This window comes from Rhododendron vialii, chromosome 3a (genome assembly GCF_030253575.1).
Source record: "Rhododendron vialii isolate Sample 1 chromosome 3a, ASM3025357v1".
Lineage (NCBI taxonomy): Eukaryota > Viridiplantae > Streptophyta > Magnoliopsida > Ericales > Ericaceae > Rhododendron > Rhododendron vialii.
This window is the reverse complement of record NC_080559.1, coordinates 32,940,273-33,198,871: the sequence shown is the minus strand read 5'-3', so window position 1 is coordinate 33,198,871 and position 258,599 is coordinate 32,940,273. Positions and strand designations below refer to the sequence as shown.

The 258,599-nt window shown below is 38.8% G+C and overlaps 26 protein-coding genes, 1 long non-coding RNA gene, 6 other non-coding genes and 4 pseudogenes across 45 annotated transcripts; 23 read left to right on the top strand and 14 right to left on the bottom strand.

Annotated features, from left to right (window-relative positions):
- Positions 1-7,747: 7,747 nt before the first annotated feature.
- On the top strand, positions 7,748-7,908 carry LOC131321538 (U2 spliceosomal RNA; annotated as a pseudogene).
- Positions 7,909-10,540: 2,632 nt separating this feature from the next.
- Positions 10,541-13,550, top strand: LOC131321353 (uncharacterized; annotated as a pseudogene).
- A 5,941-nt stretch (positions 13,551-19,491) lies between these two features.
- On the top strand, positions 19,492-19,680 carry LOC131321532 (U2 spliceosomal RNA). Its single transcript, XR_009198571.1, has one exon. It is a non-coding gene; the product is annotated as a U2 spliceosomal RNA (small nuclear RNA).
- Positions 19,681-26,305: 6,625 nt separating this feature from the next.
- LOC131321352 (cation/H(+) antiporter 4-like) lies at positions 26,306-29,233 on the top strand. Its single transcript, XM_058352338.1, has 3 exons — positions 26,306-27,064; positions 27,850-28,487; positions 28,527-29,233. Exons 1-3 carry the CDS (start codon positions 26,390-26,392, stop codon positions 28,945-28,947), a joined length of 1,734 nt encoding a protein of 577 aa, XP_058208321.1. The 5' UTR covers positions 26,306-26,389; the 3' UTR covers positions 28,948-29,233.
- A 2,106-nt stretch (positions 29,234-31,339) lies between these two features.
- On the top strand, positions 31,340-31,533 carry LOC131321534 (U2 spliceosomal RNA). The gene has a single exon (XR_009198573.1). It is a non-coding gene; the product is annotated as a U2 spliceosomal RNA (small nuclear RNA).
- Positions 31,534-35,538: 4,005 nt separating this feature from the next.
- On the top strand, positions 35,539-35,736 carry LOC131321489 (U2 spliceosomal RNA). Its single transcript, XR_009198533.1, has one exon. It is a non-coding gene; the product is annotated as a U2 spliceosomal RNA (small nuclear RNA).
- Positions 35,737-39,522: 3,786 nt separating this feature from the next.
- LOC131321526 (U2 spliceosomal RNA) lies at positions 39,523-39,720 on the top strand. The gene has a single exon (XR_009198566.1). It is a non-coding gene; the product is annotated as a U2 spliceosomal RNA (small nuclear RNA).
- A 4,422-nt stretch (positions 39,721-44,142) lies between these two features.
- LOC131321537 (U2 spliceosomal RNA) lies at positions 44,143-44,302 on the top strand (annotated as a pseudogene).
- A 3,345-nt stretch (positions 44,303-47,647) lies between these two features.
- LOC131321540 (U2 spliceosomal RNA) lies at positions 47,648-47,808 on the top strand (annotated as a pseudogene).
- Positions 47,809-51,588: 3,780 nt separating this feature from the next.
- On the top strand, positions 51,589-53,685 carry LOC131321351 (uncharacterized). The gene is made up of 3 exons (XM_058352337.1): positions 51,589-52,959; positions 53,042-53,209; positions 53,404-53,685. The coding sequence occupies exons 1-3, from the start codon at positions 52,858-52,860 to the stop codon at positions 53,683-53,685; spliced, it is 552 nt and encodes a 183-aa protein (XP_058208320.1). The 5' UTR covers positions 51,589-52,857.
- Positions 53,686-55,961: 2,276 nt separating this feature from the next.
- On the top strand, positions 55,962-61,459 carry LOC131320161 (probable chlorophyll(ide) b reductase NYC1, chloroplastic). Its single transcript, XM_058350757.1, has 10 exons — positions 55,962-56,519; positions 57,599-57,677; positions 58,179-58,314; positions 58,630-58,704; positions 58,833-59,025; positions 59,260-59,328; positions 59,681-59,820; positions 59,958-60,080; positions 60,356-60,548; positions 60,929-61,459. The coding sequence occupies exons 1-10, from the start codon at positions 56,142-56,144 to the stop codon at positions 61,118-61,120; spliced, it is 1,578 nt and encodes a 525-aa protein (XP_058206740.1). The 5' UTR covers positions 55,962-56,141; the 3' UTR covers positions 61,121-61,459.
- Positions 61,460-63,151: 1,692 nt separating this feature from the next.
- LOC131320160 (proline-rich receptor-like protein kinase PERK1) lies at positions 63,152-72,351 on the top strand. 2 transcript variants are annotated; one of them, XM_058350755.1, is made up of 8 exons: positions 63,152-63,709; positions 68,470-69,015; positions 69,207-69,293; positions 69,404-69,474; positions 69,811-69,887; positions 70,330-70,477; positions 70,596-70,757; positions 71,792-72,351. In XM_058350755.1, the coding sequence occupies exons 1-8, from the start codon at positions 63,397-63,399 to the stop codon at positions 72,077-72,079; spliced, it is 1,692 nt and encodes a 563-aa protein (XP_058206738.1). In that variant the 5' UTR covers positions 63,152-63,396; the 3' UTR covers positions 72,080-72,351. The 2 variants fall into 2 exon arrangements, with proteins under 2 accessions (XP_058206738.1, XP_058206739.1); XM_058350756.1 differs by having other exon boundaries at positions 63,221-63,706.
- A 1,175-nt stretch (positions 72,352-73,526) lies between these two features.
- LOC131320158 (ras-related protein Rab7) lies at positions 73,527-78,187 on the top strand. The gene is made up of 7 exons (XM_058350754.1): positions 73,527-73,933; positions 74,034-74,060; positions 74,185-74,284; positions 76,398-76,544; positions 76,636-76,716; positions 77,048-77,193; positions 77,852-78,187. The coding sequence occupies exons 1-7, from the start codon at positions 73,878-73,880 to the stop codon at positions 77,913-77,915; spliced, it is 621 nt and encodes a 206-aa protein (XP_058206737.1). The 5' UTR covers positions 73,527-73,877; the 3' UTR covers positions 77,916-78,187.
- A 605-nt stretch (positions 78,188-78,792) lies between these two features.
- Positions 78,793-85,170, bottom strand: LOC131320157 (subtilisin-like protease SBT6.1). 2 transcript variants are annotated; one of them, XM_058350753.1, is made up of 10 exons: positions 84,510-85,170; positions 83,744-83,872; positions 83,362-83,514; positions 82,609-82,725; positions 82,110-82,294; positions 81,636-81,899; positions 80,404-81,472; positions 79,496-79,993; positions 79,329-79,389; positions 78,793-79,150 (listed from the first exon to the last, which is right to left on the bottom strand). In XM_058350753.1, exons 1-10 carry the CDS (start codon positions 85,056-85,058, stop codon positions 79,059-79,061), a joined length of 3,117 nt encoding a protein of 1,038 aa, XP_058206736.1. In that variant the 5' UTR covers positions 85,059-85,170; the 3' UTR covers positions 78,793-79,058. The 2 variants fall into 2 exon arrangements, 1 of the variants encoding a protein (XP_058206736.1); XR_009198136.1 differs by lacking the exon at positions 78,793-79,150 and having other exon boundaries at positions 79,496-79,660; positions 79,858-79,993; positions 84,510-85,161.
- Positions 85,171-86,367: 1,197 nt separating this feature from the next.
- On the bottom strand, positions 86,368-89,870 carry LOC131320156 (uncharacterized). The gene is made up of 3 exons (XM_058350752.1): positions 89,521-89,870; positions 88,356-88,447; positions 86,368-87,104 (listed from the first exon to the last, which is right to left on the bottom strand). Exons 1-3 carry the CDS (start codon positions 89,671-89,673, stop codon positions 86,690-86,692), a joined length of 660 nt encoding a protein of 219 aa, XP_058206735.1. The 5' UTR covers positions 89,674-89,870; the 3' UTR covers positions 86,368-86,689.
- Positions 89,871-90,579: 709 nt separating this feature from the next.
- Positions 90,580-94,465, top strand: LOC131320155 (chloroplast processing peptidase). The gene is made up of 6 exons (XM_058350751.1): positions 90,580-91,153; positions 91,958-92,095; positions 93,616-93,702; positions 93,920-93,987; positions 94,107-94,306; positions 94,347-94,465. Exons 1-5 carry the CDS (start codon positions 90,647-90,649, stop codon positions 94,255-94,257), a joined length of 951 nt encoding a protein of 316 aa, XP_058206734.1. The 5' UTR covers positions 90,580-90,646; the 3' UTR covers positions 94,258-94,306; positions 94,347-94,465.
- A 3,492-nt stretch (positions 94,466-97,957) lies between these two features.
- LOC131321427 (small nucleolar RNA snR60/Z15/Z230/Z193/J17) lies at positions 97,958-98,049 on the bottom strand. Its single transcript, XR_009198473.1, has one exon. It is a non-coding gene; the product is annotated as a small nucleolar RNA snR60/Z15/Z230/Z193/J17 (small nucleolar RNA).
- Positions 98,050-98,132: 83 nt separating this feature from the next.
- Positions 98,133-98,228, bottom strand: LOC131321429 (small nucleolar RNA Z43). Its single transcript, XR_009198475.1, has one exon. It is a non-coding gene; the product is annotated as a small nucleolar RNA Z43 (small nucleolar RNA).
- Positions 98,229-99,817: 1,589 nt separating this feature from the next.
- LOC131320154 (protein CONTINUOUS VASCULAR RING 1-like) lies at positions 99,818-106,016 on the bottom strand. The gene is made up of 7 exons (XM_058350750.1): positions 105,700-106,016; positions 104,033-104,085; positions 102,797-102,906; positions 101,773-101,940; positions 101,583-101,680; positions 100,889-101,015; positions 99,818-100,344 (listed from the first exon to the last, which is right to left on the bottom strand). Exons 1-7 carry the CDS (start codon positions 105,847-105,849, stop codon positions 100,247-100,249), a joined length of 804 nt encoding a protein of 267 aa, XP_058206733.1. The 5' UTR covers positions 105,850-106,016; the 3' UTR covers positions 99,818-100,246.
- Positions 106,017-108,141: 2,125 nt separating this feature from the next.
- Positions 108,142-111,731, top strand: LOC131320153 (rho guanine nucleotide exchange factor 8-like). Its single transcript, XM_058350749.1, has 7 exons — positions 108,142-108,656; positions 108,908-109,024; positions 109,297-109,451; positions 109,583-109,657; positions 110,199-110,465; positions 110,724-111,044; positions 111,147-111,731. The coding sequence occupies exons 1-7, from the start codon at positions 108,368-108,370 to the stop codon at positions 111,591-111,593; spliced, it is 1,671 nt and encodes a 556-aa protein (XP_058206732.1). The 5' UTR covers positions 108,142-108,367; the 3' UTR covers positions 111,594-111,731.
- A 2,678-nt stretch (positions 111,732-114,409) lies between these two features.
- LOC131320152 (uncharacterized) lies at positions 114,410-119,397 on the top strand. The gene is made up of 8 exons (XM_058350748.1): positions 114,410-115,153; positions 116,312-116,838; positions 117,682-117,732; positions 117,814-117,921; positions 118,396-118,491; positions 118,596-118,694; positions 118,794-118,853; positions 118,940-119,397. The coding sequence occupies exons 1-8, from the start codon at positions 114,652-114,654 to the stop codon at positions 119,003-119,005; spliced, it is 1,509 nt and encodes a 502-aa protein (XP_058206731.1). The 5' UTR covers positions 114,410-114,651; the 3' UTR covers positions 119,006-119,397.
- A 766-nt stretch (positions 119,398-120,163) lies between these two features.
- Positions 120,164-126,967, bottom strand: LOC131320151 (protein tesmin/TSO1-like CXC 5). The gene is made up of 8 exons (XM_058350746.1): positions 126,222-126,967; positions 124,351-124,458; positions 123,364-123,541; positions 122,738-123,097; positions 122,292-122,395; positions 122,121-122,215; positions 121,275-121,658; positions 120,164-120,744 (listed from the first exon to the last, which is right to left on the bottom strand). The coding sequence occupies exons 1-8, from the start codon at positions 126,500-126,502 to the stop codon at positions 120,506-120,508; spliced, it is 1,749 nt and encodes a 582-aa protein (XP_058206729.1). The 5' UTR covers positions 126,503-126,967; the 3' UTR covers positions 120,164-120,505.
- Positions 126,968-129,142: 2,175 nt separating this feature from the next.
- Positions 129,143-135,395, bottom strand: LOC131320150 (transcription initiation factor TFIID subunit 15b). The gene is made up of 3 exons (XM_058350745.1): positions 135,160-135,395; positions 131,532-131,838; positions 129,143-129,987 (listed from the first exon to the last, which is right to left on the bottom strand). Exons 1-3 carry the CDS (start codon positions 135,314-135,316, stop codon positions 129,336-129,338), a joined length of 1,116 nt encoding a protein of 371 aa, XP_058206728.1. The 5' UTR covers positions 135,317-135,395; the 3' UTR covers positions 129,143-129,335.
- A 3,375-nt stretch (positions 135,396-138,770) lies between these two features.
- On the top strand, positions 138,771-139,669 carry LOC131320147 (probable lipid phosphate phosphatase beta). Its single transcript, XM_058350743.1, has one exon. It carries the CDS (start codon positions 138,771-138,773, stop codon positions 139,443-139,445), a length of 675 nt encoding a protein of 224 aa, XP_058206726.1. The 3' UTR covers positions 139,446-139,669.
- Positions 139,670-139,806: 137 nt separating this feature from the next.
- LOC131320149 (rac-like GTP-binding protein ARAC7) lies at positions 139,807-144,880 on the bottom strand. Its single transcript, XM_058350744.1, has 8 exons — positions 144,430-144,880; positions 143,674-143,761; positions 143,450-143,559; positions 141,028-141,091; positions 140,830-140,894; positions 140,671-140,736; positions 140,272-140,381; positions 139,807-140,101 (listed from the first exon to the last, which is right to left on the bottom strand). Exons 1-8 carry the CDS (start codon positions 144,529-144,531, stop codon positions 140,068-140,070), a joined length of 639 nt encoding a protein of 212 aa, XP_058206727.1. The 5' UTR covers positions 144,532-144,880; the 3' UTR covers positions 139,807-140,067.
- A 1,136-nt stretch (positions 144,881-146,016) lies between these two features.
- Positions 146,017-149,331, bottom strand: LOC131320146 (bark storage protein A-like). The gene is made up of 5 exons (XM_058350742.1): positions 149,006-149,331; positions 148,211-148,278; positions 147,764-147,919; positions 146,529-146,780; positions 146,017-146,437 (listed from the first exon to the last, which is right to left on the bottom strand). Exons 1-5 carry the CDS (start codon positions 149,232-149,234, stop codon positions 146,099-146,101), a joined length of 1,044 nt encoding a protein of 347 aa, XP_058206725.1. The 5' UTR covers positions 149,235-149,331; the 3' UTR covers positions 146,017-146,098.
- Positions 149,332-153,819: 4,488 nt separating this feature from the next.
- LOC131320143 (NADPH:adrenodoxin oxidoreductase, mitochondrial) lies at positions 153,820-160,465 on the top strand. Of its 4 annotated transcripts, none has more exons than XR_009198134.1 (14): positions 153,820-154,051; positions 154,196-154,300; positions 154,445-154,558; positions 154,669-154,722; positions 154,836-154,952; positions 155,764-155,873; positions 155,961-156,034; positions 156,217-156,278; positions 156,473-156,671; positions 157,120-157,177; positions 157,546-157,613; positions 157,720-157,810; positions 157,905-158,057; positions 158,286-158,427. XR_009198134.1 is itself a non-coding variant. In XM_058350741.1 (13 exons), the coding sequence occupies exons 1-13, from the start codon at positions 153,935-153,937 to the stop codon at positions 159,043-159,045; spliced, it is 1,452 nt and encodes a 483-aa protein (XP_058206724.1). In that variant the 5' UTR covers positions 153,824-153,934; the 3' UTR covers positions 159,046-159,455. The 4 variants fall into 4 exon arrangements, 1 of the variants encoding a protein (XP_058206724.1); XR_009198131.1 differs by lacking the exons at positions 157,720-157,810; positions 157,905-158,057 and adding exons at positions 158,815-159,107; positions 160,438-160,465 and having other exon boundaries at positions 153,824-154,051; positions 158,286-158,428; XR_009198133.1 differs by having other exon boundaries at positions 157,720-158,057.
- A 487-nt stretch (positions 160,466-160,952) lies between these two features.
- On the bottom strand, positions 160,953-162,632 carry LOC131320145 (uncharacterized). The gene is made up of 2 exons (XR_009198135.1): positions 161,844-162,632; positions 160,953-161,217 (listed from the first exon to the last, which is right to left on the bottom strand). It is a non-coding gene; the product is annotated as an uncharacterized LOC131320145 (long non-coding RNA).
- A 17,287-nt stretch (positions 162,633-179,919) lies between these two features.
- Positions 179,920-183,486, top strand: LOC131320142 (protein SPEAR3-like). The gene is made up of 5 exons (XM_058350740.1): positions 179,920-180,414; positions 181,256-181,366; positions 182,150-182,220; positions 182,681-182,765; positions 183,193-183,486. Exons 1-5 carry the CDS (start codon positions 180,157-180,159, stop codon positions 183,289-183,291), a joined length of 624 nt encoding a protein of 207 aa, XP_058206723.1. The 5' UTR covers positions 179,920-180,156; the 3' UTR covers positions 183,292-183,486.
- A 3,494-nt stretch (positions 183,487-186,980) lies between these two features.
- On the top strand, positions 186,981-191,478 carry LOC131320141 (putative aldehyde oxidase Art an 7). Its single transcript, XM_058350738.1, has 5 exons — positions 186,981-187,368; positions 187,944-188,104; positions 189,318-189,693; positions 190,097-190,610; positions 190,936-191,478. The coding sequence occupies exons 1-5, from the start codon at positions 187,054-187,056 to the stop codon at positions 191,226-191,228; spliced, it is 1,659 nt and encodes a 552-aa protein (XP_058206721.1). The 5' UTR covers positions 186,981-187,053; the 3' UTR covers positions 191,229-191,478.
- A 3,568-nt stretch (positions 191,479-195,046) lies between these two features.
- LOC131320140 (putative aldehyde oxidase Art an 7) lies at positions 195,047-199,266 on the top strand. The gene is made up of 5 exons (XM_058350737.1): positions 195,047-195,571; positions 196,215-196,375; positions 196,943-197,318; positions 198,057-198,588; positions 198,892-199,266. The coding sequence occupies exons 1-5, from the start codon at positions 195,116-195,118 to the stop codon at positions 199,182-199,184; spliced, it is 1,818 nt and encodes a 605-aa protein (XP_058206720.1). The 5' UTR covers positions 195,047-195,115; the 3' UTR covers positions 199,185-199,266.
- A 2,836-nt stretch (positions 199,267-202,102) lies between these two features.
- On the top strand, positions 202,103-203,719 carry LOC131320139 (probable xyloglucan endotransglucosylase/hydrolase protein 26). Its single transcript, XM_058350736.1, has 3 exons — positions 202,103-202,366; positions 202,911-203,104; positions 203,228-203,719. The coding sequence occupies exons 1-3, from the start codon at positions 202,253-202,255 to the stop codon at positions 203,634-203,636; spliced, it is 717 nt and encodes a 238-aa protein (XP_058206719.1). The 5' UTR covers positions 202,103-202,252; the 3' UTR covers positions 203,637-203,719.
- Positions 203,720-204,973: 1,254 nt separating this feature from the next.
- Positions 204,974-205,607, bottom strand: LOC131320137 (uncharacterized). The gene has a single exon (XM_058350735.1). It carries the CDS (start codon positions 205,499-205,501, stop codon positions 205,100-205,102), a length of 402 nt encoding a protein of 133 aa, XP_058206718.1. The 5' UTR covers positions 205,502-205,607; the 3' UTR covers positions 204,974-205,099.
- A 4,369-nt stretch (positions 205,608-209,976) lies between these two features.
- Positions 209,977-217,672, top strand: LOC131320136 (casein kinase 1-like protein 3). 7 transcript variants are annotated; one of them, XR_009198128.1, is made up of 18 exons: positions 209,977-210,340; positions 210,436-210,476; positions 211,184-211,253; positions 211,400-211,548; positions 212,024-212,119; positions 212,216-212,286; positions 212,480-212,541; positions 212,625-212,688; positions 212,930-213,014; positions 213,162-213,288; positions 213,495-213,577; positions 213,743-213,800; positions 214,163-214,302; positions 214,441-214,629; positions 214,721-214,984; positions 216,059-216,135; positions 216,244-216,564; positions 216,695-217,672. XR_009198128.1 is itself a non-coding variant. In XM_058350733.1 (15 exons), exons 1-14 carry the CDS (start codon positions 210,265-210,267, stop codon positions 214,618-214,620), a joined length of 1,302 nt encoding a protein of 433 aa, XP_058206716.1. In that variant the 5' UTR covers positions 209,977-210,264; the 3' UTR covers positions 214,621-214,629; positions 214,721-215,309. The 7 variants fall into 7 exon arrangements, 2 of the variants coding, with proteins under 2 accessions (XP_058206716.1, XP_058206717.1); XR_009198129.1 differs by having other exon boundaries at positions 216,059-216,564; positions 216,695-216,841; positions 216,928-217,672; XR_009198126.1 differs by having other exon boundaries at positions 216,059-216,564.
- A 766-nt stretch (positions 217,673-218,438) lies between these two features.
- On the bottom strand, positions 218,439-224,289 carry LOC131320135 (probable RNA methyltransferase At5g51130). 2 transcript variants are annotated; one of them, XR_009198125.1, is made up of 9 exons: positions 223,904-224,289; positions 222,419-222,533; positions 221,876-221,923; positions 221,218-221,464; positions 220,491-220,578; positions 220,337-220,402; positions 219,437-219,505; positions 218,825-219,000; positions 218,439-218,686 (listed from the first exon to the last, which is right to left on the bottom strand). XR_009198125.1 is itself a non-coding variant. In XM_058350732.1 (8 exons), the coding sequence occupies exons 1-8, from the start codon at positions 224,039-224,041 to the stop codon at positions 218,911-218,913; spliced, it is 861 nt and encodes a 286-aa protein (XP_058206715.1). In that variant the 5' UTR covers positions 224,042-224,212; the 3' UTR covers positions 218,439-218,910. The 2 variants fall into 2 exon arrangements, 1 of the variants encoding a protein (XP_058206715.1); XM_058350732.1 differs by having other exon boundaries at positions 218,439-219,000; positions 223,904-224,212.
- Positions 224,290-224,903: 614 nt separating this feature from the next.
- LOC131320131 (probable lactoylglutathione lyase, chloroplastic) lies at positions 224,904-232,500 on the bottom strand. The gene is made up of 9 exons (XM_058350727.1): positions 232,094-232,500; positions 230,373-230,577; positions 230,144-230,268; positions 229,905-229,969; positions 229,053-229,265; positions 228,840-228,887; positions 226,073-226,180; positions 225,794-225,934; positions 224,904-225,281 (listed from the first exon to the last, which is right to left on the bottom strand). The coding sequence occupies exons 1-9, from the start codon at positions 232,233-232,235 to the stop codon at positions 225,234-225,236; spliced, it is 1,095 nt and encodes a 364-aa protein (XP_058206710.1). The 5' UTR covers positions 232,236-232,500; the 3' UTR covers positions 224,904-225,233.
- Positions 232,501-243,174: 10,674 nt separating this feature from the next.
- LOC131320126 (transcriptional repressor ILP1) lies at positions 243,175-251,785 on the bottom strand. Its single transcript, XM_058350723.1, has 6 exons — positions 250,491-251,785; positions 249,035-249,202; positions 246,424-247,103; positions 245,207-245,486; positions 244,475-244,764; positions 243,175-243,593 (listed from the first exon to the last, which is right to left on the bottom strand). The coding sequence occupies exons 1-6, from the start codon at positions 251,676-251,678 to the stop codon at positions 243,401-243,403; spliced, it is 2,799 nt and encodes a 932-aa protein (XP_058206706.1). The 5' UTR covers positions 251,679-251,785; the 3' UTR covers positions 243,175-243,400.
- Between the last annotated feature and the right edge of the window lie 6,814 nt (positions 251,786-258,599).

Sequence of the window (258,599 nt, the reverse complement as noted above, 5' to 3'; positions counted from 1 at the left end):
GACCCTTTGGGTCGGGTCGGGTCGGGTCGGGTCGGGTCTGCGGTGTCAGCAAGGGTCACTAATAGCACGTGTATGTAACTGAATTTAGTGACGTAATTAGTGATGTAACAGTAATTAGATTGTTAGTTAGTTAGATTTGATTTGAGCTTAGCTGGCTAAGTGTGATTGGTAGTTGTAAGTCGGTGGAGAACCACTTGAGTGGTATATATTGTTTCTGTGGTCATTTGTGACTAAGTGGGAAAAACAGATGAGAGAGAAAATATGATTCGGTTCTTGAATGAGTTCTAGGGTTCTTGTGTTACTTTGTGATTCTCTTGATTTTCCTTCTTTTCTGTGAATTTCTCGTTATAATTCTCTGTCACGAGCCCATGTACATGAGTTACGAAGCAAACTCTACAGTCTTACCAAAACTTCCACCATGGAATCTTATATTGACACCATTAAGACTTATGCTCAAAAATTAGCTGCTGCTGGAAATCCTTTATCTGATGCGGATCTTGTGTTCCACACCTTACATGGTTTACCTCCTGTGTTCAATGGTTTTAAAACGGGAATCAGAACCAGTGGTAATACAGCTTTGAGTTTTGATGAATTGGTCACTATGCTTAGTGGTGAGGATATTCAAATGTCTGATGGTTCTACCGAAACTGTTGACACAAATTCTGCTTTGGTTGTCACAAATCCAAACCCTATGCCAACGCCTATGTCATCACCTTCAGTTCCTAATCTTGCTGCATCTACCTCTAGTACTCCAGCCTTACCACAATTTGTGTCTTCTTCTCAGTTTTTACCTCCACCACAATTTCCTCAACCATCACAATTTCCTCAGTCACAGTTCTTCCCCCAATCACAATTCTTTCAACCTCAGCAACGGAGTTTTGATAGAGGCAGAGGGGGAAGAGGTTCTAGATTTCCCAGGGATCCCTGTGGTATTTGTGGAAAGACAAATCACATTACACAATACTGCTACTATAAAGGGCAAGTTGCTCCCAATGATTACTCATTTCCATCAAATTTTCCTTGGCAGTCTCCGTTTTCCTCAAATTCTGCTTGGTCGTCACAGTGGCATGGCTCTCCCTTTAACATCATGAACTCTGTACAGTATCCATCAACATTTCGTCCCAATGGTCTGCCTTCACACAACAGGCCTGCTTCTTTTCAGTTATCAAGAGCTTATACTTCAGCACCCCAGTTCTCTATTCCACCTGGTGCTTTTGGCAACTATCCACAGTCTGGTCCTCCTACTTATGCTCAGGCTGGTCCTCCACCTTATGCTCAGGCTAATTTTGCTGGTTACTCTGGTGGAGTTCTTTCTCCATCAGATGCTAATGCAGCTAGCTCATCTACAATGCCTTCTGGTTTTTCTGACCCTATGATGAATTCTGGACACCAAGGATTGGGATTTTCCACGGGTGATTCTTCAGGCAATCCATGGTATTTTGACAGTGGAGCAACATCACACATCACCAACACTTTACAGAATATTGCATATCCTCAAACCACTTCTATGCTTGGTGGTGTTCAAGTTGGAAATGGTTCTCATCTACAGGTTACTCATACTGGATCAGGTGTGTTATCTACATCTCAAGCTCAGTTTAGATTGTCTCACATTCTTCATACACCTGCCATTACTCATAATCTTCTTTCCGTTCATCAGTTTTCACAAGACAATAACTGTATACTTATTTTTGATTCCAATGGCCTTGTCATTCAGGACAAGGAGTCACATCAAATTCTCTACAAGGGGCCTTGCAGCAAGGGCCTGTATCCTCTTCTGAACTCCTTTAAAAGTTCAATCCCCACTGGTCATTCCACTACTGGTTCTTCTTCTACAGCTTTTCTTACTACAACTGATTCCACCGTGCTTTGGCACAATAAACTTGGTCATCCAAGTACACCTTTATTTCAGTCTTTAATAAAGCAGTTTCATTTACCAATTTCAAAATCTGGAAATGTAAATTGTGTTGCTTGTCAAATGGCTAAGAGTCATAAGCTTCCCTTTTCTTTGTCTCAGACTCAAACTTCTTTTCCTTTTGAGCTTGTTCATATGGATGTGTGGGGTCCATCCCCCATTCCTTCTCATAAAGGTTTTCGATATTATCTCCTCATGATTGATGATTTTACAAGGTATTCTTGGTTATTTCCTCTTCATTACAAGTCTGAAGTAAAACATACCATAGCTCATTTCAAAGCTTATGTTTCTACTCAATTCCATACCACTATTAAAACTGTTAGAAGTGATAATGGGGGAGAATTTGTAAATCATTTTCTGCTAGCCTTGTTCTTGCACAATGGTGTTATTCATCAAACAACATGTCCTCATACACCAGAACAAAATGGTGTCGTTGAAAGGAAACATAGGCATCTCATTGAGACAACTATTGCTTTGTTGTTACAATCTAATCTTCCTAATAAATTTTGGCTTGAGGCTCTAACTACTGCAGTACCTAGCTAATAGATTACCACATACAGCCTTGCAGTTTCAAGTTCCATATTGTCTTTTGTTCAAATCCTCACCTGATTATACAGCCTTGAAACCTTTTGGTTGTAGTTGTTTTCCTTGGCTTAAGCCTTATGCTCAAAACAAACTCACTCCAAAATCTATTCATTGCATTTTTCTTGGTTATTGTCCTGCCACAAAAGGTTATAGATGTCTTGATCCTGTTACGTCTAAAGTGTATACTTCAAGACATGTTAGGTTTGTTGAAAATGAGTTTACTTATTCTACTCTTGTCACTCAACCTTGTATCAACACACCTAAGCCCTCTCCTTCAAATTTCCAGATTTCTCTCACTGATTTTAGTGATATTCACATCTCAGTTCCTATTTCTTCTGAATTTGTTTCTAATAGTTCTCATGTTCCTGAAGTTTCTTCTTCTCCTGTTCCTGCATATTCTCCTGTTTCTGATATTTCACATCCCTTTCCTTGTTCTAATCAATCCAATTCTTCTTCTTCTTCCACCTCTGATCCTTTTACAACTATTCCTTTATCCTCTTCTGTTGTAGTTTAACCTTCTGCACCTTCTGCACCTTCTCATCAAATGATGACACGATCTAAAAATGGCATTTCAAAACCACAATCTTATTATGGTTTTGCTGTAGTAGACACACCTGTATCTGATCACAATGTTAGTTCTGTCTTTGAACCAAATGAGGAGCCCACACATTTTTCCGAGGCTATCAAACACTCTGTTTGGCAGCATGCTATGGCCGAGGAATATGCAGCTTTGAAGAAACAAAGGACTTGGACTCTTGTTTCCCCCCCATCGAATGCAAACATAATAGGATGTCAATGGATTTACAAAATCAAAAGGCATTCTGATGGCAGTGTGGCTAGGTACAAGGCCAGACTTGTTGCTAATGGGAATCAACAGTATGAAGGCATTGATTTTTCAGAAACTTTTAGTCCTGTAATTAAACAGCCTACAATCAGGGTTGTTCTTTCATTAGCTGTTCATAACCAATGGTCCATTCGTCAACTGGATGTGTCTAATGCATTTTTGCATGGTGTTATTGAGGAAGAAGTCTATATGAGACAACCTCTGGGGTACAAGGATTCTGCTCATCCAAATTATGTGTGCAAATTGAATAAGGCATTGTATGGGCTTAGGCAGCCCCCCAGAGCTTGGTTCTCCATGTTTTCTAGCTTTCTTCTCACTCAAGGGTTTCATGCTAGTAAAGCAGATTCATCTCTCTTTATTTCTACAGCAGCTCATGGTATTACTCTCATTCTTGTCTATGTTGATGATATTTTAATAACTGGTGATGATGCTACGTATATTCAAGATCTTATCAGTGTTCTCAGTCAAAGATTTGCGCTCAAAGATTTGGGTACTCTTAGTTATTTTCTTGGTATTGAGATGTTTCAACATGGTCAGAACTTACTTTTATCTCAAACCAAATATGCTCAGGACTTGTTGGTTAAAGCTGGTATGTACGATTGTAAACCAAGCTCATCTCCTTCTTCTGTCAAACCTTCTTTGATTGATCCTGATTTGCCTATGCCAGATCCTCATTGGTACAGAAAGATTGTAGGGTCCTTACAATATCTTACATTGACTAGGCCAGAGATTGCATTTGCTGTCAATGTTGCTTGTCAACATATGCATGATCCTAGGCTTAGTCATTTTATTGGTGTTAAACGAATTCTTCGATACTTGAAAGGAAGCATTCATCAAGGACTGTATTTTGTCCCTAGTTCTTTGCATCTCACAGCCTACTCAGATGCCGATTGGGCAGGGGATGACACAGATAGAAGATCTACAACTGGATTTTGTGTTTATTTAGGATCAAATCTGATTTCCTGGAGTGCTAAAAAGCAACCCACCGTAGCTCGTTCTTCTACTGAAGCTGAGTACCGAGCTCTTGCTCACACTGCAGCTGATGTGACTTGGATTCACCAGTTACTTCTTGATTTGGGTATCACTTCAACTCTGCCTCATATTATTTGGTGTGACAATCAGTCTGCAATTGCATTAGCTTCAAATCCAATATTTCATGCTCGAACTAAACATGTAGAAGTCGACTATCACTTTATCAGAGAAAAGGTTTTGAGCAAACTGATTTCTATTCAACACATTGGGTCACAAGCTCAAACTGCTGATATTTTTACCAAGGCACTCTCCGCTGATCGTTTTCAGTTCTTGAAGAGCAAACTCATGGTGGTTGACACACCTATGAGTTTGCGAGGGGCTGTCAGCAAGGGTCACTAATTGCACGTGTATGTAACTGAATTTAGTGATGTAATTAGTGATGTAACAGTAATTAGATTGTTAGTTAGTTAGATTTGATTTGAGCTTAGCTGGCTAAGTGTGATTGGTAGTTGTAAGTCGGTGGAGAACCACTTGAGTGGTATATATTGTTTCTGTGGTCATTTGTAACAGACTAAGTGGGAAAAACAGATGAGAGAGAAAATATGATTCGGTTCTTGAATGAGTTCTAGGGTTCTTGTGTTACTTTGTGATTCTCTTGATTTTCCTTCTTTTCTGTGAATTTCTATACGCGGGTTGCCGGGTTTTTAGCACATGCCTAATTTGCGGCCATAAGGAATTGTTTGCGGCCAAGTGTAATTCTTTCATCTTCTTCTTCTTCCCTAGATGTCCAAAACCAAGAAGAATCAACACAACGGAGAAAGATTATTGCAGCAGCAGAAAATTTTGCAGGAAGAAAATTTTCGTTCAGTTCTGGGCAAAACCCAACTTCTTCTTTCAAAATCACACGACGTAAGTTCTTCTTTATTGCACTTAACATTATTATTATTATTATTATATATCTCATCGATTAAAGTTCTCTTCTTCCCATGTTTGTAATTCATTTTGACAAAGCAAGAAAACAAGACAAGTTTGAATATTTTTTGTTTGCATACGGGTACCAGCAAGGATAGAATCAAGATTTCGTAAACGCGGGAGCCGAAATAGGAACAACAAGAAAAATGCCACCGTCTAGTTCAAGGGCAAATATCTAACACCATAAGTCTATGTTCAATGAAATCTTCATGGATGGAACTCTTGGAAACCCTTCGCACTGGCTTCTTGTGCATCTCTTTTGCTTGAAAAATCCTACACTAATTAATGTTTAGAGGCTGGCCTTTTATAGTCTCAACCAACCGGGACTAAAACGAACCAGTCAAAAAAAAATTTAATCACATGCGCCTCGGGCGTATTTGAAATGCACCAAGGGCTTGCATCCTGACTAATTTGCACTCTTTTCGTAAGGCACATTTAAGTCATGGCTGGCTGGGCGCACCCAGAATTTCTTCTTTTTTGTAATGTGTCTCAGGCGCAATTGAATTGCTCCCTGGGCACATCCTATTTTTTCCCATTCTGAAATGCGCCTCAGGCGCATATTAATTGCGCCTTGGGAGCATTCAATACGTTTTTCTTCTTTGATGTAACTAACTACTGAAATAGACATTCCGTTTTTCATAAAATAGCCAAGTGGCATACCAATGCACCAACATTTCACATAGAAATCCATCATTCTGATTCACAACACATTTATAGTTGTTGCCAAACAATGTATCGTTCAGATTGATGCTTCCAAAAAAAATACCAATCGCAAGCAAGAATATCGCTTGGTTCAATGTGGGGAAAGTGAAACTATATGTTCAACCCCCATTTATGGTGGGATCCGGCCATATTTTCGTACTTTAAAAACACTATTTATTGATATACAATGGATCTTGATCCAATTTAAAATGAGAAACAAAAACGTGTTTTGCCAGAACGAATCATATTTTGACCCATTGAGGGTAAAATGGTAACTTCATTAGATATACAAATGATTTTTTATCCAAACTACTTGGGCTAGAAAGTAAATTGGACAAGCTTTCTAACGGTTCAAACCACGCAAAAATTGGAGTTCGGGAGTGTCCGGGGCAAGTCCGCAAAGTTTAACATGTTATGCAGCAAAAATTGCGCCTCTGGCGCACTCTTTTGCGTCCAGGCGCATTACAATGCGCCCCGGGCGCATCCTGAACATTGCAAACAAGTCCAACTTTGCGGACTTACCCCAAACACTCTCGAACTCCAATTTGGTCGTGCATTGAACCGTTAGAAGGCTTGTCCAATCTAATTTCCTACCAAATTGGTTCCAATGAAATATAATTTTTTCTTCAAAACACATGACCATTTTACCCTCAATTGGTCGAAAAACAAATTCTTTCAATAAAACGCTAGTATCCTTTTTATTTTAAATCAGATTAAGACCAATTATATAATGATAAATAAGGTTTTAACTGTATTAAAAGATGATCGAAATGACCAATTAAAATAATAAAATTTTATTTTTTAAAAGTTGGTCGAAGGGAGACCAATTTAAAGATCATTGGAGCGACAATGGCTAAAGTTCGTTTTCACGCCCATTTACACATTTTAAGTTCCGTTCGACGCGCACATCCCTAGTTCTATGGTACTCGGTCATTCTGTAAGAGTGTCCACAAGGTTCATTGGGCTCTCCACACTTTATTAAATAATTAAAAACCGTTTCATCATAAGGATTTACCCAAGGCGAGATTTATGGTGAGGGTGAGAGATAACCAAAGGGAATCGAGCTCAAAGGAGTGCTCCTCTGGAGAATCTCTTTTTTTCTTTTCTTTTTTGTAATATTATTGCATTTGATCCAATAATAGTTAAGTTTTCTCTCAATTCGTGTGTGAGTGTTTGGTTTTGATCCTCGACGCACTACAGGAGTCCACTCAATGAGCTTTAGTACAAGTTTGTTTGGTAAGTTGCTTTTCATTGAGAAAAAACAAACTAAAAAACTTGGACCAAGGGGATATTGGATACCCTTGAGAGTCAACCACAAAAAATGCCATGTACAACACAAGGTCCAAACCAAAACAGAAAGAAGAGAGGAATTATAGGGCTAAAAAGTGTAACAAAGGGAACTCCAGGGGTAGCAATGACTTCGTGAAGCTAGAACCAACTCAATCACAATCTAAGCTATACACAGTTGCGTATTGAACTCATTATAGGGCAATTTAGAGGGGTATTTTTTTTTTTTATCCCAAGCAATCGGATACTCAATAAATTAAGCAGTTACAATGTAATTGGTGGACACAAGGACTCACTAGTTGCTCAGAGGCTTCAAACAACCGAGTCGAACTGAAGGCACAAACCAAGCAGAAATGTGCAAAAGTAGCAAAACCCGGTTTGTTACTTTGGGGTTTGTTTCCAACGATGACTAAGCAGAGAAAAGAGGAGGGATTACTTGACTATAAAATAAGCAGCCCAAGAGAAGATAAGACAAACTTTCTCGGCCTTTTGGCTAAGATCAAGTGTAGTATCTATTCTTAATAGTTTAATATCTGCTATGTGGGCCATCGGCTCATTCCTTATTAAATTAATTTTCCTTTTGTAATGTGCCTCAGGCGCATTCTATTTTCTCTCATTCTGTAGGGCACCTCTAGCAAATTTCAACTGCACGTTGGGAGTATTCAGTTTTTTTTTCTATTGTAATTTCATTCCAACATATAACATCCCATGGCTCATAGATTTAAGGAATTTGAAGGTGCGAGAGATTTCCAGAAAAAAAAAACCCATGGATTGATCATTAGGCTTCAACGCAGCTCTACCTCAGCTACTCCCCGTACTTCTCCAAATCTATCCCACCTTTCAGCAACTGCTTGAACTTTACTAAGTGTAGTAGCTCACCAGCATTTTTAGGTTCCAAATATAAGAGCCATTTTGCTACATATTCTCCTATTTTTTGGTTCCCATGAACTCTACAGGCTACCAATAGCGCTCCTTAAATCCTACCACATGGAAAAGTCACTAGTTTCAGAATCATACCAAATGCCCATTCCACGACCAGCCCAACAAATCCTCGTTGAGCTTCCCATTCCGAATCTCTATTTCAAGGCAAAAATACTGACTCTACAGCCTTCACCAAGATGGCAAGAGTGGCTACAAGCAGATAATAGGCTCAAAAAGGTCATACTATTCGGCTCCATTCCTTCTTCCGCCATTTGACGACAATATTGCAGGGCTTCAAAACCTATCCATGGTCATATTATATCACCTCTCCACCAACAAGACCTGATATAATAGCACTCCAAGTAATGTTGTTCTCCATGTCCCCAAACTTTGCATAAAAATCCAACAATGAAGTTTGGAAAACACTGTGATGAAGTCCATTTCCAATAGCAAAATCAGACATTTTGCCTTGAAAAAGATTAACATTCTTCCCAGAAGCTGAGATACGCAAGGTCAATGTCCCACTGCTAGGCCTTACTTCACCTTGCAGTTTGTTAAAACAATTATCAACTTCCACAATATCCTGTCTTGAAATGTACCAAGAAATCAAGATAATGAAAACTTGCATTTTAATTGAATAGGCCTTTAGCTAGTTAACTGATTTTCTTGTAACGAAAGCATAACCAACAAAGAATGCCGCCATTGATGAGAAATTTGATGATGAGTAATTTTACATTCTGTATGAATGTCTCAGTGAAGTGATTTGATTGGAGATCGATTTAAGTTGGTCAATGAAATCTTCATGGATGGAACTCTTGAAAACCCTTCGCACGGGCTTCTTGTGCGTCACCTTTTCTTGAAAAATCCTTACACTAATTAATGTTTAAAGGCAGGCCTTTTATAGTCTCCAGCCAACCAAGACTAAAACGAACCAATCAAAAAAAAAATTGCATCACATGCGCCTCGGGCGTATTTGAATTGCGCCAAGGGCGTGCATCCTGATTAATTTGCACTCTTTTCGTAAGGCACATTTAGGTCACGGCCCAGCTGGGCGCACCCAGAAATTCTTCTTTTTTGTAATGTGTCCCAGGCGCAATTGAATTGCTCCCTAGGCACATCCAATTTTGTCCCTTTCTGTAATGCGCCTCAGGCGCATATGAATTGCGCCTTGGGAGCTTTCAGTACGTTTTTCTTTTTTGATGTAATGAACTAATGAAATAGACATTCAGTTTTTCATAAAACAACCAAGAGGCATACCAATACACCAACATTTCACATAGAAATCCATCATTCTGATTCAAAACACATTTATAGTTGTTCCCAAACAATGTATCATTCAGATTGATGCTTCCAAAAAAAATACCAATTGCAAGCAAGAATATTGCTTGGTTCAATGTGGGGAAAGGGAACTATATGTTCAACTCCCATTCACGGTTGGATCCCGCCATCTTTTAGTACTTTGAAAACACTATTTATTGATATATAATGGGTCTTGATCCAATTTAAAATGAGAAACAGACGCGCGTTTTGCCGGAACAAATCATATTTTTACCCATCAAGGGTAAAATAGTCACTTCATTAGATATACAAATGATTTTTTATCCAAACTACATGGGCTAGAAAGTAAATTGGACAAGCTTTCTAACGATTCAAACCAAGCCAAAATTGGAGTTCGGGAGTGTCCGGGGCAAGTCCGCAAAGTTTAACATGTTATGCAGCAAAAATTGTGCCTCAGGCGCATCCTGAACATTGCAAACAAGTCCAACTTTGCAGACTTGCCCCAAACACTCCCGAACTCCAATTTGGTCGTGGATTGAACCGTTAGAAGGCTTGTCAAATCTAATTTCCTACCAAATTGGTTACAATGAAAAATAATTTTTACATCAAATTACATGACCATTTTACCCTCAATTCTCTTCAAAAAAAATTTTACCCTCAATTGGTCGAAAAACAAATTCTTTCAATAAAACGCTCGTATCATTTTTATTTTAAATAGGATCAAGACCAATTATATAGTGATAAATAAGGTTTTAACTATACTAAAAGATGATGGAAACGACAAATTAAAATAATAAAATTTTATTTATGAAAAGTCGGTCGAAGGGAGACCGATTCAAAGATCATTGGAGCGGCAAAGGCTAAAGTTCGTTTTCACGCCCATTTCAACATTCTAAGTTCCGTTCGACGCACACATCCTAGCTAGTTCTATGGTACTCGTTCATTCTGTAAGCATGTCCACAAGGTTCATTCGGCGTGTCCACAAGTAATTAATTTGAAGCGACCAAGTGTAATTCAACGTGGCCAAAAAGCATGTAAAACACAAGAGAATGTAATTCGATGCGTCCATGAGTAATTTGAAGCGGCCAAATATAATTCAATGCGGCCAAGAAGGATGTAAAACACAAGAGAATGTAATTCAACGCAGCCAAGTGTAATTAGAAGCGGTCATGAGTAATTCAAAGCGGCCAAGTATAATTCAAAGCGTCCAAGAAACTTGTAAAACATAAGAGAAGGTAATTCGACACGGCCAAGTGTAATTATACACATCCACGAGTAATTTGAAGAGGCCAAGTGTAATTCAACGCGGCTAAGAAGCATGTACAATACAAGAGAATCATGCGTAGTAATCACGCTTTCAATAATGTGCAGCCATGAGTAATTAGACGCGGCCAAGAGTAATTGTTTTCGGCTAAGTGTAATTCTCTGCGGCCAAGATGCATGTAAAACACAATAGAATCATGCGTAGTAATCACGCTTTCAATAATTTGCAGCCATAAGTAATTGTTTGCGGCCCAGTGTTATTCTTTCATCTTCTTCTTCTTCCCTAGATGACCAAAATCAGAATGAATCAACGCAACAGAGAAAGATTATTGCAGCAGCAAAAAATTTTGCAGGAAGAAAATTGTCGTTCAGTTCTGGGCAAAACCCAACTTCTTTCAAAATCACACGACGTAAGTTCTTCTTCCCTTGTTTTTAATTCATTTGGACAATGCAAGAGAACAAGACAAGTTTGAATCTTTCTGTTTGCATACGGGTACCAGCATGGACAAAATCAAGATTTTGTAAACACGGGGGCCAAAATAGGAACAAGAAGAAAGATGCCACCGTCTAGTTTGTGGGCAAATATCTAACACCATAAGTCTATGTTGTGGCAGTAGCTAGACACTCTCCGGGAATAATCTTGCAATCTTCGCATAATAAATGTTGAGTGTCTCTAACAAAAAGTAATCTATCTAACTTCTACTAGACCCGCTCTTAACGGTAATTAGGTGTTCCTCTCTCTTCTTAGAAAAAGCGTTCACAACTATAAGATCAAAAACACTGTAGTCCAAAATACTTCTACTAGCTTAATTCTGGTCACCAAACCCAAAACCACCATAGACTTTCTCATACCCTTGCCTATTAACTCCTACAAGACCATTGGAATCGCCACCTATGCTATTAAAATTCGTGTGTGTGTGTGTGGCAACCTTTGATTCCGTCTCTGGGTACTAGGATATGAATATTGCATTGTTGGCTTCGCTTCCTTTGTTTGGTGTTTGGATTAACAGCTTGGTGGATCTTTGATTTAGTGAACAAAATGGAGGGAAATATCTGTTTGGTGTCTGGGTCAGGTTAGTGTTGATAAAACTGATACAAAGCTAAAAGAACTAAAGATGTCCCATTTCCTTATTCCGCATTGTGTTTTTGCTTGACAGGCACAAATTTCATATACGTATTGTAGAAAGTACAATAATGTGAGAAAGAAAATGGGATTAGAGTGGATGCTTAGACCGAAAGACAACATTGAGAAAGAACCTGCAACAACTTCAAATCAACTAGAGGAACCTCAGGCTGAGGAGGTATGCCCTCTCCATCAACTTTGTTGTAAAGCCTCCTTGTTCATCCAGAATTTTGCTCTATGATTGCACTTGAAGGAATGCCTTCGGCGAATTGCCATACCTATCCTACTGGAAACTGGATGGAGGAGAAAATATCATAGCTTTTGATGTTTTAGGAGGATGGAGAATTTGTCTACTTCGCCTTTGAGTTTTATTTTGCTGCAGATCTCATTGGTTAGGAAGGTGAGGGGGGCTACTTTGATCATCCCGGAGACGTCTATGACTCTATCCTATTCAGACCAGCCTTTTCTTTTGTCTTCTGCTGCTTCCCATACTAGAGCACACGCTGATTCTTTGTGACTTACACAAATTTTGCTTATTGGAGCAGATAAAGAGTGAACATCCCAGAGAATTGAATCCATATTTGGAGAATAATGGATCTGGTTATCCAGAAGTTAAAGACGGGAAAAAGGCGGGGGTGACCAACATATGTCTTCTTCTGTTGTTGGAGATGGGGGTGTCAGCTGGAGATTAAAAGCCTTGAAGCATTCTCAAGAGCAGGTGGCCCGCGAAGGATGGAATTTTAAGGAGGTAAGATCTTGTATATTTTGGACTTAAAAGTTAGGATATCTAAGCATTTACCAATTTTATGCCATCCATTTAAATTGTATAGGTTGTGGAAGAGCGATGGGGATCAATGGGTCAGCTAGCCGTTTCTGTGGCATCTCATACAGCTGCTTCATCTCGTGCTCACCTCCATGCCATAAACAATAGAAAGAGGGGCTTAACAAGGGAACACCAAACAGTTGTAGAGAATCACAATGAAAAGATACCTGGCAAGGTACTTAGATCTTAATGAAGTTATACTGCTAAAAACTTTGGCTTATACATTGGCCAAGTGTGTCTCATTTTGTTTAGCATAGTCATCTAATCTTGGTTATTTTTTCAAGTAAGATGATATTCTTTGTTTTTCTTTTTGGGGGTACAATGATATTGTCTTCTTTTTAACTTGCATATTGTAATTTATATCCAAAATACTGACATACAAAGCCTGCGCGCGGGATATATCTTGTTGTCGTTCGGAGATGAAAGTGCCTAAACTTCATGATTCTCTATCTTGGGGCAAGCAGAAGGATTTCGGCCTTATCTCTAGTGCATTGTCAAGCTTAAATGAGTTTGCAAATGATGGAAGCTTTATGAATGAAGTTACTCGTCAGAAGGATGATGAACCTGGCGGTTCTGTTGGCTCTCCAAACAGAGAGAAAAGTAGAGTTAGAGTTAGCACCTAGTGCATCTTTTACAGTTGTTAACGAGGGATTTTTTTTTTTGGATCAACTTTAACGAGCGATTGAGTTACCAATTGGCCGCAAAAGCTTGCAACTTCGATTGAATGGAAAGCATGAAGAAGCTGAAAAACTTATGGTGAGATCAAATACTTCTTTTACCTTTTTTAGTAGTTATTTTTATTACCCGGTATCCGGCCCTAATGAACCGACTAATGTGGGGAATCAATCCCGCCATCCACTAGCAATGGCCCAATTAAAGCAAGGGCAAAGCTCCGTATGAACTGGCCCAACACAACAATTGATAGCATGCATTAACTTTTTTTCAATTCCACAGTCTCGTTCTGTGCGTGTATGTGCGTCTATGTTTTTCTTCTGCTTGTCTTTTTCTTTTCTCTTTAGGGGATAGCGGAATTAGGCTTATAATATGCTATGGGCTTTGACTTTTGAGTGTTGTTGGGGCATGGAGTATGCTTTATCTGAAGCAACAGCCATGTTGCTTTATTTTCAGGTGTCATAGAGTCGATATTAGGTTTTTAGCTCTTTTCAAGTTTGCACATGTTAACAGCCTTTTATCAAGTTTTAAACACCAGAAAAGACTAAAGTATATGATTCAAGAGCTGACTTTCTTGTTCTTCACAACTGCTAAGTACTGGTGCGTTACTGCTCACATTGGGAGTGTTTTACTCGATCGTTGAGCTGCATCGTTTGTTTTAGGTGTGAATTTGTGAGGCAGTATTGTTGTAGTGGTAGCTATCCTAGCAAAAGAACTGCTGCTTGAAATCCAGACTGTGTCCAATCAATGGAATCAAAGGTACGTTAATTATGTTCTAGCAATGAAGCACAGACTCTTCTCTGCTGTTGTTAAAAGCTTCTGACATGTGTTATAGACTAGCTAGTAAATACTTATTATATCATAGAAGGGAATTTATAAAGTTTAGCGGTAACGAGCTTCATTTCCATGAGTCACACAAAACCTCCGCCCAAACCACACAAGGTCCAACTTTGTTTGGCTATGATTCCCAAATGAGAGTTCATTTGCACTTCCCTCGGACATGATGATAAAAATCAAAGTACATGCACAACTAATCATCCGCCTTATCAACAATTCGTATTGTAATTTTCGTCGTGTCTCATGTGTATGTGCATCCCAAAACTGTAATCAACCCTGAGTTACAAAGTGGAATGGCCGGGCGCATCCTGAACATTGCAAACAAGTCCAACTTTGCGGACTTGCGGACTTGCCCCAGACACTCCCGAACTCCAATTTGCTCGTGGATTGAACCGTTAGAAGGCTTGTCCAGTCTAATTTCCAACCAAATTGGTTCCAATGAAAAATAATTTTTACATCAAAATACATGACCATTTTACCCTCAATCGGTCAAAAAACAAATTCTTTCAATAAAATGCTCGTATCGTTTTTATTTTAAATTAGATTAAGACCAATTATATAATGATAAATAAGGATTTAACTATATTAAAAGATGATTGAAACGACCAATTAAAATAATGAAATTTTATTTATGAAATGTTGGTTGAAGGGAGACTGATTTAAAGATCATTGGAGCGACAAAGGCTAAAGTTCATTTTCACGCCCATTTACACATTCTAAGTTCCGTTTGACTCACACATCCCTAGTTCTATGGTACTCGTTCATTCTGTAAGAGTGTCCACAATGTTGATTGGGCTCTACACTCTTCATTAAATAATCAAAAACCGTTTCATCATCAGGATTCACCCAAGGCCAGATTTGTGATGAGGGTGAGAGATAACCAGAGGGAGTCGAGCTCAAAGGAGTGCTCCTCTGGAGAGTCCTTTTTTTTGTAATTTTATTGCGTATGATCCAATAATAGTTAAGTTTTCTCTCAATTAGTGTGTGAGTGTTTGGTTTTGATCCTCGACGCGCTACATGAGTCCACTCAATAAGCTTTAGTACAAGTTTGTTTTGGTAAGTTGCTTTTCATTGAGAAAAAAACAAACTAAAAAACATGGACCAAGGAGATATTGGATACCCTTGAGTGTCCAACACAAAAACCTGCCATGTACAAGACAAGGTCCAAACCAAAACAAATAAAAGAGAGGAATTACAGGGCTAAAAAGCATAACAAAGGGAAATCCAGGGGTAGCAAAGACTTCCTGAAACTAGAACCAACTCAATTACATTCTAAGTTGTATAGAGCTACGTATTGAACTCATTATTGGGCAATTTAGAGGGCTAATTTAGATATCTAATGGATAATTTAGAGGGGGTTTTTTTTTTTTAATCCCAAGCAATTAATCTGATACTCAATAGACTCAACAGTTACATTGTAATTGGTGGACACAAGGACTCACTAGGTGCTTAGAAGCTTCAAACAATCCAGTCGAACTGACGGCACAAACCAAGCAAAAGATGTGCAAAAGCAGCAAAACCCAGTTTGTTACTTTGGGGTTTGTTTCCCACATCAACTAAGCAGAAAAACGAGGAGAGAGAGAGAGAGAGAAAAAGAGAGAGAGTTTTTTTTGAAAGGCAGAGAGAGAGAGAGTTTCAATTGAAAAAAGTTGGCCAGTTTGTGGCGGGAGTTTTAGTACAAAAGCGTGACTGATGAACACGATTACAAATATGTTTGCGGCCACAAATAATTTGACACGGCCAAGTCTAATTCAACGTGGCCAAGTGTACTTTGACACAGCCAAGAAGCATGTATAAAACACAAGAGAGTGTAATTTGACAAGGCCAAGTATAATTCGACGCGTCCCCAAGTAATTCGAAGCAACCAAGTGTAATTCAATATGACCAAAAAGCATGTAAAACACAAGAGAATGTAATTCAACGTGGCCAAGTGTGATTAGAAGCGGTCACGAGTAATTCAAAGTGGCCTAGTGTAATTCAATGTGGGCAAGAAGCTTGTAAAACACAAGAGAATATAATTCCCCGCGGCCAAGTTTAATTAAAAACGTCCACGAGTAATTCAAAGCGGCCAAGTGTAATTAAATGTGTCTAAGAAGCATGTAAAATACAAGAGAATCATGCGTAGTAATCACGCTTTCAATCATGTGCGGGCACGAGTAATTTGACGCGGCCAAGAGTTATTGTTTGCGGCCAAGTGTAATTCTAAATGGCCAAGAAGCATGTAAAACACAATAGAATCGTGCGTAGTAATCACGCTTTCAATAATTTGCGGTAGGGGTGTGCACGGGTCGGGTTTGACCCCGAAGCCAACCCGACATGTCGAGTAACAAATATTTTAGGCCCGTAATCCAAACCGAAATCTGATTTTTAACAGAAATTGAACCCACACCAGTCCAAACCACTTATTCGACCCCGCCTGAGACCCTTCGGGCCGGGCCGGGTCCGCAGGTGGCCGGGTTTTTAGCACATGCCTAATTTGCAGCCATAAGGAATTATTTGTGGCCAAGTGTAATTCTTTCTTCTTCTTCTTCCCTAGATGACCAAAACCAGGAAGAATCAATGCAATGGAGAAAGATTATTGCAGCAGCAGAAAATTTTGCAGGAAGAAAATTGTCATTCAATTCTGGGCAAAACCCAACTTCTTTCAAAATCACACGACGTAAGTTCTTCTTCTTTATTGCACTTATTATTATTATATATCTCATCGATAAAAGTTCTCTTCTTCCCTTGTTTTTAATTCATTTGGACAATGCAAGAAAACAAGACAAGTTTGAATCTTTCTATTTGCATACGGGTACCAGCAAGGACAGAATCAAGATTTCGTAAACGCCGGAGCCAAAATAGGAACAACAAGAAAGATGCCACTGTCTAGTTCATGGGCAAATATCTAACACCATAAGTCTATGTTCAATGAAATCTTCATGGATGGAACTCTTGGAAACCCTTCGCACAGGCTTCTTGTGCGTCTCTTGTGCTTGAAAAATCCTTACACTAATTAATGTTTAAAGGCTGGCCTTTCATAGTCTCAAGCCAACCAGGACTAAAACGAACCAGTCAAAGATAATTTGCATCACATGCGCCTTGGGCATATTTGATTTGCGCCAAGGGCTTGCATCCTGATTAATTTGCATGCTTTTCGTAAGGCACATTTAAGTCGCGGCTCGGTTGGGCGCACCCAGAATTTCTTCTTTTTTGTAATGTGTCTTAGGCGCAATTGAATTGCTCCCTGGGCACATCCTATTTTTTCCCTTTCTGTAATGCGCCTCAGGCGCATATGAATTGCGCCTTGGGAGCATTCAATACGTTTTTCTTTTTTGATGTAATTAACTACTGAAAAAGACATCCAGTTTTTCATAAAACAGCCAAGAGGCATACCAATGCACCAACATTTCACATAGAAATCCATCATTCTGATTCAAAACACATTTATAGTTGTTGCCAAACAATGTATCGTTCAGATTGATGCTTCCAAAAAAAATACCAATCGCAAGCAAGAATATCGCATGGTTCAATGTGGGGAAAGTGAAACTATATGCTCAACTCCCATTTATAGTTTGATCCCGCCATCTTTTAGTACTTTAAAAACATTATTTATTTATATATTATGGGTCTTGATCCAATTTAAAATGAGAAACATACACGCATTTTGTCGGAACGAATCCTATTTTAACCCATCGAGGGTAAAATGGTCACTTCATTAGATATACAAATGGTTTTTTTATCCAAACTACTTTGGCTAGAAAGTAAATTGGACAAGCTTTCTAACGGTTCAAACCACGCGAAAATTGGAGTCTGAGAGCGTCCGGGGCAAGTCCGCAAAGTTTAACATGTTATGCAGCATTACAATGCGCCTCAGGCGCACTCTTTTGCGCCCAGGCACATTAAAATGCGCCACGGGCGCATCCTGAACCTTGCAAACAATTCTAACTTTGTGGACTTGCCCCAGACATTCCCGAACTCCAATTTGGTCGTGGATTGAACCGTTAGAAGGCTTGTCCAATCTAATTTCCTACCTAATTGGTTCCAATGAAATATAATTTTTACATCAAAATACATGACCATTTTTCCCTCAATTGGTCGAAAAACAAATTCTTTCAATAAAACGCTCGTATCGTTTTTATTTTAAATCGGATTAAGACCAATTATATAATGATAAATAAGGTTTTAGCTGTATGAAAAGACGATGGAAATGACCAATTAAAATAATGAAATTTTATTATTTATGAAAAGTTGGTAGAAGGGAGACCGATTCAAAGATCATTGGAGAGACAAAGGCTAATGTCCGTTTGCACGCCCATTTAAACATTCTAAGTTACGTTTGACGCACACATACCTAGTTCTATGGTACTTGTTTATTGGGCTCTCCACGCTTCATTAAATCATCAAAAACCGTTTCATCATCAGAATTCACCCAAGACGAGATTTGTGGTGAGGGTGAGACATAACCAGAGGGAGTTGAGCTCAAAGTAGTGATCCTCTGGAGCGTCTTTTTTTTTTTTGTAATTTTATTGCATATGATCCAATAATAGTTAAGTTTTCTCTCAATTCGTGTGTGACTTTGATCCTTGACGCGCTACACGAGTCCACTCAATGAGCTTTAGTACAAGTTTGTTTTGGTAAGTTGCTTTTCATTGAGAAAAAACAAACTAAAAAACATGGACCAGGGGGATATTGGATACCCTTGAGAGTCCAACACAAAAACCTACCATGTACTAGAGAAGGTCCAAACCAAACAGAAAGAAGAGAGGAATTACAGGACTAAAAAGTAGAACAAATGGATCTCAAGGGGTAGCAAAGACTTCCTGAAGCTAGAACGAACTCAATCACATTCTAAGCAATACAGAGCTGCATATTGAACTCATTATTGAGCAATTTAGAGGGCTAATTTAGATATCTGACGGGCTAATTTAGAGGGGGTTTTTTTTTAATCCAAGCAATCTCAAACTCAATAGATTCAGCAGTTACAATGTAAATGAAACTTCCATCTTCGATCGGAATACGGATGAGATCAGAGAGGACATCATTTGGGCAAACGATGCAATAGCTTTGGTTAGAATAAAGCCCAAAATGTGATAACCAAATGATTGTTTAGCCAATGATGGAGGTGGACACAAGGACTCACCAGGTGCTCAGAGGCTTCAAACAACTGAGTCGAACCGGCTGCACAAACCAACCAAAATATGTGCAAAAGCAGCAAAACCCAGTTTGTTACTTTGGGGTTTGTTTCCTATATCAACTAAGCAGAAAAACGAGGACAGAAAACTTGACTATAAAATAGGCAGCCTAAGAGAAAAGAAGACAAGCCTTCTGGCAAAGATCAAGTGTAGTATCGGTTCTTAGTAGTTTAATATCTAATATGTGGGCTATCGGTTCACTATTTATTAAATTCATAATTTTTTGAGGGGAGGGCCCACTACAGTAGCTTGCTACTGCGGCCTCTAATGCATTGGCTTGGTGTTGCACTATTGCCTTGGCTTGGCGCACCCCAACCAAACCAAGTTCAAATGTTTCTGCTCCTTCGGGTCTAGAACCAAATTAGTTGGCTTTGACATATGCAGATCTGTGTAATTGAGAAGTACTAGTACTAGTATTTTCTCGAAGGGAGACCGATTCAAAGACCATTGGAGCAACAAAGGCTAAATTTCGTTTTCACACCCATTTACATATTCTAAGTTCCGTTTGACGCACATATCCCTAGTTCTACGGTACTCGTTCATTGGGCTCTCCACACTTCATTAAATAATCAAAAACCGTTTCATCACCAGGATTCACCCTAGGCGAGATTTGTGGTGAGGGAGGGAGATAACCAGACGGAGTCGAGCTCAAAGGAGTGCTTCTATGGAGAGTCTTTTTTTTGTAATGTTATTGCGTATGATCCAATAATAGTTAAGTTTTCTCCCAATTCGTGTGCGAGTGTTTGATTTTGATCCTCGACACGCTACACGAGTCCACTCAATGAGCACTCTTATGCTAGAACAACCCTTGGAGTCACTTTGTATGGGCTTCTTGTGCCTCTCTTATGGTTTAAAAATCGTTATAATGTCTGAAGGATTGCCTTCTTTTAGTCTCGCTCCAATTCAGACTAGAAAAACTCAGTTAAAAAAACAAATTTAAAATATTTGCTGCATCGCATGTGCCTCAGACGCATTTAAGTTGTGCTCGGGCGCATTCACATTTTCTATCCTTTTTTAATGTGCCTCAGGCGCAATTAAATCATGCCCCGGGCGCATTCAATTTTCTCTCATTTTGTTGGGCGCCACAAGTGAATTTCAACTATACGTTGGGAGCATTCATTTTTTTTCTTTGATGTAATTTCATTCCTACATATATATAATAGGCTCATAGTTTTCAAGAATTTGAAGGTGCAATTGATTTATAGAAACAAACCCATGGATTGATCATTAGGCTTCAATGCAGCTCCACTTTGGCTACTCTCCGTACTTCTTCAACTCTATCCCACCTCTCAGCAACAGCTTGAACTTTACTGAGTGTAATAGCTAGCCACCATTTTTACGTTCCAAATATAAGAGCCATTTTGCTACATATTCCCCTCATTTTTTGGTTCCCATGAACTCTACAGTCAGCCAATAGCGCTCCCAAAATCCTACCATTTGGAAAAGTCACTAGTTTCAAAATCTTACTAAATGCCCATTGCCCAACAAATCCTCGTTGAGCTTCCCATTCCGAATCTCCATTTCATGGCATAAACGACTCTACAGCCTTCACCTAGATGGCCAGTGTGGCTACAAGCAGATAATAAGCTCAAGAAGGTCATACTATTCGGCTCCATTCCTTCTTCTGCCGTTTAACGACAAAATTGCAGGCTTCAAAACCTAGGGCATGGTCGTATAATAACAGCTCTCCATCAATAAGACCTGATATAATAGCACTCCAAGTAATGCTATTCTCCATCTCCCCAAACTTTAATTTGCAAAAAAATCCAACAATGAAGTTTGGACAACACTGCGATGAAGTCCCATTTTCAATAGCAAAATCAGACATTTTTCCTTGGAAAAGATTAACATTCTTCCCAAAAGGTGAGATACCCAAGGTCAATGTCCCACTGCTAGGCCTTACTTCACCTTGCAGTTTGTTAAAACAATTGTCAAGGTCAATGTCCCACTGCTAGGCCTTACTTCACCTTGCAGTTTGTTAAAACAATTGTAAACTTCCACAATATCCTGTCTTGAAATGTACCAAGAAATCAAGGTATTGTCAACTTGCATTTTAATGGAATAGGCCTTTTAGCTAGTTAACTGATTTTCTAAGAATAACCAACAAAGAATGACGCCATTGAAGAGAAATAACTTGATGATGAGTAATTTTAAATTCCATATGAAATTCTCAGTGAAGTGATTTGATTGGAGATCAATTTAAGTTGTTCAATGAAATGTTCAAGGATGGAACTCTTGGAAACCCTTTGCACTAGCTTCTTCTGCATCTCTTTTGCTTGAAAAATCCTTACACTAATTAACGTTGAAAGGCTGGCCCTTTATTTATAGTCTCTAGCCAACCAGGACTAAAACGAACCAGTAAAAAATAATTTGCGTCACATGCGCCTCAGGGGCATATGAATATTGCCAAGGGAGTGTGCATCCTGATTAATTTGCACAATTTTCGTAAGGCACATTTTAGTCGGGCCTCTGGCTGGGCGCAACCAAAATTTCTTCTTTTTTGTAATGTGTCTCAGGCGCATTTGAGTTGTTCCCTGGGCACATCCTATAATTTCCCTTTCTATAATGCGCCTCAGGTGCATATGAATTGCGCCATGGGAGCATTCAGTGCGTTTTTCTTTTTTGATGTAATGAACTACTGAAATAGACATTCAGTTTTTCATAAAACAGCCAAGAGGCATACCAATGCACCAACATTTCACATAGAAATCCATCATTCTGATTCAAAACACATTTATAGTTGTTGCCAAACAATGTATCATTCAGATTGACGCTTCCAAAAAAAAATACCAATCGCAAGCAAGAATATCGCTTGTTTCAATGCAGGGAAAGAGAAACTATATGTTCAACTACCATTTATCGTTGGATCCCGCCATCATTTAGTACTTTAAAAACACTATTTATTGATATATAATGGGTCTTGATCCAATTTCAAATGAGAAACATACATGCGTTTTGCCAGAACGAATTATATTTTGACCCATCGAGGGTAAAATGGTCGCTTCATTAGATATACAAATGATTTTTTTTATCCAAACTACTTTGGCTGGAAAGTAAATCGGACAAGCTTTCTAACGGTTCGAACCACGCGAAAATTAGAGTTAGGGAGTGTCCGGGGCAAGTCCTCAAAGTTTAACATGTTATGCAGCATTACAATGCGCCTCAGGCGCACTCCTTTGCGCCCAGGCGCATTACAATGCGCCCCGGGCGCATCATGAACGTTGCAAACAAGTCCAACTTTGCGGACTTGCCCCAGACACTCCCGAACTTCAATTTGCTCGTGGATTGAACCGTTAGAAGGCTTGTCCAGTCTAATTACCTACCAAATTGGTTCTAATGAAAAAAAAAATTGACATCAAAATACATGACATTTTTACCCTCAATTGGTCGGAAAAAAAATCTTTCAATAGAACGCTCGTATTGTTTTTATTTTATATTGGATTAAGACCAATTATATAATGATAAATAAGGTCGTAACAGTATTAAAAAATAATAGAAATGACCAATTAACATAATGAAATTTTATTTATGAAAAGTCAGTCGAACGGAGACCGATTCAAAGATCATTGGAGAAACAAAGGCCAAAATTCGTTTTCATGCCCATTTACATATTCAAAGTTCCATTTGACGCACATATCCCTAGTTCTGTGGTAATTGTTCATTGGGCTCTTCACACTTCATTAAATAATCAAAAACCGTTTCATCATCAGGATTCACCCTAGGCGAGATTTGTGGTGAGGGTGAGAGATAACCAGACGGAGTCGAGCTCAAAGGAGTGCTCCTTTGGAGAGTCTTTTTTTTTTTTGTAATGTTATTATGTATGATCCAATAATAGTTAAGTTTTCTCCCAATTCGTGTGTGAGTGTTTGATTTTGATGCTCAGCACGCTACACGAGTCCACTCAATGAGCACTCTTATGCTCGAACAACCCTTGGAGTCACTTCGTATGGGCTTCTTGTGCCTCTCTTATGATTTAAAAATCGTTATAATGTTTGAAGGATTGCCATCTTTTAGTCTCGCTCCAATTCGGACTAGAAAAACTCAGTTAAAAAAACAAATTAAAAATATTTGCTGCATCGCATGTGCCTCAAACGCATTTACTTTGCGCCCGGGCGCATTCACATTTTCTATCCTTTTTTAATGTGCCTCAAGCGCAATTGAATCATGCCCCGGGTGCATTCTATTTTCTCTCATTTTGTAGGGCTTCGCAAGCGAATTTCAACAGCACGTTGGGAGCATTCAGTTTTTTTCTGTTGATGTAATTTCATTCCTACATATAACATCCAGTGGCTCATAGATTTTAAGAATTTGAAGGTGTGATTGATTTCTAGAATCAAACCCATGGATTGATCATTAGGCTTCAACGTAGCTCCACTTCGGCTACTCTCCGTACTTCTTCAACTCTATCCCACCTCTCAACAACAGCTTGAACTTTACTTAGTGTAATAGCTGGCCACCATTTTTAGGTTCCAAATATAAGAGCCATTTTGCTACATATTCCCCTCATTTTTTGGTTCCCATGAACTCAACAGGCTGCCGATAGCACTCCCAAAATCCTACCATATGTAAAAGTCACTAATTTCATAATCATACCAAATGCCCATTCCATGACCGGCCCAACAAATCCTCGTTCAGCTTCCCATTCCGAATCTCTATTTGATGGCATAAACGACTCTACAGATGGCCATTTCATCACAAAAACAACTCTACAACCTTCAAAGTGGCTACAAGCAAATAATAAGCTTAAGAAAGTCATACTATTCGGCTCCATTCCTTCTTCTGCCGTTTGGACAAAATTGCAAGGCTTCAAAACCTAGCACATGGTCATATTATATTGGCTCTCTGATATAATAGCACTCCATGTCATGCTGTTCTCCATGTCCCCAAACTTTGCAGTCAACTGCAACAATATCCTGTCTTGAAATGTACCAAGAAATTAAGATATTGTTGTCAACTTGCATTTTAATTGAATAGGACTTTTAGCTAGTTAACGGATTTTCTTGTGACGAAAGCATAACCAACAAAGAATGCCGACATTGATGAGAAATAATTTGATGATGAGTAATTTTATATTGCATATGAAATTCTCAGTGAAGTGATATGATTGGAGATCGATTTAAGTTGTTCAATGAAATCTTCAGAGATGGAACTCTTGGAAACCCATCGCACTGGCTTCTTGGGCGTCTCTTTTGCTTTAAAAATCCTTACAATAATTAATGTTTAAAGGCTGGCCTTTTATAGTCTCCATCCAACCGGGAGTAAAACGAACTAGTCCAAAAAAAATTGCATCACATGCGCCTCGAGCGTATTTGAATGGCGCCAAGGGCATGCATCCTGATTAATTTGAACTCTTTTCGTAAGGCACATTTAAGTCACACCTCCGGCTGGGCGCAACCAGAATTTCTTCTTTTTTGTAATGTGTCTCAGGCGCATTTGAATTGCTCCCTGGGCACATCCTATTTTTTCCCTTTTTATAATGCGCCTCGGGCGCATATGAATTGCGCCTTAGGAGCATTCAGTACGTTTTTCTTTTTTGATGTAATGAACTACTGAAATTGACATTCAATTTTTCATAAAACAGCCAATACCAATGCACCAACATTTCAAATAGAAATCCATCATTCTGATTCAAAAAACATTTATAGATGTTGCCAAACAATGTATCATTCAGATTGATGCTTCCAAAAAAAATACCAATCGCAACAAAGAATGTCGCTTGTTTCAATGTGGGGAAAGAGAAACTATATGTTCAACTCCCATTTATCGTTGGATCCCTTCATCTTTTAGTACTTTAAAAACACTATTTATTGATATATAATGGGTCTTGATCCAATTTAAAATGAGAAACATACATGCGTTTTGCCAGAACGAATTATAATTTGACCCATTGAGGGTAAAATGGTCGCTTCATTAGATATACAAATGATTTTTTATCCAAACTACTTTGGCTGGAAAGTAAATCGGACAAGCTTTCTAACGGTTCAAACCACGCAAAAATTAGAGTTAGGGAGTGTCCGGGGCAAGTCCTCAAAGTTTAACATGTTATGCAGCATTACAATGCGCCCAGGCGCACTCCTTTGCGCCCAGGCGCATTACAATGCGCTCCGGGCGCATCCTGAACATTGCAAAGAAGTCCAACTTTGCGGACTTGCCCCAGACACTCCCGAACTCCAATTTGCTCGTGGATAGAACCGTTAGAAGGCTTGTCCAATGTAATTACCTACCAAATTGGTTCCAATGAAAAAAAAAATATACATCCAAAGACATGACATTTTTACCCTCAATGGGTTGAAAAACAAATTCTTTCAATAAAACGCTCGTATCATTTTTATTTTAAATCGGATTAAGATCAATTATATAATGATAAATGAGGTTGTAATTTTATTAAATGTGTTGGAAACGACCATTTAAAATAATGAAAGTTTATTTATGAAAAGTCGGTCGAAGGTAGACCGATTCAAAGATCATTGGAACGACAAAGTCTAAAGTTTGTTTTCACGCCCATTTACATATTCTAAGTTTCATTTGATGCACACATCCCTAGTTCTTTGGTACTCGTTCATTGGGCTCTCCACACTTCATTAAATAATCAAAAATCATTTCATCATTAGTATTCACCCAAGGCGAGATTTGTGGTGAGGGTGAGAGATAACCAGACGGAGTCAAGCTCAAAGGAGTGCTCCTTTGGAGAGTCTTTTTTTTTTTTTTTTGTAATGGTATTGTGTATGATCTAATAATAGTTAAGTTTTCTCTCAATTCGTGTGTGAGTGTTTGATTTTGATCATCGACGCGCTACACGAGTCCATTCAATGAGCTTTAGTACAAGTTTGTTTTGATAAGTTGCTTTTCATTGAGAAAAAAAAAACCTAAAAAACATGGACCAAGGGGATATTGGATACCCTTGAGAGTCCAACACAAAAACCTGCTCCTAAAAGAATTCATAAGAGACAAGGACGATGGTTCAACAGCTAGTCTGGTATTTGATTCCAGTTTACAATCCGTGAGCCTATTTGTTGTCGTGGCTATGCTTCTCAAAGAGCTCAAAATCCTCAATTCAGAGCTCGGTCGGTTAGCACTAGCTTCATCTCTCTCCAGTGAAATACTAGACATAACTCTCGCATTCATAATGAATACGCTTAGGTCTTTCATGGAAGACCATTCGTTATCAAGCACACTTCAGCTCATCGGATTGATTATTTGTTTCATTCTTGTTGTCATTATCATCATTCGGCCTGCAATGCTATGGATCGTCAAACAGACACCAGAAGGAAGGCCTGTCAAGGACTCATACATTTGCTCTGTCATTCTGCTTATTTTACTCGCTGGTGCATTTACTCACTGGATTGGAGAATTTCCTATATTGGGTCCTTTTATCCTCGGATTTGCTGTACCAGATGGACCGCCACTGGGGTCCGCATTGGCTGATAAGCTCGATTCCTTTGTTTCCGGTCTGTTTATACCACTTTTCATGACCTTGATCTCATTGAGGGTGAATCTGCAAGCCATAAATCTGTCTAACCCGTATGCGATTTCTATTGTCGTCCTCATCATTGTGGTTTTCTTGGCGAAGGTTGTTGCGTGTATCATACCTGCATGTATTTGCCGAGTGCCCTTCAAGGATGCTCTAGCCTTGGGCCTCATCATGAGCTCTAAAGGCATCGTTCAAATGTCCTTCTACAGCTTCTTCAGAGATGATCAGGTAACTAAACTCGCCGTTATTGAATTTCCCCTTTGTTCGAGATCTCACTGATTTGTAGGAATTGGCCACTTACATGCTCCCATCATTTTAGTTGTTTGTTTAAATGAAAAAGTCCTTTTCTGACAAGAGATTTATGTATCCAGAAAAACTATTTGATGTATATTTGGCATGTTTGCAAACTAAGATGGGGACTTTTTTCCATGTCCAATAGGTACATGTAAATGAGCCATATCATTCTGTATGAAGTTTCTGTAAGTAAAGTCTGTTTGTATGTACTGTGTTACCCTACTTACATACGCTGTTATTTTCATAAATTCTAGATATACAGGATTGGAGAGATGTAGATAAGTGCACATAGCACCTCTATGGTCCAGAATTGTTGCCCGCACTTTCACATTGGTTGCAGGGGTGGATCTGGGGGGAGACCCTCCCCCCATAGATCCACCGCCAATAACCACAAAATCAGGAGCTCGCACCCACTAGGTCGGAATATTACAGGAGCTTGCCTCCCCTAGGTCGGAATCCCGAATCCATCCCTAACTTGATGAATCTCTCGCAAACTGCATTTTCTGGCAGTTTTAAGTGTCCCAATTCTGCAAGTTTTGATTTTTTTTTTGTGATATTTTTCATGGGTGAACACAGCACATTTTTCCATGTTGCAACCATAGTGGATGCAACATGATGTTATTGCTTCCCAAATGTTGAAACTCAACGACACAAAATACTTCAAAACCATGGCAAGATGCCTTCTAAACAAAGTTTCCCTTTTATATGTACTACTGCAGGCATTCAATGAGGAGACATTTGCATTGCTTGTGACTAGCACAGCAGTGGCATCAGTGGTCCTTCCACTCTTGGTAAAACAACTCTACGATCCATCACAGAAATATGCAGGCTACCAAAAAAGAAGCATCATGCATTCCAAACAAGGTGGTGAGATACGTATAGTCATGTGTATCCACAGGCCAGACAACATCTTGGCATTCCTCAACCTCATCGACATCTCCTGTCCGACCAGAGAAAGCCCTATGATGGTTTATGCCCTTCACCTAATCGAGCTCCACAGTCGAGCTCTTCCCCTCTTCATCTCTCACGAAAATCATCAAAATCCCGAAGAAAGCCCCTACTGCGGCGATGTGGTCTACGCTTTCGGTCACCATGAGAGAAGGCACAAAGGGAGCATTTGCGCACTGGCCTTCACGGCGATTTCTCCGCGAAAACTAATGCATGAAGATATATGTACTCTTGCTCTGAACAAAACTGCTTCCCTAACAGTAATCCCATTTCACCGAAAATGGGCGGTTGATGGGACGGTTGAGTCGGAAGATTTTGAGCTGAGGTCAGTTAATTGTAAAATCCTTGACATGACTCCTTGTTCTGTTGGGATCCTAGTTGATCGTGGTCGCCATCAGGGGGGCCTCTCGTAGCAGCGGTAGCAACGTGTGGCTGTGATCTTTTTCAGGGGGAGCGATGACCGTGAGGCTTTGTTTTACGCCAAACGGATGGCAAAGAGTAGGACCTCGGGCATCGGACTATCCATGGTTAATTTCAAACCCATGGTATGTGAAGCTTCTGATGAAGGGAAAAAGCGAGACTCTGAGGTGTTGAACGAGTTTACGAACGTTGGTGGGGGGGAAATGGTCTACGTGGAGGAGGTAGTGAAAGATGGGGCGGAAACTGAGTTGATAGTAGGGGAAATGGTGGGCGAATTCGACCTCATAATCGTGGGGAGACATTGGGGTGTGGAGTTTCCACAGACGTTGGGGTTGAAAGGGTGGAGTGAGTTGCCGGAGATGGGAGTGATCGGAGACATTCTTTCGTCGTCGGATCTCAAGGGTAGAGCATCTGTGCTGGTGGTGCAGCAACAGAAAACCACTGCCTAAAACTGTGATGGAAGGTGCAACTTTTATCAATGTTTAAAGGCCCATTTTGGTCTTCTGCAGTGGTCCTGTGGAACTTGTTAACTCTCAAATTACATAGCACTGGATGAGATGTATTTTGCTAGAATTGCGTATTGTATACTAACATATTTTAAGGGCAAATAGATGAGAGGATACAACAAATGTCTTGATTGAAAGAAAAGGAAGGAAGAGTACAATAAGTTGGATCAATGTGTATGAATATGAGCCTTTTATTCAGCATAAATATCTGTGAAAGCAATTGTATGTTTGTTTTTGCTCTGATAATTGAGAAATTCATGGAGAAGAACACCAGGTCCGGCTTCAGGGCTTCTCTTGGGAGCGGCTATTCGCAACAAGTGAGATAAGCTATAGATAAATTAGTTTTGGCCGCATCGAATTACACTTGGCCGCTACGAATTACTCTTGGTCGCATTGAATTGCACTTGGCCATATTGAATTGCACTTGGCCGCATGGAATTGTACTTGGCCGCGTCGAATTGCACTTGGCCAAGTGCAATTCGACGCGGCCAAGTGCAATTCCATGTGGCCAAATGCAATTCGAAGCGGCCTAGTGCAATTCAATGCGGCCAAGTGCACTTAAACGCGGCCAAGTGCAATTCGAGGCAGACATGAGTAATTCACAGTAGCCAAGTGCAATTCGATTCAGCCAAGAGCAATTCAATGCTGCCAAGTGCAACTAAACGCGTCCAAGAGTAATTCATAGTGGTCAAGCAAAAATCGATGCGGCCAAGAGTGGATTGATTTTTTTGAATAACCGAATACTTTTGTTTGTTAATAATGCATAATTAATTCCATCCCTGGTACACTGCTCCTTTTCTTTTTTCTTTTTTTTTTTGACAAATTGTTTCAGCAAATACATTATTTTTAAGTTTAGAAATTACAAATAATTACTTATTTTTAAAGAAAACTTAGCAGAACTGGGCTGGTCTTAAGGTACTTACAATTGAATTGAATGAAAGTCGAATTTAATTAACTCAAACATGACTCGAATGAGTTTCAAAACATGTTCAAACCTTGGCTTGTTTGTATGTTAAAATACTGGTTTTTAATTAAGGAGAAGAAAAAGAACATGACACCCATTGCAAGTGGAGTGGAGTGCAGTTGGTGTCTCCCTTATACTCCGACGCACATGGGCAGGGTTCAATTCCTGAGGTTCTTGCGGTGAGCACCCATCCCTCTCCTCAAGCCCCCTAGAATATAGTAGATTAGGAATAAACGAATGACAAAAAAAAAAAAAAACACCATATTACGTCACAAGTAGTTTTCTTCATAAACTAAATTTCCAGACGTCACAACATTGCATAGCTATTTGTAGGAAATTTCAGCGCATCTATTTCAAGTCCGAAGCTAAGATACTACCATGTGATATGAGCGTTAAAGCAGATGTTTAACTCTCTCCAACAGACTATGGAGACTTGAAACTCAAGTATTGAGCAAAAAATTCCAAGCAGTAAACTTCATGCACATGTATTTATTATAGAAAAAAAACAAACCTTCTTTGTTCGAAGCGAATACATCTATTTTCAATTTAAGAAAATTCTACTAGGAGAAAGGAATGTGGGAGTGGGGTTTGAACTCTCACCAAATTAAGTGTCCATTACCTGCTCTACCAACTGAGATGGGAGGCAACTTCACGTTTACCCTTTTTTCCTATAACATTTTCCTCCACTTTTCAGTCTCCCCCACAAGTTCAAAGGTCCAAACATAAGTTTGAAAATTCCATCTTTTGTGATGCATGTGGTATCTAGTGTATACGAGTTTCCAAAGATAAAAATGAATGGTACTATATGATTGTCGAAGACTCTGGAACACAGGAAACCCAATATATTTGGAAACGTCTACGTTAATTCCTATCAAGACCACATATTCCTTCTATTGTAGAGATTTATCATTTTCTTAAAAATCGGATGTCCCATGTACTAGACAAGGTCCAAACCAAAATAGAAAGAAGAGAGGAATTACAGGGCTAAAAAGTAAAACAAAGGGAACTTGAGGGGTAGCAAAGACTTCCTGAAGCTAGAACCAAGTCAATCACATTCTAAGCTATATAGAGCTATGTATTGAACTCATTACTGGGAAATTTAGAGGGCTAATTTAGGGGGGGTGTTTATCCCAAGCAATCTGATACTCAATAGATTCAGCAGTTATATTGTAATTGGTGGACACAAGGACTCACTAGGTGCTCAGAGGCTTCAAACAACCGAGTCGACTTGACGGCACAAACCAAGCAGAATATGTGCAAAAGCAGCAAAACCCAGATTGTTACTTTGGGGTTTGTTTCCACATCAACTACGCAAAAAAATGAGGAGAAAAAACTTGACTATAACATAGGCAATCCAAGAGAAGAAAGGACATAATTCTCTCGGCCTTCTGGCAAAGATCAAGTGTAGTATTTGTTCTTATTAGTTTAATATTTGATATGTGGGCCATCGGTTTACTTTTATTAAGTTAATAATTTTTTGAGGGGAGGGCCCACTACAGTAGTTGCAGGAGCCTATAATGCTTTGCCTTGGTATGGCACTATTGCCTTGGCTTGGCGCACCCCAACCAAACAAAGTTGAAATGTTTCTGCTACTTCAGGTCTAGAACCAAATTAGTTGGCTTGACATATGCAGATCTCTTTAATTGAGAAGTACTAGTAGTTTGTCGACTGGTTAATTGTAGGGTTATCTCTTGCCCTATTAAGAGGATCATCAATCCTCCTGCTCTCAATTCTTACACTATACTTGTGCACTCAATCCTCGCACTCTCAATTCGTAATTTTACAATCTACTATATGAGATCCTTGGTGAAGTAATTCAGTTGGAGATCGATCCAAGTTGTTCAACAAGTCCACATCTTCATGGATGGAACTCTTGGAATCCCTTCCTATATTGGCTTCTTGTGCCTCTCTTATGCTCGAACAACCCTTGGAGTCACTTCATACTGGCTTCTTGTGCCTCTCTTATGCTTTGAAATTTTGTTATAATGTTTGAAGGATTACCTTTTTTTAGTCTCGCTCCAATTCAGACTAGACAAACTCAGTTAAAAAAACAAATGAAAAATATTTGCTGCTTCACAGGTGCCTCAGGCACATTTAAGTTGTGCCCGGGCACATTCACATTTTCTATCCTTTTGTAATGTGCCTCAGGCGCAATTGAATCGTGCCCCGGGTGCATACTATTTTCTCTCATTCTATAGGGCGCCTCAAGCAAATTTCAACTGCACGTTGGGAGCATTCAGTTTTTTCTGTTGATGTAATTTCATTGCTACATATAACATCTAGTGGCTCATAGATTTCAAGAATTTGAAGGTGCAATAGATTTCCAGAAACAAACCCATGCATTCATCATTAGGCTTCAACGCAGCTCCACCTCGGCTGCTCTCCGTACTTCTTCAACTCTATCCCACCTTTCAACAACAGCTTAAACTTTACTAAGTGTAGTAGCTAGCCAGCATTTTAGGGTTCCAAATATAAGAGCCATTTTGCTACATATTCCCCTCATTTTTTGGTTCCCATGAACTCTACAAGCTGCCAATAGCGCTCCCAAAATCCTACCACATAGAAAAGTCACTAGTTTCATAATCATACCAAATGCGCATTCCATGATTGGCCCAACAAATCCTCGTTGAGCTTCCCATTCCGAATCTCCATTTCATGGCATAAACGACTCTACAGCCTTCACCTAAATGGCCAGAGTGGTTACAAGCAATTAATAAGCTCAAGAAGGTCATACTATTCGGCTCCATTCCTTCTTCTGCCATTTGACGACAAAATTGCAGGGCTTCAAAACTTAGCCCATGGTCATATTATATCTGCTCTCCATCAATATGACCTTATATAATAGCACTCCAAGTAATGCTGTTCTCCATGTCCCCAAACTTTACATCAAAATCCAACAATGAAGTTTGGAAAACATTGTGATTAAGTCCATTTTCAATAGCAAAATCAGACATTTTGCCTTGAAAAGATTAACATTCTTCCCAGAAGCAACAGACATTGGGGTGTGGAGTTTTCACAGATGTCAGGGTTGAAAGGGTGGAGTGAGTTGCCGGGGATGGGAGTGATCGGAGACATTCTTTCGTCGTCGGATCTCAAGGGTAGAGCATCTGTGCTGGTGGTGCAGCAACAGAAAACCACTGCCTAAAACTGTGATGGAAGGTGCAACTTTTATCGATGTTTAAAGGCCCATTTTGGTCTTTTCCAGTGGTCCTGTGGAACTTGTAAACTCTCAAATTACATAGCACTGGATGAGATGTATTTTGCTAGAATTGTGTATTGTATACTAACATATTTTAAGAGCAAATAGATGAGAGGATACAACGAATTTGTTGATTGAAAGAAAAGGAAGGAAGAGTACAATAAGTTGGATCAATGTGTATGAATATGAACAATTTATTCTGCATAAATATCTGTGAAAGCAATTGTATGTTTGTTTTTTCTCTGATAATTGAGAAATTCATGGAGAAGAACACCAGGTCCGGCTTCAAGGCTTCTCTTGGGGGCGGCTATTCGCAACAAGGGAGATAAGCTATAGATAAATTAATTGGCCGCGTCGAATTACACTTGGCCGCATCTAATTGCACTTGGCCGCTACGAATTACTCTTAGCCGCATCGAATTGCACTTGGCCGCTTCAAATTACTCTTGGCCGCTTCTAGTTGCACTTTGCAGGGCAATTAGATGCGGCCAAGTGCAATTAAACTCAGCCATGTGCAATTCGACGCGGCCATGTGCAATAAATGCGGCCAAGTGCAATTCAAAGCGGCCTAGTGCAATTCAACGCGGCCAAGTGCAATTAAACGCGGCCAAGTACAATTTGAGGCGGACATGAGTAATTCGCAGCAGCCAAGTGCAATTCGATGCGGCCAAGTGCAATTCCACACGTCCAAGAGTAATTTGTAGCAGTCAAGGGAAATTCGACGCGGCCAAGAGTATATTGATTTTTCTCGAATAACCGAATACTTTTGTTTGCAAATAATGCATAATTAATTCCATCCCTGGTAGACTGCTCCTTTTCTTTTTTCTTTTTCTTTGTTGACAAATTGTTTTAGCAAATACATTATTTTTAAGTTTAAAAATTACAAATAATTACTTATTTTTTAAAGAAAACTTAGCAGAATGAGGCTAGTCTTAAGGTACTTACATTTGAATTGAATGAAAGTCAAATTTAATTTACTCAAACATGACTCGAAATGAGTTTCAAAACATGTTCAAACCTTGGCTTGTTTATACGTTAAAAGACTTGTTTTTAATTTAGGAGAAGAAAAAGAACATGACACCCATTGCAAGTGGAGTGGAGTGCAGTTGGTGTCTCCCTTATACTCCGACACACATGGGCAGGGTTCGATTCCTGCGGTAAGCACCCATCCCTCTACTCAAGTCCCCTAGGATATAGTAGATTAGGAATAAAGAATGACAAAAAAAAAAAAAAAAACACCCCTATTACGTCACAAGTAGTTTTCTTCATAAACTAAATTTCCAGATGTCTTAACATTGCATAGCTATTTGTAGGAAATTCCAATGCATCTATTTCAAGTCTGAAGCTAAGATATTACCATGTGATTTGAGCATTAAAGCAGATGTTTAACTCTCCCCAACAGATTATGGAGACTTGAAACTCGAGTTTTAAGCAAAAAATTCCAAGCAGTTAACTTCACGCGCATGTATTTATTATGAAAAAAAAAACAGTCCTTTGTTCAAATCGAATACATCTATTTTCAATTTAAGAAAATCCTACTAGGAGAAAGGAATGTAGGGTTGGGGTTTGAACTCTCACCAAATTAAGTGTCCATTGCTTGCTCTACCAACTGAGATGGGAGGCAACTTCACGCTTACCCTTTTTGCCTATTACATTTCTCATCCACTTTTCAGTCTTCCCCACAAGTTCAAAGGTCCAAACATAAGTTTGAAAATTCCATCTTTTGTGATGCATGTGGTATCTAGTGTATACGAGTTTCCAAAGATAAAAATGAATGGTACTATACGATTGTCGAAGACTCTGGAACACAGGAACCCCAATATATTTGGAAACGTGTACGTTAATTCCTATCAAGACCACATATTTCTTCTATTGTAGAGATTCATCGTTTTCTTCAAAACCGGATGTACCATGTACTAGACAAGGTCCAAACCAAAACAGAAAGAAAAGCGGAATTACAAGGCTAAAAAGCAGAACAAAGGGAACTTGAGGGGTAGCAAAGACTTCCTGAAGCTAGAACCAAGTCAATCACATTCTAAGCTATACAGAGCTATTGAACTCATTATTGGGCAATTTAGAGGGCTAATTTAGATATCTAAAGGGCTAATTGGGGGGGGGGGGGGGGGTGTCCCAAGTAATCTGATACTCAATAGATTCAACAGCTACAATGTAATTGATGGACACAAAGACTCACTAGGTGCTCAAAGGCTTCAAACAACCGAGTCGAATTGACGGCACAAACCAAGCAGAATATGTGCAAAAGCAGCAAAACCCAATTTGTTACTTTGGGGTTTGTTTCCCACACCAACTAAGCCGAAAAACGAGGAGAGAAAACTTGACTATAAAATAGGCAGCTCAAGAGAAGTGAGAACATACCTTTCTCGGCCTTCAGGCAAAGATCAAGTGTAGTATCTGCTCTTATTAGTTTAATATCTGATATGTGGGCCATTGGTTCACTCTTTATTAAATTAATATTTTTTGAGGGGAGGGCCCACTACAGTAGCTTGCTACTACGGCCTCTAATACGTTGCATTGGTGTTGCACTATTTCCTTGGTTTAGCGCACCCCAACCAAACCAAGTTCAAATGTTTCAGCTACTTCAGGTCTAGAACCAAATTAGTTAGCTTGACATATGCAGATTTGTGTAATTGAGAAGTACTAGTATTATGTTGACTGTTTAATTACAGGTTAGTCTCTTGCCCTACTAAGCGGATCATCAATCAGCTGATCTAGTTTTAACTCCTTCAAATTAATGTCTTACGCTCCCTCTCTCAATTCTTAAACTGTACTTGCGCACTCAATCCTCGCACTCTCAATTCGAAATTTTACAATCTACTATATGAGATCCTTGGTGAAGTAATTCGGCTGGAGATCGATCCAATTTGTTCAATAAGTCCACATCTTCATGGATGGAACTCTTGGAATCCCTTCCTATACTCGCTTCTTGTGCTTCTTTTATGCTCGAACAACCCTTGGAGTCACTTCGTATGGGCTTCTTGTGCCTCTCTTATGCTTTAAAAATCGTTATAAAGTTTGAAGGATTGCCTTTTTTTAGTCTTGCTCCAATTCAGACTAGAAAACCTCAATTAAAAAAACAATTTAAAAATATTTGCTGCTTCACATATGCCTCAGGCGCATTTAAGTTGTGCCTAGGCGCATTCACATTTTCTATCCTTTTGTAATGTGCCTCAGGCGCAATTGAATCACGCCCCAGGCATTTTCTATTTTCTCTCATTCTGTAGGACGCCTCAACCGAATTTCAACTGCACGTTGGGAGCATTCAGTTTTTTCTGTTGATGTAATTTCATTCCTACATATAACATCCAGTGGCTCATAGATTTCAAGAATTTGAAGGTGTGATTGATTTCCAGAAACAAACCCATGGATTGATCAATAGGCTTCAACGCAGCTCCACCTCAGCTGCTCTCAGTACTTCTTCAACTCTATCCCACCTTTCAACAACAGCTTAAACTTTACTTAGGGTAGTTGCTAGCCAACATTTTTAGGTTCCATATATAAGAGCCATTTTGCTACATATTCCCCTCACCTTTTTGTTCCCATGAACTCTACAAGCTGCCAATAGCGCTCCCAAAATCCTACCACATAGAAAAGTCACTAGTTTCAGAATCATACCAAATGCCCATTCCATGATTGGCCCAACAAATCCTCATTGAGCTTCCCATTCTGAATCTCCATTTCATGGAATAAACGACTCTACAGCCTTCACCTAGATGACCAAAGTGGCTACAAGCAGATAATAAGCTCAAGAAGGTCATACTATTCGGCTCCATTCCTTCTTCCGCCATTTGATGACAAAATTGCAGGGCTTTGAAACCTAGCCCATGGTCATATTATATCAGCTCCCCATCAATAAGACCTGATATAATAGCACTCCAAGTAATGTCCCCAAACTTTAATTTGCATAAAAATACAACAATGAAGTTTGGAAAACACTATGATGAAGTCCCATTTCAATAGAAAAATCAGACATTTTGCCTTGGAAAAAATTAACATTCTTCCCAGAAGCTGAGATACGCAAGGTCAATGCACCACTGCTAGGCCTTACTTCACCTTGCAGTTTGTTAAAACAATTGTCAACTTCCACAATACCTTGTCTTGAAATGTACCAAGAAATCAAGATATTGTCAACTTGCATTTTAAATGAATAGGCCTTTTAGCTAGTTAACTAATTTTTTGTAACGAAAGCGTAACCAACAAAGAATGCCGCCATTGATGAGAAATAATTTGATGATGAGTAATTTTACATTCCAAATGAAATTCTCGGTGAAGTGATTTGATTGGAGATCGATTTAAGTTGTTCAATGAAATCTTCATGGATGGAACTCTTGGAAACCCTTTGCCCTGGCTTCTTGTGTGTCTCTTTTGCTTGAAAAATTCTTACACTAATTAATGTTTAAAGGCAGGCCTTTTATAGTCTCCAGCCGACCCGGGCTAAAACGAACCAGTCCAAAAACATTTGCATCACATGCGCCTCGGGCATATTTGAATTGCGCCAAGAGCGTGCATCCTGATTAATTTGCACTCTTTTTGTAAGGCACATTTAAGTCGCGCCCTGGCTTGGCGCACCCAGAATTTCTTCTTTTTTGTAATGTGTCTCAGGCGCAATTGAATTGCTCCCTAGGCACATCCTATTTTTTAAGTTTCTGTAATGCGCCTTGGGAGCATATTCAGTACGTTTTTCTTTTTTGATGTAATGAACAACTGAAATTCATCATTCTGATTCAAAACACATTTATAGTTGTTGCCAAACAATGTATCATTCAGATTGATGCTTCCAAAAAAATACCAATCGCAAGCAAGAATATCAATTGGTTCAATGTGGGGAAAGAGAAACTATATGTTCAACTCCCATCTATGGTTGGATCCCATCATCTTTTAGTACTTTAAAAATACTATTTATTGATAAATAATGGGTCTTGATCCAATTTAAAATGAGTAACATACAGGCATTTTGCCGGAACGAATCATATTTTGACCCATCCAGGGTAAAATGCTCACTTCATTAGATATACAAATGATTTTTTATCCAAAATACTTGGGCTAGAAAGTAAATTGGACAAGCTTTCTAACGGTTTAAACCATGTGAAAATTGGAGTTCGGGAGTGTCCAGGCCAAGTCCGGAAAGTTTAACATGTTATCCAGCATTACAATGAGCCTCAGGTGCACTCCTTGGCGCCCAGGCGCATTACAATGTGCTCCGGGCTCATCATGAACATTGCAAACAAGTCCAACTTTGCAGACTTGCCCCAGACACTCCGAACTCCAATTTGGTCGTGGATTGAACCATTAGAAGTCTTGTCCAATCTAAATACATAACCGTTTTACCCTCAATTGGTAGAAAAATAAATTCTTTCAATAAAATGCTCGTATAGTTTTTTTTTAAATAGGATTAAGACCAATTATATAATGATAAATAAAGTTTTAACTGTATTAAAAGATGATGGAAATGACCAATTAATAATAAAATTTTATTTATGAAAAGTCAGTCGAAGGGAGACCGATTCAAAGATCATTGGAGCAACAAAGGCTAAAGTTCGTTTTCACGACCATTTACACATTTTAAGATCCCTTTGACGCACACATCCCTAGTTCTACGGTACACGTTCATTGGGCACTCCACACTTCATTAAATAATCAAAAACCGTTTCATCATCAGGATTCACCCAAGGCGAGATTTGTGGTGAGGATGAGAGATAACCAGAGGGAGTCGAGCTCAAAGGATTGCTCCTCTGGAGAGTCTTTTTCTTTTGAAATGTTATTGCGTATGATCCAATAATAGTTAAGTTTTCTCTCAATTCGTGTGTGAGTGTTTGGTTTTGATCCTCCACACGCTACACGAGTCCACTCAATAAGCTTTAGTACAAGTTTGTTTTGGTAAGTTGCATTTCATTGAGAGAAAAAACAAACTAAAAAACATGGACCAAGGGGATATTGGATACTCATGTACAAGACAAGGTCCAAACCAAAACAAAGAAGAGAGGAATTACAGGGCTAAAAAGCAGAATAAAGGGAACTCTAGGGGTAGCAAAGACTTTCTGAAGCTAGAACCAACTCAATCACATTCTAAGCTATACAGAGTTGCGTATTGATCTCACTATTGGGCAATTTAAAGGGCTAACTTAGATATCTAATGGCCTAATTTAGGGGGGGGATTCACTAGGTACTCAGAGGTTTCAAACAACCAAGTGGAACTGATGGCACAAACCAAGCAGAATATGTGCAAAAGCAGCAAAACCCAGTTTGTTACTTTGGGGTTTGTTTCCCACATCAACTAAGCAGAAAAACGAGGAGAGAAAACTTGATTATAAAATAGGCAACCCAAGAGAAGAGAAGACATTCCTTTCTCGGCCTTTTGGCAAAGATCAAGTGTAGTATCTATTCTTATTAGTTAAATATCTGATATGTGGGCAATCGATTCACTCTTTATTAAATTAATAATTTTTTGAGGGGAGGGCCCACTACAGTAGCTTGCTACTGTGGCCTCTAATGCGTTGCCTTGGTGTTGCAAATAGCCTTGGCTTGGCGCACCCCAACCAAACCAAGTTCAAATGTTTCTGCTACTAAATTTGTTGGCTTGATATATGCAGATCTGTGTAGATTAGAAGTACTAGTATTTTCTCTTTCTCTGTTTAATTACAGGGTTAGTCTCTTTCCCTATTAAAGCGGATCATCAATCAGTTGATCTAGTTTTAATTAACTCCTTCAAATTAATGTCTTACGCTCCCGCTCTCAATTCTTACACTGTACTTGCGCACTCAATCCTCACACTCTCAATTTGTAATTTTACAATCTACTATATGAGATCCTTGGTGAAGTAATTCGGTTACTTTCGGTTGGAGATCGATCCAAGTTGTTCAATAAGTCCACATCTTCATGGATGGAACTCTTGGAATCCCTTCCTATATATACTGGCTTCTTGTGCCTCTCTTATGCTTGAACAACTCTTGGAATCACTTCGTTCGGGCTTCTTGTGCCTCTCTTATGCTTTAACAATCCTTATAATTTTTAAAGAATTGCCTTTTTTTAGTCTCCTACCAATTCGGACTAGAAAAGCTCAGTAAAACACAAATCAAGAATATTTGCTGCATCACATGAGCCTCAGAAAAAATTCGAAAGCGCCCCAGGCGCATCCACATTTTCTCTATTCTTGTAATGTGCCCCGGGCGCATCTTATTTTCTCTCATGATTTCCTATATAAACAGTTTGGATTTAAATTTTCAGATTTCAAAATGAAACCTATTTCGAGGGAACAGAGCCTGCTGGGCTCCTAAGCCAGCAGTAGGGTCCCCATGTCCAATATTGGAGTTCCAAACGCCTCCGTCTAACCTAATAATTCCAATAAGCTAGGAGTAGTAGAAAACAACGTACGTACGTACCATAAAAATATATTCATTGAGGAAGAAAATTAAGTAAACGCAGAGTACAATAGATTCTCTTCTCGTTAATTTGATAATGGAGTTCAATCCAACAGATTCCTAGATTAAACTTCCATAACTTCACATAAAAAACAGAAAAGAAAAGAAAACACGTGGAGAAGGAATTTCACAATCCACACAACACACTTCAAACCTTCCAAGTGTGTGTGTGTGGGTGAGAGAGAGAGAGAGAGAGAGAGAGAGAGAGAGAGAGTTTTTTTGAAAGGCAGAGAGAGTTTCAATTGAAAAAAGTTGGCCAGTTTGTGGCTGGGAGTTTTAGTACAAAAGCGTGACTGATGAATACGATTACACAAATGTTTGCGGCCACGAGTAATTAAATGCGGCCAATTCTAATTCAACGTGGCCAAGTGTACTTTGACGCGGCCAAAAAGCATGTATAAAACACAAGAGAATGTAATTTGACGCGGCCAAGTGTAATTCGACGCGTCCCCAAGTACTTCGAAGCGACCAAGTGTAGTTCAACGTGGCCAAAAAACATGTAAAACACAAGAGAATGTAATTCGACGCGTCCACGAGTAATTCAAAGCGGCCAAGAAGCATGTAAAACACAATAGAATCATGCGTAGTAATCACGCTTTCAATAATTTGCGGTAGGGGTGTGCACGGGTCAGGTCGGGTCCGACCAAAAACCGAATAGATCTTTATGGATTGGTCAGGTCGGGTAAGAAACACACCAATCCGAACCCCGAACCGAAATCTGATTTTTAATAGAAATTGAACCCGTACCCGTCCGAACCACATGTTCGACCCCGCCCGAGACCCTTTGGGTCGGGTCGGGTCCGCGGGTTGCCGGGTTTTTAGCACATGCCTAATTTGCGGCCATAAGGAATTGTTTGTAGCCAAGTGTAATTCTTTCATCTTCTTCTTCTTCCCCAAATGACCAAAACCAAGAAGAATCAACACAACGGAGAAAAATTATTGCAGCAGCAGAAAATTTTGCAGGAAGAAAATTTTCGTTCACTTCTGGGCAAAACCCAACTTCTTCTTTCAAAATCACACGACGTAAGTTCTTCTTTATTGCACTTAACATTATTATTATTATTATATATCTCATCGATTAAAGTTCTCTTCTTCCCATGTTTGTAATTCATTTTGACAAAGCAAGAAAACAAGACAAGTTTGAATCTTTTTGTTTGCATATGGGTACCAGCAAGGACAGAATCAAAGATTTCGTAAACGCGGGAGCCGAAATAGGAACAACAAGAAAGATGCCACCGTCTAGTTCAAGGGCAAATATCTAACACCATAAATCTATGTTCAATGAAATCTTCATGGATGGAACTCTTGGAAACCCTTTGCACTGGCTTCTTGTGCATCTCTTTTGCTTGAAAAATCCTACACTAATTAATGTTTAGAGGCTGGCCTTTTATAGTCTCAAGCCAACCGGGACTAAAACGATCCAATCAAAAAAAATTTGAATCACATCCGCCTCAGGCGTATTTCAATTGCACCAAGGGCTTGCATCCTGATTAATTTGCACTCTTTTCGTAAGGCACAATTAAGTCGCGGCCCAGCTGGGCGCACCCAGAATTTCTTCTTTTTTATAATGTGTCTCAGGCGCAATTGAATTGCTCCCTGGGCACATCCAATTTTGTCCCTTTCTGTAATGCGCCTTGGGAGCTTTCGGTACATTTTTCTTTTTTGATGTAATGAAATAGACATTCAGTTTTTCATAAAACAACCAAGAGGCATACCAATACACCAACATTTCACATAGAAATCCATCATTCTGATTCAAAACACATTTATAGTTGTTGCCAAACAATGTATCATTCAGATTGATGCTTCCAAAAAAAATACCAATCGCAAGCAAGAATATCGCCTGGTTCAATGTGGAGAAAGTGAAACTATATGTTCAACTCCCATTTATGGTTGGATCCCACCATCTTTTAGTACTTTAAAAACACTATTTATTGATATAAGTACTTTAAAAACACTATTTATTGATATATAATGGGTCTTGATCCAATTTAAAATGAGAAACAAAAACGCGTTTTGCCAGAACGAATCATATTTTGACCCATCGAGGGTAAAATGGTAACTTCATTAGATATACAAATGATTTTTTATCCAAACTACTTGGGCTAGAAATTAAATTGGACTAGCTTTCTAACGGTTCAAACCACGCGAAAATTGGAGTTCGGGAGTGTCCGGGGCAAGTCCGCAAAGTTTAACATGTTATGCAGCAAAAATTGCGCCTCAAGCGCACTCATTTGCGCCCAGGCGCATCCTGAACATTGCAAACAAGTCCAACTTTGCGGACTTGCCCCAGACACTCCCGAACTCCAATTTGGTCGTGGATTGAACCGTTAGAAGGCTTGTCCAATCTAATTTCCTACCAAATTGGTTCCAATGAAATATAATTTTTGCTCCAAAATACATGACCATTTTACCCTCAATTGGTCGAAAAACAAATTCTTTCAATAAAACGCTCGAATCCTTTTTATTTTAAATCGGATTAAGACCAATTATATAATGATAAATAAGGTTTTAACTGTATTAAAAGATTATGGAAACGACCAATTAAAATAATAAAATTTTATTTTTGAAAAGTCGGTTGAAGGGAGACCAATTCAAAGATCATTGGAGCGACAATGGCTAAAGTTTGTTTTCACGCCCATTTACACATTCTAAGTTCCGTTCGACGCACACATGCCTAGTTCTTTGGTACTCGGTCATTCTGTAAAGGTGTCCACAAGGTTCATTGGGCTCTCCACACTTCATTAAATAATTAAAAACCGTTTCATCATAAGGATTCACCCAAGGCGAGATTTATGGTGAGGGTGAGAGATAACCAGAGGGAGTCGAGCTCAAAGGACTGCTCCTCTGGAGAATCTCTTCTCTTTTTTTTTTTGTAATGTTATTGCATTTGATCCAATAATAGTTAAGTTTTCTCTCAATTTGTGTGTGAGTGTTTGGTTTTGATCCTCGACGCACTACACAAGTCCACTCAATGAGCTTTAGTACAATTTTGTTTGGTAAGTTGCTTTTCATTGAGAAAAAAACAAACCAAAAAACTTGGACCAAGGGGATATTGGATACCCTTGAGAGTCAACCACAAAAAATGCCATGTACAACACAAGGTCCAAACTAAAACAGAAAGAAGAGAGGAATTACAGGGCTAAAAAGTGTAACAAAGGGAACTCCAGGGGTAGCAATGACTTCCTGAAGCTAGAACCAACTCAATCACAATCTAAGCTATACACAGTTGCGTATTGAACTCATTATAGGGCAATTTAGACGGCTAATTTAGGGGGGTATTTTTTTTTTATCCCAAGCAATCGGATACTCAATAGATTAAGCAGTTACAATGTAATTGGTGGACACAAGGACTCACTAGGTGCTCAGAGGCTTCAAACAACCAAGTTGAACTGACGGCACAAACCAAAAAGAATGAATATGTGCAAAAGTAGCAAAACCCTGTTTGTTGCTTTGGGGTTTGTTTCCAACAATGACTAAGCAGAGAAAAGAGGAGGGATTACTTGACTATAAAATAAGCAGCCCAAGAGAAGAGAAGACACACTTTTTCGGCCTTTTGGCTAAGATCAAGTGTAGTATCTGTTCTTAATAGTTTAATATCTGCTATGTGGGCCATCGGCTCACTCCTTATTAAATTAATTTTCCTTTTGTAATGTGCCTCAGGCGCATCTATTTTCTCTCATTCTGTAGGGCACCTCTAGCGAATTTCAACTGCACGTTGGGAGCATTCAGTTTTTTTTTTTGTTGATGTAATTTCATTCCTACATATAACATCCCGTGGCTCGTAGATTTCAAGAATTTGAAGGTGCAAGAGATTTCCAGAAAAAAAAACCCATGGATTGATCATTAGCTTCAACGCAGCTCTACCTCAGCTACTCCCCGTACTTTTTCAACTCTATCCCACCTTTCAGCAACTGCTTGAACTTTACTAAGTGTAGTAGCTCACCAGCATTTTTAAGTTCCAAATATAAGAGCCATTTTGCTACATATTCCCCTCATTTTTTGGTTCCCATGAACTCTACAGGCTGCCAATAGCGCTCCTAAAATCCTACCACATGGAAAAGTCACTAGTTTCAGAATCATACCAAATGCCCATTCCATGACCAGCCCAACAAATCCTCGTTAAGCTTCCCATTCCTAATCTCCATTTCATGGCAAAAATGACTCTACAACCTTCACCAAGATGGCAAGAGTGGCTACAAGCAGATAATAAGCTCAAAAAAGTCATACTATTCGGCTCCATTCCTTCTTCTGCCATTTGACGACAAAATTGCAGGGCTTCAAAACCTAGCCCATGGTCATATTATATCAGCTCTCCACCAACAAGACCTGATATAATAGCACTCCAAGTAATGCTGTTCTCCATGTCCCCAAACTTTGCATAAAAATCCAACAATGAAGTTTGGAAAACACTATGATGAAGTCCATTTCCAATAGCAAAATCAAACATTTTGCCTCGAAAAGATTAACATTCTTCCCAGAAGCTGAGATACGCAAGGTCAATGTCCCACTGCTAGGCCTTACTTCACCTTGCAGTTTGTTAAAACAATTATCAACTTCCACAATATCCTGTCTTGAAATGTACCAAGAAATCAAGATATTGTCAACTTGCATTTTAATTGAATAGGCCTTTAGCTAGTTAACTGATTTTCTTGTAACGAAAGCATAACCAACAAAGAATGCCGCCAATGATGAGAAATTTGATGATGAGAAATTTTACATTCTGTATGAACGTCTCAGTGAAGTGATTTGATTGGAGATCGATTTAAGTTGTTCAATGAAATCTTCATGGATGGAACTTTTGGAAACCCTTCGCATGGGCTTCTTGTGCGTCACATTTTCTTGAAAAATTCTTACACTAATTAATGTTTAAAGGCAGACCTTTTCTAGTCTCCAGCCAACCAGGACTAAAACGAACCAGTCAAAAAAAAATTTTGCATCACATGCGCCTCGGGCGTATTTGAATTGCGCCAAGGGCGTGCATCCTGATTAATTTGCATTCTTTTTGTAAGGCACATTTAAGTAACAGCCCAGCTGGGCGAACCCAGAATTTCTTCTTTTTTGTAATGTGTCTCAGGCACAATTGAATTGCTCCCTGGGCACATCCAATTTTGTCCCTTTCTGTAATGCGCCTCAGGCGCATATGAATTGCGCCTTGGGAGCTTTCGGTACATTTTTCTTTTTTGATGTAGTGAAATAGACATTCAGTTTTTCATAAAACAACCAAGAGGCATACCAATACACCAACATTTCACATAGAAATCCATCATTCTGATTCAAAACACATTTATAGTTGTTGCCAAACAATGTATCATTCAGATTGATGCTTCCAAAAAAAATACCAATCGCAAGCAAGAATATCGCTTGGTTCAATGTGGAGAAAGTGAAACTATATGTTCAACTCCCATTTATGGTTGGATCCCACCATCTTTTAGTACTTTAAAAACACTATTTATTGATATATAATGGGTCTTGATCCAATTTAAAATGAGAAACAAAAACGCGTTTTGCCAGAACGAATCATAATTTGACCCATCGAGGGTAAAATGGTAACTTCATTAGATATACAAATGATTTTTTATCCAAACTACTTGGGCTAGAAATTAAATTGGACTAGCTTTCTAACGGTTCAAACCACGCGAAAATTGGAGTTCGGGAGTGTCCGGGGCAAGTCCGCAAAGTTTAACATGTTATGCAGCAAAAATTGCGCCTCAGGCGCACTCATTTGCGCCCAGGCGCATTACAATGCGCCCAGGGCGTCCTGAACATTGCAAACAAGTCCAACTTTGCAGACTAGCCCCAGACACTCCCGAACTCCAATTTGGTCGTGGATTGAACCGTTAGAAGGCTTGTCCAATCTAATTTCCTACCAAATTGGTTCCAATGAAATATAATTTTTGCTTCAAAATACATGACCATTTTACCCTCAATTGGTCAAAAAACAAATTCTTTCAATAAAACGCTCGTATCCTTTTTATTTTAAATCGGATTAAGACCAATTATATAATGATAAATAAGGTTTTTAACTGTATTAAAAGATGATGGAAACGTCCAATTAAAATAATAAAATTTTATTTTTGAAAATTCGGTCGAAGGGAGACCGATTCAAAGATCATTGGAGCGACAATGGCTAAAGTTCGTTTTGACGCCCATTTACACATTCTAAGTTCCATTCGACGCACACATCCCTAGTTCTATGGTACTCAGTCATTCTGTAAAAGTGTCTACAAGGTTCATTGGGCTCCACACTTCATTAAATAATAAAAAATTATTTCATCATCAGGATTCACCCAAGGCGAGATTTATGGTGAGGGTGAGAGATAACCAGAGGGGCTCAAAGGAGTGCTCCTCGGGGAGAGTCTCTTCTTTTCTTTTCTTTTTGGTAATGTTTTTGCATTTGATCCAATAATAGTTAAGTTTTATCTCAATTTGTGTGTGTGTTTGGTTTTAATCCTCGACGCACTACACGAGTCCACTCAATGAGCTTTCGTACAAGTTTGATTTGGTAAGTTGCTTTTCATTGTGAAAAAAACAAACTAAAAAACTTGGACCAAGGGGATATTGGATACCCTTGAGAGTCAACCACAAAAAATGCCATGTACAACACAAGGTCCAAACTAAAACAGAAAGAAGAGAGGAATTACAGGGCTAAAAAGTGTAACAAAGGGAACTCCAGGGGTAGTAATGACTTCATGAAGCTAGAACCAACTCAATCACAATCTAAGCTATACACAGTTGCGCATTGAACTCATTATAGGGCAATTTAGACGGCTAATTTAGAGGGGTATTTTTTTTTTTATCCCAAGCAATAGGATACTTAATAGATTCAGCAGTTACAATGTAATTGGTGGACACAAGGACTCACTAGGTGCTCAGAGTCTTCAAACAACCGAGTCAAACTGACGACACAAACCAAGCAGAATATGTGCAAAAGCAGCAAAACCCAGTTTGTTACTTTAGGGTTTGTTTCCAACAATGACTAAACAAAGAAAAAAGAGGAGGGATTACTTGACTATAAAATAGGCAGCCCAAGAGAAGAGAAGACGAACTTTCTAGGCCTTTTGGGTTAGATCAAGTGTAGTATCTATTCTTATTAGTTTAATATCTGCTATGTGGGCCATCGGCTCACTCCATATTAAATTAATTTTCATTTTGTAATGTGCCTCAGGCACATTCTATTTTCTCTCATTTTGTAGGGCACCTCTAGCGAATTTCAACTACACGTTGGGAGCATTCAGTTTTTTTTTTTTTGTTGATATAATTTCATTCCTACATATAACGTCCCATGGCTCATTGATTTCAAGAACTTGGAGGTGCGACTGATTTCCAGAAAAAGAAAAATTCATGGATTGATCATTAGGCTTCAACACAGCTCTACCTCGGCTACTCCCCGTACTTCTTCAACTCTATCCCACCTTTCAGCAACAACTTCAACTTTACTAAGTGTAGAAGCTCGCCAGCATTTTTATGTTCCAAATATAAGAGCCATTTTGCTACATATTCCCCTCATTTTTTGGTTCCCATGAACTCTACAGGCTGCCAATAGCGCTCCCAAAATCCTACCACATGGATAAGTCACTAGTTTCAAAATCATACCAAATGCTCATTCCATGACCAGCCCAACAAATCCTCGTTGAGCTTCCCATTCCGAATCTCCATTTCATGGCATAAACGACTCTACAGCCTTCACCAAGATGGCCAGAGTGGCTACAAACAGATAATAAGCATTAAACGTCATACTATTCAGCTACATTCCTTCTTCCACCATTTGACGACAAAATTGCAGGGCTTCAAAACCTAGCCATGGTCATATTATATCAGCTCTCCACCAACAAGACCTGATATAATAGCACTCCAAGTAATGCTGTTCTCAATGTCCCCAAACTTTGCATAAAAATCCGACAATGAAGTTTGGAAAACACTGTGATGAAGTCCATTTCCAATAGCAAAATCAGACATTTTGCCTTGAAAAAGATTAACATTCTTCCCAGAAGCTGAGACATGCAGGTCGATGTCCCACTGCTAGGCCTTACTTCACCTTGCAGTTTGTTAAAACAATTATCAACTTCCACAATATCCTGTCTTGAAATGTACCAAGAAATTAATCAAGGTATTGTCAACTTGCATTTTAATTGAATAGGCCTTTATCTAGTTAACTTATTTTCTTGTAACGAAAGCATAAACAACAAAGAATGCCACCATTGATGAGAAATAATTTGATGATGAGTAATTTTACATACTATATCAATGTCTCAGTGAAGTGATTTGATTGGAGATCGATTTAAGTTGTTCAATGAAATCTTCATGGATGGAACTCTTGGAAACCCTTCGCACGGGCTTCTTGTGCGTCTCCTTTTCTTGAAAAATCCTTACACTAATTAATGTTTAAAGGCAGGCCTTTTATAATCTCCAGCCAACCAGAACTAAAACGAAAGAGTCAAAAAAAAAGATTGCATCACATGCGCCTCGGGCGTATTTGAATTGCACCAAGGGCGTGCATCCTGATTAATTTGCACTCTTTTCGTAACGCACATTTAAATTACGACCCAGCTGGGCGCACCTAGAATTTCTTCTTTTTTGTAATGTGTCTCAGGCGCAATTGAATTGCTCCCTGGGCACATCCTATGTTTTCCCTTTCTGTAATGCGCCTGGAATTGCGCCTTGGGAGCATTCAGTACATTTTTTTGTTTTGACGTACTCCAATGAACTACTGAAATAGACATTCAGTTTTGGAGAAATCTTCAATACACACCCCTTTAAGGTGCATATGATATGCACCTATTGTGTGGTCCATATTGTGCCACCTCATAAAAAATTACCTACTGAACCGGTCATTCATAACATTTTAGGTCTATCGTAACTTTTATACCAAAATTTCGTAACTTTTGATTCATAACGTTTTTCTTAATAATCATAACCTTTTAGTGCATATCGTAACTTTTACGAATGAATCGTAACTTTTTAGCAACAGATTCATAACATTTTTTGAATCATAACATTTTGGTGTATTTCATAACTTTATAAAAAAAATCGTAACATTTTCAGTTCGTAACATTTTCACTACAAAACACATTTATAGTTGTTGCCAAACAATGTATCATTCAGATTGATGCTTCCAAAAAAAATACCAATCGCAAGCAAGAATATTGGTTGGTTCAATGTGGGGAAAGAGAACTATATGTTCAACTCCCATTCACAGTTGGATCCCGCCATCTTTTAGTACTTTAAAAACACTATTTATTGATATATAATGGGTCTTGATCCAATTTAAAATGAGAAACATACAAGCGTTTTGCCGGAACAAATCATATTTTGACCCATCAAGGGTAAAATGGTCACTTCATTAGATATACGAATGATTTTTTATCCAAACTACTTGGGCCACAAAGTAAATTGGACAAGCTTTCTAACGGTTCAAACCAAGCGAAAATTGGAGTTCGGGAGTGTCCGGGCCAACTCCGCAAAGTTTAACATGTTATGCAGCAAAAATTGTGCCTCAGGCGCACTCCTTTGCACCCAGGTGCATTACAATGCGCCCCGGGCGCATCCTGAACATTGCAAACAAGTCCAACTTTGCAGACTTGCCCCAAACACTCCCGAACTCCAATTTGCTCATGGATTGAACCGTTAGAAGGCTTGTCCAATCTAATTTCCAACCAAATTGGTTACAATGAAAAATAATTTTTACATCAAATTACATGACCATTTTACCCTCAATTGGTTGAAAAATAAATTCTTTCAATAAAATGCTCGTATCGTTTTTATTTTAAATCGGATTAAGACCAATTATATAGTGATAAATAAGGTTTTAACTATATTAAAAGATGATGGAAACGACAATTAAAATAATAAAATTTTATTTATGAAAAGTCGGTCGAAGGGAGACCGATTCAAAGATCATTGGAGCGACAAAGGCTAAAGTTTGTTTTCACGCCCATTTATACATTCTAAGTTTCGTTCGACGCACACATCCTAGTTCTATGGTACTCGTTCATTTTGTAAGCATGTCCACAAGGTTCATTCGACACGTCCACAAGTAATTAATTCGAAGCGACCAAGTGTAATTCAACATGGCCAAAAAGCATGTAAAACTCAAGAGAATGTAATTCGACGCGTCCATGAGTAATTCGAAGCGGCCAAATGTAATTCAATGTGGCCAAGAAGCATGTAAAACACAAGAGAATGTAATTCGACGCAGCCAAGTGTAATTAGAAGCGGTCATGAATAATTCAAAGCGGCCAAGTATAATTCAAAGTGTCCAAGAAACTTGTAAAACACAAGAGAATAAAATTCGACGCGGCCAAGTGTAATTAAACACGTCCACGAGTAATTTGAAGTGGCCAAGTGTAATTCAACGCGGCTAAGAAGCATGTAAAATACAAGAGAATCATGCGTAGTAATCACACTTTCAATAACGTGCGGCCATGAGTAATTAGACGCTGCCAAGAGTAATTTTTTTTGGCCAAGTGTAATTCTCTGCGGCCAAGAAGCATGTAAAACACAATAGAATCGTGCGTAGTAATCACGCTTTCAATAATTTGCGGCCATAAGTAATTGTTTGCGGCCAAGTGTAATTCTTTCATCTTCTTCTTCTTCCCTAGATGACCAAAACCAGAATGAATCAACGCAACGGAAAAAGATTATTGCAGCAGCAGAAAATTTTGCAGGAGAAAATTGTCATTCAATTCTAGGCAAAACCCAACTTCTTCTTTCAAAATCACACGACGTAAGTTCTTCTTCCCTTGTTTTTAATTCATTTGGACAATGCAAGAGAACAAGACATGCAAGTTTGAATCTTTCTGTTTGCATATGGGTACCAGCATGGACAGAATCAAGATTTCGTAAACGCGGGGGCCAAAATAGGATTAATTCATTCGGACAATGCAAGAGAACAAGACATGCAAGTTTGAATCTTTCTATTTGCATACGGGTACCAGCATGGACAGAATCAAGATTTCATAAACGCGGGGGCCAAAATAGAAACAAGAAGAAAGATGCCACCGTCTAGTTCGTGGGAAAATATCTAACACCATAAGTCTATGTTGTGGCAGTAGCTAGACACTCTCGGGGCTAATCTTGCAATCTTCGCATAACAAATGTTGAGTGTCTCTAACAAAAAGTAATCTATCTAACTTCTACCGAACCCGCTCTTAACGGTAATTAGGTGTTCCTCTCTCTTCTTAGAAAAAGCATTCACAACTATAAGATCAAAAGCACTGTAATCCAAAATACTTCTACTAGCTTCATTTTGGTCACCAAGCCCAAAACCACCATAGACTTTCTCATACCCTTGCCTATTAACTCCTACAAGACCATTGGAATCGCCACCTATGAACAACTTCTCTCCCGTAGGTACCCCTTGCGCCATGTGAATTATTAATATTATTATTTTTTGTATGTGTGTGTGGCAACCTTTGATTCCGTCTCTGGGTACCAGGGTATGAATATTGCATTGTTGACTTCGCTTCCTTTGTTTGGTGTTTGGATTAACAGCTTGGTGGGTCTTTGATTTAGTGAACAAAATGGAGGGAAATATCTGCTGGGTGTCTGGGTCAGGGTGGTGTTGATAAAACTGATACAGAGCTAAAAGAACTCAAGATGTCCCATTTCCTTATTCCACATTGTGTTTTTGCTTGACAGGCACAAATTTCATATACGTATTGAAGAAAGTACAATAATGTGAAAAAGGAAATGGGATTAGAGCGGATGCTTAGACCGAAAGACAACATTGAGAGAGAACCTGCAACGACTTCAGATCAGCTAGAGGAACCTCAAGCTGAGGAGAGGTATGCCCTCTCCATCAACTTTGTTGTAAAGCCTCACTGTTCATCCAGAATTTTGCTCTATGATTGCACTTGAAGGAATGCCTTCGGCAAATTGCCATACCTATCCTACTGGAAATTGGATGGAGGAGAAAATATCATAGCTTTTGATGTTTTAGGAGGATGGAGAATTTGTCTACTTCGCCTTTGGGTTTTATTTTGCTGCAGATCTCATTGGTTAGTAAGGTGAGGGGGGCTACTTTGATCATCCTGGAGACGTCTATGACTCTATCTTATTCAAACCAGCCTTTTCTTTTGTCTTCTGTTGCTTCCCATACCAGAGCACACGCTGATTCTTTGTGACTTACACAAATTTTTCTTATGGGAGCAAATAAAGAGAGAACATCCCAGAGAATTGAATCCATATTTGGAGAATAATGGATCTGGTTATCCAGAAGTTAAAGACGGGAAAAAGGCTGGGGGTGACCAACATATGTCTTCTTCTGTTGTTGGAGACGGGGGTGCCAGCTGGAGATTAAAAGCCTTGAAGCATGCTCAAGAGCTGGCGGCCCGCGAAGGACAGAATTTTAAGGAGGTAAGATCTTGTATATTTTGGACTTAAAAGTTAGGATATCTAAGCATTTACCAATTTTATGCCATCCATTTAAATTGTTTAGGTTGTGGAAGATCCGTGGGGATCAATGGGTCAGCTAGCGGTTTCTGTGGCACCTCGTACAGCTGCTTCATCGCATGCTCACCTCTATGCCATAAACAATAGAAAGTGGGGCTTAACAGGGGAACATCAAATAGTTGTAGAGAATCACAATGAAAAGATACCTGGCAAGGTACTTAGATCCTAATGAAGTTATGCTGCTAAATTTTGGCATATACATTGGCCAAGTGTGTCTCATTTTGTTTAGCATAGTCATCTAATTAATCTTGGTTCTTTTTTCAAGTAAGTTGATATTCTTTGTTTTTCTTTTTGGGGGTACAAGGATATTGTCTTCTTTTTAACTTGCCTATTGTAATTTATATCTAGAATACTGACGTAGAAAGCCTGCGGGATGTATCTTGTTGTCGTTCGGAGATGAAAGTTCCTAAACTTCATGATTCTTTATCTTGGGGCAAGCAGAAGGATTTCGGCCTTATCTCTAGTGCATTGTCAAGCTTAAATGAGTTTGCAAATGATGGAAGCTCTATGAATGAAGTTACTCGTCAGAAGGATGATGAACCTAACGGTTCTGTTGGCTCTCCAAACAGAGAGAGAAAAGTAGAGTCAGAGTCAATACCTAGTGCATCTTTTACAGTTGTTAACACCTAGTGCTTCTTTTACAGTTGTTAACAAGGGAATTTTTTTTTTTTTTTGGATCAACTTAACGAGGGATTGAGTGCAAATCAATTGGCCGCAAAAGCTTGCAACTTCGATTGAATGGAAAGCATGAAGAAGCTGAAAAACTTATGGTGAGACAAAATACTTCTTTTACCTTTTTCAGTATTTATTTTTATTACCCGGTATCCAGCCCCAATTAACCGACTAATGTGGGGAATCAATCACACCATCCACTAGCGGTGGCCCAATTAAAAGCAAGGACAAAGCTCCGTATGGACTGGCCCTACACAGCAATTGATAGCATGCATTAACTTTTTTTCAAATCCACAGTCTCTTTCTGTGTGTGTATGTGCGTCTACGTGTTTTTCTTCTGCTTGTCTTTTTCTTTTCTCTTTAGGGGATAGCGGAATTAGGCTTATAATACGCTATGGGCTTTGACTTTTGAGTGTTGTTGGGGCATGGAGTATGCTTTATCTGAACCAAGAGCCATGTTGCTTTATTTTCTGGTGTTATAGAGTCGATATTAGGTTTTTAGCTCTTTTTCAAGTTTGCACATGTAAACAGCCCTTTATCAAGTTCTAAACACCAGAAAAGACTAAAGTATATGATTCAAGAGCTGACTTTCTTGTTCTTCACAACTGCTAACTGGTGCGTTACTGCTCACATTGGGAGTGTTTTACTCGATCGTTTAGCTGCATCGTTTGTTTTAGGTGTGAATTTGTGAGGCAGTATTAATATTGTTGTAGGAGCTATCCCAGCAAAAGAACTGCTGCTTGAAATCCAGACTGCGTCCAATGGAATCAAACTTACGTTAATCATCCGCCTCATCAAGAATTCGTATTGTCATTTTCATCGTGTCTCCTGTGTATGTGTAGTATCACAAAACTGTAATCAACCCTGAGTTACAAAGTGGAATTGCCGGGTAAACATAAAAGTCTCCCACCGATATCAGGGATGGCTGGGTAAACATAAAAAGTCTTTCATCGAGATCGGGGCATTATTTGTCAACGCATCCGCACACTGATTTGCGTCACGATAGATGTGCTTGACAGTCACTTCTTCAAACTCCACCATAAAGGATCTGCAATCAATTTGAATCGTACCTAGGGGATGATTTAACAGAATTCTAATGGCTACTTACGGAGTAGGCCTCCCTTAGAGGTTGTACCCCCTAGCGTTAAAAGCATCATCCGTGTTTGAGGGGGTGTTTTTAACAAGTTGTTTATTACAATTTTTTGGTTTTGTCCTTAAATAAATTTTATTTTTGTTTGTTAGTTTTGCACTAAATTTTTATGTATTATTGGTGCATCTCAACAATAGAAATTGAAAAAGTAAAAAAAATTATAACTTTTACACAAGTGTTTTTTGAAATATTCAAGAAAAAATCCAAAAAACTGCCTCTTTGAGCTTTTGTTTGGATATTTTTCAAAATACTTTTGTAAAAGTCATAGGTTTTTAATTTTTCGATTCCTCTCGTCGAGACGAACCAATATTATATAAAAGTTTGACGAAAAACTTACAAACGCGAAAAAAAGTTGAATAAGAACAAAATCAAAAAATTGTAGTCCACAACTTGTTAGTTAGTCTCAGAATAGATGGTGTTCTTTTGACCTCACTAGTGAAAAGATCAGTTTACCATGCGTATAAATTGATCCGACGTTCCTATCCTAACTGTAGAATGAAAAAAACACAACATTGCGGCCCATACGCATCTCCACGAGGCCAAGGAGCTGTGACGAATGAGGTTTGCTTTTAAGTTCAACGTGTGGCCTTCACGCTTCTCTCTCCTCTGACGTATCTACATGGTGCCCGCTCGGCTCATTCGATTCATTCATTGTGTTTTTGGACGGTTCGAATTTAGAAAAAGAAAATGTTGGGATAAGAGGAGAGAGAAGATTTCAATTCGAACCATATATTGGACTATCCAGATGTGACGAGTGAATACCACGTGGGTAGGTACCCCAATCGATTGAGGATTTGCAAAGGTGTGATTAGGTCTCATTCCGCCAAAAAATTTATCTTTCCAGAATTTATTTTTTATCTATTTATAACGGGTCAATCTCTCGTGATACATTATATTTAATATAAAAAAAAAGTATTTATTTTAACGTATTTTCCGTAGCGGAAGTCTTGATTTTGTACTATCGGTGTTTACAACATTCTGGTATTACCAGAAAGAAACAACATTCTGGCCCAAACACGCATCTCCACGTGACCAAGAAGCCGTGACGGATGAGGTTTAAAGATTGCGTTAACGTGTGGCCATCACGCTTCTCTCTCCTCCAATACATCTCCGAAATGAAAAATATCTCCCTCTCTCTCTCCTCTGGACGTATATTTTGCCCCATAAAATAGGAAAAAAATCTTCACTTTCCCCCCAAAAGAAATCCCACTCCCATACCCCATCCGCAGCACCCAACTCCACAACCGCATAAAACCGGCCAAAAATGGCCGCCGTCGCCAAAATCCACGTGTCGCCGCCGCTGCACTGCCACCGCAGCGGCCAACCGCCGCCCGTCCGGCTAGACGTTCGCCGTAATTTGGTCATGCTTGAAACGATTTCGGCCATAGCTCGGTCTAGAGGCCGTAGACGACTGTGTGCGAGGTCGTTTAGGTCCGAGGAAGGAGGCGGAGGAGGGGAGGTAGCCGAGGAAGAGGAGGAAAGTGTGAGAAAGGGCGAGAATAATCTGATGGAAAATAATCGGGTGCGGAGTAGCAAGGGGAGTTATACTCGTTTGGATTTTTTAAAGTCTGCTTTTTTGCAGTCACCGTTGGATGATAGGTTTCAGGATGCGTTGGATAAGTTGGAGGAGAGGTTATTCTCGGTAAGGTGTTATTGTGTTGGGATTATTTAGCGTACTTATTTTTCTGTTTGGTTGATGAGAATGTTGAGGAAAGGAACATAAAATGAAATTTTGAATCTGGCACTCAATTAGATTTAGCTAAGTAATTTTGAATCTGACACTTAGCTGGGTGAGGGACTGATAAGTGATAAGTCATCTCCTTATGGTATCTAGGTGCCTGTAGATATATTTGTTATAAGAAAACCAATATAATAATTTTAACAGGTAGAATAATGATATTAGCTTCACAGTTTAACAAAATACTGAATTTCTCAAAGTCAAACAAATTTTATTTTCATAGTATTAGAGAAAATTGGACATTACCATTTCCTCAAATGCGGCAATAAAATTAGATACTTAAACGTTTCAGACATAGATGTTCAGTCACAGATCTGGACATAAATATTTTTGAAGTCGTTCTAATGTGTGGGTCCAACGTGCATCGTGTGGGAACTACTGCATCGAACGATTCATATCTATTTCCGGACATCTATGTCTGTAGGACTGTATTTCTACGGCTTCGATGTGTAATTCAGCCAATTTCTTTAATGCGCCAAATCATGAGCCATGAAGTAAAAGTTGGACCTTAAATGGTTTTTGATAATCAAAGTAACTGATGTAATAAACTTGGTTTGCGGAGGCTTTTGGAGAAAATGGGGCCCAAGGCCGCTGCGTTGCCAGCCTGCCGGTTATCTCTCTGACAACCCAAACAACTGAATGTTGTTTCAATTGAATATAATTGCTTTTATCTTGAAGATTTTTCTTAGCAACCGAAGAGAGCCTTATTGCCTTTTGAGTTATTGTTCAGTGTATTTATTTCTTGATATTTTACTCCTACGGTAGTGAGTTAAACCCCATTAACCTCTTGCTGCCTTGCACCTGACACCCAACTGGTTGTTCTTCTTTACCAGCCAAGATTACTAGCCCATTCAAATCTCTACTGTTCTTGATAAGCTTCTTGCATTAATTGATTTTGTATCATAGCATGTTGATGGTTGACTTAACTCTGTAAATGTGATGTTGGTTGCTTTAGATTTTTAAGTCTCATTGGTATATGGCAGATTGCTATGCAAATTGGAAGATACATCGTGACTATGGCGAGCACCGGAGTAATACTCCTAATCGGGTTTCAGTTGTCAGGTCAGAGAACATGATATTGTATACTAAGCCTTGCCTCACGCAGTTATTATGTGTGTGTGGAGAAATTCATTTCTAGACAAGTGAACTCAAATGGAAATGTAGTGGTACGTTCTATTTGTTCGAGCTCTATGTATTCTCCACTCTCCAAAAATTGCTATCCAAAACACATCTTCATCACTTTCTTGGCAATCATAGAGCATTTAACAAGTATCATAAATAAAAGCCCTCTTACTTGGCAAACGAATCAATTTCTCAATGTTGCTTGTGGCAAACCAGCTCAATAGTTTCCCCTCGTCTTATTTTAGTCATGCAATCTTTACTTTCCGAAGGTGCATTTTTTTTTGTTTGGTGTCTCTCTCTCTAAACATTTGTGCTTCAGGATTTCAGCTGGGTATTCATATTTGACTGCCTAGCATTCTCATGTTTCTGTTATGAATCATAGTTGCATTATAAACAATTGTGGGTGCAAAGCTAACACTATATTTTTATACTTTTGTTAAGGTGGAGACAGTCAGTTGAATGATTTGGTATGGTATAGCTGGCTTGGAGGTGTCATTATTGGAACAATGATAGGAGCCAACATGGTTTTAGACGACGTCAGTCGTGCCGGTCCACGTAATGTTGTCATTACCGGAAGGTATTCCCTCTCTCTGGTCCAAAGGTTTACTTACTGAAAACCTTCTGAGTTCTGACTGTGTTTTCATCTGCGTGACATTATTGTTCTTTGCTTTCTGTTCCAAACATCCAACAACTTGGAGTAAGAACACCTTGGAATAAGGAGACTTGCTTCTCTGTTATTTAACATTTTTTCCAGTTCATCTATTTGTTACTAGATTTTTCTCAATTTGCAGTTATGTTAGGTTGGTTTCCTGCCTCTAAATCATTTTCCGTTGGGCCTGGTTCAAGTTTTGTTTCTCTATTACTGATTACTTGTGTTACCTGGATGGTACAGTACAAGGGGCCTGGGGAAAGCTCTTGCTCGGGAATTTCTTCTTTCTGGAGATCGAGTTGTAGTTGCTTCACGAAGGTGGTGCCTATAATTGTTAAATTTGTATGCTTAACTTTCTAGTGTTATGCACTCCTGTACCTGTGGTTGTTATCTCGTCTGTCTGCAAACCACAATGTCTTATCAATGTTCAAATCTTGTAAAGGCAGTCCTGAGTCTGTTGATATGACTATCAAAGAGCTTGAGGAGATCTTGAAAGAGGGTGTGGTTTCCGAAGGTGGCTCATCTGGGAATATGGCACATGCGAAAGTAGTAGGCATTGCATGTGACGTTTGTAAACCTGATGATGTGCGGAAATTGGCAAATTTTGCTGTCAGTGAACTTGGTTCTATCGACATATGGGTGAGTAATCTTGATTATCGTATTGAGTTGTATAATTCAGGTCTGGGTTTTTTTTGGCTCATCTATAGAATTGTGATTTATGATGTTTTTGGAGAAAAAAAAAGTATGTTTCAGAGAGGAAAATAAGAATTTATTGGTAGGGTGCTGACAGCAAGGAAAATTTATCGTCCGTTTACTTTCTGAGTAGATGACGTTTGAACCTTGACTAAACTTCAATGTCCAACCTTTTTACAGATAAACAATGCTGGGACAAACAAAGGTTTTAGACCCTTACTGGAGTTCAGTGACAACGATATTCAACAGGTATGCACCTGATCAGATGATTTTTGTAGATGGTTTCCTCTAGATGCTGAATTAAACAGTTTCTTTCTGATAGGATAAATGAAGCCATTTTGAACTTTTACGCAATTGTTGGTCGTTTCAAGCTTTGTTTCTTACTGGCACACGAGAGTTTGCGCCCCCTCTGCCAGGGACAAACACGAGCAGATCGGCACAGTGTCATATGCTATGCGCTGAAAGTTTGAAACTAATATGGAATATTCTTTTGTTATTCCTGGAAAAATATTTTACACTCTGAGATGCTTGGTTGTTATCGATTCAATTTTTTGTCATTGCTATGATTTGAAGTTTAAGCTTGTGTTGAATGATTGGACAGATTGTCTCTACAAACTTGGTTGGATCTATACTTTGCACTCGCGAAGCCATGCATGTCATGAAAAACCAGAACAAGGGCGGTCATATATTCAATATGGATGGTGCTGGTTCTGGAGGATCTAGCACCCCTTTGACAGCTGTGTAAGTTCTCTGATATTCTATTTGAGTTGAAAATTTCCCTTATCTGATGTTAAAAGACTCGGATTTCTCATTTCTCCCAGACTAGGTGTTGTTGACTAAATTCCCCTTGCATCGTTTGTATCTGCTTTGTTTTGTAGCTATGGATCAACAAAGTGTGGTCTAAGGCAGCTTCAATCATCACTCTTCAAAGAGTGTAAAAAGTCAAAAGTGGGAGTGCATACAGCCTCCCCAGGCATGGTTCTGACTGACTTGCTCTTGAGGTACAATGGAAGGACCCCTGTTTTCTGCAATTGAGTATGATGCAAATTATCAATTCAGAATGTAAATTATTTCGTGTAGCTATATCTAGAGAGTTTTGTGAAGTGAACTTGTGTAGTTATGTCCGTGGTAGAATTGAAGCTTCAGACTACTTTCACCAAGCTTGCCATTCGAATTCTTTATTAGCTATTTTGGTGTTTTTCTTCTACTCATTAGTGAAATATTGAGAACCTTTGAAGATTGAAATGACATGAAAGCTGTGTTGACTTGTCTGCAGTGGGTCAACTATACAAAATAAACAAATGTTCAACATCATTTGCGAGCTCCCAGAAACAGTTGCTAGAACTTTAGTTCCACGGATGCGGGTTGTAAAGGGAAGTGGTAAGGCCATCAATTACTTGACCCCTCCAAGGATATTACTAGCTTTAGTCACTGCATGGCTGCGACGAGGTCGTTGGTTTGATGACAAGGTAATTTCATGTTACTTTTTTCTGTGTTCTATATGTTTAATGCTGTAGACAATAAATCAAATTATTCTACTAAAGAAAGTGTCATCAGGAACGAGTTGTCTCACCTTATTGTTCAACAAAGACATGATATACTGTTTGGGTTAGCATTAGGAGTTAATGACTTGCTAGTTGCTACAAAGGAAGTCACTATTACCCCTTACTGCTCTAGGCTGTGTTTAGATCTTTATTCTTTGATTTAAGGAATAGCTTTTGGTACAAGTAGAAATGACTCTGGTGGAGTTTTTGTGCTTTATCCTAGTGATGTATCTTTAATTTTTTGAATTTCCCCTCTGATTCAATTACATGCAATTAGGCCGTATATAAACTGTCTTATTTTTCAGGGAAGAGCATTGTATGCAGCTGAGGCGGATAGACTCCGCAACTGGGCTGAAAGCCGCACTCGTTTCTCTTTCACGGATGCCATGGAGATGTACACAGAAAACACTTGGGTCTCTGTCTTCTCACTTTCAGTCGTTTGCGCCTTCATAATTCTTACTAGTACTGGGTCTGGGAGCACGTTTCCTGGCACCTGACGACAGCTCTTGAAACTAGGAACCGTAAGAGAGATATCGAAATCTCCCCTGGTATTCATCAAGGAATCTGACTGTTTCGTTTCAAGTTGCCAATTGTGCAACCAAAAAGGTAATGATTCATACAACCGGTGCATGGTTTTTCTCCCTGCATCCTCCAATGATTTCTTCAACCATTCTGGGGTTGATAGTTGCAAAATTCGAGCCAGAATGCTCTGCAATGTATAGAAGTCTCGAACGGGCTCTTTTATGATTCTCTATTGAGATGCTTGTAAGTTTTTACAACATTTAATTTCGTTGTGATTCATTAATTTAATCTATTTGTAGCTCTTTCACTTGTTAGTGATTCTGTGCTTGAAATTCTGTAGTGGGAAAAAATGCCTCCTCACAAGCCGTGACAAGATTTACATAATGATTTTTGTGGAAGAATGGTTCAATAACGTCAAATAAAATATCTTCCCCTAAACTATTGGAATTTTTTTTTCCAAACACTGAGAGGTATCTGGGTCAGCTTATTCATGCCTCAACTATTCCTCCTCGCTCCAGTCAAAGGCATGCCATTTGCACCGAGACCAAGGGGATTCACAAGAAATTTCTCTCTTACGACCTTATACCATGAGGTTGTTAAGTTTTGAACTCTGAATGTCTGAGTTTGCAGCCCATTCCCTCTTTTAGCTAACTTGGTGTTTGGATTTTTATTCTTTCCTCCAAGCAAATGCTAAAGTGTCATGGAAGACGTGTATGTGAAAGCATGACTTCGGAGCACCGTTAGTTTTGGTTGGTTCTGGAAAGATGGAAAAAGTGAACTTTGATAATGATATGTTTGGTAAGGTTGGCACTAGGCACTGTTTCAAATTGGAATTTATGGAACAACCCAATGAAAGGTTTTACCAAAACCGATTGTATTAACCATATTACCTCAAGTGATCGATAATCCATTTTTTCCCATATGTAAAGTATATTGTTTGTGGGAATTGATTTTGGCAATCTCTTAGGGAGTGTAGTTATCAATTTGGAAAGTGTCAAAATCAATTCCCAAGAAGAATCCTTAATAGTGAATTAAATTATATCTCACCATAACAGCAACGAGATGGCGGCGATGACAGCTTTCGGTGGACGATATTAGCGGTCATGGTTCTCAGCGTTCATTTTACCCCTAGTAGTTTTTTAGAGGCCGATCTACTGTGCTTCAAGGCAGTAGCGCTCGGAGGTTACGGATGTCCGACGAGGACGTTGTTCGGATATGATTCTTCGTCTTTTCCTTCTCCCCTCGGTTTTTTTTGGTCCCCTGCCCTTGTTACGTTGTTCCCAGTTGGATTTCTATTGGGTTTTCCTATCTCGCCTAATGGCATGGATTCTAAACGGGTTTGAATGGAACGGTCGGCATTGGCTCCCACTGTGGTCATTGTTCGATGGCCCAGTTCTCGCCTAACGAATTGGTGTAGCGTCCGTGGCAGATTGGTGTGTTTTGGTTCCAGTTTGCATTTCCGTTGGGTGGCCAATGGTGGCTAGGTGGAATACGGTGGTGGCTAACGGGCGGTGGAGGATCTGTCTGATCAATAAGCGGCGTCAGCGTGGTTTGCATTCATAGGGTTAGATTTTGGATTTTCTTTAGCTGAGCTTTAATGTTTAATTTGAATTTTCCAACTTGAGTTGAAATTCTTTTCCTTCTTTCTAATAAAATGTTACTGTTATCGTAAAAAAAAATTTACCAGTAGACTAGTGATTTAATTTTTCAACGTAAAGCCAAGAAAGTAAACGCAGCTGATTAAAAATGGGTCCCCTATGTTCCAGATGATATACAGGCATTCTTTTTCTGTTGTCACACTAGAATTTGATATCTTATCGTTTCCTTATTTGAAGACAGATGGCGACAATATCTTTGGAGACCGGTTAATGTGGATTCGCCCCCATCCTAAGAAACGTGGAATTCAATCACAAGACACAGCATAGCCGTTAGTTACATTGGGCCCTTTCAGAGCTCATGCAAATCGTATACTCCTATGAAACTATGACTCCATTGGCCATTGGTCAGGAACACGGAATAATATCTCGGTCTGTACCCCGTGGGAAAATTCCTCTACCGTGTGAAAAATCAGACCCCAAATTTCACCTAGATGCCACACTTCTTCCCAATTCACATTCCAATTCTTCCGATTCCCATTCCAAATATCTAGAGAGAGAAAAACAACAGTCAAGAGATGCTACTCTCCGACTGTACGACTCCCCAACTACTCTCTCTCTCCACATATCTAGAGAGAGAGTGAGAGTATTGGGCAATGTCCACATCTCCGGCCACCAACACCACTTCACCGCCACCACCGGCGACGAGCACTACCTCTCCGCCCCCGCCACCACCAACGGCGACGGCGACGACTTCCAATTCTTCGGCCTCTCCGCCTCCTCCGCCACCTCCGGCATCCCCTCTGCCGCCGGCGCCGCCGAATTTGTCGGTGGGGCTTATAGTTGGGATAGTTATTGGAGGCCTCTTAACTCTTGTGCTATTGGGCCTTGGGTACATATGCTTCAGAAAGAGGAAGAGGAGGAGGGAGCATGAATACTATTGCCCACCACCACTTGGGCCCAAAGGTGGTACGATCTCCGATTTCTCGCTCTTCTTGTTATGGATTCAATTTCGCCCAATTGCTCTTGTTATATTTCATGTATGATTTGTTCTTGAAAGTATGATCGAGCAAAATGTTACTAGGTCTATCGTATAATCACAGTATAATCACAATAAGTGGCGGACACAGTATTTGTAACTTAGCTAACTTAGCTGACCCCGCACCATATGTATTTATTTCTACGAGGTTTTTCCGATCTATATGTTTTGACGAAACTATTTGGCAAAATATACATGTTTTCAAACAATTTTTAAAAATAGTGCAAAACGCACCTCCCATGTGCGTCACGCATATGCGATGTGCGTTATCCTTGCTTCCCGACCAGCTGGTATCCAAGCTGTATCTCGCACATCCTGTATGCATGATGCATATTGAATGTGCGTGATGCACAACTTATATGTTTTATGTTTGTTATATATATACACACACCACGGATCCAGTGAGGGATCCCTTACCAGTCTACCGTGCGGACCTCCCCTTTCCCGATCGAATTGCGACGATCCGAGCCGCTCAATGTGTTCAGAACGTGATCAGGAAGGGCTTGATCCGAGTAGTTTTTACTGAACTGTTCAATAAAAAACTGCTCGAATCAAGCCCTTCCCGATCATTTTTTTTGCTGATTTCTCGCGGGTACTCTTAAAATCACGTTCTGATCACTTTGAGCGGCTCGGATCGTCCCAATTCGATCGGGAAATGGGAGTCCCGCACGGTAAGCCCGTGCGGGATCCCTTAAGGGAACCAGACTCTATATATATATATATATATATATATATAGGTAATATATTGAGTCGTTGAAGTATCTAACGAAATAGATAGAAGATTTCGTTCAGAAAAAAGACAAGAAAATGGAGAGAGTTCTTGTAGAGTTTCACATATAGCTAAGTGGTATTGTTTACAAGTGCTAATTTAGTATGATTTTGGATTTATGGAATGAGATGAAAGCAAGCTTATGTTAAATTTGGGAAATAAAACTTTCTAGCTTATAACAGTGAGGAGTGGCCAAAGTTTAGAATAACAGCCTTTGTTTGATATTGTTCGACTAGATTTTAATCCATAAGCTTGAATAACGAAATTTGTTAATTTCAAAGTTGCACTATCTAAATGGTTGCATCCCCAACCATACATTGGATGCATATCGGATGCATATTCATACATGTGGAGTTCCGGGGTGGAAGTTGCGGCCCACTGAATACACCTCGTGACAAACTCCATTATCAAGGGTTAATCACGATGGCATATTCAGTGGGCCACAACTTCCACCCTCGTGACAAACTCCATTACCCTTCCAAGAACAAATACTATCAATAAGAATAGCCCTAAAACAATAGCCAAATATTTCAATATTTCAAACCCGTCACTTATATATCACTAATCGTAAAATAAAAAAAAATAAAAAAAAGAAACCATTACAAGATTTTAAAAGCATCATCTAAATATTAATGTCCTTGCAGTTTTAGCAGCAAAAGTACTAATTTTGTCCGAACAATCAAATCTTATGCACCATCTCATGTTTAATAAATAGAATGGAGAGTCCATTAAACCTTTCTTGTGACATAGTTGAGCGAAGGTAAGATTTAATTAACTTCAACTTTGAAATGCTTCGTTCTCCAGTTGCAACAATAATGGGAATAGTCAATAGTACTCTATAAGCAATCCATGTATTTGGAAATTTTTTCATCCATTTCAAATATTTGAGCACAATTTTTCTTTTGAGTTTGATATTGGGCCTTTTATACGATGTACATTTTTTTTTTGTCTTACAAAAGATACCTAGGGGTACTAAAATATGAGGGGCCCTTAAAATTCGCACTTTTGGGGGGCTTAAAACGACCACAACGCTTGCTTTAGTTCAGGACCGACTCTGATGGTAGTTGCTAGAAAAAAAAAAAGAGGCTATGCAATGAAGTACTTCCAAAGCAAAAAACTTTGTTTCACTAGTTTTTATTACTAAAAAAAAAAACTGTTTTAATTGGACAAGATTTTTTTTTTTTTAATTGTTTGCCTACAGAGCTAATCTAGTTCTATTTGGCTCTGTTTCAAAAAAAATAAAAATAACGTTTTCTCTATACAAATCGTAATAGCAAAAAAAAAAACATGGCGGTGATTTTCACTTCCCCAAATTGTGAACTGCACTTTTATGATTTATTTTTTATTTTTTGCTTTTAACATTTTTACTGACAAAACTTCGTTTTTTTTGTTTGTTTAAACTGTGAGTATAAGTACATCAACTATATATGCCCAAAAGTGTAAAGCATATGCAGAACGCTTCATGTATGTTGGATCCATTTCGTGTCTTCTTTCTTGTCTTTTTCTCTCTCCATTTTCTTGTCTTTTTTTTGAACGAAATCTTCAATCCATTTCATTAGATACTTCAATGACTTAATATATTATCCATTATATGTATAACAAACATGAAACATATAAGTTGTGCATCAGGCACAATTGCACATTTAATACGCATGACGCGTATCCTATATGCATAACGCATAATTAATATGCATCATGCATGATGGATATGCGAGATACAGCCTCGATACCAGCTGGCCCGGGAAGCATATGCCAGCAAGGATAACGCACATCGCATATGCATGACGCACATGGGATGTGCGTTTTGCACTATTTTTAAAAATTGTTTGAAAAAACATATATTTTGCCAAATAGTTTCGTCAAAACATATCAGTAAAAATCTTGTATTTCTATGTTATTATAAGCGTAGACTACTGTTTTGTTGTTTCTGAGGAAGAAACATAGTTGTGCGTAACAAGTATCTGCCATTTAATATATACGTGCAACTAAAAAGTAGCATAATTCACACCAGATCACATGTAATTTCATAGTAACCTGAAAAAGTAGCACAATTAGTGAGAATGTTTGGAGTTGTGCAGGGCCCGGGCACTGCGGCACCCCCTTTTGTTCACACCAGATCACATTCTTGGGAGCTGCATTATTCAAGTTCGGACGTCCGGATTTTGCTTCGGTCTGCACCTCTCATTTTCTGATCAAATTTCGATGATCCGAACCGCTCAATATGATTAGAAGTTAGAACGTGATTTTGAGGGCACTCGCGAGAAATCAACAAAAAAAATGACCGGGAAAGCCTTGATTTGAACAGTTTTTTATTGAACTATTCAATGAAAAACTGTTCAAATGAAGCTCTTTCCGGTCATTTTTTTTGCTGATTTCTCGCGAGCATCATTTAAAATCACGTTTTGAATACATTGAACGGCTCAAATCATCAAAATTCGATCGGGACGCTATTTAACTTAGCTTTTAACGAAATCTGTTAGTCATTTGGACGGAAAGGGGCATTTTGATTAACGGAAGATAACATTGGGAGTAAAATTGATGTTTTTAAAAGGTTGGGAGTCTAATTGAATTTTGGTGTAAAGGTTACAGGGTATTTTAAAATTTTCCCTAATAAAAATAGCTAGAGATCAAGCAAGCACCTTGAGAAATTGAACCCCAACACTCGGTAAACGCTATGGGAAAGATTGACCTCAAGCAAGATGAATGTTTTTTCATGGGAGAGAGAGAGAGAGAGAGAGAGAGATAGATAGATAGATAGATGAATGTTTATTCTATCAACATCTTGCAATGGTTCTTTTCTCCTCTTAGAGTTGTCGAATTAGTTTTCTGCATGGACTGAGGTTGTTTTTTAATTCTTTGGCGCAATTTGATGAATTTTTACTCTGAGATTGTGGTTATGAAGTAGGAGGTTGGGACTATGTTTTCACAACATCGTAAGAAACTCGAACCCCCAACAAAGTTAGCGGTTTATGGTTAATTATTTTTTGGTTGACGCGAACGCAAGGATGATACGTATGGTCACATAGATATTATAATAATAGTGTTTGGGTCAAATCTTTTTAATTTGAAGTAGATACGTCTAACCCATAACATAGAGGCTTAGCTGTAGATGCGATGTTATTGCAACTCAGGTTGTCACCATAAGCTAGAAGTCATTGTGTGAAGACATCCAACTGAATAAGAATTTCTGTAAAAGTTAGTGTAATATCTCTATTCATTTATTGTTCACATTATGGCCTTGTCTTGAATCTTTTGGAGTCATCTAAGTAGAAAAAGGAAGCCACAACTTGCAAAATACAGTTCAGCTTTTGAAATAAAATAATAATAATTTAGGTTGGGATTAATTTGTTTTTTATGATATATCCATTGTATTCGTTTGATGAAATTCAACTTGTGGAAACAAGAAGACTTAAATGTCTTCACACATATTGTGGATCGAGTAGATGTGGAAATTCGATATGACTTGGTAACAGTAACACGAAAACCAGACACGAACCAAAATTGACACAACAAATACCGGGAAAAGAACTAAAAGGTCAGGTTAGAGTTGATAGAATTCTGCTTGTGACTACACGACAGCCACTCCTATTATCAATGGATAATTGACTTGTTCTATGAATAAAGTAAAATGTAACATGATAGAGTGATGTTTGTTGTAGCTTCAGAACATGCTTATCTGGTTGGCACCAGTTATAGACGGATGAAAAAATGGAAAGAAGGCAACATGTTACTATCTGTTCAGATTCACAACCGACTGTTTCTTAGTCATGTTTATAGAGCTTATTTCGATAAGATCCTGGTGAAAACTTCAGAATAGATAGTACTACTCGTAATTTATATTTACAAAAAGAAGTAATAGACCAACTTTGACAATTTTATACCTAATTCGTCCACTCATTCTGGCATGTGTATAATTTCCAGATGACCCATATGGTGTCCTGCCACAGCATTGGCAACACAATACTCCCCAACCGGGGAGTCATGCAGTCAGAATGCCTCCGATACCCTCTCCTCCACATGTAGTTTTGCCACAACTACCCCGCTCACCGGTGCTTTCTCCTCCTCCATTAATAAGCAGCAGTGGAGATTATGGGTCTAATCATACAGGAGGAGAAAACCCACTCACACCACCTTCCCCTGGGATGGCTTTAGGTTTCTCGAAGAGCACATTCACATATGAAGAATTGGCAATGGCAACAGATGGCTTTTCAAAGGCCAATCTCCTTGGACAAGGTGGGTTTGGGTACGTGCACAAGGGCGTCCTTCCAAGTGGGAAAGAAGTTGCAGTTAAACAGCTGAAAGCAGGAAGTGGTCAAGGGGAGCGTGAATTTCAAGCTGAGGTTGAGATCATTAGCAGAGTGCATCATAGACATCTGGTTACACTAGTTGGATACTGCATCACTGGGTCCCAAAGAATGCTTGTTTATGAGTTTGTTCCTAACAACACATTGGCATTTCATTTACACAGTGAGTAATTCTGGTAGTTCATGATTTACTCATTAAAAGCAAATCAAGGAGGCAATTCGGTTATCTTCATGCTTATCTGATTTTCTATTTTCTGCTGCTTTTGTATGGTTATGCAAGGTAAGGACTCAAGGGTCTGGTATTAATCAAGTGGTTCATAGAAGGATTTTGACATAGTAAATAAAAACTTTCAGGCAAGGGAAGACCTAACATGGATTGGCCCACAAGACTGAAAATTGCTCTAGGGGCTGCAAAAGGACTAGCATATTTGCACGAGGACTGTAAGTTCTGTTTATGTTTATTCTTATTTCTCGGTGTGGAAGCAAGAGACAATTATTGTTCTTTGGCATATGGTGCCTGAATTGTTAATCTCTAATGGCTGTATTGGTAGGTCATCCTAAGATCATACACCGTGACATCAAGGCGACGAATATTCTTCTGGATTTTAACTTTGAGGCAAAAGTAAGATTTCTTCATTGGATTCAAAAGTATGTATAATGTAGTAAATCACTAAATCTAGCTGCAGCCCCATTTGCTGCCAGAGTTTGTTTCTCGTTTGCTTTATCTATATGAAGTTGGCATTCATTTTGTTTTAGAAAAATTGGTAGATTTTTACCCCTTACCTTTAGTTATTATCAGTGAGATTCTATCTGTTGCAACTTGCAAGGAGTGGAATGATGTTTTTAGTAATAGCTAAAGAAAACTGGATTCAAATCACTGATTAGTTTGTCTAGACTTCCTCTTACTATCGATTATCGTAGTTGTCAGTAAACCTGGAAATTTCTAATTTCTTCTCAGGTTGCAGATTTTGGACTTGCAAAGTTTTCTCCTGATGCCGACACTCATATATCTACCCGGGTGATGGGAACTTTTGGGTTAGACCTTCCTCTCATGTCTCATCTGTTGTGATTGTGTTTTGATGGTGGTTATTGGTCTGAGTCTTGGGTACAACCTGCATATGCACTGGATCTTTTGTGTGTTCCTAGAAACGAGTGATCATACACCAATGGAGCTTTTTTTATATATTCTGAATTCTCACTTTCATAAGAGTATTTGCTTTAAACTTGGGTTCAAGTTGTATAACCGGTCTTTGTTCAGCTTTACCGATTATCTTGGGCCAAGTTGATCCTGAAATATGAAACTGAGTTTCTGTTGCCTTGGTATTTTATTTTCTTTATTGTTTTCTGATTTTCTGGATTCTATGTTTTCATTTCCAAGTTTGAAATTCTGATCCGGTTTTGACTGGCCATGGCATTACTCTTGTATGCAGTAGTCCTTATAAATCATGTTCACCTTTCAAATGCTCACTACTTGCAGATATCTAGCTCCGGAATATGCTTCGTCTGGAAAACTTACAGACAAGTCAGATGTTTTCTCCTTTGGAGTCATGCTTCTGGAGTTGATTACCGGACGACGGCCCTTTGACTATTCTCAATCTTCCACGGAGGATAGCTTGGTAGACTGGGTAAGGAATTCATCAAACTGCTACGGCTTCCTCAACAATGAAGAAATTCTTTTGTTTAGGTTTTATTTAGCTTTCCTTTGGTTTTCCGGATATGCTGACAAAATTCACATTGTTGTAGGCAAGGCCCTTGCTCACGCGAGCTTTGGAAGCAGGAAATTTTGATGCCCTTGTTGATCACCGGTTACAGAAGGATTACAACCACAATGAGATGGTTCGTATGGTTTCTTGTGCTGATTCTTGTGTGAGTCATTCAGCGCGACATCGACCACGAATGAGCCAGGTAATTATTTTCACTTTTAGCATGAAAGGTTATTGGTAATGGGAAATTAAGGAATTTCCGTTTGACCGGAAAAAAAAGAAAGGGAAATTAAGGAAATCCACTGTTGTAGGCATATTTCTTATCTGAAGGGAGCCAACAACCTGTTATCTAGGCAAGGCGGTGAAAATAATTATATTCTTGCATTGTGGAATGGTTCTCCAATCATTGATTCTACGATCACGTATTAACGTTGCTTGCGCGTGGAAGTTAGGCCTGGGAATGCTATTCGTCATGGCTAGGACATTTGAGACCAAACTCCATGGTGCCGGAGGCCCCGTACCACCACATTAATTTTTGTGCAGTGTCCTCTTGGTCTGTCGCATCAGATCATATGAGGTTTGGAATCTCCCCTTTGCGAATTCACAAGTTGGCTTTTCACATCCCGAGTATGTGGATCTGTGGCCCAGCCGCCCCACTTAGTTTATATGGATCATGAGTCGCTGAGACCAAAGATGACGGTGGTGGTTCCTAATCGCTGAATACTTTCCCATAAGCAAGAGATTTGGCATCATTTGTTTCTGCTTCCCAATGAGTTAATAGCAGTGGATCACTTGTCAATAATTTTCTGAGTCATAAATCACTGCAAGCTACAGAGATGCAAAATTTGGATAAAAGAAAATCCAATATCTGAAAATTATGTTGAGAATTTTCGAGTAGCAGTAGTAGGAGAGTTTTGTGCATCCTCCAAGGCTCCCTCAATGCTTCTCTTTTTTAATTGTACCACTTTCATCGATGAATGAAATTTTCTTTGCCGATCACAAAAAAAAAATCTGATAATTATGTATCTAGTATGACTGGAAAGGTGGAACTAGACCAGATGTCTTTTGATACATATAAACAAGTGCAAAGTCACGCTTGGTGTATCTACGAACCTAACACTCAAGCCCAAATACACCTTAGTGTCTTGTACTTCGAGCCAAGATGGTCAATTTGAACGAAAAAGTGATATTTGCAAGTGAACACTGACTGATGAGTGTATAACTGGAATTGTGCAGGTAGTACGGGCCTTGGAAGGAAACCTATCTTTGTCTGATCTTTACGCAGAAATCAGACCCGGACACAGCACCGCCTATAGTTCTCATGGCAGCTCAGACTACGACACAAATCAGTACAGTGAGGACTTGAAGAAATTTAAAAAGGTGGCACTGGGAACCCAAGAGTGTGGCAGCAGTGGGCAGAGCGGACCAACTAGTGAGTCTGGATCACATCCATCTGGCTCCAGTAGCGTAGCCCAACAAAGCACTCAAGAAATGGAGATGGGAGCGATGAAGAACGACGATTGAGGGTTCACTTGAAGCTTGGTTGACAAAAGGATGTGAGTTTTTTTTCTTGTATTTGGCAGGCTTTACACATAGCTATTCTCTTATTATGATTCTTGAATCTTAGCTTTGATTTGTTTGTCCATATTTTTTTTGGTTGACAAACTTCAATAAGCTGTTCATGGATTATGTAATCTGTAACTATCCTAGAATGTCGTGTAAGGTATATACACAATGAACTAGGTGGAACCCAGTGGTGTGGTTCATTTCAATCTACCTTGTTTTTACAAGCTTTACATGCTATGGTTTTAACTTCAGGAACGGCTTTACTTATTTGAATTTGAAAATGGTCGTTGTTGCGGATTTTGCCTGTTAAAATGGCAGTCGGGGCTGATTGGTATCGTTCTTGTTTTATGCTTTATGTTCTCGCGAGCTAAATACTGTCAATCTAATCCGGTGTTAGTATATCGGTTAGATCAGTTCAGGTTAAAAATTGAAAACCGATGAAGGTCGATTCGCTTATGAATCTGTTGTTAAAAAACCCAAAGCAAATAGATGCATGCATACTGCTAAATTGGTAGGGACAGAACAAGGCAAGATAATGCGATGCCTTACCATTTCTCGTCCACTAACGGGGACTCAAATTAAAATTGGACTATGAATGGACCCAATACAATAAAGTTGATAAAATCCCAGTGGGAGTCGAATTCTAGACCAAAGGCTTCCTGAGGCTCTGATTGCCGCGGGGAGACGGAATGGCTCTTCTAAGCCGAAGCAAGGGGCTTGGAGCAGCATTTTCTTCATCTGATGTACAACAAATCCTTTCCTTTTGTCAAAACAAAAAAGAATGAGAAAACAAATTTAAGTAACAGAGAGCGATGACTTTGTGCAAATTCAATCAAAATGGGACACAAATTTGGCAGTCAGCTTTTAAACTGAATTTTTTGTTCCGCGAGGTTTTTTTTTTTTTTTTTTTTGAGGATTTTTTCAGGATTATGATCTTCGTTAGCAACATAAAACTAATAAGATTCGGTTCTAAGCTTTGCATGTGCTTTTATAACTAATTATTAATATTTCGTTCCCATGTGATTGGAAAAAACAAGATTTAATTTTCTACAAAGGGCTCTGAAAAATAAAACTTGAGCGTTCAATGTTAAAGTGCACTTTGGACAATAATTGACTGGAAATAAACATGCTACGGAGACGGACGAAAGTGCACAAATTTAGACACGGATGTGTCTAGAACTGTCTGATGTGGATTTCACGTCTATTGTGTGAGATCCCGTGTATCCAATGAACCTGAATGCATCTGTGTCTGGATCAGTATGGCCAAGCATTGCTAGATGGGAAAAGGTTCGATGTAGATGTAGTGATATTTTATGATTTTTGTCGGTCAAAAAAGAAGATATTTTTTTTGATTTTTACACGAAGTAGTACTGTATTTATTAGTAGGAGTAGTTTTTATATATTTGTGAAAAGAGGGGCTGTGACTTGTGAGCCTCTGGACTGTTAGATTAGACTGGCAGTTGATGAGTTCGGAAAAATTGCACTAAAATAGTAGATTTTTTAAAAAGTTTAGTCATTTTTATGCCCGAAAAAAAAAAGTTAGTTTATTATTTACTGTAGTTTCGAGATCGAGAGAGAGAAGAGAGAGAATCTCCGGTGTGCATTTTCTGTACCAAAACGGTCTGTGAAAAAGGAACAGATCAGAGTTATCGTTGATTTGATTACTCTCCCCACTTTTCGTCTCCAATCACAAACGAGAGAGAGAGAGAGAGAGAGTTAATTGTCCAAACCCTAGAAAGCTTCAGAAAACAATTCCATGGCGTCGTCTCGCAGGCGTATGCTCCTCAAGGTCATCATTCTTGGCGACAGCGGGTCAGTAGCTCTCTCTCTCTCTCTCTCAACCATGTATATGATTGTACATTTTTGAATTCAAGAAAAGAAGGGTTTGTAATTGTGAATCTTTGACTTACAGGGTAGGAAAGACCTCTCTCATGAATCAGTATCCTAATTAAGCTCGAGATCGCGACTTGTTTGTATATTTATGTATATATATAAATCTATATTGTATGGTTAGGTTATTTGGTGATGAACAATTGGGGTTGGCCTTAAATGGTGGAATTTAGATATGTGAATCGGAAGTTCAGCAACCAGTACAAAGCGACAATTGGGGCTGATTTCTTGACCAAAGAAGTCCAGTTTGAGGATCGGCTTTTCACCTTGCAGGTGATATGATATAACTATTCCACATGATTGTAGATTTATGTTCCTGTCCTTTTGGCTTTTGTACAAGATCAAGTTATCAACCATTGTGATGGCTATGTTGAATGTGCGTATAAACAAAACATATTCAAGAAAGGAAATCAGTATCCCTGAATATTCTTGTGTTGTCACGGACTGAAGAATATTCAATGATCTCCAAACGGTTGAATTTGTTGCCTTAACATTGTTGTTATCAAGGTCTGAGCTAATGTGTGACATCTTGCAAATGAAGATTGTGTCATTATAATTCCACTTATATTATTAGTTACTAATTGCTATCCCTGATCATAATTGTTTCTTCTCATAAGCTCTGTTTATTCAAAGTTATATCCTAAAGGATTATCTAGAGACTAGATTGCATGGGTTAATCAAGACAACTTGGGGAGCTGCATTTACTATTCTCATGGAATTTCCATTTTTCTCCTGACGTTTAATCTGAATTTTTAGTACGCTTTTTTAATTATATTTTCTAGTGTTCCTGAAGATTTAAAAAGGTTTTTGTATTCCTTTCATGTTCTCTACTTTGACACCACACAATTTCTGTGAGGTTGCATACTTCTTTGTCATCCCCTCAAGAACTTTTCTTTTAGATGGGGGAAGCATTCCACCCCATCCACTCTTAGAGAATGATGAAGTTGTACCCACTAGTTCTCCCATTTATAACGGATTCAACATCATCAATGCATTCATGACGTCGTGGAATTGAAATTTCAGAATAAGAGGTGTTAGGCTGTTAGCAACTTGTCTCTGGCAGTCTCTTATGAAGATTTGGAGGGCTTTTATGGAGAATCTAAGAGATTGATATATGCAAATAGAAACATTTCTGCAGCAATTAGGTCCAAGACCACTGAATCTGGTACAAGAAAGGCAAACTGGGTTCTGAATGGATCTAGCCTAATTTGAAATTCTTAGTCAATCCACCAATATTAATTGTAAAGGCATTCTCTCACCACATTACAGATTCTTTCTTTACCAGATAGCTGCAGTTTATCAAGTGCGGAGTTCTTGTGCCATTCCAATCAACCAGAAAGAGTTTCTGTCTCCTGGTATCACGTGTCTAGTGGAAAAACATATGAACTACCCTTAGAAGCCTTTAGACTTCACTTCCATCCATTGTTAGAAATTATATCTTTATCAGAAAAAAGCTTAAAGACTCTGAAAGACGAAATATCTGGTTTTCTGTTACTCCCTCCGTCCCAAATTCTTTGTCCAGTCCGCAAAATGGAGTGTTAAAAATAATGCAATTTTTTCAAGAAAAAATTCAAACTTTTTTCACAAATTAAAAATACTCATTGATAACTAGTAAGTTGTTGAAAAACTTTTGATTTTTTCTTGCAAAAATTGTATTATTTTTAACACTCCATTTTGCGGACCGGACAAAGAATTTGGGACGGAGGGAGTATTTAGATGGATCTTTTGCAAGAACTGTTCAAGGAACAAGTGGCTCCCTCTCTCATGACCAATTGATCCTCAAACAGTGTTACCACATACACAAAAAAAATATGAATTGGTGATAGAAAAGTTCACCATGGGAATACAATGAAAAGAAGCAAAATTAAACTAAGCCTCTAATTAAAAACCACACACTAATGCAACTATAACTGTATTTGTGCTCCAAAGATTTCTCTTACACATGGTACACCCTTGAGGACGAAGATTGTGAATAGGTTTTTTCCTCTGGAATTTGTTTTTATCATGTGATTATTGTTATCCGAAGACCACATAAAGAAACTTTACTTAAGTTGAGAGGCGGCCCAGCTGCTTTGTAAATTTTTTATGAGAAAAAGGAGAAACGCCATTATTTTCAATGATCTTAATTGAAAAAGATTTCTAAGAGAATCCACGGAGAATAAAGATACCACTCCATTCAGTCACAGCCATTCAGACTCGAGGTAAAATATGAAAGAATAACCAACAAGAACGCCATTCCATTTAATTCAGAGTCATGGACAACTTATTTTTAAAGAAATCGGAAAAATCTTACATTTTTATTCCTTCAGTGTAGTGGTATTTAAAATTGACATCTTCAGCTGTGGCATCGATACCCCTTTGGGGCTGACAACTATTATACTTTCAGATATGGGATACAGCTGGACAGGAAAGATTTCAGAGCCTTGGTGTCGCTTTTTACCGTGGTGCAGACTGTTGTGTTCTTGTTTATGATGTGAACGTCATGAAATCATTTGAGAACCTCAACCATTGGAGGGAGGAGTTTCTGATTCAGGTGATCTGTAGGCCTACCTCTTATTTTTCTTTTTCTTTCTCTGCCGTTTGCATGTAAAGAACTATATCCTATGCCTTCTGGATTTGTCCAGGCCAGCCCATCTGACCCGGAAAACTTTCCATTTATCGTACTGGGGAACAAGATTGATGTTGATGGCGGTAATAGCCGAGTGGTAAGTTGATCTTTTCTTTCTTCTAGTCGCTTGATCACTAATTAAGCATTGTTTTAGATACATATCCGAAACAAGAGAGCTAATTGAAGAAGAATAGAACAGTAGGTTTTTCCCCACGGGGTCTGTCTATGTGAGCTTAAAGTTGATAATTGTTGGAGTTGTAGGATGATTGGTTGTTCTTGTTTGTGCATAAATCTATGGTTGTCCGCTTGTTTTTGCTTAAAAATTTGTAGCAATAAGTGGTATTCTAAAGGGTTTGTGTGGTTCTAGTGTTCTCTTTTCATGTCTATATGTAAAATCTGTGTAAGAGCTTATTTACTCCAAATTTCAGGTTTCTGAGAAGAAGGCAAGGGCATGGTGTGCTTCCAAAGGAAACATTCCTTACTTCGAAACTTCTGCAAAAGAAGGTTTCAATGTAGAAGCCGCTTTCCAGTGCATAGCCAGCAATGCTCTAAAAAATGAACCCGAGGAAGAAATGTAAGCATTCTTATAAGTTGACTTTCAGTTATGATATTCTTAACATCTTCCTTTGCAATTTGTGTCCTAGCTGATTTCAGTAACATATAGTATTCCGTGATCCTTGTCAAAGTTTGACTGCATTATATGGTTTTAGTCAGGGGTTTGAATGAGCTTTTAGCTCCCCTCTGATCCATTACAATACTGATGTTGTGGCTGTAGTTGCGAAGTATTAGATTCTTTAGAATTGGATTTGTCTTGTTAAGCTGCTGATATCTAAATGCGTTTTTCATATATTAGTATCATGGTCATGGCCAGCATATGGTAAAAATTCAATGTTCCTTGATTGTGCAAGTGGAATAGTTGTGATATACATGGGATTTGGGCCTTTCTCTGTCGGTGAAAATTCTTTTGCTTTGGTTTTTGGTAATTGTTTCCAGAAAACTGAATGAAAAAGTACCCATTTCCAGAATGTACCAAAAAGTTCATTTTCTGTACCATCGTGTTCAAATTTTGTTATTGCTTCTTGGGAAAAATTCATCGGAAAGTGCTTGAAAACTATGCCATGCCCTTCTTGCCTAAGTTTTTCCCGTTCAAATCTGTTGCTCTTGTTCTTTATATAATGTGCTGTATAGAATGCTAATGAGTTGTCTTCAACATGCCTTCTTTGTTGATGAAGATATCTTCCTGACACCATTGATGTGGCGGCTGGACGGCAACAGCGATCTACTGGCTGCTGTTAGAAGTGCTTTTGGTGGGTCACTTTGTTATAGCTGGACCAGACCATCACTCTCGCCTTCAATCAGCTCACAGTAACATATTCTGAGGAATTCTTGGACAAAAGCACTATTTATTTACACAAATCTTGTTAATGTTTTGGTGGGTTTTCTTCATTGTTCCTTCCCTTGTACGATTTCTCATTTCTCCTTTGGCCAGAAGTCTATTCCGTGTGTACTGAAATTTGGTTTGTGCAGCACTCCAATCTAACTGTTGGTATGATATAAACGTTTTCTTACTTTCCCAGTGTTTGTACCAAAATTTTGTGCGTCAAAGAGAGTTTCTCCAATCCTTGTGGAAAGGTTGTGCTGTGCAACAAGATTTTTACCCCCTTAAAATAACCTATAGGTGCCATCAATTACGGCACATCCATCGTATAGGAGTGGTCTCTACCAGGAAAGTTTTATGATTAATTCAACAGTGACAAAATTGTCGACAAAAATATTTAGGAAAAAGTTGGCATACAAAATACCATACTGAAATTTCGATATTTATTTTGGTCGAAAATTTATTGGGCCCAGGTTATTTCATTTTGTTGATCCATATTATCTATTTACAAATTTGATTGAACTTTCACTTACTCCGGCTTTGTATGACTGATGACAATAGGAAAGGAATATCAAATTATTTAGCAAAAATATACAAAATTTTAGTGCATTTTTTGAATCAGGAGATTCACTTGCCTAAAACCTTAGTGGAACCGCCCTGGGGACTTCACTTGGTTGTGACCCCTTAGTGGAGCCGCCCTGGGGACTTCACTTGGTTGTGACCGGCTGAAGTAGAACATAAGTGCACATAAAAAAAAAACTCCAACACCGAACAAACAATAGGAAATCAAAGAAATGCACAATCAAGAAGAAAACTCTCATTCCCAGGTTGCCTGAATGTGATTCTCATTACTATTCTGTTTTTTACGGTGAACTCAAAACATCAAAAAAATTATTACACAAACCTATATTATGAATACAAAATTCAATCTCGCAAGGAGGATTCTCGATGTGAAATCTCGAGCCCAGTCATGGACTCGTGTGTTAGACGAGGAAAACTCCTGCACTTTTCTGATGCAAGTACACAGGAGGAAGTGGCAGTAAAACAAAATTCCTCCGCAGCTATAAATTGGCAAAACGACTGGAGCCAGATCCTTTCCTCCGCCGCCGCCGCTTCTGCCGAATCCGCCAAAAGCTCAATAAAAGTAAGAGGCCTGAGAAACAGCAAAACAACCCATCATATTAACACAATTCAACGTTTCAGCTGTGTTTGGATCCTGGATTTATGAAGTGATTTGTAGGTGAAAAAGAAAAGCAGAGGGAAAAGGTGTGGCTTCTTTTTCTCAGCCCAAACACAGCTTTCCGTGAAACTACAAATGAGCTTCAACTAACCAGAAATGGTGACAATAGCAGGTACAAGCCAAGGACTAGCAACTACCAGGGGCAAATCAAGCTGCAAGAGTGGGAATAATTTCAGCCTCGATACTCTGAAATAATTAGTTGTACTTAAAAAATCATGCATAGAAATAGAATCAATACCACAAAAATCTATTTCTTACGTCGTCTCTGTAGAGTAAACTCAAGTACTTGTTTCCCAGAGACTCGTCCTTGCTCTTCTCCAATGACTTGGACCTCTTTGTATTGGAATTCTCTGTAGCAGAATTCAAACCTCTTTCATTGTCAATAGCTAGATAGCCTGGCAATCTGCGATTTCTTCCCCTGACCTGTAAACCATAGCCCTTAGTTCCCCATACTTCAAACCTGGAGTCACTTCTACAGATCAATTCCTTTCCGACAACCGCAGAATAAGTAGAAAAATTCACATCAGTTCTGCGGGAAGGTAATTGATGGTCTTCTATGTACAAGGGTTTGTCAGTTCTGACTGAATCTGAGAAGAGCACAGGATCTCTAATGTTCTTACTTGTGAAATCCAATATTTTCTTCAGAAGCCAGTAACAATGAGTAACCATATGGCTGCTGTCCAGACAGTTGGAGTCCCCATACACTGCAATTCGACCCCCACCCACTGCCAGAAGACCAAGAATAGGGGAGTCCGCCTGCAAATATTGATGCACACCTTCAAAACTATAGTTCACAGTACATCAAAAAAGAATGATCATATTGTTGGATGGATTGTACTTGTCCTCGGGAAAGTGAATTGTACTTGAACAAGTACAAACCATATGTAACATTTGGAGCAACTCACGTATGCCTGGGATTCACCCTTGTTTATTCACAGTTCAAACCCTATTACAAACATTGTTGAGAGCATTTTGCAACTCTAAAAACGAAATAAACTATACGTCGATATTAGCTAATGAAGTACTGAAGTGATAATATGTCTTTTCAAAGGTCAGTAATAAAAGGATCAAAAGATAAACCATTACCATCAAATCAGGTTTTATTCAGCTTATTATTGTTTTCATTGTGGAGAAAGCAAAGAGAAGTGGTGGACTCATTGGCTCACCTTGGCCATGCCAGAGCTTAGCGTGTTCTGAGTAGCTCCACTCTCTGAGCTATCCATGAAAGGGAAGCTATGAACGTACCCACCACTAGGAAACTTCACGATATCAGTTCCAGACGCATATCGGCTCTGCTCACCGTCAATAGAAAAATCACCATTCAATATCTTATCTCCGAATGCAATCCCAAATGGGGCCAATAGATCATTCAATGCGGGAACATTCGAACCTCCAGTGATCGGGGTCCACCAGCTCCTTGTGTTATCATCAAAAAACCTCATCTTCACCATTGTATCCAAATTATACCACTCAGAAAACACAGCCAAACCTAGTCCGGTGCTAATGACGTCATCCCTCAGCTTTTTAATCTCTTCATCAAAGTACTCCTCTTCAAGATCCACTAGCAGGAGTGTCCCATACTGTTGGGCATCAAAACATGTAAAAGGTGAACCAAGGGTCTCAACATAGTATCCAGCATCTCTTAACATGTTGAACATTATGTGAAAATTTGTATGTAAATGATCCCCATGCCAGTCAAGAATGTCATTGCGCACATCCAATGAGTCTCTGGGAATGTAACCAGGTGGGTATTTTATACTGTGAAATTGATCCCACAGAACCCGGTTTGATCTGGGAGGCGTTGGAACCACTTTCAATTTCAAGTGAAGCACGCAGGTACTAGTTCGACGGCTCTTCTCTCCTTGGGATGGAGGGCTGTACACACTCAGAGTTACATTGCCTTCAATTACTCCAGAAAACTGAGCTCCTTCTTCTTTGATTTGCATGTGCAGCGCTAGATACCCCGTCCATGGCCAAATGACATCTGAATAAGTAAAGTGAATGCTCAGAAGATTGCCCTCCTCATCTGAAGGATGCCATGTTGGTGGGCTGTCAACATAGCCAATTACACCCATCCCATTCAGAATGGTGACATTAAAAATAACAGGCATTGCACCAGCATAAACTGGTTGACGGCAAAAGGGCCAGGAGTAAGGACAATCAGTATAATCAAGAATACTTGGAAAGATGGTTGCTCGAGGTTGGTAGCTCTTCAAGATTTCATATGATTCTAGCCTGACAGAAAGTAACAACTTAGAACGGAAATCAACCACTGGAAATAGAATGACAAAATTAACAAGGAAACAATATCAACTCATAATTAAGATATCAACAACAAATTCAAATTTCAAAAAGGACTGAAGATAAAATTAAGTGCCTGGTTACTTGAAGAACTCACAGATCAACCCTGCCAGCACCCTGCTCATACATATTGGGACCAGAAAGCTTTGCAGCACCCTCAACCAGCGCTTGCTTCATGCTTGCTGGGTTTAAAATGGCTTTTCGGTTGCCTTCAGGAATGACACTAACAAGAAGGCATACTACCCCAGCAACAACAGGACTTGCCACGCTAGTGCCTGATAAACTTTTGCAACCAGTACTGATCTTTGGTCCCATAATTTCCCGACCATATGCAACAACATCTGGCTTCACACGTCCATAACTGCAAAGGCAAGCTTTTGTTGTTACAAATGGCATTTTATCAGCATAACCGCGTGAAACTTATACAATTCCCTGTTCTTGTTATCATGCATTTGTTCCTATGTCTTCATCTTTAACAACCATTAACAACCAAAAGCAAACCACCCGAAATTAAACTGGCAAATAGTAAGACGAGGATAACCAATTGGTGAAAGGAATTCAAACACACTACCCATGAGGGATCTCCCAAGTACTCATGCCACGCGAGGAGAACGACGCTATGTGATCATTGTAGTCAATACCACCAACACCAATAACATCACTTTGATCTGCTGGATTGTTTAGAGTACCATAAAGTGGTCCATCATTTCCAATTGCCGAAACCATGATAATATTATTTGCTGTCAGTTCCCAGACCTGGTGGAAATTGCAGAACAGAGTATTATGGTTAACGTCATTCCATGTAACCAAGTGGGTGTCTGCAAAGCATGAGGCATCGTGTGCATATTAAAGATCTCCAAATGCCTACATTATTCCAAGGCAAGAGACAACACCCAATTCTAGATCACCACCTCAAGCACTGAGTATACCAACCGTGCAGCAAACAAGCACACAGTGCAAACATGTATAAGATACTGAATTAACATAACAAAAATTAGAGGTTTACAACATCCACAATTAGAGACTTGAGAATCAAATAAACTTCATCACAAGGCCAAGGGAAGTCTTACCTTCTCCACAAAAGGGAGATCCAAGTAATCAGGTCCACCTATACTTAAGTTTAGCACATCCATATTTGTCGCAATTGCATAATTGAAGGCATCAAGGAACCATGAAGTGTATGATACCTGCAATAAGCTGAACACAAGCTTTTCATAATCTTGCCCAGACTAGATTGTGTGAACTACAAAATTGGAGTAAATACATCATAGTTAACAGATTGAATACAAAATTCTCATCATTTAACTCCTAGTCTCCTACCCTTCCTTCTTGGCAGGATGCTATTTAGTTTGCACACCAACTCAGCTTATTGGAACATACATTTGGTATAATCTGAAAAGTCATATTTTATTTGGAATTTCAGGTTCTTCTCATTCGTTGCAGAGGAAACTCATATTCTGACGTCCAGGTCATTTTCGTTAGTTAAAAAGCCACTAAATTTCAGATTACCAGAGATGAAAGCTTAAAGTCGCCCTTCTAGAGATGTTACCCTCAAGATGCCATCTGATAAACTTCCTCACAACACCAACAGCATCACATCCAGATTCAAGAAAAAAGATATGTGAAAGGGAATGGTGCTGAAACTAAATTTGGCAAAAGCTACCAACTTGTGCTTCCTCATAAATGGAGCAAATGAGAGAAGAATAATGCTTACTACACTAATTTTTCGAAGTGAACAAAGCACTGAAACATCTTTACTGACATATGAAGGAAGTAAATGGCATCTACGCGAATACAACGCTTGGAAATGCAATATACATTACCTGTGCATCAGTAAAGACACGAAATGCATAAATCTCAGTGTCTGGTGCAAAACCAAGACACTCTGAATCTTCACCAGCAATAACGCCAGCAACAAATGTTCCATGCCCGAGATTGTCATTTAAGGTATCCTCATTGGTCCAGTTTGTCCGCTCCTGAGACATGATTCGATAGGATATCAACCCAAACTAAAAGGTCCATCTCGGTTAATTGTTGTCCAATAGCTTTAAACCAGATGCAGACAAGTCTATCCAGTAAAAAGTGTCTTAGCAACGTCTTCTATTCAGTAAGGGTTAGTAGCTAAAACAACCATAACTAGGATACGAAAACCAAATACCCATTGTAAGTGACAAGCACATATCCAATATCTAGCCGAACGGATACCTTGATATTCCGAAAATGTGGGTGATTTGCTCGAATCCCAGTATCAAATATGGCCATTTTGACTTTCGCACCAGTATACCCTTTCGACCAAAGCACATCTGCCCCAAACAATGACGTAACTTGAGATTTCTGCAATGAAGTCATCAACACCATCAACATCACACCACATATACCAAGAGAAAAGAAAAAAATGCAGATTCCCTGGCGTTAATCAAAGCTTCAGAGCTAGAAGATCTACAGTAAGTTAGTAACACTAATTCTCCGGAACACAACGGCAACAAACTCACTCAATTCAGATTGCTTGAACTATATGACTAATGCAAGCTCCAATTTCTTTAGTTCTTCGGAAACAGAACATTAACGAAAAATGTAAAACTGGACTCATCAAGGTTTACCTTAACCTTTCTCTGACCCAGCTTTCTCAGAAGCCAAGCACAGTACATATGGAACAAAACCACACTCATTAACGTGACACCAAACAAAACAATCAAATAAAAACCCCAGGGGTTGGCCAAGTGGTCTTGGCCTAGTACATAGAAGTTTGCTCCTTCGTCTCATGTTCGACTCCCCTTGCCAGCAACTCTCGGGCCACCTCACCTGGCAACTCTCACCCCACGCGTAAGCGTGTGAAACGGTTGTGGGAGGGGTTGTAGTCTCAGGTGCGCGCAAGCTGGCCCGGGACACCTTGCATTACCAAAAGAACAACAAAAACAATGAAAAGAAAAAGAAAAAAAATAGCAACTCTCAACGACTATTAACAAACCACCTGCATCAGGAGCTGGCGTTTCCAGCTACTGCTCAAATTACTAGCAGCAGCAGGCACAGCGTCGTTTTCGCCTTCGCCGAATGACATGGCCGTAAAAATCTTCCCCGGCCGCTTCTTCCCGTCCACAAAGGCCCCGACTTTCCCCATTTTTTCCTCCCCAAGCAAGCTCCTTTGGTAGCTGCGATCGGGATTAACATCCTTGACCAGCTCCAACCCCTCCAACTCCTCGATCACCGAAACCCTAGCTGCGTCCTCGACCGCCACCAGCCCGAAATCCGTCGGGAACTTGGTTACGGCGTCGTTTCGGCGCTCGATCCATTTCCATCCGCGGGATTTCACGCTCCGTTCGAGGTAGTTCCTGTGGTTTTCGGCTCTCCTGTAGTCGCGAAATCGAACGATGTAGTTCGTGGGAGTGTTCGTGGGAGTGACGTGGGGCTCGGATCTTTCTAGGGTTCGGTTTAGGGGCGGGGGTTTGAAACGGAGGAGATAGATGGAGACGAGGAGGGCGAGGAGAGAGAGAGTGAGTTTCGGGAGGCGAGGAGGCGTCATGGTGAGAGTTGATCGGTTTGGCGCGAAAGTCCCCACATCGGAGGAGAGAGACGTAACCTTGTAGAGAGAGAGAGTTGTGACGGTGGTGGACCGGTGGTGGTGTTTTTCTGGATTTTGGGTTGACGAAAGTATTCGTATTAGGTACGGGGAGGGTCCGTTAAAATAAAATAAAAATAAAAAAGGGTACGTGGAGGGTCATTTGGGTCATTTCGGCGAGAAAATTGTTAGGCTCCGTCCCAAAAACCTTCTTAAAAAAATAAGCAGCTTATTTCACATTGTCAAACTTAAAAATAAAGTAAATGAAAAATAATTTTTTAAATTTTTTTGCATCGTATAAAAGATCTCATCGAGATCTTCCAAACAAAATTCATATTGCATATTTTTAAATTTCAATAAGACCATAATTTTTGAGTTTGAAATTGTCTTCTTAAAAAATAATTTTTGAGTTGTGACGGTTGTGTAACGTCTTTCTCACATGGGCGAGGTAGGACCCACATATTGTCGGCATACATTATTTGAGAGAATGTTACAAATAACCGTTGCATTGAAACTTTTTTCTCGCCTTTCGATAGTTTAAAAAAATAGGTACGGGAAGGCAGTGGCGTAACCAGAAATTCAGGTCGATGGGAACACCATTAAACATAGTTTTAAAATTTTCTATCTTTTATTTGTAGTAAACAACCATAACATGAAAGAAATGAACTTAAGACATAAAATTTGCTATAATACACACACATATATAACGAGCCTTTATGGAAAACAAGTACGTAAAAAAACTACTTTTTTGAAAACTTGGTAAAGATACTAAGGAGGGAAGTGTTATAAGAGAAAAAATTGTATATAATTTTTTAATACAAATTATGATGGCATTTATAATTTGGGATAAAAATAAAATTATTGAAAATTGCAGTGGAGGCGCATGCATGGCCCCACTGAGCACCTTGTGGCTTTGTCACGGCGGGAGGGAAGAGAAACCAATCAAGAGAAATTTTACGTTTCTTCCAAAGAAAATAAATCACATAATGAGCTTCTGCGAAAATAAAAACGTCTTGCAAGAGTATCTCAAACTGTTAAATTTGTGAAGGCGAGAATTAAGAAGACAAGCACAGAATAAGAATTGAGAAAAAGAGCGCAAGGATTCTACCGAAGACTTGTGTCGTAAACTCTAATCCTCCGGTCATAAAGAACAAGTAAACTTGTACCCATAAATTGGCAAAGATTCTAACTTTTAACCGGATAAAACCCGCAGAATCTTGTTGTTCCCCTCTTGGAAAGAACATCAAATTTTTCTATGGATATGCAAGGCTTATTTTGGGCGGAAAAACCTCACGCAAAATTAATACTCATACAACAATTTAAATACAACAACTTACACAACCTCTCACATACATGGGAACTCTACACACACTACTATGTGTTGGTCCCACATGTATGTGAGACTATTCCTCCACTTGTAGCAGAACTTCATCCACAGACACAAGATCGTGCCTTGCACAAGTCTAGGACTTGCACCCTCAATTTCATTAGAAGAAAATATAGTTTCAAGATATGAAGGTCTATGCAATCTAACTTCATCAGAAATTAAATGTTCAGATCAGTGACGAGGAGGAAGTATATGACAGAAAACAATGTTATCTCGCTCGACGTTCTTGTTTCTTGGAAGGTGGCGTAAAGGCAGTGAGCCACTGCTTCTTCCAAGCTGCATCCTTCTGTTGCTCCATCCACGACAAGAATGCGCTATCCAACAGGCAGAAGAAGTTGACGTAGAGAAGTTGGTACCTCACTGGAACAAACCGGAAGTTCACAGCCTGAGCCAAAGGCCATACACCGCCCTCCACAATCAAGGCCGGAAAGAAATCCCTCTTCACAATTTCCTTAACTTGGCTAGCACTTTTGCCACTGGAAAATCCCATGTATGATAAAAACACAAGCAAATGGACGGGACCGAATATAAGAGTATCCATTGCCACTTTAGTACCGACAAACCGTAGAGATTTTGGCTGGAGTTGAAGTCTTAGCGTCATGAGTCGATCCAAACCTTCATACCTATAGTGATTGAAAAGGATTACTTGTCAATGTGCTGGTCTCAGTTCTTCTAATAGTTGCCTCAGAAAAGCATTGCAACTTTCACACGTAGCTCATGATAAGAAAAGATAAAAGATCCATAATTGCCAATCTCAATGCAGAAAGGTTGTTCTATTGCTTCAAATGGAGGTCCAAGAACTTCCAATATTCCAGCTCCTAGAACTATTGGCGTTGCTATGTCCAAAAGCCACTATCACAAAGCTGGTAATCTAGACTTTTTAAAGCGTCTAGAACACAGCGTAGGTTAGGTAGAACCAATTATTGTACTATCAGCATAAACTAGCTGCAAACAAAAATCTATACTGAAATCCGTTATGAAATTCTCTCAATCTTACTTGATTTTGAGCTAGCAAAGTCAGTGAAACAGATCCAAAACATACCAGTTTGCCACTCAGGGGCTAAGGCAATACTCACTGCCCAAGTCACCCTAGCACCCATTCTATAGTAAACCTGGCGGCTGGGGAACAACTAGCTTACCATTTTAACTTCTGTCAAGGGATTGTGCTAGAACAAGGGTGGAAACAATTGGAGGGTCTACCTAATACACATCTACCTATAGTTTTACAAGAATTTTTCAATGTCGCCCGGCTAAAGGTTTAAGCAGATGTTAATCTTACCTATGATTGTTGAATTTCTTTTCAATTTCCCCTTTGTACTAATCTTATATCCACCATCAAATTCAGGCCTCCATTCAATGAAATAATTTTACTGGCTGATAGGGGTCAAGTTCCACAATGAGCAAAATGCACTAAAACTAGGCTTGTAATGCAAACAAGCCCTGGCCACTGATTTTCTTGTTTTCCAGAATTACTCTTTCATAAGTGGAGTAGAGGCCCAGAGGAACATAGGAGTCCTAAGTTTGATTAGTTCTAAAATCTGCCCCTACTGGAAAAAAAAAAAAAAAACCCTTGGAAAGTAGGTTCACACTTCCATCAACCCCAATCCTGTGAAGCAATATGATGGCCTTATTCGATCTGTGCATCGCAACGTGCAACCCTTCATGAACAAGTCATTTGACTGAACTACAGCTCAAGGATCTAAACTCTTGCCAGATTCTGCCACTACTCATTCGAACCATGGGTTTAAATAGAAAGTTATAGGAAATGATGAATTATTCTGCAAACCGTAGAAGCGCTACAAGGCATGTTACACCCTTAAAAGGAAAGTTTGAGGTAAAAGATCCAAACGAATGAAATGCAAGAAATAACAAACCAAAAGTGGCCAACTGGTCCAACGAAGCCAACTCCAAACATACTCGTGATGGCTACCCTTTTCCAGTCAACCTTGAGCTCCTCATTTTCAACCTGATTCATGAAATGAAATTCTTAGTCCTTGTCCAGCAGAACTCGCGGCAGCATCTACCAAAAAACCAGTAGAACATCATAATGAATAGGAAAGCGAAACAGGCGAGCATAAACTCTATAGTTATAATCAAAGAGTCACAAAACAACACAAAAATATCGTTATTTAACACATCCCTCAAGTCTGAGGAAAATAATTCAGGCTCGGGTCAATTGAGTTCCAAGCTACAATGCCCAAAAATTTTGGGGTGAATTGATAGAGCATGTTATCCAATATTTGAACAAATTCAAATCTTCACGGAAAATAGGATATGTCGTTATTGTTTTAGTAAATTTCTATATACAACCAAACAAATCTACTAATCTTATTGGTGAATACCTTTATTCTAGATCGCCCGACTCATAACTTTGGGGACAACCAAAAGGTAACTGAAACAATTTTGCAAAGCATTATGAATTCCCATATTTCCCAGTAGATTTTGCTTCACTACTTATTCCGTTCTTGTTTCCCATTTGATGTGTTTCGTGTTGTCACCCAATCGTCAAAGCTGGTAAAGATAAAGAAGAAATGTTCAAAGGAACTAGGGGCAACAACACACCATTGCAAAGACTTGCTCAACTGAGAAAAAGATAACAAATTTTAACAGGAGTAATGCCTTTTGAATCTCCCATACAACAATGCAAATTCAGTAAGTCCAAATTCCAATACTCCCATTAAATAGGACCAGAATCCAGCTCAAGGTAAGTGCAATACCGAGGACCCTGCCAAGCGCATCCGGACCGTCCATCTCGGCTATAAATTGTCATGATTGAAAACAAACTCTTCCCCGGAAGAGTTCGTTTTTTAATCCGGACCGCTAAAAACACTTTTGGAAGGTCCGGATGAGCTTGGCAGTGTCTTGCTTGGCAGCATCTCCCAATCCCAAATAGTTACGTACGTACGTACATACATGCATACACACATAGTTGTATACTGTAGATGGCTACCTATGTATTGGGGATTTGAGATAAGCACAGCTAACCAGACAAGAACAAACCTTTAGTCTTAAAAAGCAAGGGTTCTCATCAGTACTCACAGACAATGGAAGTTTCTTCTGGGAAAGAGAGTGAGTGATGGATTGGGCAACGATATCTCCAAAACCCCAAAGAAATCCGGAGCTGATGACTTGGGTCTTCACTGGATGAGCAGACAAGCAATTCTGATACCAATTCCACAGGCTCAGCATCATTTAAACAGATTCCTATGTTCCTCACCAATTTTCGGTCGATATGCAAGAAAGAATTTTGAGAGAAAGAAAGAGAAGCGGCGGTTTTAATCGTTTTGTAATCAGAGAAAATAACATGAAGAATGTCCGCACGCAGGCTTTGTTTGCTAGAGGGAAAAGAAATAGTACAAGAAAGAGAGAAGAAAACGAGTGAGAGAGAGAGAGAGAGAGAGAGAGAGATATATATATATATATATATATATATATATATATATATATATATATATATATCAAACGGTAATGCAATTCACGGAGTATTGTGTTGATAATAGGGCAAGAAGAATAAAAAAACACAATTTCGGATATTAACACTTTTCAAGACACGTAACGCATGTTTGACACATAAAAAATTGTTTTCATTTCAATATTGTTGAACGAGAACTTGGAAAATAATTTTATTATGTAATAACTAGAGTAAAAAGTTTGAATTTTATTATTTGGAAAAATGTACTTCGTTTTTAAATACTGACGCCCAAATTTTGACCTTTAAAAACATGTATTTTTTATTAAAATTCAAAAAAAATCACAACTTAAAAAAATTTATTGATATCTATTGATTTGTTAAAAAAAATTGATATGCATCTTTTTAAAAGTTTAGGATTTGCACACCGGACATTCATTCACGGACGGATGGAGTATTAATTTTAATACCTCGTTTTACAGCCATGAAGTTAAAACTTTGCGACCATGATGTTAAAACTTTGCAGCCAGAACGAAAAACTTTGCTGCCATAATGTTAAAAGTTTGCGGTTATAGCATTAAAGTTTACGGCTATAACGTTAAGGTTTGCGGCCAGGTTTCTTCCAATTAACTCTCATGGAGTCATGGCATAGGTATATTAACAAGTCTCGCGCCACACCATTTCGTTTCCCCCTTTTCTCTCTGTAGTCTGTGTCCCTCACACTTCCCTGGAAAACGCTGAAGGAAAGAGTTGAGGATGAAGAAGATATCTCTACAACTGGTCCCTCCATCCCTCTCCCTTCCTAATCCCACTTCCACCTTCCCCCAATGCTTCACACCCACCAGAAACCCTTCTTTCTTATCCCTCAATTCCACCCCTCTATCAAAATCACTTCAATTCAGCCACACCCACTTCAAACCCACCTTCAAAAACCCCGACTCTATCATTCTCAAGCCTTCTAGTAGACTGAATTGCAAAGGGTTCAAAGACTCAGCCGAAAAACCCAAGGCCGTTTTGGACGTAAAAGGCGGCACCGATGACGGCGGCGACGGAGGTGGAGGTGATGATGGAAAGGCGGAGGAAGAGAAGAGAAATGGGTTGTTGCCGGAATGGTTGGACTTCAATTCGGACGATGCGAAAACGGTTCTCGCAGCGATTGCGGTGTCACTTGCGTTTAGGTCGTTTGTGGCTGAGCCTAGATATATTCCTTCGTTGTCTATGTATCCCACGTTTGATGTTGGGGACCGACTTGTTGCAGAAAAGGTGATGCTTTATGTTGGATTTGTTTGAATGTGGAATTTGTTTTCCATTATTTGGCTTTATGTTGAAGGTTTTTGAATTCTCAGTCAAGCATAGAATGAGAATGGATCTTGAACTGTTCTTTTGTCTATTTTATTTTTCCATAATTCATATGTTTTCATGTTCTCTTTGGTTTTCTGCCTTTCAATCTTAAGACTTAGTTCAAGTTGAGAGTTTCTTGAGTAAATGGACCTGTAAAGGCTAGCCCCTTTAGATTGCACAAAAGGGTGGGAATTAGAAAAGAAAAGAGAATCCTACCCACTTGTTTGGATAGCTAAAAGAGGTGAGGAATGGGGGGGGGGGGGGGGGGGGGGGGCGCTTTTATGGTCCATTTTGTTTACCAAATCACGAACTCCAGTGAAAATTGATGAGGAACCAAAACCCTTTCTTTTCTCTCCCTTTCTCACAATTCAAAGTCTTAGTGAAGTATGAGAAGTACTAGAAAGAATGAGCCTTGGGCTGTATTTGAAAGAAGATAACTTTAAAATGCTCAAGATAAGAGCCCAAGGGCGATAAAATGAAGAACTTTCTATCAACCAAAAATAACTCTCTCGCTCTCTCTCTCTCTCTCTCTAAAAGTAGAGCAGGAAAGAGGAGTAACAATGAGGTTAATGGTCAAGGATCACGTTTACTTGTTGTCTTATTGATCTCTATGATTGAACTTTCACGTTACGAGTTTTGTTTCTTCTTTGCTGATAAGACTGGTCATGTATAAGCAATGGACTGCGCCATTACATCTCTTAACTGATGTTTGTCTTCGTCTTTCAGGTAACTTACTATTTTAGAAAGCCATGCCCAAATGACATTGTGATTTTCAAGAGCCCTCCAGTTCTGCAGGAAGTAGGATACACTGATGAGGATGTCTTCATAAAAAGAGTAGTTGCAAAGGAAGGTGATGTTGTGGAGGTCAGATTGCTAAACTTAGTAAATGCATTTCTTTGTATAGCGCATGACGAGATTATTGATGCTTGCTTCAGATATTTTTTTTTTTTATTCTGTTCGCTTCCAATTTTCAATTATCACAGTTTAGCAAAAGTGATACTCGTCAGTGGGGTTGTGAGATAATAAAAAGGCAAAAGCAAATAACATGATGTCTGCCTTTCATGATGTATTAAGCTTGTACTGTTAAGGCTTTTTGTTGATCATAAGGGGCTAGTGGACCTGGATGTATAGAGCGTGTTTTTTCTATTAGGGGTTGTTCTTTTATGGTTGTTTCTGTACTGATATAACTAGGACAGTTTTTGGGCTCAGTAAAACCAGAAAATTAACTGGATAAATATTTACATTTGGGTGAGAGCTAGTTCGTTTATTTCAATTCAATTCTCCCGACAGAAGTGGAAAGCTTTAGAACTGAACGGGGTAGGCAGGGTTCTATGACCTATTAACACCGAGCCATGTGCATCTCTACTTGCTTGCCATGTAATGGTAAACTGGAGTGATTTCTAAGGACGGTGAATCAGTGGCAAGTTCTGAATTCTTTGAATGGTTCCCCTGAGAAGTTATGGATTTCCTTATCACTGCCCTGGTCATGATCGCTGACCTGCTTCCGACTCTCCCTGCCCTGTGCATCCTTGGCTATTAATCTGAAATCAACAAATGCCTTTGATTAGCCACAAACGTTAAGCAACAATGCCAACGATTAGGTTTGTACCCAATCACCCCTTTTGCCCCCATTAATGGGTACTGAACTGGTCGTCCTGTGTGAGTAGATGGCTCATCCAGGTCCTCGCGTGTTGCTATTAGTACCCTTCCTTGAGCATTTCTTATGACCCAAGTAGCTTTCGTAGTTGGCATCAGGCAGTGCTACCGAAACTTTGCTAGTACCTTAGTAATCTGAAATCAATGATTTGTGAAGATGATAGATTTCTGATATTCAATACTACCAAGTTTGTGTAAGTTTGTAACTATATAACCTTGTTTCTGCTCTTAATTTTGTGTTTGCACAACTCAAAAGTCTTTGGTGATACAATACACACAGGGACAAATTTGGGCAGTTCCCTTGCGTATTTTTTGTTTTCGATCGGCAAGTTCCCTTGCGCATTGACAGAGCTATGCAAATTGGAATAGTCGGCGTTGTGCCTAACACGTGAAGATCATATTGCTTTTACCTTTAGTAGTGAATGTAGACATTTGTGCAACTAAAATAGAACTTTTATGAACCATCTCTGATTGAACGAATTAAAAGAAGAGATCGAAAAGGAAATTCTTGTCAGCACTAATTTTCTATGTCCTAATCTCTGAACACTGGCATCCTATCTAACTTTATTCCTGGAAATTTGCAATCACGAATTTGTTTTTTTGTCAAATAACTACGTTTTTCGTTCCATCTATCTAAATTGCTGTGCTAAAGTTGCGGAAACACGTCAATTTTCTACAATTCTCCGGTTTTTCCCCCCCAAATTTATGTGGAAATTTATCCACTGCAGGTTCGTGGAGGTAAGCTAATTGTAAACGGCATCGTAAGAAATGAAGGCTTCGTCCTTGAATCACCTAATTATGAGATGAAACCAATTGTAAGTTCTCTCCTCCTCTACAATTACAACTTCTTCTTTTTTAATTTAAAGGTGGTACACACACTGTAATCATCTCATATTGGTGGGAGGCCTAGGATTCAAAATCCAAAGATTTGACCTCTGGCAGCATAACTTTCAAGCTCCATCTCCACTAGCTTGTTAGTATAGAAGTACAGACGTCATAAACTGCAAAAATGACCTGTTCGTTGTGATGCAGCGTGTTCCAGAGAATTCAGTTTTTGTGATGGGTGATAATCGTAATAACAGCTACGATTCGCACGTATGGTAAGATTCTCCTATTCATCAAGCCACATGTGAAATTATTTTTCTTGTTCATCTTCCTCTTCTTTGTTGGCATTGTTTCCTGTTTCCTCCACTGATTTTACAACTTGTTCGTTTTGTAGGGGTCCCCTTCCGGCCAAGAATATAATAGGAAGATCGTTATTTCGGTATTGGCCACCAGCTAGGATTGGCGGAACAGTTCTTCCAGATGGCTGTGCTGTTGACAAGCTGGTGGAGAGCAGTTTAGCATCTGAATCAAACCCAACATCGTGATTCCTCTTTCTTGACCTTTTTTAGTTTTCAATTGGTCCTCTCTCTCTCTCTCTCTCTCTCTCTCTCTCTCTCTCTCTCTCTCTCTCCATTTTCGTTTATTGGGAAAAAGCTCACATTGCTCCTGTAAAATCTACTTATGTAACAGAGACCGATAGAGAACATTTTTGGAGACGGCTCAATTTATTGATGTCCCGTTTGGTTGTGTAAATTGTACATTTACGTTTTGTTTACCTTCCATCTACTGTACTACTGAGAAGTCTCTGAGACATCCAACTTTTTTGACAAAAAAAGAAGAAGAGACAGCTAACTTGTGGTTTGAATATGGTGTGCGCGGACAAAAATGATAACTGAGCATTAAGCGGCATTACTCTTCGGATTCAGGGCAGTTGGCCAGTTGCATATATTTTCCATTAGGATGGACGTGAGCTCTGTGATGAATCTGAAATGACATATTTACCCGTCTATGTTCTCCGTGGATAAACGTTTAGTGGTGAAAATTTTCAAGGTTTACCACACATGCATAGCAGAGGGCAGATTGGACGAGTTTTACAAGATCAAGCATTCTGTTGAATTTAGCCCGCCTGTCGACTGGAGCTTTCACCCGACTTCCCCACATCCTGTCCTTTCCTGGGAATCACTAAGAGGACTGTCAGACTGGACTGAACAGGATGAGATAATTAGGCCTGTATGCTTCCCTGGGTTGGACTTGGAATGGGTAGGTTAGATTGATATCACCTTGGATGTTTGGATTCACAATTCAAGTAGGTAATTTGTTGCAACTTGCAAAAGTTTAAATCATAAGAGAAATAGAATAGATTTGTGGAGAGCAATCCTTATCTTGTTTTTTTCCCCTCCACAAATCAAAGATCCAACATGAAGAAATAGAAGAATTGGGGAATTCATCAGAGCATAATAAAAACGAAACTGTGAGAATAATAGAAAATCCCCAAGTTTATCTTTTCTACAAGTACTTTAGGGCTCGTTTGGATGCGGGATAAAGATTGAGGGTATTATTTATGAACGGGAGATAAAATAATATGGAGTATTGGTTAACAAGGGATGATTGTTTATGTAGGAAATTAAATAGTACTTGGTTTGGATAAAATATTAGAAAGATGGGATAAAATAATATTTGTTTGGATGGAGAATAACTGGGGGTATACGGAAGGGTGGATGATATAAAAAGATGTCAAATGATCATTTTGCCCTTGTGCAGTTTCAAACTTAATTATGTATTACGTTATATATATAATTGCAAATATAATTAATCTTTCACAATTTAAGCCATAATATTTAATTTTACAAACAAATTAACTAATTTAATAATATGAAAAAATAAAAAATTCAGTTTTTATTTTAAAAAATTTGGTTATTTAAAAAAATTCAGTTATTTTTTTTAAAAAACTACATTGTTTGATAGTTCAAAATGTGTCCAACAAATTTGTTAGGTGAATTTCCATGTGTCTAACAAATTTGTTAAGTGAAATGTGTCCAACACATTTATTTGGTAAACTTTTTTTCTTATAAATAGTAAGGTAGCTCTTCTTCTCATCTCATCTCTATTCACAAAATTAGTTCTTTCTTTTTATTTTTGAATCATTTCCATGGCATGGCGGGCTTGGATCAAGGCGGAAGAGGAGAAATTACTAACAAACCTAACAACTTTTGTAAACGAGAGGATTTGGCAAGGCGAGTATGGTGGGTGGCATTCCACCTACTTGGGATATTTTGAAAATCAGACGTGAGCTTCTTTTTTCAAAGTAGGTATCTAAGGAAATCATATCGTAGGGAACATGAAAAAATGGGAGTGAGATTATTACTACGATATGATTCCGCTTCCATTTCTTCATCTTCCATATGATATGATTTTTATTAGATACCTGCTTCGAGAAAAGAAGCTCGCATTTGATTTTCAAGATATCCCAAGTAGGTGAAATGCCACCCACCATACTCACCTTGCCATCCCCTCGTCTACAAGGGTCTTCAGATTTGTTAGTAACATCTCTTCCTCAGCCTCGGTCCAAGCCCGGCATGTAATGGAAATGATTCAAAAACAAAAAAATAACTAATTTTGTGAATTAAAATGAGATGGAAAGAAAAGCTACCTTGCTATTTATAATAAAAAAATTTACCGAATAAATGTGTTAAACACATTTCACCTAACAAATTTGTTGGACACATGAAAATTCACCTAACAAATTTGTTAGACACATTTTGAACTACCTAACAATGTAATTTTTTTTAAAAATAACCAATTTTTTTAAATGACCAATTTTTTTAAAATAAAAACCAAATTTTTTTATTTTTATATTATTAAATTAATTAATTTGTTAATAAAATTAATTATTAAGGCTTAAATTATAAAAGATAATTAAATTAGCAATTTTATATTTATATCATAATACATAATTATGTTCAGGACTGCGCAAAAGCAAAAAAATTATTTGACAGTTTTATACATCAACCCTTCTTGATACCCCCAATTTATTATCTTTCATCCAAACCAAGTACAATTTTATCCCACATTTCTAATACCTCATTCAAACCAAGTCTATTTAATTTTTCCTCCATAAACATCACATTAATGTGGATTATCGCTTATTAACCAATATCCCTTACTATTTTATCTCACTTCATAAATAATACTTTCAATTCTTATCCCGCATCCAAACAAGCCCTTAGCTGAATACCGGAACCGTTATCTCTATCCGCACCTCTTGCCAAATTAGCTTTTGAAATGAACATTCAAAGAGGTGCATATTGGTTTCTTTGCCACCGCTAGATAACAGAACAGTTTTTTTTTTTTGAAATGATTTTGCCACTTTCTTTTTTGTTAACGCCACTCTCCTGCAAATGTATTTTTATTTTCAAAAAATACACTTGCAAAAATGTGGCGTTAACAAAAAAAGAAGTGACAAAATCCACAGCCTTTTCTTTTTTTTTTAAAGATGATAACATAACAGCTTGAATACACTATTATCACCTGATTGGAAAACCTATCCTCGTTGTTAGGTTTCCTTTGTTGCACAGCCAACCAAAGATTCAAGGCCTTAAAGGAACATCCTTGCTGAACCAAACCACAATAATTCATTTCTGAACTGGAATTTAGACATTATACACTTCTAGATAGAGTTTACATTATCGACACGCCTGGCAATGCAATAGAATCTTTCATACAATTATTTGGGAAGGGTTTGGGATATAATTCATTGACTAACCCAGTTTCTAAGCTATTTAGAACGAGGGGATCCACCAGAGTCATAAACCACACTATCTCCAAATCAATTATGAATACCAATTCTCCTACCATAAGAAGGTATCTATTACCTATCTTGTGTAGTATCAAAGCCTGCTCCATCTATGTCCAATCTAAACCTTTGAAAGTTGTTCCAACATTACAGATTCAACTTGTATGATTGCTCAAAATAAAATGTTTATGCTTTCCGCGCTTAACACAAAACATGCCAAAAAAATTAAAGAGTACAAGATAGGCCTCATAGAGAAGATTAGATGTCAACATTAGTTGTTTCAGACATATGCTTGTCTTGTAAAGTTTGGTTAATCATCGGCCTAATCAAATGTAGAAACCAAAAGATAATTACAAAGAACAAGAAAAAAAAAACTAAGATTAACATAATCAAGTAAAGGATCATCTAAACCCACGATAAATCTCAAATTTCTATGAAATCATAGTTAAAAACGGGGTCATCAGATAGGAGCGAAAGACTTTTGAAATGTATAATCACATAGTAATATCATCTGAACTATGCTTTTGATCATCATCTGGCCCCGTTTTGTTACACAAAGATATTCAAACCACAAACCATAAAATACCCAAAACAAAACCAAAAATAAGATAAACCATTTTACTAAGGGGACTCAGTTTATGGGTGGTGATATATCAGGATGGTCGGCAAGGCAAAAAAGCCATTACGACGAACGAGACCAATCACATGTAGTCATCACAGTCCCTCGGTGGTCTTTATAAGCAAACTAATTACACAGTATGAATCTAGTTAATCAATCGTAAAGAACCTTCACAAAATCAATAAGTAAACAGACTCAAAATTAGAACAAAGACTTTTGAAGCTTTTGTAGTCCTTCACTTAAAGGAAGAAGATCACTGGACATACCAATTACTGTGTACTCTGTGCAATCACTAGTGCGATCTACACGGATCCACCATTACACACACGCATACACAACCAGAGAGAGAGAGAGAGATCCACAATTACACACACACACACACACACACACACACACGCAACAAGAGAGAGAGAGAGAGAGAGAGAGAGAGAGAGAGAGAGACGCCCTGGCCTTTGGGGTTTGTTCGATTCTACTTATAGGGCGAGGAGCTAGGGTTTATCAGTTGTGCTGGTTTTTACTATTATGCGCCGAGCGCATGTTTATTTCCTGCGCTATAAAGCGAAATCAACGCGGGTTATTTTTCCTATTTTCGATAGGAGTATTTTTTTATTTTTCATAATTTTTCTATTGTTAACTTTTCGGCTTCGCAATGGGAAGAATTAGAAAAGTGTAGAAATGTAGATCGAAATCAAAAAATTTCCATATAAAACACAAAAGACACTAGATGTTTGGTATTTTTCCGTCCTTAGAAAATGTTTTATGTTTTTAGTCATAATTTTTTATTTTTTAGACTTCTCTCGTCGAGGCGAATGATAAATAAGAAAAATAACTTAAACTTAACAAAAATTTTAAAAAAATGAACAAAAATGCCAAAAGAATGTAGGGGAAATGGTCAACTAAAAAACCAAAACAACGTCCACAAATTTCTGAGACTATCCCTGCTTTAGGAATTAGGATAGCAAAAGTTGACATCAAATTGGTTTTGGTGACGCATATATTAGCTGAAAAACTACTTGTAGCAAGAGTATTTTGGGGAATCCTTTAAATGTTTAAATCTTATATTACTTCTTGATATGAAAATGACCCAGTTTATCAAAACTAATCGATTAGTTTACAAATCATAAATACTACAATGATACGAGGAGACGTCAATTAAAAGAGTCATTTCTCATTTTTCAAACTTGAAGAAAGAGCGAAAGCCACACCAAAATGGTGTATCAAATTTGCTACCTCCCTTGAAGTACTTTTTGCTGACACGGCTCTTTTGATTTTAATGCGGCCGTGGGTAGAAAACCTAGGTTTGGTTGGAAGCTAAGGACAGGAAAGGGAAGAGAAATAAAATTAGAAAAACACTCTCTTCCATTATTTGCTTTGCGAAGAAAAGGCCAAAAAAAGTACAACAAAATCAAGCTTCAAATGCCAAAACAACCAGCTTCAAATACCAGTTGGTATATGGTTATGAACAAATTCAGCGACAAGTTAACAGTTCACGCCATTTTGCTAAGAACACAGTTCACGCCATTTTGCTAAGAACATGAACACATTACAATCCGAGAAGTGATTCAATCTATAATTCGAGAGATTAGGCTTGAATGCAACACAAGAGATACAAAATTTTCAGATTAGTTTCTGCATTTTTTGTATCGAAACTAAAATAAGATGTTGCCGGGATGAACCTGTAACAATACCAACATAAAGACCTAATAAGTTTGACTTTTGAATGTGCAAGAGAAAAGGAAATAATGGAGTACAAAAGTCATGACTCGTGAATCACAATCGAAAATTCACCGATGCTACCTTCCAACCGAATAATGTCACATTCTATCAACAAAACTAAAATAGTGACTGGATTCTGGAAGTTAAACATTCAAAAGAGTCATCAAAAGAGAGATGAGTGACATCCGTGACCAGACCTTCAGGTAAACACAATCCAAAGTCCAAACACACAAATATATAGCCCAGCAAACACTACCTCCCTAAGATTGTACACGTCGCCAACCGTTATATTCACCATCAGAACAGATTCATGACGCTGATGGGTACCAATCGTGGGTCATTCTGATGACTTACCAAAAGTAGAAGGCGATAAATAAAACTCAAACTACATCTACCGTCCTAATTTTCATTTTCTGACAGGCCCACTTCTATCCACTTGAATGATACTAGGATCCAGTGTCGATAAGATCTGTGGCATTGACATACCCCCAGAGATAACAATTTCTGCAAGTGAAAACAAAGGAAAGCGATGAGCATATTCCATGCGGGGTGTATTCCAACTTTCCAAGTATCACATTTATGTTCTAATAATTTAGGATTAGTATTTTATTTAGTATTTTCGGGGTGAACTCAGGTATCACATTTATGTTCTATTAACTTAGGATTAGTATTTTTTTAGTATGCTTGAATTTAGTAACAATTTTCTAGAAGTACTTAGTTTCCTAGTTTCTTTTGACTTAGTATTCCTATTTTGTAGCTTTCTCAAAAAAAATAAAGTATTATACATAACAATGTAAGCCTCTTGGCTATGGGAAGTTTTGTTTAGGTGAGCAATAATATTGAGTTTATTGAGAGAGTATCTCTTATTCTACTGTGCTTCAATAATCTTAGGATTCAACAGAACTGTAGAAGAATCGTCTTAATTCGTGACGGGGGATGCTGTTCTCTTCTCATGTTCTGCGCTCGTTAATATCCCATACAAGTACCTGGTTACCACAGCCACTTGTAATTTTATCTAGTGTGAGCGTGACAAGTACAGAAGACTTACCAATTCCTTCCCGAACAGATAAGTTTGGCCTAATAACGTCCTTGGAGTTGACGAGGAATATATCACCAATATAAAGATGGTTGGTGGGAACATATACACAGCATAGCTCCTCATCACCCGAATAGTTCTGAAATTTAAACTACCAAAGTTAGGGGTTTGAATGCAAGGACATTAGCATCCAGACAAATATCAACATAAATCGGTTTTCTGGCTTCTCAAAGATTTCAACAAACTGAATAGCAAACTGCCTTTCAGGACACAGAGGCACGTTACGGATGCAGCTAAATTATCATATATACCAAACAAAGCATAAGATCACACAAAGCATATCTTTTGAGACATCAAAACATATCTCAAGGTGGTAAGAAGTTGGAAAACCAATTGAGCAATGTGAAGACAGATATATAGTACCAAAAAAGAAAATAGAACTATATCCACAAGCATAACCACAAATATGGTACCAATTTCCACTTGTAAACTCCTTGCGTAATATAACTGGTGAGCAATGAAGAATAATGCATCTGTTTGGGTGAAAGGGGAAAGGTCCGCAGCACGTTATTGGATTCAATGAACCAAGCCAACAAGATTCAGAATATACGCAAGATTATTATACTTCCATAAAAAAACACCAGTGGCAGGGCATTGTCTAAGTGAGCTAATGAAAATACTGGAACAGCAAAAGTAAGTTGCATACCTGAAGGACAACAGATGAAGTGATGAACCCAAATGCATATTCACCAATACGTGGATGCCTAATGATAGCAACCTCCTTGAAGGCCTGCGAGTTTTGATCTGCAATGACGGCAAACAAAGAACACTAATGCATCCATCCATCCATTAAAGTTGCAAAAGAAGACAGGGAAGCTGACAAACAGAAGTCAGACCTGGAGATATGGCAGCACTAATTTGCTTTGAAGCACTGTAAATATGACGAACAAAGGGCATCCGCTTGATGAACCATTCTCCAAGACTCAAAACTGATGTCCCCAACCACGACGACATGAACACACCGACCAAGAAGATGAATGTGATCGAAGTTACAAATCCAAGACCTAGCCAAGAAGCATGAGCAAATATACAAAGTAAATGAGAAAAGCACAAGTATTATTCCACTGAGGTGCCTCTTACAAGTACTGAAATGCCAACAAGAGAATATTGATAACTTCGTGTCGATGTGAGAAAATAAAAGCCACATTATTTAGTACAGTATTTGGATGCGACAGTTTCTGAGAAAGGTTAACTTCACAAACTTACACATGAGTGAGATGGAAAAGACAAAACAAACTTTCGCTAAATTTTCTTGGACGCTATTGTGGAGTCTAGCGGATCATACAAAAGCATGTGGGGAGTCCTCTAGAAGCCCCATGATGTTAGGACTAAAGCTCAAGATCCATTCTGTTACAACTTCTAGGCTTTATCCCTTACAACTGTAAAACTGGCCAACTCCTGCCCTTGTATCTAAGCAATGCCCTCCTTGCTTTTGTCCTTACTCATGTTTAAATCTTATTTTGGCAAACTAACGGCGCGGGGGGGGGGGGGGGGGTGGTTGGGGGGGGGGGGGTTAACGTAAAACAGTGCTACCAAAAAAATTGTTCATTAAATCATGGACTTCCCCCCCCCCCCCCAAAAAAAAAAAGAAAAAAGAAAAAGAGAAAAAAGAGAGAGAAATATTCTCAGGGCAGTAAATCAAAAGTTTCCAGCAGTTACTCATCTAAAAGCAGTAACACTTCGGGTTAAGGACCAAAGCAATCTAGAAAAAGCAACAAGGCTAGCAAAGTCACCTTGTACCAGAAACTTTGACCAGGTTTCACAACTTCCATCATACTGATTCGACATATATAAGCCTTACCAGCACAACGTACAAGTAAAGAAAGGATCCTCATGCAAAGGAAGACTGGATATTCTTACCAAATATATTGATGCCCAGCTGAGCATAAATTGGAGAGAAAAAGCCATCCACAAAACGGATAAACCACCATGTTATGTAGAAAGTGACTGCTATCGGAAACAGGATGACACTGCGGAGGGGCCAAGAGTAAGAAACAATTATAACCACGAGTAACATGCTTAACTAAAAATGAGGAACTTTGAGTACTTGTCAACATCAAACTTCAGATCATTGGACAACCATATAGTGAAGTAGTTTTAAGAAATCAATATCATGATTTCAGCTCATTGGACAACCATATCATGCACTAATTTCAAGAAATCATACACGTGATGCAGAACACACTCTCATTATCATCTGAGATTTGCCAACTGCTACAAATTAGAAGGACAAAAGAGGCAAATGCTGCGTCAAGATCTAATTCTGGAGTCAACGATGGCAATACAGGTCTTGAATAGGAACTTGGACTAATTCCCGTCCCTGTTTGTATGTTTTGCTGCAAGTTGGTCAACTATGGATAGCAATTTACCCGAACTTCAAAGGAAATTTTCCTGGCAGTACTGCCTGCCAGTCATGGAAGAGGTTTGGGGAGCGATTCAACATGGTATGGTGGAAGTTTCAGTGGGTAAACAGTTGCCAACCTGGGTTTGGAACTGCACTCGGATTAAGGGAATATCCACCCTGCCTTTAGATCCCTATCCCATTAGAATTCCCGACACCCATACCTTAGCACCTCCCAAATCCTATGAAAAATCCCTGATCTGATGTACATAGAATCCACACATGATAACCCTTAGCAATTGCCAAATCAGTTCTTATTTTTCCCTTGGCCACATGAGTATGTAAAACTCTAAAAGCATTACTGACTTCAGTTCCAACTCCCATGATGACACCCCGCTTCAGACCTAGTTCCAACTTCTCTCTTTTTCCCATGTAGTTCCAGCTAATCCCCACTACAAGATTTTTTGGAGAGGCCAGACCAGAGTATTCAAAGAACAGTAAACTCTCAATAAGACACACAGACTAAAGATATGACTAAGATGCAATTAAATTTGAACTTTCCGTGTTAGTGACCTCTCCTCGACTGGTACTTCCTACATCTCTTCGCATGATGATGACGCCAAATATCAAGATTGGCGAACAAGACACAGGTCAAAAGTTTGACATTTCAGAAAGAACGAAAAGGACGATATACATCACAAAATGAGAGAACATATATAATCCACACTGAGAGGGAGAGAGAGAGAGAGACGCACCATCCTGTCATAAACTTTTTGGAAGCCCAGCTCCTGAAAACTTTATAGAAAGTCTACATAGTAACAACATAGCATAGAATAGTTGTCAGACAATACAAGAGAAACACAGGCATAAATGCACAATAATACTAAAAGAAAAACTTATGCAACGGAGGTCTCCACGAAAAGGCCAGGGAACAATGGTCGTAGCGGAAGCATTAAAAAATTATCCGATGCCATAAACGTAGAAGTTGTACAGTGCTTACCGCCTAGTGGCATAACAGTGGAATACCTAATATCTGAATGCACTTATGCACTGGGTTGAGTGCGGGCACATCTTTCCATCATTAGTTGACATGACTTATGAGTATTGCTGGTCATGCTTGCATCGATTGCCACATGTCTGGTTTAGGTAAAGGAATTCTGTCTTTGAGTTTATCTAAAGAATGAGATTTAGGCAGATAACAAGTAATGTGTGGTAATGGTGGATAGTATTCACTCCTGTTGACAGTTCTAAGAGTTCAATCTCCTTATAACTTTTAGAATACCCCTCTATCACGGCATGCAATAGATATCATGTTCGACCCACCCCTCTGCTAAAGGTGGGTAATGGTGGATGGTATTCACTCCCGTTGAGGGTTCTAAAAGTTCGATCTTGTTGAAAATTTGAGAATGCAAACTACTAAGTTACACCTCCATCACAGCACAAGATATATATTCTGTTTGATCAGCCCCTCTGTAATGGTGGACACTGGACACTACTCTACTTACTCGTGTTGAGAGTTTCTAAGGGCTCAATTTTATCAAGCACTTGAGAAGATATGATGAATTTACCCATCTGATATCAGAGCACATAATAGATTCTGATGCACCACCTCACCGCTTACCTCATAATTATCAAACTTAAACGTGTTTGTCCGCCACACGTGAGGGGGCATGTTGAAAGCATAAATAATAAAACAATAGTCCCCTGAATTTCGCGGACACTAAGGTTAGTTGTATTCGCGGATCAAAAAAAAAAAGGTTAGTTGTATTCTAAGCACTAATGGATGAGATAGAACAAAAAAGTTTATTGGCTAGTTTGTTGTATTCTCAGCAGTCAGCACTAATAGGTAAGATCTAAGTCCCATAATCCTTCAGTAGGACCCTCCGCTCGCACTCTCAATCCTTGCTATGCGCTCGCTCTCACTAATTTTAGTAGTTTGAGATGTTTTTGAAATCCCACGCTCATGCTCCTGCTTGTGCTGCACGCAGCTTATGTGACTTTGTTTGAGATATGGAGTAACAAAGATAGATACTGGCTCCCATACAAAAGTTTTGCACGCTATATGTTTTTCCCAATCATTTAGTTCATTACATTCTCCACAATAACCAAACAGACTTCAAGCAACAGAACACGGACTCAGCTCTTCCACGAACCAAAAACTGAGTCAGAAGTTTTGACTCTACTAAAAAAAGTCAAGTCTGTGCCAGATTAGGTCAAGTAAACTACGATCCATTACATCCTCATCGAGAATTCGCAATTATTTCACAAACCAAATCAACTAGACTAGAATACCAAAACCCTAAGATTGTATCACATGATCATATATTTGCAAATAAATATGTGTGTTTGTGTGTGTATGTATGTATGTGTATATAGATATATATAGAGAGAGAGGGGGGGGGGGGGGGGGGGGAGAGGAGACCTCGCGGCCGGAGTGGTGAGAGGAGGAAGAGGAGGCGGCCGAGGAGGAGGAGGAAGGCTTGGAAGAGGCTTCGCCATCGGAGTCAGCGACGGGTATGAGGAGCTCTCGATCTCTGCTCGCCATTAGCTTCGATGACTTGTCATCTCCCATCAGACGCTTGCAATCGATTCAATTCAACGACCATGAGAATCAGACCAACTACTCTCCCAAACGACCCAAACTCTCTCTCTCTCTCTCTCTCTCTCTCTCTCTCTAACTTTGTATACGTTCACTACTTTTTTGGGAATATTCCACCAATAGATCTACAGTATTACTAGCAATTCTACATAACGTATATAATTAATTAAAATTCCCTCAGAAAATCTTCTATATACTCATGTAAATGTACCAGTCGTTATTTTTAGTCCTTCAATGGCAAGAAAATATTAAATGATAAATAGGTTTTCGCTTACTTAAATTGAGATCATTTGAATAATTTGAGTAAAGAAAATTTGAACTCGTCTCCGTTGAACAATTAAACAATTGAGATCACTGTCAAATGAGGTTGGTATGATTCTTTCAATAAGTGTATTTATGTTTCAGTTCGTTTTAATTAATGCAAAAAAATCCCTTTCTTTTGCTTTTATTGTCTTTCTTTAAGGCATAATGTCTTTAGTCAGTTAAAAATACCTTGAGTAGCCTAGTATACAAGGGATAATAAGCAGTTGAAAACCGTAGACAATGGGTTGTTTCACGAGATTATTATTATATTATATATAATATTAAAAGCCACGTATTTGGTTATTGTTTCCTATTTGTTATTAGCATTAATTGTACTTATGAGTAAACAGAATTTTAGTGATATGGATAGATAAGGGATATATGGATAAAAAATAAGACGAGAGACAAAAAAGATAGTGTGGATATAAAAAAGGGGGTGTGAAAATCAATCCCCTATATATAAATTCATGCTAACTACATTGTTTGATCGGGAAAATTCAATTTTAAAACCAGAATTCTTATTTTTTGTTTTATGAAAATAAATCTGGTCGTCATATGGCTATTGTAATCAAATCAATTTAACACTTCTTCATGAATAATCTACTTGCAATCCGGTTCGGCTAGTGGAAATCTTCTTTTTTTTAATCGGTAAAAGTAATATTTTATTAAGGGGGAAATGAAATTGCAACCAAGAAACATATTCAGATGGGACAAAAGCCCAAACAAAGGGCAAAGCCCAGTACACGTGATGGCCTAAAACATTCAGATAAAACAAAGGAAAAATGACGGCTCAAGATGTGTTTTGATAATTAATACCTATTAAGGACATGCTAAGGATATTTATTAATACTAAAAATATCCTTGACGGATATTAATTATCAAAACAAGTCATTGGCTATCATTTTTCCTAAAACAAACGAAGCCTAAATAGCCAATCCGTATCTATGGCTTGATGTCATTAAACCGGCCCAGCCCAGTCAAGGTACCGTTCTATCGGAACGAGAGGGCCCAAAGTCAGGACGGCCCAATGTGTTTAGATAACAGAACCGAAACCATTTCCTGATTTTGATGCCACAGTAATCCAATAATAATTAAGGCCTGGTACTGAGATTTTGCCTTTTCCATTGGATTTGTGATCTTATATGGATAATATCCTTCCTATCCTATCCCTGGCCTTAATCTTGAATCTCAATGATCCTTGTTAATTTCGTTTGCATTTTTGCAATTTTGATGACTCACCTAACAAATAGGTAAATAAACATTCGTACTCATTCCGTCGGCAAGATTTGAAGTTTGAGTCTGTTGGCGGATTTTGTTTGGTGACTCTCGAGATTATTACATTATTTTTCATTTATGTTATTGTTTTAACAGGTTTTGGTCTGGTTTAGTGTTGTTTGGCTATCCCTGTGCAAACTGTTCGTCGCCCGTTAAGGGTTTGGTTTTCTGTACTCATGGAATATCTATCCGGTCCCCATGGACAACCCAATTGTTGAGGTCTCTATCCAACCTAAGGCTCCGGACTCGGTTCTTGTTCAGCCCGTTGGCTACTTCAGTTTTCAATAAAAACTCTTGAGACACTTTCTTTCGGATTAAAAAAAGAGAGAGATCTCATTTAAAGCTGACGTTTTCATTGTATTAACCAATCATATTTGTGATGTAATCTCGGTCTTCGGCCTTGTGAAACAAATTGCCCTGTTGCTAAAAAACCCAACCAATCATTTCGGGATTCCTCTTTCCCGCAAAATTTGCAAGCAACAAGAAACTAAACCATTAATTTCCTCAGAACACCACATCCAACAGAAGAAGCTACCCATCTGTTTTTGTTTATGCCTCTCTCTCTCTCTCTCTCTCTCTCTCTCTCTCTCTCTCTCTCTCTCTCTCTCTCTCTCTCTCCATACCAACCTCCCTTTCTCCTAATCAAACATGCACCCTACATTCCCAATGCTAAATCAAGTAAACTGCAAAAAAAACAACTCCTCATGCATCAGACTACCCTCTCCCCCTTCTTTCACGTCAAGGAAATTCAAAAACCCTTTTCCATTTCCCTCTCCATCCTCCTTCAGGAAAAGGGTTTTTCCTCGTATTTTCCTTACATTCTCCTTTCCAAAAGCCAGGTTATGGATTTTAGAAGGAAACACATCATCACCCACGCCCATGAAAATTAGTTAGGTATCATTTCAGTTAGAATATGGTTAGAGAGCAAAGTGGAATTCAATTATCGCGGTCTTTCAATTTCAAGAGGATCTTTGAGATTCCAGGAAGACAAGCGCAGGGTTTGAATTCCGAAGAAACAAACTGTGGGATTGGAAATTCCATTGAGGAGAAGCAATATAAGAGCGAAGGTGCTACACCTGCGGCAATAGAGCCAATAGGATCCGTGTTTGATCGGTCTAGCGAAAAGGGTCCTATTTCGCGGTTGAGCAAGGAGGGAGGAGGAGGAGGAACGACTCCACAAAGCATGGACCGGCAGACTTCAGGTACACATTCCGGTAGTTGATGGAGTATTTGTTTTCGCTTTGGCTTTTCAATGAAGAGTCCATGAACATTCGTTGTTTTCATATCGCTTTTACTTTTGTCCGAACGAGTTCAAATGTTTTTATTTTCATTGACAAAGGTTTGGATTCTTTTCTGATGTCTGGATATTCACAGTAGTTTTTTTTGCGGTAATTATATTAATAGCAGTTTGGTTGATTATGGATTGGATTTTCTTGTTTTCTGTTTGGCTCAGATGTCGAATTGATGAAAGAAAGGTTTGTTAAGCTTCTTCTAGGAGAGGATATGTCAGGTGGTGGGAAGGGTGTTTCATCAGCTCTGGCTTTGTCTAATGCTATTACAAATCTTGCTGGTGAGTTTCATCCCTCATTCTTTTCCCCCTGCTAATTTGATGGATTCAGAATGTGTATTCTGTCGGGGAGAGAGAGAGAGAGATGAGTTACACAGAGAAAAAATGCAAAGAATACCGAACGCGTTAGTTAGTATTGGATCAAGATTTCATCATCAATTCTTGAAATCCAGATTAAGAGTCAGTTGATGGTGATGCGTTGATCAGGGAAACTCTGGAAACAAGCAAGATTCTGACTAAAACGGTTTCTCCTTTTTTTCCCTGGTATTTTACAGCTTCTGTTTTCGGAGAACAACGGAAGTTGGAACCCATGTCCGAAGACAGGAAAGCAAAGTGGAAAAAGGAAATAGATTTGCTTTTATCCGTGACTGATTACATAGTTGAGTTTGTCCCTTCTCAACAGAAAGCGAAGGACGGAACAAACATGGAGGTAAAACTCTCTCTCTCTCTCTCTCTCTCTCTCTCTCTCTCTCTCTCTCTCTCTCTCTCTCTCTCTCTCTCCTGTGTGTGTGTTTTATTTCTATCACATCCTGATCCATAAACAAGAGCCTGATTTTGCAGATAATGGTGACGCAACAAAGAAAAGATCTGCTCATGAATATCCCGGCCCTGCGCAAGCTTGACGCAATGCTCATTGTAAGAAACCACCCTTGTCCAGCTTTTCAAAACCGAAATTAAGCCAAAAAAACTTCTTATCGAGTGTCTAGAGGGGAGAATATAAAAGTGACGATGTAGGCACAACAGAGATTGTGAGAGAGACAACTGTTGTCCCTAGATGGACTGCCCAGTTCCAAAAGGAATTCGGCTTCTCTCCGCTCCAGGGTGTAGTCCCTAACACAGACTGTGCCGCGTCATTACTTTCTATAAACGAGAAGACCTGATTTTGTCTACTTGAAAAGGTGACATTCGACGTTTCATTTACCAAAAAAGTGCCGAAATAGCACAACCCCATGATGATTACTCCACCCTCCAATCCATGCCCGGAACGGAGGGAAAATCGGACCCCTTCAAATGTACCGGACGAAATTAAACCAATAAATCAACACCAGGAAAGTGCATAGTAAACTCACAAGATCTGTGGAGATTGGTTTCCGCGTATAAGAGTGTTGGTCTGCTTCTTTAATTCTAGGTACAACTTTGTTTAACATCCTGACCATACTAAGATTGTAATCACCAGGATTGCCTAAATAACTTCAGAGACCAGAGCGAATTCTGGTATGTCTCAAAAGATGCTGATGAATCGGAGCAAGGGATCCAGAGAGATGACAAATGGTGGCTACCTACCGTCAAAGTACCGCCAGAAGGGCTATCAGATGCATCAAGAAAGTGGATGCAATTTCAAAAGGACTCTGTGAACCAAGTACTCAAAGCATCAATGGCCATAAATGCTCAAACACTATCGGAAATGGATATCCCTGAAAACTACATTGAATCCCTCCCAAAGGTAAAACTTCACGATAGTGAGTCCTTTAATTACCAAAACAACAGAACCTACGTGATCGTGCGGCTCCTTAGGACATTGGGTGCAATGCTCCCGGAACACTAAAAAACATCTGCAAAACACAATTTCTCATCATCTGAGGGCATAGACAGGACTATATTTTATGCAGCACCTCCTGCTCTTGCTTCTTCAAGATAGTATTATTCCACAAGGCTAGCACTCAAAGTTGGCTCATTTTCTCCATTTTTTCCCAATTGATAGAACGGTAGATCAAGCCTTGGTGAATCAATATACAAGAGCATTACAGTTGAGTTCTTTGACCCGGAGGATTTCCTGTCAAACATGGACATGTCAACAGAGCACAAAGTTCTTGACCTAAAGAACAGGATTGAGGCTTCCATTGTGATTTGGAAGAGGAAAATGCACCACAAGGATTCAAAGTCTTCTTGGGGTTCAGCTATAAGTTCGGAGAAGAGAGAGCTATTTGAAGAGAGAGCGGAGACAATCTTGCTCCTACTCAAGCATCGGTTCCCTGGACTTCCTCAATCCTCACTTGATATAAGCAAAATACAATATAACAAGGTAAGAACAATTTAAACCTTGAATGTGCATCTTTAAAGATTGGTATGTTTCTTTAAAGCTTAGCTAACCCAGCAGATCTGCATTTCTCTTAAAAAATTCCAGGATGTTGGATATGCTATTTTAGAGAGCTACTCAAGGGTACTAGAAAGCTTGGCCTACACGGTCATGTCTCGCATAGAAGATGTCTTATATGCAGATTCTCTCACTCAAGATCCATCACTCGCAGTATGCGAACGAAAGCTTTCAACTGAACCCACACTGAAGGAAGGGCCGCGTAGCTCCTCATGCCATTCCACAGAATGTATCGAAACACCAAGTACTGCAGAGACGCCAAATTCAAAAACACTCTCCGATTTCATGGGATGGAGTTTGGATCAAGGCGAGTCAACCGATATGAAGAAAAATAACTCAACAGGAAACTTGGAATGCTACTTCAAGGATGATAACGAGAAGTTGAGCAAAAGTAATGAAGTCTGCACCAACAAGAAATTTTCTTACATGGAAAAGCTTGAGACCTTGGGTGGGCTAAGAAGTACGGCCCGGTTCTGATAGTGCTAACTGTATAAGAAAAAGGAGGAAATGAGAAACACAAAGTCGAGAGCTAAAGAGGGAAAGATGAGCAATGACAAAAGGCAGACCTTTAGCTTTAATGACTAAAATGTAAATATCCAGACCCACTAAGGAGTCTATACAGTTAGTATTCCCTTTTGACTTTTGTTGTGCTTCCATCCGGTTTTGGATAGGGAAGTCTGAAAAATCACCCACGGGATTTGATACATTTAACCAGTTCTTTTTCAGCTTAATTTCTGACATTTAGCTTCTTCAATGCATGGAAACTTGTGAACAGGTGCGTAAAAATTGAATTGCTTCAAATTCGATGGTTTAAGGGTTTGATATTTTGAAACTCGTTAAGTTTTCAAACCAAGCTTAAACAACTAACTCCTCGGCTCGTTCAGTTTATCACCCCTAAATGTAAGATCCCACCGTCCCATCATACTTCTTTCGCGGCAAAAGGGGACCCTCATGCTTTTTCACCAACTTAAAGGAACAGCAATAAACCAATGAATCTCTAGACTAATCCTCAGAAATCAAAAGATGTTCAGCGAAAATGAAGAAAATTGTATTGTAAATTGGTTTCCTGATTTTATCTTCTGTTCCTTTCTTCCCAAAAACTATGAAACAAACATTGCCAAACTTCACCGAGCCACAGAATTTGATTAAACAAAAAAAGAGAAAGCACGAATCTTTTCGAGATACAAAACACGTTTAACCAATTGTATATCTAAGCACGTTCAAAATATGCAATGCATAAAATACACAAAACAAAGAGAAAGAGCTTTATAATAATAATAAAAGGGAAAATTTCAAAATACCCCCAACTTTTACACCAAAATTCAATTAGACTCCCAGCCTTTTAAAAACTTCAATTTTACTCCCAACGTTATCTTCCGTTAATCAAAACGCCCCATTCCGTTCGAATGACTAACGGATTTTGTTAAAAGCTCCGTTAAATAGCATCCCGATCGAATTTCGATAATCTGAGCCGCTTAATGTGTTCAAAACGTGATTTTAAGGGTACCTAGTTCAATAAAAAACTGTTCAGATGAAGCCCTTTCCGATCTTTTTTTTTGCCGATTTCTTGCGGGTACCCTTAAAATCACGTTTTGAACACATTAAGCGGCTCAGATCATTGAAATTCAATCGGGAAAGGGGAGGTGGGGATCAATCCGGATTTTGTTCAAGTTCGAACGTCCGGATTTTGCTTCGGTCTGCACCTCTCGTTTTCTGATCAAATTTCGATGATCCGAACCGCTCAATATGATTAGAAGTTAGAACGTGATTTTGAGGGTACTCGCGAGAAATCAACAAAAAAAATGACCGGGAAAGCCTTGATTTGAACAGTTTTTTATTGAACTATTCAATGAAAAATTGTTCAAATGAAGCTCTTTCCGATCATTTTTTTTGCTGATTTCTCGCGAGCATCATTTAAAATCAAGTTTTGAATACGTTGAACGGCTCAGATCATCGAAATTCGATCGGGACGCTATTTAACGGAGCTTTTAACGAAATCTGTTAGTCATTCGGACGGAAATGGGCATTTTGATTAACGGAAGATAACATTGGGAGTAAAATTGATGTTTTTAAAAGGTTGGGAGTCTAATTGAATTTTGGTGTAAAAGTTACAGGGTATTTTAATATTTTCCCTAATAAAAATAGCTAGAGATCAAGCGAGCACCTTGAGAAATTGAACCCCAACACTCGGTAAACGCTATGGGAAAGATCGACCTCAAGCAAGATGAATGTTTTTTCATGGGAGAGAGAGAGAGAGAGAGAGAGAGAGAGAGAGAGAGAGAGAGATGGATGAATCATGAATGTTAACGATCACCGATAATTCTTCTCCGGCGAAAGTTTTCTCACTCAAACACTACGGTGGGTGTATTGAGACGAAGTTGGTGAGGCATTAGCTGAATGACGAGTTTACCTGCACATCAGCATACAGAGAGTGTCTAAGACGACATCGTTTGCAGTGGTTGGTTTGGTTGACTTGGTTCAATACTTTTGGCCCGTGGCCGTGATGAATTTTGCGTATGTAGCCATTTTCATTCATTTTGCGGGGATTAATCCAGCAGTAAGAAGAAGTAAGAACATCTTTTTCTTTATTAAAAAACGTGACTTCATCGAATATCAATAAGCACAAAAATAGCTTGTATTTTGTTTACATTTATAAATACTATTACCTTACACATTCGAGAGCGAAGTTTGGTAATTCAAATATGAAAGAATAATTGAAAATACGCTAAAACTTACTGTCTGTTTGAATTGTGAGAAAGGTTTAAAGAGTGAAGCTCTTTCTCAAGAGCAACAGGAAGGAATCGACCAAAATATAATTATACAGTATTTTTTTAGAAAATTCACCTACTTTCTCACTAAATTTCTTAATTCTAGTAATAAATTTCCACAAACCAATCCTGCAGTTCGGGAGTAGCTTGTCAAACGAGATGAGCTAAACCTGTTTAGAAAATAAACCGAGCTCGTGCTAAATACAACTCAACTTGATTATAAAAGTCCGGCTCATTTGTAATCGAGCTCGACCATTTGGATTCTAAACGAGCCAAACTTGAGCTCAACTAATTGGACTCGACTTAAGCCCCGTTTCAGAAATCTTCTTAAAAAATAAGCAGCTTATTTCACACTTTTAAATTCAAAAATAATGTAAATTAAAAATAATTTTTTAATTTTTTTTTATCGTATAAAAAATTTTAATGAAATCTTTCAAATAAGATCTATATTATATATTTTTAAATTTTAATAAACTCATAATCTTAAATTCAAAATATAAACAAAAACAAGCCGACCTCGAACAACATCGTAAACAAATGCCGGGGTTTTAGACTTGAGGAGATCGTAATTCGTAAACCCTCGTAAAATCTCAACCTCCCAACCGGGCCAGAAAAAACCCTAGTCTTCCTTCAGTGGTTGTCTTCCTACCTGGTTTGATGTTCTTCTTCGAAGATCTCTCTCTCTCTCTCTCCCTCTCAATGCTTACTCAATCCGTGATCTCTGTTCAGAAGCATTGTGACTAATAACTCCTACTTCACAAACCACAATGATGAGAAAATCCCAAGCATCGGCATTTTCCCGTCTCATCCTCAACCACTTACAGACAACCCTAATCCCCGCCACCAAACAGCTCCCTTCCCCACATCCTCACGCACCGACCAAAACAACTCTTTTTTCCTCTTCCATTTCCAGTTCCGGATTTAACCGGTCATTCTACACGGATCGAACGATCCACGAGCTACTGGCCAACGTGGAGAGAGAGAAGAACAAGGAGAGAGAGGAGAAGAAGAGGGCGGGGTTAGATACATCGTACATCGACGCCGAGGACGAGGAGGATTACTTGGGAGTGGGCCCGCTGATCGAGAAGTTGGAGAAGGAGAAGCTGAAGAATGTTTCAGATGACCTCCTTAACATGTACGAGGAGCCTACGGATTCGGAGAGCGAGGACGACGAGAGGTTTACCCCGGATGCTTTGAGGAAGCGGGGTGAGTTGTTTGAGAAGAAGTTTAAGCGGCATGAGGACCTCCTCCGGAACATGATCGAAGCTGGTATATATATACTTTTGATTTAGGGGGTTGACGTTATCATTCGAGCTCAAAATTAGATTTGCTAGTTGCATATGAATTTGGACTGAGTACGGACAATCAGTTTTGGGAGCTATATCATGATGATTGGAAATGACTTTTTACTAGAAGTAATTGGAAATCTTTGCAGGATTGTATGACGGGAATGTATATAAGAGTATTAGTCGTTTACCAATAGATATATGGCTAGTCGTCATTGGAATGCTTTAGAGTTTGAGGATTAGTGAATTGGAAGAAAGGTCTTGGTAGCCTACACTATTGATTTAAGGATTTGACATTATCATTCTAGCTGAAATTTACCTTTTTGATTGAGGGATTTGATAAGAGAAGAAAAGAAAGGACTTGCCAAATCACTCATTTGGATTGAGTATTTTGATGAGAAATGGAGACAAGTACAAAAATGATATTTTTTGATTCGCTGCTTCCCTTTCCTTACCAAATCTCTACATTTAGAAAGGGCTCCCTTTTCTTATCGCACCCTTTCTCAATATCCAAAGAGGTTGTTACATTTGATAGTTGCATATGGACTTGGACAATGAGACAATCAGTTTGGGAGCTATATCATGATGGTTTGAAATGACATTATACAGAAGAAATTGGAAATCTTTGTGCAGGATTGTAGTTGTAAAGGTATTCCCATTATGTATGTATACCCCTAGGCTCTATTTGGATAGATGGTATTTAGATTTGATACTAATTTCATATATGGGTTTGGACTATGAGCTTGGGAGCTATAATATGAGGGATTCAAAATAACACTTTGGGGTTTTTGCATTTCCTCATTTTAAGGAGTTCAATTGTCGGAAGATCGGAATCAGATATTAATCTTTTACCTCTGATTCCTCTTCCACCCTAGTTTCGTAAGCCGCCTATAGCAAAATCTCTTATGTTGTTGTCGGAATCGAACATTAAATCCCTTAACCAGATTTCCACATTTATCTCAATGGAGCTTAATTCGTATTTTCAATGCCGAATGACCAGTTCATGATATGTTCTCCTTTTCGACATGAGGAAAAAATTAGTGAGAAACGTGCATTTAAACAATTTGATTTCAGATTATCGTTAGTAGTTATCTTGTATTTCACTGACGTATGGAATTTTTTATATCCCAATTTTGGGCAGAGACAATGGATGAAGCTTACAAGTGGATGAACAGAATTGATAACTTCGAGCAAAAGCATTTCCCGCTACGCCCAGAGTATCGGGTCATCGGTGAGTTGATGAACCGAATGAAAGAATCCTCTGGCAAGAACAGATTTCTTCTCCAACATAAACTAAATAGGGCCATTAGGTTAGTTGAATGGAAGGAAGCTTATGATCCTAATAATGCCGCCAATTATGGAGTCATTCAGCACGAGCAAGGGGGGCCCTCTGTCGATCTTCTTGAACATGCTGGATTCGAAAAGGAAAAACAAATCATACAAGGGAGATTGGATGAAGATGACAATGATGAGTTTGACGATATGAAAGAGAAGGATGATATTTTGTTAGAGAAGCTTAATGGTATAGACAAGATACTTGAAGAGAAGCTTGCAGAGTTGGATCATACATTTGGAAAGAAGGGAAAGGTTCTGGAAGAGGAGATCAGAGATCTGGCCGAGGAGAGGAACGAATTGACAGAGAAGAAGAGAAGACCTCTTTACAGGAAAGTAAGTATATGCTTTTCTTTCTTGATTTAGCACATGGCATGCCATTTTTGTATTTATCTTCTTGTGAAACTTCCTAAAAGCATTTGCATTGTCATGTTTTTTTTAGTGATTCTTTTTCTTTCTATACCTCATCGGCTCATCCGTAGTGTTTCTTCAAATTTTGATCAAACTTGGTTGGATATTTATTACGGTAACATGAAAAACTGTTGAAACTGCATAAACACACACACACACACGCACAGAGACATATATGAGAGAGAGAGAGAGAGAGAGAGAGAGAGAGAGAGAGAGAGAGAGAGAGAGAGAGTGTGTGTTTCTAGCTTGCTGTTATCGGTTGATACATTTCCTGTATTTCTAATTCCTGAATGTTGAGTTGCAGCTTGTAAATCTACGTCTTTTCCTTCTTCCTTCTTTTGGATCAGCATCTACATTTTTTTTTTCTATCACCTGTTTTGTTGATGTTCTTGGTGAGATATTATCTTAGGCTGCTAATTGGGGTCTAACCAATTGTTCTCACTTCTTTCCATGGTGGATATAACATTTCATTATCCAATTTAATTTGCACATTGCTTGATAAACCATCCAATACTTCAACTCTTCAAGATATATTCCTGCCATTTACAATGGTTGTTCTTTATCCATCTTGTTCTATATAATGTGATCATGGGACCGTACATGTAATTTTTATTTTTTTATCTTCCGGACCAATCAGGTGGTAGTGCATTTTGATTGCCCTTATTTTGGTCTGTCCATCAGTTGCATTTGCTAGTTATCTTTTGCATGTGACATGAATTTCTCTTTTACATCAGATTTACTTTGTAACTCGCTACGTTAAATATGCAGGGTTTTGATGTGAAACTAATTGATGTTAACCGAACTTGTAAAGTTACTAAGGTATCTAAGCCTCTTTGAATTTCTTCTCTTTTTTCCTTTTAGATGAACTGCTTCATAATTTTTGTCATATCTAATACGTAGGGTGGACAAGTGATCAAGTACACTGCTATGTTGGCTTGCGGGAACTACCATGGTATTGTTGGTTTCGCAAAAGCAAAAGGCCCAGCAGTTCCCATTGCCCTTCAAAAGGTATTTTTGGATATGTGTAGTCTATTGTAGGTTTTTTAAATGTTTCTTTCAAGATTATTGACTGGCTCGATGACGGCCCATCTGGTGGTTGGATCGTTTTTGCAAGTGTATGCTGTTTGTATTCTGTTAAGCCATGTCAAAAACAATTTCATCCTTGGTTTACAAATACCTAGTGCATGGAGGCTGGAGACATTAACTTTTTCTTCTACCGCTTATGAAGTTTCAAAAACTAATAGTCTATTACATACCAGATGAAAAATTATTCATAAATATGTCTAACTTCAACTTGGTTCCAGTTAACCTAATTTCGAAAAGCTTAAACCATATTCGCAAAGGACTTGGTGTTATCCCCTGAAGATGGATTTTTCACCAAAGTCTATTTCAAATTGCTGTTATGTATCGTAGCTAGGTTCTTGTTGGAAACCCCAGAAGCCTTCAGACTTCCCTTTTCACTGATAGATTTTATCCAAACAGGCATATGAGAAATGCTTTCAGAATCTTCATTATGTGGAGCAACACGAAGAGCATACAATTGCGCATGCAGTTCAGACTTCATATAAGAAAACCAAGGTCCCTAATGCATTCTATTGGTTTGTCTAATTTTGTTTGTCCGAAGTGTTCTCTTCATCTGTTTTGTGTATTTGGTTTAACCCGGACTTCTGTCTTTGCTGTAGGTGTATCTTTGGCCTGCATCAACTGCAACGGGGATGAAAGCAGGCAGAACTGTCCAAACTATTTTACATTTAGCTGGTTTTAAAAATGTGAAGTCCAAGGTAATTTGCTAAATTGAATCCGCTGCATTGAGACGGTGGTTCCTAAGATATCTGTGCAGTCATTTTCTAAACGCTGAACGAACCTCTTTTATACTGTAGGTTGTTGGCTCTAGGAATCCTTACAACACCGTTAAGGCTCTTTTTAAGGCCTTAAATGCGGTGAGATGTTTCATCCATAAATTCGAATTCTCTCTTTTCCTAATTTATAGTTGTTCTTGCGTAGTGATTGCCATTGTATATTTCAGATTGAAACTCCGAAAGATGTTCAAGAGAAGTTTGGCCGAACGGTTGTGGAGTCATACCTGCTGTAATAGTTATTTTTTGAAGAGACCCATCGGCGATTCGGATTGCCCAGCTTTCAACTCTTCCTCAAACGATAAATATGCTGTTCTCGGGGAAATAAAGTTTTGCCTTTGTTAGATCCTGATTTCAAGGACGATGTTGTAGTCTTTCTGCCTTTGATGTTATGGTTACAAATGTTACACATCAGTTATGCTCATCCTTAACCAAAAGAAATGTTTTACACACAAGTCATTGGGCGCCCTCCCCTGCAAGCTAGTCGTTAAGGTTTGATTCGAATTAGAGGCAATGTTTGTATTGGGTTCTAGCTTTTCCAAAGCAGTTTGGGGTGTGCCAAAAATTTCTCTAACTGTATTTCTCGTTCTAGGTGATCTATAGAGTTTTTTGAGTAACTAAATGCTTATTGCAGTGAACAGTCACAATTAGGATTCAGAACTCACAACCCAAAGTAGAATCTTCAGTTATCAGTTGAAATTCATTTTCACGGTTATAGTAAACACCTTTGTTACCGAAACTAGTATCACGTCACCCTGGCTTGTTGGAAGCAAATTTTCAGGAGTGAGGTATTGTACTGGGCAAGTCGTATCGTTAACGATGTGACGATGTCTCCCTTTCAAGTGTGAGCCATCAAATTAATCAGCTAGCGTGGAAATTCGCTCAAATTCCATGTTGATGTTCTCTTTAATGATCATTCTTTCAGTTCTGTACTTGCTATAGAGTATAGAACTACAGATCCAAATTCCACAAATTGAGATAGAGTATTCACCAGTTGCAGTCCACATCTCTCTCTCTCTCTCTCTCTCTCTCTCTCAATGATATATTCTCCAAGTAATGCTCGCAAATAACTTCTGAAATCCATCGACCAAATTAGTGCTTTTTTATTGTTTGAAAGTATGATGACAATAACTTGAGAAAACTTTAACCCTTGAGCTCTGAAAAACAATCATCAATTTTCGTTTGGTGAAAGACAGTGACAAGAAAAATGAAATGAAAAAAATGAAAATAGCACAATAAATTCAGCTGTATTAAGCTAGGACACCATTCATTGTAGAGCTTTGACGAGTGTATACGAGGGACATCAGTCTCTGACCAGTGGTGAAAGACAATTTTTCGTAAAATTAAACAAGGGTTATAGAGAACCTATCAGCATCCAAAATAAGACGAGGAAATTCAGATATGAAATACTTATATCTTTATTGGATAGGTAATTCTAAGTTATAAGACCATAGATATTAGAAAACTGCTCTTTGTTTGTCAGTAATGTAATTGGATAAAGGTACCCTAGATGCTAGTGATACAAGCTAAGATGGTAACAATAGATAACTGAAAATCTACATAAATAAAAAGCTAATGGACAGTAAAAGAAACGTATCAGCCGCTACACCCTTGCTGCTGCTGCATCAATAAAACGCCAACAATGGCCTCAAGTTACAGAGACTGAGAGCATCGTACCTGCGGTTGAATCTTCTCTCTCCTAAACCTTTTTACATCTCCCAATCACCGGGCCAATTTTAGCTCCCCATTTTTGCGGGGAATGGGATATTCGAAAGCGGGTCATTCTTTGAATCAATTGTTGGTGAAGTAATTACTTGTGATGCCATGGGCATTGGTGGAAGAGCAATTTTCGCAACACCGTTGTTGAATGGTTCCTGTTGATTCCTTGTTTCTGTTCCGGCATTTGCAGTGCCATTGCTTAATGGGTCTTTTAGAACTCCTGGATCGGTTCTGGCCAATGGAGAATACTTTGTTTCTGTAAAACACAACACTCTAGAGAGATTCAGTAATCAATCAAATCACAGTCGTACGTCTAACAATCTGCTGAACTACCTTCCTATTGTATCCCCAAAACTTAATTGACAAACATTCATCCCAGAGAGATTGAAGAGAACTTAAGCTTTAGGGACTACTGGGTTGTGGGGGTTGTCAGACGAGTAAGGTTAGTTTAGGCAAATAGCATAAATCTTCAAACTTTTCTTGAATACTTTTCATCTTAGTCAATAAACTTTCTTTCCCCTTTTCGCTCTCACCTCACTTTCTAGCATTCCTTTCTTTCCACAAAGGGATTGTACCATTCTGATTTTCCTTTTTTGGCATTTATTAGCAGGCCAACGGAAAGAATTTGGTAGCAAATGATAGTTCTCTCTTTTCAAGGGCAGTTCTAGCTTGTCATACTCATCTTAAATACCCCATCACCTCTTTTCCAGAATTTGTATTAGGACTGAGGAGAGAGAGAACCTGTTTCAAATTTTGAATTACGACTGAGCACAGATAGAACAGTACCTCCTTTTATTTCTCCAAAAGTGATAAGCCGGTTAAGACAATCTCGAAACTTTGTCAAAATTACCCTCTCTTGCTCCACATAAACTTCTGTCTTGCCTTTCCCGTGCGGCAAATGTGAAGATGTGTTAGGATCACTGCCCATTAACCCTTTCGGAGAAGCAGCAGCCATAAATGTATCTTGTTCGTCACACCACAATGCCTGAGTTCTGGGAGACATTGGCCTCCCTGTCGATACATCTGCACCATCTGAAGTGGACTCACTAGGGCTAATTTTCTCAACACGGTTTCCGCTTGAGCAATCATCAGCTACAGCTTTCTCAATTTCGGAATCCTTCTGGATTTGTATCCGATCTTCCGCCTGCCTCTCCATTGCATTTTTTTGGTCTGGAAATATTAATATACAAAATTATTGAAGCCATTAAATTAAACGACGCATTTTTTTGTTGAACTAACCGAAAAGGTTCCATTTTTTATGAACGATGTAAACATACATTAAGCCAAAAAAGATTAAAATATCAACATTAGTTTATCCAGTTACACTTGGTTTATCTTACTTAGGATGAGTATTCCCAAACGTTTCCCTGGCGGACATAATTTTTCCTTAACAACGCTGGAGGGGTAAATTTTTGGGACAAAAATGCAATTGTCAAGACAATAATCAGATACAACATACGTATATTCATGACATTATGAATGCACATCCTTCACTTATTGTCGAAAGGACATGCATTTCTTCAGAAAAAGAAAAAGAAAATGATCAAAACATACTGTTCAGTGACTTCAGTCATGCACCACAATTCTTATAAGCCCTCATTTCTACTTCTGTGTATAAATATCCACATATACCTGTTAGAGTCTTGGCGACTTCTTCTGAAAACACCACCAAAACGGAACAAAGCTCCTTCAAGTCCTGTGGTTGGATGATGTCTGCTAAGAGCGACCTTAAACCATGATATCCGAGTTAGTTCTGTAAACAAGTTCTTAAGTAACATCTCCATGAAGGGTAAGAATAGTTACCTGTATGTAGATTTCGAAGGGCCCAACGATGCACTGTTTCCAACAGGCGCAACGGGAGGGGAAGCCAATGAAGGAGAGTGAGCAGAAGCATTTAGACAGTTTACCTGAAAAGCATAATATGGATACGGTGAACTATTGGGCAATTTTTACAGGCCCAAAAATCTGAGAGAACACTTAACACTAACCCACAAAAAAGAGACTCATGACAGCAAAATTAAGTAAATTGTCTGTTTTTTGCTGCACTGATTAGGTGCAGTTGTTCCCAGAAAACAGGAGCCAGATATTGTGTTTTTTACTCGATTATGTTTACTCATGTACAAAACAACTAAGCTGAGAAGATAAAATGTGAAAAATAGATTCTAACAATGATTTATAGCTCTTCTATGTTTTTTCTTCAAAGACCCATTCCAGAGCTCATCCTTAATGGACACAAATAAATAGCTAACCTGCTGGAATTGCGCAAGCCTGTGAACAGATGGATCTTTGGCTGTTGGCCCAAATAAGAGATCTTGACCTTTCCTTTTTCTGGATACTGGAGGGGAACCATAGCCGGAGGAACCAATAGCACCAGTGATGGCAGCATTTGCTGCCTGCTGGATATATGCCAGGTTGTTGGCATGGTCTCCGTGAAAGAGAGCTTGCCTCTCTTCACTGCCTTCAAAATTTTTGCAGTCAATGCACTTACAGTTTTCGGAGCATAGAATATTGGCTTGGAAGCACTCGCAATATTTTTTGAGACACCCTGATTTTTTGCAATGGCATCCCTTGTTGTGCTTTACCAACACCAAAACTTCCCCAACCTCCTCCTACATTTTGTAAGGATACATGCATGTCATTAGTAGTCCAAGGAGAGCATAATATCTACCAATAGGTTTAATGACAAGTAAAAATATTGCTAACTCTGCAATGAAACAATAAAGGTAAATCCTAGAAAATTTTATAGTTCAATAGATGTTAAAGAAAGCTCCTCAAGAATCACTAACAAAATCAACAATAACAAAATAGCATAACGGCAAGATATGCAAATGCAATTTCAGAAAGTAACAGATGTAAACATTTCATGCATACATACCTTGATATCCCTACTGCCATGCGGACTGCTGGCAATTTTTGGCCTGAATGCATTTGGATTACGCTCTAAGGTAGCTTCAACAGCTTCTCGCCTGGCAGCCTCATTTTCCACATTATTATGACAATTCACACAGTTGCACCCATCACAGTAGATGCCAGATGCAAAGCACTCACAATACCTGACCAATATGTAGCGAGATTTAAAGCCATTCTGCTCCTTAGAAAACTAACTAAAGCAACTCAACATTGAAAATGTCCAGTGATCAGAAAACAAGAAAATCAGTGACTCCACAATCATAAAGCTTTATCATTGTATATGTCTAGAAGATGAGTCTTATTTTCTTCAAAGGCTTAAAAGCATATGGACTAGCCTTCTTGATTGTTCGGAGCTAACTGTATGGACTATGGAGTAAGTGCTCCTAATTTTGGATAGAACTCAACCACAAAAGTTAGCTATTGAAGCCTCAAAACTTATATACCTAACATTTCATCCGACCCCAAGCATTGTGCAGTTGTGAGATTTCGTTTCACGTCCTCTCTTAGGGCACCGTGCTCACTTGACAACAACTGCTGCATGCAGATAAGCAACAGACACCCTACCAATCCCTGGTCCTCGGCTCTGATATGATGTTACATGGGCTGGTATAGAACTCACCCCAAAAGCTAGAGTTGAAGAGAAGGTGCCCTCATGCTTACATACTACACGTTACTTTTGTACTCATCCAATTTGGGATTTAGACTTCATAGTAGGCAACCCGCACTAGGGGATTAAATAAACAGATGACATTCATTAATATCCAAACAAGTTTCTCAAATTATGGTCACTTTGTGCCCAACTTGTAAAAAACAAGATGCCACCATTAAATGTGGTGCCAAAACAGCTATACGAGAACCATAGTCTAAAAGTATCAGACAATATATGAAACATGTTAGCTCTCCAATGAAATCTTTCATCTGACTAAATCTGCATAAAAAGACATGCACTTACAACTTCAAGCATTTTGAATGTTTGCAGTTGCACTGTTTTTGCTTCTTCGGAGTACCGTCTTTTGCTTCAACATTTTTTCTTGCAAGCGTTTTAGGGGACTCCGGTTTTCTGAAAGAAAGAGAAATGTCATATCATCAGCATAATGCACAGATATTTGAGCTTCTAAGGCTTGCATAAAACATTACATTGCTGAATTACACGTGCATACACATGGTACTATAACTCACCCACAAAAAAAGGAAGTTCTGATGAAAATACGTTAATGCAGAAGGAAACAATATACATAAGCATTTGGAATCATAGGGTATTATTATCTGACAATTAGAAGGCAAGTGGGAGAAAACAAAAGAAGAATTTACTTCTTGCGTCTCATTTTCTTGTAAGACAATATTAAATACCCCAATATGCTGAGAGGCTGTTTGTGTAAACCCATGATTCCTACGTCATAATGGAGCCAACCTTGCCACTGAGCCAAGCTAAACTCAGTGATTAGCAGAATGAAACTTCCTAAATAATACACTCTTTCCAATCTCCAAGGAACAAATAAACAAACCCAACTGCTTTGAGTTCCTAGTAACAAATTTCTGATGTAAAAAATGAAAAGTATACAAATCAACTAGCATAAATGGTCAATAATTGTGCAAACCAACTCATGAAATTTCGTCCTTGATTTCTGTGAGATCCTAAAGACTATAAAATGCTCACGTTATTCTAAAGGAGACACCTTAAACCTCCCATCATCTGGAAAAAGGGAAATGCACACTAATGCTTGATCTTATGCAGATAAACTAAATAGGGTGTTGGGGCCATAGATCCATATCTCGGACTTTCTGGTAAAATAGTCCACACACTATTCTAATTCGGACAGATCACTTTCCAAATATGAAATAGCCCTCCTTTGTTAAAAGTTAAAAACAACCAGAAGATTGTACATTTTCAAGTTTTTCCCAACTACATTTCAAAATCTCAAAACTAGAGTTCTACTTATGATGACTACCCCAACTAAATAGCCAATTTTTGACAGAGAGAAAACCGGAACATCAGAAACTCTTGAACCATTCACAAAATTTGGAATCTGCAACTTCCATGACCAAACCTAAACCAAACAAAACTAAGCCTTTTATCCCAAACAATCGGGCTGGTTGGAAACATAAACCCCTTTTCGCCATTATGCCCCTGTCAAGGGCTATCTAATCAACTAGTGGCTTTAAAAGAAATCATCTCTCTTTATACTACACCATTCCATGTCAATTTAGCCTTTCCTTTCTCCCCTACAATTTCCAAGACCAGTGGCGGACACAAGATATGTAAATTGTATATAACGGGGGCCTGAACCACATCTATTTCTATATTAATAACAAAAAGTAAATTCTATAACTGTGCATGGCTACTTGCTAGGTCTAAAAAGAGACGAGATTGTGTGTACACGTGAAGTCTCCATTTAGTTTTATATTTTATATGTATGACCAAAAAGATGTTAATAACCTTAGATTTAAGGGGGGTTTCCACATGTATATAGGAATTTGAAGATTTTTTTCACCCAAGCGACTTGCGGGGGCCAAAAGAGTTCTTCAAAATTAACCTGACAAACTAATATAATCGATGAAAATATTTCTTTTCACCCCCTTTGGATGGTGAGAAAGGAGAAGAATAGAAACGGGAGCCCTTTCTCTTCAAATCTCGCCATTTTTGTGAGAAGGGGAAGGGCCAATCAAAACATTTCATTTTTATACTTTTCTCTCCATTTCTCACCAAAATGTTTAATCCAAATGAGTAATTTCTTAAGAAACTACGACCCTTTCCTTTCTTTTCTCAAGAAATCACTCCATCCAAAGGGCTCTAAAGAATTGAAACTTCACCGGTGAACTTACATAGGTCGTATTGACGGAAGAGGCGACTGCGACTGCATAATCGGAGGCACCGACAGTAGCTGCGGCTGAGGCTGAGGCTGAGGCTGCGGCTGAGGCGGCGGCTGCACCAGCGGCTGAGCCGCCACCGGTTGCTGAGGGTGCTCCGGCAACACCACCAAAGCCGCCGCCGATGCACCGCCAAAATCCAGCTGCCTCTTCGCCGGCAAATCCGACGGCGTCGTCGTATCCGCCTGAGCCTTTTTCGGAGGGAAATTATCCCCTCCTTCACCCCCTCTCTCCATCACCTCCAAACAAACTCAAAATCCACTGAGCACCAGCCACCAGCACAATCACTCGAAAACACTCAAATTCATTAAAATCCGTCCCAAAAACACACGAATTCCTCGAATCCCCTCAAATTCAACAACTAACAAAATTCAAAACCCCCGAAACTCTGTCGTTTTGCAGCTGAGATTCGCGAGGAAATCGTACCAATGTTGGATTGGCCCGAATCAAACGAAACCTTCGATTAGAAAACGCGCGTACGAATGCGCGAGCGTGTATCGGCGGGGAGGAGAGAGAGATGGGATGGATGTACTGTAGAGAGAGAAATCGAAAGGAAGGGTACGAAAGGGAGAGAGAGAGAGAGAGAGAGAGAGGAGCAAAATGGGCTTTCTTTCTTTGGTCTCTCGCTCCTCCTCCCTCTCGAGCTTTTGAAATTTCAATTTTGCAAATATTAGACGGTGTGATTCGTGTGGGTGGGGATACCCATCATGCGGCGCTCACTCGAAGGTGGGATCCGACGGGTGTTATTCATTGGGACGTCGAGGGTCATTGACTGACCGTACGATCATTAGACCCCACTTATGTCCGTTTTGGCTTAATTAAAATTCATATTCAAAAAAAAAAATATTATAATTAAAATTTAAAAAGTTTTCACTAAAAATGAAAATAATTCAAAACGGATTTTTTTAGATTATTTGTATTTATCCGAAATAAAATTAGTTTGGTTCATTCTTTTTTATATTTTTCTGATTCATTTTGTTGGTTGAACTAATAATCAAGAAGAAATTGATCCAAAACTAACAAACATAAAAATAAAAAAAATAAAAAAAAGTTGAAAAAGACAAAAAAAAAAAAAATTAATTAATCCAACATTCCGGCTTAAGCCAAAACATCTTTTATGTACCTTTTAATGAAATTTGTTGTGCACATAGTACTACCAACCATTCACCATAACGTTCTCAATTTTTTGTGTCCGCTTAATCACGTAGAATTTTCGTTTTTAAACAAGATAGTATTGAAGTGCTCAGCTCACACCACTTGCGATCTCATAGCTCCTAAGCCAATCTTAAAAAACAAAACCGTATTTTCACGTTGAACTAATATTGAGGTTCGTAGCACTAATATTGAGGTTCGTAGCGTAAGGGGTGTTTTCTCCGGCGGCGAATGCGTTTTCATGGGATTCTGCTTCGTGAATGGAGAAATACTTTAAAGAAAGGAGTACCAGGAATTGGCGCTATAGGAGTCTAGTTGACTCCGTGTGGTGTAGGCCGTAGGGTTAGTTGTTCGATGTACGGATCATATTCTTTATTGGTAATGCGAGGGGAAGAATGGACGGACAGATTTGATATTCCGCTCATACTGTATCATAGACAAAAAATACCCTAAAATCCCAAAGTTAATAAAAGGCGAGCTTGTCTTTCATGATGTCACATGTTTAAATCCATAGAAGCCAAACATTTTATACTGTGTTGCCAAACATTTAACTAGAGGAATTTTCCTATGGTACACCAAAATATTTTGATGATGTAGAGTATTTCAAATACATTAATAAGTATTTTATATGAAGTGGTAACTATTTCATTGTCGTGGTAAGTACTCCGTAGAATACTTACCACTACACTGTAATTTTTATCGCTCCATAGGAAATATGTACCGCTTAATTTTTTTTTTTTTTTGAAGAGGATGTACCGCTTAATATGGAATACTTACCAATGTTAATTTTTTTGTGGAGAGTCGGTAATATCACCCCCAACCACCCCAAATCAAGAGCATATTTTATTTGGGGTCTTATTTGCCCAAAATATGATTTTATGTATCAATTCAGTCGCCAGAACATATTGGACCCGTCTTGGCAAAAGAAGTTGCTACTGTGTTTGGAGTTTTCTGCTTATCACAAGATCTATACTGGTATTATTAAATCGTCATTCCTCATATAATTTCCCTCCAAAAAATTACTCTCTCCGTTTCTTATTTAGAGTCCAGTATTCCATTTTTGACTATTCCTTAATAAGTGTACATTTTGTAAAGTTAGTGGATAAAAATTTGTGCATTATCTATTTTGTTCTTAAAAGTATATTCCATTTTGAAAAATTAGTGAGTAAGAGTGTGATAATGATGGGTAAGTAAGGAAAGTGAAGGAAAAGTTAATATAAGAGGTATAATGATGATGTCTTTTTAATAAGTTGGAATTACGAAGCAAGACACTTAAAAAGGACGGAAGGAGTAGTAGTTCTCATTGCTCCAACTCACACACACTAGTTACAGCAGATAGCACATTTCATTTAAATTCCCATGCATTACAATTTATAAGTAGGAGGTAATGGTTTCCCTTTCCATCTTAAACTTTTCTTTCATTTCACACATCAGTTAATCGCATAGATACAAATTGACTGATAAATGGTGAAAGGGTTTACAGTTCCCGCACAAATGCTTGGCAGCTTTGAGTTCAAGTCGCTATAGTCTCTCGACAGGACTAAACATACTCTTTCGTGCCTGTAATACGCATGGAGACCTTAGCTTCCACCCCAATATCACTGAGTGAATTCCCAGATGGCTAAACCGAGAGCAATGGGAAGTCCCCTGTCTGCAAGTTCAGTTTTTTGCACCAAGAAGACAGAATGAAGCAGAATTGATCGAGGCGGCAAGAGAAACAGGTATTTCACGTCCAAGAGACCGGTTCAATACCGCTCAAATCACCAGCAAAAGGAAACTGTAATTACCCCTACTGTTCTAAGTTTCACAACATTACGAAGGTGTTTTCGAAATTCATCTGAACATGTCTATAGTTATATATCCAAACAAAACTACTAGAACCAAAAACCATCTTCGGGGTCAACAACACAACACAAATTAATACACATCATCGATCCGATCTCGTCCCATACCACGTTCATCTCGTCCACGTTCGGCGTACATATCACGACGATAGTCTTTAGGTGGTGGCGGCCCACCCCTAATCGGAGACCGGCTCCTTTCTCTCACATCACGTTCCCATCGTCCACGAGGTGGCAGAGGCAGTGACGGTGGCAGTGGCGGGCTCCGCAGGGATGGTGGCAGCAATGGAGGAGATAGCGGGCGCCTCTCATACCCTTTTCTATCGCTGAAGAAGTGATCCCGTCCACTTCCACGGTCCCTGTTTCCCAAATCCAGTGGCGGCAATGGTCTATCAAACTTGCTCCTCTCTCCTCTATGATCTTCTGGTGGGTAGTCCAGCCGATCTCTCCGCATGTGGTCATCAGGAAATCTACCTTCGTACCTTGGAAGAGGTGGGGGACCAACACCAGCCCCAAACTCTCTTGGACTATCTCTGGCCCATCCACGAGGTGGGGACCTGAAGCCGCCGTTCATCGCCCTGCCAGGAGGAGAGCGATTCACCAGAGGAGGTCCAGGGAATCGTCGAAGGGGAGGAGGGGGACCAAGATATCCCCTCCGTGGTGGCGCAAAACGATGCCTCTTGCAGTTGTTACAATGGTCTCGCCGTGCAAAGTTCAAGTTGTTACATCTGAGAAATCATAAAACACAAAGTCAGATAATCAAACAAAGAAAAACCTTCTCTTTCTTGGTGACGGAAAAAAACGGGCGCAAGTGAAAACTGTTCAACTAAATATAATCAAAGCGTAAATATCATCGTGACCACAATTTCACACCATGTTTTGTTTCTCATCACATGCAGCATACTCCTAGCGGTTGGACATTAACGGTATCTGTTTGAGTCCATTATACCAACCATTATGAGTTTGCCACATTAGATGGTACTGAAAAATGGTGCAAACTGCGGCCACCGTAGCTTTGTTAAAAACAAAAATGGTAGTACAACGTACACCAAACTTCTTCAAACTTAAAAAGCACAGGGTAAAAACAAGTGATCCAGGTCCTGAAACAAGAAACTATCACACAAGCCATGAGCGAAAGGAAAAGTAACAAGCCTCCACGGTCAATTGTAGAATCTGACATAAATCAATTACCATAGCACACTAAGTGAAAATGAAATAACTGTGTATGTTTGTTGAGAATGAAGCTTACACTTGTTCTCATGGTTACCTTACCTTTTTCCTCACCGACTGAGTCAGAAACATGCCTTAACGTGCAAAGCAACCACTCGTGTTGACAGGAACCAAACAAATTGCATGCATAAAAGTCATAAATGGAAACATGGACAAAAGCAGACACAGCATCCACGGGTTATATTGTGCGGGCATACCTGTCTATATAATGAGTGCTATGCTGCTGAAATTTTTCCTTCATTACCTCGCAAAATCAACATTAAACTGAACTACTAAACTTACCATACAATTTCCCTCAACCATCTGCCAACTATTAATAACAAGTAAACCAGAACACATAATCCAAAGAGCCAATTTCTGATCGGCAGTCGAGGAAGTACGCAAGGGCAAAACTGAAGCAGGAGCATAAGTTGAAGTTTACCTAATCCAAATTTCATAAGCAAGCATGTCTACAAAAATGTGTTTGTCTTGAGTGTCTACAAAAATGTGTTTGTCTTGAGCACATGGTAAATAAGCATTTGAAGGTCACGTGGTTGAAACTGAAAATTTGTCTTTGGACATATTAGAGATGCTGCCAGCAGGCTGGCAAGGTTAGTGGAAGGACTTGGGGGCAGCTTCGGCTACAAATGAAGAGACTTGATTTTAAGGCTTTTCTTTCCATTTTTTTGTCTACCTCCCTATTGTTCAAGGATGGTGTCCCCCTTCACACCTTTTTTTATACAAAAACTCTTTATTCATCAAAGAAAAACAAAATTCAGCATAAGATGTGTCTCCAACTTATCATTCAAGACATATACAATAGTAAATAGCTGAGCTCATTTCGCAGTCCTAACCTTCCAGTATCAAAAGGGGTTAGAATAGAATCCAATAAGCCTTATAGAGTTAAGGGTAGAAGTGACAAACTAACTTTACAAATGCAAACAGAAGACGAATAAAACCGTTTTGAGAAGTAGATAAATATTGTTATTGCCTAACTTCGCCAACATAAATGCATGAATATATCAACAAATTAGCACAACTGGGATAAAAATAGTGGACTTACGCGGGGTCAGGGCACATCCAATCTCCTTCTCTTGGACGTACATTAGGATTATTTCGAGGTACCCCATCATTTCTGAATGGTCCAGGACCAAATCCAGGCCCATCAAATCCTCTATCTGAAAACCTGCCGCCACGTCCTCTTCCACGGCCATAAGGGGGCGAATAGTCTCGATATCTACCAGGAGATCTCCCACCACCAAATCCACGACCACGTGGTAGGCCCACCCGACGATCAAAATCCGGACTGTAGCGGTGATCTGCATTCCTGCGGCGCACAGGAGAACCAGAACCTGCACGAATTCTATACCCTGAAAGAAAAACCCAGTGATGTCCAGAGATGAGCAAACCCCTCGCCAAATCAGGAAAACAAATATTACGATGTTATATCCAACGGGGAATGAACCCTGAAAATGCCAAGACAAAATTAATCCGCTTAAACAGAGGTACCAGCACCCGCGGTGGTCTCCAAAGATCACCCAAGGAAACACACTAAAGTCCAACACACTATAAAGATCACCCAAGGGAACAGCCCTTACTGTCATTCTTCAAGCATATAACCCAAGTTACCAGTACGTATAACTGGAGGAATGAAAAAGCTAAGCCACTGTTGTCCATGCTCACCATGTGATGTGACAAGATTCTCAAGAAGCCAAGCAGCCCTAAGTTTATGAGCCACATCCATCTATCTCAGCACCGTAATACATTTAAATTTTACTTTTGCTTAAAGTATATAGAAAACTCAACCCAGCATCATTACTTGATTCTAGAGCAACCAAGACCCCTACTGAGTTACCTTGTAATTATGAAGACGACAAATTTACCCATATCTACTAACCGCGGAACTTTAAGTGCATTGATCAGCAACAAATACAACACGATACCGATAACACAATCCAGCATGTTTCATCCCAAAACTTCTGCCGAAGAGTGCATGCAGATTGGAGCACCAAGAACAAACAACCAAAAGCCCAACCAGATTGCTAATAAAAAATCTCACCCCTACAATTTTATCCACTTCACTTGGAACAAACCTCAGCCTTCTGCAATAACAGATCCAAGTTAACATCCCAATATTACCTTTCCAACTCCACTCAAGCCATATTGGGCACAAGACCACATCAATGAAATGGTTGACGAATCCACACTAGCAAATCCAACCTCGCAAATATATTCCTCAACCCTCGTTCTTTTCGTTAGTGGAGATCCACTTAAAAGGACAACGACACAATTATAAAGACAAAGGAAACCCGTATACATTATCATTTGAAGGCCATACAGTTCCAAAGAAAGTTTTATTAACAATTTTCCACGAATTGAACGAAAAAACAAGAAATAACAAAAGAGCACACAATAGAAGGATCAAACTTCAAATATGGTCATGCATCTACCTTAGTAACACTAAAAAACAGAAGATTGCACCTAAAACTTCTTAGCACCCCATTGAGGCCTACTTAATCATCCAAAGAAACAAAACGTAGAGGTTAAAAATCAAACCACCCAATCAACCTCGTATTAAAATCTTGAAAGCAAAATGCCATACAAACCACCACTACTTGTTGAACCAAAACCAGGCATCCCCATAAATTAGTGAAACCCACAGCCCCAGAACCAAATACCACTATCTCCACCAGCAAGTCTCTTCTGGTACACAATTCCAGCTTCTGTTCAAGCGGATCCGGATGCACAGAGCACTATTACTGAAATTTCCAACTAATGGTAAATTCAGTGTGGGCTTGTGTAACTTAATGCAATTACGGATGAGGATACCATACTTGAACACTTCCCCTGCAATTACCCGACAAAATATGATCGATATCCAACCCATTTTCCAACCCGTCCATCAAATATGATCCTCATAACATTTCCCTGATGGCAGGCAGGCAAACTAAAAGCCCGATCAACCCAAACCACGTATCAAACTCACCAATTCCAGAAGATTTCCAAACAGAAAACCCTCCACTATAGCTTGGAAGGAAGCGAGAGGCACACACTAATTCCAAGTGGTATTGCACACCCTCACTAGTCACTACGTACGCGATCACCACAGTTTATTTTCCACAGTTTACCCATCGAAACCCAAAATTAAATCCCCCAAACCATTTCCAAGACCAGCACTCACACCAACAAGCCTTCCTCAAGACCCAAGTTCTTGCATCAGGCAACAATAAAAGCTGTAAAACACAACAGCAAATTATGTTCATAATTCAAAACCTCACAAGCGGCAGTAGAACCACATGCTCAACAGCGCGAACACAACGAATAATGAAGGGGTTATATAAACCCACGTATGTTACTAGAACGTGTAGATAAAAAAACATTATATGCTAAAATCTAGATGTACAACTCAAACAGATTGCAAAGATGTCACTAGAAAGTAAAAAAAGAAAAGAAAAAGAAGCTGAAATTCAATGCCTAGACAATAACTCCTTGCCTTAATATTGCCCCTCCTAGCCAAAGACCTTCCTTTGCTACTAGATTTGGGGAAATTGTTTAGTGGTTTGAGACCAACATTTCATGGTCGGCCATCTCGAATACAATGGAAACGAATATTCCATGAGGAATTTGAACATGGAAATTCCTACCTAGGAAAGGGAACAAAGTTCTTACTCAATATTACTTTATCCGATAAGGTGAACTATAAGCTATGTAGCACTGCATGGACGTGCGACACAACCCCGACATGTAAATTTTAAAAAATTGGAGGACATGACGTGTTGGGAGACACGTTTAAACAAAAAAAAATTACAATACTATATGAATAAAAATACAAATATAAAGCTCTAGTTGTGATTTATCATTAAATCATTCACAAAAGTATTTCGACAAAAAGCATTTCATCACTTGCATGTCTTTGTAATCAATAAAACATCATCTGTCACGTAGAAAATAAGACTCCCTAAGTCCTAATTAGAGTCTACTATCAAGTTTACCACCCCCGACTTATTTTGCGAGTGTCCCCATAGTGTTTGGAGAATTTTTTAGAGTGTCTCTGGAGCATCCAAACAAAAAACATTAAGAAAGTAGGACACTTTGGATTTAAGTGTCAGTCACGCGTGCCCAATAAGTGTCCGACACCCGTACGTGACCTTCAACGAAGTGTTTTTGTTGCATAGAATAGTATCCGGGATCACGGTCTAATTGCTAAGAATCAATCTGTATCCAAACTCTACTATGATAATCACAAAGGCCAATTTCAAGGCCATTAGATAAATAACCGTAATGCATAACAAGAAACCATAAGATGATTGAAATTTGCACATGAGTGTATGTCTGCACAAGCGTATCAACAATTCGACCAAACGACCTAGACAACTTCCTTGAAAATGAGTATGAACAAATGGAAACATCGAATTCCAACACAAAAGAATCAGCTAGAAAACACAATATACTTCAGTCCGTTTCCCTCATTACGATGATGTTAAAATACATACATCTAATTGTATTTGCATGAGTTGTGTGTGAATATACAGACACATAAGCAACAACGAATCTACCAATCATATGAATTGAAAATTTAGGATTGACGAAAATTCTAAGATGCGAAAAAACCACAGCTGCGGAACGGAAGGAATTCAGATGCAGACCGAAGGAATTTAAAGGAAAAAAAAATGATGTAAAACAAAACAAACCAGGGTTATCGGAGAATCGATCCGAGCGGCGGACCTCGCCGGGCTCGTAATCGCTACCGCCGGCTGCTCCTCCGCCGCCGCTATCGGTCGCCCGCACCACCAGGCTGCTCAACAGAGGCTGATGCGGCGTCGTGTGATCCTTATCTCGCGACCCCATTCTCTCTCTTCTCTCTGGAATCTCTTTTTCGCCGTGACTCTGGATATGAAAACCCTAGCAATAGAGTGGACGGGCGGAAATAGTAATTTCACCTTGAAAAGTGCCGGCTAATTTTAACCGTTCGTGACGGTTCGTCACTCTATTACGCCAAGTCGACATGTTGAATACGGTGCCGTTTAGTAGGTTTTTGCAAAATATCCAAAGTTGCAAAAAAAAAAAGGATGGCAATTCAGGCCCCATTCGGCCAAATAAGCAATAAAAAATTATGATCGAAATTTAATTTTTTTTGAATATTCAAAAAATGAAGAAAAACTAACAAATACGAAAAAAAAAATTGAATAAGGATAAAAAAATAATCCAGTTGACTTATTTAGCCGAACGAGACCTGATTGTCTCAGATTTTATAAAATATTTTTTACCACATTAATGTGTACCATGAACATTTTAAATGGGGTATCCGATTAAGATGATTTTTAGTGTTTTTTGAATTCTCTTCAAAATATAAACAATGAATGATTTTAATTACTCCTGCCCGCCCCCACAAAGTTGGTCCTCATAAATTAATGTGTAATTTTTTAACTTAAAAAATAATATATTTACTAAAACAAAATTTTGACCGTTTTTGCATCGTTAAAAATATCTCATCGAAATCTATCAAATATGATCTATGTTGCAAAAAAAAAAAATCGTTCGGTAAGTACCTAATTATTAAGCTTTAAAATTACACATAATTTCGTAAGAAACTAGGAGGAAGGGGGAGTACTAAAGTGCACTCGAAAAGGAATTACAAACGGCCTAATTAAACGGTTCAGTCCCTCGAAGGAATTGAAGAGGAGTTCGGCCCTGTTCCAGAACAGGAAAAAAGCTCTTATTTTTTAAGAAGGCAATTTCAAGCTCAAAAATTATGAGCTTGTTGAAAAGTAAAAATATGCAATATGGATCTTGTTTGAAACATCTCATTGAGATCTTTTATACGATGCAAAAAAAATTAAAAAATTATTTTTCATTTATATTATTTTTTGTCACACCCTCGATTTTTAACATAAATATAAATGATTTCCATAAATAAAATCTCGCCATAATTTGTACGATAACCAAAATGAAGTAGCGTTCCCAAAATATTACATCTTTGGCTCCGAGGCCCAAATTAACGCAAGTACTGAATATTCAAGAGTTAAAGGTTACAATATTCCATAGTCAAAAGATTTACTATAAAGTTACAAATACATCTTCAAAGAGATTTACAAAGATGCCTAAGTAACTCCTCAATCGATAGCTTTCAAAATAATGATCACATCCAAGCATTCCAAGCATGCACGCTATTGTCCTGTATTAGTACCTGAAAATGATAATAGGCTTGAGCTACACTAGCCCAGTAGGAAATTCTACGCTAACATTATATGCAAGAGAAATGCAAGGATGATCACAAGGAAGAACGAGATACAGACCACACAATAGGCAATAACCGAGGCTTAACAATCCGACAAACTCAGTATGAAATTTGGTATACACCTCAATCTTTAACCGTTTCACTCTCCATGTGTCCAATATCGCTTCACGTTAAGTGTCATGAGCCGAAGCTCCTGCCGGGCTAATTATGGGACCCCGATATCCCCTGCCAAGCGCCCACCGAGAAGGTTAGGCCTTGAGTGATCATTATGAGCATAAGCTCCTGCCAGGCTAATTATGGGACCCTGATATCCCCTGCCAGGCACCCACCCGTCGATGGGCCCCAAATGTTCTCGTTGTGTCGATAAGTGTCCAAAAATCTCTTACTCACATAACGTGTCATTTCAATTTAATCAAAGTCCGTATGGAAATCAACGTCCAATTATACCAAACAAGGGGCGAGGGTTGCAAAGATACTCAACGAACTCAACGAGTATGATCGATAGTGTTATGGAGTGATTTGGTGACGTTTGGAACAAGTTAGAAGCGATCGGGGGTCAAGACAATGGAGTCGGAACAAGAAACAAAACTTAGCCTTAAGGCATTGAAGTATAGATACTATGAATTTCAGTATCTATACAACAGGCCTTAAAAACTTCCAGAGACCGATTGTATCGATACTGATTTAATCAGTATCGATACGACAGTAACCTAAGCCGTTCCAGAGATTCCTGTATCGATACTGAGAAGAGCAGTATCGATACAAATGGGTGTTCGAGCAGATTTTCTGCAGATTTCAAGAAATCCAACCACAACAACAACAACAACAATAGACACGATTTCAAGCAAGGAGAGCACTTCTATTACATATATTGAGAGGTAGAATCCCTACCTCGAGGCCGAAGAACGAAACCCACAAGAATTTCAAGCCCTAGCTTCCGAAAATCGAAACCGAGAGCGATACGACTCCACCGAGCTCCAACCGGTGAAATACGGACCACAATACGCGTAGAGGATGAATGTTTGAAGGTTGTGTTGAGTGGGTTTTGGGTTATTGGAGTGAAATTTGGTGAGAGGGCAAGAGAGAGGGAGAGAGCCGAGAGAGAGTTGGGAGAGAGATGAGAAAAAAAAAGTGAAAAGGGAAAAAAAATTTCCCAGGCATATACACGGCACACACATGCACAAATTACACTAGCACCCATAACTTTCAACTCCTTACACTTTGACCCCCAACTACAATATTCGCATTAATCCATCACTTTTCCATTTATAAAACAATAAAATTATAAAATGAATTTACGGGTCTCTACATTTTTGAGTTTGAAAATGTGAAATAAGCTGCTTATTTTTTAAGAAGGTTTCTGGAACGGGGCCGCATCCCTTGGAAGATATGGTATCATTTTGGGCCTATGGCTGATACAAGAGTTGAGTTGAATGGGTAAGTAGTTATTTAAGTTGATTTGAAAATTTAACGAGTTTTAAAAACATGATCAAGATTACAAAGAAGATTCAAAAAGATAATTACATGAACTCTTTTAAATTTGATCTACATTTTTTTACTTTACCGAATCTTCTCATGGAAATGAAATATGATGTAAAATTTTCAAAATCAAGTGAAAATTTTAAAAAAAAAACAACAAAAAAGTTTGTGTAAAAACTCTGAAAAAAGTTTGATCAAAGGGCCATAAACCTTTACTCTCGCGATGGTATGCTCCTTCTAAGTATACATTTACCAACGAAAGTGGTTTACTTCTCATGGAGCTGAAATGCAGTTCATTATTATTCTTTATGTTCAAAATTCAAACCGTTGATCTCAAAACACATAATTAAAATAAATTAAGATTTATTAAATAAAATTTATATTAAATATAAAATATATTTTTATTGAGAAAAAATAATCAATTAAAAATCCGATCTGAAACGGAGACCAACAAATGCGGATGGAGTATTATTTTTACATGGAAATAAACACATAAAATGACTACAGCATGATTGCTTCCTCACTCCAACTGTTGGACGGATACCGGTAAACGGAGAGAGAAACTCGTGATATACAGTAAAACCGATGGGATCTAAACCGCCGCCGCTGTCAATCCTCAACCGCCTGATCGACATCGACAAATCCGTCTCCCTCCACCTGCACTCCACCGCCCAACCCTTCCTCCCCCGCTCTCTCCTCAAAACCCTAGAAATCTCCGGCGACGGCCGCCTCTTCTTCCCCCTCGCCATCTCCCTCCTCCTCTCCCCCCTCTCCACCGCCACCGCCACCGCCTCCCTCCTCTCCTCCCTCCTCATCGGCGCCGTCCTCGACCTCCTCCTCGTCGGCCTCACCAAGCACTTCGTCCGCCGCCCCCGCCCCGTCTACAACAAGGACATGTTCCTGTCTTTCGCCGTCGACCACTGGTCCTTCCCCAGCGGCCACTCCTCTAGGGTTTGCTTCGTCGCCGCCTTCCTCTCCCTCTCCTCGGCCACGATTCGCGATGCCATCGCTCAACTGAGGCTTTCCCGAGTGGAATACGTCGATAAGCTAATTGATTCAGTGGGTATTGACGATGGCGCGGCGGTTAATTTGGTTGTTTTGGTTGCGTGTTCGTGGGCGGCTGCGACGTCGATTTCTAGGGTCTTACTCGGTCGGCATTTCGTGTGTGATGTTATTGCTGGTGCTCTTTTGGGTGTCCTAGAAGCTCTGCTCGTGTTTCGGTTTATCAACTACTCAATTCTAGAGTCTTATTTTTTCTAGGTAATGTCCCTGTATCTGTTATGTTTTCTCGGGAAAATTGCTCTGTATCGTTCCAATCTCATCGGATGTTCCCAAAGAGACTTGGAAAAAAAAATTGCCGATACAGATATTGTTCTACGGAAGTTAAAATGGAGGAAGATTTTTTTGAATTGTTGACAAAGATGATGATGTACCAATCGAATGGCAATGCGTAATAAATTCGGCGTGTCCATTCGGATGAACAATTAGATGTATTTACTGGTGATGTCAGATTTCAATTTGCTTGGATTAGGGTTCCAAGAAGAAACTTTTTGTGTTGGAATTCTGTGGAGGTTGAATGCGAGCTCAAAAGTGCTGTTAACAAAAACAAAAAAACGCCTGGTGATATAAACATGCACGACCATAAATCAAAAACATGATTTAGCACACGATAGAATGAAGATAAATACTTCGGTAGAATGAGAATCATCACAGGTAAATACACACTAGAATCGTCGCAGAATATAGTAGCGCCTAAACTACAAACACACAAGCACATGCACACAGATGGGTGAATTGATGTCGCGAGGGCTCTAACATGTCCACCAAAAGCATTAGCAAGACTCAATTCTGCGACAATGGAAGTTTGTTATGCCAGAAAGCCCTAAGCAACGCAACCGCCACACACCATACCCCTGCTGTTAAAAAGGAAAGAAACAAACAGTAGAGAAAATTAAGCGTTAACACGTTGTGTGACTAGCGATTAGCAACTGTAGATTGTAAAACTCATGAAGAGAGACAATATAAAGAAATGCAGAGCTTACGATACTTCAACTGTTAATAGTTCCAATGTAAGGCAAGTACTTACACAATTGATGAGCAGCCGGAGTTCCTCTGCGTTTTCTTCCTCGGTATTTCCTTCCTCCTCGGAGGTTGAAGCACAACCTTGATTGCAGTATCAAAAACAGCTTTGACATTCTGGTGGATGACCAGAAGACAAGTCAGTATGCATTTGTTAGTACCGTCACAACCTGTTATCATTTGCTAAGTTGAACGGACTCGGTTGGACTCCAAACCTCTAAATGAATGGTAGGTTTGCTTGGCAAAAAGATATCATTCGTTTTCATACTTTAATCTAGCTTGTGGGATAACATAGTATTTTGCATGATAAAGTGGAAGAAGACGTAGTCTACTCATTTTTTAGCAATATCCAATGAAACATATACTTATGTATTTGTTACTAAATGATAATCAATACCAGCTCTACCTGTTGAGTCTTCGAGCTGCATTCTACATAAGCTGCAGCACCAATTTGTTTCCTCAGCTCCTCGCCCTAAATAGTTTTGTCTAGTTATATTTCGTGATAGACTAATAATTCAACTTCAATAAATTGAACACATTAAAGTTATGGTCTATCGATGCATACCTGAGCAGATGTTATGATATTAGAACCCATGTGATCAGCTAGATATCCTCTGTCTTCCCGAAGATCTGAACAGGGAAAACAAAGATTTATCTGATGCTAATTATTTCATACCGTTAAAACCACAATATCTGGAGATTTCGAAAGAACGACTATGCAGCATCAAATTGCATGTATGAAGTATGTCATTTCCTTACATACCTAACTTTGTCCCAACGAGAACAATGGGAACATCAGGTGCAAATCGTCGAAGTTCCGGCATCCACTGAAAAAAAATTAGAAAGCCAAAAACCATAGTTACAAGCAGATTATACTAAAGGCTCTCTAGTCTCTACTAGATGAAAATGATCGATTTTTTCCACTCCTATTTTTCTTGTTTGTAGTCATTTTTCAAACCCCAACCTCTACACAAGGTGAAACTTGGAGAGCCACTCTTAAGTATTATCTAATCAAGTGCAAAGCAAATACGGGATTATATGCCCAAAACAAATTCTACAGCTATTTCTCTTATTCCCAAAACATATTCCCCTTCCACTATAAGAGATTACAGGCCTATATAGCATGTTGCAATGTGTCCTTTGAAGTTGTTAGCAAAATTTTAGTCAACTGAATGCAGCCTATTCTGCCTTTTCTCATTACCCTTTCCAATCAGCCTTTGTGAAGGGAATGTCAATAATGGATAACATTCTCCTCGGCAGGAAATGGTTACCAAATATCATAAGAATGGAGGAACTCTAAGGTGTGCTATGAAGCTTGATGAAAGCACATGACTCGCTTGGAAATTTTTGTTTGTAAGTCGTGGAATTCGCTACACCTTTCATTGATTAGAACAAGGGTGTGTCACAAAGGTCATATTCTCTGTGGAGATCAGTGGAGAATTGGAGGGTTATTTCCCTGGGAAGAGGAGCTTGAGGCAGGGGATACTCTTATCTCCAGACCTAATCCTCCTAGTCATGGAAGCCCTTACTGCTATGTTCAAGTTCAGAGTTAGGCATGTGGTATTTACTTATCATCCAAAGTGAAAGGAACTCAATATCAGCCACCTCGTATTTGCTGATGACCTGTTCGTCCTCTATGGGGCTGATTGTCAAACCTTTCAACTAGTAAAAGATCTCCTCAGTGACATCCATAAACATATGTTGGTCTCGAGCCTAACTTACAAAAGAGTTCCATTGTCTTTGCCGAGAATTCAGTCATGGACAAGTAAACTCCGATCATTTGGAGGTAGAGCCCAGCCTATCAAAGCTGTGTTGTTTAGTATTCAAGTATTTTGGAGCTCTTTGTCATTCCTCAGAGTATTACGTAGAATTGAGAATACTTTTAAGGGCCTCTTTTTTGTAAGGGCCAAGGTAAAATTGGCGTCCATTTGTAAGCCTAATGAGGAAGGAGGCCTAGGTTTTAGCTTCCATGATCAGATATTTATGGGTTGTTTGTCAAAAGGCTGATACCCTTTGGCTGAAATGGATTCATAAGTCATTGTTTGTGGACTATGAACACTCCTAGCTATGCATCCTGGACCATAGGGACACCTTTCTGTGGCTAGACAATTGGCACCCTCTGGGTAGAGTACTGTTTGCAATATGGGCAGGTCATTGAGAGCCAAATTTACATCTGTCACAGATCATGGAAGATGGAAATGGGCCAAGGGCCAGAATCCAGCTATTCAAGAGATTATGGCTCACACTCCTACCACTCTCCTTGTAAAGACTCAAGTAAAGTGGATTTGCAAGTAAATGGTGCTTTTTCTTCTGAGTCAGCTTGGCATGATTTAAAAGCCAAAGCTCCCCTAATTCCCTGGTGTAAAACTGTATGGTTTCCTCACCATGTACCTAGATAGGCTATTTTAGAATGGATGGCCATCTTAGGTCATTTGTCCACCAAAGATAGGCTCTTCACTTGGAGGATCTGTACTCATGATGTGTGTGTTTTCTGTTGCATGCCCAGGAAAGTCGCAGCCATTTGTTCTTTGCTCATCCCTACACTGCAATCGTTGGGGATCATTTTCTTGAAAAAGATGATATTGGCAGGGCTGCTCTAAATCTACTGAGTGAAGCAGGTTGGGCCCTTTGTTCACAGAAGAAATCATGACTTCGGGAGCTTAATCGTGGAGCTTTCATTGGCTGCAGTCATCTACGACATATGGTGTGAGGGGAAAAGAAGGATATTCCTACAGCTCAGCCTAAGTTCCATGGAGTTTATTTCTAAAACTGTAAATGATCCACGTGCTTGTATTAGTTCATGGAGACATGTTAAAAACATGTCTGGTGCAAAAATAGACTAGTATGCCTCTACTGAAACATCTCTTCCATTATATTCTGTGTGTAAAATAGCTAGGTGGCTTTGCTGATTGTATTCCCTGGTTTTCGGCTTTCCTTGTTGGCTTTTCTTGTTGTGGGTTCTGACTTGGTCCGAAGGATTTGTTTGGTTTTTGCTTCAGATCTTGTGTTGGTCATTTTCTTTCAATGAAAAGTAAATTACCGGAAAAAAAAAACCTCACAGATGTATCCTTGTACTGAAATGCAAAAGTCAGGTGAGTTTCTAATTCTATGTAACAAGACTGTCAAGAAGGAAGCAGAACAACATGAAAATAGGGAAATCATAACAAGTAGAAGATGAGAACCACCTTCTTGAGAACATTTTCATAGCTTGCCCTGCTGATTAAAGAGAAAGCCAACACAAATATATCTGCCCCTCTGTAACTCAGTGGCCTCAACCTGCTATAATCTTCCTGACCTTTTGAATTTACAGAGAGAAATCCATAGTCAGAAATTGAAGCAGTGATAGTAGAAACCCTAATTTCAAATCCCCAATAAGTGATTACAGTAACTAAATAGTTGAAAAAGATACCTGCAGTGTCCCATAGTCCCAAGTTGACAATGCTCCCATCCACAGCCACATTAGCACTGAAATTGTCAAATACCGTTGGTACATAGTCCTGCCATGTCAAGCACAAAATGTGAGAGAGAGAGAGAGAGAGAGAGAGAGAGAGAGAGAGAGAGTTTTCAATGCTCTGGAGTGACACACAATACATTCAAGAAATAAATCCATATATAAAGTTCTTAAGCACAGATTCAACCTAAGAAGAAGCTACTCACTAGTCACTACCCATGAGAGTGAAAAATTGAAGTGCAAACCCTATCTACATAGTTAATTATGGGATGGAAAAACCAAATTTTCTGGGGGATTGGAAAATCCCAGATAAACCTAGATACACTGATATTATGTAGAAAAACACCAAAACTCACAGGTGAAAAATGCAGGCAGAGATTCAGGAAATAAGCTGATAGTTCTTAGTCACACATCCAACCTAAGAAGGCATGAGAATGTGCAAAAACAACCCATCAAATTTTATCTGTTGAAGACCTAATTTGAGGTTGAAAATTCGAAAAATCCGAGGAACCCAAGACAATCCGGCCCTAGTCGCGTTCCTTGACAAAACCACCATTAATTAAAAACAAAAACCATTTTATTCAAAGATTTGTAATGTTCACATCGATCTATGATCGGCAGCTACACCAAGTATAAAAACTTCATGCAAAGAAATCATTAACAGAAATTAAATACTCCAGTAGGGACAAAAGCATTGGGTTTTGAGTAACTCACAGTGGGGAACTTGTTGCTGGTATAACAAATAAGCATGCAAGTCTTCCCAACAGCTCCATCTCCAACTGTAACACATTTTATGAACTTTGAAGCACTCATCATCTCTCTCTCTCTCTCTCTCTCTCTCTCTCTCTCTCTCTAAATTGAGCTTCTACAGTAGCCCTTTAGCTACAGGGCACCTATAAATTGCAAGATTCACAAAGATTTTTGTGCTAAAGTGAAAAAGGGAGTTGAAAAGAGTGTGGAAGAAGAAGAAGAAGAAGAAGGAGGAGAAGAAGAAGAATGGAATCTAGAAATGGTGAAGAGACAAGGGGAAAGAACTGATATAAATTTGAAGATTCAGAGTTGTAGTTTCAAGAAAAAACATTAAAAAAAAAAAAAAAACCAGAGAGAGGTTCTCGCTTCTTTCTTTTTTTTAGTCAAACACTCAAACGGAAATATAGAGGTTCTCGCTTCACTGTGCATGCGCATGCCCTCTCAATAAATTTCAAATCCAACAGAAATATTTTTTTGAAATACAGAAAGCATGGGCCCCACTTCTCAAACGGCACCTTGCTTAAAAAATTTCACAGCTGGGATCCACGGCGCACTGCTGCAACACAACAGTGTCATTTTCTTCCTTCTACTGTAAAAGCTATGCCTTGTCTATTTTTTAATGTTTCAAATATTAGGAAAATTATTTTACACTCCTTTTTTTTTATTATTAATGTATTTTACTTCTTGTCTTTTAGTGTGAAGTTTACACATATAAAATATAAAAGTATTCCTAAAAAACAAGAAATAGAGTGCACTATTTGAAAAAGAAAATGTGAAAATCAATCGTCAAGCTCGTGATGCTTTCCATTGTAAGAATTAAATGCAAAATACGGAAAATGCAATTTACTCAATTGTGGAAACTCAGTAGGCTTATGTGGTAATTTAAAATGTTAGAATTTGGCAACTCTAAAATATCGACTCCAACCATTATGCCAAATTTCTTATTTAAGCATATTTTCACTTTAATCTAAAGTTTTGGAAAGTACAATAACAAAAGAAAATATTTGACAACACGTGTTAAATTTGGCATGAGAGATGAGATATCGAATATTAATATCAAAGGAATTGACCTATTGATCGGAGTTGTTTCAAATGTCAATTCATCCATTTGGCATGTCATGTCAAATGTGAAATGTACAAATACTCCCTCTCTAGAAATAGCTTCAATTTTGGAGTTGTCATTTAAAAAAAAAAATTGTTCTCAAATTGTCACTTTTTTCTTACAAAAAAGACTTGACATTGCCTTAAAAAATACACATAAGTAGAGGTCCACCAAATTCAAATAGGATTTGGCCTTTCGAATATCAACTGGGTTGGAGCAAGTGTTGAATTTAAAAGTGACCGCTACTTTGCCACGCAAAATTTGAAGACTCCCTCTCTATGTACTCCATGATGCGATATTTCTGTAGTATTGATTTGGAATGCGGACTCATAAGAGAAAACAATATACTGAAGGGTGATCAATTTCGAACTGAACAAAGGTGCCCAGTTAAGGCCACGTTTGGATGATCACTTCGTGACAAAATCAAAATGTTGCAACGTATGAACGCATTGACCAAAAGCGTTCTTTATAGAAAAAAAAAGAGAGAGCCGATAAACAGTAAACTGGCTTTTTCAAGAGGCCAAACAAAACCTAAGACAATAACTTAACAAACTTGATTACAACATTAACTGCATTTTGGGCAGCCAAGGAAGCGAAAATGGCAGCTTCATTGGAAACAGAGGAACCCCCACCGGCTAAATCAGACAGGGCTCTGATTGCAACGAAAGGCTTCTGGTGCTGGATGCAGACTAGAGAAACCGCGGCACTTTCCATGTCAATGGCAGTGGCATTGAACTTGGAAAACAGGAATTCCCGATATGCCCTGTTGTCAACAAATGTACTCGCACTTATCCCCCTCTCCACCCTCGTCGCGATTGGGGTTCTTGGTAAACAAGTCGTGGAGTTCACACATCTTGTCAAATTCATTCCCTGGAGTCAGAGATGACGGATGGTGTAAGTGGATTGACATGTCAATCGTTAGGTCAATACCGAACACGGTTGAAAAATGACTGAAACATACCTTGAGCCTTTCTGCAAGTTGAAAGTAATAATCGTCGACGGGAGCCCAGAAGGAATGTTGCCTGATTTCCGGAGTTCCTTTCACCGGAAAAATCTCTTCGGGTTGATACCAAATACGGTTCAGAAAGTTATCCTGTGATTTCTCACTTCCGGTCTCATTGTTGTGTTGGGAAAATTCCAAGTGACCGATACTCCTTGTGTAGTCTCCGTTGGATTCAAATGATAATTCATCTCTAGGCCCATCTCCATATCTCTGTACATATTTTGTAAGCACATAACACGAGAAAGGAAAAAAACAAACATAAATGATACCCACACATACAATCTGTGCACAGATTGTGCACAGATTTTGTTGTGGAGCCCACTACGAGTCCCACACAAATCATCCGAGTACCGGCAGCAGAACTCAAAAACAAATGAAGTCTTGTTTAGATCTGTTTTCATAGCCAGTTTTTGTATTTTCCAAAAGAAAAATAACGATGAATTCGTAAATTCACCCTCGTTATCTACACATATTCTTAGAAAAAACGTCTTTTTACCGCTGGGTACAGAAAATAAAAAGTATTTTCCACCAGGGCCCCTCCAATTAATGAAACACAAAAACTCTATGAAAGTACCTAAACTCTGAAAAATGCTTAAAACCTAGGGTACCCTATGAAAGTGCCCAAACCCTAGGATACCCTATAAAAGTGCATAAACCATAGGGTATCTTATGAAAATGCCTAAATCATAGGGTACCCTATGAAAGTGTCTAAATCGCTATCACCCTATGATAGGAAAATGTACCCTAAAACCCTTATGAAAGTGCCTAAACCAAAACTCTAGGGTTCTAAGAAAGCGCCTAAACTTAAACTCTAGGGTATCCTAAATCCGAAAATTCTAGGTCACTCTAAAACCCTAGGACACCCTCAAATTCTATGGCATCCTAAAATCCTAATGTACCCTAAGGTTTTAGGGTACCCTAAAACCCTAAGGTGGCACTTCCATTAATGGTAAATGTATTTTGTAAAAAGTGGACCAAGTGGTAATTAAATATTCTATCTTACCTTAATGGGAAATATTTTTTATTTTTTTGTACCTAGTGGTAATAATCCCTTAAAAAAAAAGAACAGTTTTTTGACATGTCTTCGAAAATGGGTTTATTTGGAGAAAAATTCCCTGTAAACAATTTATGGATTCGGATTCTCCACAAAAGTTACCATATATGGTCTGAAAATGAAAAGGATATGTATATACCTGCCAATTCCAAAGGCCAGTATGAGCCCAGAAGTGAGGAATAGTGACATCCCCAATCTGGAGGTCAGGGTTTGCATTCCCTGCAATCCCATAGTGAACAACTCCTTTCACCCAAAATAGGGTTAGCAGTAATTCTGTGGCTATCCCTGCATTAAGCTATCCCACAAACACACTGAATTAATTTGTCAAAGAAGAACTTGATTTAGTAAAAGATTTGTTTTTGGGAACTTTTTCACTGCAGACTATAATAAGTTATAAAAATTACAACTTTCAGGACTTTACGGGTGGTCACAATTGATGGGGCAATCTTGTCACGATTGGCAAAAATTTCAAGATCCTCAAAGTTTGCACCAATAACGGCCAGCCACGTGGATAGTTTTGCCCCGATTGTCGACCTTAATCTCATTTTGGGAAGGGGGGGTAAAGTATGTAAGTTGCTTGACATACCATGCCTAATCCAGTCAATACCACAATGACCTTTTCTTTTCCTAATCGTCCCAAGTGAAACCGTCTTCCTGTGCAAGCAAATCACACAAGGAAAATGATTAGTGGTGGATGTTTCAAATTATACGCTAAATACTCAAAATGGAAAATGATTATCGCAATACACATGTATATGCATCTGTATCGATTAATACACTCCGTACTTTTATCTTCATTAATTATCATTCGAAAAGTTTCATAAAATGTCATTTCATCAAATACGAATTTTCCGGAAAAAAGGTTTCTTGTTTACACAATAAACACTAAGCAGAAAAATGGAAAAGAAAAGTATCACTTTTTTTTTTTTGATGAGAATACTGATTAATAGAAAACAAAGCACAAAAAGGATTTATTAATCTTTTATTTACAAAAAACAACAAAAAAGACCGTAAAGTAGGACTGTAAACGAGCCGAGCTTGACAACCATAAAGTAGGGCTGTAAACGAGCCGAGCTTTGTCAAGCTCGAGCTCGGCTCGATTAGTAAATGAGCCAAAAACTCGAGCTCGATCCTTAACGAGCCGAGCTTAGTCTTTTACTAAACGAGTCTCTTTAATCGAGCCAAACCACCCTTAACGAGCCAAGCTTTTGTCGAACAAGCCGAACTCCACTTGGCTCGTTTAGTAAACGAGCCAAAAACTCGAGTACGAGCTAGGCTCGTTTAGTAAACAAGCCGAACCAAATCGAGCTGACGAGTTACTCGATTCGTTTACAGCGTTACCATAAAAGTAAGAGTTTTAGGCTTATCACATCTCCTATACCAGAAAAATCCAAGAAGCCAAACTTTGCATCACCCACGAAGCTAGGAGATTGGAGAAGAGGGCTCATCTCAAAGTTGTTTGGCACCACAATGCCCAAATATGGACCCTCCTTGTTTATTCCAGTGACCTCTTTCATTACATTACGAGAAATTGCACCATCTCCTCCACTAATAAAACACAATACCAAAACAAGACATCCTAATAACGTGTAATTCGTACGGTTTTTCATATTTCTTTCTTTCTCTAAATCTTAGCAGTGTTGATATCTCCGCGCGTAAACTAATCCGGAGGCTTAATTATCAAACAAATCTTGATCAGAAGCCTTCCGGTGGTGTGGAGAGAGAGAGAGAGAGAGAGAGAGAGAGAGAGAGAGAGAGAGAGAGTCAAATTGAAGTGAATGTGAAGAAAGAGCATGAAACTTGGCGACTATTATATCGGAAAAGTTCGTTGTTTTGATGTTAGTTACGACAGGAAAAAGAAAATGTCAAAAGTTAGAATAGTTTCTAGGTTTTGATTTCTCGTAGTAATTAGGAACAAGTTGACCACGTGCCAATTACCAATTTTGGGAGCTTACGAAATTGAATACCAAAATGACTACTAGGCTTTAGGGGTGAGAAAAAATCCGTTAAACCGCGAATCCAGTCCAAATCAATCCAAACCGGAAGGTTTGATCCGGTTTTTTAGTAGTATGGTTTGGTCATGGTTTAAAAAAATTAGAAACCGTGTTATATGATTTGGTTTGTGGATTCACATTTACGGTTGTGGTTCTAAACCGATCCGAACCGTATAATACATACATATATATATATTTATAGTCAGATTAATTTAATTATGATTCACCCAATAAATATGAGAGCTTTAGTCAAATATTTTCTTAATTTATTGATCCTATTAAATCCACCGCAATATTTAATTTTCCTTCCCCGCGAAGTTAATGATATGAACCTTGCAAGTTGGTTTCTACCATGTTGCTACTACTGCCTTTTGCTGCCTCATTTAAATTCAATAGTTTGAGGAATTATCTTTGGCATTTTATTTGGTTAAACTATCTTACGATGTTTAGTAGTTGGCATTATTAGTTGGTTCATTTTAGTGACTTGCCAGTATTTTATTTTTTTAGTTTAAAACTTGAGGCAATTGTAGGTATTCTACTCTTAATTAGTTGGTTGATATTAGTGTGTTTTAATAATTTGAATGGAATTGGTTTTAATTTATCTTCGTAATTTTAAGAACTTTAATTTTTTTTTGAAGACAATAGCTTAGTTCAAAGCAAACCGTGGTTTAAAACTGAAACCGAACCGTATTTTAATGGTTTGGATTGGTTTGGTTTTATGTCTTTTGTGGGCTGGTTTGGTTTTCCAAATTCATAATCCATAAGTATTGGTTTGGTTCTTGGTTTATTATTAAACCGAACCAATCTGGACCGTGCTCACCCCTACTAGTAGGTTTTGATTTCTTGTAACAAGTTGTAGACACCCCAATCTGATTTCTCGATCGTTTTACTTTGTTTTCGGTTTCTTGTTTCCCCGATGATGAATCAGGTCGAAAACAGTTTTGAGAAAATGAAATGGCTTAAGTTTGGTGTACGTGGAACCCATCCTTAGCCCTGAAACCCTTCAACCAAAAACCTGGACCTTGGGTTTGACAGTCGCGCGATGCACTAGGACCCTCGCGCGATGCTTCACTTGCCAGGTGGTGGTCAAAGTCAAAGTTTTGACTGATGACCCTCGCGGGGTTTGTTTGATACTCGCGCGACACATCCAATCCCTCGCGCGATGGTCAACACTGTCATTTTCATCTGGATTGCGTGGTGATCAGGGGGCTACAGGCCTATGTAACCCCGTTTCGTCGACTGAACAGCGTTCTGGGGGGCTCCCCTTGCACCACCTCTACCCCATTCTCCCATCACCTTTGGCACCCCACTTCTCCATCAAGTAATTGTAACCAGCCTTGTTGGCTGGTTGCATGGCCTTGCCTAACCACCAACCAACTCCTCCTTCTATAAATACCCCCCCATGGTTCATCTTAGGGGGTTACCAAAAAAGTTCTCAAGGAAGAAGAAGTAAGTTCAAGCACAAGCACTCCATATTGCACTCACTCCCACATAATCACTATCCAAGCCTCACCACCTCATTCAAGCCATCTTCAAGACACTTAAGCAAAGGTATAACACTTTTCTGCTTACTGTTCAAACCCCTGAGGGGGGTTGACAGGGCCAAGGCTGGTAATCAATACCAGTTGTGGTCCTAAAGCCAGCAGAGTTACAAGTTACCGCGGAAAAGCACTCCCACGCGCGAGATACCCACTTAATCGCGCGACGGTTCTAGTCAGCACGATATGGTTCTCGTGGGGATGGGATCCTTGTCCTCGTTCATTTATAGTCTTATGCCTTCCTGTGGAGAATATTTGTGATATGTCACTGTCTTGTATGCTAAATCTGTAGTTAAACTTAGAATTTTTAGTTATTCAGTTTGAGAATGCCCCTGGTTCGCTTCTGAATATGTTCTCAGAGCCCAGGCATGCAAAGTAGTTCCTGAAAGTCCAGTCAAAACACTCGCGCGAGTATGTCACTCTGTCGCGCGATGGTTGTCTTAATTCTAGAAACTGCCCTTGCATGGGCAGCTTGGCCTTGGCCTCTGTTTAGTCACCCCCACTGTTTAGGGGTTGTATTTCAAAATTATTACTGCACGTTGTAATATTGCTTACTTTCAAGTACTCATAAACTGCGTGGTTTGCACCTGGGTGAGCACTGGTCCTTCCAGAGCCCAGAAGGGGATAAAAGTCAAGCTGTTTGTGAAGTATCAACACTCGCGCGAGTGTATGGGACTATCGCGCGTTGGTTCATTTGCATGCAGGTTGATTCATGCATGCAAGTTAGCCACCATTTGTGCTAATCTCATACAAAGCCCTGTTTTGGTGTTTCAACCATAAGCGTTGGTTTTCATCCCAATTTTAATTTATTTAAACATTCCATCCATCCATGATATATCCATCGCATCCTGCAAACATGTTACAGTTTTAATCCCCGATTAACTGTTCCCCCGCCCTAATTGGCTAAAAATTGATTAATGAAACAGAATCGCAAACAAACATTTTTTCGCAAATGCCTAAATAGAAACCGATCTCCGGATTGGGCGAGAGGGGTGCCATAAAACCCTTCCCCTCTCGTAACCTGGCTCCCGAACCCAGATATGGTTATGACGGATTGGTTCCTTAAACTTTTTCAAATCAAACAGCGCGACAAGTGCTTCAAAATATGGTTCCTTGGGTGTCGGACCTTCAAAACCCGAGTGGCGACTCTGTATTTTGCGAGCGCTTGCTTACCCGCTCGCGCTCCCCCGATCTGGGCCCTCACATTTTGAAATCCGGAAATTCCAAAGGGCACGCTGCCCACACAAGTTGACCACGTGACAATTACCAATTTTGCGAGCTTACGAAATTGAATGCTCTATGCCAAAATGGGATTGCCTATCATTGACAATTATGGAGCAATGAGTATTTTTCAGCGTTGAATTATATAATGGGAAAACAAAAACACCTGTTATTTTCACACAATTTGTTCCACACATATGGAGGACCACTAATTTAAAACGTTAGGGGCCAATTAGGTTTTTGAATCCCGTACTGTATCGATCAGTAATATCGTATGTGGGCCCAATTTTTATGCGAGTGAGTTTGTGTGATTGTAGCATAATTGAGGTAAGCATTATATTTGAATCCAAGCAAGGACAACAAAATTAACTTTTGCATCCGGAAACCCTTTATTGCTCTAATATTTATAGGTAAATTTTTTTTTAATCAAAATGGTTTTAGTTTGATTCTAACAAAATCTAAATTCATTCGCTTGTTAAGTCCATTTTCAACACCTCTATGGTTGCGAAAAAAGAATAATTGTTGTATTTTGATACAGTGTCTTAACAATAGTTAAAAATGGGATTCAATCGCAAGATCCAAACGCATGTAATGGTGTTTTGGGAAAATAATATTATCAAGATAAAGTTTAGGATGACTTTATATATCAATAAACATTTCTTCTTTATAGACTACGTGAAATCACTTCTATTAGTTTCATGGATGATGCTATGGTGTCCCGGTCATTTTGGGGACACCGTAATTTTTGGCATAACAGAACCTTTACAAGCATAACAAAAATCATTAAAAGCATAATAGAACCATAATAAGGCATAACCAAAAATCAACCAAGGCATAACCAACCAAGTTATGCCTTGTTATGGGTTTGGTTATGCTTGCAATGGTTTTGGTTATACTTGTAATGAATGGTTATGCTCATAATGATTTTGTTATGCCAAAAGTTACGGTGTTCCCAAATTACCAGGGACACCGAAGTCATTCCCTTCATATTAATGTATGGAAGCACAACAAGAAGTGAGATGGAAAATATGACAAAAGCCAATTAAATTTTTTTTTCCTGACAATGTAGAGTGTCACGGCCTCACGGGCCAATTTCGCACATCTTACTAATTCTTACAACTTGGAAAAATGACGGTCTAGGATTAGAATTACCGTTTAAAGACCGGTAAAGACGTGATTTTCTGTTAATGACCGGTAAGAATTAGTAAGTGCAAGATTAATGGTAAATTTTGGAAATAGGCTCATTCTTCTTAGTAATTTAGGATCCCAAAGTGTCCTGGACCGTCATTTCCCTCTACGGCTTCTCTCGTTTCACACGTTTTCACCTTGAGGTGAAGTAGCCCCAAGAGTTGCGGATCAAAATTACCAGGCCAACCCTTAGATTAGACCAGTTTCGATTTGGGCTTGCTTAAAGCCCATCTGGAGTTATCACGTCAATTTCAGTGCTGGAAGAAGCCTCATAATTTTGCCCCGCCAAATACTAGTAGAGATTTTTCGAGCTCTTTCGAAATCTGCCGCGACTGGTTGAAACCCTAACTGAATCTTCGATCCAGAGACATGGCAATTTCTAGGGCAAAGACATTGTTTTCGAGAAGCTTCTCTTCCCTCTCTTCTAATCCGTTGCGCGTCTGCGTTGTCGGCAGTGGACCTGCTGGCTTTTACACAGCTGAGAAGGTGCTTATTATCTATCTGTATATGCATGTGTAGCTATACATCGTACATGAGCTTGTTTGATGAACGCCATGATTTTGAGTTGATTAAGTTTTGAATTAATAGTTTTTTTTTGTTTTTGTTTTTTCTTGAATTTGCTGAAACCAGATGCTGAAGACACATAAAGAAGCCGAGGTTGACATCATTGATAGGTTGCCGACCCCATATGGATTAGTCCGGTCCGGCGTGGCACCGGATCATCCCGAAACCAAGGTTTTCCAAATCTTCATACCATTATAAAGTCTTTTGTAGCTATTTGTTGTTGATGAATTACCTCTTGTATTTCTGTATTTATTAAGATGTATTTCTCATGTAATACTCTTAATTGAGCTTAGTTTACCAGAAAACTTGCAACAGATTGTGACAAACCAGTTTTTGCGGGTTGCTCAAAATGAACGATGCTCCTTCATCGGAAACGTGTCACTTGGGTCTTCTGTATCTTTGTCTGAGCTCAGGGAGATATATGATGTGGTAAGGTACCAGCTGTAGATGAAATTTTGTGCTGATTGAAGCACTTAGATTTGTATAATTGCCTGTAAATGGTTTTATTCTTTGATGATGAGTTTGTTGCTACCGACCAGGTTGTGCTTGCCTATGGAGCTGAAAGCGATAGAGTTCTTGGTATTCCGGGAGAAGTATGTGTAAATGACATTGTTTTCGCTTGTGGTTTACTCCTCTGCACTATTGGTATTTTTATGGTATCTTTGACAGACGTGATGGCTTTAGATTTATTGGCTTTCTTGTGTAGGATTTGACAGGGATACACTCAGCTAGAGAATTCGTTTGGTGGTATAATGGGCACCCTGACTGCAGACATTTTGCTCCAGACTTGAAGGGCTCTGATACTGCAGTTATTCTTGGTCAGGTATCTTCTCCTTCTTCACCAGTTTCCAATATGATTGATGGAAGCACCAAAAGTCCCGGGTAAAATGCTGGCAAGAATAACTTACTTCTTGTGCTTTAACTGAAAACTAGACCCGATATGTGGAAGGGAAACAAGTCTATTTTTGTTTTTAATTTCCGAAAAAGAAAAGTGAAGAGGGGGGAACCGGGTCTTAGGTAACTTTTGACTGGTGTGAACAATCCTTTGTTGGTTTCAATTTTGAAATACCACCACCTCTTAGGCTCTTATTAAAGAACTATTATTTTGGTAATATGTCTATATGATGATTTTCTTTTATCACATGTTCTTTCAATGGAAGCAGAGAAGCTTAAACCACACACACTTGATTGGGCATTACTCACTTTAGATTTCCTAATATTGGCTCACAAAATTTTAAATATTGCACTTTATTGTACTTACTACTTGGTTGAGAATTATGTTGATTGATGACATCATAAGACTATTGTGTATCGTCATTCTGATGTGTATTTGAGGTTTCATTTCCAAAGTGTCAGATCGAAATTCGAAGCAGGAATTCTAACAACTACAGTCAATGAGTATGCATGTCCTTTGGAAATATTCCTTACTTGAACAATGAACAAAGACTATTCTCAGCAGTCACTTTGGCTATGTTTAGAATTCTCGTTTTAAGATTTATAATGCACAGAGGAAGAATGATAAAAGGTTTAAGGCTATAGTGTTAGCTGTTTGTAGTTATGAACCCTTTTAATCCCCTTAAACATTCTGACCTGGTAACCATTCAGAGCCAACTATCATCTTTGTTTGCATTCAGGGAAATGTAGCTCTTGATGTGGCACGTATTCTTTTACGACCACCTGCAGAACTTGCAACAACTGATATTTCCAGCCATGCTTTGGCTGCTCTAGAGGAGAGCTCTATAAGGTTTTCTGTCTTACCTTTTGGTACCATCTATTTTGGTTTAGTTGGATCCCAGTTATATTTGTTCTGTATGCACAAATACTTTTGCAGAAAAGTATACTTAGTTGGAAGACGTGGACCAGTGCAAGCTGCTTGTACTGCAAAAGAGTTACGTGAAGTTCTTGGTAATTCTTAATCTCCTGATCTTTGTCTATCATGATTAGTTCAAAGTTTCTTTGCCTTTTTTTCCCCCTTTTGGTTTGGTCTTTCAGAGCTCTCTCAAATTGTTAAGAGTTTTTTTTTTTTAAAGATTTATTGGACCCACTTCGAATGTGGTTTTTATGGAGTTATTGGGGTCTTTCTGCAGGTATCAGAGATTTACATATTAATATTCAAGAAGCTGATCTAGTGAAAACCCCAGCAGATGAGGTAAAATTCCTCTCCAAATATCTGCACTCCTTATTAGTAGCTTGGGGGGCTTTGTTTGCAAGAAGTTATTCTTCCCTTCTTTCTTTGGTTTTGTTTTTGTTTCATGTGTGTGTGTGTGTTGGGAGTGAGGAATTGGCCTGAAATATCCTAACTGAACTGATGCTATCAAAATGATGCCTTGTTATTTGGTAAAGGAAGAACTGAAGAATAGTCGAATCCAGAGGAGGGTGTATGAATTGCTCTCAAAGGCAGTCGTTTCAGAATCATCTCATCTCCGTACAAGCCAGCGTGAAATCCACTTTGTTTTCTTCCGGAAGCCGGTTGGTTTTCTAGATTCAGATGACAGAACTGGTCATGTTGCTGGTGTGCACTTTGAGAAGACAATTCTCAAAGGTAAATTTCATCCACATGTGTTCATGGGGGAGCAGGTCCAGTTACCTCTTTGATGTCTTCTTCCTTTTTCTGGTTGATGTTTTTATTTATTTTTTTGAACGGTCTGGTTGATGTTTTTATTGTCTTACATTTCATTCAATTTTGGAAGTTGGTTTCAAAATTGCAGTTAGTGACTTGTGTGATGTCAGCCAAAAGGTTATATAGTAAATTGGAAATCTGGTTAATTTTATTGAATGCCGAAAGTCAAATTATATTCCAAGTGAGATATAACATTTTCTAGAAGTTAAATTACTGAATTAATTGGTTAATAATATAAGACGACAAGGTTTGCTGGGGGAAACAAGTTGTCGATATCATGAACGTTATGTGAAATGCGTCCGGAATAACTTTGCATCTGTGTGATGCCTAATCCAGCAGCTTATATGTCTTGATTGGTCTCATTCTGCAGGTGGCTTTGGGAAACAAGTTGCAGTTGGTACAGGACAGTTTGAAGATCTTGACTGCAGGTTTTTTTATTATTTTTGAACTTGAGCTAATACTCCATACTATGGTTTGTATACAGGCGGGGTATGCATATGAGAATGCTTCACATACATGTTAGTCACATAAACGTGTCTGTTACTCCTTTAGGCTCACTTGATTTTGATCCACGCTGTTTCCTATTTACCCAAAGTGTTGAATCATATCAACGAATTCAAAGATTATATGCCTTGTTTAGGCACACACTCCCATCCAGACTGCTTCGTGTGCTTGGGCAATGGGGGAATTGAAGGTTGTCCCCACCTACAGTTCGAGCATTGTTTTCCTTATATTGCCATGTCAATTTCTTTTTGAGGTCTTGACTATTATGAGCATGTGCTTACACTCTTTACAGGTTAGTGCTAAAGAGCATTGGTTATAAATCAGTACCAGTTGATGGCTTACCCTTTGATGCTTCCAAAGGTATATCAAACGCATTTTGCACCAATGCAACAATTTTGGAGTTCTGTTTAGTAAAGATTATTTCATGCTATTGTTACTTGATTGCAAATAATTCTACCTCGTCTAGGTTAACATGGACTTTTTATGATTATTGGGTGCTGGTACGTGCCTTGCTGTCGGGTTCCCTTAGCTGCAAACTTTGACGAGACAAGGATAATGTATACGCTTGCACATTAGAATTTGTTCCAGTTGCAATAAGACCAGTATAATCTGTTGTTTACGGTCTTCTTGAAATTTCTATCTCCTTATCAGTGTGGTAAGGCAAGAGAAAATACTTCTACTGCCAAATAAGTTCTTATCATCACCAGACAAGAGGACTACACACATGCGCTGGTATGGGGGTTGGACGCACAGCTCCTTCTTTACCCTTCGGTAGTGTCCACTGAATGGAACAGATGAATCCATGTAATAGGTTCTGTTCACTCTTTATTGAACTTCTGATGCAAAAACATGCATTTAGCATCCTGACGATGTAGACGTAAGAGAACGATAATGCTCAAATTATTATTCAGTCTCGTTTCTCCCATTTGGAATAGGGGCAAGTCAAAACCTTTGCACACAATTTAAAAGTTCTGTTTAGTCTACACAGCTACCATGCAGAACCTCATCTCCTTGTTTGACTTTGTTTTGCAGGCATAGTTCCGAATATAGGAGGTCGTGTTTTAGTTGATTCTTCAGGAGATCATCAACAACTGGAGGGTGTTTACGTATGCGGTTGGTTGAAAAGAGGACCAACAGGGATCATTGCCACAAACCTTTATTGTGCTGAAGAAACAGTAAGTAGCCCCTTGCATCATATATTGAAGAACCTATGATAGTGGCGTCCATCATTGATTAGGCATGCAGCATTTTTTGAGAATATTATTAGTGCTTTATTTGCTACGTTTTCTGCATTTTCTAGTGTTTGGCATGGCAAAAAATGAATGTCAGTGTAGAAGGTTTCAAGGGCTGGTGGGAAATAAAGTCAATTTTGGCGGAAAATGTTCCATGCCTACGTAAGACCAAACATACCAGCCACCACCAATGTTGCCAATTGCCATCACTACCTTACCACGACATTACACCATTGCCGCGCTACCCTGCCACAGCCAGTAGCACCATAATTTTTCAGGGTTTATAGGTAGTGATTACCAACTGCTTTAATTGTTGTTTGCGGTTGCAGGTTGTGAGCATATCTGAGGACCTTGAGAAAGGAGTATTATCTGCACCTAGCTTTCCAAAGCCAGGCAGGGAGGGACTTCTACAGTTATTGGATAGTAGGAATGTCAAAGTGATTCCATTCTGTGCTTGGGAAAAGATCGACACCGAAGAGAAAAGGCTTGGAAGTTTGAAAAACAAGCCTAGAGACAAATTAAGCACATGGGAAGAGCTACTGAAAGTTGCCTTGGAGTGAAGCGATTCTCAAAGTTGAGTTATAGTTTTTCAGAAAAAGATAAATTTCATTCACAGAATAGAGTAAGTTAATCTTCTATCAACCCACAGAATATCTGAAAAATACATGTTTCTAAGGTTAACTATTAATACTAATATCCAAAAAATACATATTTTCTTTAGGTTAATCACCCATCGACATATTTGATACCCCAGAAAAATACACCTGTTTTGTAGAATAATGTTGTTTTTATCGACCTGAGAGTTGCCCATGCCACTCCCCCCACTTATTGGCTCCGTCCCTACACAGCCCCAACTATACTTTGTCTTGGTAGTTTTCATCCCCTAATCAAGCACTTCATGTAATTTGGTCTCATGGTTTGTGCTTGTGAAGCGTTTATCAAAACTCTACTTATCAGTTGGCTGGGTACATGGTGCTTATCTTTTTTTCTCCTCGTCTTTTTTACTTTCTCATAATGGATGGATCACTCCTTGACTTGTGACATCTCTTTTTCATCGCCACTACGATATAGTGATGTGCTTTTCTCAGTGAGAAAGATAAGTTGAGAGCTGAGGATTTGCATCCTCAGGTCTCCATCAGGCTATTGTAAGAGTAAAAATGGGAAGTCAAATCCCACAATGGTTTTCTTTTCTTTGCCACAGGCACTTCTTAAAACGCCACTATCTTCAAGGAAAGTTATCCATTATATGGAGATGGAGACTTACTGGTGATCAGAATATGGGAGGGTTGATTTTAGGCTTGTGATTTCACACCAGCTACTCACATTTCGTTCCAACAGATTCCCACAAAAACATTTAAGTAGTTGCTATCTGGTATGCCCAGGGAGGCTATTGTAGCTATTTTACGCAATAAGGTTGACTGACTTTGCAGTCCATAATAAATAGAATGGTTAGTTCGGTAGTTTCAGACGATTCAAATTTTTGGGTTGATGTGTATTCCATTGGTGGGTGCATGAGCCTTGTGACTTTTCATTTAGGGAGCTTTGACCACACACCATCACACAACACATTCATCCAATTAAACTCATTCCTCCTATTTAGCCATCTCGGGAATATGAACTGTCGTTGGCATTAAACACATTAGGAACCTATAAATTGACGTACTTCTAGAGTTTGAGATACTATGAAGGATTGAATGAATAAGATTTTACAAGAGCTTTAAGCTTCTATGATTGTGTTATGCAATTCCATTCTTTGGTGTGAAGCTAAAGAGGCCTTAGGTGTGATGCCTTTGAAAATCTAGGTGTGAGGCCTAGATCTATCTTTTTAATACCCTTCTTCATGCTATTGAGGAGGTCGAATGCCAATTTTATTGTTTGTCCCAAAATTCATGCCCCTTTATGAAATTCAATGTCCAAGATTTCATATATTTCACATTTTACCCTTTTTTCAGCACCCAAGCAAAACTCATGACCAAGTAATAAGTTAATGGTAAGGGCAATTTTGGAGAGGAAAAAAAAAGTGTACATGGAATCATAATGTCTCAATAATAAGTTGAATTCCCAAGGAGGACCAACTTTTTGGGACGGAAATTGTAATAACTAATGCAAACACAAAAACACCTTTGAATAAAGTTTGAATATCATGCACAGCCGGTGTACTTACATTTAAAAGTTAAGATACCAACGGTTTGTTGCATGCTTAGGTGCTTCTTGATGGATCCTTCAAATAATCTGTTTTGATTGCTAATTTCAAGTGTAGAAAAGGATCAGCGGCTGGCGCCCATTGGTGTTTGGTTGCCCAGCCATGTTTTGAAAATTTCCCAAGGCTTCAAGTGAACAGAGAGTTGCGCCTGTTAGAGCCAGCTAGGTAACTGGGCACTCCAAGACGATGGCCGATAGGGGGGTTAAAGGGAAAAAGGTAGTACAATGAACCTGAAATATTATGCAGTGTACACCCAAATAAAAAGAACTAAATCCGCTCGACAAAAACAAAAACAGTCTAAACAGAGAAAGACCCATAACTTAACATTGCTTGAGGGCCTGAGGCGCTTCATATTTTAATTATTTTTTATATACAAAAGTCACAAAATCATAACATTGCGTGACAAGTACTTAGCAATTCGAGCATGTTTTCCATTACATAGCTACTAGAGTATGTACAAAACTCCTTTTCCAAAAGTAGCCCCATAGCCTACGATCAAGCACACGAAACTCTTTTAGGAGGTTGTTCCCTACACATCAAAATGGTAGTCAGCATAACAGTTTCAATATAGAAATGTCCATGACACTCAATGCTGCAATGCGCTACATGCCCAGGCTGAGCCTTGCATATTAGTTAATGAGATGAGATACCTACAAAACAAAGTGAGCTAAACTGTAGTTCTCAATTTTCAATGTACTGAATGAGAGAATATGCAACACTTGTTGCACAACATTTCCAATATGTTCTTACGAGTTCCATAAAGAGCAAGCCTCCTTTTTAGATAGTAGCCATAATGAGCAGCCCAAACGGAAGATCAAAATCCCTTCAACTTTATACAATGCTAAGAAAAAATGGATGCATGCACGAATTATTTTACATGCTCAAGGAGCTATAACAATGAGCCAATGATGTATACAGAGCAATGATAACCATGATGCACCAATAGTGATAACCATGGAAGCTGTGCTATTAACAATTATAGATATCAACATTTTTGCATGCACATACATGTCTTCCATACTATAGCTACTCTGAAAACACAATGTCAGACAGTGCAACAATAGGAGTACTTTTTTCAAACCCTCGACGGCTAAACAAAGTAAGGACGGTGTGCAAACCAAAAACCAATGGATGGGAGGCAAACCATGATCATACCCATGTTTCTTGAAGTGCTCTAGATACTTCAAAACATCATCAATTGGTGTCGCTTCAATTCGGTGGTGATTCCTATAGTGAATGACACCAACAACCCCCTTAGCTGGATGGACAAGAGGTCCCCCAATTACAGGGCCCTACATCACAGTAAGTGTTAAGTAATAACAGAGTACGAGATCACGAGAATGATGTGTGGTATGCAATACACACTCACACCCAGATGAGGAAAAGAATAAATCAATTTATGAAACCAAACAATTAACAACATGCACCGGTGCCAATAAGATTGAGCATCATTCATAAAACTAATTATTCAGGAAAAAGGTATAATTATATATAGACATTCGAGTCATCTATCTGCATATTCTCTCCCAGACAATTCTTTGTGAAGCCACTTTGGGAGGACATTGTGTCTAGAACCACTACATCAATTCTTTGCAGGCGGCGGTGTTGCTATTCTTTCTGCGTCAGAGAAGCTGGAAAAGTGGCATGCTTCAACTTTTGATCAGAAGATTGGTGGTGTTACTGTGGCAAAGAGCATCGAGTTCAAAGATGTAAAGAATATTGGTGCAAGCCTTGTTAAGCATGTTGCAAATGCTACGAAGCAACGTGCCTTGTTAAGCATGTTGCAAATGCTACGAATCACGTTGCTGGTGATGGTGAGGTTTCTTACTTTATGATACGCTTGGAGTTCTTTACTCTTATTATGTTTTGGCGACTGAACGAGTAGGGGATATGACCAACAGTGTAATATCTACTTAAAGATGACAAGAATCTGATGGGGATGTTGCACATTTTCAGGTAACCAGAGATATTCTACGATTGCTGAGCCAATCAGCCCTCTTATTGCTCTTGCTCTAGCTATTGAACGGGTCCGGTTGGCATCCATAATGAAAACTGGGGTCCTTTATATTGCTGCAATACATGGTGAGGTTTTTTTTTTTTGAATTTACTCTTTAATTTTTTTTAATTACGAGCTAAATTTTTTTTGTTTTGTTTTTATTCACAGATGGTATATGGAAAGTGGGGACAACATTTTTCATTGATGCTGATGGCACATTTATTTCTTGTGCACATGTCTCGTGTATATGTGTGCCCGGGAAGGCGGGGGAACTTGACAAGTTCAGGGTAGGGAAGGTGGTGGTGCTGAGAGTTGGTGGGAAGTTTGTGCATGTTTTTGCCGAGATTCTGGCAATTGATACCCTCAAAGACATGTTCATCGGGCGCATTCAAAGGGAGTATGTGTGAAAAACACACATCTTTGAATTCAACGATGACCTCCTACCTCCTGGAGAGACTGTTTATGGGATGGGTCATGCGTTCAACTTTGCGTACGCCTCTAGGACAGGGGTTATGTTGGATCCCTTAAGGCGAGTTATGAACCTTAACACGGCTCACAAAGAAAGGATTCTATTGAATCCCAATGATTGCCTGGATGAGTTTTTTCTTTCTGAGGTGAACTTGAGATTTGGGAGGGGGTGTTCTAGTGGGCCACTGATAAACAACTGATTCAAAGTTGTGGGAATACTTCAAAGTAGTATGGACAGACACACAGCCATGGCATGTTGAGCATGAACGGCCAAGCTGAAGTCAATTCCTCAAACACTCTGAATGATGCCGATAGCTTTGCCCCACATGTTTATCACCGGACCTCTCCAGAACAACCTTTCTTGATTCTCATGTCCAATTCAAAAACAAAAAAGTCAAGCAGGCAAAGGGAGAGATTCAACAAGATACTTTCCCGCATGACATTGTCAAAGTCCATAACTTGTCATGAAGGTTCTGACTTGATCCCCGTACTAAGAGCATAATGAAAGTTCCTGGGTGATCCATACTAAGAACAACGGCTACTGGAGGTAGCAGTAAATGACTGAACTTAAATATGTGTCCTTCTCCCACCCTCGAGAAAGAACCTATTAATAAAATTAAAAAAATTTAGCACGTGATTCAAACAAAAATATAAAAAGTCGATAAAATGCACAAAAGAAAACTCACTCTGCAATGAAGAAATCTGTAGAACCCCATTCTCGTCACCAAAGCCTAACGGGTTTTTTTTGAAGTCAAATGCAATGAGAGAACTCATTGGCACCTTAGTAGCAACAACCTCACATTCGAATAACTTCGGCAAGAGAGAGCACATAATTTTCTCCCAATTACCATGTCCTGTGATCAAATTCCAAGCATGGGAGGAACATTTTAACGAAAGAATCCAATCTTGTTGTGGAAAGGAATATGGGTGGCTAAACAAGTTTATATACTTAGAAATAGAAAACCTTTAAGGCCCGATTGGATGCCGTATGTGGTTTGGGTGTATTATTTATGAAGGGGGATAAGATAGTAAGGGGTATTAGTTAAGAAGGGAGGACCCACATTGATGTGACATTTTAGAGGGTGTATTAAAAAGTAGATGGTTTGGATGATGTATCAGAGAATGAGGATAAAATAATACTAGGTTTGGATGGAGGATAAATTGGGTGTATAAGAAAGGGTGTATGATGTAAAAAGCTGACAAATGACTCTTTTGTCCTTGCTTAGTATTAAAATCGATAATTTATTAGATTAAATATATTATTACAAAATCCAATAAAATTAATAACTTTATCACAATTAAGCAATACTGATTTAGTTGACTAATAATTTAATTATTTTAATAATTTCAAAAACCCACCCACGGTTTTCAACCACCCAATTACACAGTTTTTTACAAAACCACCCACCTCTCTCTCTCTCTCCAAACCCACCCACCTCTACAAAACCACCCACCTCTCTCTCTCTCTCTACAAACCCACCTCCCTCTGTTCCAGTCGAAGTCGACGATGGCAACTTGAAGACGGTGGATGGTCAGATCCACACCGTCAACGGTCAAATTTCGAACGGCAACGGCGACGTTCGGTAGTTCTCTCTCTCTCTCTCTACTGTAAATGACAACTCCGGCCATAATTTTTTTTCCTCTCTCTATTTTCCATTTTTTCCTTTCTCTGTGCATGTGTGAAGAGGTGATGAAGAGGGGGATTAGGAAGGGCAGAACTGGCAAGATTTCACCTGTATTGCTCCGGATTAGTTATGGCTACCTCCGGAGGTGGCCATAAATTAGTACCATGAGGGCTGTATTAACGAAAACGGGGAGAAACGAATACAGGAGCGAAAAATCATACCAAACGGTGGAGCAACTGTCCCATCAGAAACCAATACACCCAGATTTCACAATACACCCGATGGATACAGCATCCAATCGGGCCCTTAAAGCATTCTGGATAGAAAGGTACTAAAATAAGAAACCTTTGGGGTGTTCCGGATTCTCAAAAAAGAAACTTTTAGAAAAAGAAGGTAATTTCAAGCTTAAAAATCATGTGTTTATGGAAATAATTTTCCTATCAATATGGATATTGTTTGATAGATCTCATTGAGATCTTTTAAACAGTGCAAAAAAAAATTAAAAATATATTTTTCATTTTCATTATATTTGAGCTTGAAATTACATTCTTTTTGAAAAAGAGAGTTTAAAAAGAAAGCGGAACGGCAGCATTCTGGTTAGCAAGGTAAAATAAGAAATAGAAACCACAAGTTTACATACTTAGAAATAGAAACCTTTAGAGCATTCTAGATAGAAAGGTAAAATCAGAAACCTTTGGAGCATTCTGGATAGCAAGGAAAACAAGAAATAGAAACCTTTAGAGCATTCTGGATAATCTGAACACCAATCTTTTGATCAAAATTTGTCGTATGCAACTTTTTCAGCTCCTTTGATGCATAAAGAAGAGCAACACCGTCGCCTGCAAAAATAAAGCTCCAAATTAAGACTTTGAAAGCCTCATCTCTTGTCTTGATTAATAAAAAAGAAGCCCCGTCTCTTGTCTTGATTTATAAAAAAAAAAAAAAATTAGAAGGTGGAATGCCTTTCATTAAATGGCAAGCTTACCATTCTGTTCCATGGGAGTAAGGGTATCCTAAACCCTAAAATTCTAAGGTACCCTAACACCCTAGGGTGTCCTAAGGTGGCACTTTCATTAATGGTAAATGTATTTTGTAAAAAGTGGACCTAGTGCTAATTAAGTATTTCATCTTACCTTAATGGGAATTAAGATGTGGATTTACCCAGCGGTAAAAATCCTTTAATAGAATTGATTTTTCCCCGAAGCCCTTTCCTGCATATAATTCCTCATTGCAGTGTCAATATTAACCAGCTTTTTTTTTTTTTTTTTTAATATGCCTAGAAGCTAGGTATATATCCGTGAATATACACATTTCACGACCTGTAACTTAGAAAATAAATTAAACCAATCATATGAAAAAATTGCCGTGTGATCTGTCCTCATAAACCTTTATTCGATGATGAATTAATCCAATAATCAGACATGTACGTGCTGCCAACACTCGTACACGAATTAATCCTTGTAACATCTCTAATTTGTGGTAATCTTTTGCTGCAGTATACTCATTTGACTCTTGCAAGAGACTTGGGATTGTGAAGAGTTTCTCAGCTGAAAAATAGTTTTAAAGGGCGTATCCATTACATTACTAGACGCCTTTTAAACTTAATCTTACGACGGATTAAAATGTCTGTAATCTTCACGTAGCATTCCCTCATCACGTTTCACTCTTTGATTACTTATGATCACGAATAAGTATCTCAAAACCTCTTCTCATTGATGCTTTCATATCCGGTTTTTCCGCAGCCCCCCGAGCCATGGAGGAAGTGCGAAAAATCGTAATTAGTGTGTTACCGATGCTCAAAAGTAATCGATTCTGCATAAGGAAATTAACGAAAAATGTAGGTTGTGTTCTAAATGCTGGGTTCATCATAGTCTATAAATTGGTTTTGGTTTTGTTTCGAGTCTTGGGTGTGGTGGGAAAACCTCATTCATGATGAGAACAGATTCGTGTGAACAGAAAATTCCCATAATGCATGCAAGTCTCAAATTGGCCAATGCAGTCAACTTTAAGAGAGAGGATTATCGGCGATGAGAGTTATTCAATGAATTTGACTTTCGACCTTCGTACGTTCTTGCGGTTTTTGGAGAGAGAGCGCGCATCAAGTTAGAAATAAAAAGGGAAAAAGTTGTGATTTTTGGGGGGCATATGTACAATATTTGTGGGGTATTCCAAATTCAATGGGGTCGAGTGACCCCACTTGCCACCCTTTGCCTCTGCCCATGGTTGCTGGTGAGGTGGTGGTGGCGGCAAGGTGAAAGAGAAGGAACTTTATTTTTATTTTAAATAAAAATCCAGGCGGCAAAATACGATATCTTATTGTATTTTTTATCAACTTTTTAATGTTTTTATGAGAGGGATGGGGGAGAAGCATATCCGTAATTTGCAAATCTGACGAACTCGCAGATCAGATAAACAGCCATTGGGCCATTGATGAGGCCCATTCAGCCCATTGATTTAATCCCTTCTGATCATGATAAGAAAGAAGCGAAAATGCTAAAGCCACCCCCCCGTGGGTGCACGGTTAACCGTGCACCGACTGGCACGGGCGCCTTTGAATTTTTTACGGACAATTCGAGCCGTTTAATAATTTAAAAAAAAAAAAGCGGCGCTATTAAAAATCAACTCCAATAGATAGGTGTAGGCACCGACCAACATTATTTTTCACCATACATTTTTGTGGTGTTCATACATTTGGTACTTGATCTCGAAGAAATATGTGATGAAAAAGAGTGTAAAGACACCACATGACGGTGCCCGAACACAGTAAAATAATTCTTCGTTGTGCGCGGGACCTAAGTCCCACACAGATATATACACATGCATACATACATAAATATGTAATTTGTACTTTATTATGTTCACGTGTTTGGTGGCATGGCTACCTACTAAAATTGCATGCAAGTTGGTTAGAGATCTGAGAAGTTAATTTAGAGCAGTTTAGCATGGGGCAACAAATTTACTTAATAGATCTGCCACTGACAGCAAAGTACAACGAACTAGTACTAATATAAATGGTTTGTAATTAATTTATTGGACCAAGTAACCTAGCTATAAGCCTATAATACGAAAGGTGAAATACTCTCTCTTGAACTTTTAATTTAAATTCGCAAGTTTCGTCCTTATTTGATTTTTTTTTTTTTTGCATTTGTTAGTTTTGCATCAAACTTTTGTGGATTATTGATTTATTTCGACGAGATAAATCGGAAAAGTAAAATTTTGGCACTTGTACTAAGTATTTTGAGATATAACCATTTTTTTAAGAAAAAAATGACATTTTTGCGCTAAAAAGTAGTTATTTTTCAAAATACTTAGGTAAAAGTAAAAAAATTTTACTTTCCCGATTTCTCTCGTCAAGTTGATTCAATAGACCATAAAAATTTGGCGCAAAACTAACAAATGCGAAAGAAATTCAAATAAGGACAAATTTTTAAAATTTAAGTTATGTTAAAGTTAAGTTAAAAGGACGGAGCCTAAATTAGTGTATCCATCAAGAAAGTTATCTACCAAGAAAGAAAATATTCTCCTTTAGTAGTTCTTGCCCTCTCCTCTCCTGGTAGTGTCTTTTTGTGTGCTAGTGGTCTTTTGGAAAAGAATAGCTAGCTAGGCATCTTCTTGTCAACCTTTACCATCTGTGATCTCTGTTTGTTTATACAGTGCATTATTGCAGGCTTTTAGCAACTTGGAATAGAAGTGTACCCACAGTCCCACACACAGCATATGTATATACATAAATAAATAAACAAAAAAAGAAAGAAAGTATATATAGTTACTGCAAGGAAAACTCATTGATGAATCACACATGCATACCACCATCGGTGGTAGCCTCGTTGGTTGGGCCTCCTCTTCCCATAGGCAAGACTCGGTTTCGAGTCCAGTCTTGCAAGTAGACATGAGATTGGGGATTTTGTGCTCCCACCAACTTGTACCTAGGTAGTGTCATGGTGACGATTTGTTCTCATGGACTGCAGCTATAGCTCAATCAGATATTTCACTGGCGGGTAGGGAGCCTCTATGGTCATGTCCAAGAGGAGTTGCTACGCTGGTCGCCCTCTCTCACCTTTTTTTTTGATTAAAAAAAAAAAATCACACATGCATGCAAATTTCAATCGATCAACTTGTGTTTTGTCAACTATTTCCTGGCATGTGGCAAAAGATGACTTATAATATGACTGATCTTGCTCAAAAGGAGGGGCTAGAGACACACAGAGGTATATAAAGCAGAGAGGAAAAAACATAATCCACGTGATATACTTTTGCATAAAACATAAATAGAGCTTTACACCCCTTTGTTTTAATTAACCCAATTCATGATTTGTTAAATGTATACTACACCTACTGTTCAAACTATTGTGAGGTCGTTCTCTTTCATAAAAATTATGGAATACATCGGGCATACGGGCAATTTTCTCGGTTCGTGTGGAAAGTTTTAACTGTACACAACTTTTTTGGATGATTCATTGTATCTTGGTGGTGAGACGTCGATCTAGCCGGTGCAAGAGAAACCAATCAATACAGAAATTAACGTGAAAACGAAATCCCTGAACCAAGCTAGAAACAAAAACAGTAGGACCTATATATATATCCAGCCAAAACAAGACCCCTTATCGCATGCTTCAGAAGGCGACTGCCATGGAATATTTCAAGTAGTATAGGGAAGAAGTATTTTTATATTAGTTGGGTGGCGACGCCATCTCTTGTCGTCTAACCTAAGCTCCTTCCTTGATTGTCTTGATAACTCTTCAGGTGTCCAGGTCAGCTTTCGCAAATCTCGACTAATCTTAAAGGATGAAACCCATCGTCCACTTGAGGAAGTCCCAATTAAAACTAGAACAAAAGAGCAACTTTGGTAAAATACGAGGTATCTACGGGGAAGTGGCGTCTCCCCTTATTTTAACAAGTAATATTGTTCTAGTTAAAATGGGTCATTTTATTAACTTGAAAGCCTGCTGAAAACCCCAATGATAATACATCAGGAAAATAGGAAAATCGAAAAGCACATCCCAACAACCCTATTTAACCAACTATACAATATTTATGCGATTCAACTAATGTACGTACAATTGGTCACACATTACACAAAGTGGACGTCGAGGAGAATAAGCTAAGATTTTTTGATAATTCAGGTGTTCGAACAAGCTTGTGTAGACCTCGACTAACTCTGGGTGATCAATCCCGACAGGCCGGGGGATCCAATTAAAGCTCGATCTGCACTGAATCCAAAGGGATTAATAGCACCTGAAAGGTTTTGGACCGAAAACCTTAGAAGATAGCAAACCTTTAAGTTCCATATCTTGACCGCACGCTAGGCTGAGGGAGAACAAGCTAAGATAGCTAACCAAAGCTGTCAATCGAATTGATGGTGGACGAAATCATATCCAAAATAGATCCTTTATAGCACAAGGGATGCTGGTTTAATGTGGGATATTTGTCTTAGGTTAGGAGACAAAGGGAGACAGAACGCAATAATCTTCATCATTTCCCATTCTTTAAGTGGGTCCAATTATACAATATCGGATTCTAATATACCATTAATAAATCCAAAATATATATATTTCAGAAGTGGCCCAAGTGTTGAACTATTTAGCGTCCTTATTACACATGGGTCCTGGGCTTCGTTTAATTTGAAGTTAATTTCCAAATTCTAACATATATGGTCCCATGCAATATTCCAGGTTTATATATATATATATATATCAACACCCATTAACTGAATGCCCCACAAGAATAATTAATAAGCAATGCTATCGACTTTCGAAACTAGTATAAATGACAACATAACTAATGTTTTAGCCGGACCCTATTTTTTGCCAATCAATAGAGTATTTACAAACATACAGAGGGCCCTTTAGTTTAGCTGGCATCTGCATACTTGACACAAGGAATTCTGAAGGAAGTGGAATTTCCGGTACTAGTGAGTAATGCGTAAGAAACTGCTCTATGAGCGCTCATACGTGATATTTAGTTAAAATAATTACAAATCGAGCTGAACATGCCTGCATGGTGGAAAAATGGTCCCCGGACGGTTACATGCACGGTCTCCCGCGGGAGTGACAATTGATGATATTGATTGGATAATTTAGAGACTACATTAAAATTCAAAAGTAAAAATTAAGGATACATTTAAGAAATGGTCCCTCTAGTTTCAATCGAGTCTTTGTTTCGTTCCCCTAGTAGCATATTGCAACGCTTTTTAACCCTGAAGTTTGTAACGTATCATTGGGTCCAATAGACAGCGTTTGCTAATTCCCAAATTGACAGAAAAGGACTAATGAAGGAGTTGAATTGAGAGACATGGAAAAAGGCCCTGAAATGTCAAAACTGCCATTCATTAGGCACTTTTTCGTAAGTTTGGGAAGCAAACGTTATCTATTGGATCTCCTAGGAAGGTTAACCAAACTTAAGGATTAAAAGCGCTACAATTGCTACTAGGGGGACAGTACTACGACTGATCGGTTGAAACTAGAGGGACTACTTTTAAAATTTTACCCTAAAATTAATGTAATTGAAGCTGCAGGGATGAAATTGGAATAATGAACATCCTACGTGGACTAAACTATAATTTCACTTAAATTTCGTACAGAGTCGTTCAGAATGATAATATATAGCAAGTCGTATTTTGAAAATAATAAATGACAATATAGAATATATTTTAGTAAGACACCATTTTAAAAAAAAAAATCGTACAAAAAAATAATTACAATATTTCTACCTAATACCAAATCTCCCACCATGTCCGAAAAAGGATTCATGGGGTAATATTAATTAAAAGAATACCTCAAGGAATCATCACACCCAAAAGACATCTAGATACGTATCAAGCTTGGTTTCCTGACACTCAATCATACTGGATTACTTTAAATTTGGGGCTCTTAGGGCATCATTAATTATAGATTAAATTACGGATTAGGTTAAGGATTAGCAAAGTGCACCACATGTCAGCAAGGAAAGATAGAGGTGATAGATACACCCTTGCATATACACATGCGAACTTCTGTGTTAATTATTATGAGAGATATATGTGTGATGTTGACCCTCACATGCATGCTATTGGCAACAACAGACACAGCAAATGAGCAAGAAGGGGAAAATTCCATTTCATTAATCAAATCGATAACAAAATCGATAGACGTTTTTAACGATATGGAACGTTCGGGCCAGCTTACGTGCGTGATCGAAGTATCTCGATATCGACTAATTTTGTGGCGGACCATTCTCACCGTCTTCTAGTAAAAATGCCTGATTGAAGATGGGACAAAATCATATAACCAGCATGAACAGGCTCCAAAAATCAAGCAAGAGTCGCACATGGATAAAATAAGTGTTAAGAGCTAGCATTCAGACTAATTAAACAGACTTGGAAATCAGAAAGGGTACTTAATTATTTATCTAGCAATTAATTTAGGTGAGTTGAGAAAATTCGGTCACTTACAACAAACACAGCTGGATGCAATCGAAATAAGCCAATTAGGGATGGCAATGGGGACGGATCGGGGCTGGAGGGTACCATCTCCATTGATCCCCAATCGCCAAACCACTTCCCCGTCCCCGTCCCCATCCCCGACCTGATCTCCAACGGAGATTTGTTTCTTCCCTCCATCCCCGCCCCAAACGGGGAACAGAGAATCTCCACGGGGATTCGGGGATCCAAAGTTAACTTAAAAAAAAATCACAGATTTCAAACAAAGTCCATTGAGGCACCAATAATAACAAAAAAAAAAACAACAGATCGATTTCAAACAACAATGCCATAATAACAGCAGCAGCAACAAGAGAAGGGGAGAATGCAGCATCATGAAACAGATTTGTCATTTGTCCCATATTTCCAAACAGAAAGAACAGCAGAAGCAGCATGTAAAAGGTTAAAATACATCCCCTCCCATCATACAATCTGTAAAATACAAATCCATCACTCTCTATTCTCTAATAAATACATTCAATTGAGATGATTATTATACGTACATTAAAAAAACTCTTACCCGATGAATCATCAACAAATGGTACACAACGGGGATTCAGGAACGGGGCGGGGCTGGATACACAACGAGGAACGGCTACGGATAGGGTTCAGGGCGGGGATATGTCTATCCCCGCCTCCAACCCTTCCCTGATTTTTTTTATAAAAAAAATCCCCATACCCTACCCAGTCCCCGAATGGATCTCCAAAATTTCCCTCCGTTTGGGGCGGGGTGGGGATCGGATCGGGGGCGGTTGGATCGGATGAAATTGCCATCCCTAAAGCCAATAACGTTTTCTTGTTAATGATGCCTAAATTTACACGAAGGAAAGATCGACGTAAATTGACATGAGATGTCGTGGTAAAAAAAACACGAATAAATTATATTAATCGAACGTAGAGTCCATACTTAAGATCACGGGATAATACTTAATGGTTCGTCAAATTAAGAATCACTACTTCTTTTGTTTGGTTTGATCGATTTTCATGGCGTTAAGAAGTTCATAAGAACGCAGAATGTAATTAAACAGAAAAATGCATGGTTAATAATATTTTTAAGAGGAGGTTTTCTATCTGTTTTGAAACATGAGTGCCAATTAAGGTCTAGTCAACTAATCAAAGATATATAATATATATATGTCATGACTACTTTAGCGAGCAAGCAAGCTAGCTCAATTAACGTATGCATTTATCTAAAGATCAAATCACATTATTAGATTTGATTTCTTGGAATCCATCTTTCTCTTCAATTAATAGTCTAGCCAGCCAGATAATTCTTTTCTTAATTAATTAATCAATTAGTACTAACTAACGAAGGTGAGAAACTTACAGACTCACTGGGGTTGCCCCAGTAGTTTAGTTCGAGCTTGCCCAAGTTTTAAGAAGACTCCTCAAGATATGGGGTTTGATTTTTCACAGGGTAATCAATACCTTGCAGTAAGTGAGAGGACGTAACTGGTGTGACCACGTAAACTCCCCCGGATGTTTGGGTTGCACAGTCGGGTACATTTAATGACTTGACTGTAAAATTGTTCCTCTGTTACAAAAAAAACGGGGGTGAGAAACAACAGTGTTGTCCTAAACACCAAAGTGCCACCTGTAAAACACACCTCAATCTGATCATGAGACTATTTGGTAAAAGTCCTAGATCGTGTTTGGAGTTGATTAATTTCTGTACAAATAAATGAAACTTTAAAGAATGGGAGAGAATCTTATATTCTATCGGATTTGGGGTTGATTTGGTGTCTGGTTTGATGGATTTTGGACTTGTTTTTTAAGATCTTCTCATCACCCACTATTTATGTTCATACTCACCAAAATAATCAGCATTATTTCCTGGGGATTTGCTTTGCAAATCTTGTGGAGTAATGCACTCTCTGGTTTGCATGTGACCCCAACCTACAGTGCATATTCTCTCTCTCTCTCTCTCTCTCTCTCTCTCTCTCTCTCGATATATGCAATTACTGTCAAATCAAATCTAACCTAGCCAACACAATCCCTTGTTTTCTTCCTTGCTTTTGTCTTGATATCATTTTTATTAGGGGTGATTTTGGCACTATATTTTTTTTAAAATTTTTATACGCTCTCATTTGACGTTAATTAATGACATGCCAAGCTAACCACGCAGCTGATTGTTTAGCTCGACTGGGTTCTCAACATGAGGATAAGCTATTTGTCACTACAAATTTCCTTTTTGCGCTCGAGAGTTTGTACTAGGCCATGGGCTTGGACCACGTCAAAACCTAGTTATGGTTCTTGCCTCCTAGATTAGGCATGTCTGTAATTAGCTACTTTATCTTTATGACTTGGTTTTTCTAGTTTAATCTATGGTAATTTTTGTTGAGCAAAAAAAATAATGACGTGGAGTTACTGATCGAATTCTGGTTTACGATCACTAAAATTACTTAAGAAAACGGAAAAGTACTTGAAAAAAGAGAGAAAGAAATGTATTTGAAGGAAACGGAAGTGCAGAAGTCATTAATTATTGATTAGCTATTATGCATAGTAACCGGGACTAAAGCTTATAAGGAGTAAATAGTGAAACAAAATTTGTTCACAAATTTTTTTTTTTAACGGAGGAACAGCCTTATAGCCAAATCACTAAATGGATCTGACTGCGCAACCCAAACCTTCGGAGGAGCTAGCATGACAGCACTAGTCACGATAGCGCGGCCGCACTAGTCACTACGGGATTAGCGGATCCTATGCAGGTCTGTAACTCCGTAGCAGTAGCGCGACCGCACTAGTCACGGCCCTCTACTACAAGGTATTCACTTTGTGGAGAATCGAACCCTAAATCTTGAAAAGTATTCCCAAAATCTGGATATCCGGCCGAATCACAGGGGCACTCCTTGCAGAAAACCTACAAGTACCAACCGAAAACCCACCGAAATCGTACCGACGACCGAAATCGTACCGACACCAACAACCGTCGGTACGATTTCGGTCGTTACTGATAGCAGGGCTCCACTCCCTCGATGTGTACTTTGTTCACATGTTAAAATTTGAAACTACTCCTACTAGCTAGAGCTAGATAGGTCCATAATAATTATTGACAGCATTAGTATTAAACTAATTTGGGTGATCATTACCTCAAAAGGCGGTATTAGTACTGATCCAGGTGTCGTGCCGACATTGGCAATTCCATAACAAATCATGCAATTTATAGCAGTAAAACAAGGAAAATGACTTGATTTGAGTGATCAAAACATTTAGATTTTATCTGATCATTAATTAACCACGAGGATGTCATCATTCTTATTAGACCGGCTTTTGGGTTTGTTGCATCAACGTCCAATTCTCTTCAACTAAACCCCTAGAGAGAGACTCGGCTGTTTTTAATTTAGGCCATAAATTATCAACTTTGTGAAAATGAACTTGTAGATTTGAATGACATAGAGAGCTAGCTAGGTTATATATTTAGGATGTCAAATTTATCGACTATTCTATGCGCCAAGATTTTGAAACCGACAATGTAATCTAGCGGTTTGAGGTCGTTATCACGATCAATCGTACGTAATTAATCTTGCGATATTGTGTACGATTCACAAAGGCAAGGCTGCGTTCTATTTGGTTGGCGAATCTTGCGGGTGAGTTCACATGCAAGATTGGATGCGAGATTTTAAGGTTGCGTGGACGAACGTAAAAAATCTTTTAAGTACTCATGTAATATTATTTTCAGCCAATACTTGTTATGTTAATAGTATTCAAATTTTGTTGTAGATATTTTCGATCAACGTACGTAATATAATTATAAATACAATGTCATACAATCTTAGTATAGCCATATCCATGTCAAGAGGAGAAATATTGAACCTAGTGCTAAATTTCTTATTATGACATAATTGAGTTTTTTTAGGAATATCATGGATGGAAGGCTGTTTGATTTTTTTTAAAAACATTTCGACGGAAGGACTTATACACATAATTTTGAGGAAAAATAACAATGATTTCTAATGAAAATTTTACTTGGGTAAAGCGGTCGTCACGCTTATCCGCCTGTTTAATTACATATCCCTAGTCTTAATTAACATGCCAAAATGGATTTTTTATCGGAAAAATATTTCTAAAATGAGTGACTTAAATTCACTATATTAATTATACGTGCTTAAGAAAGTTAATTAAGGATTAGGTTCTAGAATTTGACTGAATGAATTACAAAGAAACCCACCTCTTTGACTTTTGCTTGTTGCCTTGTAACTTGTAACGTCCAAAATTAATCTAGTTATTGTGGGGATTAAACTATTGATGTTCTGCGGATCAAAAAAAAAAACCTATTGGTGTTCTTATTAATTAATTAGGTGACACTGATACCCATGTGATTTGGTAATTATTCAATATTGTCAGAGAAATGTTTTTTTATTTTGATAGGTCATACATACGAGAGGAGGGACCATTGCACTCAAAGTATGGAATTATTAAGCTTGAGATCTTTTTTTTATATATATAATTGGATGTCCGGGACAGCTTACGCGCATCTCAACTAATTTCGAAACTTTGAAGATTAAAATTCAAACATTCGAAATTGGTTTATGGGTATGTTTGAGAGCCTTATAGTCATGGTAGATGCTGGGACGGATCTAGCCGAGGCTAGATCGGCCTTTCTTGGCATGCACCCCTTAATTTTGAATATACTCCTATATAGTAGTTAATATAAGATTTAATTATGTGTACTTTACTTGTTATGATATAAATAGGAAATTGAAATAAAAAATGCAGTAAGGTTAAATTTGGCACTCAATCCAAATAAGTAACCTTGTTGCTTGACAACTTGTAAAATAAAGCATTAAGGATATATAATACACTAAAGAAAATATCGAAATTGGTTTATGGCGGGTAATATTATACTTTCTGCCAATGTTGCAAATTCCCAAAATACTAATGTACTACCTTTTCAATTGTATATATACAGAGTTGCCCAATGACTTTATTCCTCCGACTTTTTTAGCCCCTTAAGCTTCCTCTTCTATCGTGTTTTGGAGATCGAGTTTGCTTCAAGGCGGAGCATATCAATGCTAGCACCCTGGTGAGAGCTGTATAGCATATTCACAGTAACGCGCGAGGGTGCTTTTTCATCGATATAAATTAATGATTGCCCATTAGTCCCACCGTTGTCCAAAAAAAAGAAGGAAAATAGTCTTATGCATTGTTGGACTTTCTTTACAAGAATCCCAACGGTTGCTAATCAAAAGAAAAATGTAAGAAGAACCCAATTTCACTTACTGTGCGCATTTTTCATTACAATGCAAAGAAAATTAAAATAAATGGTTTTTATAGATTACTTGAAAAATGGGTTTTACTTAATAAAAACCTGCCCAAACTGGTCTTATCTTATTAGTATCATTTACTATGTCTTTTTATCTTTTATTGGGTGCAAACTTTCAAAAAATTAAGAACCTAAAAGATAAAAGGAACAAATTTACTAAAAATCTTACAGTATTTAAGATGATATGGTTTGGAGGAATAGATGATGAATTAATTTGTTTTTTTTTGGTAATTGGTGAGGTCACATGAGAGGATTCTCAACTTTCCACCACACAAACAACTCATAAGCTATGACCCACAAAATCATGGGTGAAACAGCTCAATTAGATTTGGTGCATGGCAACTCACCATATAATATTCGCAAATTCAATAGATAGACATCTGCGTAAATAAAAGTAATTAATTAATTACGTACGTTCACTCACTTCATAGGTGGGTCAAATTGACCCTCCTTTCAGTTGGTTAAAAAAGTAAGACGAATCCACTCAGAAAACAGTAGATCTCCTCGAACCAAATCGAAATGAGGACAAATTCGATTCACGTATCGTGCCGTTGAACGCAATCGTGTCCACGTACACATGCAAATTTATAGAGGGTCTTTAAAGGTGACGGTATTTTGACCAACAAAAATACCTTATCACTTAGCAGAGAAGTTAAAAAACGAATAACTAACCAATACGAATTTGAATATCTAGGGTTTTTTTCCATCGATCTCCCCATATCTGAAAATCCCCACGAAGCTGTAACAAGATTACTAGAATCTGAAGCTTAAATGTGGATTGGGCCAGTATCATATTCTACTTTATGGAGTTTACCTTTCTAAATTAAGTTGCTTAATTTGAGAATTTAATATATACTTACATATATATAAAAATAAAATACTTGCATGCCAGCTAACACCTTTGGACTAAAAGTACTGGTGATGAAAAGGGCCCACCCACCTAGGTTAAAACCTTTCATGATCAATGGCAATTCAAGAGTGTGATCCGAACCTAGGAAAGAATGAGAACAAAATCATGTAAAAAGTGATAATTTATTTGTTATTTCTTGGTGATTTTCGTTTTTTTAGTAATGTTACAGACACAGATTGAGTGAGTGATACAGATCTGGAAGCAAATGAGTTTAAAACCTTCATGGATTTACACGATGCATATGAACTCACACACATCATATGGTTTAGAATACATGTGCGTCCAGATCTCTATGCATTTCTTTCTCTCTTTTTTTGGTCAAATGCAAATTACGTTAAGAAGATAAGTTCAAGTTGCACCGACAACAAAACAAATGAAAAAATAAGGGAGCAAACCAGGCAGACGTAGCCTTTCCTAGGTTCTAAGATGTCCCACTCCGAAGGCATTCAGCTGTAACAAATTCCCTAGCAGCAAAGGAAACATTTCTAGTGACAATAAGATCATCTTCCTGTTGAGAGCCGAGACGAGCAAGGCTAGTCCGTTGTCTGATTAATTAGTTTGACGATAAATGTGAGAAACGGTGGAATTGGTTCGAGCAAGTAATCCCCTAGCTTCCTCGATCCAAAATACTATGACGTTGGGATGGTCAGGCGGAGGCCCCTCATTGATGTATTGGACTGCGATGCTGGAGTCAAATTCAATCTCGACGACATTGGTCATGCTTTTTTCCACAGAATGATAGTGAGACGTACCCCTCCGGTAGATAGCCCAAATTTCTGCTTCTGAGGCTGTAGCTGCTGGCTGGTTGCCTTCCCATAGTAACCCAGATCTATGCTTATATTCCTTGTTGATATTATATTATCTTGTTTGTTCAATTTGGCCACTTTGAATTTCACTTGCTAGTCCAGTCTCAAAAGTCCCCATTCAAACAAAAATCAAAGACAGTCGCTGTCAAGTCCCTAGTCACAAAAAGTCCATATATAGATAAAAAGGTAAAATAGTACACCTTCCTTACAAAATTCTAATTCATTAAAAAAAATTATCTCATCTTTAATAAAAACATATATAAAGCACTTCAAAGCATAATTTTGTGAATCTTCACGCGCCAATATAAAGTTTCCGTTACTTTTTTTAATTTTGTTCGAAAAAATATGAAAATATACATTGAAAGTGCTTTATTTTTCATCGGAAAAAACCCATGATTTTTTTGTAATGAATTAAAATCATGGGATGGATGGAGCACGAAATTTATAGAAGTTTCCACAATGGTCCAAAAGACCAGGAATTAATAATAAATGTTCACCTTTAATTTGTGAGGAATTAACACATGCAAAAGCAGCTCCATATTTCCAAATAATAAAGATGGAATAAATGGGTATATTTTTACCTGGGAAATTAGAAAACATTTCATTATACCTATAAAAGAGATACATCATACATATAAATGAGGGGAACATAATATTTATGTAGAGAGAGAGAGAGAGAGAGAGAGAGAGAGGGAGATCCAGCGATGCAATAATTGTGAAGGTGCAAATTAACCTCATAAAAAGGGCATTGGAGATCTCTGAAAACCACAGCGCACCTAGCTATCGCCAAGAAACTTTCCCACAAGAGAGAAAGCTGTGAAAGTTTGTTTGCAAGAAACTCTCTCTCTCTCTCTCTCTCTCTCTCTCTCTCTCTCTCTCACACACACACACACACACACACACACTCATATCAGCAGTGCTGAAAATTGAAAGCAAGTCAAGGAATGGGAAGCAGTTATTACGGGGAGCCAAATTACACAGGGAATGAAAGATCTGCTGCTGCAGGAGGAGGAGGTTCATCATCAAGGAAAGGGAACAACAAGAAAGGGGGCAGTAATAATAATTCAGAAAAGGCCCCTAAACAGCCACAAAGAGGACTCGGTGTTGCTCAATTAGAGAAGATCCGACTCAACTCTCAACTCATACCACCTTCTACTAATTACCACCTTCCTACTCATTACCCAACTCAACTCCTCAACCAGGTCTCTCTCTCTCTCTCTCTCTCTCCATAACTCACTTGTTCTGGTCAACTATTTTTTTGAACAACAAAGGAATTTTAGTAATAGTCTTATAACGGATAAAAAGATTAAAAGGGAGCAAGAGCGAGAAAACGGCATCACAAAAGGAGAGAAACATCCCAACGAGATTGGTGCTCAACCCTCCTAAGAATCATAATTTTGAACAAACTTTTTTACACTACAATTTTCATTCATGCCGAGTAATCTGGGCGTAATTTCAACCTATGACAGTTCCTTGTCATAATTATGGCTCATATGGGCATTATAATTTAAAAAACCAATCAATTTTTGAACGGATTTCCGATTATACTTTTTATTTTTTTTGCTCGACAAACGAAACTATTATATGGAATTTGCTATACTTTTGATCTCCTAGTTTAATTCTAAGGTGTTCTTATCCAACTTCGGATGGATTTTTCCCTTTTTTGTAGCAGCTTAGCTCTTCTTGCTATTTTGCTCAATGTACCATTTTCGAGTTTTTGTAAAAAAATTCGTTTGCCAAAAAAAAAAATAAAAATAAAAACCGATGTCTGGCTGCTTTCTTTGGTTGTATGGAATTCGCGCAATAGAATGCAAGCAAAACTTGGTTTATAAAGTTTACAATATTCAGAGAGATATGTTGTTTTCGGTTCAAAATTAATTACATTTGTAAGTATTGAATATTACACTTTCCTTGTCGATTCTTAATGGAATTTCTTCCTACGTACATTTTCTGTTTGTAAAAGTAATTTTTTTTTTTAAATGTTTTTTTTTTTTTAGCCAGATTGTCTCTTGAGGTATTGTTTTCAACATAATATATATGCAGGAGGAGATTAGAATGCCAACGGCATATTCATCAATGCCAACATCATCAGCATCCTTCCCTTATGCACCAGCAGCATCTTCTTATGGTTTCTATGGCCACCAAAACGTCGCGGTATGTTCGACTTTGTTTTTATCTAACAAAGAAAGTAACATTTCATTCATAATTATAATAAAACCTTAAGAGAGAGAAGGAAATACCAATAAAAACTTGATAGGGGTACATCAAAGGAAGAGGAGAAGCCTAAACCATGACACTTTCACCCCCCCAAAAAAAAAAAAAAAATTCATGCTTCTCAAATGAATGAGAGAGAGAGAGAGAGAGAGAGAGAGAGAGAGAGAGATGATACAAAAAAAATTGTCATGCACAGTCGAAATTAATTTCAATCCGTATATGTATCTTTTACGAAGGGTTTGTTCCTTTCAAAGGTCTCAAGTTCGAAATCGCTCAAGTGACATCAACTCTATTTAGGCCAGCTCTTATTGAACTTTTGGTTTAATTTAATTGGACCCTAGCAAGTGAGTGGTGAAATTGGTCCTCAAATTTAATCTAGATGCGAGTAAGCTAGCCCGGACACCTGAGTTATAAAAAAATCTCTTGCATTAAACCCTTCCCATTTTTCTTGGAAAGTGTTCCCAAAATTATGATGGTGTTAAATTGATTTAGATATTTGCTTCTTTTCATCATCATCATCTCTCATGCATGTCATGTGTAATCCAATCATGCACTAGTTAATGTGTAATTCCAATCATGTACTAATTAATGTGTGTGCTTCTAAGGGGAGATTTGTGGTTTGAGTTTACAGAGAGACATCGAATTCTATTCGGTTGTTAACCCACTTCTAACCATACTGATGTATACAATATTAGCAAAAAATAATAACTTCAATTTTTACAGATGGGATTGGGTCAATTCGAAGAAGCAAATGTCAGATATCCTGAGTCTCAACCTAGCAGTACCATACCGAGGTAACCGTTATTTTGCATGAAGAAAGACAATTTGGATTCGATTAAGGGGCGCGCGCGCGCGCGCGCGCGCGCACACACACACACACACACACACACATATATATATATATATATATGGGATTCGATTTAGGAAAATAAATTTTCATACTCCCTTTTTTTTAATGCATTATATTTTTGGTCTTTTAATGAAACTTTTGTGTCTAATTTTTTCACTAAGAGATAAGAGATGGAGTGCATTTGTGAAAGAGAGGTAATAAGAGATGCCTCATGCTTAGGATCCGTTTAATCTTTGTAATTCATTTTCAAAGATTAGTAAAATTCTTTTTTGCTGTTAAAAAAAATTTATGAAAAAAGGGTGTGTGAGAAATCATTAGCCTTCGATTTTTCCTCCTTAATTTGGAATTTTATGTCTGCGCGTGCATATTTGTGTTTTTGATATACTTGTGAGTTTTATTACTAGATTTCAGAGTCAATACCCCAACAGTGGCACGCTGGAGACACCATATTTCACACAACCCAGCATGACAAGACACCACCCTGTTGAGGTATGCCTTCATTTTCTATATGACTAATGTTGTACAAACAAAAGAAATTACCTAATTCGTATGTTATTTGTTGATTAATGATATATAATTTTTTTAGTAGGGAGATTACCAGTTTAAATTAACGATGGTTCGATAAACTATTTTTGCATCGATTTCATTTGTGAAAACATTATCCTCGCATCTTCTGAAAAAACGATTCTTCAACAAATTCCTATTCGAACAATCTTTTCCTTTTCCCTGTGTTCTCTAGATTTGGTCGTATCAGAGATCACAATGTCGTAGCAAAGAATCAATTAAGTTGCTTTCAATAGAAAAACCTACTACGGCCGCATCATTCTGGTGAAAGATTCTCTATATTTTATGTGAAAAACAGTGTTTTTTTTTTTTTCCTTTTTTTCTTAATATTCCTAGATTTCTTCATATATAGGACTCATTCCAAAAGAAGAGGAAGAAAGATTCTATCGGGTCCAGCAGTCAAAACTCCAATACAAGTGACAATGAGCTAGATTTGGAGCTTAAACTTTAACTTTAGCCTGAAGTAATTTCCTACGAAAGGAAATTTAAATGTGTGTATTGACACCTTTTTGTGTGTGTCATCTCATCAGTATAAAAATATTTGAAGATTCAGCTTAGCAGGTTGGTGTTTGTAAATAAAGGTTTAACAAGTTGTATGTATGCAACTTGATCATGGACTTGAATTAATAAATTTTGCATTTGGAAGGAGCCTCTTGCATGGTAATGCAGTGGAAAGTGGTATAGATTGTTTTTAATTTTCTGCATAAAAGACAATGTAATTTTTGCGATCTTGTGACATTTCCAACATACGAAGATGAGTAATCAAAAGGTACCCTCCTCGGGACGATCCCTGACCCAGCATAATACAATATTATCCGCTTTGTTTGCCACGTGTAACGTACGCACTCATGATTCATGCACGCATGTCCATGCAGTCAAAGCAAATCACGTACGTCACTTTTACTCTCATGGACCACTAAAGGGCACCGCGAGGAGGCCGGCTCAAATATTTTTGTACGTAACAAGTTAATTGATATCCCCGCTAAGTATCGCTCGATATGCTCAAAAAATAATGCCACAACTGCTCAATCCTTTATATTTGAACAGCAAAAAAAGAATTTTACTAATCTCAAAAAAGGATTACACAGATTAAAAGAATCTAAGATAAGATGGTATCACAACAATCCATTTCCACTTCCTTCATGTATTGTTTGGGGGCATCTTTCCTTTGAAAATTCAGCCTAGCTAGCTACTACTATATATGATGAGATTAAATTATTTACACCGCAAGGTATAAACATTTATTTTCTCCAAATCAATTACATTGCGCCACCTCGTTATGTTCTATTAATTGAGACCACGTTGCCATCATTGGTTTGGTTCTCAGGTGGTTTTTTTTGCCGGTGTGCCCGAGATCCTTTTAATCTTTGTATTTCTCAAAGATTAAAGATTTTTTTTTTTGGCCGATAAAAAAAAGTTGGGCAAGTTGATGTACCTTTGTAAAAGGATCATTTGGATGGGGGGATCTTTCGCAATGACAAGTAAATTTGACTTTCTTCATAAAACAATGAAACTTTTCTTGTCATGTTTCCAAAACCGTACAACAAGTGATAATAATGTCCAAATTCATTGGAATATTTCTTAGATTTTGCCCACTGAGGTCTGTAAGCAGACAGCATCCCAACAAATGGAAAAAAAAGGTTTTCTCAACTTTCTTTGAGTCTTGGAATAAATCTACTGTGTTGGTCCTAATTCATTCAATCACAGGATTAATTTCTTATCGACAACAGTGATTAACAATTAATCTTCGGACATCTCCACGTGATTTGTTCCTTGGGGATAGATTTAGAATAAAAGTCATTTAATTTGGCTTGATTTGACTAGTGCAATATTGACAAATATGCAACATCAATACTAATAATAGGATGATGTGGACGCGGTTATTAGATGTAACAACCTCGATCAATGCAATTTTTTTTTAATTTTTTTTTGGGCAAAAGTCAGTGTCTGATTTTTTTTTTATAGGCAACAAAATTTTATTAGAACTCGACAAGGGGTACATCGAGGGGAGATCAATTATGGACCACAGAGAATGAGGTACCATAAGACGCCTATAAAAGAAAGTCAGTGTTTGTCCGTAGTTAGTGAGAATCGAACACCACTCAAATAGTACATGACAATACATATATGGTGCCTAGCTATCGCTCCACTAATTGCAACCTTGAATACAATACCGTTCGCCTTTGAATTGGAACAGCCAAGGCCAGCTCATGGGGTAAGCCAGGAAAGCGGTCATTTCAGGCCCCCGAATTTTGCTCCAAAATTGTGGTCCCATTATAATGTAATTTACATATTAATATTAGAATGTTTCTAAATAAAAACACAATTGTATCTTATTTTCTTCAAAAACTCTTGCAAGAATATCTTTTTACATTTATATTGTCATAATTGTATCCTTTTAGTTTGATTTTTTTTTTTGTACTTTTATCATTTTTTTAAAAAAATTACGAATATTTAAGGGGCTCAATATAGGAAATTCGCTTCGAGCCTCTAAAATATATGAGTCGGCCCTAGGCACAGCACTAGTATTAAGTGCATATATTTCCCACAACTTATCACTGCAAATTTATGTTTTTTTTCCTATAGGCAAAAGTATTTTCATTCATCACGACAAAATCGGGATACAAAAAGAAATCAGTATAATATAGTAGGAAAAGAAATGCATTTAGCAACTTCATCTCGCGAGATCTTAACCTACTTCTTCGCCTCTCAATTTTTAATTGCAAATTTATGTTGAGATAGATGCTTAATTAGCATAGTATCATTTACGATTCTAGATTTAGCTACTTGGTGGTTTGCTCATGGATTCCACAATCTGGAGAGACATCTATGGGAAGCGTGCTTTTTTGCTACTTTGTGGTCCTATGGCTAGTTAGGAATGACTACATGTTCAACAACGCATCAATTCAGGCTCGAGAGGTGGCAGACCTAGTCAAAACAAGGGTCGCGATGTGGATGAAGGCAAAATTCGATATCAAAATATATACGTACTGTGGAGGATTTTAAGGTGTTCCTAGATGGTAATCGGAAAGTAAAGTTGTAACTTGACCCGGTGCATCATTCAACTGTTTGTTGGATTCGTTGTTTTTGTTTGTATGTTCAGTTGTATCTTGGCTCATTGAGCAAAGATGTAACCTCTTCAATATACCCCTTCGAGATTTATAAAATCATTCGTTTGCGGAGAAAAAAAAAGTATTATAAAAGTGCATCATCTGCAATTGTCGTGTTTAGGGTAATCTTTATTTGCCCGTCTTCTTTACGTAATGTTATTTAAATTGATATTTATGAATTTTTTGGATGTTAGTTACCTCTTTATATGCGACTCAGGAGTCAGAGTCACTCGTACGAGTAAATTTTGGTTACAATGACGGTGATACCACTTCATCATGTTGACGTGATATCACAACCTAATAACATTATGTGTCCATATTGACCCTACTATGTACATGTGGTGGGTATAAACTATAAAGTTACATGGATCCCACTAACCACCACATTACCGCTGCGCGGACCCGGATTCATATATGGTCGAAAATGATTGGTTCGTTGCACCGCATCAGCAGAATGACGTGATGTGACCGTTGTATTTAAAAAAAAAATTCCACTTGTACGGTTTTGTGAGGAACTTGTCCAGCTCACGGCAATTAAATATCAACTTTAAATCAGCTAATCGATTAATTCCGAGCTGGAAAAAGAAAAGACTTCCGAAAATCCTTTTCCTGATTGAAATTATCGGAATTTTAATTAGGGATAAAGAAAGCAAGATTAAGGTACCTGATCTGTCTCATTTTAGTCCATACACTTAGGATTTGTTTCTCTATTACTATTAGAAATACTAATTTTAATGACGAGTCCAAGAGTATTTCCTGTCCGCTATCCACACACTTCAATGCTAGCCCTTTGTTCGCGCCAAAATTGCAACAATGCCACCGCGGAAACGTAAGGTTCAATATATGCGTGATGGCAAATTTGATATTCTACTTGTTTCTCCGGGCATAAGAAAAATAATCCGGGTTTCTTAATTTTCTTGGGCCAAAATTTGAAGAATGTTGGCCAACCGGACAACTTTTTTCCATTTTTGGCCTCTTTGCCATCCCTCGAAACAAGCATCTTCTCTTCAACTATAAAAGGAGAGGCAAAGAATCAAAAGGAAAACGTACAAATTCAGCTCCAGGGAGCGAGACCCATTTGAAGAAATTGATGTTTTTTTCCGATGGCAATCTCGCTCAAATCTCTCTTCTTTCTCTCTCTCCTGTTCGTTTCAGGTTTTGCGCTTCCAAATTTTCAGACCAACTATTTGGGTGGATGGAAGATACATAATCCAAACGCGGGTGTGGAAGCCATGCACATTCAATTATTGCCAACCAACAAGGCTATCTTGTTCGACGCAACGAACCTCGGTCCGTCAAATATTCAATTGCAGCCCCCCGGAAATTGCCGACCCATACCCGACAGGCCGGGTCAAGTCGATTGTTGGGCCCATGCCGTGGAGTATGACGTTGAGACTGCCGAAGTCCGGCCCCTTAAGGTGTAGCATCACATTTGCCCTTAAAAACCATGCATTTACGTGAACACCACAAATCCATGCAGAAACACAATCTACAAACGTGCATATATACCACATACGTACATGTCATAAGCGTAATTTCTCCACACAAAAAAAGCAAAAACAAAAAAAGCAAAAACAAAAGTATATCCGAACCGCGCATGATTCAATTATTCAAATTGGCAATCAAAAGCTCTTCAATACTGTCCTTTATACTTTGTGCAAAAGAAAAAAAATCAATTTACAACGTAATCATGTGCAGAAAACTTGTGGAATTTTCGAAATACATTATACAGCTAGAAGGGTATACAACCTTAGGATTTTGGATGAAAGGAACCGAACCGCGCATGATTCTATATAAATCTTTGGCTTTTGAACGTACGTACGGAAGCTGATTTAGAATAAAATTTTGAATTTACTAGTAGTTATAATCCGTAATTAAAATGTTTTTGCCTTTGGGAAATTCTTCATTGCGTTATGTCCTCTTCTTGTTCTTGTTGCCCTATATATAATTATGAGGTGTGAGATATGCTAAATTTTGAAATTTTTGTTGTCAGATTTTATCGAATGCATGGTGCTCGGCGGGAGGTCTCACGATTGACGGAAGCCTAATGAGCGTCGGCGGGAATGAGGAAGGAAATCGCTCTGTTAGAATCCTCAATCCGTGTCAAGGCTGCGACTTTGAGGAACACATGAACGCACTTGCGGGCGCTAGATGGTAGTATTCTCGATCGCATCTGACAATTTAAAAATGAAATTATATATTACTGTAAAAATTCACATTATAATCTTGGATGAAATGCGACTTTAATTCAAAGCGGTTTGCTCTTTTTAATAAAAAAAAATTAAGTATAAATCTTTCGTGAATGATTTCTTTATAAACTTTCTGTTCATTCATCGTATTTTGGTTAAAAAAAAAACGAAAACGCAAAAGAGGTATTCTTTGTTCGACATATGAGTCTTACTTTCGTGGAATTTTTTTTATTATTCTAGTAAAATTGCAAAAGTACACAGATGATTTCGGCACAGTTCGATGCGTGTGGATTCTAGATTCTTTGTGAGACTCATGTGCATCGGACGGTTTATGTTTACATCTATGCAATTTCGATTCTGACCCTAGTAAAAGATTCCTTATAATTGCTCTCATTCTAGTAAAAGATTTCTTATACTCTCTCTGTTCCTAAATAAATATCTAGCGCATAAACCTATGCCTCTAAATAAATGAATTTTTTTATAAAATGAATCAATTTTTTTTCACAAATCAATAGATATCAATGAGTTTTTTTAAGTTGTGAATTTTTTAAAATTTTTCAACGAAAAGAATACATATTCTTGGCCAAGATTTGCGTGCTGGACATTTACTTAGTGACCGAAAAAATATAAATTTCAAAAAAGTACGTATTTCTCCAAAAGAAATTATTATTACAGCTAATGCATGGCCACGAACGTACATATGCTTCTGGCACCGTTTGATGCGTATGAGTCCTAGATTTCTTGTGAAACAAACATGGTCTCAGACGCATAAATGTGTCTACTTTCGTCTATGTATGTAGCATTGCGCTTGTTTCGGTCAAAAATTCCTTACAAATGTTTCGGAAAAGCAAATATTTCTCCAGAAGAAATTACTCCCTCCATCCCAAAATGGATGACAATTTTTGAAACTCGTGTCATTTTTCATCGCTTATATCTTTCAATTTATAATATTTTTCATGAGTTTGAAAACTTTGTATAATAGAACTAATCAAGAACTATCAAACAAGATCCATATTGTATATATTTTGAGATCCATATTGAAAGATATAAGTAATTGAAATTGGCACAGATATCAAAAATTGACATCCAATTTGGGACGGAGGGAGTATTACGTACGGAGTACTACTATTACTCCATAATATCTGATCATGCACGGCTGCGAAACCCACTGCGCGCAGGTACTCGAGCCAAGAGAAACTAGAGGACGGAAGTTTCATCATATTCGGTGGCCGCCGCGAATTCACCTACGAATACTTGCCGATCAACTCCCTCACCTTCACTCCAAGAAGGTTGAACCTGCCGTTCCTCGGCCCCAGTTTCGATGGAGTAGGCACCACAGACATTCAAGAAAACAACCTCTACCCTTTCGTCCACCTCCTGCCCGACGGCACCATTTTCCTCTTCGCCAACCGTCGCTCCATCATCATCGATACCAAGACCGACACCGTCGTCCGTGAACTCCCACGAATTCCCGGCGGCTCCCGGAACCAACCCGCCACCGGCATGTCCGCCCTCCTCCCCTTGAAGATCTCCAACGACGGTGCCCCTGTGCAGGTATATATGTATAGTTAGTTTGATGATAATCTTATGAGTTGGAGATTAAGCAATAGTAGCACAATTGCACGCGTCGAAAAGTGTTTTGTATGATCCAGATTTAAAAAAAAACTCTTCCTCCCAGGACCAAAATTGGTTGTTCGTGTGGTGAGATGTTCCAAATGTTCAAAGTTGATAATTATTTTCAAAAAATTATATATATGTATGTATGTACGTACGTACGTATCTAATTAAATGAGTTTGAATGAGTTGGGGCAATAAAAAGATTACACCTTAAATTTGATTCAAAGTGTAATATGTCTCCGTAAAAAGCTAGAATCTCCTAGGACACATTACTCTATATCTTAGAAAGATTATTAAGTTATAGCATGTGCTAAACTCAGCCAAAATGATCTATTTACAGGCGGAGGTGATCGTCTGTGGCGGCGCAAAGCCGGACGCAGCGGATGCGGTCGCCGCCAACAAGGGGTTATGGCCGGCGCTATTGGACTGCGGCCGGATATCCCCAATGAATCCCGACGCAAACTGGGCGATGGAAAACATGCCTACGCGAAGAATTATGGGAGACTTTCTTTTGCTTCCCACGGCACAAGCGCTCATTCTGAACGGCGCCATGGAAGGCATTTCGGGGTGGTACAATGCTAGAAATCCCAACTACACTCCGTTGCTTTACAGCCCTGACTTGCCCCTCATGCACAGGTTTAAGAGCTTGGCGCCGACGGATATCGCGCGCATGTACCACTCGTCGTCGGCCGTGCTGGCTGACGGGACGGTTCTGGTGGCCGGGAGTAATTCGAATAGAAAGTATGTGTATAGCAAGAAGGAGTCCGAGTTTCCGACGGAGTTGAGGGTCGAGAAGTTCTCGCCGCCCTACTTGGATCCCCTTTTGGACACCCACAGGCCTACCATTGCAGAAGGTATGTATGATATACTAATTTCAGAAGAATTTGCATAAATTGGAAGTTTTTGAGTGCCTGGCGGTTACCATACCATGGTACGCATTGGCAATCCCAACTATCTAAACGTATTTTGGACGGTCCTGATTTATAAGAGAGAAAAGAATGAGAGAGTTGTCTAGTGAGGGAAGAGAGGGGAGATAAATATGGGCCATTCAAAAAGCATTTGGACGGCTGGGTTCCATTCTGCATTGTTCCATTCTGCATTGTTTAGGCAAAGATAAAAACCAATAAATTTGTGACGGTTTAGTTGAATGATTTTGTTTTGGCAAAATTTTTCCAACAGGTACTTCGGACAAGATATTGTCCTACGGAGGGCAATTCAGTGTGGAAATCCATCTCGAAGATGCGGCCGGGGCAGAAGATTTGAAGTTGACCTTGTTGCACCCACCATTCACAACCCACGGCTACTCCCAGAGCCAGAGGATGCTTGTGTTGGAGCCAGTTAGTTACGTGAACGGCGTGATCACCGCGGTGGCACCGGCCTCCGGGAAGCTTGCTCCGCCGGGGTATTACATCCTCTACGTCGTGCACCGCGGAGTTCCAAGTCGCGGGATGTGGGTCCAGATTCATGAGTAGAGAAAATTTGAGCTGATCAGGAGATTGATTTGTTTGTTTGAACGTTACAACTTACAAATTATGTTCAAGTTTGTTGTTGTCTTTGTTGCGCTCTCTGCTGTTTTTTATTTTTGATCATTGGCCACACTTGAAATTTTGAAGAAGAATATACTGAAGATGTCCTTTTGATGTTCTTAAGTACAAATGTTGTGGTTGTGGGCATGGATTGATTGCTGATAAGTTAGCTACAATACTACATGCCCAAAAAATATATATACTCCTATTTAGCATATAGATTAATACAGATCGTTTTTTATTGGTGCTTCGGAAATGAGTATATATTTGCGATAGTCCGGGAGCACTGCCACGTGCTGCTCCGACCCTTTGAAAAGGTATTACTTTTCAAGAAATTTTATTCCTACATAACCAACAACCTTCACGAAAATTTATAGAACCACCACTAATACACCCACCGTTGAATAATATTATGAATTTGGACTATGAATTTGTGAAAGATATCATCAAGGGAACAAAAAATTCATTTGGGAAAACAATAGATGATGGTACAGTAAAGTGAAAATGCTAAATTCACCTGTTTAATTTCCCTTTTTTCACTTGTTCTTTTCACAAGTTCGTGATTCAAAGCTCAAATAGAACCTATTAACCATACAAAAGCCCACATGCATGAGGCGCTCCCACACCATGAAAGAAGAATAATTCTATGCATACCGACCAAACATGCACCGATTGTGCACAGATCGGCGTCGGGGCTCACTTCTGGATCCCGCACAATTTATCCAAAAATCATGTATTCTAAATGAAAAATTAATTCATTGGATCAAGCACTTGCAGTTATCCAATTGAGCTTATTATATATTCACTAAACAACTCAAAAAAATTATTTTAAAGTTAATGAAAGACTCAGACCATTTGTGCAGGACTCAAAAAGTGAGCCACACGAGCTGATCTGTGCACCATCGGTACATGCTGGTCTGTACCCATAAACCAAGTTTTTCATTGGTCTCGTGCATGCCCTTTTCCCGCGCCCACCACCACACACACACACACACACCCCACACCCCCCACCCCCAAACGCGTCCCTGCTGTGCTTCAGAGTCCCTTTCCATTTCTCGTACCCTCCTAACATAGCATTCATCACAATAACCTTATGACAAAACATAAGCTTTTATTTTCCAACGAAACAAATACTTATAAATTTACTCCGGTAAATGCAAATGCGTCCAGCAGTTGGTGCACATCACACAATACTCTAGCGTACTTCAACTATGAAACAGGTACTAGTAAGCAAGCAATTACTTTTTAACGGACTAATTCTCGTGACTTTGAGTCACGGTAAGAGATTAAAAGAAACAAAGAATAGTGAGAAAGAGAGATATAGAGAGGTTTTTCTTTGTTTTTTTTTCCTCGTCGAAAGTCAACAATGAATAGATCGATAAAATGATGATTAGGATATTGTAAAAAGATGAGAGAGAGAGAGAGAGAGAGAGAGAGAGAAAGATTTTTCGAAGTAAAAGGTGATTATGTATATATTTTTTCAGATACTTCTTAATCACGCTTCTACGACCTTAATAAAAAAGTGATTAGACGATTGTAGGAGTTATTCTCATTCGTATCTTAGATACTTTAGAAATGGTCAGAAACAGTACTGTGGAACAAAAACAAAAATCAACATACAGTTGTCTCAGAAAGCTATATTTTTAGTGGATGCTAACTATATATTGCAGTCAAAAACAAGGAACAAAAGCATCACATTTCAAGCTCAGAGAGTTGGGAAAAAACCTAGTACTCCTGTTGTTCATTGGTGTAGAAATGGCAAGTTCAAAAAGCATTGTTCCTGGCTCTGTTCATCTCAGCAATTGCATTTTGTTCAAGATCAGTAGGTGCCAATTTTGCCAAGAGCGTGTATTTATATTGGGTCTCTCCCCTATCTTCAATGACGAACAACGGAAACGATCTTGAACTTGCTTTGGATATAGCACCTCAGGTGATTTCATTGAGCAACAAACCGGTTTAAATTGATGTTTTCGTGTATATATCAAAGCTTTCACAATTCAATGTCGATTTTGATGGCATGCATATGCAAATCACAAGTATGTTCATTAGAATTCGATGACAATTTTGACTGCATATGCAAATCACCATACCAAGATGTCGAGAACACATCAGTAAAACTAGGGGTGAAAAATTGAACCCAAACTCATTAATCAATCCAAACCCACCCACTAAAAAATAAACACAACCCAACTCATTTATTAATTGGGTTAGAATAGGTCCAACCCATCTAACACATTTATGAATTCAGTTTTAATTGGATCTCAATTGAGTCAATTTAAATGACCTAATAGACATGACAAATCACTTTTGCACTTTTTCCCTTTTTTCCCCTCTCTCTCACCCAAAAATTTTATAAGCCGCCCAAATTGGAAACTCCACAATTAAACTGATCCCGCTTAAATTAATTCCTCCAAAAATATTCTCACTGTCTCTCTATCTCTCATATTTAAAAAATTAATGTGTGTGTGTCAGTGTGTGTATCGTTAAAATATAAATTCCAACTCTAGTTAATATTATTTTTGATTTTGGGAAACAAACTCCCCTGGCCATCACCCACACCCAAATTCATGGCAATGACTCTAGTGTGGCAGTTGCAATTGATGATCTCGGTGTGTATTCGAAAGATTAAACTAAACAAGACTGTAGATTAATTAATATTACTTGTCAAAAAACAAAGATTATAGCTTAATTTGATCATATTTTAGACCAATTTTGTTGTGGATGAGATGTGCTGGGCTCGGATGATTTGTTGTGGTGATTGTGACTGACCAGTAACACCAGATTGGAATTTTCGTCATTTTAATGTGCTGGGGTAATATAGTCATTTTAGTGTACATTGGTATTCTAGTCATTTTAATGTACATGGGTTATATGGTCACTTTAGTGTACATGCGTATTTTAATCATCTTAAATTTTAATTTATATGTAATTGGGTTAATGGTCGAATCGGGTATGAGTAACTGAACTCATAAATAAGGGAAAATGACTGCCCAGGACGTGTTTTGATAATTAATACCCACCAAGGATATGTTAAGAATATTTGTTAATGCTGAAAATGTTCTTGGAGGGTATTAATTATCAAACACGTCCTTGCCCGTTATTTTCCCCATAAATAATTGGGTTCTAAATGAGTCATAACCCATTAAAAATCCAACCCATATACAACTTATCCATCCAAATCCGTCCATTTAACATCCCTAAGTGAAAGACATACTAATGCTGGCGCAGTCGTCTCGTGTCATAGAAATTAGACATATCAAAATGTGAAAGTAGTGATTGAGAAATGACTCATTATTATTATGGAGAAATAGACAGATCGAAGTAGTCGGAAGGTGGATATATTTCCTTCTCAATTTTACTTATACTTCTAATATAAAACACTTCGGCAGTTGCCTGCCTTGGAAATAACAGAGTTGACGAGTCCAAGAGTATTTCCTGTCCGCTAGCTAGCTACATTATTGTTACGTCCACACACACACTTCAATGCTAGCTAGCCCTTTGTTTGCGCCAAAATTGCAACAATGCCACCACGGAAGCGTAAGGTACAATATATGTGTGATGGCAAATTTGATATTCTACTTGTTTTCTCCGGGCATAAAAAAAATAATCCGGGTTTCTTTTCTTGGCCAAAATTTGAGCCCAGTACTAGGTAATACGCAAAATTTGTAGAATGTTGGCCAATCAGACTTTTTTTTTATACTATTTTTGGCTTTTTTGCCATCCCTCAAAATAAGCATCTTCAATTATAAAAGGAGAGGCAAAGAATCAAAAGGAAAACGTACAAATTCAGCTCCAAAGAGCGAGACCCATCTGAAGAAATTGGGATTTCTTCGATGGCGATCTCGCTCAAATCCCTCTTCTTTCTCTCTCTCCTGTTTGTTTCAGGTTCTGCGTTTCCTCCCCTTCTCAGTCAATTCTTAGATAATGCCGGTGGAACGGCCGATCAAGGCATCACCAATGACGGAGGAACAGACGCAGACGATGACATCGCCGCTACCAAGAAACAGGTTGCCAATGGGAACACTGGGGTTGCAAAACCGGATTTTCAGACTAACTATTTGGGTGAGTGGAAGATACATAGTCCGAACTCGGGTGTGTCAAGCATGCAAATTCAATTGTTGCCAACCAACAAGGCTATCATGTACGACTCATCGAACCTCGGTCCATCAAATATTCAATTGCAGCCCGCCGGAAATTGTCGACCCATACCCGATAGGCCGGGTCAAGTCGATTGTTGGGCCCATGCCGTGGAGTATGACGTTGAGACTGCCGAAGTCCGGCCCCTTAAGGTGTAGCATCGTACATTTGCCCTAATAAACCATGCATTTACGTGAACACCACAAATCCATGCAGAAACACAATCTACATGCATATAAACCCTGCATGTACATATGTCATACGCGTAATTTCTCCAAAAATTAAAAAGTATATCCCAAATTTCATATATCCATTCAATTATTCAAATTGGCAATCAAAAGCTCATCAATACTGTTGTTTATACAAAATTTCGTATATCCGTTAAATCTTTCTAATCTTTTTTAAAGATCTATTAAAAAAATTGTTGATAAAAGAAAAATACTGTCTGTACCTTTTGCGAAAAGAAAATCGATTTACAATGTAAACATGTGCAGAAAACTCGTGGAATTTTCAAAATACATGATACAACCAAAAGGGTACTCTTTGGATTTTGGATGAAAGGAACCGAACCACGCATGATTCTATATAGATCTTGGGCTTTTGAACGTATGGAAGATGATCATTTAGAAGAAAATTTCCAATTTAGCGATTATAATCCTGTAAGAACACAACATTAAAATATTTTTGCCTTCGATCGGGAAATTCTTCATTCCGTTGTGTCCTCTTCCTTTTGCTTCATGTCCCTCTTGTTTGCCCTATTATGTGTATGCTAAATTTTGAAATTTTTGTTGTCAGGTTATATCAAATACATGGTGCTCGTCGGGAGGTCTCACGGTCGACGGAAGCCTAATGAGCACCGGCGGGGCTGACGAAGGAAATCGCTCTGTTAGAATCCTCAACCCGTGCAAAGGCTGCGACTTTCAGGATCGCGAGAAGGCACTTGCCGGCGCTAGATGGTATATATTCGCGAATGATTTCTTTATAAACTTTCTGGTTAAAATGCCGTTCAAAAAAAAAAAAAGGTTAAAAAACGAAAACACAAAAAGAGGTACCGGTATTCTTTGTTCGACATATGAGTCTTATTTTCGTGGAAGAACTTTATGATTCTAGTAAAATTGCAAAAATAAACAAATTTGGACACATATGATTCCGGCACCGTTCGATGCGTGTTGATCCTAAATTCTTTGTGAAATCCATGTGTATCGGACGGTTTATGTTTACATTAATTTATGCACTTTCGTCTCTCACCCTAGCATTGCTTTCATTCTAGTAAAATGTTTCTCCTAATTGCTCTCATTCTAGTAAAAGATTCCTTATACTCCCCTCCCTAACTAAATATTCGGTTTACAAACCTAAGCTTTTAAAAAAATACAAAAAAATTAAATCGATCTTGTTCCGGTAAAAAATTCCTTACAAAAATTTCAGAAAAGTATATATTTCTCCCTGTATTTCTCCGGAAGAAATTAGTACGTACTAGTTTTTAATATCTGATCATGCATGGCTGTGAAACCCACTGCGCGCAGGTACGCGAGCCAAGAGAAACTAGAGGACGGCAGTTTCATCATATTCGGCGGCCGCCGCGAATTCACCTACGAATACCTGCCGATCAACTCCCTCACCTTCACTCCGAGAAGGGTGAACCTGACATTCCTCGGCGCCAGTATCGATGGAGTAGGCACCACAGACATATACGAAAACAACCTCTACCCTTTCGTCCACCTCCTGCCCGACGGCACCATTTTCCTCTTCGCCAACCGTCGCTCCGTCATCATCGACACCAAGACCGACACTGTCGTCCGTGAACTCCCCCGAATGCCCGGCGGCTCCCGGAACTACCCCGCCTCCGGCACGTCCGCCCTCCTCCCCTTGAAGATCTCCAATGACGGCGCCCCTGTGCAGGTATATATGTATATAGTTAGTTTATGATGATATCGTACCTGTTGGAGATTAAAGCAACAGAAAAACTTATTTACCGAGGTTCCGTAAATAAGTTTTTACGGAGTACAATCGCACGCGTCCAAAAATGTTTTGGATGATTCAGATTTTAAAAAAATTCTCTCGGGGAAAAACTTACTTATTTACTGAGATTTTATAATAAGTTTTTTACGGAGCCCAATCGCGCACGTCCAAAAAAATGGTTTAAACAATCCGGATTTAAAAAAATTCTTTGTAATTTTAGACTTTGATCCATATAACACTCCCCTGAATGGAAAAGGTGAAAAATAATGGCAAACAGCTCAAAAAAAATTGATAAAGAAAAAAAGTATTCAAAAAAAAATACTAACCTTTTTTCTCCGTAATGATTAGACTTAGTCTATGAAGTATTTTATTTTGAGATGTTATAAATTAATATTTTTTTACAAGCAAAAAGAAAGAGTATAAATCTTTGAAAAGGAATACAAAATTTAAAAGGTTTTCGGGCACAGCAGCATACGCCACCCGAGAACCACACCCCAAAAAAAAAATGCAAGATGTCAACCAAGACACTCCAACAAAAAACGAGAGCCGCATAACAACCCAAAGACCAAAATTGGTTGTTTGTGTGGTGAGATGTTCCATATGTTCAAATTTGAAAATTATTCTCGTATTCATATATATAGCATGTGCTAAACTCAGCCAAAATGATTCTATTTGCAGGCGGAGGTGATCGTCTGTGGCGGCGCAAAGCCGGAAGCAGCGGAAGCGGCCGAGAGGAAGGTGGGGGCCGTTTTATTGCCGGCGCTGACGGACTGCGGCCGGATATCCCCGATGAATCCCGACGCAAACTGGGCGATGGAAAACATGCCTTCGCGAAGAGTGATGGGAGACTTGCTTTTGCTCCCCACGGCGCAAGCGCTCATTCTGAACGGCGCCATGGAAGGCGTTTCGGGGTGGTGGATTGGGGAGAACCCCAACTATACGCCGGTGCTTTACAGCCCTGACTTGCACCCCACGCACAGGTTTAAGAGCTTGGCGCCGACGAACATCGCGCGAATGTACCACTCGTCATCGGCCGTGCTGGCCGACGGGACGGTTCTGGTGGCCGGGAGTAACATGAATGACAGATATGTATTTAAGGTCGGGGCCCTCGGGGGTAGGGTCAAGCATCCGACGGAGTTGAGGGTCGAGAAGTTCTCGCCGCCCTACTTGGATCCCCTTTTGGACACCCACAGGCCTACCATTGCAGAAGGTAATGATAATATAATTTCAAAAGAATTTGCATAAATTGGAAGTTTTTAATTGGGTACCTGGCGGTTACCACCCGTCGGCTATTCCAGCTATCCAAACATGTTTTAGATGGTTCAAATTAATTTCTGAAAGAAAAAGAGAGAGTAGTCAGATGAGGGGAGAGAGATGGTCATAAATCTGAAACATACAAAACACATTTAGATAGTTGGATTCCATTCAGCATTTTTTAGACAAAAATATAAAAACCAGAAAATTTTTGACGGTCGAGTTGAATGATTTTGTTTTGGCAAAATTTTTCCAACAGGTACTTCGGACAAGATATTGGCCTACGGAGGGCAATTCAGGGTCGAAATCGATCTCGAAGATGCCGCCGGGGCAGAGGATTTGAAGTTGACCATGTTGCACCCACCATTCACAACCCACGGCTACTCCCAGAACCAGAGGATGCTTGTCTTGGAGCCAGTTAGTTACGTGAACGGCGTGATCACCGCGGTGGCACCGGCCTCCGGAAAGCTTGCTCCGCCGGGGTATTACATTCTCTATGTCGTGCACCGTGGAGTTCCGAGTCGCGGAATGTGGATCCAGATAAATGAGTAGAGAAAATTTGAGCTGATCACAATATTGATTTGTTTCTTGTTTTTTTTTTGAACAGCAAGATTGATTTGTTTGTTTACAACTTGCAAATTACGTACAAGTTTGTTGTTGTCTTTGTTGCGCTCTTTTCTTTTCTTTTCTTTATTTTTGGCAAAAAGAGGAATTCATAAACAACTAAACATAAAAGGTTATGGGGTATTTAATCCCTACAGCATCAAAGGGAAATTTTGGTTGCAACTGGAATTAAAACGTCTCCGATTACGATTAATCCAAATACACCAACAGCCCAAAGGAAAAACTGAAGATGTCCTTCTGATGTTCTTAATTTCTTACAAATGTTGTGGTTGTGGGCATGGATTCATTGCTGATAAGTTAGCTACTACAATACTACATGCCCAGAAAAATATTTAGTTTATAGACTGATCCAGATCATTTTTTATTGGTGCTTCGGAAATGAGTAAATATTTGCGATAGTCCGGAAGCACCGCCACATGCTGCTTTGACCCTTTGAAAAGGTAGTATTACTTTTCAAGAAATTTCATTCCTTCATAACCAACCACCTTCACCAAAATGTATGAAGTCACTACTAGTAATACACCTACCGTTGAATGATAGTATGACTTTGGACTATGAATTTGTGAAAGATATCATCAAGGGAACAAAAAATTCATTAGGGAAAACACTAGATGATGGTACAGTAAAGTGAAAAAGGCTAAATTCACTTGTTTAATTTCCCTATTTTCACTTGATGATGTATATTCTTTTCGCAAGTTCATGATTCAAAGTTCAAATACAACCCAAAGGACAAGACAATCATATAACAGCCCACATACATGAGGCGCTCCCACACCATGAAAGAAGAATAATTCTATGCATACCAACCAAACATGCATCAATGGTGCACAGGCGGGACTCATTTCCATATCCCGCACAAATGATCCAAAAATTCTGTATTCTGAATGAAAAATTGGTTCATTAAATCAAACACTTGTGGTTATCCAATTGAGCTTATTATATATTCACCAAACAACTCGACAAAATATTTGAAAGTTAATGAAAAACTCAGACCATTTGTACAGGACCCGAAAGCGGATCGATCCCGTGGGCCGATCTGTGCACCACCGGTGCATGCTGGTCGGTACCCATAAATGGGTTCATGAAAGAATTGAACTAGAAGGTGTGCACATGTGACAACCATCCCAAAAAAAGATATGTGAAATTCGGGAAAAAAATCCAGTGCCGAGTGTGTACCACGTAATGCCCGCCCGGCACCTCTGAGCCATCCATTGCGTTTTTGAACAACTCGGATTTGGAAAGAGAAAAATGAGAGAGAAAGTGTTGGAGTGAAAGGAGAGACAGGGTTTCAATCCGAGCTGTCCAAAAGTATACTGGACGGCCCAAATGTGCCAAATGGGTACCATGAGGGATACACTCACCCGGCACCGAAAAATTTCTCCTGAAATTTGACATTTCCAATTAACTAGTTCATCACAGCTAAGCAAACCAAGTTTTCATAATTTCATTGGTCTCGTGCATGCCATTTTCCCGCCCCCCAAACGCGTCCCCAGCTGTGCTTACGTTCTCATTAGTCCCTTTCCATTTCTCGTACCCTCCTAACATAGCAGTCACAATAATCCTTTGTGGAGTAATTCTAGACTCCGTTTGTTTCGATGTACAATGTTTTACAATATAAAATAAAAGCTTTTATTTTCCAACAAAACAAATATGAATTTACTCTGGTAAATGCAAACGCGCCCGGCATCAACATTGGTGCACATTACGCAACACTCTGGCGCACTTCAACTATGAAACAGGTAACCAGGAAGCAAGCAATTTCTTTTAATGGTATAATACTCGTGACTCAAACTCACGGTAAGAGAAACAAAGAATAGTGAGAAAGAGAGATATAGAGAGGTTTTTCTTTGTTTTTTTTTTTCCTCTTTTTCCTTGTCGAAAGTCAACAATGGATAGATAAAATGATGATTAGCATATTGTAAAAAGATGAGAGAGAGAGAGAGAGAGAGAGAGAGAGAGAGAGAGAGAGAGATATTTGTTGAAGTAAACGGTGATTATGCTTCTTCTTCTTTTTTCTGGATACTTCCTAATCACGCGTCTACGACCTTAATAAGAAAGTGATCAGATGATTGTAGGAGTTTGTTCTCATTCGAATCTTAGATACTTTAGATAGAAATTCCACTCTATTTCATAATATAGATTTCCAACCAAAACGAATTCTCAACACTGTTGTAAGAATGTCAAGAACCATGCAATGGTCAGAAACAGTGTGGAACAAAAAAGAAAATTTTCAACATACAGTTGTCTCAGAAAGGTATATTTAGTGGATGCAAACTATATATTGCAGTCAAAAACAAGGAACAAAAGCATCACATTTCAAGCTCAGAGAGTGGGAAAAAAACTAGTACTCCTATTGTTCATTGGTGTAGAAATGGCAAGTTCAAAAGCATTGTTCCTGGCTCTGTTCATCTCAGCAATTGCATTTTGTTCAAGATCAGTAGATGCCAATTTTGCCAAGAGCATGTATTTCTACTGGGTCTCTCCCCTATCTTCAATGACGAACAACGGAAACGATCTTGAACTTGCTTTGGATAGCACCTCAGGTAATTTCATTGAGCAACAACTGTTTAAATTGATGTTTTCGAGTATATATCAAAGCCTTCACAATTCAATGTCGATTTCGATGGCATATGCAAATCACAAGTATGTTCATTAATTAGAATTCGATGACAATTTTGACTGCATATGCAAATCACCATACCAAGATGTTGAGAACATATTAGTGAAAGGAACTAATGCTGACACAGTTGTCTCGTGTCATAGAAATTAGACAGATCAAAATATGAAAGTAGTGATTGAGAATGACTCATACAATGGAAATAGACAGATCAAAGTAGTCTGCAAAATGGAAAACCATAAACGGAAAAAATATGGACCACCCCTAAAAACAGATCATTTTAATAGAGGAATTACTTCATTTTAAGCGCATTCAAGTTACTATTTCAGACTAGGCAGGGTATTTAGCTCTAGAGTCTAAACCGGCAACTGCTCTTGCTATGAGTTTTTCAGGTTCTGGTGTCCAAACAAAGAAGGCATTCCTGTTTGGAAGCATTGAAATGCTAATCAAGTTGGTTCCTGGGAACTCTGCCGGAACTGTCACAGCCTATTATGTAAGTGCTATAGTTCTATCATATTTGAACTTCCATCGGAAGATGGATATTTCCTTCTCAATTTACTTCGAAAACACTTCGGCAGTTGCCTGCCGTGATTATTGACACCTACGTTACATGCAATCTTCAACATAAAATCAAGTATAATAGTCTCACACTTGGGTCACAAGTGCGAGAAGCATCCAACTCTTCATATAATTACAGTTAACAGACTCATCTATTATGCATTTTGTAGCATTGTTGGCATAAAATAGTAAAAAAAATGTCCTCATTAGATGCTCAAAATGCGACACTCTATTACATAAAACACAATTTCACGCCACAGAATGCATAGAAAACTTTTCTAAAAATGGTCCTTTTTGCCAACTTCATGTACCCTTCACAAAGAGGGTTGACAGATCTGACCCCTATATGTGTGATTTCGTGTAACATGGATCGAATCTGACCCTAATCAAAGGCGGTTAGTGCAATCGTTCTGAGGCAAATATGCACACATAAAAACACAGAATAAGAATGTCTAATTCTACTTTCCTAATGCTGGCAGATGTCCTCCACCGGGAACAGTCATGACGAGATAGACTTCGAGTTCTTGGGTAACTTATCAGGACAACCTTACATTATCCATACAAACCTCTATATACAACGAAACGGAAACAGAGAGCAGCAATTCTATCCATGGTTTGACCCTACTGCTGATTTCCACAACTACACCATACATTGGAACCCAACAGAAATCGTGTAAGTGAGCCAAAAAACCTGAACACCCAGATTTCTTTCCTTAATAAAACATCATCTTTGCCTTTTTCCATAATTTTGCACAATTGTAAAATGTAAACACCACAACCATTACTATTGTAACAGGTGGTATGTTGATAGCATGCCTATTCGAGTATTCAGAAACTACCAAAGCGAGGGGGCTCCTTACCCCAACCAACAAGGGATGAGGGTTTACGCCAGCATATGGGATGCTGAGAACTGGGCAACAAGAGGTGGCCTTGTTCGGACTGACTGGAACAGTGCACCCTTAATAGCCAGATTCACCAATTTTAGGGCAAGGGCTTGTAAGTGGGATGGGCCAATCAGCATTACTCAATGTGCCGCCCCAACAGCTGCGAACTGGCGGACCTCCCCAGTGTACAGCCAGTTGAGTTATGCCAAGCAGGGTCAGATGAAGTGGGTCAGGGATAACTACATGATTTACGACTACTGCCAAGACACCGAGCGATTTAACGGACAGATGCCATCAGAATGCTCCAAAGCACAATACTAATGTGATGCATCAATGGTCAAAAAGGCGAGAAACTCCATCATGGCCATGAGGGATTAACAGTTCTGCAGCCCTACAATTATACCCCTATTCATGGTTACGAATGCATAAGCTTTTTTTATTTGTCTTCGTGTGTCAACCATTCTTGTTTGAAGGAAATTAAGCAGATTCATTTGATTCATCTGTTTCAGTAATGAATTAAAAAAAATCTGTTTCAGTAATATGATCAGTATGTTCAGGATCTCAGGTTCTTGTCTTCACCTACGACAAACTATACAGTTGTACTGGACCAATACATGAAACAGACAGATTTCAGTAACTATTCAAGCTAAACTTGTTGCATCCCTTCAGCAGGCTAAAATTGAGATCAAATGGGAATTACTACAATTTTTTGTGAAGGTACACTACTTAAATAGGGAAATGGAACTATATAATCAAGTAACTACATAATACACTAATTGTAGATGCACAATACTTCCTACCATTTCAAAAACAACCCTACGTTTAGCAAGGAAATAAAAAAGATAGCACACAATGACTTTAAGTTTGCATTTAACGGAACCTGTGAAACTAATCATCTTACAAAACCTTATCTAATGCCCATTTCAATATGGCAATATCTTTAAGTTTTGAATTTAAAGAATATCCCAGAACTGCACCAAAGCTAAAGAGCACGAGAACCAATAAGTTTCTGCTATATTTCAACGTGTCAATGATTACACATCAAACTCATTTCATCATAATATCATATAGCTAATGTAATTGTTAACTCTGACAATTCTATCAGAAGGAAGGACATATGTCTTCTACAAGTACAAGCAGATGTGGTAATATTGATTCTAGTATACAAGTACAACGCTGCGCATTCAAACTATCAAGTTCCTACATAATTTGGAATGACAGCATCCACGAAAAAAACTTCAGTTTTCATATCCCTATCTAATCTCATTGATTTAGTTTTTGAGCAGTGAATATGCGGTACAGCACATGTCAAGAAAACTTAAAATTCCCATTCCCCTTTCCACTCAATTTCTCATCAACCGACTTTTGCTTATCAAGATCGTGCCCGAAATCGAGCTTGGCTTGGCCCATTTACATAAGCACGACTTGAGCTTGAGCCCTTGTTTAAATCAGCTCAACTTGAGCTTGATCTCGTCTCAAGCCCGAGTAAATAAGCTCGACCTGAGCGTGAACTGAGCTCAATCCCCTCAAACACTAGACAAGTCAAGCTCAACTTAAGCACAAATCGAGCTCTGAGTTCAACTACTGTACAAAGAGCCGAGCTTGATAAGCTCGTTTTCCTGCCCTACAACCAACCATTAAATCTAAACCCCAAAAAATCAACAATTGCTTAATTAGATTTCTCAAACTAAATTTAAACAATTCCATCTTACACAGTCCAATCCACATAGTCATAAGCCTTGATGATATCAATCATAATAGCACATCTTGTGAGGCCCTAATTCCTATGACATGATACAAATGTAGACACCAAGAACGATAAGGAATGTACCAAACAAAGCCAACCCAACACAGGTCTCCTCCCCCAGCGCCATCCCGAACACGGCGGTGGCGGCGAACGTCGTCGCGTTGGTCACCGGAACGGCTATCGAGATGGGCGCGTCGCTGAGGATGGCGAAGAAAGCGGCGGAGGCCGATAGGTTGAGGAGGAAAGGGACAGAGTACTGCCAGGTTAGGAGGAGCTTGAGCCATTTCTTGAGGGAGGAGAGGAATCGGTGGTGGGTTGCGTCCGGAGGAGGAGAGGATATGAGGGTTTGGTCCCAGATGAGTGCGCCGCGGCGCATTAGTGCGTTTGTGGCGCCCCAAACGAGGCCTACTGCGATCATCTTTTGCGTGTCCCTTTCCATCTCACTGTCGCGGAGGAGTGGGGACTGATGGGCGTTTACTTGATTGAATGCGATAAGGGCGTGTTTGGATAGGCACCATTATAGAGGGGAAGGGAAACAAACGGTAATGGTTTGAACAGTCCTTTGCTTAATATCCCGAAAAGAATTTGAGCAAATAATTAATTAAGTTATTACCGTTATTCGAATGAGCTAATTTTTAATCAGAGAATGTTACAAAAATCCGATTATTTGTATGGGACCTCAAGGTGGGTCCTCACAACATGAAGTGCAGATGGTGTACCCCAGTGTACGCAATATTTAAGGCTGTGTTTGGATTGTCTTAAAAAAAGTCAAGTTTTACGTTTTATGACTCTATTTTTCAGCTACTGTAATTCGGAAGATTAAGGTAGTTGGCTTTTTGATAAAGATAAATGAGCCCTAAAATTAGGCAACTGTGCAAGCAATATGAACTGTTTTTATATAGATTTTACATGACTTTTAGGAAGACATTAATTTGGTACTAAAAATGTTAGAAGTATGAAGCCATCTATATTTTAGTGATTTTTGTCTACTCATACAAACATGAGTACCTCTACAGCCATTCGATCGTCTTTAATTAAGATCGTAGCCGTCTGATTATTTCTTCTTTGACAATATACAAGTGAACCGTTCCTCTTTTTTGGGGTAGTGAGAATCTTTCCTTATTATATACTAGTGGATTCCCGCGCCTGAAGGCACGACGCAACGCATTCTAAACAAAGTCTAAAGGCACGACGCAACGCATTCTAAACAAAGTCTTTTGAAACATTGCCCCCCCCCCCCCCGGTCTCTCTCTCTTATGGAAACATGTTTCTTTTTGAATTTTTTTTATTTATCAAATACCATTGGATATTAATTTTCTTTTCCCTTCCCTGCAATGATTATCTTTTTCTTTCCCTTATCTGTTAGACTACTACCGTTCCCTTTTGTCTTTCCTTAGCCATTGCTTCAGCCTTCCAGACAAAAAAGAGTAAAATCTATATCAAAACTTTTAATGTATAAACCAAGAGGCCATGACATGAAGAACTGGAATTTTTTTGTCAGGATTCAGACATTAAGAACCCATATACCTCCAAGCTATATAAATTGGCTATATACAAGCCATGACATGAAGAACCCATATACTACCAAGCTTGATAATCATTTTATTGAACTTCTAGAATTAACACATCGATCAATACACCAATCAAAGGCTAAAATTTCTATACACTAACTCATACTTCAATAAACCAATCAAAAGCTGAAACTTCAATACATTAAACTTTTTCATGGATTAAACAACAATTGAAAACACCAAGCCTGGTAATGGTATTTCTTTCGTTCTATTTTTTCTTTGTTTTGAAGATTAAACAACAATTTAGAAAAACGCTAGTCTAGTGTGAAATTGAGGATGGGGGAATTCTTACCGGAGAGAGAAAATCAAATTAATTTTTTCGAGGATATGGAGAGGATGTGTACAGAGATTGAGGCGATCAATCGGCGACGAATTGAGGGGGGCTCCAATCCGAAACGTTGGATGAGTTGGTGGGCGTTGAATGTTTTGTAATGGGCCGAAGAGTGGGTTATGGGAGGGAGAGATCGATATAAAGATCGCAACAATGGAGGGAGAGAGGTGAGAAGAGAGAGGAAGACAGAAATGACTGTAACTTATTGAAAACAGGTTGAAACGGGTAGACAGACGTGAGACTTGTTAGCAAGTTGGAATCAATGATTCAATCCAATGACTGTAATCTATTGGAATTTCGATCCCGACGGCTAGAGACGTGCTTTTGTTTGTATGGGTAAACAAAAATCGCTCTATTTTATAATATAGAAGATTGGCGGGAAAAAAAAAAGGAAGAAAAAGAAATATAGGAAGAGAAACATTATTGTAGGTTTATAGTGTGAATGAAAAATTAAAAGGCAATCACAGTTTGGAAACCAAATTATCGTGCATATTATCAAAGGAGAAAGATTCTCTTGTATACTATCAAAGGAAAAATAATTGGATGACTAAGATCTTAATTAGAGGCGATCAGATGGCTGTAGAGGTGCTCATGTTTGTATGGTAGATAAAAACCGCTCTGTTTTATAATATAGATTAACCGATACTAACGAATTCAATAATGCACGGGAATTTAATTGCCAAACTTTGATTGTCTTTTAATGTCTCCTGAAATGGATAATCAAAAATTTTGATTTCCAAACTTTGATTATGGACTACAGTAATGTTTCTTTATCTATATTTCTTTTTCAGTTGATTGTCTTTTGAATTTTTCCCACTTTAAGTTGGTTTCATAAAATAGGGAAACGTCTCAAAATTATAACTAACATAATGTGTCTACTCATACAAATATGAGTACCTCTACAGGCATTCGATTGCCTTTAATTAAGATCGTAGCCGTCTGATTATTTCTTCTTTGACAATATACAAGTGAACCGTTCCTCTTTTTTGGGGTAGTGAGAATCTTTCCTTATTATATACTCCGTATTAACCGATACTAACAAATTCAATAATGCACGGGAATTTAATTGCCAAACTTTGATTGCCTTTTAATGTCTCCTGAAATGGATAATCAAAAATTTTGATTTCCAAACTTTGAATATGGACTACAATAATGTTTCTTTATCTATATTTATTTTTCAGTTGATTGTCTTTTGAATTTTTCCCACCTTAAGTTGGTTTCATAAATAGGGAAATGTCTCAAAATTATAACTAACACAACATGTAGATTACTTTTGTTGGGTACGCAAAACATTCACGTAGAACATATAGTTTATATGTTACGACTATATTAGGACTTGACGTGCCTTTAGACACGAGCATCCTCTAGTCTTTAATACGGCAACACTGATTGATTGAAGTGACCTAGTTTCCATTTCTTTGCTATTAAATTACATCAGACTCAAGTAGGTAGTGAGTGATGCCTGAAAATTGTGTTTGGTAATGTCAATTTTGGTACGGATTGTACATGCGAACGATTAAAATTATCGAGATGAACCTAGAATAAGCGCCAACTCTTCACAAAGAGACAAAAGAGAAGTCTCGCATAACTTAAGTATTTGAATGACTCAAGCATTTTATGAGCACCAAATACTCTTCTTCTTTTTTGTCTCCTCATAAATGGATTTGTAAAAAATAGTCAAAATGGAAATCTGAATGAGATTTGGCAATAAAGAGTGAGATAAAAAGACCTAAGTAAAAGTTTTGCAAGAAGTCGCTTTTAAACTTGCACTCTTGCTCACAAACGTGAATTATATATATGGCGTTTGTTGTTTATTTCCATTTCCTTTTCACTAGTTAATAATTTACTTTGAAATTTTTTTTTTGCTCGGCAATAATTTACTTTGAAATTGAGTGTTTAGGAAAATGGAAGGTCCAAAAATGTGGGCATGAAATGCTGAATTGAGGGCCCATGCGAAGATGACCATACACCTAACATGCAATTAGTGCGTACACCTATTCGCTTGGCCCAACTACAAATTTCCGCACCTTCTTGGGTTTTCAAAATGGAAGTGCATTTATAGTACCTTGTTGCCTCTATTAAGAAGTATTGTTTTGTCGGACTACACTATTTATAGGGGATTCCGTCGCATTTACGTCGGAACCGAAGCTAAGATCACATGGAATATAAATGGTGTTGGGGGTTCTTCACAACTTCATGTAAACCATGTGGTCCCTCGCACATGGGCACTGCTTACTTGTAATACTAATATTCTTCTTATCTTTCAGAGTCTCAGTGGCTTAGATGGCGTTATTTGACTGACTCATAACGTCAAAAGCCACTGAAGGTTCCAAAGGATTGAAAATACAATAACATTGCCCCCCTCAAGTGTTTCATCGAAGATGATTTTAAGCTCATCTGATTGTATCTCTTAAATTTCAAAGAAGAGATATAGGGTTTGGATCTATTGAGAAACTTCAAACTTCTTTTGTTAACTTCCTAACTTCCATTTAAGCCCTCCTTATGTATATTGATCTGGGAAAAAGAAAGCGTATTTTCTCAAAAAGGCCTTGGGAGCTTCCATGTGCACACAATTTTTCTCGTGTACAAAAACAAAATCTAAGGTTTAACTAAAAAAAACCTAGAAAATTTAAAAATATTAAGCTAAAATCTTATTATTTGTATCTTAACCTCTTTTTTGGTTGCCCCCAAATCTTCAATTTGTATCTCCACGTCATTTTGTACAAGTAAAACTTAAAAGCCTATATTTATGTGATCACTCTAACTATTGACAATCGCTTAAACAATTAAATTAAACCCTAAATGTACCACACGACAAACGCTTGCCTCGTGTTTTTTTAATAAGTATCTTTCAAGTTATTATCAAATGATGTTTTTCTACTCAAATTAGATGAATCTACACAATTAAAGTAATGCAGAAATTTCTATTTAGTTTTTTCCCATAAATGATGTTTTTCTAAATTTCTCCCTTAAATTTTATTCCAAAAAATTGAGAGTCAAACAAGCCCTTCTCCTCCTACGTGGCACTTTTATCCTCTTTGCTCATCCCTCGCTGCCACACTGCAAAGTCTCCGCCGTTACCCTCTTTCAACTCTCCTTCGCCCTTCTCGTCTCTCTCTCTCTCTCTCCGAATCCTCCCTTTTCCCGTTTCACTTTCTCGGGAAAATCGAATCAACAAATCTTCCGCCTCTCCAATCACTCCCTTCCGATCAATCCACCTCCCCTCTCCCATAACCAAATCTCAAAACCCTAGATTCCGTCGTTTATCCACTGATTCGACCGGCGGATCTGATTCGGAGCATGGAGAGGATCGTCGGCGGAAAATACAAGCTCGGCCGTAAGATCGGTAGCGGATCATTCGGAGAAATCCACCTCGGTAAGTTCTAATTCATAGATACATATGTGTATTTGTTTCTTTTTTCTTATTAATCTGATTGCGATTATTGTTGCGTTTTTTTTAATTATTTGCAGCTACGCATGTGGACACGTTCGAGATCGTTGCAGTAAAGATCGTGAGTCTCTGAATTGATTTCTCTCATAATTGTTTCGTTTTCGTATTGTTATGGACTGTTGTGGTCAGCTGGTGTGATTTGATTTGTTTGATTTGTGCATGATTGTGATTCAATTGAGGAGTTCAAGTCGAGATTTCGTCTATATATTGCGCCAGTGTTCTGAAACTCGGCCACCTAGGCGCTAGGCGGTGGTCCAACGCCCAGATTAGGCGGCTGACTAGTCGTCAGTGAGAGATCCTATTATGTTTGTGTAATGGATGTATCCAGACTTCCAGTTGACATGTATTTTGCCTAATTGATCAGTAGTTTAGGGTTTCTGAGGAACTGCTCTCATGTCAATCTTCTCTCTCTCTCTCTCTGGAGGTTACTTTGATTGAAGTTCAATATGCAGGATAACAGTCCACACGACTAAAGTTGAAAATAATAAAACTAGCTTGACTCAGCTTTGCCAATTAGAGGTAGGCTTGGTTTGCAGTTAATTGGGTATTACGGTAGCTGTGGTACCACGCTGCGATATTTCTCTATAACCAACTATAGCGCTGAGATGAGATAGTAATTTAGTTGTGGAAGGAAGTCATATTAGCTTGACAACGTCTTCTTGTAAATTTTTTTGGTTTTCTTAATTGACTAGAGTTTAGTTGTTTTTGTCCTGTGGGCTTCTCAGTCCTTGTCAAGGGTTAATTGTGCTTATGCTTTCTGGTTTGCAGGAAAATAATAAGACGAAACATCCACAACTTTTCTACGAGGCCAAGCTATACAATATTCTGCAAGGAGGAAGTATGTAAAGTTATGAGTATATTTTCATATACGTGTCAGTGTGAAGTTTCATTCACCAGTTGTTGCATTCTTTTATTCTTCTTCTACGAATGAGTTGTTAAATTCTATCTCTGATATTCGTCTATGTTTATTGTGTATCCTTGAAGGTGGTATACCAAACATCAAATGGTCTGGCATAGACGGGGAAGATAATATTCTTGTTATGGATTTGTTGGGACCAAGTCTTGAAGATCTGTTTGTTTATTGTGGAAGGAAGTTTTCATTGAAGACAGTCTTGTTGTTAGCTGATCAAATGGTAAGCTGTGTATACTTGATTTCACATCATAGTGGACTATGTATGCCTACCGGTCAAGTCCTTAGTGTATCAACAACCTGATATATTAGGGACATTGCTGCATGCAGTTTTCTGCGGAACATATTAATGGTTGTTACTATTCTGGAAGGGACATGGCAGTTAGACTAACACATGTTTAAAAGTAGAAGTTATATGCTTTTTGAGCATAGGTTTAATATGTTCTCCGACAAGTTATGGTGTCAAGTTTCAGCAACTGCCAAAGGCCCCCTACTAAGTAAAGGTTCCTACATATTCATCGCCCAGTGTTCATCGGCACTTATAATCTGTTCTTGTAATTCATGCCCAATCCTCGTTTTACTATATGCTTTCTATCACTGTTTGCTGTATCTATTTTAGATGCATACATGAAGAAGTTGTTTCTAGAAATTTTACTTTGGTGTAAATGTTTGTTTCATCTCCTTTTTACCTCTTCCAGATAACAAGAATAGAGTACGTACACTCTAAAGGGTTTTTGCATAGGGACATTAAACCTGATAACTTTCTGATGGGTCTCGGTCGAAAAGCAAATCAGGTATCTCTAATTCTTTGACACTTGAGACCTACATAGATGCTCTTTTCTCTCTTGTTTGGAAGCTTTCATTTCTTTGTCATTGTTGTAACTCCTCAGGTTTACATTATTGACTTTGGGCTTGCGAAAAGATATCGGGATTCTACAACCAATCGTCACATTCCTTACAGGTTACCCTTATCTCTAGGGAATATTCCTGTTTTTTCTGGTTCTGACTTTTTCTCGATATATCTGGAAGAATTACCAAGACATGTTTTATTTTTTGCAACCACACGTTGTCTAATAGCTACCGATGTAATATCTTTCAATCAGTTTCTGAAATGGTTTCTTAATAGCGTAATTGATTTTGTCTATTTTGTGTAGGGAGAACAAAAATTTGACGGGGACTGCACGTTATGCAAGTTGCAATACTCATCTTGGAATTGGTAAGCATAGGATACTTTCTTTTATAGCTCTTCTTGTTTGAAAGCAAGCGCTTGATATGCATCCTTTTGCGCCTTCTCTATAGAGCAAAGCCGGCGGGATGATTTAGAGTCTCTTGGATATGTACTTCTATATTTCTTGAGAGGAAGGTATCATTTTTTACTCGAATGATATTTTCTTGTCTTATTTCTGATTTTTTTTAATGATATATTTGGGACATATTGTCAAGAAGTAACTGTTGCACATCATAGTTGGCGAAATCATGCGTGTAGGTAGTGCTTTCTGTAACTAAATGTTTACACATGTACTATTCAAGCTTCTATTCATGTTTTGTAGGTGTTCATTGTCTTTGCTTGTTCTCTTTCCTTATTGAGATATTTTTGTGTATAGTCTGCCATGGCAAGGTTTAAAAGCTGCAACCAAGAAGCAAAAGTATGACAAAATATGTGAGAAGAAATTATCAACTCCTATTGAGGTTTGTGCCTTGCCATTTATTAAACAACTCAGTCGGAGTCACAAGTTTCCCCACTCCCTCCCCCTTCCGCGGTGCTCTTTTCGATTTGATTATTATGTGTCATTTGCGAAGTCCACACTGCTAAGTCCCTACTGTTTTGTCCTAAAGGTTTTGTGCAAGTCTCACCCTGTGGAGTTTGCGTCATACTTCCATTACTGCCATTCATTGACGTTCGATCAGCGACCTGATTACGGATTCTTGAAGCGCCTGTTCCGTGATTTGTTCAGTCGTGAAGGTATTGGCATTCCGATATATAAGTTAGTTCAACCATATGGACATTGCATGGGTCTTAAAGCCTCATTCGTCTGCATCTAAACTATGCAAATGCCAAAATGTTCTAGTGTATACTGTGTATTGCCCTGACTATGATCCATGTACTGATGAAAACTATTTCTGTTGGATTTGATAAGTATATTACTTTCTATTCTTTTTGTCTGGCAGGGTATGAATTTGATTACATATTTGATTGGACGATCCTAAAGTATCAGCAAGCACAAAAGAATAAAACTCAGCCACGAGTGTCTGTTAGTATTCTCACTACCTCATTTATAGTTTTGTCCTTTTTGACTGTATATTATGTTTGTAGTGGTTTTGGCTTTAGAGCTTGGTTAGTACTTTATGTTTCTTACTTTGAAGGGGTTAATTATCTTATTATGATTCTGACGTGATTCAGAATATGAATGTTACAGCCAGCTCCTGGAGAGGGTAATAGTAGAGCGACAGCAATGGATGTGGACAAGCATCAAGGTTAGATCTTGTTGGTCCACTTTGTACTGTTGGAACCTGTGTCCCATGTTTTTGGTTATCTGACTTTTCCTGAAATGAGTATAAAGGACTCCTTGTCATCATTTTTTGTATTACACAGTAAGAACCGTTAGCCTCTTTCAGGCAGCGCATAAAGTATCCTGTTTGATTAACTAGGCACGTTTTGTTAGCTCTAAAGGGTAATGAAATAATAAAACGATAACAAGCTGATAAGAGTGGGTCTAAGATGGACTTTGTTATTTTGTGCCAAAAAGCATCAGTGTCTGTGGTATCGTAGTTTGTGTGTGAACGGTGATAAATTGTGGAATTATTAACTTGGCTGTTTCATTATCCAACTTTGGTAGGCAATCATGCTTCCTACTCGGCTGAGACAACGGAACGCATGAGACTGGGCAATGCTGGTAGTCCTGGTATTCGCATGCAGTTTAAACCACAAGCGCCAGCTGGAAGGAATTTGAGCTTGGAGAATCCCCTACAGAAAAATGTCGGTTAACGTAATTTCCATTTTGTGAACAATTCCTAAGATATTCTTCAGTAGTTTTGCTTTTATTACACAACTAATAGTTTCGTAACATAATTTCTGTAGATAAACCTTTTTGATGATGACATCTTGTTCTTGTAGTTTGTGAGCAATACAGACATGCCATCGGCTTCATCTTCTCATGCTAGCATGTCAAAACTAAAGGCGTCGAAAGCTGTGTTGCCTGCTGAAAGCACAACCTTTAGTCATGCAAATGGTGACAAAGTTGGTCCTTCAAGTAGCTGGATTTCATCCCTTCACCGTGTTTCTTCGGCGAAGTGATTTTATATGGTAACTTGATTTGGTAATATATTTTATTGCATTCCAGAATCGTTAGACTAAATGGATTTTAGCTTACACTTTCCTGATTTTTATGTTGCAGTTGCTGATTTGGTCACGATCTTTATGACACATCTGGTTATGTTTTATCTTGCTTTGGATATGGGTTTTGCATCATTTCTCTATGGAAGCCAGCACTTTTCGCAAATGTATGAAGATGAGCAAAAACATGTGGACCAACACTAGATACAGATCACTTATGGCGCAGTTGACAAGAATTTGGTGATGGACCTGTGGAGGACAAAGAAGCTCACAGCGTTCCTTCGCGGGTACCAAGCTACCTGCTTGAGTTGTAATCCTTCCCAAGGTGACTAAACCATTAGTTGGTCCTTGAACACAGACCAACTGCAGCTTGGTTCCTGCCCTGTACATAGATGTCAAAGACTATGCAGGAACTGTGTTATATGGTTCTGTGTAACATGAATCATGTGTGAATTGTTTTTGCCTGAATTCTTCTGTTAAAAAATCATAGAGTTTCCATTTTGCTTCAGTGGTTGTTGAGAGTCCTTTATTGTTTGTTCATTGGCTATTTGCATTGTAAGTCTGTAACCTTAATGCTTTATAGCTTTTGGATAGAGCCGTTGATATATGGCCGAAAACAGATTTTACATAGATGAAGCTCAACATTTTTATGTTTCTGTTGCCATTATATAGTGCCTACATGTATGGTGAATTTCAAAGGATGAAGAATTGTTTGATTGGTAAGTTAAGGGGACTCAAACTTGAGTCTCTTAAATGTTGGAAACTTTGTATGGGGAACCTTTTTTTCGCTTGATGTGTTCTTTCTTTTGTCCCGTTGATTACTTCGGCTCGCCAATGTTAATTTGGAGAAGGCTGTTAGACAAAAAAATGTCACATGGATGTGCGCGGTCCTATTCAGATCACACGACGTACATTTCAGAAACTTCATTTATCATTTGGCAAACTTGTGCCTAGCAAGGGCTTAAATTATTAGACCTATAGGTATCTGTTGTGCATATTTTACAATCTGCTTAGTTGTGCATTTTAGAGAGCTAGGTTGCAGGGATTCTTTGTCAGATATTTCTCTTTTCATCCCAAGAAGAAATTTACGCATTAATTCTCTTGATATTTTTGCTAGTAAAAATGCAGTGAAATTTGTGACCTTAGTCTAGCAGGTATCCCAACCCGGGAAAGAAATGTTTTCCTTCTTTTTAAAAAGTCCTATGTCTTTTCGGGCACTGTAGTTGAACGTTTGATACCTCTGGAGTTGCATGTTCATGGAAAATTCCAAGTCTAGTACTCACCATTTGTTGCTTATCTGTGAAACCTGAGAAGAATTTGCTGTGTATTAGTAGTTTTTGTATTGTGACATTATTCCTGTGGCTGCTCAAGTTTGGGTTTTGTACCATGTAACTTGCAGGATCACTTCTTTGGTGGAAAAGCTGATGCATCCACCTGGTCACACTTCCTACTTGGAGGCGGCTGAATAGAGAACAGGTGAAACTCAAGTCTTTTGTTAGGGTGCTTGTGGAACAGCTAGTCTTCACTTTAACATTTGATGAGAGCTTGTGACCTGGCATGATTGCAAGTGCTTTCTGCTTCCAGCCTTGTGGTGCAAGTTCAAATCTAGGAGATTGACGTTAACACGCAGGAGAAAGAACAAACAAAAGTTGGGGCAAGACTGAGTATCTACTACCTTTCCTGGGTCCTACTATGAGCAGGAGCATTGTGCTTTGGATTCAACCTTCTGGACACAATATGAGGGAGCTCGTAGTTTCATTGTAGAGCCTTGTGCATTAGACCAGATCAGATACAGGGGGCTGCTGGATAAGCCATGCCAGCCTGTTCTCTTGGCTCCATTTGTTGAATAGGCTGGTATGGGAGGCAGGGTTGTGTTTGGATATTGGGTGTATGGATGAATTTGAGGTAAAAGAACAAGGGAATACCTTGACAAATCCAGAATCCAATGCAACCTAAATCGATTCGGTGTTTATGCATGCTTTAGTTCTTCCTAAATTTTGCTGAACGGTTTTTTATTGTGTCGCGATATCTGCAGATTATACAGACAAATTGAGAAGCAAGATACAGGTAAAATGGTCCAACTTGGGATCCCTAAATTCCATCTTGGTCTCTGTGTTCTCTCTGTGGACAGGATTCTGGATTACTAAGTCTACTGGAGGTGTCGAATTGGAAACCAGTCGCGGTAACATCCTTTTCAGGAGTGACTAGTTTTTGGGTTGCTCGGTGGAAAAGGTTAGGAAGCTAATAACCCTCCTTTGGTTGTCCCAGATTGGCCCCTTGCTGGCTATGAGCAGGACACGAGGAGTCTAGACAAATCTACCAACTCGGGGTACGCATGAGGGATCTATATGTGCTCTCTCAAGATTGGCTTGAGTCATACCTAGACCCGTTTCAACCGAGGGCATTTTAACAAGAAGCTAGTGGCCTATGATTAATGGGGTAGATTCTCCCCACTGCCGTCCAAGAGTTTCGAACACTAGTCCGCTTTGTCACCAAACCACATGAGATCCTGGTTGTTACCCTGTTGAGTAGGTTTGGTAGTCTGATTACTTTGATAGCCATCGTTGAAGAAGCCTCCATACATTTTCCTTTAAGGTAGTCAACCCCATTTCGAGTTTACTGAAGCATCTGAATGTCCCAACTTTCTCGAAGACAGGTCGAGATTAGAAAAAGAAAAACAGAACTTGTGTTTCTGTTCGCACACCCATTTTGGTTTCCCGGTACTTCTGTGCATCCAATTTGCTTGTTCGATGGTTATGCTTTCAAGTTCCAACTTTGTTGTGCTTCTGGTTGCAACGGTTTGATCAGAGCGTTTTCAGCAATATTCATATTTTACAGGGGAATTCCTATGAGGGTACGTGGATATATTTTGTTGAAATATGTACTGCAAAAATAGTGTAATTTCATCAGAGGTATATTTTCTCAAGCCTCCAGGATTGGTCAGTGTAATTTATCGAAAAAGATAAAGGAAACACTGAAATCTGTTCTTACTAAAAGCTTGTTTTGGTATTAATTTCGTGTTTTTATGAATTTTTGACAGAATCAAGTTAGAACTTTTTTGAAATGGTCCATTTGTCTCGATGGAAGTTTAAAAAATAAAAGATTATGACCAAAAATGAGTAAGAAAAAAACACCGAACTGTCTTCTTTTAATTTGTATTCACAAATTTTACATATGTTTTCATTCCTTGATTAATCAAAAAATTGCAATATAAAGCTAAACAAAAAATTGTGAAACGTCAATAATACCGATAAAGTTACAGAAGCAAAAATTTAGGAAGAACTGGCCCTTAATTTAGAACACTCGCTTTAACTTAGGTAACAAGTTTCTCCTCTCTAAAATCCTAAAAAACTCTCGCAACATTAGCGAGAACTACTCCAGGTTCATACCGTTTAACTCTTACAGTCAATGCTAACAACGCAGTCAATCTTCTCTCTTGCCCCCTCTTCATTCAGCAACTCATGAATGCATCACCATTCCTGCCTGACCGGTGGACGGCTGGGCATCAGATTTGTGCTTGGAAATTTCTCAGGAAATCACGGAATGAGTAGGTGAATACGCTTTTGAAAATCTCTCTCGGCACTTGCTTTTGTGCAACCAAAGTTGGAGAAATGAGCATTGAGTTGGGGATAAAGAGTTATAACTGAATGGTTTGGAGGGTTGGAAAATGCAAGGGAGATCGTCACCGCAAATGTCAGATTGTTCATAATTTCCACTAGTTCAAAAGCAATTAGAACCATAAAAACCACCTAAACCTACACCAATTCTCCACTTCAGAATAAGGAACTGATCGTGCTTAATTTTTATACTCTATAACAAGGACAGCTCCAACCTGACTCAAATCAATTCACATGCAACGTATACCAGAGCGTTTGTCATTACATTATGGCAGAACAGCCAAAACCCAAAATCCAGAACGAAATATACAGTTGTTACTTGAGTTGCCCTTGCCCATTCTACCGAGGATGCAGATGGAGTTCGACAAAAAAGGAGAACCAGAAAATACACTGATGTACTCCAAACCACCCTGCATTTTAAACAAACAGAGATAACAATCCTACACCACTTCAAAATTCAGGAAACAAAACAGACTTCTTTTCATTTCCCTATCACCGTTTATCAACTTTCATTCAGCTCATTTTCCCCTACATTCTGATAAACATACCTTAATATTTCCATCATCAAAACGGTAGAAAGCCTTATCCATAGTGAGGAATTCCACACAAAGACACAAGCGGAACCCCAAATGAATCATTTCCAGAAAGCGAGAATTGGCCGGTCAAATCCAGACTTGCTGCCCGATAACCTGGAACTGATGTTTTCTACCATCCTAAATCCAATCTGAAAACATGGACCAAAGATCAAAAGTCAGCATATTGGTTTCAATAAGAAAACCGAATCCAAAATGGTTGTCTAGGATTTCATATAGCTTGTGTTACATGGACTCTCTTCATTTAACAATAGAAAGATCCCCGTGTCCAATAACCATGAAACGGGCAAGGCTATGGGATAAGGTCGGACCCTATAATTTTGATGATATATGGACCTCACACTAGCTAGAAAAACACATTCCTTGTCGTTCACCAGTATAGGGTTATGTATTATATTTTCCCTTACCTATATCGTACTTTCAAACACAAATCTAGATATCCTAAAATTCAAGTTTAGGAAGGTCCGACACTTAGATGAGCTCCGTACTAGGGTCCATGTACCACAAGATTTAGCTAATAATTGTAAACCTCATTTGACCAAATAAGAACAAAAACATGAAATATACCTTGTCCAAAAGAACTTCTTGAAAACCTTCAGGATAGATCTTGATATTGTGATAATTAGTTTGTGCCATCTGCAGACCAATTAGAGAAATTTTGTTTCAGACAAATAATCCGAGCCCATATAATCATAAGCCCATTCAAACTACTTGAGAAGTGTTTAGGTAAAAGAGTTTCATGAAGCAAAAATGGTATCCGGCACAGGTCCGAGTAACAGTAGAATGAAATGCAAGATACATGAGTTCAGAGCCCCATTATAGCATAAAAATCATTGACAAACATGAGCTCATGTTATCATACATTAGGTCAAACTTTTATTCTAACATCTGATAAGAAAAGAGAGCGTACAATAAAAAATCTGCAGTTTTTTCAGATACAAGATGACACCTGTAACAGCCTCTCTGCTGAGTCCATGATGCATCTCGAGGTTTGGAAAATTAGTTTGATGTTGGAACGAGTTGACAATGTAAAGGTTTTCTGGTTGGACGGATATTCAAGCACTTTAAGCGAGTGAAAATGCTCGATCAGAGATCTGGTAAGTGGGTTGTCCCATCTTTACTTTGCTATTGTGGTTACTTGGAAAATTCTAGGCACAAGGATGGGCACTCAAAGTTGGGACCCTATCATTTCATTGCCTTTCACAACATTCTGGAGGATAGCCTGAGCGAAAAAAAAACATTCTGGAGGACACACAGAGAGAGAGAGAGAGAGAGAGAGAGAGAGAGAGAGAGAGAGAGAGAGAGAGAGAGAGAGAGAGAGAGAGAGACCATGAAGTTAATGGAACACTAAAAAGGCTAAGCATGACTTACTAAAGACCTGGAAGAAGGCCTTGTCATTTGAGCATCAGACCTCTCTTAGAAGCATAATGGGGCGAAATGAAGATGAATTAAAAGAAAATCCCATACCTCAGATACAAGACGGTTTTTGTAATATGAGTTCCAAGGTTGGGGTTCCAAAATAAGAATGCCACCCTGCCCAAGTTAAAATATAGTTTATAACCATATTGCTATGCTCAAGCCAATACTCTGTAAAAGCAAAGAATCTTAAGATCAGGCATACCGGTTCAAGAAGCTTCCAAATCTTGGCAAATAAAATAATCAATCCATCATCACCCCAGTTCAAATGGATCCATTTTGCTACACTTAAGCTGCAAAAAAAAAAAAAATATATATATATATATATATATATATATCAAAGAGAAAGAAATGAAGATCTCAAAATCTCCACATAAGGGCCACAGGCAAAACCAGGTAAACCAGTAAATGAAATATTTTGACTGTGATTCTGACATAGTATAACAGTATTCTGCATAATCAGGACTGTGTGAAGGTATCTTTCCTGAGCCAGCGATATAGTAATTAAGATACAGAAAAATGCCATTGAAAGAAAAAAGAACATAAAAGGAATTTGTAGCATACCGTAACCTTTCACACAAAGAAAACAAGGAAAGATTTGCACATTTAAACAACCAAGTATTTCCACTCCTAAATTCAACCAATTCAGTAGAGTCGTTATCCTTAAAAAAAAAAAAAAAAAAGAATTTCTTTCAGTCACTAGAGGATCCCATAGAGTTCAAAAAAAGACAAATAACTAGCATTCAGAATCTAACATAAAAGAGGCGTAGGAAATCAGAACCATATAAACCAATTTTCTAATTTTCTTGTTTCTAATGGACCCATATGATCATTCATTCATTCTTTCTTTCTTTTTCAGTTTTTCTTATTTTCGCCGGCACGTCTTCCCTACTGTAAAACATGTCATAAACCTGAAGCACAATTGAACTGACCAAATAATTGTATGATAGAACCTATCCTCTGGCGGCCACCAATCCTTAACAAAGTTTCCTTTTTGGAAAGTAACTAGGTGGGAAAGATCTTTTCCGTTACTAGTCTCTCCGCTTTGTACTTCAGTGACATGGTGTTGTACAACATTCATTCTTTCTGAATCTTCTAACTTGGTAGGCTTTGATTGTACTGCACGAGTACTCATCTTCATAGTTTTTCTGAGATTCCAATGGGCGTCCTCGATCCGATCTGCATGAAAATTAAAAGATCCCATTGATTTGTCTGACTGCACCTCAACAATAGCACGTGCAAGTAATTTCAATGCAGAAGGCTAATTTCTGGGTCAACCAGACTAATTTCTTTCCACATTCCAACATTAACTGAAATACATCAGTCCAAAAAATTAGTACCTGCTCTCCAATCCAAGTGGTTAATACTTAATAATGCACATAGGTATGATGGTATTGGTTTATGCAGCTCTTTTATGCAGATCAGTAGTATCAGTAGCCCTTCTAGTCATTGCATTCCGAAAGGACAATTATTTTTTAATAAAAGCAATTGTTTCGTAGATGGGTCTTTTTCCTTTGACGGAAGCCAATACATGAATGAAAGAAGCTAGTTGGCCCCAAAAGAAACTAAGATTATGCTTCAAAATCTTACCACCATCGATGTCAACTCCAAGGATGCTCCGGCAGCCAAACTTTTTCGCTGCATACAAAAAGATAAAGCAAGGTAAATTGAGTTATAGACAGAGAGATACGCAATGGTCAACAATAACAAAGAAACAACAACATTGATGATCTTATTTCAGGGAAAACTTAGTTTTCACGTTATTATCTATATCAAAAATTATAGTTCAAGAATAGTCACTTAATAACTAAGAGGCTAAGTTACGTATTCTAAAATAAAAAGCTCTAATTTCTTAATAAGAAACCAAAAAACGTGTCCATAAAGAGTAACTGAGTAGATAAAAGCCTGTAAACTGTAACACCATAAGCACACTCGAAGAAGATGAGACAAGCATCTTAGTTTCCTGTTGTGATCGTTATAAAAGGCTCTTTTTGTGTGTGTGTGTGTGTGTGTGTGTGTGTGTGTTTTGAAAACAAACCTAGGTACAGTAAATTATAGTAATTACTTAAGCATAAAAGGCCCAAAAAACGCGGAAACAATACTGAACAATTAGCCCACTAAAGAGTTAGATACCAATTGTGATTGTTATTGTCCCGTTATTGCATCCAATGTCTAGACAATCCTTGCCCTCAAACCACTCCTTCTTCAAAACCTTCAACCTAGGATCTTCCTCCAGCTCCTGACCAACCTGAAAATAACCATTCGAAACAAGTTTGAAATAGCCACCATATGTCCCAATGTCTGTAGAATGTAAAGTGAACTGAATTGTTCGACAACAATTAAACTATATAACAAACACAACATATGAGAAGGTAAATACAAACCAAATCAAACGCTCAGACTTCATTGGAACACATATGGAGTGCAATGTGAACCCTTCTTATGTAGAGTTACCAAACAGTAAAAGATTGAACTTGGTGGAAACTCCTTTCTCCACTAGCCCAACCATTTAGGAGTACGGACCGCCATGTCTTTCCTTAGTTTCCCATGAGTTGATGATACCATACCAGTAGGTTGTATCACCTTTATACCAATAGTGAATGTACTAACAATCAAACGCCCAAAGACTTCAACAATTTCAATTTCTCTTATGCATCAGAATAAATATTGAGTGTACCAGTGACAGCATCTAGTGTGATATAACCCACCAATAAAAGAATGCTGAAGGGACTTGTGTACATCCCTTATCTTCCTACTAACCTAGTCAACCATGTAGATGTAGTCGCGGTGCAAGAAATCTGCAGAACCCTAACACGAGATCTACCGATAAGAATATAGAACATATACACAAAGCAAACACAGAAGAATACCAGAAGCACATGGTTACTATTCAGTTGCAGTTGGTAGGAAAATTGTGGGTCTCACGCCTCTAACTTTCCCATTAGGATTAGCTTTCCTTCACAACATGTAGGAACCTTGTTTCCACACTAGTTTTGACATAATTAAACCTCTACTTTTCAACTTACCCTTAAATTTCTTGTATCAATAGAACGCATCAAGGAAAATACATTTGAGTATCCTTTGCTTCACTTCACTATAATTTTCCAGGCTTAAGATTACTTTTTGGGAATGTTTAGAGACTTGTTAACCTAAAGTCACATCACCGCGGTATGGTAACTCAGATGTATCTAAACAGTTGCAGCATTCCTTTCATTGCAGCTGATGATACCGCCATGTTGCATAACCATGATAACCAGCATTTACTCAATGCATTGCCCCATTCACTACTGTAACTGAAAAAATGAAAAGATTGTTCAAGTTCACAGACTCAATCAAACTAATTAGGGTTCCTTCCTCTAATTTAACCACTATATAGTACTCAACACCTCGATCGAACATTAGATTTGTTATACATGCACATACAAACGGTATATGCATAATACTATCTGATTAGGGTTCCTTCACCCACAGTCAAATTCAACCACTATAATAAGGAGTATATTTAAAACCTCAATCCAACATTCAATATCATACATGGACGTACAAACGTATACATAGTTATAATACGTATCTATGCGCATGGATATAATATTGAAAGGAGGAGAGAAAGGAGGTTACGCGATATCCGTAGTAGTTTCTGTAGTTGCCAAAGATGGCGACTTCTTTGCGTTTTCTCTTCTTAGCCGATTGTTGAGCTGTAGTAGTTTCAGCTTCGTCGTCGTCGTTGTTCTTCTTCTTCTTCTCGTCTAGGCCCATCTTCAAGTGTTCCGTAATTTGTCCGATGGATGCGCTCAAAGCTCTGCAAACTGAGAGAGAGAGAGAGAGACTATTGTAAAAAGGAAACAGAGAGCTCGAGTTTTTATCACAGGGGTCAGTAGGGTTTGCACTGCCCAATATTTTGCGCGGTGAGTTCCGGATTTATTTTACTATGCACCTCAACTACATTTGAGACCGACTATTTCACGGTTCATTGTCAAGGAATCCAACTAAAATTGGGACGAAATCTCATATGGATTTGGCCCGTATAAGTTGATATAACATAAAAAAAAATGTCCAAAATGAGATGGACTTGAATGAAAATAAGTTCTGGTTTTTGACTCTTGATTTCGTCTGACGACGGATTTGAGAATCCTTCAATAATAGCAGTGGTGGCGTCTAGCGACAACAACTACAGGGGGACGATGGGACGTTAGGTTCCAAGATGCAAACTTACATTCCTCCAACTTCCTCCAAGCCCATGAGCTGTTGGCGGTTCTAATACTGCAGGTGTTTTTTCTTTCTTTTTATTTTCTACGTTATGCTTTTACTTTCTTTTGTTTGGATTTTTGAGTCCTTTGTTTTAGTAACTGTTTTAGGCTTATACACTGTGAAGCTATTTGATTTTATATCAACATATATAAGCTACGTTTGTTCATTAAAAGAAGAAGAGTCAACCGTAAGTTGAACAGACAGCGGATACAAATCAACTTTTGGACCTGTTTCGGTGTTTGTATTGACCATGATAAAACCGTTTTCAAGCATTTTCACAAAATCATTATGACACATTTTTTGCACCTGATGAGGAGGGAAAAACAGCGTTGGACTGAAAGATGTTACAAATTGGGAACAAATTCAGACAGCCACTTCAACCTTTCTTTTCTTTCCCATTGCTATTACCAACCAAAATTGTTTCCAATGAAACTGATGAAGCAAGGGGGGGAAAAACAGCAAATACTCCTAAATACACCAACCACAAAACATCATCATCCCAACTTTTCTACACTATAGTCATCCAGTAATGCTGGTTACTTTTGGACAGAGCAATTTCATCTACAAAACAAGATTTAATACATTTTCAGACAGCGTAATTGGAGGAGTAGATTTCACAAGTGTTGACGCTTTAATTTGGCAAACTGCCAACTTGTCCCAGCAAAGGGCCACTGTTGCAAGGCTGGTACCATACAATTCCTCAAAGTAACTCCAGCTCCTTGAGGAAATCAATATTATCGACAAAAACCTGCAAGAATTGAAACCAAATTGATCACAGGGAGCCACAGAGACAGAGATAAACAGCGAAAGTTACTTTCTTACCACAGTTCTAAACAGCGACTCCATCCAGACTATGTATTTTAAATCACACCTTGGATTTTGCCATTTTTAGACTAGGTATCCTGTGAATGCTTCTTATTTCTCTCACCACTTATTAGTTTGCAAGATAAGTTGTTATTTCTTCCTAACTCTTCGTACCACTTCTCCACTTAAATCAGACAAGCCAGTTCTCCCACAAAACTCCTTTTGCAGGGGCCACTTCAGCTTTTCAAGCAAATTATGCGACACAATTTTTGTTCACATTGTGTACTTAAGACATTAAGACCCAGAATGCAAAGTTCAGACGATAATCAAAATAAAGGTCTCTAAAAGCTAGCGTATATAAATCAAGGCGCAAACTTCTTTTCTACAACCACTACAATAGCTCAATAAATTATCAGAATAAGCAATCAATGTACAAAATAAAATTCAGAACTATACCGTCTTCCAACCATCAGGATCCAAGCACGCAGTAATCTTGGTGTTGATACCAGGTAATGGCCCAGGTTCTCGGGTAAGCTTCCCTTCACTCATTTTAATCACCTCTGCAGTTTTGTATACATCATCTGTCCCTATTGCTATCTGCGGAGATACAAACCAATCAGTCAATTTATTTGGTTCCTTAAAATGGGTCCATTGCAGCTCAACACAAGTTTAAAGTTCCATACTTAGAGAGCCAAGTCAACCAGGTAAAGGGGAGGGATGAAGAAGCATCTCTACCTGAGCATAGGCATTTCCTTTGTCATATTGAGTGACTCCATAGTTGTATGTCAATTCCAGCACAACACTTTTATCCTCAGGTCCATAGCCCATCATTGCTATTGTATACTGGAAATGGAACAATAAGCTTATCTTAGCCCAGGAGATAGGCAAGCAACCTCCAAAAGAGGTCCATATAAACACAGACGTCAATGCAACTGCGTAATAACTGGGGAAGGTAGGAAGAAACAGTTGAGTCAGAATTTACTTGACCATGTTATCTTGACATCAAGGGAGACAATAAGATAATATGATACTTGACCTTTGACGATGAAATCGTGATCTATCATTGTCACACGAGTTGTGTTAGTGAACTCTCATGTATCATGATCAGTATCACACGGATTCTGTAATCCCTTCACCTTCATGTTTTAGCAGCGGTTCAGGGAAAGACTCGCGGTTGAAAAGAAAACTTTCCGTCTCTCGCATTGATGAAAATACGGAAACTTTCTTTTCCCCAAATCCCACATAATTTTTAAGTACATTTCTAAATAATTGCATCTCATATAAAGTAAATGATATGGTTCAATCCCCATGCAATTTCAACTTTTCGGAACAAGCACACTATGTCTCAAGTTCAAGGTTTTACGGAGATCCAACACCTAGACACACGCTAGCATCCAATACTCATCACGGAGTCACTCAATATACTCCGACACATAAATCATAGTATATGTATTAGTAAGCAATTCAAAATGAAAAGCACTAAAGCAGATGGTCACTACTGCTCCTAATCATTCTCTCTCCCATCCCTCCAAAAGACTTCAATAAAGCATAAAAAGCACTGAACCAAGAGTCCACATAATGTTCAAAAAAAAAAGTGTCCTAATAAATCTGCTGTTTGAGACATTGGTTTCATAATTCTAACACAAAGAAAGGAAAATTTTGTTAGTTTGAGCTTGATTATTTACAAACACGCTGTACAAATGTCCAAGCATGTAATTGGACTTCATTCAAGTATTTTTTGTCCAACTAACATGAATTATAGTTTACAGTTACACAAAACTAGTGCACAGCGCATGCATTGACTTCAGAGTGTTACAAGCACTTAGTAGTGCGTTTCAGTTTGTTTCCTAGATTCGTCTATGAGCAGCTCGAATAATGCCATGTGAAGGAGAGGTGGATAATGTTCAAACAAGTTTGAAAACAATAATTTGGATGGAATAAGGAAGGACCTAGGGGAAGGAAGGCATAAACAACCAAAAACTTGTCTGCAACCTCCAGTGGTTACCAAAATCAAAATACTAGCGACAATGGCAGTAGACAAGTTGGAGAAAAGTAATAAGTGATTCATTTATCCAGAAAGTTATAGACAGAATCAATATTTGGGTACACTGTCATAACTCATACGAGAAGGATTGCCTCTGTTCCAAAAATCAGTCAAGGCGGCCGACTAGTTGGTGCCTAGGCGCTTGGTGGGGGTGCCTAGGCGCTAGGCTCCTCGCCCCTCTTCTGCCCGACTAGCGCCTAGCAACTTTTAGAACACTGGATTGCATCTATGCAACCACAACATCATGCATGAACTCGATAGCTATATCTTAACTAATCATATTCTTGCAATCAAAAGGAGTCGACTCAAAAGCCAACAATAGCACCAAAAGAACCTTATGTTCTTTTTTCTTTCAATAGGTAATAATAGCCTGAGAGAACTTGCACAGAGGTAGATCCATACTGACCCAAGTAGCTAACATGTGGACCCAACAAACCTAGAGACGGTCAGACCAGGCTAGAGGCTAGTAAACATGATTACTAATCATAGAAAGGCCACAACTAAGTGAACCACCAAATGAAGTAGGATGGTAAATACCTGGCCAGTTAATACTAATATTTAGAGCGACATCCCTTTTCAAAATTCTGTCGTTTTGTTTTTATTGTTTTGTTACTTTGTAAGTTGAATTGCCTTTTCCGTTTATTCATAAAAATAAGTACACACATGCGTATCAACACTGGGGGTGGTAGCCTAGTGGTAAATAGCTCACTCCCAAAGCGTTTGGGTTCAGGAGGTTGTAGGTTTGAGGTGTGCAGACGACGCCCCCTTGTGCCCTGCGACCCTCCTGGTCCAGCTATGACCCACTAGCCCTTGGTGGGTCAGTAGAAACAATGGATAATTAGTCCCTCACAGGATCCACCGCGGGTCTGGAGTCCCTACGGTCATGCCCAGGGTTTCTAGCCGGTCACCTTCTCCTCTACCCATTTTAAAGAGGGAAACTGGACACATATGCATATAGATCAAGCGTATTGCTCGAATGACAACTATTGAATTGCGATTTGAGACAAAAAGACACCTAACGTGACTTCCACTGTACAAGGCTGCCCACAGCTTAGTTTACATAAATGGTGGAAAAGAGAGGAGAAGATTATCAAAAGGACTGTTTTGCCTAATCAAGAACCCTGACTAGATTTAAGGGCAACCTTATCACTGAGCAAAACTGAAGCCTTGGGAAGAAAGATCAGGCACCGGAAGAGAAAAGCAATCATAGCACACGAGGCCACTACACCGTCAATCAACTATAAGCTAATATTCCTATTAAAAAGTCCCTTCCATGGTTAAGCCTTTTTATGATGCCAACAATCCAGCTACAAGCTATTAAGATAGAATCTAATCCTAGCATTTTTTCCAGCTGTGCTCGACTTTCTTTCAGAAAAATGATAGAGCACCTTTCACCACTTACCACACAAGACCAAATACTTAAGTCCATATAACAGAGGCGGTAAATGTCAAAATCACCTTGTACTCCGGGTTATCTCGTTTCCGTAGAAGCTCCATTCCAAATGCCTAAACAAAATAAGGAAAGTGTAGATTGAGAAGTTAATACAGGGCTCAAAAGTAAAGAACTAATCAGCTGTGGATAAATAATCAGTGAGTCATAGGAAATGAGGACCGAGGCATATGTTGCTTATTGTAATATACCATCCTTGGAATTCTTGGAGCAACTCTCACCTTCTCATAGAAATTTATAGAACGATCAAGATCACCAACTCGAAGCATCACTTGGCAGAGGGGCTCAGGTGTAGGACCCCTCTCAAGCAGTTCAAACTTATAACCATCAGGATCTTCAATGAATGCAATCACTGTGCTGCCACCTTTGACAGGACCAGGTTCCCTGGTAACTTTCCCACCCTTGGCCTTTATGAGATCCACAGTTTTCGCAACCTATTCACACCAACATCACTTGCTCAGGGCTTCAACATAATAGGATGAGTTCATATCTACTTTCAGAGAACAAGTTCCATCAAACAACATTAACTGATCAGTTTTCTTGCAAGTTGCAACATTGACTGTCAAAGTCCAAGATCATGAATTTTGAGAGAAGGCAGAAGAAGTGTCATTAATGTTATACAAGTGCTACAAGGATGGCCACAAATCAAAGACAAAGATGTTGCCAATATTCAGATCGATCCATGAAAATACAGAGCAGCAAAATGCACATATATAAGCGAAAACTGGTTACCATGAAATAAAATTTAGAGGACTGCTTAAGAAAAAGAAACAACCTACGGTCTCCCATCTAACTCTGGGGGTTAAATAGGTGATATTATCCATGAACAACTCCTAGATTAGCATAACAATTAATCCATAAGCAGAAAAGCGTTGAAATAATTGCATCACCAAGCAATATACACTTGGCTGATCAAATAAAAATTCAAGCAATGTATTTGCCATCATGAGTAACGTTTAAGCAAGTGACTGAAAATACTAATAAGAAAGTTGTAACAATCGACATCAACCAGGAGTGACTGGGTACAATTAGGTACTAAACATGTCAGCAAGAAATTTCCAATAGAAACTTACATCTTCAACTGCAATACCAAAATGGCCAAAACCAGTTCCAATATCATACTTGTCAACTCCATAATCTGGCAGCAAAATTAAACACAGAACAAAACACGTCACTTTAACGAACAGAGATTTACACTAAGCTCACAAGCAAATACTGAGGTGCATAATGAAGTTACTCTCCAGAGTGTTGATATTAGTTCCTTATTATGAAGAAAAATGTAAACAAACAAAGAAGTTTTCAGCTGTTTTACTGTATGTGAGTTCTATAACAAAGTGGGAATCTTCTGGCCCATATCCAAGAAAGGCATTTGTGTATCTCTCCTCCGGTATATCACGTTTTCGCAACAGCTTCATCCCCAAGCATTCAGTGTAGAATCTGTAGCCAACAGTAGAGTTTAATTTGAAAAACATTATAACCAATCAGAAGACTAACTACCTACAAGACCACCAATCATGCTATGATGTATAGAAGAAATGTACTTAATTGTCCTCTCCAAATCCCCAACCCGATAAACAACATGGAGCATTCTTCTATTGTCCTTTTTGACCCACTCTAGGGCCTCTTCCTGGGTAATAGAAGTGCTGGCTTGTGCCATATTTCCACCTGCACGAACTGCCATGTTACTTCCCTCCACTCTAAACAACTTCGAAGCTTTTAAGCTGAAAAGCTGTGATTGTTGAACCGCTGCAAAACATTTTGAATCAGTAAGGCTGAAATAAAAGCAGATAAGGAACGCATATATGAACCCACCAAGACAATAGATTCTTCCGGCACAAACACCTGAAGATATGATACCAACTAGTTTGTGATTTGCTAAGTTGCTAACCCATGAAAACGATAATAACTTCAATAAACAAAACCTCCTGTTTATACTAGTCATCAAATAGGCGTACCAATATGCAACACTCTCAATCAATTAGGAAAAGTACCAGCAAATAGTGTCCCTATCAAAACAGCATTTGAAACACAACATACATATGCTCACAAAACCAACCAACCTCCAAATACTCCAAACTAGGGTTTTAAATCGCGGAATCGGGATTTGGGAAACCTAACGGTATCGGTGATAACGGCCATATATCGGTTGATATCGGACAATATTGGCCTATACGTATGTAAAAATAACAGATTGGAGGTCCACCATCCATTTAAGTAACGACCGATACGATACGTAACCTCCTTTATCCCTGCTCCCAGGGTTCTAAATGGCCTTGTAGGCACTCGGCGGCGGCCCGCGCCACGATTATACCCCTCGGCAGTTCATTAGGCGGCCAGGGAGATTAGGCGGAGCTTGGCAGCCGCCTAGGTGGCTAGGCGGAGACTCTCTTTTTTTGAGGACAATCAAAATGCAAATTATATTGATGTAAAGACCGAGTTTGGAGAGACATCATTTCCAAAACTTATTTTATCACATCCAGAATTTATTCCACAAGAAATTCATAGAAGAAAAAAAAAACATAGAATCTCTCGGCGGCCGCCTAGGTGGCGCCTAGGTGAATAGGCGCTTGGCGGTGGGTCGCCGCCCGACTAGCTCCGAGCGCCTTTTAGAACACTGCGTGCTCCAAACTAACCCATCCAAATTGTCACCCAATCAAAATCGAACAAAAAGACAAATAGAGCAAACACACAGAGGAAAACATAAAATGAAATTCCGGAATTTGTGGAACAACAGCATTTGAGATACATGCCATATATACGTAAAACAAGAACCCGAGCAACCTCCAAATAGGAATTAGTTAACACCTCTCAGTAGTTACCCAAACCCAATGAAAATTTGAATCTGTAAAGCAAATTAAACACTAAACACACAAAGTAAAATAAGTCAAACAACAGTTCAAGCATGTCAGATAAATATATGAGTGAAAATAAGCATCGTTTGAATACTACAAATGATTGGGATTACCACCTCCAACTAATAACCCAATCAAAATTTGAATCTCTTAAGTAAAGTCGTTACAAGAACCAAGCTATGACTCATGTTTGGCTCGTTAAAAGCTCGTTCGAGATCGACTTGCTATGTAAACAAACTAAGCTTAAACACAATATATTAACCTCACTATCTTGAAAAACTCACTACTCAAACTCACAAGTCAATACTCCATAACGTTGAACAAAATCAATCTAAGAACCAACACATCCAATTTAAGTGTTACACATTCAAAATCCGAAAAAAATGAGAGAACTAGTCCTTGACTCTTACCACTGCCGAGATGAAGGAAACTGGGCCGGCGAGAGGAATTACAGGAGGAGAGAGAGACGCCGAATCGAGAAACGCAAGACCTGAAGGAAGAGAAAGACGGTCGGATGGATGACGCCATGGGAATTATCCTAACCATCTCCATCTGTTTCTCTCTCTATAAATATGAATATATATAACCGTCTCTCTCCTCTGTCAGTTGTTCTAGCGTCGATACGTAATACGTATAGTAGATGTTCTGGTAGAATCGATGAGAGAGAGAGAGAGAGAGAGAGAGAGAATAAAGAGGGTTTTCTTTTTGTCGAAGTGATGGAGTGAATGAAGTGTGAGCCGAGCAAAGGAGAAGGGTATTTGATTCCCCGTGTTTGGTTTCGCGTGCTTGGTTACCCCGACCGAACAAGGGGTGGGAATTTATGCGACGGCAGATAGAATGGGGTGTTTGTTTCTCTGTTCTGGTACGACGGTGTGGGGTGTTCGGGCAGTTTATCCGCATTTTGGCTAATTTTTTTTCGTTCAATAAAATATAGGCTATTCATATTGGAATTAAAAAATTCACAATAAATATTTTTCTTTACGACCAGTCTCCAATAGTCGATCATGAGCAATTGTATAAAGCGCACACTCATCAACCGTCCAAACTAAGTCTATGGTTCTGATCTCCCAGGAAAAGATTTATTGTTAGGCTTTGATATTCTCCAAAATCTCGGCAACGGATATCTGGCTCATGCGGCGTTCAGTCAAGTCCATCCTCCAGAAAATTACTTCCTGAAATTTCTTTTGCTCTTTGGAAGCATACCATTCTGGCAACAGAAATTCAGGAGCACCCCCAGCAATCCAGATGAAGATCTCCAGTTTGCCTTTTGGACAAGTCGCAACAACAGGAGTCACCCTAATTCAGATGGTTCTATCACCTGGCGAAAGGCATATCACACTATATTCCTTTCAACATATCCAGTGACCCAAGGAAAGTGGATCGACAGTGGAAATTATCTTGTCATAACCCAAACACTGTGTTCACTCAATGGATTGGCACTCACAGACGTTCCCTCATCTCTCCTCCATTATGAGTCTGCAAATTGGAAATTCAATGATACTTATCCGGAAGAATGACGCCAAACTATCCGCTATCTTTTAGATCAGTATCACCTCACAGACAGGACCGAAGACTCTTCTGGAAATAGTGAATCAGAATAACACCAATGTGTTCAAGCCAGCTGTCCCTTTTGCGTTCTATAAAGTTTCAGCCTTTTCTGAACAGGGTGAAATTATTATGTTTTACTATTGTTAGTCTTGATATTTGGTTGTACGTAGTTTAACAGTCTTCAGTAGCTTTAGGCTTTAGTCTAAAAGTGTATAGTAGTTTGTCTGTAAACTACTGTAGCAATTATATGTGTGTTACTGTGTTGTGATGCGTGCAGTGATGTAAGCAGATGTCTTGGCTGCCTATATATAGCTGAGCTTCTCACCGTTGTAAGTAAGTTAGGGAGATATCAGTTCAAGTTAATAATATCAGTGTACTCCTCATACAACTCTACTCTAGTATTCTCTCTCTCTCGTGATCCTAACCTACTTTGTGTTTGTACCCACTTAGTGTCTGAAAACTTGGTATCAGAGCCATGCCTTCCATTCTAGCTTAAACCCTCTTCTCGGAACTTCTTTTCCAAAACTACTTCAAAATCTTTTCTAAAAGAAAAACTTGAAGCGTATGCTCTGTGGTTGCCTTCACAGGATCCTCCACATCAGAAACTTCATCAACTATTTTGGTTAAAAGAATTTTGTATCAGTGGGTTAAAGTACCTTGAGACTTTTGGCTATTGAGCAGTGTGTCTCGGTTTATCTACCCTGGTATACAAAATTTTATTGATCAAAATTTGGTTGAAGTCTTTTACGTTGGAAAAGAAAAGGTTTGTTGTACTGAGGAAAAAGGAGAACCCAGAATTCTACTCTTAAAAATGAATCACCTGTTTACCACCCACTCCTCTGCTTCGTCATCCTTAGTCCCTTCATCTTCCTCCACCAGTAGAAATTCCTCATCTTCTTCTTCTAATCTAGAATATTTGTATGAGTTTGAATACCTACCTGATGATAGTAAGGTTCCTCTTACTGATCTTCCTTTCCTAAATCCCTATAATGCTTTTGTCAGACCACAAACTTCTGTAAAAAAGACCGTCACCCAACTTTTCTCCACAAAACGCCCAACCTCCGTAAAAGAGTATGTTCAAGCCTCTAAATTTGATCAGTGCTTCATAGCAGCCACTGAAGCTGAACAACTTTTACCTCTGGAAATCCCGGTTGATTTGCCTCGTCTTTGGCAACAACAAGGATTTACCCATCTTCACTTTGGAGCAATCCGACTTGCTGTCACTTTCCATGGTAGAAAAGATTTGCCTGTTACGTCCAGACTTGCTCTGGTCGATACCCGGTTTTTACAGTATCAGCACGCATGCATCGCTACAGTTCAAACCACTCTAAATGCTGGAACTGTGATTTTTACCTTCTACCCCAATTTCAACATGCCATTAGCAGATCCTCATCTGCTATCCGCCTTGAAGGTCCAAGTTCAAATTGGTGGTGCCTCCCAAATCTCCTCCACATATGCAGCCACCCTTCACTACCAAATGGCCTACCGTCTCCAAAACCATGCCTTTGACATGTCCTTACCATCCTCCACAGATGAAGCCCTTTTCCTCACCATAAACGCACCTCACCAAGCTTCTTGTGTCCATGTACCCCGACAAATTTCCCGTCCTGAGCTTCTCAAGCTTCTCCCAGAATCTTGGGTTACAGCTTATGAGAAAAACCAAAACAAGCCCATACCTGTCCAAACATCCAACCCAACTTTCATCACCAAACCTGATGGTACCGTGGAAATTACTTTTCCAAAAGAAACCTCTGCCTCATCTTCAACCCATCCTGTTATTTTTCCCTCGAGAATTAACATGTTTGTGGATGGTTCTAGGCCTGGTCCTCCAATTAAATATTTTGATCCCAGTGGCCTTCCAGTCTTCTATTTCAAAAATCCAGAAACAGGTCATTGTTATTTTGATACCTGTGACTGTGATGATTGTCTAGAAGACAGTCTCTTAGAAGATGACGAGGATTTTGAAGATCCAAGTCCCATATGTCCTTCTTCACTTCCCACTCCTTGTAAATCTCCACCTCTTCCTCAACCTCCATCTGATGATGGTTCGTCGAGTCAACCGAGTGGATGTTTCATGTTCACCTCATCCCCTTCCTGGACAGAAGCAGATTTTCCTCCTTTGAAATTTCATAATTCCCAAGAAAGAACGACCCATCGGCATAAAATTCCAGATTCTACTACCATTCTCCCTGATGGTAGTACCAAAGCAGTGTCAGCAGCAGAAGCAGCCATAAATTGGCAATCAGCAAATTCTCTGGCTCAAAACAAAATTCTCCAAAGGATTTCTCTCTCTCAGCAAAATTTGGAAAATGTTGTCCATAAGAAGTTATCAACCTTGGAACTTCTTATCAGAGATTTGCAGCAGAAAATTCAACAGGTTCACCAAGAACTTCTTCAGATGGCTTACGCCAACCAAGCATTCTCAGCAGCTTTTTCCCATAAGGATGCTGAAATGAGGCATCTCAAGAACCAGCTTCACTCACTTCAGGCTCAGCAGTATTCTCAACAGAAAAATCCATTTGATATGGTCTCAGCTTATCCCCAACAAAGTTTCTCTGGGTATCCTCAAATGTCTCAACCCTTACCATTAAACCCTACCTCAATATTTGGTGATTCAAGCTCCAGTCTTTTTGGAAACCCGTCGGCTTTCCTTCCTCCACCAAAAAGACCATCTCCACCAAAACTTCCTTTCCCAAAGCCCCAGATAAAACCTACCCAACCTCCGGTAGTCATGTCTCCACCATCTACCTCTACTACGGCACCAGATACCTCCACTTCTTCTAAACCATCAGATCCACCATCTGACCCAAATTCCAAATTACCCCAATTAATGGTTCAACCAACATTTAGCCCTGCTAAAAATCCAATCTCCACTCTCCTACATACCTTAGCCACTATACCTGAAACCCCATTTCCTGAACCAACCATTGAGTTTGATTCAGATACTGAATCCACAGACTCTATACCCATTCCTCATGTTTTCATGATGAACCCTGAAAACCCAGAAGAAGATGTCGAAGACCCTATCATTGAAGAGGGTCCTGAGTTTGAAACACCTCCTGAAATTCCAACCTTTGATTCCTTCTCCCATGCCAATATTCATACCCAAGGATTCTCTTTTGATACCATTCCCCTATCAAAATGGTTGGATAAACTTTATGAGATTCATGCTTGGTGCACAGCTGCTATGCTCTCTCCTAATGCTACACTCAGTGATGTCATTACTAAGTGTACAGCAAAATTTCTTGGCCGTCTCCGTCAATGGTTCTTAGCTCTCAGTGAATACCGACAGTTACAGCTCAAACAGCTGCCAACTCTTGATCAATTCATCTCAGTTCTGCATACTGAGTTTCTTGGAGACCACAACAACACAAAGGAATTCGTTCGAGAAGAATATCTCAGCATGAGATGCTGTTCATTTAAAAGGAAAGATCTCGAGACTCACTATGACCGTATGTCTCAGAGATTTTATCTTCTCAACGGAATGAATGATGTCAATCTCAAGCAAGCTTTTCTCAATTCCCTTCCAGAACCATTGGGAAATGAGACAACAAGGCTCCTCCAGACAAAAGGATTGACGCTGAACTCAACCTCTCTTGGCGGTATATATCAGCACTCTTTGATTGCTTTGGAAAAATTGTGCAATCACCAGAAATTCCTCAGAACTCTTGAAGAACAGGGAAAACTTCTTGGTAAAGCATGTGATCGTCCTGACCTATCTATAAAGTGCAAAGACAAGAAGTGCACTTGCCGTCCTTCATACCGGAAGTCTAAACACTTTCAGAAATGGAAGTTTCAATCTCCTGGCAAGTTTTCAAAGTTTCCAAAATCTGGCAAGTTCCCACGCCGGAGAAAATGGAAATTTTTCAAGAAGAAAAAGTTCAGAGGGCAGCGAAAGTCTGATCGCTGCTACATATGCGGAAAGAAGGGGCACTATGCAAAACAGTGTCCAAATAAGGCAGCAAGAGACAAAATGGTGAACTCTTTGGCTCTCATTGATGATGATCTTGAAGATGCTGATGTAGAATCACTATTTTCTATCGACGATGAAGCTACAGATGAAGCAGTCCTTGCATTTACCTTTGATGATTCAGACGATTCCTCAGAATCAGGTGACTCTTCTGATGATCTTGACTTATTCCCTTATGAAGTCCAAACAATTGGGTTCCCCAACATCATGCTGGCTCAACCTTTAGCCAAAGTCAAAATTTTGCTTGGCAAATATGAGAAACCCATACCAGTCATCGCTTTCTTTGATACTGGTGCAGCAGCCTCCATTCTCAACCCAGCAATCCTTCCCAGGTCTTACTGGCAGTCTTGTTTCAGACCCTTTACTCTGATAAGTAAGCCTATTATCATTCAACTCTTCCCTGGATACACCATAAAACATCAAGTCTATGGTTCTGATCTCCCAGGAAAAGATTTATTGTTAGGCTTTGGAGAAAAATTATTATGTTTTACTATTGTTAGTCTTGATATTTGGTTGTACGTAGTTTGACAGTCTTCAGTAGCTTTAGGCTTTAGTCTAAAAGTGTATAGTAGTTTGTCTGTAAACTACTGTAGCAATTATATGTGTGTTACTGTGTTGTGATGCGTGTAGTGATGTAAGCAGATGTCTTGGCTGCCTATATATAGCTGAGCTTCTCACCGTTGTAAGTAAGTTAGGGAGATATCAGTTCAAGTTAATAATATCAGTGTACTCCTCATACAACTCTACTCTAGTATTCTCTCTCTCTCGTGATCCTAACCTACTTTGTGTTTGTACCCACTTAGTGTCTGAAAACTTGGTATCAAAGCCATGTCTTCCATTCTAGCTTAAACCCTCTTCTGGGAACTTCTTTTTCAAAACTACTTCAAATCTTTTCTAAAAGAAAAACTTGAAGCGTATGCTCTGTGGTTGCCTTCACAGGATCCTCCACATCAGAAACTTCATCAACTATTTTGGTTAAAAGAATTTTGTATCAGTGGGTTAAAGTACCTTGAGACTTTTGGCTATTGAGCAGTGTGTCTCGGTTTATCTACCCTGGTATACAAAATTTTATTGATCAAAATTTGGTTGAAGTCTTTTACGTTGAAAAAGAAAAGGTTTGTTGTACTGAGGAAAAAGGAGAACCCAGAATTCTACTCTTAAGAATGAATCACCTGTTTACCACCCACTCCTCTGCTTCGTCATCCTTAGTCCTTTCATCTTCCTCCACTAGTAGAAATTCCTCATCTTCTTCTTCTAATCTAGAATATTTGTATGAGTTTGAATACCTACCTGATGATAGTAAGGTTCCTCTTACTGATCTTCCTTTCCTAAATCCCTATAATGCTTTTGTCAGACCACAAACTTCTGTAAAAAAGACCGTCACCCAACTTTTCTCCACAAAACGCCCAACCTCCGTAAAAGAGTATGTTCAAGCCTCTAAATTTGATCAGTGCTTCATAGCAGCCACTGAAGCTGAACAACTTTTACCTTTGGAAATCCCGGTTGATTTGCCTCGTCTTTGGCAACAACAAGGATTTACCCATCTTCACTTTGGAGCAATCCGACTTGCTGTCACTTTCCATGGTAGAAAAGGTTTGCCTGTTACGTCCAGACTTGCTCTGGTCGATACCCGGTTTTTACAATATCAGCACGCATGCATCGCTACAGTTCAAACCACTCTAAAATATGATGAGCTTTCCCAACATGCTCAAGTTCAAACAGAAACACCTTCCAAAGGCACAGTTACTCAGATGGGCAAATTGGTTTTTCAATTGGAGTTTTGATGCTGTTCACATAAAGGGAAAAACAAATGTCCTCCCTGATTTTTTATCAAGGCTCAAAAAAGAAATCAACCAGTTTTCAAAAACAAAACCACAATTCTTTGTTCCTAGTTGTTTTCCCATGATATTTGTATGAAAACAAATGTACCCACAATATTTGTATGAGTTTGAATACCTACCTGATGATAGTAAGGTTCCTCTTACTAATCTTCCTTTCCTAAATCCCTATAATGCTTTTGTTAGACCACAAACTTCTGTAAAAAAGACCGTCACCCAACTTTTCTCCACAAAACGCCCAACCTCCGTAAAAGAGTATGTTCAAGCCTCTAAATTTGATCAGTGCTTCATAGCAGCCACTGAAGCTGAACAACTTTTACCTTTGGAAATCCCGGTTGATTTGCCTCGTCTTTGGCAACAACAAGGATTTACCCATCTTCACTTTGGAGCAATCCGACTTGCTGTCACTTTCCATGGTAGAAAAGGTTTGCCTGTTACGTCCAAACTTGCTCTGGTCGATACCCGATTTTTACAGTATCAGCACGCATGCATCGCTACAGTTCAAACCACTCTAAATGCTGGAACTGTGATTTTTACCTTCTACCCCAATTTCAACATGCCATTAGCAAATCCTCATCTGCTATCCGCCTTGAAGGTCCAAGTTCAAATTGGTGGTGCCTCCCAAATCTCCTCCACATATGCAGCCACCCTTCACTACCAAATGGCCTACCGTCTCCAGAACCATTGGGAAATGAGACAACAAGGCTCCTCCAGACAAAAGGATTGACGCTGAACTCAACCTCTCTTGGCGGTATATATCAGCACTCTTTGATTGCTTTGGAAAAATTGTGCAATCACCAGAAATTCCTCAGAACTCTTAAAGAACAGGGAAAACTTCTTGGTAAAGCATGTGATCGTCCTGACCTATCTATAAAGTGCAAAGACAAGAAGTGCACTTGCCGTCCTTCATACCGGAAGTCTAAACACTTTCAGAAATGGAAGTTTCAATCTCCTGGCAAGTTTTCAAAGTTTCCAAAATCTGGCAAGTTCCCACGCCGGAGAAAATGGAAATTTTTCAAGAAGAAAAAGTTCAGAGGGCAGCGAAAGTCTGATCGCTGCTACATATGCGGAAAGAAGGGGCACTATGCAAAACAGTGTCCAAATAAGGCAGCAAGAGACAAAATGGTGAACTCTTTGGCTCTCATTGATGATGATCTTGAAGATGCTGATGTAGAATCACTATTTTCTATCGACGATGAAGCAACAGATGAAGCAGTTCTTGCATTTACCTTTGATGATTCAGACGATTCCTCAGAATCAGGTGACTCTTCTGATGATCCTGACTTATTCCCTTATGAAGTCCAAACAATTGGGTTCCCCAACATCATGCTGGCTCAACCTTTAGCCAAAGTCAAAATTTTGCTTGGCAAATATGAGAAACCCATACCAGTCATCGCTTTCTTTGATACTGGTGCAACAGCCTCCATTCTCAACCCAGCAATCCTTCCCAGGTCTTACTGGCAGTCTTGTTTCAGACCCTTTACAGCAGCCAATGGAGAAACATTTGTTATCACTCTGATAAGTAAGCCTATTATCATTCAACTCTTCCCTGGATACACCATAAAACATCAAGTCTATGGTTCTGATCTCCCAGGAAAAGATTTATTGTTAGGCTTTGATAATCTCCAAAATTTCAGCAAAGTTTCTTGGCTCAAAAAAGGATTGAAATACAAAAACTACTTGTTACCCTGGACCACTCAACCAAACCTTTTCAGCATAGAAACCTTTTCCTCCATAAAAGAAGCCATAATCAAAACCTCTTGTGCTGAATCCCATTCCCAGTTCCTAACCAAATGTTCCAACCCGCTTTGGAAAAATCCAGATTTCTTCATTTCTCTTCCCTTTAAGAAAAATGAAGACATTAACCCCACCAAAGCTACCCATCATGGAATGAACCCAGAACACTACCAGTTTGCTCTTCAAGAACTTCAGCAACTTCAATCAGAAGGTTTGATTGAGCCCACAACCTTTCAGTGGGCATGTGAAGCATTTTATGTCAACAAAAGGACAGAGCAGATAAGAGGAAAACTTCGTCTGGTTATCAATTACCAGCCTCTTAATCATTTTTTGCAGGATAATAAGTTCCCTCTTCCTCGAAGAAGTGTTCTTTTTGCAAACTTGCCTAAAGCTCAGATTTTCTCCAAATTTGATCTGAAAGCAGGTTTCTGGCAACTTGGCATCCATCCAGATGATCGTCCCAAAACTGGTTTCTGCATTCCAGATCACCACTTCCAGTGGTCAGTCATGCCTTTTGGATTGAAAACAGCTCCATCCTTATTTCAAAAGGCCATGATTCGGGTATTTGCTCCTATATTATCCTCAGCCCTTGTCTATATAGATGATATCCTACTTTTTTCACCAGATATTGAGTCTCATGTTGTCCTACTACAAATTTTCCATTCCCTTGTCCAAACCCATGGCATTATGCTTTCAGAGAAAAAGATGTTTCTTGCTCAACCTGAAATTGATTTTTTAGGGATGCATATCTCTAAAGGTCAATATACCCTCCAGCCTCATATAGCCTCCCAGCTTGACCACTTTTCAGATGAAAACCTCACAGTCAAACAAGTTCAGCAATTTCTTGGAATTGTTAACTATATGGCTGATTTCATCCCCAACCTTGCTCAATACCGTACCCCTCTCTCAGCTCTACTAAAGAAAATCCCTCCTCCTTGGTCAGCCCTTTGTACCAAAGCTGTAAAAGACCTCAAAGCCCTAACCAAAACTCTTCCTCCATTAGCCATACCTTCAGATGGAAAGAGAGTCCTTCAGACAGATGCCTTTGATCTATATTGGGGAGCAATTCTTTTGGAAGAAAATTCAAATCAAAAGCGCAGAATTTGTGGATACAAGAGTGGTGCTTTCTCTCCAGCAGAACTTCATTACCACTCCACTTACAAAGAAATTCTGGCCATCAAGAAGAGCATTGAAAAGTTTGAGTTTCATCTAATCGGTCATCATTTCCTCATTGAGACTGATATGATGAGCTTTCCCAACATGCTCAAGTTCAAACAGAAACACCTTCCAAAGGCACAGTTACTCAGATGGGCAAATTGGTTTTCCAATTAGAGTTTTGATGCTGTTCACATAAAGGGAAAAACAAATGTCCTCCCTGATTTTTTATCAAGGCTCAAAAAAGAAAAAACCTAAGTGGGAAGGTAAGAGGTTCGGTGAGATTCAATCCGTTTTTATGGGAAAAATAAACCAAACCGATTTAATTAATTTTTAATTATTGTGTACCAAAGCCGATTGATACTATCAACAAACCGCAACGAAGCACATTGTATTTAGGCTATTTGGTCGGTTCAGTTTATCAATTTGAACTTCACATAATTGGTCCACTTCTTTAGGTAACTTGACACTCGAGCAGTATTAAATTAAAAACTCTACCACTAGAAAAGGGAAAGTAAAAAAAAATACTACTACTTAGCAATTACATGGCAAATAAAACCATATTCAACCTTTACGGGCAATGGTCAGTGGAGTTCGGTCGATGTCTCATTTGTATTCCCACCCATTTGGAATGGGTTCGAGCCCCCCCCTTTCCCCTCTATAACATCCCACAATACTAATCCATTGATGTATATCGTTTGACTAAAAACTTTGACCGATAATCCCATTTGTGTCCAAATGGTATTTGGGGTTGATAAAGTGATAACCCAAAAAGTTATTGTTAAAAAAAATAAAAGTTATCTCCACCAAGATATGCAATTAAGCATCCATAGCAAGAGATATAGAAGAAAATCGTAGGATGTGAGGGTACTTAAAATTGTATGTAGGAATATAAGCAGTTCGGTTCGTTCGATTTGGTTTGGTAACAGTTTGAACCGTTTAATCGGTATTTCTTACATCTCTATAAAAGAAATCAAGATGTACGCAAGCTAGTCCAAACATTTAGTTATAAAGAAAACAATGATGAATTCAATATTAAAGCAACTTCTATTCGTTAGAAAACAGCCCTAAAGCATCTTCTTCACTCTCTATCTCGAGTTACTACATGTATCCGTATTTGGATACTCATGGTTAGGCCATCCATCTCCTAACAAAAAACCAGGACCCAAATGTCCATTACCTTGTCTCGTTCCCAAAGAAACGCTAAATAATTCTATAATCAACACATAGCAAAAGGGGAAAATGGCTGCCAAACACGTAACACAATTTTACTACTTATTGGATTTCTATCCCAATCATGTACCGTGTTCCAGACGATTACAATAGCGAATCAGTGTTCTAGAAGCGGCATTACCGGAGAGAGAGAGAGAGAGAGAGAGAGAGAGAGAGAGAGAGAGAGAGAGAGATTATAGTGCCTCCTTGAGATTGAAGGTTCTCGATATTGCCCTGGCATGGTCGTAAGAGAGAGATCATAGTGCCTCCTTGAGATTGAAGGTTCTAGATATTGCCCTGGCATGGTCATATTCGTTGAGCTCAACCAGCATCTTCTTCAATCGACGAGCAAGTCCACTAGTCTCCCCCTCACTCACCCCTGAAACATGCTTTTTCTGCAGTGTCCTCTCTAGTGTCAGCAAGTAGTCCACCAGTGGCTGCAATTTTGGGCTGCACACCAATAAGAAGAATTAGAGAAAAGAGTTCCTAATCGAGCTATGTGGAAAAAAGAAAAAAGCAGCACGTGCAGAAAGCATCCAATTGCCAACCAACGGCAGTATATGCCTGCAGAGTAAAATAACACATTACAGGAAACCCATCTCGTGAATTCAGAACTGGAAATTTTTCCTATTTCAAGGACACCAAGCAGTTCGAGACGAGAGAGAATTGAATTGGGTCGGCATAAAAATGTGCCAAACATCAGTAAGGACACAATAAGCAATCTAATATGTGAACAAGAATATAGTCGGATGCTAAAGCCTATGCTCTTATGAAAGATGACCCTTAAGGTTCATTTGTTGGGGCTTTTTAGGGTCAAGTATTTTGTTGATTGGGTTATACATTCAATCATTAAATGTTCCAGTTTTCTGCCAATCAGTCGCTCCACAACACTCAAACATCAGTGACCAATACCATCAAACTCCAACAGATTAGGAAGCGCACATTCAATTTGAGGGATGGCTTGTACAAGGCAGAGAACTGATATAAGCCAGGATCAAGCACTAATTGCACAAGCTAAAATTTGCAAATATCATTGCTTAGGTTTTTTCTTTTCATGACATGGGACCCACTTGGGTCAAACCCCGGGTCTACATATGCACAATCGCACACAGAATCAAAGCCAAGCATGAAACCTGTTGAAGCAGATAGCCTCAAGGAGTTGAACACGTGACCTCCACTAAAGTGTGGTCACTAACCAACTGATCGACCCCTGGCGGTTATTAACTAGAGCTTATAACTGCATGATGCATGAAAAGTAGCCAATCCTGTCATTAACTTATAAACAACTAACTATAAAAAGCCAAGAGTATGAACTACCATAATAAATGTACCTGCGCTGCCCAGCGGCACTTGGACCTGCCCATACTCCACATAAGGAAGCAATTACCCTTTCACTTCTCGTGACTGCATCATGAACATTTGATTGGATGCTTCGTAGATGAGGAAGAACTTTTCCACTCAAAAGGTCATCAAGAACAAGCCTCTCGAGAACAGGCAATGCAATAATCTTGTTCCACATGCATATGTTCCTCATCAAACGAACAGATCTGCCAAACCTATATGCTGCCACCCGTGCAGCATTCGGCACAGCCTTCAGTACAAGTGGGCTCCATGTTGGGACCTATGAATTAAATCTATTAGATGAACTGATGAATAATTACAACAAAAAGGTAACGATCAACAGCCACTCCACTCCCTTATTGAATGGGTGAGGTTCTCATAAGGGAAGCAGAAGCAGCAAAACTAAATTGTACTGCTAAAAATGGCTCAAGAGCATAAAAGGTGAAAAAAGATAAAGGAAAACACTCACTCAAAAAATGGAAAAACTAATAACAGGAACCATGTCACCAGTACCCCAAGTGTTTATAAGAAATCTGAAATCTCCCAGAGGTTCACCAAGAGTTTCTCTCTGAAAGAAAGGCGGGAAATGGAAAACCTCAAAACCTTTTCAGTATTTTCCCCAAAAATATCTGTTCTATATTCCATCCCAACTACCCCAATCAAGTATAGAAATTAAAAAAAGCAAGTTTGATATGGTTGGTGGAATAGCTTTGTATACATACCGCAAGGTCAGCAATAGCATCAGCTAGATGGTCATGAAGAACTGCTACTAATTCAATGAGAGACTCGCTGGACGCAGGAACATATCTGACGACCAACTCGGTGGCCAAGACAGCATTCCTCGTCTCATGGGTACTCAGCATATCCCAACAGTGAGCTATCTCATGATGCAAAATAGGAACTGCAACTTTCTCCACCAGTTGAGGAACAAGGTTAGCATCATCATCATCAGGGCTGATGTCATTTTCATCTTCAATACCATAACTGTAAAGCAACGAATGCCTGGCAAATTGCAAAAGATAAAGTTAGTATCAGATGACTAAAAGGAAATAGGAAGCAACATATTTGCAGTTAACAATTTATGGGGCCCCTTCAAAATGTATGAAGAGTCGGGCACAACAGGCACGAAAGGAAAATATCTAGCATGTCCATACAATAATCAAAGTAAAAAATCCCATCTATACATAATTGCTTCAAAATAAAAGTGTCTACGCTCCATATGCACTCTGTTATGTGGACTCTTTTAAATGTGTGAAGCACAAAATACCGGACAATCCAGGGTAAGTGTATGATTTGTATCCAAGTCTGCAGTTGTCCACTCACCTAGCAAGCGTGGCCAGTACTACACATTCACTATATAACTATCCAGAGCACTCCCATACATTCATGCAATGCTCACCTTGTAAACACAAGTTCTCTTTAGAAAATACTCCCTCCGTCCGGATTTAATTGTCCACAGTTCTATTCTAACAGGCTAAAAAATTAGTTATATCTTTGAATCCGTAATGAATTTCATATCGAATATGGATCTTGTTTGATAGATCTCGATTAGTTCTATAATACAATATTTTCAAAATCACGTAAAACATTATAAATTAGAAGATATAATCGATTGAAAAATGGCACGAACTCCAAAAATGGACTATTAAATCCGGACGGAGGAAGTAACAAAATAATACTGTATCAATGATGTTTTTTCCCGTATCCCCGTGTCCTTGGACATAGGAGTTAGATTTTAATCGCATTCGTAGATACTAGGCAATGTACCTTACTGACTAACTACGTGAAAAAAACACTGCAGCTCAGATAAAGAGATGTTAATGTTCACCTCTCGCCTGTTATCCTTGAACAAAGATTCATGCTTGGTTTATTAAGATTCATGCTTGGTTTATTAAGATTCCTGCTTGGTTTATCTGAAACTTGGGCAGAGGCTACTAACCAATTCATATCAATGAAGTCCGTATCTTCGTGAAGTGGGTCCCACTTTAGAAGCTCCAATCTTACATATGGAGAGAAGATAGCAGGTACACTTAGTGACATATAAGCATCGCGGTAACTTGAAGGATAATCCTTTTTCCAACTATCAAACCTTTCTATAACCACAGCAAGTTGAGAATATTCCTCAGCTGCATCACTGAAAACCTGTTCCGCAGTCTGAAGCAACAAATCACGGTTTGACTCATACGCAGCAGTCTCACTATCACTCTCATCAGTACTTGATTCCCCTTCTATTTGCTGATAGGGACCATCACTTCCCATGGATGATAGTCTTTTAGCATCTGATCGAGCTGTTCTGGTCCGTCGTACGTCAGCTCTTCTAGTCATATCCATCCGTTTCTGCAGGTTTGTATCTCTACCAAATTCATCTAGCTCCACCGGAAGATTTCTCTGTTCTTTTGTTGCTGAAGATGCAGCCTTAGCTTCCCTTGTAGCCACTTCAATCATAGCAGCACTGCCACCACCTTTACTGAATACTGACATTGCCGCATTTATAGCTGCTTCCAATTCAAGCATTTCATCATCGTTATCAGAAGATCGTCTTTTCAAGATTGCTGCTGCACGATCTTCATTTAGTTTCTGCATCTGCTCTTCAAGTTCCTCTATGAAAGGAGCTTTATGCTGAAAAAGTGAAACCAACATTACAATTTAGAATAGAACAAGAAGCAAGGACCATTCATGGGCTTTAACATATCATTTGGGCAAAAGAAGCTGCAAATATAACGGCAAGAAAATCAAAACACTAGAACTTTCAGGGACTGTCTCTAATTTTCCTTCAGTCTTGTAATAAAATTGCATCTTACTGTGTCGGTTTTTAATATTGCCCAAGGCGTTGCATACTTTCAGAATTGTGGGTCAGGGAATGAACAAAAAAAAGCATCGTAGTCAAAGATATTCCAAGAACCATGTATCTTAAGAACCAAATGGATACAGACATCCTTTTACAGGAGATGTTAGCACTGTTGTATGGGAACAGACACCGACCATGAACACCAAACCAGCGCTCACATAGCAAATCACAAAAGATTGGCCACAGAAGCAGCTGCTTAAGAGCATTGATGTGCAGGGGAGGAAGAGAGGAGGGGGGCCATGGCTCTTGCCAGAGTTGAAAATTCTGAGCAGTAATTGGGGTTCTGGATCTTTTATGGACAATCTGGCCCTTCCATACACAGGTTCACCATCTCACGGTGATCAACCCATCTCTGCCTTCGTCTTTTCATATATAGACCAACACATTCTGGTCCCTCCAACCACAGGTTCACTGTCCAACAGTGAACAAGCCATCACTACTGATGTCAGCTATTGTACATTAATATACACCGGAAACAAGGTAGCTTCCTGATCGATGTAGGATTGGCACCTCTAACAATAACAGAGGTATTTGTTTTTTCAACCAACATCGGTTTGTTGACTCATAGCATAGATTGGCATACAATCATTTTAGTTCAAATATTGTAGATAAAAGGCTTTTTATCCTCGAGTCAAGTTTTACACTCCCTCTTTCTTGTATGGCAATGGAAAATGATACTAGCACTTTACTTTCACGCTCTATCAGAGCAAGTATTCTGGTTGGTCTTGGTTTTGGGTTTTGGTTTGATGTTGTATAGTCCATCCTTTATAACTGTATAGATAATGGTTGGTTTTGGGGGTCCCTCCCTCCCTTTCCCTCTCTTTACAGGAAAATGTACGTATTTTTCATATCACAAAGACACATTGAATTTGCAATTCTTCTTTTGATTCTGAAACAGAATATCAACAATATAAACAAAGAGGCTGAAGTTTTTTGTTGGCCATGACTCGTCCTTAGGGTTTTCTCCTCAAATTTCCGTCCCCCTAATATTACCCTTTTGACCCACACCAACTACAAAACTAGCATTCACAATGTCTAATCCATGCTCACTAAAACCTGTAATATCAGCTATGATGCAAACTTTCTAAAATGTTCTAACAATGGGTTTATATTAATAATGAAAGAAGTTATAAACAGCACACTAAAAGAGGATTAAACACAAACACAAAAAAAAGAAAAGAAAGAGAGGAGAGTGGACAAGAGAAAGGCTTTTCTCCTCAGGGGACTATGAAGAACATATAGAAATCAACGCTCAATAGCAAAGGGACAAAGTAATTGATCAATCAAGAAAAAACATTCAATAAACTCCCATCCTTTTCTATAACAAGCCACCGTTTTTATGAATGCTACAAAACCTAAAGGAACTCTTAGACTTTCTAAAACTTACACATTCAGCATTGTTACTGGAAAACATTCTAATTCCATCAGGATAGAGGTCCCTAAGCAACTTTTGGGCTAACAGACTTGATATACGAAATTGAACTCAACTTATGTTAAAACTACTACCACAGCATCAGACAGATATTTCAAAAAATAAAACAGGAATTATGATTGTCCATTCTTGTTACTCCTGCAGCAGACAGATACTTCAAGAGAAAAATCAGGAGTACAAAAAAGATACAGCTCTCCATACATCATCTATTGTGAAAATAATCAAAATAGCTACAAAAGGAAGCAACCCAAAAATCAGATTAATTCGTACCTGCAAAAAGTCACATATAACAGAAACAAAGTCACGAAGCTTTTGCATAAAGATGAACCTCTCACCAGCGGCAGATAAAGATTTCTCAAGAGCAGTGACTTTCAACAGCGAGGTGGTCAAGTTCTCATCATTCCTATCCAATGATGCCATGGTTCTGCCATGGGATTCCTGATAAGGAGACAAATATACATGAAAAACACTGGCATCAGTTACTTAAATACATGCAATACATTTCTGTGCACCACCAATTGTCTAATGACGCAAAGACATAAGATAAAGAAGAAGTAATCCAGAAGAGGTCATGTGGGATTGTGGACAGATAAAATACGAACGAAAACAGCTGTTAAAGGAATAACTACAAAAGAACTTGGCATACAAACGAGATGATCAAACAATTTTTATCAAGAACAGCAAAAGGTTGCTTCTTTTTTTTTGCTTGGCAAAAAGGCTTTTTTATAATCTTTTAAGTTGTTACAAAGACTAACAGAGCAAGGATCCAAGAATCTGAGACCCAAAACCGAGATTGGCAAGAAGCCAACCAAGGAAACACCCATTGGGCCAAGCCCACAACACCTATTGGGCCAAGCCCAGCACCTAAAATACAGAGGAAAAGAAAAAGAAACCCTACAGCCATCCCCCCTATCCAGACCGGCCGTGAGGCCCGTGACCCAACCGCCGCGCCACAGACTTCTCCAACTTGTAGCCACTACGACACCGGACCACAACACCAAACCAGACCGACCCATCTGAGCAAAACGTCTCTAATGAGTTCACATTTGGCCAATTGAATTTCGTGATGCCACATCCATTTTTACGTGGAGATAAATATGGATAAGAAATCACTTGATATTCCTGCCAATGAAGAAACAAAAGGGTGCCTATAACCATGTTTTCTGTGAAAGGGAACACCATCGAAACTAGAGCTCATACAATGACCTTTCATCTGGATCATTTGAATCACAGGCACTTCATAGAAATGTTGGTCAGAAGAAACATTGAAAACTACTTCTACGCATACCATTAAGTTGTTCAACAGTACGAGCATACAGCACACCACACTAAACTAACCACAATGCCACCTAAATCATGCTTTGTGATAGGGATGGGTTGTACAATGCAAATCAACAACTTGACTTAACATAAGAACGACCAGATACCATTTCCAAGTTGCAAAGTCAGTTTTCTAGCATACAAATATGATGCACAAAAACAAAAAGGCAGTACTTGTCTAATTCATTTCTCAGTAATGCAATATCTCAGCTAACAATTGTAAGGGGCAACAGTTATTTCTGTTCTTTCGTTGCGTCATTATTGTTCCCTCAATGCAATTTCTTGTTCTTTTCCCTTCATGAGTGAGACTTTATATACTTAATTTCGCACAACAACGGCATCAACACCTCATCCCATTCCATAGAACTACAAAGCACGTTAAAGAAGTGAATTTTCCAAGGCATACCTTCATCCTCTTAAGGTTGTCGTGCAAAGCTTTCTTAGCAACCTCAGCCTGCTGCGGTATCGACATCACTTCCAATCCCGGCAATTCACCGACCACTCCTCCAATGCTCGGGACCGAAGGATACGAAGCTACTGCGGGAGCGTACGCGTACTTTTGTTGCGGAATAATGCTCTGAGCTACAACTGGCAAAGCCACACTATTACTACTAGTCCCTACCACCCTACCACCACTAGATGAAGCCTCATCCATTCTCTTCCCTAACCCTTTCCTAAACTGCTCTTCCTCCCAAATCTTATCCTCCTCCTCTTCCTCGTCAACAACTTCCTTCCTAAACCCAACACCCTCCATGGCCACAACCCTCTCACCAACACCATCATCGTTATCAAATACACCCTTCTTCTTCTCGATTCTATCCCCGAAAAACCCTATCCTCCCGCGAAACTCGGGCTCCTCGTCGCTCAACCCCTCCGCCTCCCCGTGATTACTCCCCCCGTCCAAGGATATAAAATCCGGCGCGGCAGCCCGCGACTGTCGCTGCCGCTCCCTCCTGGCTCGGATCGCGTTTATCGTCGCTTGATCGGGGAACGAATTCCCCAGCCCTATCCCGGCCAATTGGGCCGTGGTTGCTTCTTCTTCTCGGTCGTCGTCGTTGCGGTCCAATTCGTCGGCTTGTTTTAGGGTTTCGGAAACTGGCTTGACGAGGCCTTTCAAGAGGACGACGGGTTCGGAGGGGGGAGGGCGGTGGTGGGAGGAGGAGGAGGGGACTAGGGTTCTGGTGTTTTTGCGGAGCTCGAGGAGGGCTTCGGGGGTGTAGGTGCCGGAGAGGGGTTGGACGTTGGAGGGGGGAGGGGGAGGGCGATCTTTGGAGGAGGTGTGCTTGTGGGAAGAGGAGGAGGAGGGTTTGTTGTTGTTGTTGTTGAGGCGAGAAGAGGAGGAGGAGGAGGGTTTGGATTTGGAGAGGGGACGGGAGACGGGGGAGTCGTCTTCGTCGTCGTCTTGGGCGAAGCTGAGGAGTTTTTTGGGGGCTTGGTGGTGGGGGGTTGTGGGCTTTTTGGGTTTGGTGGTGGCGGTGGTGGATTTTGATGTTCTGGTGGAGGAGGTCGAGGGGGGAACAGTGCCATTGGGTGTGTCGTCGTCGTTGTCTTCGTCGTCCGCACGGCGGCGGAAGTTTTTGGTTCTGCTGCTCATAGGCGGAGGCGGAGGCGGAGGCGGAGGCGGAGGCGGCGGCGGCAGAGGCTGGGCAGGGGTGAGACCAGAGACACAGAGAGACACTTCGCTTCCGAAGTTCGGCCTCCGAATATGGTTTCGAAGAGAATCCGAATTTGGTTGAGAACAAAGATTTTTACTGTTCATAAGCCAATTTGATTATTGGAAAATTCTAAAAATCAGCCAATTGATAGTGTAAAAAGTACATAGAAATACATATTTTTCTTGTCTTTTAGTTTATTTATCGTCCACAATAGTAAGACCGTTGATTATTTTCTTCTCTTTTTTCTCTCAAATAAAAAAAAAGGAATTTTATTTTCCTTTTCTTTTTTTTTTCATAGGTACCAAACAAACCATTAGTTTAAGCGAGCTTAGGCTCCGTTCCAGAACACCTTCTTAAAAAAAAATTACTTATTTCATATTTTCAAACTCAAAAATAATGTAAATGAAAAATAATTTTTCAATTTTTTTTACACCGTATTAAAGATCTCAATGAGATCTATTAAACAAGATCTATAGTGATAGAAAAATTATTTACTTAAGCATATAATTTTTGAGCTTGAAATTACTTTTTTAAAAAATAAATATTTATTTATCGTTCTGAAACGGGGCCTTAGTTCACGTAAAATATATTGGTTCATAGATCGTGTTTTTGTTCTCCCAAAACATCTTTTCATGACTAACTTATGCAAACGGTTATATGTCATTTGTCGTTATACGCCATTAAAATTATGAATTAGTAGTTAACGACCTCACATTTGAAAATTGCAAAGTGTGTAAATTCGCATTTGCGGAACTTGATTTATTTACTTTTTTATTAACTTGATATATACTTATATTTACCCATAGTTTACAATGTAAATAATGTTAATATACTTTGATTAAAAACAACGAAGTTCATTGTAAGCGTTTTAACAAGGATTTTAATCTCGTAAAAAGTATTATGAGTTCACGCTATATTTTTGTATTGTTTGTTTCGAAATTTTTGTTCATGCATTCTGAATTTTTATTGAGTTTACATTGTAGTTTTTGGGTTAATTATTCATCTCGAGGATCAAAATCAAATGGGTCTGAAAATTTTACTAAAGACCAATTTTTTTGCCTACATTATCGTCTCATTGAACCTTTTTCAATTTCGGTCCACATTTTTATACTTTTTTTTATTTCTCTTGTCGAGAAGAAAGATTAATTCAAAATATTACAATGAATTTTTTTTGAAAAAACTGCAAAAAGTAACTTTTAATAAAAAAATATTGAAGACAAAATATATATAATGTGAACCCACGCTAAATCTCTCTCTCTCTCTCTCTCTCTGTCTCTCTCTGCAGATTGCCAAAAAAATGTATTGGGCCAACTGGAAGATTTTTAAGTATGTTTTTGATATTATTTCAATTTCGACTTAAAATAGAGGCAGGCCAAGCCCAATACAATTCTATAAGCCCAAGAGGCCCGCTTGGAAAACCCAATTTCTCACGAGAAGTCCAACAATCCGGCCAGAGGGTATTATATTGCGGCCATGAGGTCAGCAGCAACGTTAAAAACTTTACGGCCACGATGTATAAAAAAACAGACCATCGTGAATACTAATCACGCTTTATACCATTGCGTCCATATGTCAAGATTGGCGTCCAGGTGTCAAAAATTGCGTCCAGGTGTCCAAACAAACCACAGACTAATCATGCAATCCAATCCTCTATTTGTCATTGCCGAAAAATGTTTTGTTTTCGCTCCGATATCAGAAATAATCGAATACAATCAACTGGATTTGTTCTCTGGATCCAAGGACAGAGTGCATAAAGCAATCAAGGCTCCATTTTTCTTGTTAATTAGAAACTAGTTATTCTAATTTCTAACAAAAAACCATTTAAAAAAAGCAGAAAGTTTCGAATGTTTTATGGAATTAACTAAATGGTCTCAATTATGTCTGTTGGTTTTATGGGGGCCAGCATCCACCCTGTACTCGAGACGCCTCTTGCTGGCGCGGGGTAAACGCATTGGAAAGACTAATCGCGTTCACCCGTCGGTGCTGTATGGGTAGCATTGCGAAACCCTTCATGTCTGTCTGCCGTTAAGTGTAGGGTTCTGCGCTGCCCCTTAAAGATTAAGTTGCGTCTCCCCCTAACGGCAATTGCTTTTAGGTGAGTTGGTTAGCACCTGATTCAATAATGTCATTCCTCTATGACCGTATTAATTATTAACCATAATATTGCAAAAAAACATGATTCCCAGCATCCTTTCTCCACCCCTTTTATATTTGTTCGAAAGCCACCAACTCTAATCACAAGTTTTTTGAGGGCATACCCATTCAATTTCCCGTTGAATAATTTTGGCCCAGGCTAACCAAGCGACCTTCCATTGCAGCAGTAGATGTGATGCAGTTTCTAATTCCTCCGTTTGTTTCAAGTTTTTGACTTTATTGTCTTATCTTGCTTTTCGCTAAAGAGAGCATTCCAGCTCCATAACATGACAGTTCTGAAGAGGTACGTGCTAAGATTATTCATATCGCTGAAGTACATCACAACAAATGTTGTAGACAGAAACAATGGACAGATCATCGCGAAAGCGTGCACAGTGGAACATTCCCTGAAGAGCCATTGGAGTGTGGTATGTCTTGCAATGGAAAGGCAGCGGCGGTTGTGGGAGATGTATATTGGCAGTGCGGATCAAGGTGGAGGATCTAGAAAATGGGTTTACCACGTATATCTTGTGTTCGATAGTGTTTATTGTTTATTACTTTCTGTTTCTTTATTTGGTTGATATGTTAATCGGTGGGTTTATTAATAGAAGAGATAGAAAACATAGCAAATTTATAAACTCTAGGCAAATTAGGTTTTTTCATAATTATCTTATAAAATGTACTATTTTATTAGTGACACCCTATAAAATGGTACTCTCCTCTGGGTCCAGGAATAGTGATGTGTACTAAAACAATTAGATTTGTTAGTTGTTGTGGATTGAGCATTCACGCTTGATGTAGCTAACAGGGATGAGAGATGTGATTCATAATCAATTATTGGTGTGTTTGGTGTCAATTGTCTTTGAAAAGAGCGAGTGTTAGTGATTATTGCCATAGACATTAGAGTATCACATCACATGTAGCTACTCCCTCCATCTCCATTTGTTGGTCTCTTTAGTGATTTCAACTTAATAAGATAACACAATCATTACATGTCTTACGTCATTTTTCTATTTTACCCTCCAATCTAATACCATTTCATTACTTTTCTATCAGAAGGGACGGGGTTGAATATTGCTCATTTAGTTTTGAAGTGAGATGATTTTTTTGGGGACGACAAAAAGTGATAATTGCAACCAATAGATGGAGATGGAATCATGGAGAGAGTAGTATATTGAATTGGTCAACTCCCTCTCATGTGCATGCTCAATCCTCGAGTGTGAGGATCACAAGCACATAAGAGAGGAACCGATAAACCACTTAACTATCATGCATTGCCTCCTCTTAAAAAAAGACCTTTCGGTGTTCAACCCAACCATCCCTGTTTTAAAAAAATCCTGCAATTGGTCAATTACATTTCCTAAAGCGACTTAAAAGGTCGCATCTACTCTTCCATGAGAGGGAAGATTGTGACGAAATAAAATTGGTTCATGATAGTTAGAGGGACGATTCCAATTTTTTGAAAGTACCCTACGACTTCCAATTAACGCGAATAACATCGTGCTTGGGTTGTGTGCCAACTAATGTATTCATGCGACAAAGTTAAATTGTGTTAAGAGTTTTGAATTTATAAAGGGAAAAAGAATCAGGTCGATTGAATGCTTGTAAATGCTCCAGTTTATGCATGATCTAACATAGATTTATGGCTAATGCTATGTTTAAATCTAGGAAAAAAATACAATGGAAAGGGAAAGGGAAAATGCAGTGAAATTGTATTCTAATTAAGTAATCTTGATGAGCCCAATGCCTTCCTTTCTTGAGCCCTGTTTCTTCTTTTCGACACCGTGATGCATGACTACGCCTGACCAGGGACGGCCCAATTCTACCCCCTAGGCCCAAACCTTAATTTGGGGTTTTCAAACTGGCTAACCCAGATATAGATTGGGCTCAAGAAAGGTTTGGAGAGCCTTTTAAGCCTCAAAATCAGAACAAAGAGCACAATTTTAGTAGGACCGTTGCCTGGATCATTTAGGTCCACAAGTGATCTGGTCAACTAAGTTCAACATGGATGCATATATGGAAACCACATGTAAAATGTATAGTCACGATCAAGATTGCAAGAGCATGTTTTTCCTTTTTGTTAGACGCGAGATGTTTGGGCCAACTTATGTACGCGTTGACGAGTAGTAATTTTCAAAGGATCAATTCCATCGTTTACTAGCGGAGTCTCTAACTAAAGTCGAGGCAACGTTACAAGAGTCAATATATAGCGCCTACGAGGTTTCGATCCCTAAACATAAGAGAAAACGAACTCCTAAAAGTCCCACACCTTTGATAACAAGGTCAGCCCCTTGGGGTTAATCGCTCGAGCATGTTGGTAAATCTGCATCGACTAATAAGGTGTATTTTGGCAGATATGATGAGAAATAAATAGAACAAAACAACAATATCAACAGAAATTAGCGATGAGTTCTATTGTGCTCCAACCATCATACAACATAGGTTGGGATGAACGTGCCTGTGCAAATACATGACAGCAACAAGTCCCACAACACACTGTGAAAAGAGAGCTGCTAATAACTGCACAAATTCTGTGCACAGATTACGGTATGGGGTCCAAGATCCCTGCAATAATTAACGTATTTGACTACTGAATTTGAAGTGCAGCTGCTAAATTGAAACCCAAACAATGGATCCCAGCCCAAAATTGCTCAAGAGAAAAACTAAACCAACTGGATTTTTTTTTCAGTGCTCTATAAAATAGACTAATTTTGGGAAACAACAATGCTGCTCACACAATAATCCAAACACAATACCTAACACAACCTCTCGCATACATGTAGAGCTCACACATAGTAGTGTGTGTGGAGCCCACATGTATGTGAGAGGTTGTGTTTGATGTTGTGTGAGTAGCATTTTTGTTTTGAAAAAGCCTATAAAACTTCCTTTAATCTCTTGGCAACAAAATGGATATACTCCGTATAACACATTCCTTTTTTTTTTTTTTTTTAATAAAAAAAAACAATTCAGAAGCTTAAAAACATAGATCATTATCTTCAAACTAAATACTCCCTCCGTCCCATAATGTTTGACACTTTCACTATTCCAGCCTTATGAAAAAATTAACAATATCTTTTAATCCATAATATTTTTTTATTAGCAATATGGATCTTGTTTGATAGAGTTTAATTTGTTCTATTATACAAAGTTCAAAACATTGCCTAAAACATTATGGATTGAAAGATATATACAATTTATACATGACACGCATTCCTGAAAATGCCAAACATTATAGAACGGGAGGAGTACTTCTGTAATTGGCCTAAACTGTGTGCCAGCTAGTGAAAAAGAAAGGTCCATTACGCGATCGAACTAGTTCTCCACACGTGCTTGTACCTGGAAGAAAAGGAGAAACTTTTAGGTATACCGGGGATACCAAATTCTATGGTATTCTTTTCGGTCCGTTTCTCATTTTTCGGTCATTTTTCGATCACATTTAGATGATCGGTTCCGTTCATTTTGTAGAGTTCGGCGAGAATTGTAATCATACCCAAATGGTGTTCATCGGACTTTATTTGATACATGATTGGCACATATGAAATTTAATGAAAACCAAAATTGAGTCCAAAAACACACTGAATCAAAACCCAGTTTTAGTTTTTTTGCGATTTTCACGTGTGCCGATCATGTATCAAATAAAGTCCGATGAACACAATTTAATTAAAGATTAAGGTTCTCGCTGAATTCTACAAAATGAACGGAGCCGATCATCCAAATGTGATCAAAAAATGGCCGAAAAATAAGAAACCAAACCGGAAAGCATACCTTAGAACTTGATATCCCCGGTATACCTAAAAGTTTCTCGAAAAAAAATTGTTGAGGGAGAATATGTCAGAGGAATTTTTTGGTGTCAGGTGGGTACCATGTCACCGGGCCGACAAGGTGCCCGAGCAACACATCCGGACCATCTAAAAGTGTATTAGACGGTCTAGATTGAAACACTCTCTCTCCTCTTTTTTCTCTCTCTAAATTCGAGCCATCCAAAATCGAAATGGACGACTCGAATGCGCCTAGTGGACACCATGTGGTACCCGCTCGGCGCTGAAATCTTTCTCTGGTCTTGAGACTCTCTGCATAAAGAGAGAGTGGCCTACTAAGACTATTGTGCTCCTCACCGCACCGGCAACTTCCACCGACCCAAAAAGTAGGAGTACTTGACATTTTCCACACGTTTGTCACACACAGTGTTCGATTCGATCAACTCCACCTTATGATGATCAGATCAGTCACCGCCACAAACAGATAAAATTGGAAGGAATTACAAGTCTTTGACTCATAATTGAAGCTTTTTTAGATTAATTAATATTAGCCGACAAGATTTTACCTTAAAACCCAACAGGATTAGGATTTTAGATTAATGTCATTGACCCCAAATACTTCTAATCAACGGTTTACTCTCTGTCTCGCTTGTACTTTCTAAATTTTTGGATTGTATTTGAGAGACCCAATTCTCTTCCTCTCCCGGGTTGTCATTTGGACCAACAAAAGTGTCCGAATTAACTTCTTACATCGAGTTTGAAATCAAGCTAATCAAGTTAGAATTTCATTAAGAGTAAAAGTAAAAATCATTTGATATCGGCTTGAGTACTAGGCCCAAGTCCCATAATGCGTGTAGGGGGTGGCAGGAACGCAAGCGTAAAAGCGTCTTTTTCAAAAACCTTCCAAACAATTAAAATTCGCGAGGGTCGAGAGTCCGATCGCAAAGCGGGAATCGAGAGCGAGAGTGA

What these genes read in the sequence shown, in the direction of transcription:
- LOC131320157 (XM_058350753.1), bottom strand. Translation starts at nt 85,058, where the DNA reads ATGACGCCTCCTCGCCTCCCGAAACTCACTCTCTCTCTCCTCGCCCTC. An exon ending in ACTTGGGAGATCCCTCATGG is followed by an intron (nt 81,900 to 82,109) that starts GTAGTGTGTTTG and finishes TTGCCTTTGCAG; the next exon opens with TTATGGACGTGTGAAGCCAG. An exon ending in TGCTATTGTCACCATTTCTG is followed by an intron (nt 79,151 to 79,328) that starts GTTAGTTGAAGC and finishes GCTGTTTCTCAG; the next exon opens with GCCTCTTACTTTTATTGAGC.
- LOC131320137 (XM_058350735.1), bottom strand. Translation starts at nt 205,501, where the DNA reads ATGGAAAGGGACACGCAAAAGATGATCGCAGTAGGCCTCGTTTGGGGC.
- LOC131320155 (XM_058350751.1), top strand. Translation starts at nt 90,647, where the DNA reads ATGAAGAAGATATCTCTACAACTGGTCCCTCCATCCCTCTCCCTTCCT. An exon ending in ACCGACTTGTTGCAGAAAAG is followed by an intron (nt 91,154 to 91,957) that starts GTGATGCTTTAT and finishes TTCGTCTTTCAG; the next exon opens with GTAACTTACTATTTTAGAAA. An exon ending in AGGAAGGTGATGTTGTGGAG is followed by an intron (nt 92,096 to 93,615) that starts GTCAGATTGCTA and finishes TATCCACTGCAG; the next exon opens with GTTCGTGGAGGTAAGCTAAT.
- LOC131321351 (XM_058352337.1), top strand. Translation starts at nt 52,858, where the DNA reads ATGTCTTCTTCTGTTGTTGGAGACGGGGGTGCCAGCTGGAGATTAAAA. An exon ending in AAGGACAGAATTTTAAGGAG is followed by an intron (nt 52,960 to 53,041) that starts GTAAGATCTTGT and finishes TAAATTGTTTAG; the next exon opens with GTTGTGGAAGATCCGTGGGG. An exon ending in ATGAAAAGATACCTGGCAAG is followed by an intron (nt 53,210 to 53,403) that starts GTACTTAGATCC and finishes ATTTATATCTAG; the next exon opens with AATACTGACGTAGAAAGCCT.
- LOC131320161 (XM_058350757.1), top strand. Translation starts at nt 56,142, where the DNA reads ATGGCCGCCGTCGCCAAAATCCACGTGTCGCCGCCGCTGCACTGCCAC. An exon ending in TGGAGGAGAGGTTATTCTCG is followed by an intron (nt 56,520 to 57,598) that starts GTAAGGTGTTAT and finishes GGTATATGGCAG; the next exon opens with ATTGCTATGCAAATTGGAAG. An exon ending in AGCACCCCTTTGACAGCTGT is followed by an intron (nt 59,821 to 59,957) that starts GTAAGTTCTCTG and finishes TTTGTTTTGTAG; the next exon opens with CTATGGATCAACAAAGTGTG.
- LOC131320149 (XM_058350744.1), bottom strand. Translation starts at nt 144,531, where the DNA reads ATGATGAGTGCTTCAAAGTTCATAAAATGTGTTACAGTTGGAGATGGA. An exon ending in GGGACTATGGGACACTGCAG is followed by an intron (nt 143,560 to 143,673) that starts GTATCTTTTTCA and finishes TAAATTCAAAAG; the next exon opens with GTCAGGAAGATTATAGCAGG. An exon ending in GCAGCTCGAAGACTCAACAG is followed by an intron (nt 140,382 to 140,670) that starts GTAGAGCTGGTA and finishes GTCATCCACCAG; the next exon opens with AATGTCAAAGCTGTTTTTGA.
- LOC131320126 (XM_058350723.1), bottom strand. Translation starts at nt 251,678, where the DNA reads ATGAGCAGCAGAACCAAAAACTTCCGCCGCCGTGCGGACGACGAAGAC. An exon ending in GACTTCATTGATATGAATTG is followed by an intron (nt 245,487 to 246,423) that starts GTTAGTAGCCTC and finishes GCAATTTGCCAG; the next exon opens with GCATTCGTTGCTTTACAGTT. An exon ending in AGTGCCGCTGGGCAGCGCAG is followed by an intron (nt 243,594 to 244,474) that starts GTACATTTATTA and finishes ATTGGTGTGCAG; the next exon opens with CCCAAAATTGCAGCCACTGG.
- LOC131320150 (XM_058350745.1), bottom strand. Translation starts at nt 135,316, where the DNA reads ATGGGGTCGCGAGATAAGGATCACACGACGCCGCATCAGCCTCTGTTG. An exon ending in TCGATTCTCCGATAACCCTG is followed by an intron (nt 131,839 to 135,159) that starts GTTTGTTTTGTT and finishes TTTTTCTTTCAG; the next exon opens with GGTATAGAATTCGTGCAGGT. An exon ending in TGGATGTGCCCTGACCCCGC is followed by an intron (nt 129,988 to 131,531) that starts GTAAGTCCACTA and finishes ATGATTTCTCAG; the next exon opens with ATGTAACAACTTGAACTTTG.
- LOC131320142 (XM_058350740.1), top strand. Translation starts at nt 180,157, where the DNA reads ATGGGAAGCAGTTATTACGGGGAGCCAAATTACACAGGGAATGAAAGA. An exon ending in ATGGCCACCAAAACGTCGCG is followed by an intron (nt 181,367 to 182,149) that starts GTATGTTCGACT and finishes CAATTTTTACAG; the next exon opens with ATGGGATTGGGTCAATTCGA. An exon ending in CAAGACACCACCCTGTTGAG is followed by an intron (nt 182,766 to 183,192) that starts GTATGCCTTCAT and finishes CTTCATATATAG; the next exon opens with GACTCATTCCAAAAGAAGAG.
- LOC131320139 (XM_058350736.1), top strand. Translation starts at nt 202,253, where the DNA reads ATGAGTTTTTCAGGTTCTGGTGTCCAAACAAAGAAGGCATTCCTGTTT. An exon ending in GAACTGTCACAGCCTATTAT is followed by an intron (nt 202,367 to 202,910) that starts GTAAGTGCTATA and finishes TAATGCTGGCAG; the next exon opens with ATGTCCTCCACCGGGAACAG. An exon ending in TGGAACCCAACAGAAATCGT is followed by an intron (nt 203,105 to 203,227) that starts GTAAGTGAGCCA and finishes CTATTGTAACAG; the next exon opens with GTGGTATGTTGATAGCATGC.
- LOC131320146 (XM_058350742.1), bottom strand. Translation starts at nt 149,234, where the DNA reads ATGAAAAACCGTACGAATTACACGTTATTAGGATGTCTTGTTTTGGTA. An exon ending in TGGCTTCTTGGATTTTTCTG is followed by an intron (nt 148,279 to 149,005) that starts GTATAGGAGATG and finishes TTGCTTGCACAG; the next exon opens with GAAGACGGTTTCACTTGGGA. An exon ending in AACTTGCAGAAAGGCTCAAG is followed by an intron (nt 146,438 to 146,528) that starts GTATGTTTCAGT and finishes CTCTGACTCCAG; the next exon opens with GGAATGAATTTGACAAGATG.
- LOC131320141 (XM_058350738.1), top strand. Translation starts at nt 187,054, where the DNA reads ATGGCAATCTCGCTCAAATCTCTCTTCTTTCTCTCTCTCCTGTTCGTT. An exon ending in ACGACGGTGCCCCTGTGCAG is followed by an intron (nt 189,694 to 190,096) that starts GTATATATGTAT and finishes ATCTATTTACAG; the next exon opens with GCGGAGGTGATCGTCTGTGG. An exon ending in CAGGCCTACCATTGCAGAAG is followed by an intron (nt 190,611 to 190,935) that starts GTATGTATGATA and finishes TTTTTCCAACAG; the next exon opens with GTACTTCGGACAAGATATTG.
- LOC131320151 (XM_058350746.1), bottom strand. Translation starts at nt 126,502, where the DNA reads ATGGAGAGAGGGGGTGAAGGAGGGGATAATTTCCCTCCGAAAAAGGCT. An exon ending in ATGGCAGTAGGGATATCAAG is followed by an intron (nt 123,098 to 123,363) that starts GTATGTATGCAT and finishes TACAAAATGTAG; the next exon opens with GAGGAGGTTGGGGAAGTTTT. An exon ending in AGTCGCCAAGACTCTAACAG is followed by an intron (nt 121,659 to 122,120) that starts GTATATGTGGAT and finishes TAATATTTCCAG; the next exon opens with ACCAAAAAAATGCAATGGAG.
- LOC131320160 (XM_058350755.1), top strand. Translation starts at nt 63,397, where the DNA reads ATGTCCACATCTCCGGCCACCAACACCACTTCACCGCCACCACCGGCG. An exon ending in ATTTTAACTTTGAGGCAAAA is followed by an intron (nt 69,475 to 69,810) that starts GTAAGATTTCTT and finishes ATTTCTTCTCAG; the next exon opens with GTTGCAGATTTTGGACTTGC. An exon ending in AGGATAGCTTGGTAGACTGG is followed by an intron (nt 70,478 to 70,595) that starts GTAAGGAATTCA and finishes ACATTGTTGTAG; the next exon opens with GCAAGGCCCTTGCTCACGCG.
- LOC131320153 (XM_058350749.1), top strand. Translation starts at nt 108,368, where the DNA reads ATGGTTAGAGAGCAAAGTGGAATTCAATTATCGCGGTCTTTCAATTTC. An exon ending in AGCTTGACGCAATGCTCATT is followed by an intron (nt 109,658 to 110,198) that starts GTAAGAAACCAC and finishes TGTAATCACCAG; the next exon opens with GATTGCCTAAATAACTTCAG. An exon ending in GCAAAATACAATATAACAAG is followed by an intron (nt 111,045 to 111,146) that starts GTAAGAACAATT and finishes AAAAAATTCCAG; the next exon opens with GATGTTGGATATGCTATTTT.
- LOC131321352 (XM_058352338.1), top strand. Translation starts at nt 26,390, where the DNA reads ATGCTTCTCAAAGAGCTCAAAATCCTCAATTCAGAGCTCGGTCGGTTA. An exon ending in GCTTCTTCAGAGATGATCAG is followed by an intron (nt 27,065 to 27,849) that starts GTAACTAAACTC and finishes GTACTACTGCAG; the next exon opens with GCATTCAATGAGGAGACATT. An exon ending in CGCCATCAGGGGGGCCTCTC is followed by an intron (nt 28,488 to 28,526) that starts GTAGCAGCGGTA and finishes GATCTTTTTCAG; the next exon opens with GGGGAGCGATGACCGTGAGG.
- LOC131320156 (XM_058350752.1), bottom strand. Translation starts at nt 89,673, where the DNA reads ATGATGCTGAGCCTGTGGAATTGGTATCAGAATTGCTTGTCTGCTCAT. An exon ending in AGAAGAAACTTCCATTGTCT is followed by an intron (nt 88,448 to 89,520) that starts GTGAGTACTGAT and finishes TTCATGAATCAG; the next exon opens with GTTGAAAATGAGGAGCTCAA. An exon ending in GGACCAGTTGGCCACTTTTG is followed by an intron (nt 87,105 to 88,355) that starts GTTTGTTATTTC and finishes CAATCACTATAG; the next exon opens with GTATGAAGGTTTGGATCGAC.
- LOC131320131 (XM_058350727.1), bottom strand. Translation starts at nt 232,235, where the DNA reads ATGGAGATGGTTAGGATAATTCCCATGGCGTCATCCATCCGACCGTCT. An exon ending in CTATAAATTTCTATGAGAAG is followed by an intron (nt 228,888 to 229,052) that starts GTGAGAGTTGCT and finishes TATTTTGTTTAG; the next exon opens with GCATTTGGAATGGAGCTTCT. An exon ending in AAGGAAATGCCTATGCTCAG is followed by an intron (nt 225,935 to 226,072) that starts GTAGAGATGCTT and finishes GTATCTCCGCAG; the next exon opens with ATAGCAATAGGGACAGATGA.
- LOC131320140 (XM_058350737.1), top strand. Translation starts at nt 195,116, where the DNA reads ATGGCGATCTCGCTCAAATCCCTCTTCTTTCTCTCTCTCCTGTTTGTT. An exon ending in CCGAAGTCCGGCCCCTTAAG is followed by an intron (nt 195,572 to 196,214) that starts GTGTAGCATCGT and finishes TTTTGTTGTCAG; the next exon opens with GTTATATCAAATACATGGTG. An exon ending in GCACTTGCCGGCGCTAGATG is followed by an intron (nt 196,376 to 196,942) that starts GTATATATTCGC and finishes CACTGCGCGCAG; the next exon opens with GTACGCGAGCCAAGAGAAAC.
- LOC131320152 (XM_058350748.1), top strand. Translation starts at nt 114,652, where the DNA reads ATGATGAGAAAATCCCAAGCATCGGCATTTTCCCGTCTCATCCTCAAC. An exon ending in GAAGACCTCTTTACAGGAAA is followed by an intron (nt 116,839 to 117,681) that starts GTAAGTATATGC and finishes TTAAATATGCAG; the next exon opens with GGTTTTGATGTGAAACTAAT. An exon ending in TTAAAAATGTGAAGTCCAAG is followed by an intron (nt 118,695 to 118,793) that starts GTAATTTGCTAA and finishes TTTATACTGTAG; the next exon opens with GTTGTTGGCTCTAGGAATCC.
- LOC131320158 (XM_058350754.1), top strand. Translation starts at nt 73,878, where the DNA reads ATGGCGTCGTCTCGCAGGCGTATGCTCCTCAAGGTCATCATTCTTGGC. An exon ending in AAGACCTCTCTCATGAATCA is followed by an intron (nt 74,061 to 74,184) that starts GTATCCTAATTA and finishes GGTGGAATTTAG; the next exon opens with ATATGTGAATCGGAAGTTCA. An exon ending in ATCGGCTTTTCACCTTGCAG is followed by an intron (nt 74,285 to 76,397) that starts GTGATATGATAT and finishes TTATACTTTCAG; the next exon opens with ATATGGGATACAGCTGGACA.
- LOC131320143 (XM_058350741.1), top strand. Translation starts at nt 153,935, where the DNA reads ATGGCAATTTCTAGGGCAAAGACATTGTTTTCGAGAAGCTTCTCTTCC. An exon ending in GCTTTTACACAGCTGAGAAG is followed by an intron (nt 154,052 to 154,195) that starts GTGCTTATTATC and finishes TGCTGAAACCAG; the next exon opens with ATGCTGAAGACACATAAAGA. An exon ending in ACCCTTTGATGCTTCCAAAG is followed by an intron (nt 157,614 to 158,285) that starts GTATATCAAACG and finishes TTTGTTTTGCAG; the next exon opens with GCATAGTTCCGAATATAGGA.
- LOC131320135 (XM_058350732.1), bottom strand. Translation starts at nt 224,041, where the DNA reads ATGGGCCTAGACGAGAAGAAGAAGAAGAACAACGACGACGACGAAGCT. An exon ending in GAAACTACTACGGATATCGC is followed by an intron (nt 222,534 to 223,903) that starts GTAACCTCCTTT and finishes GGTTATTTTCAG; the next exon opens with GTTGGTCAGGAGCTGGAGGA. An exon ending in TGGAGTTGACATCGATGGTG is followed by an intron (nt 221,465 to 221,875) that starts GTAAGATTTTGA and finishes ATTTTCATGCAG; the next exon opens with ATCGGATCGAGGACGCCCAT.
- LOC131320154 (XM_058350750.1), bottom strand. Translation starts at nt 105,849, where the DNA reads ATGGGAGATGACAAGTCATCGAAGCTAATGGCGAGCAGAGATCGAGAG. An exon ending in CTCACCACTCCGGCCGCGAG is followed by an intron (nt 104,086 to 105,699) that starts GTCTCCTCTCCC and finishes GTTACTATGTAG; the next exon opens with ACTTTCTATAAAGTTTTCAG. An exon ending in ATCTGTTCGGGAAGGAATTG is followed by an intron (nt 100,345 to 100,888) that starts GTAAGTCTTCTG and finishes TTTCACTTGCAG; the next exon opens with AAATTGTTATCTCTGGGGGT.
- LOC131320136 (XM_058350733.1), top strand. Translation starts at nt 210,265, where the DNA reads ATGGAGAGGATCGTCGGCGGAAAATACAAGCTCGGCCGTAAGATCGGT. An exon ending in ATTCGGAGAAATCCACCTCG is followed by an intron (nt 210,341 to 210,435) that starts GTAAGTTCTAAT and finishes AATTATTTGCAG; the next exon opens with CTACGCATGTGGACACGTTC. An exon ending in AGATCGTTGCAGTAAAGATC is followed by an intron (nt 210,477 to 211,183) that starts GTGAGTCTCTGA and finishes TCTGGTTTGCAG; the next exon opens with GAAAATAATAAGACGAAACA.
- LOC131320147 (XM_058350743.1), top strand. Translation starts at nt 138,771, where the DNA reads ATGGGATCTAAACCGCCGCCGCTGTCAATCCTCAACCGCCTGATCGAC.